Raw genomic sequence first — 288,358 nt, 5'->3', positions numbered from 1 at the left:
TTTGCATTTTATCTCATTTCAATCAATGAGCGATTACTACTGCGGTTTTAGTTAGAAGAGGCTTTAATATTTCATCGATATTAACGGTTTACTGATTAAATATAGAAAAGCTACCTAGTTGGTAGGGTGGTCGCAAGTGCGATGGGCAAGGGGTCTCCCGGGTTGGGTAAAGTATTGCTGGTTTTTTGTCGGTTTTTCGAATTTTTTCTGCGGGAAATTATAGGAACAAATTGTAAAACGAAATACATTAAGCAAACAAAGTTCGCCAATATAAGCGCCTTTTTTAAGGGGCATAATCATCCAATGTCTTCCACACACGACTCCCACCTTGAGCGAGGCGAGAGGGAGTGTCAAACTCTTATTGACTAAAAACCACCCCGTTCCTACTCCTGATTTTCCAGCCGGAGCCTCGGTAAACCCGCTAGGTAGTCCGCAGCAGTCAGGAATATAAGAGTCTAACACTGCCTTACATTTAAAATTAAATGTATCTATAATTTACACACATAAAACGAGCTTCACAAAAAACAAAAACACTTGTTTACCTACATCTAATAGATCTAACAATTTCCCAAAGTTAAATCAAATTTAATTACATGAAGCGAAGGAAATCACGGGCCGCTTAACGGCATTCTCAAATATCCCTTAAATTATAACATCTTAAGGTTGTAATTTAAACTGTAACGTTTCACTCTGCGATAATCACTGGCTTGGTCGAAATTAAATCGTAGGTCGCTATCAATTACGACCGTCCGCCGTGGAGCCAGGCTTTTTCATAGGCATTATCTCTCTTTTACTTCAAACTTAAGGCGAGAGCACAACTGCGGGTGGGTACCGAGGAAATATTCTAGCTTTTTTGGTGGTACGATGTCATTTTTTAATGCCACGCTGTCATAGAATGTAGTCTCTTTTTGGGGGAGAAAATCATACAATGACTTCTTCCACCTTGGGTGAGACGAGAGAATGTAGACTGATAAAGTGTTCAGTGTTCAGAAATAGTCGTTTTGTCATACTCCATACTCTCTACTACCAAATAAGTGAAATATGAAATATGGTTGTACGAAGAATACTTCAGCGTCAAATAGCACAATAAACGTGAATAATCGCAGAAAAGTTTGTCCCTTAATAGCGGTACTCCGGTTCGAAGCAGAAGTAAAAACGAGGTGGTTTTTAGTCTGTAAGAGTCCGATGCTTCCTCTTGCCTCACCCAAAGCGGGGACAATAGATGATTTTCCTTCTCAAAAAAAATAACATGCCAGCCGAATTGAGAACCTCCTCATAAAAATATGGACTTATTGCCCTATATCTTTTGCTTAAAACAAACACATTAGTGTATTTAACATTAGTGTAGTTAAATTATTCTGCTGCTCAAAGTCATGCAGTGTACTCCCGCCTTAAGCCCGACCTTCAGCCCGCGAACTTAGAATGTTTCGTTTAAAGCACCGATTTCAGTTTATGGCTATTTAAATGGCACAGAAATTGATAGGCTATCTAAATTGAGTTAAGATGGATTTGTTTAAAGTTTTTTTACGATTACGTCTAAGAACCGGGCTTAATAAAATTTCGCTCTTAAATCTTAGTCGTTACGGATGGTAATGCGATGTAGCTGCGTACTACGTGTGCGAATGTCGAAATTTATTCAGTTCTCTAACATGTTTACTGAAATGAAGACGCCATTTTTCTTTTTGTTCTTTATTTTCACTTAGGCTTTGTACAAGGACCAATATAAGCTGGTCTATGAATGTGCGAAAAGATGGTACAAAGCAAGGCCATGATAAATTGGATTTGTATAGTTTGATGCGTAACCATATGTATGTGCTTTTTTTTTTTTTTTGAGGGGGGAAAATCATCCAATGACTTTTCTCGCCTTGGGCGAGGCGAGAGGGGGTGTCAGACTCTTACTGACTAAAAACCACCCCGTTCCTTCTCCTGCCTTTCGAGCCGGAGCCCCGGTAAACCCGCTAGGTTGTCCGCAGCTCCGGATTAGGCATCAGCCCTATTGGGCCCCATCTGTGGTGGTCTGATGGCTCTTTGAGGCGCGCGCGGAACGCGACGCGCCGCACGCACGGGTCTGGTTCTGGTCGGGCGGCGAACTAACCTTGCTCGCCGTCCGCAGGCCCGCACTTACGGTGGCCGGAGATCGTCACGCGATCCCCGACGCCCGGAGTGTCTCTCGCGACGGCTGGGGCGTGAGGAGGTTCGTTCTCTCACGCGCCCCGCCTCCTCCTTAGCTAGCATGACTGCTTCGCAGAAGGAGGAGACGGCATCCCAGTCCCCCTCGCATATGTATGTGCTAGGTTTGGCGTTTCATTCCCGGAGGGTCTAGACAGAACTACGGTTTCAGAGGAATTCTGATAAAAGTCAATAAAATATATTAGATTGTATTAGCCACGCTTGGAGGCTTGCGATGTTTAAAGACTCACATGATCATGTGTGTGTGTGTGTGTGTGTGTATGTGTAAAGACTTGATTGAAGATTTTTTATTTATTTTCAGTTTAAGTTCACTACGTTGGTTTAGAAGTCACCAGCGCAAGTAAGGATCTTTGGTTCGATTCGTGTCGGAATGGACAAAGTTATTAGAACTTTTGTATAAAAATAGCTAGTCTGAAGTAAGGTCTAAAGAAACTGCGAGTAAATAAAAGTTGCTGACATTTTCATAACGCTTATTTTACTGAAAACATAATTAAGTATATCTTGTATCTAAAAATAATACAACACATAAAAATAAAACATTTTACCCTTGACAACGTAACTTAATTGCTACTCAACAACGAAGCACTTAAAAAATATTGTCATATAAAAGTGTTTAAAATAGAAAACCTAAGTTCCGTGAAAAATGTACCTACATAAATGAATTTCCGTTAAATACAAAAAAGGGGAAAACAAATTTACCGTTAAATAGGGGTGAGTGGGTACCTCTTCAGTATTTGTTCTCGGGTCTAAGTAGATTATCCCTATCGTTACTCAGGAGCGTTTAGTTCACAACTCTGTCATTTAATTGTGAACTTCTCAGAATAGGTTCCGAGAGAAGATTTAAGCTTATTGCTGTTTTAAATTTTAAGCTAAAGGGCTTACTAAATTTGTTTTTTAAATGTCATGGCGGCCCGGAGTTTGACTGCATGATTGACTGTTAACGGCAAGTACCAATGTGATTTTTTTCGAGTTATATGTACTTTCTAAGATTAGACACCACTGACAAATAATTTCTAATAATTGTGCGTTTGAAATCACCTTGAGCAAGCGTAGTGATTAATGCTCAAAACTTCTCCGTGGGAGAAGAGGCCTTTTTTTTTTTGAGGGGGTAAAATCATCTAATGACTTTTCTCGCCTTGGGTGAGGCGAGAGGGAGTGTCAGACTCTTACTGACTAAAAACCACCCCGTTCCTTCTCCTGCTTTTCGAGCCGGAGCCCCGGTAAACCCGCTAGGTTGTCCGCAGCTCCGGGGAGAAGAGGCCTTTGGTCGGCATTGGCCACTTTTAGGCTGTTGTGTGTGATGATTTAAAAATGTTTTCATGATAAATAATAATAATTGAGATATTTCTAAAAGAGTGCCGAACGGAGTTTCTTGTTCGTTTTTCTCCATTCGAAACTACAATTTGGAACGAGCACCAAGATTCACTGACAGACAGACTGATGAACTATTTATTTGTTGACGTTTCAGAAGTAGGTACCTTTTGCTTTTTGACAGCTTTATTGTTGGTCCTTATAAAACTATGTCCATTTATATACAAGACCTGTGTAGGTAGTACCTATGTATCTAGTATGTAGATTCCACATGAAATATGCGAAAAGAATTCCTAAATAAAAATAAATAAATTAAAAAAATTAAAAAACCCGACTGCATAAAAAACACTTTAAATAAAAACTGAAAAGTAAAAAACAAGCTTAGTCCAAAAGTGTAGATAGCAATGCTATTACCACAAAATTAAATAATTTCATAATCAATACACAAAAAATAATAATCTTATGCGAAACATAATTGAGTGTAACAGTCGGGACCCATTAAATAAACTAGACTAAAATCATTCAATATGGGTCCCGACTGTTGCACTCAATTATGTTTCGCATAAGATTATTATTTTTTGTGTATTGATTATGAAATTATTTAATTTTGTGGTAATAGCATTGCTATCTACACTTTTAGACTAAGCTTGTTTTTTACTTTTCAGTTTTTATTTAAAGTGTTTTTTATGCAGTCGGGTTTTTTAATTTTTTTAATTTATTTATTTTTATTTAACACTTTTTAGTTAGTTATAATACGGCTATGTGTTTCTCAAGATTTCACCCGCGACACGAAACGACAGTTCAGAAACCGCTAGTCAATCGCGTCGCGTAGTACCTATACGAGTATTTAGAACCTAATTGCACATAGTATTTTTTTTTCTATATGTCAGTGATATACCATTTTGGAATCCTCATGATGAGCTCTTTAATTTGATACCCATATTGTAGCAAATAATTTTTTTTTATTTTTTTTTACTTCTCTCTAGGGCGCCTCACGGCCGCCATGTTGGTTTTTGTTTTACGTCACATATCTAAGAACACTTGGGTAATTAAGACGAATCCAACGATACCCTGATTGTCGAAATCCATCAAGCCGTTTCGAAGAAATGAGGTAATAAAGAATATTAGGCTCATACATACAAGATACGCGCGAAAAACATAACCCTTCCTTGGCAGTCGGGTAATAATAAAGTACAAATCCAGTCAATAAATACCACTGAACTGGATTTATTTTCGTAATGAAAAAGACGGCAATAAGGAAATAGATGTGTTAGACAAGGACAGATAGAAGATTTGTATCATAATGCTAACGTTAAGTAATTGGGTTTTCTTTTTGTTTTGAATCCATTGTGCTGTTGTGCTTTACTGGATTGATAGGATTTTGTCTACCTCAATACAGTTATAAAGGACCACGTTTTCTTTGTGTTTTGTGCACGTAAAAATAGAAAAATAACAGGTTTACCTTCCTTGAAAGATTGAAACAAATACCTATTTTATTAATGAGGCTTGAAATATTGAAAGTTTGGAACAGCCATGCTTCGCCACGAATGGGCCGGCTCGACCGGAGTGATATCACGGCCTCACAGAAAACCGACGTGAAACAGGCTACCGGCGAGCCTATTACACCCCTTCCCAATCTTCCCCATCCCCGATTCCCCATCAACCCTCAAATTCCTAACCCCCACAAGAAGCAACGCACTTGTAACGACTCTGGTGTTTCGGATGTCCATGGCCGACGACGATTGCTTACAATCAGACGATACGTCAGCTCGTTTACCGACTTATACCGTAAAACACGATATATTTGAATATAACTTTTTTTATCTTAAGCTCGCTCTAGTGATGATTGGACATTACTTTATGTAAGCATTTTATAATCAGACCATACCTACATACACATAGACTCATTTTGGAAAAAAAATATTACCTAACATCACCTCAAAACAAGCAATTTTCACTTCAACCAAGAATATCCTGAAGAAAATCACGATATTAAAGAGATTTCTATCAAGGTACTTGTGTATGCATGTTAATGTAGGAGGGTGCACCGGTAGGCGCGGCTAGTGTTATTTTTAACGCTCGGTGCAGTCTAGTGCCACTAGACTCTCGATGGGTCTGACACACGCAACCTCAGTATGAAGTGACTGTGATTCTTACGGATCGAAGGACCAGGTATTTTTTATTAGATTTTCAGGGATATATTGGTGTTTATTCTGGAGATTTGTTTCTTGATCTACAGTTGAATAACATCTACACACCTATTAAGACTGCCTCATTCCACTTACGCTAAGGGGGCTTTTAGTTGGATTATGGTTTACTGCTTTAGCAATGCGCCAGTAATCGGAAGTTGCGGATAACCTAACCTAACGGGTTACCAGGGCTCCGGTTCTATGTAAGAGTAGGAACAATGTGGTTTTTAGTTAGTAAAAGACACTCTCTCGCCTCACCCAAGGCCGGAAAAGTCGTTGAATGATTTACTCCCTTTAAAGAAAGAAAGCAGTACTCCAAGTAGCGATAATATCTTGATTGGGTATGATGAAGTAAATTATGAGATTCTGAATCCCTTAAATAAACAGTTTCATTTATAACGAGGGTAAATAACCGTGCGCGTGTATTTGAAATACGTGTGTTCATCGAAATTTTCAAAAAGTGTTAAAATATAATAGGTATTTTGTAAGAAATAAGTTTTAAAATGGCACTGCACTTACTGAACATACATTTATCTATTCTTTATAAATGCATACTTTGATGTCAACTACACTCTCAATGTACTCAGCGGGAGTAACGACCTCCAACTGAAATGTATTTTCGTTATATAAAAAGTCACTTTATCTGTCTGTCACTTAGTGAAAACGATGCAGTCCTTCTTTAGAATCAATTTGAAGGAATTTCGAGTCTGACAATTCATCACATTTATTTAAGACCACTGTCCATTTAAAAATAAGAACTTGTAAATTGTTTGGTATTAAGTTTTATTTTAGGTATTTTAAATGTTATTAAAATAATAATAAAGTGTGTAATGCATTTTTATAATGTAACATCTGTCGTTGATTAAATTGCTCTTAGTAAGATTCTTTAAAAATTTAGAAAATTTGTATTTCAAAAATGTATTTCAAGGAACAAGCTTTCCAAAAAAACAAGAGCGTTATGGATTCTTTGTCATCTATCGTAAATAATTATTAAAAAACTGAATTTATTTTATAGATATAATTTACTAAATTAGTCTTAAAATCCCATCCTAAACTACAAAACAAACACCGAATTAGGACCATATAAGCCGAATTAATTGCCACCATCTAATTCTGTATCGTAATTCTAAACCTAGGTCTAATCTAGGTCTATTTATTGCCTGATTTAATTACCATGGATTCCTGAAGGCTCCATGGTGACCGTAACCGTCACAACACGTAGGTATGGCTATCTTGTTCTAGCATCTCTGCTACGTAGATAAGGCAGGTGATAGAGGAAATATATGGACTTGTATTATGTTAACTCTCGCTACTAAGTAATAGGGGTAAATTAATCTAGGTTTTGTAGTCATAATGCTACTGTGCTGTATTTTTAAATGAGATTTTTGGTGTTGTGTTTCGTTTGGTTGTAGGTTAAGGGGATAAAGGTAATGTTTTGATTTTGGTCCTTTTGAAATGTGTGAAGTGGTCCTTCGATCATTGTTGTTATTTTATTGCTAGCTAAGGACCATCTAGGCCAAGTTCAACCAACTTGGTTTATACAGAGAACGTATCTAGTAGGTAACCTACGCAGTTATTCAGGAAATATCAAACATGTAAATCGATTTTAGTCTAGTCATATTACAAAAAGCCTGACTCCTAAAAATGTACATTTTCTGCCGTCCACCACTGTCCACTTCACATGTAAGCTAGTTCAAGACATCCGCAATATGTTGCTTAATATATGTAAAGTAAGAGATATGTATGACAAGTATCGCGACTCCGACATAAAATGGTCGACGCTGGCCCGTCCAATATGTCAAAAACATTTCCTAGAGATAAGACTGGTCAACGAAACTATATACCTACTGAAATGTATCTATGTAACTTAATTTATTTTTCTTCTTTTTTTAAAGAAACATTACCCTACACTAGAAGTTTCTCCTGTGTCGTTAGTGTGTTTACAAACATACAAGTTCTCATACACATGACACCCAGACCCGAAACAATTTGTGGACACACAAAGAGTTGCTCTGTGCTAAAATCGAAACCGCTACACGTTACGCGGCAGCAGGTTACCCAGTCACCGCGCCAACGGTGCAGTAAATTTTCATTAGTAGTCATTCAATGACCTAATATCGTTATTAAATATTACTTACTAGCCGATTCCTGCAGTTTCACCCATGTGTTTAAAGGAATAAAGTAACATATGTCTCTTTTTAGTCTCCTACCCATCTCCCAACAAAAATCATAGCATAAAACCTGGACATTATGGCGTAAAATAGAGGACAAATAAACAAACAAACTTGCTTTTACAATATTAGTGAAGATTTTATACCCACAACTAAAGTATAGCGTTGAAACCCGCAATATTTCCCCGTATGTATGCTTCCAGCGTAACTCGTTTGACCTACTGCTAAGACAGTCCTGAACTAGGTATTAACTGAAGTTGTTCCTGTTAATGTTACTGCAATCAACCCTATTTTTATCAAAGCAGGAGAAGGAACGGGTTGGTTTTTAGTCAGTAAGAGTCTGACACTCCCTCTCACCTCGCTCAAGGCGAGAGAAGCCAGTGGATGATTTTCCTCACTCAAAAATAAACTCTTTTTATAAGATGGAGAAGCAAATTAGCAGACGAATCATTTGATGGTTATCACTTTTAAAAAAGGCAAAAGTAACCTTGGAAGATGTGTGTAGTTCACAAACTGTTGTTTCAGGTCTGGGTATAATGTGCATGTGGAATTGTAAGTTTGTAAACGTACCCACAACACAGGAGAAAATACTAGTGTGGAGCAACATTTTTTTTTAAATAAATATACAGCGACCAAGCAGCAATGCTCTCTGAACCTTTGAACTTATAAACTATGATCTGCAAACCCGTCTTAGACATTATGATAATCCCATATTATGTAAAGTCCGATTATGGACCTTCCATAATCGGACTACCAACAGCTGTTGATGTGATGTGAACAAACAAACACGCCTCAAGCCTAATTACTTGAACCTCCCCATAGAATTCCCATAAATCACAAGTCCATTATAAAATCGTTGAGTATTTAATAAGGCGACGTGTTCATTACTTCGCGATTCGTTTACTATACCGCCGGGACGCATAATCGTTAATAGGCTCTCACGACGTTGACAACGCCAAGGTGTTGCCCGTAATAAAATTATACGATCAGTTACACTTTGATAGGGCAAGTTCCTACTACTTTTGTAACCCCATAAACTTTATGGTTATGGTAAATATTTGCTAATTTTTTATGGTAGGTGCTGTAGTTGAAGTGCCTGCTCTTATGGGATGCGTTATGTTGATGTGTTTGGTCTTTTCGTAATTATGGTCTTCCTTGTCGTACTTACATCCCCATCCATCTCATACAATGGTACGATTACGATCCTAAAATACAATAGTACAATTAGTCATTTTAAGTGAACCGGTTAGTCTGTCATAAAATTCGATTTCGCTGCTTTTCCTAAATTATAATATTATTTTTAGTTTATACTAAAAAAGTTTTGTGAGACATACTATAAATTAATCATTATCTTATCGGCTTACTCATATAATTGTTTCACGAAGAAGTCAACTAGTTTCTAGCCATACTAAAGGCTCATATTCATGAGCAGTAGTTGCAACACGAGAGTCACCGCGTCGTGTGTCAACAACAAATGTAATAATAACATCATATTAAGCACACATAGAAATCAGTCTTAGTCCAACAATGAACTATTTTCGCCTAATGATAATAAAATTATGTAGTACCGTAATTACATGCACGCAAGGACCAGAACCAGTGTGCGTACCGCGAGCCCCTCCCACCGACAACAATATTACCGGAGCGGCATCAAGACCACATGATTTATGTATTTCCTAAGTAATTGAATCCGTAAGTTTTAGCGACACTAAATCACGGCCGGTTTACATCGCTCATATATTGTCTTCATTAACTTTGGGTAGCCGGTTCAAGTTCAGCGGTGGACGGTAATGAAATGCTTGCTCTGTTTTTTGATGGTATTTTTTGTTTAAATGTGGATACGTGTATGTCATTAAACTTATAATATGTAGTTGCTATTAAGGTATACCTATGTCTTTACTCATGATTGTATTCCCTTTTAAAGTATTAATATCGTAAAGTAAAGTAAATTTACATTAGAGTAAATAATAAAGTAGAGATAAAGCAAATCATCGTCTCATCAATCTTAAAGTACGTTTTCCTAGTCGTTCACTGCAAATAGTCATAATATTGAATTCAAGTACCATATCTGAACCAAACAAAAGTAACCTATCTACTAGCATAACAATGTTAATCTTTTACAACAAAAACTGTAATATAAAATATACCATAATACGTAAACGCTACACGCTGTGCACAGCCGGCAATTCTATTTAACATTTAAATTAATATAATACGCCTATTTGGCTGTGCAATCGGCACGCCGCCATTTTGTCGAGAACCTAAAGGAAAATTAACCGGACAAGCGCGAACATGTGGTTTGAAAAAAGTTCCGTATACAAGCAGCAAATCAAACTACACCATTGTAATTTATTTTAATTTTCAACTTTAGTGTTTTGATTTAAAGTTGAAAATCCAATGAACATTTGATAGATTGGTGTAGGTTAACATGCTGGCCACTATACAAAAATGGACTCATTATAACTTTGGTCGTTGTGTCTGCTTCGATGTTTAGGTACAAAACTTCTTTACAGATCACAACGATAACTCTGCGTCTGCTTTTTAAAAACTCAGCAGTACTGTTCGTTATTGTCGATCTGTCCTTCTGATGTATGGCTTTTTTCTACAGATTAGGGGACAAACAAGCAGACAGGTTATCTGATGATAACTGATAAGTGATCAGCGTCGCCTATGGACAGCCAACACCATAGGAGGCACAAATACGTTGCCGGCCTTTTAAAAAGTAGTACGCTTTTTTCTTAGAGGTTTGAAGGTCGTATCGGGGTTAACATTTTCCATAATTTACATATTAAGTAGGTAAATGCTATTTTCTTCTAAATCAAACAACGCATTTAACACTTCGTTTCATTTTTTACAATAAATTGTTCTTGAACTATAATTGGTTTAGTGATTACTTCGCTTCATTTTTTGGCGGGAGGAAAATCATCCAACGACTTCACCCGCCTTGGGTAGGCGAGAGAGACGAGAGGAAGTGTCCCATTCATACTAATTAAAAACAACCCCGTTTTTTCTCTTGCTTTCTGAGCCGAAGCTCCGGTAACATGCTAGGCAGTTCACAGCTAGTTCGCTCCATAACATAAGCTTTACTTACCCATCACAAATAAGTCACCATGTACCGTCAACATGCCCATGAAACTCCTACAGCTAAACATTCAAAACTTTCAGTATAAGCAGCCTTCACGAACGGGTTCCATTCTCATTATGCTGCCCATTGAAACTTCGTAAGGACCGCACGACTGGTCAACAAGGACTGAGTGCCTACGTGCAGTGGGAACCAAATGTTTGTACGCCATTTTTCGGTTCAGTATCCTTGCTTTTGTGGTTCATCGTCTTCTATCAGCTCGTATCTATCTTCTGCTGAATGTACTCTTCTCTACCTGACAGAAGATTTACTAATAGCGCGTCAGTCTCTAAGCTTGATCTTTAAACTCTTTGAATCCAACTATCCTGCTCATAGGTCAGATCATTTTGTGAAGCGGAGTTTGTACAGCAGATATTGCGTCATCATCATCATCAGCCGAGAGACGTCTATTGCTAAATAAAGGCTCCTCCCTTAGATTTTACGTAACAAATAATCATTGTGCAGCAGATTTTGGGTAACAAATATCGCTTAACAGATTTTACGTAGCTTAGTTTGCGCAGCATTCTCTGCTTAGTCACTTTTTGGAACGTACTTTGCCAAGCAAATCGTTACACCCATGGAAGACAACTTACGCTACGTTTGTCTAGGTGCAATCTTTACTTTAGAACACGTCTACTCCAATTTTCAAAGTCAAAATGAAAATCATTTATTTCAAGTAGACCAGGAAGGCAATTTTGGATGTCAAAACAAATATAATAATCATCATATACCTACTCATTCTTCTTCTAATTCGTTTCACTCTTGATAAAGTTATCATGGTTATCAAACAGTACAAGTTTGCGTGACATATTCTCTAATACAACGCCATTCTTCTCCCAACCCTTTCTCGAGCATTTTAAGTCAGTTTCACATCCGTGCTTACGGAACCCTAAAAAGTGCATTGTCAACGATTGCAATGCAAATTGGCAGCAGTCGTGGCTGCTCATACCGTCAGTGTAGTTTAGTTTTTAATTAACTATGTACCTATAACAGTTACACTGTTTTTATGTTTACTATGATTCCCCTTGTAAGAGGAATTAAATTGTTTGTATAAAATGCACGGCGACATGTTTAAGTGCCAGTTGTTTTATACCAAGAAATATGTTTTTAATGTAAGTCAGTGTTATTGTTGTGTTTGCTGTACTTTAATAACTTCTTTGTTTAGATGTCAGCATAATGACTCTTGGTTTCCATTTCCACAGGATAGGATTTTAAGTGTGGGAGAGCTATGCTTCGGCACGAATGGGACAGCTTGCCCGGAGTCATACCACGGCCTCAGAGAAAACCGACGTAAAACAACACCTACGCTGCGCTTCGTTGTGTGAGTGAGGTTGCCGGAGACACAATCACCCCTTCCCAATTCCCGATCCCCCTATAATCGTCTAATTCTTGACCCCCAAAAGTCTGGCAATGCACTTGTAACGCCTCTACTGTTTCGGATGTAGATGGGCGGCGCCAATGGTCTACCATCAGGTGATCCATGTGCTCCACTAACGGCTGAAAAAAAAATCAGAAAGCAACATTTACTTGATATTTACCAGTAATATTATGAGCACTAATGGTGTGACTCTGTGCTATAACTACAATTCAAAAATCCAAATTAGCAATCAGCTTTAAATATAATCACATTTTTCCAAAAAACATTAAAACAACCTAATATTGGACCTTATTCCCGGTACTAGACAAAGGCGTAACTTCATAATGTATTCTTAAATAACAATAAATTGTAATTTCTCTTTGGAAGCGTTGCTAAATAGAATTAAATAAACTTTCCTTTCTTTCTTTCTTTCAAAGTTAATCTCGTTTATAGCGTACTGCACGAATATTGGAAAACTTTTGACATTTCCGCAAAAATAATTAACACGGAAAAAATACAGGGTGATTGCGAAAATTGAGCAATTTTTATGTAACTGCCTGTAATTGTGATGGGGACAAATTAGAAAAAGAAAAACGGTTTTCGTTCTATGGAATCGACATTTTCTAAATTAACTATTGATAGCTTGATAACGGTGCTTTTCCACCAGAAATGTGCTATGCTACGTTGCTGTGGATGCGTTTGACTTCCACCAATCATATTCATTGGTACACATAGCATAGCACTAGTTACAACCACATAGCTTAGTATCAGTGGAAATGGTCACATAGTTTTATAGCCTATCTATAATATCGTCATAGCATAGTTTTTTTTTCAGGGGGAGAAACCATCCAATGTTTTTTCTCACTTTTTGGGCGAGGTGAGAGGCTGTCAGACTATTACTGACTAAAAACCACCCCGTTTCTACTCCTGCTCCTCGAGCCGGAACCCCGGTAAACCCGCTAGGTAGTTCACAGCTTCGGGTTCGTAGCATAGCTACATAGCACATCTCTGGTGGAAAAGCACCGTAATGATTGGGTGTGTAGTAATTGCAGTTTGAATATAGCACTGTGTTGATGACTGTTAGCAGTCATATACTACATGTATATGTTCATTTGTATGTCCGTTTGTGTAACAACCGGTTGACAGCTTCGGTGATCAAGTTAATAATGGCTCCTTGATCAAGTGTAGTCCAGTCAATACGTATAACGTGTCGTGAATTCCAAAGTCTTTGATGTTCGATTACCAGATTAGACAAAATATACATTATTCGTCTGGGTAGGCAGAGGTGCACATTATGGCACGTACTGCCGCTGTATAATACACTAAATTTTTATCGTTTGTGTTATAAGTCCCATGTAGTAGGGAATGAGCTTATTACCATATAAGTACTGGGTACAATTCCAGACTCCGTGCTACTAATGAAGATTTTTTGAAACCCCGAAAAAAGCCCAATAATACTTTGCCCAACTAGAGACTCCTTTTCTGTCGGTCACACATGGCCAACGAGGCAGTCAGACATATACATTATTTTAATATGAAAGACAATCAAATGAACATACATAATTTTGTACAGGCTTTTGGGGCTGTACCCCTTATTGTATGCGGGCCTAATAATAAATACTCTTTAACAATACATTGTACCCCAAACACGTAGCCACACTAGAATCTAATTTTTCAAAAAAAAACGAGCTAAACGGACCATAAAGTGATATAATTTTAAAGTGATTACCGTCCCTTTGACCGGCCGGGTATCCCCTAAAACCGATACCCGGTTACAGTGGCCTATTACGACGGTTACAATCGGTTATGCCCAGTTACACCCGGCTCAACTAGGATGATTTAGCGGTACCCAAAACTTGCCCGATTAATAGGAATTCAATTTAATGTTAAGATGAGTTTAAGGTGTGAACTGAAAGCGATATTGGATGGTCGGGTAATAAGGCAAGTATTTTGTATTCCACGAGAAATGTGATTGTGGTTAGAGTCGCTGGGTGCTAGTGGATGCAAGTGGCGGCGTGACGTTCTACGTGGAGGACTAAGGGGAGATCTTTGTGCAACAGTGAACGTCTTGTGGCTGATGATGATGAAGTTAACTTTTGTGAACATTATTATACAACGTCACGTCAACTTTTAATTATCAGCTGTGTTATGAGTCCTATAGAATAAAAGTCAGCGAGCAAGTAATAAGAGAAAGATTTTTCACTGAAAATTTGTCGATACTGAAAAATCTCCATTACTGCTTTACCTAATACGGGAATAGGTTGGGTTCCTGGTACTTTCGACCTCAACTACGCGATTTTAAGTAAACACTCATCACTTGGACCATTCCGATCAATTGTAGCAAGAAGAGGACGATGACGCCGTAAAGGACTGAGCGACTCTTGGTTAGTAATAACAAGACTATGTCTCTACTGCAGTAAATGTGGCTATGGATATGAATACATGGCAAGGTCACGCCCTTTATCCCCGAAGGGGTTGGCAGAGGTACACATTACGGCACGTAATGCCGCTATACAATTTACACCCACTTTTCACCATTTGTGTTATAATTCCAGACTCCGTGTTACTACTGAGAAATTTTCGAAAATCCAAAAAAACCCCAGTAGTACTTTGCCTGACCCGGGAATCGAACCCGAGACCCTTTGTCCGGCAGTCGCACTTGCGACCACTCGACCAACGATGCGGTCTCTCTCAGAGGAAATGAATACACATAAAATATTTATTTCAATTTTACACACAAAATAATTTCTGATGTATTACGTAGTACATGCAACAACAAAAAGCTTTATGTTACTTCTCTAGCTTCACTGATGGACAATCCTATATTGGCGTTTTGAAAAGGCCTGTAGATGAACTAATTCAAATCAATTCTGTGACCTTAGACTGTCCCAATCATTGAGTAAACTAAACCGGTCAATGGTCCCAATGGATAGGTTATTAGACATTATTGGTTTTCATTATAGGCTATAGAAGTTATAGGATATTGGAATAGAGAGAGTAAACTTTTCTAACATAACCCTGAGAATACTGAAAATACAAAAGTTAAAAAAATATACACGCCATATTTTCTTTTTAAAACATTGCCACACAAATTGCCACACTCAGAGATATTTAATGATTACTTAAACTATTCCTTAGTAATTATTTTGTATAGAAAACAATTAATGGACGAACTAAGGACTGGTTTAAGTAATCATTAAATGACTCTGATTGCGGCAGAAGGGCGGCCGTACACGGACTGCTCGAGCAGTTAGCGGCTGAGCGACATACACGGACCGCTCGAGCGGTCGGCGTCGACTGCTCTCATCGTGCAGTTGACGGCTTGAAGCGGTCGCGACTGCTCGAGCAGTCGTGTGTACGGCAGCGAATGAATGGCTATAGTTCATCGCGCAGTCGCGGCTTCAAGCCGTCAGTTATAACTGCTTGAAGCCGTCCGTGTACGGCTGGCCTAAGACTTTCTACTGTGTCGTGGGTGCATTTACAAACATGTAAGTTCACGTACACACCCAAACCCGAAACAACAATTTGTGGATTACACAAAGAGTTGCTTCGAGCGGGAACCGAACCGAACATTGAGCTGGTTGGTCAGCAACAATTGAATCCAAAACCACACTCTCAACTAATGGCACAATGCATTAAAAAATCCACACACACACACACACATACACACTACACGACGTGGCAAAAGTTACAGAACAAAGTTTGTAAAATAACTGCGTAACGATATAACAACATATTCGCGTGCATTCAGCTAAAAATACGCTTCATAATTTAACCAGGACAGGTCACGGAGGTCACTTCGTTTCCTAGAATCTAAGGGTTTGGAAGTGAATCGTATTTTCCTGTTCGTAACATGTGTAAGTAATTGGACTGCACGGTTGCCGCAGTGGTTGGGTGATGGTTGTTGTGCAACGTGTCGCGGATTCGATTTCCGATAAAAAAATTATATTGGACATTTTCGGAGTAAAATTACCATTATAAGTGCGGAGTCATGAAGTTCGGCGGTTTTTCACGCCCTTGCCTCAGGAAGCGAGTAAAGCCGTTGATCCTACGCCTGACCTCTCTCCGGTCATCTCTATCTGTCGTCCCAGGGTTTAGAGAGTGAAAGAACAGAGAGTATCCCTGTGTTTGCGCACACACTTGTGCACTATTATATCTCTGCATAGTAGGCCAGACTAGTTAGACAGACTGGCTATCGTGATCAAAATCGATGGCGAGGTTTATTAATTTATTTTTTGGGCTGCTCAGCTCTGGACGTTACGTGGTTAACAAATGGTGGACGGTGATGATGATGAAGAATTGGCGAGTTTTAATTTGTAGGTTGAATTGGACGTTGTCTAGTATTTGATTGCCATCAGATTTCATCAGTACATTTTTCAGTCGTACTTGGAATTAGTCCTAAACGAGACAGTCAAACAAAAAGTAAAAAAAAAACACACATTTCTAATCCAGCTTACTATAATCTATTCCCAGTTCAGACACCATTCATGTGCTATGAAAAGCTGAGCTATCAAAGGCCCTTTCAGCCCGCGATAGGTGAGCTATCTCATGCTAAGAATAATCAACGTTTGACAACCCTGTTTGTTGACGCTATGTTGCCAGCTTAATGAGTCACTCTAGAAGTCTGGCAACGTCGCTTGTAACATAGGGTGGTTGTACTTACCTAGGTACAGGGTGATAGGTTTTGGGATTAGTAGTGGATTAATGTGTTAGGGTTTAAAGAGATGTAGTAGTTAAGTGTTTGTCGTTGTTTTTTTTTGTAGTAATAGATTACTTTTAATTATAGAGGTTTCTTTGATATGACAAAAACACTAGAAGCTCCGTTTCTTTGCTCCCAAATATTATATTCTTACAGAATATATCAAGATGTAACCGAAATTCACCTGAATTTAGTGTAAAATGTCCACTCCGTGCACATTTATCTGAAAACATTCAGCTTGGCCTGAAGGTGTAATATTTCAGTTGTCACCAACGACGGTTTACAGGCTAACTTTAGTACCGTTTATACATATGTACGTATGTGTGTAACTCTTGAATAATTATATGTATATTTATATTTAGATCTGTTAGTGTACATATACGGTAAACGTAGTTTTGTGCTGATTTTTATTAGGAAAGTGTATACATATCTCAATACTGTATTGGTAGATTATACCTACCGTATCGCGCGAATCTCGAAAATCTTCAAAATCGAATGGCCTTATATCGAGTAGGTACAAGGCAATTCGTTTTTTTAAATTATGCAGATAACGAAGTAATGCCGTCAATGCAGCTGGCTCATACCCACACATAGAACTGTAACCTTACCTGACGAAAAATTTACGTAAATAGTTAATCTATGCACACATTTTGGGCCTCATAGAGCCATCAGACCACCACAGATGGGGTCCAGTAGGGCTGATGCTTGATTTCGAGCTGCGGACTACCTAGCGGGTTTACCAGGGCTCCGGCTCGAAAAGCAGGAGTAAAAACGGGGTGATTTTTAGTCAGTAAGAGTCTGACACTCCCTCTCGCCTCGCCCAAGGAGAAAGAAGTCATTGGATGATTTTCCCCCCTTAAAAAAATACACATATTTTATTTACCCACTTTAGGAGCATAAAATACTATTAAGTTAAGATACTTAAAAAGATATGGAGAATTTATTTGCAACTACGGGTTATTACAATAATGTGGTTGTGGAGGCATGCAAATGTAAATGAACAAATTATTACAGTTAAAATTGAAGTTCAAATTATATAAAACTAAATTAATATATGACAAAAATAAATATAAACAAAAACTAATTAGAAAAATATATAACTTAACACATACAATTTCTATACATAACATAAACAGCCCCATAATAGAGAATGGACACATAACATTATTATCTCCATGTGTCCATAACATAACGTGGCAGGCATCATCGTGGCCAGGCACAACACAATCGTCGAACTGCAAACAGTTACTTCATTATTCACTTTACGCTTCAATTAATCGAATTACGATATTAACTATAGGTTATGTTAGGGATACCATGCGATTTGGGAATACTGAGACTTAAGGCCATATCATAATTTAACAGGCTCTGGCCATTCTTCAATAAAAATCATAAAAAAGTTGATGGTATCATTATCATCAACCAAAATTTAACAATTCTGTCGATGTCGATTGAAACACAAAATTTGGTTTCTCTAAATTTAGCTGTATCACTGCTCAGAACCAATCCAATAAAAATAAGGATGATAGTAAGCTACCATGATGCTTAATAAAGCAGGAGAATAATGATTTGTTAAATAAAAGTTTTTTTTTAAGTAACACGCTCAACCCAAATCGTATGACATATAATATATTTCAGAAAGTCAATACAAAAATGCATAGTGTAGATAAAGTACACAGGTAGATACGATTTTATTGTACGTCAATTTTGTCTAGACGTTATAAGCATCTACCATTACGACTCAGATGGTTTCAATGACATTCTTAATGGCTTTATTTGCATATTTTTATTCGTATATCACAGTCTAGAATGTTGTAAAATCTGCATCTAAAACATTTTACATTGGAGTACCATGCTTCGGTACGAATGGACCAGCTCGAGTGAAATGACGGTATCAGAGGAAATCGCCGTGAAACAACCCTTGTAGAACGAGGCGTGCTATGGATGTCTTCCCTACTATCGATACATCGCATACTCGAGCTGCGCATCTTCCTCGCACAGCTACATAACTTAGTATTAATGGAAACGGTCATAGTTTCACAGCCTAGCTATAACATCTTCGTAGCATAGCTATATAGTACATCTCTGCTGCAAAAGCACCCTTAATCCCTCCAAAATGCAACGGCAACGTATGTTGCTTATTATTATAAGTATTTATAGCTCCCGTTCCGCGTGCGCCTCATAGAGTCATCAGACCACCACAGATGGGGCCCAGTAGGGCTGATACCTGATCCGGAGCTGCAGACTACCTAGCGGGTTTACTGGGGCTCCGACTCGGAAAGCACAATAAGGAACGGGGTGGTTTTTAGTCAGTAAGAGTCTGCCATTCCCTCTCGCCTTGCTCAAGGCGAGAGTAGTCATTGGATGATTTTCTCCCCTGGAAAAAAAAACGTACTTATAGTTCCTCTGGCGTGACAACTGTCCATGAACGGAGATCACTAACTGTGATCCATCTGTTCGTTCGTCATACAAAATAAATATTAAAATATTTATTGGAAATCCCGATCCCAACAATCGTATGGTCGTTACATTTATAATTAACCGAGTAGTGTAAGTAAATTGGGCGCGGATTATATTGATTGTTTGCCGAATTATTTATAACCGAGTTATGATAAGCTCTGTTTGTTTGTTAATAACGTGGTTAAATTAGTTTTACCGGTTTAAATATTGCCCCCGGAACCGCCATGTTGACTGTGCTAAAAGGTATCGCATGTTAAACATATTATGATAACTTTCGCATAAATTTTCGAAAAGGTCTAGCTATGGCCTTTGTACAGGTGTAAATAAAGGTATGCGATTAGAATACATTTATGTTTCATTTTGCTGTATGCGTGTAGTATATTTATATTTTGCTAGGAAAAACAAATTCAATTGTACCGCACTTTCAACACAGCAGTCCTGAAAAATAATGAAATAAATGATATTGACTTAGCTTCAATTTTTCGGTTAATTCAGACGCGCTCAAGCGCATGACTTACGTTTCATAAAAAAGTAATCCAATGAGGTCACACCTTTTAATCCCCGAATGGGTAGACAGAAGCGAACAATAGCACATATACAATTTACAGAGTAGAATTGTCCGCTGCATGGCTCACCGCCTGTTATATGGATATAACACTAGATTCATGCACCAGGTACCATTTCCGTTAGGAAAAAGGCGTAACATTGCTGTAGCCTTAGTACGAATTTGCTTTACGTCGATCAAAATCGAAACGAAAGCTAAGGCGTTCTGATTGGTTGATTCATTCGTACTGGCCAATCACGGCGCCGAACACATTTCGTTTCGTTTTCTCAAAATTCGTACTGAGGGTACCGTGCTTAGACACAAAATTCTTTTAAAACCAACTGAAATACTAAAAACAGTAGAATAGCTAACATTATTCACGGAAGCATTTTACAGCGATTACTTAGGTATTCAAAAGAGTTAATTTCCACAAGTAGGGGTATGAGGTAGGAGGGGAGAGGAAAGCAAACTTAAATGACGAAAGTTTAATTGTCATTGTGATGGAAATTAAACGGAATGGCAAAAATGGCGGCCGCTTACCAAATAATATATTCTAGCTTAATGTATTCTGTGAAATACGGTCGGTAATGTTTTTTGCTAGTGTGGGTGTGATTGTTAAGTGCTGAATACTGGGTTCGAGACTCATATGATATTGTTTGTCAAGGCTTAACCGAAACATAAAAATATGTGTAAAAATCTCCGAAAATAAATTGCCGTATCGCCTGAGCAGCCTATAAGAGACCACTGTTGAACCTGTTTTCAAATGAAGGAGATTTGAGCATTAATCCCCACGCTGACTTAATGCAAGTTGGTGATTGGATAGGTACTTCCGAAACGATATGACCATTAAACTTTCAAAAGAGCACATTATATTTCTTCTTAAAAGACCGACAACACACTTATGACTCCTCTGTAGCTGTGGGTGTCCAGAGACGGCGCTGATCGTTTACCATCAGGTGATCCATCAGCTCGTTTGCCACCTACTGCATAAAAAAGCATAACTTCTACAATACTAATCTACATACTTCTATTAAACCTCATGTAGAGCAAGCACCACCCACAATACTCTACTATCATGGCAATATTCCTAATGTAATTTTACATAAAGCTCTACCAGCTCTACCTTCCTAGAACTTCTCAAGTACCTCTCATCATGCAATATTACAGCAATGCATTATCTACTACTCTACCTACATCGTGAAATAGAGCGTAAAAGATAAGTACTGACTCTAGGTAGAGTCCTTAGATATAATAGATATAGTTTCGCTTTATATCTTTCATCGATATTTGTAGCTTTATGTATATTTCGAGTGGAATTTGATGGGTAGAGTCGGTTGTCAATAAATGTGTTTAGGTAAAGAGATATAAAATTTGTTTTAAAGTGTTTTCTCAGAAATGTTTCGTTTTGGAAAACTGATTGGTAATCGAATAGCATCATATCGATCACTATTCGACCAGTTTTATTTTTAACTTGCCCCACATTAGGATTTTCTCCTGTGGAATGGGTGCGTTTACAAACATACAATTTCACATACACAGGACATGCAGATCTGAAACAACAATTTGTGGATCACACAAAGAGTTGCCCGGTAAGGGAATTGTACCTGCTCTACATTGCACGGCAACTAGTTGCCCAGCCACAGCACCAACCGTGCAGCTACTTGTCTAACTATCTTTTAAAAAAGTAAACCTTTAAACCTTCTAACTATTGCACACAATTCCATACCTTATGTCATAAGTAATAATTTCCAAAATAGAATCACCCGATATTTCTGTATCCAATCTGTGGATCGAAGTTTTAACTTATTAGCCAATCAAACTTATAAACAATGACATTTATAAAATGTTTTTAAAAAACTATGAACAAACTCTAATAACTTCTATTAACTCAACATACACTCACTTAAACGCGGTCCTTTGGTACTTAAACGTACCAAAGGACCACTAAAGACCAATTTTAAACCAATCCATAATTGATGAGTTCTCTCTTCTGGAAAACACTTTAAATACCCGAGATCTTCAAACGAGTACGAACCAGTCAGAACATGTCTCTGTAACGAGATACAGGCTGTATCAATACTGAATTAGTGCCGCAAAGGACCGCTGCCCCTATTTTCAAGGCGGGCCGTTGACAAAATGATTTTGAGAGGAATTGAGGAAAGAAAATAAAGCTAGTAGTTTTGGTTTTGTCTGCAATTTTTGTTAAGGTTTGTGATGCTTAAATGATAACCTCACAGAAAACCGAAACAACGCTTGCGTTGTGTGAATGAGGTTACCGAAGGCCCCCTTTCCCAATCTTCCCAATCCCCGATTCCCCAACAACCCTTAAATGCTTAACCCCCACAAGGCCGGTAACGTATTTGTAACGCCTCTGGTGTTTCAAGTGTCCATGGGCGGCGGCTATTGCTTACCATCAGACGATCCGTCTGCTCGTTTACCGGATTATACCATAAAAAATAACATTACACATAATATCTATTGAATTTTGACTGGTTATTTGTCAAAATGAAACCATAATAAAGTTGAATGTCTTTTAAACCAATCTAGTAAATTCAAGGCACTAGAAGTAAGATTAAAACCTAACATTAACCTACAAAACGATTTTCATAATTTTTCTTTTAAGTACCAAAATGGTATTGAATTTCATAAAGGTACAAAAACAGCGAGTACCTACAGCCAAACGACCCACTTTGTTCCATTCTCTTTTTAATTTAGTACTTTTTTAATTTAAACATAGAACACACACCAGCCAGCTAAAAATGTTTTAAACAAAAAGGTCTCGATAAAAGAAGTTTTCATCCGAACATTTTGACCCAAGGCGTCCATGTACCTATAATTGAGACAATCATAAATTAAATAAAAGACCCTCGGACCGTTAGACCTCTGAAACGAATCGAAAATCCATTTTAATTCAACTAATGTACCATTGATATCCTCTGCGACGACATTTTTAATAATAATGTCTCACTTAGCGAGCAGTAATCGTTTTAAAAACTCGATAAAATGAAAGTTATCTGTGTTCCCAAGAACTCGTTATTTTTATGGGATTTGATGGGATTCGAGCATTCTAAATGGTTGGGGAATTAAAAATTTAAGGTTTTAAGTCACTAACCATCCCACTAATCGAAGGTAATGTCACGCCTTTTTATCCCCGAAGGGGTAGGCAGAGGTGCACATTGCGGCACGTAATGCCGCTATACTATGTACACCCACTTTTCACCATTTGTGTTATAAGTCCCATGTAATAGGCGGTGAGCCGATTATTATCAGTGGTAAATAGATAGAAATACTAAATTACAATGCCCAGAAAAACATGTGTACAAACGTGTAAACACATACAAATAAATAATTAGTTATTATCCAAGCGGGGATAAAATTACGACATTAGTCATCCGATTTAAAAGCTCATTTTCATTTACAGCTAGATTCTATATCTTAAAAGTAACGTTACATAATTCCTCAAAACGGAGAAATTTACCAGTCTCATTTTTTTAGAACATAACTAGGTCATTTCAAACATGTACGAAATTCGCATAACTGTAGACGCTGTAGCCAGAATCAGCTATGAAACATTCAATCATTGTAATCCTCCACAAAACAATAGCCCAATTTTAGGAATTACTAATTATATCAAAATAGACTGAATACTTAGTAATAAACAGGGGTATATTTGTAATACATTCTCCAGATATATGAATAGCCTGAAAGTACTTTACTAAGAATTTCACAATACATAGAGAACACCAAAATACATTTTATCTGTCCAATAAAGAATTTAGGTTTGTAATAGTTAATTGTTTTACCAGTGTACGAGGCAGGCTGAAGTGGCAATGGGCAGGTCACGTCGCTCGGAGGACTGATGGCCGCTGGGCCAGGAAGGTGACTGAGTGGCGACCGCGGACCGGAAGACGCAGCGTGGGCAGACCTCCCACTAGGTGGACCGAAGACATTGTCAGCGTGGCGGGGAGCCAGTGGATGCAGGTGGCGGCTTGTCGTTCTATGTGCAGGACTAAGGAGGAGGCCTTTGTTAAGCAGTGGACGTCTCTCTGATGATGATGATGACCACTGTACGAGTACGGGATACGTTCAGGAAAGGAAAATAACAGTTCACAAATCCTTATTACAACAAAATACAAAACAAGCAATACAGCACTGGCCAAAATAGTCTCTAAAAAACAAACCTAACCTAAAACCCAGAGCCATCTAATTTGGAGTCCAAAAGTGGGTTTCCGATTGATCTTGCGACTAAACGCAGCTACGAATTTCAGTCGTGTGGCGTTGATAATCAGCATCTAAATCAACGCGGTGCGGCGAGCTCGGTTTTACCAATTAGTCTCGTCACTGATTGCAGACACTAGTGATGCTAATAGACACCGGGACCCCGGGACCCGGGACCAGGGAGCCCGGGAATTAAAGTTTGCCAAAGTTCTACGTCCGTGTTCACTGTTTGAAAATGAATAAAGTCAGCTCTGTGCACGTTGTAAAAAGAAGATGGATGGGTAGTAGTGTGGGTATATATATGTATATGTGTGAGTAAGATGGAAATATAGATTTGAACACAAAATCATCACCTTTTTATTTTTACTTTCGAGGATTATAACGTTCTTTAAAAAAAAGGTTATTCTGAAAAGTCCGGGATTTGTATTTTTTCCTAGAAGAATGATAGAGCTCAGTTAATCCTTTATTGTTTCATAAAAGAATTTTATGTTACATTATGTAACAATACAATACCTAATTTTATTTTCAATTTAAAAACTTTATATTAGGGCTTCATATACAGCCATATGGACCTAAATGAAGATTCTCCAAATAACATAATCGTATATTTGTAATAAATGAAATCAGTTATTTAATTAAATATTTTAATATGAATAAATAAGGTACATTATTGGCTGAAATCCTGCTAATACATAAACAGTATGTAGGCCTAAAAGCCTGTCTAAATTGAATACATTTCTGATACTAACAATGTTGATGAATAAATTAGAATGTAGAACATTCCATGTATGGACTAATTTCATATAGGCTAATTTTGGACTAATTTTAGGTAGTAAATAATCAATCAGTCCGTAATGATGGGAAACTTGGTGAAGGACATTAAATAAGAGTTTTAAGCTTTCTTCTTCTTAAAAAATTTCGTAATTTTAATTTTCTTATATTATGATAGTGGATTTCATTGTCATGTACCCATTGCAATGGTTTTAAAAGCAGACAAATCCAGTAAATTGAATGTAACTTGTATCTTGTGCATGGCGTGGTGGTCTAGAGATTTTAAGACGCCCGCTTCTCATGCATGAGTGTGGGTTCAAAACCTGCCAACAGCAAGTACCAATGTAAGTACCTTATTCCGAGTATGTATTTTCAAAGATTATTTAGACACCACTGACAAACGGTGAAGGAAAACATCATGAGGAAACCTGGACTTATTTTCTAATAGGTACATTGAGCAAGCGTGTTGATTAATGCTAAAACCTTCTCTGTGCAAGAAGAGGCCTTTGGTCAGTAGTGGCCACTTATAGGCTGTTGATGTATCTATGTGTGCATCCAGCAATCGTCTTTCCTAAATTATTCCACTAGAGAAATAATATTTGTACTTCTGCCTATCCTGTATTAAGGCTCACTTAAATCAACCGCAATATCGACTCAAAGCCTTCGTTTCTATTTAAACAAATTGTACACAATTTACAAGGTAGGCATAAAGCCCTCTACAAATTGAAAAATGAGCCCAATTTCAACGGTCGTTAGGTAATTTATTCTTTAAACAGAATACGAAAATATAAATAATATCTCCCTTTTTTTCACGTCTGCGCAAATTCGTTTTCGACATTACAAAATGGTGATATTGTAATAAAATAGTTGTTTGAATAAATTAAATATAAAGTAGTTCATTATATTGATAGACAGATACAAATTACTGTTGAATAAAACATTTTTATTTTATAAAACATGGCCCTGTGCTTCATAAAAAAGACAAAATGTATCGAAATCGTTTATGATTTAGTAAATTTTATTTATGTCACACCCAGATCGATAAGTTTCATTCAGTAATTGTTTTGTCGTAAATATTGGACCAAAGTTAAGGAATACAGTTGAAGACAGTCGTTGGTCCACAGCAACAACCTCACAAGTGTTGTTCCCGAGTAACTCTAACCGGACAATTTCAGTAATATAATAATTCAAGTAGCACTACAATAAATAAGTCAACACTTCATATTAAAAGAACCAAATCATACTCATTAACCAACAATACACGAAAAACCCTCAGTATTTACACCAATTCCCAATAACAACATACTAGATAACCAATACTTAACCACACCTTTCTCAGTCCACAAAGACCAAATTCGGACGAAAGGACCAGAATCCTTTCGTTCATTTGGTCCTTAAAAGTAATTGGAGTCACACCTAGTAACAATAATTGACGTGAAGCGTATTTATCTTCACAGGTATAAGTAACAGATATTGGGCCAACAACGGGAATAAATAACAGGTATTACACGGATTCTATATAAAAGTTATTCTCATGGTAAATCAAAGCTCAATTTGCAATCTTAGTTCAAATCATAATCAAAACACAAATCACAATCACAGTTCAAATAACGGCCTGTTGCAATGCCAAAAATTTACTGTTTTTATAGGAAAGGGCGACAAACATCCAGGCAAGACTCTTGATGGTAGGCAATCGGCACCATCTTAGGACGCACCTTAGGACTTACAAGTTGTTGGTCTGTTGGGAGAGGTTAGAAGATTAGGCCTTCATCAAAAGTAATCTATCAAATTACCTTAGGATTAGGTTCAGATATTCATACCTGTTATTTTTACAGACCAGTAACAGTAACAACAGGTATAACACATAATACTATTTGATGTATCACAACTCAAGTCAAATAACAATGTAAGTAACAAGTTGTAGCTGTCATTACTCCCACGTGTCTGTATTGCTTCTAGACAATCGTTACAGTTAATTGTCAGCGGCAGACGGCACTTAGCACTTCATACTGATCTAATTATGAACGAACTTGGTATAGACGTAGGTAGGTACGAGTTGGGAAAGGAATGAGATATGTTTTATTGAATTTGATCTGTTATGTTGTAGTGTGAGCAAAGGTATACCTGCACATTACGGTACGTAGCAAATAATGCCACTGCACAATGTACACCCATTTTTTGCTATTTGTGTTTTAAATTCCATGTAAGTAATAGGGGATGAGCTTATCGCCATATACTAGGCACAATTTCCAGTCTCCGGTCTGACACTCCCTCTCGCCTCACCCAAGGCTAGAAATCATTGGATGATTTTCACCCAATAAAAAAAAGTCTCCACGTTACTACTGAGAAATATTTTGAAAAGCTGAAACGCAGTAATACTTTAGTTCGACGCAGGAATCGACACCTCTACCCCTTGCCTAGCAGTCGCCCAACAAGGCAGGCAATGCGATCTTCTGTCTACCTGTACATCTAAACGTATTGAAATACAAATGAGCGAGTGTAGGAACCACCATTAGTGGTCCTGACCTATTCAGTAGTCCATATTCATTAGTGAATAATTAACTATATTTAAGTACCGGAATAGTGCTTAGTAGAGCGTCTTGAGAAATGGTTTTTCCAAAGTACTAAGTAGTTGGATATTTATTGGCATTGGATGTGCGATTACTTGAACACTGTCATGCCCCATTAGAGGGAGCCGCGTTATGTTTTTATCGGATACAATGTAGCTAGGTTCAACGTTATTTTAGGTTTTTCTTTCATCTAAGAGTTTTATAGAAGAGTCTGAGTGTGTACTAAATGAAAGGAACTATTATTTTTTTCGTCTGTATATTTGAGAAAACAAAATATGTTGTATAGTATACTGACCCGTACTTTTCTAGCAATGCACAATCCAAAATAATTTTTGATAGCAATAGATGAATACTAAATAAAAGCGTGTAATAATTCACTAGATAGGTTTTTTTGTGGAAATGTAGAAATAGGACACGTCATTAAAACGCTACTGACGGTAGTACCTGTTCGGTTTTACATAAGGTACTATCGACTTACTCATTGGTGAACTGGTAACTCAATTTTGAAAGGATATATCTCTACAGAGCGAGATGTTTTGGCGTGTTTCAGAGTTTTAATAGAGATCCAGGCACCAAATCCTGTTTTATTTCTGATGGACTGTGGTAATTATTTTTCCAAACTAACATTCTTTATTAATGTCTAAAGTAGGAGAGTATACCCGGGCGTGCGGCGCGTCGTAAATAGCAATCAGACTACCACAGATGGGGCCCAGTAGCGCTGACGCCTGATCCGGAGCTGCAGACTACCTAGCTGCCTTACCGGGGCTTCGGCTCGAAAATCAGGAGTAGAAACGAGGTGGTTTTTAGTCAGTGAGAGTCTGACACACCCTGTCGCCTCGCCCAAGACAGGAGAAATCATTGGATGATTTTCCTCCTTAAAAAAGCCAATCATAGAATAACACAAGAGTTTTATATTCGGATAATACGAATGAAAGCAGCAATGCCAGTAAAATAATAAATAAACCTTAACTGAGTACCGAAACAATAGGTCGACAGTACTTCATAGTTTTACATTTGTTTGATGTGCACCGTGGAGCGGCGAGCGGCGAGTGTGTCGCATTGATTACTCGGTCATATCTCGGTTTGTGCTGCCGATAAACCAGGGCTCAATGTAAAATGGGAACACCTCATAGTCACACCAAATACCTATATAATACTTCAGTGGACTTTCAACTTTACAGCTTTTGGAATAAAGTTCGAAATTGGTTGGAGGAAGGCAGACTTCAATTCAATTGGTTGATGTGTTGTCTGTATTTTTATGTGTACACATTTAATAGGTTGCTATCAAGATTTTATTGTTGTATCGACAGTCATTTTGATAGATTTGTTTATTGTCTTCACTGTACTAGATCTCGATACATGTCGCATTTGAAGCCGCTCGACAACGATGCAGTTTTTTTAATAAACATAACATAAAAATCCTTAACACAAGACTGCCTCGTTGATCGCGTGGTTGCAAGTGCGAAAACAAGGGATCTCTGGGCTGGGCTTTTTTCGGTTTTTCGAAAATTTCTCAGTATTAGCACGCAGACTGGCCTTGTGCCCAGTATATGGCAATATGCTCATCCCCAATTACATGGGACTTGTAACACAAATGGTGAAAAGTGTGCATTGTATAGCGTATAGCATATTACATACTTGTATAGCGGCATTACGTGCCATGTCGTAAGATAAGGCGTGACATTTAAAAAAAACGTTGCATATAATATATGAACACAAGAAGAGGGTAAAAACGAGCTCAACCATCAAAGAAACAGCGTGCCGCACTCATTAAAGGCTGCAAAGCTGGTACATAACTCATTGTGTCGACAATGGTCTGCTCAGCACGTAATTGTGGAGCGGCCACCGACTAATTATTGTACCGCGACTTTACACCCAACGTAAATATTTATGGCAACTGGTTTGCTGGAAGTTGTTGATTGTCAAAGTCAAAGTCAACGCATTTATTTCAATTAATCCTTAATTAGGCACTTTTGAAACGTCAAATAGTATTGTCCCTCAGTCAGTCTGACCGTCAGTGAAGCTAGGTGCTTGTTCCGAAGTGTAGCTTCATGGAGTCAGATCGGATTGAGTCTGTTTTTAGGCTATAAATTCAAATTAAAAAACTTAAATCCATTACGGATTTAATTTTAAAATAATACAAGCAAAAAGCCTTCTTGATTGAGAGCACAAGTTATTAGTTGAGTTGTTTCAAAAGATACATAGAAATTTTGTGCATAATAAATATTATATTTGGCAGTTTTGATATTTTAACAGTTAAACAGCTCATAATTGCAGGGGAGAAATATGTTTTTGCACACTTAAAAATTAAAGTTATAACTATATTTTCATCAAGCAAAGGAACATTTTTGTTATAGGTATGCACAAATTTTTCTTAGCTTGACACACAAATCTATCTTTAAAAACATTCAAGCAATCATAACACAACCATCGCTCCCACATTTTACCCAATAAACCTACTGTAACAAAGTGACCCACGCACGTACAAGTGACGTCACGAATTAAAACTCAGCAAGAGGTGATAAAGTACATTTTAATACGGGCTCAAATGAGACGGGACGGAATTTTGTTTGTTTTTGTTTTTAACTTTCGTATGAAGCTGTTGAGTTGCAAATTTTGAAAATTTCCCCTGAACTGAACGTGTTGAACGGAGTTTAGAGAAACATATTGTGTTAAATTAAATGTTAGAATGTGGAAAATAAAGGATTGTACGAGTAACGTGACGGATAACTTGACAATGCCAATTAGTTTGAGATTAGGGATGCTTTTCAGCTAGAGATGTGCTATGTAGCTATGCTACGAAGATGTAATAGATGTGAAAATGTAGCTGCGCGAGGAAAATGTACAGCTCGAATATGTGATGTATCGATAGTTGGGAAGCCATCTTTGGGTACTCATCCATAGCAAGCATCCGCCAGTGAAATAGCAACATAGCATAGCGCATCTGTGGTAGAAAACCACTGTAATTGCATTTTTAAGTCTTTGTCTCCAAACGCTTTTCCAGCTAGATTTGAGTAAGAAAAGTATTAAAATCGATTTCAAATCTTTACCCTTAAAGATCGACACTTGGAGTAAAAGACGAATCTATGCGAAGAACTTAAGTACCGTACTTAACAAAATATAATAACAATATTTTATTCTGCTTAATGTTTGTTGCTGCGAGTGACAGCTCCTGCCACATTCACCGGGCAAGTTGATTTACTAGATTACTGGCAAACGAGTAAGTTTTCAAATATTGTTATTCCAATATAATTTACGAGGAAACACAAAATATTAGTATTTCGTCACGTTTCTTGTTTGCTCATTTAAAACACCAAAAATACACCAAAAGATTATGAACTTCAAAAGGCGCACTAGTCCAGACTCCCAGTAGACTTGGAAGCACTAGACAAAAACAAAAATAAACGCTTCATTATTAAGTCTAGACTCTTCCTTACTTACTTGCCCCAAACATCTTGTTTCAACTTAAAAAAGTCTTAAATTCCACTCATTCCAAGTTAAAAAACTGCAAGTGTAGAGAGCGCCACCGTCGCTTTACGTCGCCTCGTACGTTTTGCGGTCAAGTGCTCCGCTATTCTTTAGTGTGGAAGTATGTTCTTAAAAGCGGTTTATTTTTAGTTGGGACAATTTATTGTTTAATGTATTAATATTTTAAGCAATGACTGCCTCGTGATTGGTCGCTGATGCGACTGCTGAGCAAACGTTTCCATTTATTGTTTTTATGGTGTTTGTTAAGTAATAGCACGGATATGATGCATATACTTACAGTACTATGCAACATCACGCTTTTTATCCCCGAAGGGGTAGGCATTACGGCACTTAACGCCGCTATACAATGTACACCCACTTTTCACCATGCGTGTTATAAGACCGTATAGTACTAAGTTTTATTCCACATCTACTAAGCTAATGCCTTTATAAGTCCTAGTTCTTGAGACTCTAAACTATAAGAAATGCAAGTATATTGCCACAAAATAATCTAAAAAAATCATTCATACAAAAAGACAAATTCTCACCCAAAGCACTTTGAAATCAATTAATCAAAATCAAATGAACATTTCAACAATGAACACGACGATTTTAATTAGTGTGATGTTTTACTTGACAGATTCGAGTTGGTCTAATTGATCGGTATACAGGTAGAGGGGTATAAACTGACCCGGGTTCCAATAATTGACCTATCGCACAAAAATCAATGAGGATCTATTTTCTTTCGCAATTAAAATTAATTACGGGCACTCGATACCCCTCGCCTGGCGAGGGTTAAAAATCTACAACATTTGCCAACGAAGAATATTTTTTAGCGTGATATTAAATTACGGGTTATTTTTTTAAGGTTGCCTGTTTTGTTTATATTGTTAGTTGAAAATTATAGGACCATAATACGGCTTTTGATAGTAGTAAACTAATCACATGTGTAGTTTATCCCGTAATATTTTGATTGCACGGTTGGTGTAGTTGCTGGGCAACCGGGTGCCGCACAACGTGTAGTGGGTTCATTTGCCGCACGGAGCAACTCTTTGTGTGATCCGCAAATTGTTGTTTCGCGTCTGGGTGTTACATGTGTATGTGAAATTTTATGTTTGTAAACGCACCTACTACACAGGAGAAATAACTAGTGAGCAAACTTTAAAAAAAATGTATAATTATGTTTCACAAGTTGCGTCCTTCTTTCCATTGAGACCAGACCTAGTCCTGAGGACCACAATGTCCTAAATACTATATTTTTGCTCGCAAGTTGTCACAAGTCCTACTTTCAGAACTAATTTAAAGCCTAAAACAAAGGGTTTCGTGTCCTGATTAGGCCAAATGTATGACGTTATCCATTCCTAATACATTAATCGAATATCGGATCATTTATGTACTCACATTTAAAAAAAAAACCTTCTCAAAATATACTACAACTAGTACACTCGCTTTATCACCAAAAAATTCTACTTTCGCAGTGACGAGGCCGCCTTATAGCCCTATATGACCCAATACCCAAATCAAGAGCAGATCCTAATGTATTTATAATGACAACTCTGCTTACTCCCACGCCTTAATAACCATGTAAATAATGGAGAATAAATATACGTCTATAAATATAGTATTAGTTTCTGCCTGAGGGCTTGTCTAAGCTAGGTAGACTATTTTTCTATTTTTCTGGAAGTTTCATTCACATCAACAGCGTATAATATGGCCACTGTTGCGCGGCCAAGGTTTGAGCATTAATAAACACGCTCGCTGAATGCAGGTTGGTGATTTCAAACCTATAATTAGAAATTATAAGCCCATGTTTCCTCACGACATCGTGGGTTCTTCACCTTTGATTGAATGGATAAAGTTTTAATAGATAATGTGCAGTAATATGTACAGTGAGGTCTAAATGTGATCACAGTCAATAGCCCATGACAGTACACCGATGGACTACAAGCCTCCTCTACACAAGTCACAGCTCCCACGCTTGGCAGATAGATTGTAGATCGCAGTTTTAAATATTGAGGTTTATCATTGGGTGCTGCTACCTGGTTTCTGACAAATGTATAGACTCTTACGATACCCGCAGGAAATATGTTATAGAGCTCAAACAACTTTGTCGGGAATACGGGGCACGTGTCACTGAAACCAATCAATCGAATCCCGAATGAAAATATGTTTCTGAAACATCTATAACTCCCAACTAGCCGAACTAAAGCAACCATTCTCCAAAGTATTCAATACAAATTCCAATGTCGTAGATTCATAATTTGTAGTACTACAACACTGGCCACAAATCACCCGGTGTTGCCAGCTTTGAGCTTCGCGAAATATGCCAATATATCCGTCCAAACGATGAATAACTGCGGTGTTACCACACTAAAAAAATAATATTTAGCCTTTTGTAAGTGGCTTTCCATATTTTTTAGTATTAGACTGAATAATATATTTTGTTTGTTTTGGAATGTGATAGAAAAATGGTGTTTCAAGTGTTATCGGTGAACACAGACTGTTTGTTAACATTTTTTGACTAGTAATACGTAGGTATATTGAACGTTCAAAAATATTTATTTGTTATTCTGCTACGAGTACATTAATCATTTTCTTTCTAAAGACTACTACAATTTATCTATTTTCTCTGCATGAAGCAGATATATTTGCTGTCAATTATATTATTAATTTCATGATAAGTCTATCTATTCACATTTCTACCTAAGAACACTACCTATACCCAACGACAATTAAATAACCATTCGTTTAAAAACTGTATAGAAAAACACCGCTGAGTATTATATCCACATACAAAATTCAAGATGCATAAAGACTCCCAACTTCCACCTAGTTGGTAAAGCGCCAAGAGAAAGAATTTAACAACGGAAATTCTTCAATTAAACAGTCAGAAAACTAATTAAAACGCAAGTGATCACCATACAAAACATTCTTCCTTAAATTTAATAGGATTATCTACTGAAACTTTTCCTATAAAGTATAAACCGTTTTATAATCCCTAATGGTTAAAAGGACCAGTCCTTTGATACCGAAAGGACCAAAAGCCACAGAAGACCATAATTGAATCATTAAAACAAATAACTATCAATTTAAACGTTTGAATGTCCTTAATTTCTGTAGAAAACTAGGTCAATTGAATAACTTTGAAAAGTTTTATTCATGATATTAAATTCAGTTCTAAATTCTGGGTGCGTTTTTCAAAGTCATCCAGGATTACACACACTGCAAAAATAGATACTTAACACCTTATTTTTTTGTAAAAGAAAGCTTTTAAAAACCAGTTAGCTCAATATCATAGCTTAATTTAGAAAAATATATCCTTAACCTATATCATCCGATGCCAAAATAGTTCGCTCAAATCGGTCTAGCACTTCCAGTCAAAGTCAAAGCATTTATTTCAATTAATCCTAAATTAGGCACTTTTGAAACATCAAATTGAATTGTCCGTCAGTCTGTATGTCAGTGAAGAGAAGAACGAGCAAGAAACTCCATCGTTACTCTTTTAAAAATTTTTTTTTTTACAATATCTCTAATACATTATTTGATCATTTACCAGCAATCAGAAAAGTAACCACTTCTACTTCATTATTCCAAAAGATTTTTCCAACTACACATTAATAGAAAATGATTTCATTGCATCTACCTTCAACCCTCAATGGCTAGCAGTAGTATCAAAGAGTAATATTTTTAATGGGCACTGCGTAACCATTAATTAGGAAGATGGGAACGGAGCCAATTTATCAATCGGTGGGTTGCGTGGCGCCAAACTGTAGGAAATAGACCGCAGCTGTACTTGTATATGTACTGTGTATATACGTATTATGTACGTACTAGTTTTTGTATATAAAGGGAGTATTATGTACTGAGAGTTATGTGAAATTGATTAGGTTATGTCGGAGTTTATCTAGTGTTTGGGCTAGAAAAGTTGTATGCACATTTTCGAGACAAAATAAAAAAAAATCCTCTTTAAAATATTAGTATACTACCTCTAATAGTCTTAGGATATTGAAACGCTAAGTCTACAAGTCCTTCAAAGTAGTGCCACGTGTAAGGTTTGAACTAGTAAGCCACGTAAATTAGTTCTCCTATACAAAACCTATTTTAGCCTAAATACCGAGCCAATCTTCAATTTAGGTCCTTTAGTACGAAATAAGACTATGTCTACATAGATTACTTAATAGGTAAATTTAAGTGGGTGTGTATTCTACAAGTCCTCTATACTGTTAGAATCAGGTTTAGAATATTGTCAAATAATGATGGAAAGTTTGTTGGTCAAATCATTGGTAATGGCCGCAACGTGCAACTGCCGGACAAGGGTCTCGAAAGTTCGACCACGGGGTTCAAAGTTTACCGAATCTTTTTTCCTTTTCGAGATTTTCTGCATTTATAATGTATGCACGGAGTCTATAATTGTACCCAGACAAAAGGCTTTCCGCCTACGACTTCACCTGGGTAGACATAAAAAAATGTACCGAATAATTCTCAATCCTGTTAAAAAATCGGTTTAAAAAGCTGTACTATAGCTGGGCCAAGACCTCTAGAAAAGATATGAGAATCAATCATCATGCTCACTAAATTTCAAACTCTCTATTTGAGATCGGAAGTCCCTATAAAGTAGGCACACAAAACTCAACTTAGCACTTTTAGGTCTTTTCCAGACAAAATAAAAAAAAATCCTCTTTCAAATATTAGTATACTACCTCTAATAGTCTTAGGTTATTGAAACGCTAACTCTCCAAGTCCTTCGTAGTAGTGCCACGTGTAAGGTTTAAACTACAAGGCACGTAAATTACTTATCCTAGAGAAAATATTTAGCCAAATACCGAGACAACTTCAATTTGGTCCTTTAGTATGAAATAAGACTATGTCTACACAGATTTTGATAGGTAAATTTAAGTGGGTGTGTATTTAACTAGAAGTACTCTATACTGTTAAGTTTGTTGGTCTTCCTCGTTGGTCGAGTGGTCGCAAGTGCGACTGGCGGACAAGAGGTCTCGGGTTCGATTCCCGGGTCGGACAAAATATTACTGGGATTTTTTTGGTTTTTATTATTCTCAGTTGTAGCACGGTGTACACTGTACAGTGTCATTACGTGCCCTAACCTCTGCCTACCCCTTCGGGGATAAAAAAGTGACGTTGTATATTACTACCCTATACTGCTTTTTTCAAAGAGAAGGCGGTAAAGGAGCAGATTGATCACCTGACAGTTAGCAATAGACGTCACCATGGACACCCATGGACAGTTGAGAAGTTACAATTACGTTGCCACTTGCCAGTGCAAGTTATTGCAAACACGACTTTCAAATCATAAATTACAAAAAAAAACCTTTAAAACTCATAACTATAAAACTACAAACGCTTTACAAAACTACGAAGCCTAACTCGATGATATTAAAATATGCAAACCGGCAAGCTCGACATAATGTTGTGAAAACAGTCGCGGTAGAATGGCACAACCCTATCGACGCCATGCAGGTTGCGGCGACCGGCCGCGCGGAAAATTCCTGTAATACGCAAAGCGCGAGCCTGACTTACAGAGCACGCTACTGTGGTACCAAATATACCAATAACCTAGCAGTATTGGTACTCGAAGCACCCAAGCGTGTTTACAGGTTAGATACACATGAATTCGCTTGCGTATTAGTTGGTTTTATCATCTTTAGGAGGTAAACAAAATGTAACTAACACACGTACTTTAGTTAATATAACTTAGAGTTGTCAAAACCTCGTTAATCACAAGTATGAACTAGGTACCCAGTGGATCGAAATAACAGGAACTTGTGCTGCGACCAAATTAATCAACAATGCTAAATCTTAAGTAAGATCATCGCACACATAAACGGTAAAGACAATGCATAACGTTTTTTGTTTTGGAAACAAAACGAAAGTATTGTAAGCACACTATCGGCACGAGGGCTGCTGGCTTACAGCCTTTTTGTATTAGCGTTATAAAATATATCATAAGGCATATGATTTAATGTTAAAAAAATGACAAACTAATTGCTGGGTTGTAGCAGTGCTGTTAGTGTGATATGTCCTTAAGTGATCGGAAAACACATTCATCTCTTCATAGAGTAGAATACAGACAGAACGTGAGATTATGTCATGTTCACATATTCATTAAGCCTTTCACTGCCAACAAAAAACTGTTAAAGGCTATTCCTCCACTAGTGTCGGACAACGTTGTCCGACATGGCGACTATTGTGTTAAAAATACTAACGTTATTTTTTGTCTTCCATCCGAATCTTTACTAACGATCAGGTAACATGTAGGTGACCAGAGAATTGTCGAAGATTCAATTTTAACCGAGCAGAAAAGTAATCACACAACTAAAAGGCAGTCATAAGGAACAGAAACAAAGATCACATTTACATAATTTCACTTAACATAGATGTTTACAAAACATTCGAAAATAGCTCGTGAAGGGAACCAAATGATTACTTAGTACACCATTTCCCTTTGAAGATGTGGTTACCATTACAAAGAGGCATAAACACAGGGATCTAAACGATCCCAGTGGGTTTGCGTCGTCGATCATTCGAGTAACGCCGCGGGGCAACACGCGGCTTGCACGATTTGCTAAAGGTAGTGCCGTTGCTAGTCATGACTCCCGCTCTATGAGGGACGGATTTGAAAAGGGCCTTTTTTGGATTTAGAAACCTTTAGTTATATTTGAGAATTAATTCTTGTATTTATGAACTTGTGTGAAAGAAAAAAAAACAGTTTATTTTAGTTATTGCAGGCAAAACAAGAATATAATTAAAAAAATACTTAACACACCGCAGAAAGGTCACTGCTCAGCTAAATCTATCAACATAATATTTAAATACAGTATCAAACACTACCTATCACATTAACTTGATGAAAATAACAAAAAAAATTGTTCTTGGAAGAAATAGTTCTAATTCAAATTCTAACCGCTAAATCGATTTTGAATAATGAATAGTGACGTGATAGAGAGACTGACTAGAACTCATTGAGAAGATTACCTTTAGGTTTTCACAAAACTAAAAGTTTAAGAAATAAGCTCAAATCTGATAAATAAAAACTACATACCATATGCCAAGTCATTCATAAAAACCAATCTCTATATTACTACAACAGATCCATCTCTCAAAACTTTCCAACCAAACAAACAAACGAACACACAAGTCCGTCCCACGAATTTATGTAAAATCCGCCATTTGCCGCTCAAATGGTTCGGTCTCGGAAATTGTTTCACATTTCGTTTCCGTGCGCAAGGTGCATATTGCAAACGATTGTAAACGCCGACTGCATTACCTGGCGACCTGTGGAAAATCGAATAGTTGACCTCACACCGAGCTATTGATACTTGAAGTGAGATTACTGTTACTATCGCCCGTTTATGTAAGTGTAAGAGCTTGGGGAGATGTTATTTGAGCTGTGTACTAAGTGTTATTAGGTATTTTGTTCGCCTTTAAAGGTCTTAATAACCTATCGGTCGATGGATTTGGCTAAGTAAGTATGGCTAGTTTGATGGGTCGACGTTAGCTATCACTCCTGATGGTAAGTTATGATGCAGCCTATGGAGCACGTCTGCCCATGAGCAACCTATTCACTCGGGCTTTGAAGACACCCAGGTTACACACATCAGGAAACACAGACTCCAGCAAAGAATTCCACTCCTTAGCAGTTCGCATAAGGAAGCTTGAAGTGAAGCGCTTCGGTAGGATATCTACCATGAAGCGATACCTTATGTTATACGAAATGTGTTCATACTAAATTCCATCTCTAGTATAGCCAAGTCAACCGAGTGGCAACATTTTGTAACTTTGGGTGATTTTACTACTATCCCAAACTGTCTGTCAAGTGCAGAGATTATCTAAAAAAGCACGCTTTACTCACGTACATTACACACTGGTGCAGTCATGCCACAATTTATTATTCTAAGTAAGCAGATTACGTACATCGTTAACAGTTAAATCGTTTCTATAAACACACCTAATTACTAAAAACACTAAAAAAACGAGAACCAAAAAGTCCTGTGCTAATTAAAAGCGAATTTGTTCTGAACAAATACTGTAATACATGTAAACGAGGTGCAGTACGGAACCAATTAATTAAATTAAACACGTGCATATCAAACTATCCGAAAGTTCTGAACATCTTCAGACAACTTTCAACTTTATTACGAGACGATGGAGATGAAAATCCTTTGAAAACTTTACAGAACACAGGGTAAATTGAGGTGCTGTCGTGTGACTGAAAATGGACAGCAAAATTAACGAGTATGCAATTAAAGATGTGACAGTGTGTTAAGTACTATAATTATTATATGGTGGACAAGGTTTATAGGGGTCGATCAATTTATTCGTAAAACTTCATCACACGTCACATCAACAGCCTATAAGTGACCACTGCTGACTAAAGGCCTATTCTCTCACGGAGAATGTTTGAGTATTATCGCTTGCTCAATGTGGGTTGGTGATTACAAACTTACAATTAATAGATACCTCATGATAGATACCTAGGTATCTATTAAATTTTATCCCCAAAGGGTTAGGCAGAGGTGCCGCTATACAATGTACACCCACTTTTCACAATTTGTGTTATAAATCCCATGTGATCGGGGGTGAGCCTATTGCCATATCACGCCATCCCGGGAATCGAACCCGAGGCCCCTTGGCCGGCAGTGGCACTTGCGACCACTTGACCATCGAGGCAGTCCATACCATATAACGATAGTCAAAATAGTCTAGCTCCCATAAAACAGTACTGCTGACTAAACTCACTACCTCCATAAACACACCCACACAACGCCTACAACTGGACATCTACGCCTACCCCTTCGTTTAAAATGGGTCGTAATATTGTTATAACTTAACCGTTTACAATCTACATACATATAGGTTTATTTACTACCGTATAAGTCTAATGTAAAAAGAAGCCCGTCAAAGTATTTACATGTGATTTCCATCTTGAAAATCCTTAGTATAACTAGTAGGTACCTTTCTTTTTTGTGAAGGAGTAAATCATCCAATTGCTTCTCCCGCTTTGGGCGAGGCGAGAGGGAGTATTAGACTCCTACTGACCAAAAACCATCCCGTTCTTACTGCTGCTCTTCTAGCCGGAGCCCCAGTAAACCCGCTAGGTTCGCAGCTCCGGATCAGCCCTACTGGTCCCCATTCCCCATATGTGGTGATCTGATGGCTTAAGTACCTGTCTACGATAAAGAACTTGTACTCTTTGCATAGGACAATTAATAATAAATAACAAAAATTATAAAATGTGAACGTACAAAATTCACCTCTGCCTATCCCATAATCATTTTATATAGCAGTACCGCTTATAAAATCCCATTTCTATCGACCAGTAGACGTTTCAACTTAATAATTACGTACCCCTGTTAAATTGACTCGACTTCACTAAACGAATTACAAAATGCTGCCAATAGCCGACCTCCAAGCAAAACAAAGCTTTTAATTAACTTCAAAATGAAAACAGACGCGTAATTAACTCAACTGTTCTGCCTGCCCACTTAAAAATCCATGATTCGATAATAAAAGCCATTAAGAAACATCAAACGATCATCGATTGCAATTAAAAAAAATAACAACAAAAGGAAAAAACGCACAGAACCCAACGAAAAATAAATTAAGCATCGCAAACACGCGCGAACTCAATCGCTAAAATGTTGCCACAATTAAAAATTCAGTCGGAATTCCCCACCTGGCAACACTCCAAGCGTTGAACGCTGGGTAGCCAGTCGTCGCCGAAATAAAAATTAATTATTATTGTCCACTTTTCACTTGGCTTTATTTTACAACACTAGCCATTATACCGGCTCCGCTTGTACTTTTATTTAATTAAAATGCATTTCATTTGTTTATCAACATGACCCCTCGTTCGAGAATGGCGGAATTGCGAGTAACATTCGTTTGCGCTTTAATAATGAACATGAAGCTGCAATTTAAATTAAAATGGTAGCTGCCATAACCATGCTACGGGTACTAGACTTTATTGTAACTAATAGATATTTGTTATTTACTTCTTCACTGCATTATTAGTCGAGTGTTCAAAAAAGACCGGCCAAGTCACATTTTAGGGATCTTAGGAATCCAAAAATCACTATACGCGGCTCGATTGATTCCCCGTTGATAGCATGCTAGTAAAAACTAAACAATAACATAAGTTTCTAACTTCCAAAGCCTAAAATTGCACCTGATGTATGGCAATCGTATCGCTTCTCCTCTTATAAATTGCTTTGGCAAGAATTGTCCGACTCGACCGGAGTGATACCACGGCCTCACAGAAAACCGACGTGAAGCAACGCTTGTGTGGTGTTTCTTTGTGTGAGTGAGGTCATTGATTCCCCAACAACCCTTTAATTCCTAACCCCAAAAAGGCCGACAACACACTTGTAACACCTTTGGTGTTTCGAGTATCCACGAGCGGCGGCTATTGCTTACCATCAGGTGATCCGTCTGCTCGTTTACCGACTTATACCACAAAAAGAAACATTTTCTCTGCAGTATTTATATCAGAAGATTCCTTGGTTCCCTTTCTTTCTTTAAACAGTACAATCTAAGTACTATCTCCAAGAAAACTGATGGCCCTCGATTTGCAAACTGCTCCAAGCAATGGACTCGCCCATTTTTCGCTGTACACGCTAAACTTGCTAATTATTTACCAAGTCAAAGCGTACACCCGTTTGTTTCAATTCAATTGTTTATGTGGACTTTGTAAAATTGAGAAACTTAAATTAATTCGGATATGTGACGTTAAAAGACAAGTTGCTTGTCACTGGCGCGCGATCGCCGAAATTGCTGTACGAATTTTGATACACTTTGAAAACAGTTTTAATATAAGTACCTATAACTTAAAATAAACTGATTTTATAATTTTAAATAATAAAAATTAGGCTAATATAATACACTTAATATTATACATTATTTATATATTATACCTTACATAAAATACTTTTTTCCAGACTGTAGGAAAGGGTAATGTTTTAAGAGTTTATTTACATCCAAATCATTACTAATAAAACCCCAATATCGAACAAATTCAACAAACAAACACAGAGAGTAATTAAACCTATTATTAGAAGAGACATAAAAACCGTTTTATTGCCCGATTTAATTCCTTTTTACTGCAAATCCTGGGCGGCCATATTGGATAGCTAATAATGATCAAAGTTCCACATTCAAAATATAACGGTTCGCCGGCCGATCGCGGGCAACTTTTTAATCGAGTTTCCAATGCGATTCTCGATCATTATGATGCTAATTGGGGATTACGAGTTAGTTTAAATTACCTGCGCTGTTATCTCACTGTATTGGGATTAGGAGGTGAAGAAACTTAGGATTCTAGGGTTCTACTATTTATTTATATTAACTAAATAAATAGTAAGTCCATTACGCCTTTTATTCCTAATAGGTTTGGCAGAAGAGTACGACTTGCTTTTCCCGACTCTGGAATCAAACCTAGGACCCCATATTTAGCTGTCACTGTTTGCAAACGTTCGATGAAAACGTATATTCAATTGTTTTCTTTTAAAATTTACACTTATAAATCTTATGACCTGTGTAAATAAAGCTATAGTTCTTGTCCATGTAATTGTAAATATCTGGGTAAGAAATAGAAACTAACAGAAGTTAAAATCAGCGCCATCTATACAAAACTAGGGAAACTAGATCGCACCGCGCAGACAAAAGATTAAGTACTGGTAGAGAGTACGGGCTCGGTTTCAAGTTACCATAACATGAAGATAGATGGCTCAGATTGCAGACACTACATAATACAATTTAAAAAACAATTTTACAATGTTAATGGAGATTCTTAATTAAAATTAAAATAGTTTAAAAGAATCTAATAATTGACTTATTTATTACCTACCTAGTCTGAAAGTGTCGAAATAGTCTCATTACTCACATGACGTTAGTAAAAAATGTATTGGTAAGTATTATATTAAACGTTTGTGTGCGGCTATCAAATAAGGAGACTACAACCATTTTAACCAAACTCACTTAAATTTTATGAAACCCCTTAGCTTAGATAGCGATACTTTTATACATAACATTTAATAACATGCAAATAGAAGTGGTTAGTGAAAACGGCCATCAGTTTTTTTTTTTTTTTTTGGGCGGTGACTTCTTCCACTTTGGATCAAGCGAGAGGGAGAATCACTCTTACTAACTAAAAACCACCGTAGGAACGGAGTATTTTTTTGTCAGTAAGAACTCTGCTCTTCGAGCCAACGCCCGGGTAACCCGCTAGGTAGTCCATAACTCCGGGAAATACCTATCATCAATCATCAATTTATAAATAAAATCACAATTGGGTCATTTCAAGAAGTAAAATGTTCTTGTTGATTAAGATTACATAAGAATGACACACTTATCTACAAAAATCGTGGTTAACCTTAACAAAATACGAACTTTTTGCTAACGCCATACAATACAATACACGTCATATTATGAAAACTCAGCAAAACTCAAAAAACAACATAATAATAAATCTTTCTACTTAGTGCATCTAATTATAACCTAGGTACTGACAGAGAACCTATGACATAGCTTACACAACAGGGCTTGAAAGTGTAAGTAAAGTACTACATATGAAAAGTGAAATCTAATTAGAATTCAGATCACGAACCGACTCTATATTTGCATGATATTACAAATAATATATTATAATCTATCGTAGTGTAGCTAGTTATAGGACTGTAGACCTATTGTAGTCCAGATCCAGAGCTGCGGACAGCTTAGCGTATTACCGGGTCTCCGGCTCCAAAAGCAGAAGTAGGAACGGGTGGTTTTTAGTTAGTAAGAGTCTGACACTCGCCTCGCCCAAGTCGGGAGAAGACATTGGATGATTTTCGCCCCTAAAAAAGAAGCTATAAAAGAACCAGGTACTTTTATGTGCACCTCTGCCTACCACTTCTGAGAATAAAAGGTGTGATGTACGGGAATATAAGAAGCTTATTCCTTTCTTTAGAACGAATACAATCAAACTATACTAATAATAACAAACAAAAAATACTAGATAATTTATTGAACCAATAATAATCAAATAGTTCGCATTATTTTGTAGCTATGTTTGTAAATTCATATATTACTTTGCACCTGTGTTTTAGCACACACTTGTGTATTATAATATTTCTGAATTTCTAATGAAATTGATCGGGACATTTATATTAGGAATTACAGAAATCTGACTATGACAGGTTTAACCAAGAATACGGAACCACTTATAAGGGCTATTGAGGGGAAATGGTAGTGGCTCCAAGTAAATTGCACTAAAACGATAAAAAGTTATTGCCATCCCCAAAACGAATGAAAAAAGCCCAGAAGAAAGAATAGAAGACCTTTAGAAACAGTTATTTTGAACTACCCGACCAATAGTCATCTAAAAAGACACAAGAGTATTTGTGCAAGACAAAACAGTTTGTATTGATAGTCGAATGATGTTAAATATAAACTACTGGACATTCCAGCCGCCTTCAATGTGCGGTGACAAACAATTGTAGCAGAACAATTAATTGTATGGACTCCGGTCGACGATCGACCTATTAACCTAGCCAGGGGCGCGCAACTTTGTCTATTAATGTACATAATTGTATCACAGAGATAATTTTATTGTAAGAATGTAAATAAATCAAATTAATTTTACAATAAGTTTCTGTGTGTGAAATAAAATAGATATAAAATAAATAAATAAATGATCATTAACTAAAATAATTAAATGATAAAATAAATGATCAAACTGTAAATGTTCCAAAAAGGTCTCTTCATAATGTCATATGGGAAAGAAAAATATTAGTTATCATGTCACCATAACTATCAATTTACAATTTGAGTGATACCTAGACAAGTCCAGGTACACCTACCAATTTACAATTTATTATTATACCTTGTCAAGTTCACGTTTTCTCCCGACCCCAATGTTTTCTTTTTATGTCAGTGATGCCTAAATAAAATGACACAATCAGAATAAAACGTAATAATTTATGATAATGAGTATTTGAATCGAAAACTATAAAATCTTTATTCCCTGGTGTGTACTTATAATAAAGAAATTGTAGATAATATAAGTCATTGGATATCGAAACACCACAAAACTGCTTCGATATCAGAGAAAGAATCGCGCATTCTTTTCGTTTTTTACCATTGAATTGAAAGCGAAAAAATGTTGAGCGCTTCTCTCTTTTTCGCGATGCGCGCCGACCTTTCGCGCATGCGTACAACATCTAGTCTGCTGCGCGCGCGCACTCTTACGGACGTACTGCGACCAAACACAAAATGGCGTCACTCGCGATAAACGAATAACCGTTGTTTATCAATAAAAATAGTTTTTATTACTCAGCTCTAGATTAAGAATTATAAATAAAACATTGCTCCTAAAAATACAATTGTTGCTATGTGATTCGTAAATATTAATCAAGTTTATTTTTACTAAAAAATAATAAATTAAAATCAGTTTAATTTCCAAATTTAAAAATAAACAACCAATCTTTATCTATCAGAAATGTTTGTTTAAATACTAAAACATAAAAAAATATTTATTTAACTTTACCTACAAACATTTTAACATATAAAAAGCCTATTAGAAGTTAAAACTCTTATGAAAAATTTAATTAACTAGTGAAGAATGTGATAGAAAAAAATATTTACTAAGAATTAAAGTGTTTGTGACTGAAATTGGACGTGGACTATACAATGTGGTGGTTACTGCTATTCATACTGCCACTGGGGCTGGTCAGCTCCAGTTATAATGAGCCTGAGCACCCTCTAAACATAATAGGGTAAGTCTTAAGTGCTATTCCTTCAGAGATATGCTATGTAGCTGTTACGAAGATGTAATAGCTAAGCTGTGAAACTATGTCACCGTTTCCATTGATACTAAGCACTTTCCGCACGGAAAAGGTTTAAGCATTAAGCTATGTAGTTGTGCGAGGAAGATGCGCACCTCGAGTATGCGATGTATCGATAGTAGGGAACCATCCATAGCACATATCCATAGCATGCATCCATAGCACGCATCCATGGCACGCATCCATAGCACGCATCTTTCCATATAAAAAACATAGCTTAGCTGAATCCATTTCCACTAGTGCTAAGCTTTGTGTACTAATAAAAAATATGATTGATGAAAGCTAAACGCATCCACTGCATTTCTGGTGGAAAGTCACACTTACTATTCTATTTTATCTTACTCCTAAAATTAATGCGAAAGTATGTGAGAATAGCTGTTCATGAAAAAGCCACTGATGTATGACTATTTACCATGGAGAGAGATTATAATCAGGAATAATACAGCGTACTGCCTACTACCTACTTTTTATCCCAGAAACTACGAAACATTAGGAACTACGAAACCGTTGGCAAAGCTACTCTTGAAACTAACTTATAGTACTAGCTCAAAAGTCATGCTTCAGCACGAATGGGCCGGCTCGACCGGAGTGAGACCACGGTCTCACAGAAACGTGTTTCGTTGTGTGATTGAGGCTCAATTACCCCTCTCCTCGATCTTCCCAATCCCCGATTCCCCAACTACCCTTAAATTTCTAACCCTCAAAAGGTCAGCAACGCACTTGTAACGCCTCTGGTGTTTCGGGTGTCCATGGTCGGCGGCGATTGCTTACCATCAGGGGATACGTCTGTAAGTTTACTGGCTTATACCATAAAAAAAATGTTGAAAGGCGTGGAGATAGATTAATATTACTATAGTCAAAATCAACTGAAACGATATAATAGTTTCTTGTCTAACCATCTTGAATGATATTGAACCAATGATGTAGTTTCATTTTCAAATTTTGTGTGTCATGTCATTCGACAAAAATCTTCCTAGCGGAGACGAGGCTTAATGCCGACAATAGAAAATCCGGAACCTCTCGCTCGCGACCACTCGACTAACTATCTAAACTCAAAACAGTTTACACACATCAATACCAATACAATACATCTTAAATTGACTGTTTACTAATACTGCGACATGACTCATCGGCATCTTAGTACAAAGGCCTTAGTACGAGTTTGTTTTACGTTCAACGAGATCGAAACGAGAGCGCGTTCGGCTCTCTGATTGGCTGACTCGAATAAACCAACCAATCAGTACCCTTAGTTTGAGTTTGCTTTACGTTTAAAGTAATCGAAACGAGAGCGCGTTCGGCGCTCTGGTTGGCCAGCTTGAATAAATCAACCAATCAGAGTGCAAAACACGCTCCCGTGTCAATAAAGCAAATAAAATTCGTTCTAAGGGTACAGACTCCATATTAAGACCGTATGCGTAATAGACGTATATGTAGCTACTGTAGAAGTGGTTATAGTATGTTAAGTTAATCAAAACAGTTATCCGCACGTTCCAATACTTAAAAGGAGGTTAGAATACTCCTTGTTTGTGTTTTCGAAGGGTCAAAGTTTTATGGAAGAACTAAGCTTTGTCACGAATAGAACGACTCGACCACAGTGATTTTATCTACATAGACAACAGACGTGAAACAGCGCTAGCGATCAATCAGGTGGTTGTCTTAAAAAATATCTTGTAAATAATTTCCGATGTGCAAGACATCCACTGCTGCACGTAGACCTCCCCCAGTGAATTTCAATTTGAAACGAGAGTTTCATAACTGCATCAGACCTCTCTGCTACTTTCTTTGAACTAAAGACGAATATCCACAAATTGTTGACCATTCAAAATTTATTTTAAGGCTTTTAAGAGTGAAATTAGTCTTACCGTGTATAGTGTATAAGGCAGAATTTGAAACGGGGGGTTTTAGTCAGCAAGAGTCTGAAGAGAACTTTACCCCTGTTATTTCATAATTTTTCATTCTCACAAAAAAAAACTAAAGTCAGAGTCAAAGCATTTATTTCAAATAATCCTAAATTAGGCACTTTAGAAACGTCAAATTGAATTGTCCGTCAGTCTGTCTGTCCGTGAAGCTAGGTGCTCGTGTCTCCAATTAAGGAAGATCAGTAACTTATTTCCGTAAATCCACTTAACAGAATACCCAACACTCCATACACAGACGGCTGCATTCATCTGAATCGCCGTGAGCATTAAACATTGGCGGCGCGTGCGCCGGTAGCTTGTTTTAATAACAAACAGATGTGGTTCTTAGAAGAAGTTAACGAGCGATTCATGCTGCGGTCATTATATGAAACTTGATGCTTTAGATGTTGCCATGTTGCAGGATATAGGAGGGGCGGGAAAGGAAATGCAAGTACTATCTTAGTACCGTACCTAAGTAGTCTGTTTACTGTTTGAAATTGCAATAGTTAGGTTAGTTATTTAAGTGTGGGAGAGCCATGCTTCGGCACGAATGGGCCGGCTCGACCGGAGTGATACCACGGCCTCACAGAAAACAGACGTGAAACAACGCTTGCGTTGTGTAAGTGAGGTTACCGGAGGCCCAATTCCCCCCTTCCCAATCTTCCCAATCCCCGGTTCCCGAACAACAACCCTTAAATTCCTAACCCCTAAAAGGTCAGGCCATCGCACTTGTAACGCCTCAGGTATTTCGGGTGTCCATGGGCGGCGATCAGGTGATCCGTTAGCTCGTTTACTGGCTTATTCCATAAAAAAATAACATCATCACCAACTTCATCGTAAGATCTTCTGCTTTAAGTCTCTAGTAACTTCACCTATACGTGTTCTTACTAAGATATGGTTCTCCCACGTAAAAATGTTAACTCTATTTTGATGGACATCATGAGACAGTAAGACAGAGAGAAAAAAAAGAACTGATATTCTTTAAACGGACATTATAAGAACACCATCTATTGATATAAGTTTTTAAACTGACATGGTCACTAACACTATTATTAGAAATATCGGAAACTCATCGAAGTGAATAAACATGGTAAATATCCTGTCATAAGTTCTAATAATACCATCTATTGAACTCATCTTACAAAAGCCATCTGGGAAACAATGGAAATAGAAAATCGTAATCGTAAAAAAACAATTAAAGGTAATCATTAAATCATCATCGTAGTACATATTTGTAACGACGGCGAAGGTCAGTGGGACCTTGATTTTTATGCTCATCATTACAAGGAAACACGTATTCAATTGATTTCATCATTTTTTTGTTCCATGGTATTCATAATTCAACAATTAGTTAGCAACAAAGCTAACAGTTCGGCTCTGGCAACCCAGAGCCGAACTGTTAACTTGTGGGGCCCATTGCTTGTCTCTCAGTCCATTGATATAATATAATAGTACGAAAATATAACATATCTACTATGAGTTCTTGTACTTATATGTATCTAAGGAGAATAACTTTTTAAAATGAGCCCTCGCCTTTTATTATACAATTAATTATTTTACTGGCAATATCAAAAATGCAGTAAAAGTAGGTACGTAATAGGAATAGTTCTTTCCAAGCATTCGACAACCGACAAAAACTGTCCAAATCAAATCTGCCCACGTCAAAAGACTAGCAAGAACCTCTTCTTCATAATTTTTTTTTTTTTTAAGAAGTTGCCCCCCAAACATGCAATTTCACATGCACATGACACACAGACTCGAAACGACAATTAGTGGATCACACAAAGAGTTGCTTCGCTCAGAAATCAAACCCTTACACGTAGATCGGCAGCCGGTTGCCCAACCACAGCACCAACTGTGCAGTTATTATTGTGACTTAGAACCAGTGTCCTTAACTTAATGCTGTTAAACCTAGGGCCCCTGGTACCCAAGCAGTACCCAGTACCTACCTACCTAAATCCGACTCTGTATGTACTCGGTTTATTGATATGAGACACAGAATAAAAACATAAGTGTTATGTAGGTGTAGGTACTCGCCATCAAAGATGGATTTAAATAGAATTCATGTGGAGTATGGGGTTTTTTGCCCATTCGGCTATTGAAAAAAGGTTTTTGTTTTATGATTTGTCTTTGGCATTATTGTGAGACATGTATTTTAAGTATTGTTAAATGGATTGTGATTTGAATATGTATTACTCAGGATGGCTGGAACACGTGTTCAAAAATAAATAGAGATACTAGAAAAATAAATGTTTCATGGAGTTTTTTGCTCGTTCATCTCTATACGAATCTACAATTTAGGACGGGCACCTAGGTTCACTGATGGACAGACTGCTAGACTTATTTGCTTCAAAAGTACCTACCTGATCATGCGTTGTTTCGTTTTGTGTGTGAATGAGGTTATCGGAGACCCAATTACCCCTAATATTCCCAATCTCCGATTCCCCAACAACCCCTAAATACCTAACCTACAAAAGGCGAGCGCGTGATCCGTGTGCTCATTTACCAACTTATACCATAAAAAAATGGTTTAGATCCCGTTGAAATTCCGAACTCTCCATAGAGTATAAAGCACTCTTTCATAAAAATAACCAGATAACATTAAGATCTTTCTTCCAGCAACCCGTGCACAGACAGGAACCACATGTTCCTGGCCCCGGGAGTGCTGACTGCCGGCAGCTTGAACAGGGCCTGTATCTCCAGGTTCTACACTGAGGGACCAGCTCGCATGACACTCACCTTGATGACAGAAGACAGGCAAACACAGACTGCTTCTAGGGAGCTTGCTGCAGGTAAGGTTTTGTTTATTACTTAGTCTTTTTGATTTTTAGTGATTAATACCATCATCATTTTTTATGATGATATACATATGTCACGTGATGGTAAGCAATCACCGCCGCCCATGGACACCCGAAATACCAATAGCGTTACAAGTGCGTTGCCGGCCTTTTGGGGGTTAGGAATTTAAGTCTTGTTGGGGAATCGGGGATTTGGAAGGAGGGTAATTGGGCCTCCGGTAACCTCACTCATACAACGCAAGCGTTGTATCACGTCGGTATTCTGTAAGGCCGTGGTATCACTCCAGTCGACCCTGCCCATTCGTGCTGAAGCATGGTTCTCCCACATTTACATTTATTTACTTAATCACCATTTTGTTCGCAGGTGATGGTGGATGTTTGGACATTAATGTGCCCTTGCTACCAAATTCTAAAGCAGACTTAGTCGTGAACATCAGGTAAGCTGGGAATAACTAGAACTATATTATGTCATCACGTGATAACTTATCGCCTGCCTGCTTTACCAATTGACCAATCTACCAAAAAATCAAAGATAATAAAAAAGTTATGCTATGTCACTTTAACAGAAACATTTTTCTATAAGTGATACTTACCATAATTTTCATATTTCACAATACACATGGCTTTGTGTTAGCAACTCGACAATGCTTGTATGCATGATCCATTTTATTCCCAAAACAATAGTTTATAGATCTTTCTCTCGCTTAGGTACCCAGAAGCTCAATGCGTATGGGAGCGTCGTGTTCCTCTCCGTATCGCCAGCGGTCGAGTGGTGGTGCTCTCCACTGAACGCGCGCGCTACCGGCCCGGGGAGACAGTGCGCTTGCGAATATTAGCGCTTCGACATGACTTCGCACCTTCGCATGGAAATGTAAGTCTCTTTCTACTTAAGGTTTTATAAAAGACTAGCAAACTCTTGACTACTAGCGAAATCCGTTTCGTCACTAATGATTTTCCCTGTTTTCCTGCTTTTCTCTTGAATTTTTCCTGAAATTCATTGCTTTTATACTCTCGGAGGTTTATACTCACGGAGCCCGAGATCTTTCCAACAAATGCAAAACCGTGGAAATCGGTTTGTGCATTATAGAGTTATAGCGTCAGGAAGAAAAACGAGACTTATTTTTATATAATAGATTTTTGTGTAGTTACGGTCGTAAGACATATCAAATGACTTGGCTTGACATACCTATTTGAATAGGTAACTCGACTAGTCAAATCATGCTAGGACCTGTACTATATGTCATGAGTAGCAAGTATTAAGAGAGAAACGACACTGTGAACGTTTCATGCATCGTTTTAATCGAATTAACCCGGATATCCGAATCCGTCCACAAACGTGGTTTGGAAATTACTTTTCAGCGAGTTATCTCTATTGAAAAATTCTCAAAATTTCATACGAGTTCCGAACCCTGATCTAATTTGCATGATCGTGTTCACGGCCGACCTTAGGCGAGGTTCGACAGTGGCCTTACATCGTCATTAGTCCACAATATAACGTATTGTTAAATACATTTTACGGTTCGTTCATATATTATATTATGTTTACACTTTGTCACTACATCATTGTTATTTACTTCCTAGATATTGTTTAATTTATGTGGATTTTTTGGAAAATTGACGGAAATTTAAATACAATCATGATATGCCATTTCATCTCCAATCACCTAATTATCGGTTGGTGACGGCGATTTCTCGCGTCCGGCGTTGGTTCAGGCTATAGTGCGGAGCGAAGGGGACTGGGAAGCCGAATCGTTATATTGCTAACTAAGTGCATTCCCGTAGGATAAAAGCCGTGGCATATGTGTTATTCCAGAATATAAACTGTGCCCATTCCAAATTTAATTCCAATCCCTTCAGCCGTTTGGACGTGATTGCTTAAACATACACACAAACTCACAAATTTTCGCATTTTTATTTTAGTAAGATGATGCGTCTAGGCAAGCGTAGTGTAGGGCGCCCTCCAGCTAGGTGGAGTGACGATATCCGCAAGGTGGCTGGTAGTGGTTGGATGCGTAGAGCTGAAGATCGAACTCAGTGGCGTGCCATTGGAAAGGCCTATGTCCAGCAGTGGACGAAAACAGGCTGATGATGAAGTTGTTGACTGGTAGAGAATGCAGCATTAAGTCCGGCTTATGTACGATAATTTTTCAATATGTGTAAGTCTAACTAAACACACACACACAACGTCACGCCTTTTATCCCCGAAGGGGTGGGCAGAGGTGCACATTACGGCACATAATGCCGCTATACAATGACACCCACTGTTCACCATTTGTGTCATAAGTCCCATGTAATAGGGGGTGAGCCTATTGCCATATACTGGACTAATCTAACTAAACAAATTGCAATATAAATAGAATAGGGAAGGAAGATACATGGCGCCTCCTAGCTTCCATCTCATGCATGCATCTAGTCACGTAGGTACGCAAAGCAAACTATCCTGTTTTAAAGTCACCCTACAACTGGTAGGGCTACTATAGACTTGTTGGACCTGTTCATTACCTGTAGATAACTGTTAAAAGAAACAAGAAAACTTTGCCATAATCTTCCACGCTTGGCACGTTGGTTGGAAAGTACAGTTCAATAGGTGGACCTTTGAAGAACTCTGGAGGTTTTAAATGTCAATAAATAAAGACATAAATTATAATAGGTAGTTTGTCAGTCTGTCCGTCAGTGAAGCGAGGTGCTCGTTCCAAAGTGTACCATCGAAAGGATTGGTATGAATATGAATATTTTATACATATACATTAAAAACAATGGCATACCTATACATTTATTTTCGTTTGTACATTAACTGTGTGTATGTATGCTTGTAAAACACACCTTTAAGGTCAGGGTTACCAGATTATACGATATTCAGAATGGGGTTGCCAAAACGATAATATTTTAGGGAAAAAAATATCATTTTCAAAGGTTACTTTACGTGACTGGCATGTTTATATAAAGGTTAATATCGTGAAAGCTGTTGGTTGGTCGTATATGTGATATCTTTATGATGTAGGCAGATTAGAGTACATACAAATGTACTATTCTTCCCGCGGGTAATTTAAGAACCAAATAGACGAAATTTAAGTGTGGGAGAGCCATGCTTAGGCACAAATGGGCCGGCTCGGCCGGAGTGATACTACGGCCTCACAGAAAACCGACGTGAAACAACGCTTGCGTTGTGTTTCGTTGTATGAGTGAGGTTACCAGAGACCCAATTACCCTCCTTCCCAATCCCTGATTCCCCAAGAACCCTTAAATTCCTAACCCCCAAAAGGCCGGCAACGCACTTGTAACGCTTCTGGTGTTTCGGGTGTCCATGGGTGGTCGCGATTGCTTCATTAGATGATCCTTCTGCTCGTTTACCTTATATGCTTATACTTATTACAAGTCTTTTGCCATGGACAGATTTGTTTTAAATAGTTTTGCTGTATGTATAAGGCAATGTAATTTTATTTCCTACGGCAAAAATAGAGAAATCAATCAACTATAAACGCTCAAGCTTGTATCAGCCCTTATTTTCAATTCAGTCTTTTTTCTTTTTATCCTTGACATCCCTATAGCATCTGTTCAGTATTTTATACAGTAACAGTGTATGGAATACTTAAACAATATTACTTTGTACCCTAGGTTCCAAACGTGATATAATAATAAGATATTTTCAAGACCATACATATTAAATTTTACTGAGTGCAACATTGACATTCTTGATTTTTAATGAATATTCGTATGCAATTAACATTAACCTTTACATATGAATTAAGTATTATTTATTTTTCTATTAAATAAGAACTATTATACGAAAGATTTGAAAAATCAACAATATATGTATATCGCATAAAGTTCCCGTTCGCGTTGCGAAAATCAAACTTGATACAGTCTCAAAGCAGTTACTTTATAAACCAAAATAAGATGAATTATTTATTTTAACTAAAACAATGTCACCTAAACAATTTCCGAACAAATATTAGAATACAAACATAAGCACACAACTTTCAACTTAAACAAGTATAAACATAAGTATCATATTTAAATAAACTAATATTGACATTGCAAAAAGTGCCGCGCTCATCAAATACGCGGGAAAATCATAACATGGCGGCTGTTCCACTGACACAATTCGCCATTTTGTTTTTACATACGCAGACTCGCGTCGTTACCTTATTTTTTTAATTAATTTTTCCTCACGGGAAAAAATGTTTGGTATTTAATTGTAGAGCTTCATGTAAGCTTATTTAGGTAGGTAAACGTTAATATTGATATAGTTTTGAGGTGAATTCATTTTTGCTGTCAGATTTATTTTAGGCTAATGATCGATTTTTGCTGGCCGATCTTATTTATCTGACATATCCTAAAGTCAAGACGGCATACACACATTCGGCTGTATGTCAATATTTTAACACTTCATATCTGTCTATTGTATCCCCACCCCCATAATTATCACAATCTCAAAGAACGAGTAACCGATACCCCAATTAAGCAAAATTGCCTTAAATGTGGGAGTCATGCTTCGGCACTAATAGGCCGGCTCGACCTGAGTAACACCACAGTCTCATAGAACACCGACGTGAAACAACGATTGCGTTGTGTTTCGTTGTGAGGTTAACCCTTAAATTCCTAACCCCCAAAAGGTCAACAACGCACTTCTAATTGTAGAGTGGTGGTGCTTCGGGTGTCCACGTGCGGCGGCGATTGCTTGCCATCTACTCAATTACCGGCTTATACCATAAAAAAGTAGATTACAAAATCAAAACATTAAGGAAAAAAGAAAGAAAGCAGTCGGTTAAAAAGAAAAAGACGTTATCTACCCATCTACCTCACCCAGCTATCTACACAAACATATCAATGCTTCAAAGTATTCAACAAAAAACTCCCCATGAAACCTGCTGCCGCCGTGCCACCATACATCGGTACAACTGACACAGTTTACAAAACCTGCTCAAACAACCGGAGGATTTCACTCGAGACCATAAAAATTAAAAATATGTTCTTACCTACTCGGACAATTTCACTTTTTCGTCGATAATTGTTTTCAATGGAAGTGCTTATTAAATAAGGATTGATATCTACTTTCTTCGATATGGTAATTAAAATCAATAAAGTATTTGGTGTTGTGTTTTATATTGAGCTACTCATATTATAACTCACAATTAAGTTAAGTGATGCTATATTTTGACAGACTTGAAAGGAGGTTCTCAGTTTAATCTATATGCATGTATGTATGTATGTTTGTGCGCGATTTTATCGTGTTTGACTCAACCGATTTTGATGCGGTTTTCAGCATAGTATTTTTAAGACTTAGCAGAAGGTTTTAGGGATATTATCTGTTTAAAAAAACGGAGGTGGTAAAGAAAATACAATAAAAGTTCTATTTTTACAAAAAAAAATTGTTACCTGCGATCTTAAGAGTGAACAGAATGTCCGAAAATATAACACATAACAAAACATCTTTTTGTTTTAATTTTCGGAGAAGTATATCAAAAATCAACCCACTTTTTATCAATTACGTATATTGTTATTATTATCGTATATTGTGATTGTGAGCCTAACAAGAGTGGGAGCTTGAGACCCTAGGCTGGGTAACAGACCCACTTAGCGTGTGAAGACCACTTGATACAAATTAGGTACTAAGACTTAGAAGCTATTTATTAGTCCATGATTCCAGTTAATCGATTTCTCGTATCGGTAAAGCAAAGGTATCGATTGTGAAATAACAAATTCGAGTCTAGTCGATTTGAAACAATTTCTATGCTAATTCTCCTGTGATAGTTGTACCTATTAATTTAGTATTTCCTCACTGAAATATCTGGAAGTCCTTAGTCCTTATTGGTGTTGTAATAAGCCAATCATTCGACACCTTATTCGATATTTCTTCATAATAATCATACCTTAAAATCTACACTAAACTATTTTAAAATTAAGTCTAGTGTAGCTGTCGCGAGTCTTGTGTGTGTGGTTCAAAAATTCGTTGCGTGAGCAAAACTATCCGAATAGGGTAGATGACTCATTTTTATTTTAATGTCCGTCTTGTAGATTATTTTAAAATATAAGACACGTATTTTTTATTTTCTTATGGAAACAAATACTTTCGGAGTGAAATATGGCGTGATGTCACTTTCAGGTAAATTAAATACCTAGAAATGACGTTTTTGCTCCCGCTCCTAAACTTTGATTAGTTATATCTAAGTATTAATCTATTATATGATAGTATTAAAAATACGTGTCTAATATTTTTTCATTACCTAACTGACAGACTAAATAGTTTTTTAATTTATGAAGGAATGATTATGAACAAAACTGAGAAGCCATTAGTTAAACATTGGCTAAAATAATAATGATTAACTATAGGAAATGTAAAGTATCGACTGCCATATTGTATCTCTGTCTATTAAAATATGAATCACGACGATGTGTTATAGTTCACAGCTATTATTCTTCTAATAAGACATTGTTCTTATAATGAAAGGTTTACACTGTAGTATTGTTTGAGAATTTATACACTCACTATTTTAACCGGCTTAGACCATGAACTCGATGCCTATGAAAAAGATTGACCACAGAAAGCTCTGCATAGAGAGGAGTGGAAGGAGGGTAGGGAAGCCTTTGCCCGCTCAGTGGGACGACCATAGCTGAAAATAAATAATTAATTTAACTAGTGAAACCAGAGGGTAAGAATGCTTTTCCACCAGAGATGTGCTAAGCTGCGTTGCTATGGATGCTGTTGGGTTCCACCAATCATATTCATTAGTACACATAACTCGACACTGGTGGAAACGGACACAGCTAAGCTGTTTTTTATGGGAAGATGCGTGCTATGGCTTCCCTACTATCGATACATCGTATCCTCTAGCTGCACATCTTCTTCGCATAGCTACATAGCTTAGTGGACTATTAGTATACGTAGCGTAGTAACAGTCAAATAGTTTGATAACTTAGCTATAACATCTTCGTAAAATGGTTCCTTAGTACATCTCGGGTGAAAAAGCACCCATAAAAGTAGCCTATGTTATTGTTATTCTAAACTTGTATATCAAAATAATGATACAAAAAAGTTATAAGCTTATGATAGAACAACGTCAGACAGGAAGAATGGGTATGGGATAGGGACAGGAAAATAATAGTCGGTTTCACCAACGACCCCTAAACTACCTCTTAACTAAAAGTTACAAAGCGTGACGTAGCACCTAAAGTAACCCCTTAATTCTACTGAACCTGACCCAAATATCTAGCTCAGGGGTTCCATAAAATTTAGGCGACGTTGATAAAAGAACCCAGAATCACATTTATTCCAATATACCAAACCAATAAACACCTATTTTAAACTAAATAGAACAAACAGTAAAAACAGTATAATCGATAAAAAATGAATCAAATGTATGAGTATACATTGTTGTGTACAACAATAGATGAGTTTACAGTTACTCCGAGATGAGACCGGTTGACACAATAACACCGATCGGTGCAGCCGACACTCATATAGCTAATAATGCATTTCATATAGAAACCCGTTCGATCATTCATAAATGAGTTTAGATTTAATAGAGATAGCATTGTCTGTTATTCTGATAAAAAGTAAAAGAAAGATTCTCAGGTATCTGTTTTATATTATTGCTACAAAGCTTATGGCCTGTCTAACAGTGTGTCACCGTAAAAACACCTGCTATACCAAAGGCATCACATAGATTGCATACAAAACTGTTTAATTATGTCTAGACCATACTTCTCAGTTTTTTTGTTTTGTTTTCTGTGAGGCCGTATTACTCCGGTTGAGCATTTGTGCCGAAGCATAGCTCTCCCACACTTGTGTAGGATGTATGTCAAAAAGAAATCAGAGTTTGTAGATACTGAAGTAAGATTTTCTTATTGTTAAAGCAAATGGCCAGAAACATAATTACCAAACCTTAAAATCAACTTACAAGTACTACAATTACCTATGTAACCAATCAATCAGTACACCACATTTTGCAAGCCAAAATCATCCCCAACGCTATCTGCGTAGCAAGCCAAATACGCCATTATTACCCACAAATTCTGAACACACGCCCAACTTTTTGTGCATACAATTTGGCTTAACAAGTGCTATTTTCCTTTGGCGAAGAATCGCCATACAATTGATAAAAGGGACATAAGGTGCAGCTGCACATGTACATTGTAGGAGTGAAGTAGAATTGAACTTTATTGTAGTTCTAACAAGTATTGATACTGGACAATGGGAGGAAGTTCTTTATTTGGTCGTGGGATTGAGTTTTGTTAAATATAGGTACAAATATAAGGCTGGGTCTTGTTTATCGCTGGTGTACTTGGAGTGTTGTGACTTCTCACCTTTATTATATTAGCCAACAATTAACAGTTACCACTCCGCTTATATAGAACATATTTCTGTTCATTAAATGATCACAAAAAGAGTTGACCTATGCAGGAATCGAACTCATAATATATTGTTTTACAACTGGTAGCCTTATGTCATTAACAGTCACAGTGGCCACTGCTGACCGAAGCTTCATGTCGCACTGAGAAGGATTGAGCATTTTTTTTATGGAACACGCCGATAAACTTGCAGACGCATCACCTGACGGTAAGCAATCGCCGCCGCTGGACACTTGAAACACCTGAGGACTTACAAGTGCGTTGCCAGCCTTTTGGGAGTGAGGAATCTCAGAGTTGTTGGGGTATCGGGGATTGGGAAGATTAGGAAGGGACGTAATTAGGCCTCCGGTAGCCTCACTCATACAACGCAAGCGTTGTTTCACGTCGGTTTTAGAAATTATTCACCACGCTTGCTCAATGTGGGCTGACCTAGTCATTTCGTAAGTCATCTAGTTTTCATCTCAGTAGTTTTATCGTGTTAGTCAAGGATATAAGTTTAGCAAACACACTTAGGTAAGTGTGTTTACTAGACTGGCAAAAAAATCTCTCAATAATGAATAGAAAAGTTCCATCACTTCAGACATATTGATCTGCTTTTAACATTACAATAATGTAACAGCAATAAATCTATTACAGTAAAACTAAAAATATCATTCTCAATCTTGACCTATGGTCGTCTAAAAAAACTTCCTCAAAAACCACTTTAAATAATCCTTGACCCCTACTATGGAGTCTCAAAACATCACGAACTTACAAACCACGTATAGTACCTGGCGATAAATATTGCACATCGATATTTGGAGAGAGACATATTATGTATAGCCAAGTCACCGCGTATACTACCTAATTAATCTACTTATTTTTATGATTAGATTAGATTTAGATTTCAGTCATGATTGTCCCACTGTAGGGCAAAGGCTTCACTACCCTCCTTCCACTATTAATATTTGAAAAACCGAAAAAAGCCCAGTCAGTCTTTGCCCGACCCGGGAATCGAACCCGAGACCCCTTGTCGGACAGTCGCACTTGCGACACTTCGACCAACGAGGCAATCATAGTTTGTGAGTTTATGTGTATGTATATTTGTTAATCAATCACGCCAAAACGAGATGTAATTGTGATGAACGTATCGAGATGAAATTTCGAACAGGAAGAGATTATGGTTTGGTAACAAATACAGGATACTTTTTTATCAGACAGGAACGCGGGCGAAGCCGCTGGCAAAAGCTAGTGATGATATAATTTTAATATCAACAAAACTGCTTCTTTCGGATGATGATATGATAATAATGTCACATAATTTTATCGATGTGCAATATTTATGGCCAGGTAATGTAGCAGATCAATAATATGGAGATTAAGATGAATCAACGAACCGTTAGAGCCTTCACCCAGTGACCTTCTTCCGAGAGCTTAAGCATAAACTTAAGTAAATATTGAACTTACAATGTCAACACACAGACAAGACATTTCCAATCTTCAATCAAAGGAAGAAAGTTGATTTTCGAGTGTTTGCTCGCTCATTTTGCGACGTTTTCTCCTTGAGATGAGATGAGTGGTCTGAGAGAAAATTGAGAGATTCTGGCGACTTGACTTTGTTTTTTTTGTTTTGTTTAATTATATGAAATTAAATGTTAAGTGTGTTTATCTTCGTCTAATTGAAATAGAAGCGTTTTAATGTCGCTTACGCCAAGTAACTCGTAGTTAATTATGTTTTAAAGGTTGTTGATGACAACAGGCATTACAGCTCTGATCCTTGGTAGCAATATTACCCGAAGGTGTGGACTGCCTAACGCATTACCGGGGCTCCGGCTCGAAAAACAGGTGTAGGCACGTGGTGGTGTTTAGTCAGTAAGAGTCTGAACCTCCCTCTTGCCTCGCCCAAGGCGGAAAAAGTCATTGATAATTTTCCCCACTCAAAAAAAATGTAGCAATATTATTAAATCTTTGACTGCCAATAGAAAACTGTTGAAGGCAAATCCTCCGCTAACGTCGGTCACCGAAGACCACCACGGCGGTTAATGTGTTAATAAAACATCTATACAACTATTTTTTTTTTTATGTTAAATGGGCCGACGTTTGGCCGCTATCTCGCCTGATGGTAAGTGATGATGATCTTTATTTTCCAGATTGAGGAAGTCTGGCTGGAAGGTCCCCGGGGAGCCTGGGAGGGCTCTCGTGTCACGCAATGGCAGCACGTGCGCACCCGCCTCGGGCTGGTGCAGCTTCAGTACCAGCTGGATGAGCTGGCACCCACGGGGAAATGGACCCTCAGGGCTAGACTGGCTGATGGATCACAGGTATAGTATAAAATGTAGTGAAAAGATGCTACCTAAATTTAAATTTTATCCTAAAAAGCATATTATTTGAAATTTGACTACAATATAGGGTACTTCAAGAAGGTAAATAGGTTCCTTAAGTCTTTAACTGCCAATAGAAAACTGTTGAAGGCAAATCCTCCGCCAACGTCGGTCACCAGTGACCTACGGCGTTCAATGTGTTAAGGGTCGACAAAGCGCAGGTAATGCCCCAAATGTTGCAAGCGTTCATAGGTCATGGTAAGCACTTACCTTCAGGGGGTTTCTTGCGACCGTCGTGATATAAAAATAAAACGTAATAAAAGAAAAAAATAGTTTTTTTTACAGCAGGTTCATTTCTGCACATTCTCATTCACAACACGACACCCAGATTCAGAAACAAACACAACAGATTGGGTGGGATGTGTACATGTGAAATTTAAATTTATAAACGTTTAAAAAATAACTTTTTTTTCTTTTTAAAAAACTTAGCACCAGTTTTAATGAAAAAAAAAATGTTCTATTTGACTGGACTTTGTCCAAAATAAAGCAGCGCTAACTTATTCATAGATCGTAAAATTTTCCCTACCAGGGGTCATCATCGTTCTGGGTGGGCAACTACGAGCTGCCCCCCTTCCAGCTGAGCGTCCGCCACGCTCCCAAAGTGCTGCGAACCAGCGAGAGACTAGTATGGACGGTCTGCGTCAGGTAAGTAATAATACAATACTTCCCAATGTGAGGGAACAAAATCACATGTTGATGGAGCAAAATGACCTTGTGGAGCTGGTCTTAAGAGTATTTATACACTAAAGATGTGCTATGCAACTATGCTACGAAGATGTAATTGCTAAGCTGTGAAACTATGTGACCGTTTCGACTGATACTAGCTATATGGCTGTGCTATAAAGATGCGCCACCGCAAGATGGAGTATGCAATGTATCTATAGTAAGAAAGCCATCCATAGCTCGGATCTTTCCAAATAAAAAAACAGCTTAGCTTATAGCTAAGTCCGTTTCCACAAATGCTAAGCTAAGTGTACCAACACCAACAAATATGATTCATGAAAACCAAACACATCCACAGCAACATGGCATAGCACACGTCTGGTATAAAGTCATCCTTATATTCCTTTTTAGCAATCTGTTTCCATGAATAGTCGTTGCGTTACTGCGTCGCTAACATAAATATATTCTTGCATCTTCAGGTACCCATGGTCCGAAGCTGTAGAAGGTATGCTGGTGATCCGTCTCCGTGGTGCTGGAGGTGGTAGCGGTGGGATACGGACTGCGGTCCAACTCAGAGCTCCCAAGGCCTGCCACCGACATGCTGCAGCTGCTAAGAGAGTGGGCCTGGATGGCACTGATCCTCCCGATGTAGTGGTTGCTGACTTTTCTTTCCAGGTACGAATAAACAGAACAGTTATTAGAAAAACTTTGAATGTGTTTCTTATCTCTTACGTTATATTCATATTTTATAATAATTATTTTTTACTAGCTTCTGCCCGCGACTCCGTCCGCGCGGATGTCGGTCTTCGCGTGGAAGTTTTATTTCTCCATTTTGAGTAACTCTGACAATGACATCTTATAAATATCTATTGGACCCAAATACGGCGAGGCCCATAATAATTAAAGAGATCCCTCTATTGAGCTACTGCTGTTGAGCAGAATAAAACTGAAAAATAAAGATGTTTTTCTACGTATTTTTCCAGGTTAAAAAGTAACCTATTTTATATCCAGGATAATAAGACATAATTATACCAAGTTTCATCGAAATCAAACCGTTAGTTTTCACGTGATGCCTGAACATATATAGACAGACAGACAAAAAAATTATAATCACATATTTGGGTTTGGTATCGATCCAGTAACACCCTGCTATTTATTTTTTCTATATTTTTAATGAGCAGAATTGACCCTTCTACAGATTTATTATAGCCCGCGACTTCGTTCGCGTGGAATAGTGACTTCCGGCAAATTTTTGGTTTTAACCACATAGTTCCCGATTTCGCGGGATCTCTTCAAAAATGAGATGTGGAAGATATTCTAGGGAACTCCTCAAAAATCAACATAATGAGCTCTGCGTTTGAATTTAATAGATGTATACTCACTTAGGGCATTGAAAAAATAGTTTAAAAACGGACTTAAACTAAAGAAATATTATAATCTTTCCGAACTTAAGATGAAAACTAACTTAAAACTAAAGAATTAAAGAAAGCTACGAATTACGAATTTATAACAATTAAAAAAGAAATTATATTACAACCTATCCTCAATGCTATAATAACCAAGCTTAAACTAAATAATTTAAAAGAGACGACTTAAATCTAATTAATTTATAAATTATAGACTTACAATTTTATTAAACAAACTAACTACAGTAACTACTAATAATCGAAATCAAACTAAACCTACGTTAAATAATTTAACCAGAAAACCAGGAAAACTCAACAAATAAACTTTTAATAGACAAATACAACGAAACCAATTTAGAATACACGAAACAGCAGGACCACTACAGACAAATAATCATACGACTTATAGTACACTATTTCCACAACAGTACCGAAGCGCTCAGCCGATACCCAACCAAATGAATGTAACGAAATTTAACGTTTATTTTTATTTTTTGAAATAAAAACTATCCTATGTCCTTTCTAAGGTTTTAAACTATATCTGTACCAAATTTCAACCAAATCCGTCAAATAGTTGCGGAGATTAATGGTATAAGCATAGAATAGTGTTTGACGTGATTCTTTAATTTGACATAACTTTTTTATTTATGAACCGATTGACATGAAACAAACACTAAATGTAAATTGAAGCATACCACAATATATTCGTGAAAACCGCATCCAACTCGGATCAGCCGTTTCTGAGATTAGCGCGCATAGACACACAGACAAACAGACAAACAGACAAAAAAAAAGTTAATTACATTTTTGGGTTCGACATCGACATAACAATAACCCCTGCTATTTTTTTTATTTTTATTTTCAATGTACAGACAGCACTTTTCTACGATTTTATTATATGTATAGATTTTTATTTTTTGATTTTCCACGACAGTACCGAATCGCTCGGCCCATACCCAACCAAATGAGTGTAACGAAACCATAGCGCGATCTATTTCGATCCCAACGCCAAAGACAACTCGGATTATTTATCTATACTCCGTTCGGGCATTTTCTTTGTACTAAAAGTTTAATTATATTGATATCATTTTTTTCATACCTTTTTACTATTTATTTACTTTTTTTCGATGAATTAAAACAATAACATGAACCGAAGTCGTGTAACGATCGACATAGAATTATTTATAAATAATTTATTTCTTATTTTTATTTTTTGATTTTTGAAATAAAAATATATCTATGTCCTTTCTAAGGTTCTAAACTATATCTGTACCAAATTTCAACCAAATCCGTCAAATAGTTGCGGAGATTAATGGTATAAGCATAGAATGTTCGACGTGATTCTTTAATTTGACATAACTTTTTTATTTATGAACCGATTGACATGAAACAAACACTAAATGTAAATTTAAGCATCCCACAATATATTCGTGAAAACCGCATCCAACTCGGATCAGCCGTTTCTGAGATTAGCGCGCACAGACGAACAGACAAACAGACAAACAGACAAACAGACAAACAGACAAACAGACAAACAGACAAAAAAAAAGTTAATTACATTTTTGGGTTCGACATCGACATAACAATAACCCCTGCTATTTTTTTTATTTTTATTTTCAATGTACAGACAGCACTTTTCTACGATTTTATTATATGTAAGATTAAAAAAAAATCTAATATTTATATAACAAACAAGTACAAGTTATAAACGACACAAGTCTTTCTACGATTCGGTTTTGTATGTGATTGTGTCATTTTGTAAAGATCTCTTTTAATATCACCATTGAGTTTAATTTTTATTTGTTCCTCATTTAACTCTAATTCTTCACTAATCCCAATTTCTGTCTCGTTCCTCAGGAGGAAGGCACGAGAATCTGGCAGAACACGACAGTAGTCTCTCAAGTGGTAGACAAACCGATATCTTTGGAGTTCCTGACCAAACACCGAGTAGTTATTGCTCCTGGACTACCGTACAAACTGAAGGTAAGTCTATTGACTGATTGGACTAGTCTTTCAAACCTTCAGTGTAAGAACACGCCTTTTTAAAAGCCTATGTTCTTGGTCCTTCTTTGGTGTTGCGGGTGTCCTGTGAGCTTAGATCATAATTTTTTTATGGTATAAGCCGGTAAACGAGCATATGGATCACCTGATGGTAGGCAATCACCGCCGCCCATGGACACCCGAAAGACCAAGTCCGGTTATAAGTGCGTTACCGGCCTTAAGGGAGTTATGAATTTAAGGGGTTGGGGATTTGGAATTGGCGTGATTGGGAAGAGGGATAATTGGGCCTTCGGTAACCTCGCGCTGTTCCAAGGTTTTCACAGAAAACCGACATCTTTAAAAACTTAAACAGCGAGCCAACCAAACAGGATTTCAGCTTCATAAAATTAAGAATTTGCAGTTAATGTGTTGATTTAGCAGCACGATAAGAGATACCGTGGGAACTTGTACATACTTAGCTCGTCATCTTCATCATTGTCATTTGTTTTTTTTGTTAACATAGACGTCGTTTTTGTAAAAATAAATCAGAGTTTGAATCCGTTTGTTGTCTGAGTTTCGTTGCACAGCTATTAATTATCATATCTCAAAATAGTGTAAATTTCGTTTAATAATAACTATGACTAAATTATTTACAACTCAAAAATACCTAAAAAGAAATAAAAACTAACTTAAAACTAAAATAAAGAAATCAAATCTCAAAATTATAAAGACGGCAAGATAGAGAATCCCTGATCAAAACTTACATAGCCGCAAGGGCCAAATTATATTAAAATAGGACATACAAAACACAATATGGTATAGTAGACAGGAAAATTCAAAATATAATTAGTCCGTAAGTTCGATAATTAAAATATAAAAGAAACGTATTTTGTCATATAAGATGACAATACTTAGATAAAACGAAGTTAAGTTCTGGAATGGGAGGACGTTACCGTATAAAATATAGTAAATCATGACGTCACACTAGTATTTTTAAACAACGTATATAAAGATTTAAACTAATGTACCAGACGAACATAAAATACATAAGGATACTACTACTACTACTGTACTTTTAAATTATGTATTTTGTAAAATTGTCAGTATTTTAGTTTTTTATTACATACATACAAAAAGGCAGAAATCGATAGTAATGGTAATAATAATCATGTCTTCATGCAAATCCAGGTGAAAGCAACTCGTTGGGATGACAAGCCGGCACCCAAGGAGCTCATCAAAGTCTGTCGCCATCAGGCCAGCTTCCCTGACAAACTACAGCAGCAGATCAAGACACGAGAGACCATGTGTGTGGAGGGGACTACGGACGATAGCGGTGTGGCCAGGCTGCTGTTCTCTGCAGGAGAGGATGCTGCTCCTTTCTATAGATTTGAGGTTAGTATTGTATAACTAATGTTATAATAATAACAAATCTCCTACTACTCCTACAACTTGACTAGCCCACTACGCAGAAGATATTATAGTGCGCAAAACAGGTGCACTCTGTTCCCTCACTCTCTGAAACCGATGTGATGGCATGGCAGACGTCACGATCGGAGAGGGGTGAAACACCGTCGAACTTCTTGACTGCGGGCTAATAATGGTAACTCAGAAAATGCCATTATCACTTTTTGACCGGCGCGGGAATAAAACCCGTGACACGTTGCACATCAGCCTTTCACCCAACAAACTGTATATTATTTGATTCTCGTTAAATGATCAAGCGTAACTCCAAAACTAAAATCTTAACATTTTCTGTACAGGCCCATTTATCAAACGACACGAGCATAGTAGCAGCTCCACTCACTCTGCCAGTGCGTCGCTCATCCTCCGTGCACGCAGCCCTCGGCCCTCTGAAGGCGGAGTCACGTCAAGGTCGGACCTTCGTACCCCTGTACCTCAACACCAACAACACCTCTTCACCGTTCACTGTACATTTTGTGGTAAGTCTTAAAATATACACATTGTTTAACAAGTTCTTCTTGTCAGGGACAAAAATTCTTAAGTTCTAGAACACATTAAAACCATTTAAATCAATCATTAAACTCTTACCAAAAAACCATATAATCTATACTAATATATAAAGCTGAAGAGTTTGTTTGTTTGTTTGAACGCGGTAATCTCCGGAACTACTGGTTCGATTTGAATAATTATTTTTGTGTTGAATAGTGCACTTATCAAGGAAGGCTATAAGGCTATATAATATCATGCTATGACCAATACTGAAACTGCGCGGAAACAGCTAGTTACTAAAGAAAATCCCCCCTCTCAGGTAATAACACGAGGCGGCATCATCTACCGGTGGGGAGCAACAACCCAATGTCCAATATCAAACTCTGGAGACCAGATTCGCAACGCAGCTCGCAATGCCAAGTGCCCCGACCTCGTCCAACGTGACGTCGTCATGACCCAACGAGACCATCCAGCTCCACAAACGTCCCACCGGATCACTCAGGCCAAAAACCGTAATAGACAATACCGCAGTGCTGCTAGAGTGAGTGCTAGACTCCCTAGGTTCCAAGTACCTAAGCACAACGGATCCTCAGAAAACCAAGATGTGCTGATGCAGGACACTCCAACTTTCAACGTCAGTACTGATGTGTCTGATGCCTTATTGGACAGACATCAGTTGCGGGTGATGCTGCCCATAAAGTTGACCAACCAGATGTGCCCTGACACCCACTTGATTGCGTACTTCTATCATGAAGGGGAACTTGTCAGTGCTAGCAAACATTTCGAGATGGAGGAGTGTTTTATCAACAAGGTACGTAGACCTAAATACGTTGTACTTTTAAATACGTTTTACTTTTTGTAAGTGTAGAGTGATACCACAGTCACCGTCACCGAAAACTGACGTGAAACAACGCTTGCGTTGTGTTTCGTTGCGTGGGCTTCCCAATCCCCGATTACCCAACAACCCTTAAATTTCTAACCCCCAAAATGCTAGCAACGCACTTGGTGTTTCAAGTGTCCATGGGCGGCGGCGATTGCTTACGTGTGCTCGTTTACCCGGAGTGTTCCATAAAAAAAACTATATGTTACAATTTCATCATAATGAGTTACCGTTATCGACTTTCCTTTACCAATACCTTTGCAAATGTAATCTTCTATTAAAGTATTTTGGATGGTAGTACCAATTGATCAAAAATTTAATACAACACTTAATTCAATTTAATGAAATTCTCCATCTAGGTGGAAGCTACATGGTTAAGCCGTCAAGCTCAGCCAGGATCTGCAGTAACCCTCCAAATTTCTACTCCTGGACCAGCGTTATGTGCACTCACAGTCCTGGACACTGCAGCTAAGTGGATACAACCTCCTCAGCCACCAAAGGAACAGCTCATGAACTCACTGAGAAGACTGATTGAGAGTCACAGGAACCTGACTGAGTTTGATGCAGCCGGAGTCTGCTTCCTTAGTAAGTGGTTGGAGTTTTTTTCTTTAATTACCTGACTCATTCATTATAGGAACGACATGTGCAGTAAAAATACACTGCATTATTTTAGGTTTTGTTGTATTTTAAGAGTTAAAAAAATAGACCTCGTTATAAGATTTTACAACTTAATTGCCCCTTGTGACTGGTCTACCAATTGAGACAGAAGGTAGCAAATAATTTAATAATTTCCACAGAATAATACCCATTTGTATATGTATCTACTGAATCTTCTACTTTTCCTTCAGATTCCGAAACCCTCGATATCCCATCGAAGACCGTAGACCTCACAGCATCATGGCTGGCTGCGGCTGGAGTTCGCCTGATAGGAGGAGACGCGTCCAACAGTAAACATTGCATACCACGCCCACCAGCTCTGCTGCTGGCTGAGGAGAGTAACACTCCTAGGTCTGACTTCTCAGAGGTAAGGGCAATGGACTTATTAAACTCATGAAAAGAAATACGTAGTTTTATGTATGACGTACCAAAAACTAGCGGCAAAGCTTTTTGATTCCGACACGATGATATTTTATTTAGACATTTTTCAATGTAAGAGATGACCAGACTAGGATGGGAATATATTTCAATTATTTGATTTTAATTGATACTTTTTTATTAAAACCCAGCACTTGTTTCTTATAAAAGAACCTTATCCAATAGCTTTTCTTGATTTTTTTGCAAGCAATCGCCGCCCCCCATAGACATTTGAAACACCAGAGGAGTTACAAGTGCATCGGTATTTTGGAGGTTAGGAGAATTAAGGGTTGTTGGGGAATCAGGGATTGGGAAGATTGGGAAGGGAGGAATTGGGCCTCCGGTAACCACACTCACACAACGCAAGCGTTGTTTCACGTCGGTTTTCGGTGAGGCCGTGGTATCACTCCGGTTGAGCCGGCCCATTCGTGTCGAAACATGGCTCTCCCACACTTAAAATTGCTTTGAATGCCGAAGAACCAAACTAAAAACTGCTATAAATATTACATGTGTTTCTCTAATCTGTTCCATTCTCAGGCATGGCTCTGGCGATTCTTAAGTATTGGCGCCAATGGCACTGGTGCTGTGACAGCAAACGCCCCGGATTCCATCACCAGGTTCGAGGCAGGAGCCATTTGCGTGTCAAGGAATTCAGTGGCTATATCACCTCCAGCTGTTTTACAAGTATGTTCAATTCATTGCTTGTCTTTTTTTTATTTATTATATACTTATTTTAATAAAGCAGTTTATTAAAATTTCACAATTATTTGACTCCACATGTTGGTGACGGTGGCTGGGCAATTTCCAGCTCCGTGCTACCACTGAAAATTTTTCAAAAAACCGAAAAAAGCGGGTTTGGGAATCTCTTCCGCTACATATTTGAACATTACAATAAATTCCATATTTGAGCTGATCTTCCTCGCACAGCTGCATAACGTATTGGAAACGGTCACATAGGCTTACCTATTGTGTGGCATAGCTACATAGAATCTCTGTGGAAAAGAGACCAACGTACTCTTTCGTAGGTATTATTGCTGAATGCTTGAAAAACTTATCCAGTTTTTGTACCAAAACATTTTCTACCAAAATATATTTATTATTTGTGAGGACACCAACGGCAAAAGTTAATCAAAGTCGAAAGAACAAGAATTTAATTAACAAACAACGGGATTTGGAACGAGTCCTTTGTTTTATTTTAATTAAGGCGTCAAATTCTTAAATTCGGAGGAAGAATGAAAGATTTTTTAACTGTGTAGTAGGTACATACAAACCCTTGTATTTGTTTATTTATTAATATGTACCTAACCTAATTTCAATTGTAATATTTTTGTTCTGACTGTCTCGTTGGTAGAGAGGTCGTAAGAGCGACTATAGGGCGATATGGCAATAGGCTCAACACCTATTATAAAACAAATGGTGAAAAGTTAGGGTGTATAATGTATAACGACAGCCAAATTTAATACAACTAAACTAGATATTAAATAAGAAATAACGATAACGCTATTTTTAACACAATAGTAGCATCAGCATATATTTGCAGATTTTTCTTTAACATTTACAAAGATAAAACTTTTTGAAGCTATGCCTTTCCACGTCCAGGTGTTCCGAGAGTTCTTCATCCACGCTGACAGCCCCAAGCGGCTACGTCGCGGAGACTCCACCATCATCAGATACAGGATCTTCAACTACCTGTATGAGCCTCTCAGTGTAAGTTCCGACCATACTTCACTGCTGCTCTCTCGGACACTTAATTATTACTTAAACTATTCCTTAGTAACGATTTTGTATCGAAATGTATGTAACCAAGAATTGTATTGTGAATCTGATTGAAAAAGAGTAAACTATGGAGTTTCTTGCTCGTTCTTCTCCATAAGAATCTACACTTTGGAACGACCAAATAGCTTCACTAGAGGACTGACCGACAGACAGACGTTATTAATATTATTATATTTGCTTTGACGTTCAAAAATGCCTTCCTGGTCTATTTGAAATAAATAATTTTGGCTGTTACTTTGACTTTGAAAACAATTGCTAAGGACTTGTTTAAGTAACCATTAAATGACTCTGAGCACGGCAGTAAGACTCAGTTTAGTTACATCAGTTCTCTTAGTAGGAGTTTGCTTTACGTTTAAAATGAGAGCGCGTTCGCCGCTCTGATTGGCCGGCTCAAATAAACCAACCAATCCAATTATTTTCCAACATAGTTAAATACATTTCAACTCAACTCAAGTCCCCAAGATACAAGATTATCCTAGTTCGAAAAAAGTTAGGTATACCTATCTTTTTTCAGAGTCATTTAATGGTAAATATACGAACATAAATGATTTCCTACCCTTTGTACAGCAGGCTTAATGCATTACCTACAGTAAATGTCATCAAACAGTTACACTCCATTTAAAGCTTTTAGTCCCAACTCTACATCATACAACCGTTTATTTATTATTTATTTACCAGGCCATATCTTTAACGGACTGCATTTTCATTTACATTTGTATTTTACTATGCATCATATGAAAATGATTGCTGAAAATGATGACACAGGCCGGATTGCCCAAAGGCACTGGGTGGAATTAGCTATAGGATTATGTAAAAGTACTAATAACACTAACATAGCATTTTCTGTTACTAACTCACTAACAACTTGACTACTATTGGGTCTGAAATAAAAACATAATAATACATTTATTTATGCAGTTTTCCTTCAATAATTCTGTTTTTCTAAATATCAAACACTCTTACAATTGATTACTTTTATCCCCACCAGGTCCAAATTCAAATACTGACAGATCCTCACGTAGAGGGTCCCAAAGAGCTGGTGGAGTCAGCGTGTGTGAAGGCTCGCTCGTCCATTGCCCGTCGTGTGGAGATCCGCGCACGAGTGGCCGCGCCTGCTCGCATCAGTATACGAGCTAAGGCGGTCAGTGATGGAAACTGCGGCAATGTGACCAGTGGAAGGACTGGAGTCAGGTAACTATTCTGTTGGATGGAGCTTAAGTCTTTGACTGCCAATAGAAAACTGTTGAAGGCAAATCCTCCGCTAACGTCGGTCACCGGTGGTGGTCACGGCGTTCAATGTGTTAATAAGTGGAATAAATTTTATAAGTAAAATTTTAACTAGTTTCCTAATACTGCATCGTTGGTCGAGTGGTCGCATGTGCGACTGCCGTCAAGGGGTCTCGGGTTCGATTCCCGGGTCGGGCAAAGTACTACTGGACTTTTTTCGGTTTTTCCAAAATTTTTCAATGATATCACGGATTCTGGAATTGTATCTAATAAATGGCAATAGGCTCACCCCCTATTACATGGGATTTATAACACAAATGGTAAAAAGTGGGTGTACAATGTACAGGCACCTCTGCCAACCCTTTCGGAATAAAAGGCGTGACGTTACAACTTGAAATAAGATTCTTCCCCGAATAAAATTATAATGCATATTTTTCAGTGACGAAGTGATCATTCGCATTGCTGTCGAGCCTGAAGGAATTCCTGTACGCGAACAGAAGTCCATCCTTTTATGTGGAAAGAGTAAGTCAAATAATCACATTATTTTGCGCCAGATAACGATCCCCAGATCCTAAAGTATCTATACTAATAATTAATTTCGTTTCTGCAACAGATACTTCCGAAGCAGGCCCTTCAGAAGCCTCATGGTCATGGACACCAGTTAAGGCTGTGCCCGGTACTGAGACACTGACTATGTGGGCAGTTGGTGACGTCACTGGACCTCTATTGGCTGTAAGTAGTGTATCATTTATAGAACACTTAGCTTTTGCCAGCGGCTTCGTCTGCGGTCCTGTGGGATAAAAAGTATCCTATCTGTTATTCTATACCATTGTCTGTTCCAAATTTCATCCCGATCCCTTCAGCCGTTTTGATGTGACTGAGAAACAAACATACACACAAACTGACAAACTGACAAATATTCGGATTTATAATATTTAAAGGACAAGAGATTGGGAACAGGAAGGTATTTAGATACCACTAAGGTAATAAAAGATAAAGATCAAAACTCTAATCTACGCCAAGCCTCTCGCCAAGCTTCATCCTTCGAGCAGCTTATACATCACTAGTTACTACAAACTAGAATTTAAGAGGTCCCGAATTGTTGAGGATTAGATGGAAACAATACCAGGATTCGTGATATTAATTTCTATACAACCACCGAAATATCTTAGTCTTCCATAACCCAAAATGGAGTCCAAAACTTAAAGCCGAGCTTGAAACTGAATCAATGAGTTGACCACACATAATAATTATCTACCTTCTTCAACCAGGAAGCAGACTCCCTCCTGCAGATCCCCCGAGGTTGTGGAGAGCAGAATATGGCACAGCTGGCTACAAACCTGTTGGCTTTGAACCAACTGGACCCCAACTCCATTGCTGCTACCACCGCCAAGGAGTACGTTGCAAGAGGTATGTCTATATTGTCTCTATCCTTCTCCTAGTCTTTTGGCAACTATACTGAAGTCAGGCTTTTGACCGTCCAGCTACAGATGACTGAATGAAAAATATGCAACGTCACGCCTTTTATCCTCGAAGGGTAGGCAGAGGTGCACATTACCTCACTTAATGCCACTGTACAATGTACATTCACTTTTCACCAATTGTTTTATAAGTCCTATGTAATAGGGGGTGAGCCTATGAATCAAAATCTCCCCTTTAACTTATGGTGCCATTAAAACCATGTTTTCCTCAGGATATACTAGGCAGCTGCAGTACGTGCACCCGTCAGGAGGGTTCAGTGCATTCGGCCAGTCTGACGCCACCTCCTCCACTTGGCTCACGGCATTCGTTGTCAAGCACATGAGGAGAGCCCATAAAGTAAGTACAAGAAGTAATAATACCTCTATACAATGTACACATACTTTTCACCATTTGTGTTATAAGTCCCATGTAATAGGGGGTGAGCCTATTGCCATATACTGGGCACAATTCCAGGCTCCGTGCTACCACTGAGAAATCTTCGAAAAACCGAAAACAGCCCAGTAATACTTTGCCCGACCCGGGAATCGAACCCGAGACCCATTGTCCGGAAGTCGCACTTGCGACCTGCCTCGCTCCAACGCGTTGGAGCATATATTATTATGTAGAAAATGGTTCTTGATTGCCTCGTTGCAACGAGTTCTTTCTTCTATCAAAATATTTTTATGTTATTGACCACACATCTTTTGAGAATATATTTGATTTTTATTTAGATTTAGAGACATTGAGGCCCAATTACCCCTTTTCCAATCTTCCCAATCCCCGATTCCCCAACAACCCTTAAATTCCTTACCCCCAAAAGGCACTTGTAACGCCTCTGGTGTTTCAAGGGTCCATGGGCGGCGGCGATTGCTTACCATCAGGTGATCCGTCTGCTCGTTTGCGGCTAATTCCATAAAATAAAATAGTTACAGTATCGATGACAATTTTTTTTTTAATCCTTTTAAAAAACTTTGCCCCGCATTAGGATTTTGTCCTGTGTCGTGGGTGCGTTTACAAACATACAAGTTCACATGCCATTACTGAACATTTTTAAATTTCCAGCTCTTATGGCCTAACCTACAAGTGCCAACGGCAATAATTCGCGCAGAGCGATGGCTTCTCAACCAGCAGATGGAGAATGGATGCTTCAGAAACGAAGGACAAGTCTTCCATAGAGAGCTAAAAGTAAGAACAAAATCATCAAACCTGAACCTGCTTTAGAAACATAACTTAAGACTATTTATCACCTCTTTTCATGACATTTGTGAAGCTTCGACAATAGTAAATAGATTTTGTATGATACAGAATTATCTTTAAGGAACCTGAAGAAGCCTTAATTAATATTTTTTACCGTTGATAAGCTTGTCTACGTTTGGCTTCCAACCCGCTTACTACCAAGACAGCGAAGCGTAGATGTGGCCGAGGATGAAGCACACAGACTTAGAAAATACCTATTTGCTCTGACCCTGAAAAGACCCGGGTTCTTCTATGTGTAATATGTTTTCATATCAATAGTTAGCTAGTTAGTTATTTCAATTTATGTAGTTTAATTTAACTGGCCATTTTCTTTTCAAGGGAGGTCTGAACGACGAAGGAGAGATAGCGAACGTGGCCCTCACAGCTTACGTCATAACTGCCCTCATTGAGAGTGCCTCTCCGTTCCCTCACCGTGTCATTCGCAATACCCTCTCCTGTCTTCGAGCTTTACCTCCAATGAAGTCCAAAACTCCTACCAGAGTGTATGCTAATGCCCTCTTGGCTTACGCTTATATGAAACTGGATCGTTATGAAGAGGAACTGAGGTATACCAATGAGGCTAGTTTGAGGCGAATGGCAGGAGGGCTTGGAGCAGGATGAAGGAATAAAGCAAGTGCTGAACCTCATGAAGATGGCCAAGAAGAATGGGGAATACGTGTGGTGGGAGACCAGTGAGTTGACAATTTTCTCTTGTCTTTATTCACATAGGGAACACTCGATCACTTATTGGAAAACATTGATAAAATGTTGCTAATCAATAACTTTTTGGTAGTTTTCATAAAGTTTTTTTTTATTATTGAACAAACCGGGAAACGAGCTGACGTATCACCTGATGGTAAGCAATCGCCGCCGCCTATGGGCACTTGAAACACCAGAGGCGTTACAAGTGCTCTGCCGGCCTTTTGGGTGTTAGGAATTTAAGGGTTATTGGGGAATCGGGGATCGGGAAGATTGGGAAGGCTATCCCACACTAGAACGTCATTTATGATGAATATTTTCATCACATAGAAGCTTTCTTTACCTTCGAGAGATCCTCCACACTATAAAAGCTATATTCAGTAGACAATATGTCGTATTACCTGCTGTATAATCTTTCCTAGGTAGCCTATCCACCTCAATCGAGGCGACATCGTACGCGCTGCTGGCGCTGCAGACGGCGCGCGCGCTGCCCACCGCGGCGCGGGCGCTCGCGCCGCCTGCCGCGCGGTGGCTCAACTCACACCGCACTGCTAGTGGCGGGTTTATATCCACACAGGTATTGGTTAACTTCCACTATTAAGTCAACTTCTTCTATTTTTTTTTTTTTATTGTGTTGAAGAATATTTAATTTGACAAAGACAACGCACAAAATCACGAAGAGGAGATCTCTTAAAATACACCCATACTTTGTGTTTGAGCCCCATTTACTGACCACTAAATCCTAAGACCTGATTGATATCCACGATGCATCATTTAACGAAAGCATGTATTCTACAAATGGCGATAGGGGAACTACAATTACCGCTTGATGAACAATTATATCAATGTTTCTTAGCAAGATGCAAGCATTCGGCAAGTGACAAATGGCATCATGGAGAGTATTATGGTCATAGAGGGACGCATTACGAACATAACATGTATCAACGCCTCTAAACTATAAATTATAAGCTAAAATACAAATAAATATTTCTTTCCCCTTAGGACACTTTAGTAGCCTTAGAAGCACTATCGGCCTGGTCATCGCAAACTGTGGAAACTAACCTCAACGTGACAGCGCGCTGCAGCAGACTGGACCACCGAGTTACTCTGCAGCCAGGAGTCAAGATACCTGACGTCATAAAGATGAGGCCAGGGGAACGACTCTCTGTGTCTGTTGAAGGTACACCTACACTGTCAATATCTTGAATTAGGATAAATTATTTGGTCTAAAATGTAGTCATTACAGCATTTTCACCCCTCTATTTCGGAAAGTCAGTTACGAAAGCTGTTGTGCCTATATCTGAATTCTTTTGATTACGTTGAAGTTACTATCCCATTTCATAATGATAATAAGACGTACTTTCTTGTATCTTGGGTTTAATAACTAATCTGCTTCGACTTTCTTTCGTAAGGACTTAAACTGAGAATTTTGAAAATACAATCATTATTTACACAAGCTAATATTCAATACCCTTGCTCAACAGCCATTCTTGTGACACCTTTACCAACACAACATTAATAAAGAATTGGTACCTATAACTCCAGGAACGGGCTGTGCTCTCATCCAAGCAACACGTGCCTACCACGTGATGTCCACTGACACGACGCCGCGGGACAAACAGCTGTCAGTACAGGTGTCAGTGCACACTGACGGACCCTTCGACTGCGACAATAACGGCACCAGTTGCTACTGTGCTGCCGTGATTGAGGTACGTTTACGTTGAGTGTGGCTATAACTTAACACATACGTTAGTTTTCAAGGCAGGAGTACAAAATGAAACGACATTAAAAATAAAAAATAACACCATATAAAAAAACATACCGGCCGAATTGAGAACCTCCTCCTTTTTGAGAAGTTGGTTAAAAAAATTAATGCCGTGGACTGCCTGGGGAGTTACCGGGGCTTCGGCTCGAAAAGCAGGAGTAAGAACGGAGTGGTTTTTAGTCAATACGAGTCTGACACTCCGTCTCGCCTCGTCCATGGTAGGAGAAACCATTAAATGATTTTCCCTCCCCAAAAAATGATAATAGAAGGAGGACTCTATCCACTAGTGGACTGCATTGTCTTCGGGCTTATGATTGTTATGATGACTTAGTGGTAAATGGTAATAATTTTAGTGGAATAATGAATGGTGAATGTCTTTTCAGTTAACAACTAACTTTGTCTTTTCCTTTGCAAAGGACATTATTATGATAAAACTATATTTTACTCAACTGCCTATTATTGTTAATCTTTTTCTACATCTCCAGGCGTGTGTGCTATGGACTGGCAGTTTCCCAGAGATGGCTCTCATGGAAGTCACCCTTCCCGGCGGGTTCGGAGCAGATGCACAGCTTCTCTACTCACAACTTGGCAAACCTTCTTCCCGTAAGTCAATTTTGTCAATTAATTGTCCCATACCAGTCGATATGGTCATAGCCATACTGACTAAGGGCGAATTGGTGTCTCGTATCGACATACCTGGTTTGATTGACAGTAGTGGGTACAAGATAGAGACGGTAAAAGGAACTACATACAACGAGCTACTTGATTTTGATAAAAATGGAAGTGGTACTTATTTTGTGCTAAGCTTCGGGAAACCGGATTTGAGGTTTCTACACTAAACCCTCATATATGTAATCATCAATTAATTTCTTTCACATATTCCTCCACAGTGCTTCGTCGCATAGAGCTGACACCATCGAACTCTCGAGCGACCTTCTACTTGGGAACTCGCGACGGTAGCGACACGAGCGACCACGTGGGACACCAGTGCTACAACATACACGCCACAGGACCCAGGGTCAAGACGCGGCCAGCGTATGCTCGGGTCCAGGACTACTACGTGCCTGCCATCAACGATACACAGGTATTTATTTAAAGTTCAAAGTTAAAGTCAAAATTATTTATTTCAAATAGACCAGGAAGGCACTTTTGAACGTCAAAGCAAATATAACAATATTTTGATAACGTCTGTCTGTCGTTCAGTCTTCGAGTGAAGCTATTTGCTCGTTCCAAAGTGTACATTCCTATGGACAAGAACGGGCAAGAAACTCCATAGGCTATTCTTTTTCAATTAGATTCACAATACAATTCTTGGTTACATTGTTTCGATTGCTTCAACTATTACTATTAAATATTTTTACGTGCTTTCTGGGTTAAATAGGATCTCGTGGCGGTATTTATAAGAAAAAAAACATAAAAAGTCTAACAAATGCCATTTCTTTTTAAGGTATACACTATACCCGAAGAATGTCCAGCACGCATCGTACACGAGACCGACAACTACCGATCATCAGACAACTTGTACTCAAAAGCAAGAGCCACCAACAGTGACGATATTGTCATCACACATGAGTTCTCCTTTGAGGACATCCCAGAAGGCATACCCCTTGAGGATCCACTCATCTATGACCACTTAACTGAGAACGAAAACTATAGAACACCGGAAAATCAAGAAGTTAGTAAATTAGATTTCAATGGCATGAATACTCAAAACGACGGTCAAAGTCAAAACGTCACAGTTCCTAAACCACCAGAAAATATTAAAAGTCAAGAGCCTATAGAACAAGTTCGCAGTAACTTTGACAACGTTGTAAACGGATATTTCTGTGAAAACGATGCGACGACAATTTCCAACCTTGACGCTATTATTAACACGGCTGCAAGAAAAGATAATAATTTGGCCAATACTGCGAGTGGTGCTTCTAAAGCTGAACACCATACACCTGTCAGTCCTCCTGGCAGTGCGCAGTCTAAATCAAATGACCGTAGCTTTGAAACTATAGTTAAAGAAAATATTCACACGATTGCTGAAGAACAATCAGATAATGCTGACTCATTCCTAGAGAAAATTGATGATATTACAAGACTGAGTGAAGAAATTGATACAATTCATAGACAGTGGCATTCTGGGGAAAGTTATAGTCACTTCCCTAATGCAATTAAAGGCAACCCTGACGATAGCAATACTACATTTACAGTATTGCAAGAGACCTTTAACCCTCGTCCTGATGATAAGATCACACAAAGTGTTCTTAATGAAGCAATCAATCGCAACTTAGAATTAGTAAAAGGATTAAATGAAACATTACATTACCAGAGCGCTTTAGATAAAAAATTAATTGAGAGTTTGGTATCTAGTAAGGACAAAGATGCTAATAACGAAAATTTAATGACAATTGAGGATTCTGTAGCAGATCAGCAGGATGGAGACTCAATCGATGGTGATCATAAAACAACAGAACTTAAAAATAAAGCTACGAAAATTAATAACGATGAATCACATTTGGATACAAAGAACAACTTGGTGCATGAAATAGACACTTTGAACAGAATCGCACATAGACAACTTAACGAAACACGAGCGAAATTTGACGTGCATCATATAGATTACACACAAATGTACGCACAAACTGGAGATATGGACTTTGTTAGCAACAAGAACTATAACAATGTGGTAGACAATTATTACGCACAAGCCATTAGAGATAATGAAATAAAAAGATCTTTCATAGACCACACACCGCCCGTACAAGTGTCAGAGCAAATTACATCTAATTCCTATGAATATAAAGATGAAATTGAAAATGAGAAACTAATGAATAACCCGAGTTTTACAGATTTCCATGTTATAGATACGGATAAAGATTTAGAAGTTCCACAAGGGATTGAAGGACCTGTAGCAGTCTCTGTGCTTCCACCACCAGGCTACGTGGCGCCGACAGTGGTGGCAGAAAAAGCGAGGAGACTGAATTTCAAACGCCGACCATTCGAAGGTCCCATTCGTGATAAAGTTCCACCACCTCACAATTCCGTAGTACCGAGGCAAAGTCGGCCAAAAGTTCCCGAGTTGTCTTTAGACATGGATCTATCGTTTGGGGATGATGTGTCAGGAATATTTCAGTCGCTTCCATTTTATCAGCATTCACCACCATCTCATGGGTATAGAAGAATGCCTGCTACGGGTTTCCCTCAGTACCCAGTGGATCGGATAATAAGGACAGTGGTGCCCCCAAAAGTTGATGTTCAGGACAAGAATTTGAAAAGTGTACAAAGTATATCTACGACAAATGGACCATATTCCTATTTCAAATCAGATGATGATACTGTTGACAAGTTCTTCATACCTGTGCGTTAATTCGTTTGTAAGTGTGTGTGTTTAGTTGAGTTTATGCATTTATTTAGTGTAGCATAGTCTTAGTGTGTGTTTGCGTAATTTGACTGAGTTTAGAGTCTATTTTTATGAAATACAAAGGACATAGGATTTTGGTCTTTATATTTAACAATGTTAGATCGTTTTTATGATAATTTTCTATCACATATTTTTGTGACTTTTAACAGTACACTAATATAAATATTGAATATGACTGAGTTGGCACGAGAGATAGATAGAATGTCTGTGTAGAAACAATTCCTAATGCAGCTCTATTGAATTTATTTTGTTTAAGTTTAATAATAACGTAAATAGATAAGTAAGTAGGTAGAAACTATAGAAATACATAATTAATAAGATAACATTTCATCCCTTCTACAAAAATCTTTAAAATAGCTATAAACTAAGTGACTATACTATTATAAAAAACATGCCTAAACAATAAATAGCTTATGCAGATTATAGGCTCACTATTTAAAATTAAATATCCTTCCAATATTTATGATAATATAAAATATTTAACCGAAAAAGTGAAGACTGCATCTAATGACAATAAAATTACATTTAAAAGTGTTAATTAATCTGTTTTAATAGAATTCTGAATGTATTATTAAAAAACAATATGACACATTATTTAAAAAACAATGTGACATATCAAGAACAGTTTTTATAACATCTAATTAGTGATTGTAATGAGGCCTCTTTGTCAAAAAATTGCATTGTATGCAAAATTATGCGAATGATTGCTTCAGACCAGACTTGCCAACTAATGCAGATTCTTGTTTACTTTTAACAAAAGTATATACATTATAGAGTCATACAATATATAGACTTATGGTTTTATAAGCTTAGTCACAAAAAATCTTAAATAACTGTTATTTTTATACATAGAATTTTTGTAATAATTTTGAAGTAATTCTGGACCTATACAATTTAGGTTACTTGATTGCCCCTTACAACTGAAATCAGGAATTTCATGAATGTATTTTCCTCATACATTTACATACGTAACCTCACGCTTCACCTCACCTCACGCATGGTAGGCAGGACGCCAATTGCTACGAATCTTACATACCTCTTTCGCTTCATCAACAGTCATGTCTTTTCATGCATGCTCGTCAGTTAAGGGTACTTTTAATTTGGCTCTTCTTTAATATATCGCCAATCTGGTCGCTATATGTCCGTCTAGGGCGTCCTCTACTGACAAATGTATTTTCAACTTTATTACAAAAGAATAAGTGTGAAAATCTAAAATTAAAATGTCTTTAAAAATTCACGATTTAAGGAATGAATGAAAATGTGAACACTACCTGTATTTTAAACAAATATGGCGGCTATTCTTTCTATTTTTGAAAGATTTAATTAAGTTTATACTTTATAATAATAGCAATAAAAACACTTTTCTCTTGTAAGTCTTAATTTCTAGTTAATAAAACAGATTGTACAGTTGTAATCCTAAAGGTTTTGGTGCTTATAATAGAGATGATAACTTTTTTATGTCAAAAGATCGATTAAAGAAAAATAAAACATTTTAATTTCACGTGACGTCACCGTTTAATACATTTAATCTGTGACGAAGATAGTGACACCACATTTAATTTTTTAATATATTTTTTTAATAAAACTAACTAATATACTCATAATACAGAATATTTTTCATACCTTGTCATCATCCCTATTATTGCCATTAAAATAAATTTAAGATTAAAAATAAATAATAATATAATAATTATCATTTAAAAGATAAGTATAACTTATAATAAGTAATTATTTATTTTTATTATAATAATTATAACACGTAGTTGTTCTGTAACGTTATTTAGGCTGTGAATAAAGTAAATGGATGTGTGTATTGGAGTATTATTTTCCTTGAGGAAATGTTTTATGTGTTATTAATAGTTTCTACTGTTTATTCCTACTTCGCGTACCTACCTATATATTACAGTTTGTACATAGTAAGTTCATCCTTGTCTCTAGTTACTTGTTGTTCGCGGACTGCCTAGCGGGTTTACCGGGGCTCCGGCTCGAAAAGCAGGAGTAGGAACGGCGTGGTTTTTAGTCAGTAAGAGTCTGACATTCCCTCTCGCCTCGCTCCTTTTTCCCCATACAAAAAGCTACTTGATGTTTCAAGTCCTGCCGTGTGAAGCAATTAGATATTTATGGTATAATCCGGTAAATGAGCAGACGGAACACCTGATTTAAGCAATCGCCGTTACTTGAAACACCAGAGGCATTACAAGTGCGTTGCTGGCCTTTTGGGGGTTAGGTATTTAAGGGTTGTTTCCCGTCCCGGTTTTCTGTGGTATCACTCCGGTCGAGCCGGCCCATTCATGCCAAAGCATGGATCTCCCACACTTTAGTATATTACACAAAATATAGAGATTTAGTATATTAGATGTAGAGGCAGTTCCAACAAATCTGGTAGGAAAATCGAAGTAGTACAAATGTACACTTAACTACCTATATTCCAATTATTGCACTTTCCTGCTCCCACATAGGTACATTCTTATGCATTTTTAAACCGTATTGTATTCCCTACCTACTTTAACCGAAGTATAACTAACTAACACAGACTACAGGCATTTTATCGCAAGGAAATCCTTTAATTACCACAGCGAGCATTACTCACCACATAATTATGCATGTTGGCAATATTTTCCATACTCCGCGTCATGATGACGTCAGACGGTGACGTCACCTCTGACCTTTCTATCCCTTGCAGCGCACGTACAACGGACATTGAACCATAGAGAGTTAAAGAGAAGGTTGAAAGTCTATTGAAGGGGAAATGTGGTAGGTTGTTGTGCCAGCTGTTCATCTAGTGACCACTTCAGAGCTCACTTCATCTGATGGATCAAAATAGTTTGCCCTTTTCAATTAAAAAGTGTTGTAGTGATGCCGTTATAAGGGGTTTTTAACTATAGGTGGGCCATTACAAACGTGCGAACTGTCACGTTAATAGAATGTGTCTATCTCACACAACTGGCATAAGTGTGAGCGAGAGATCTGATAAAATTGACTTATGATAATTCGCACGTTTGTAATGGCCCAACTATAGCAGTGTTTCTGATTTCCTCGTTAAACAAAAGTTACCACACGATTCTTAGTCTGTGAATACCTGTACAAATACATGGCAGCCAGCCCTATACCCTTAATATGGATTCGGTTTACGTTTAAAGTAATCGAAACGACAGCGCATTTGGTGCTCTGAATGGTAACTGTAAACCACACTCGTACTAAGGGTACTGCAACTAAAGGCTCCCTCGCAACCTTCATCAGGCCGCCTCTCTATACCTTGGACGGACGTCCACACACGTCCGCCCTGTTCCTTAGTACAATAAAGAATGTTTGTACTTCACCTTTATCCTCATCATCGCCTATAAGTGCCCAGTGCTGAGCAAAGGCCTTTTCTCACACGGAGAAGGATTAACTGCTCAAGGCGAATAGGCAATTTCAAGCTTACCTAAAATTTGAAATTTTCTACTACATTTTACATCTTAGTTACATTGTACCTACTGTAAACAGATTACCCGTTCCGTTACCCGCACTATACAAAACAACGTTATCAATACTAAGTACTGGCTTCCTCAAAACTGCAAATATTTTATCAGTGAGTACTGAGTAGGTACCTACATTATCTCCGTACTTCGAGTGGACGTCCGATAATAAACATACGATTTACCGTTTCTGTTATGTTGTCATACTTAAATACGTTTGGAAGCAGCAGTAATTTTCGATCTAAAGTATTGCAAATTGATAAAATCTATATTTATTGATGTCGTAATACAATAAAATATAATTTTAAATCATTTTACTGTAATAAAAATAATCATGGTGTCCAAACCTGAAACATTTACGTAAAATCACAAAAACGCAATTTTTACTGTTACTCTGTTCAATTTGCAGAGTACCCTCAAACTGACTTTTTAATGTTACAGTTTATAATGTTCGACAGTATGTATTGAGAACTGTGTTACTGATTAATTAAATTTTGTGCAATTAAATAAGAGTTTTGCTTCTTTGACTTCGTATTTTTAAAAATACTAATAATTTTAATATTTTGAGTCTAAGATGGGAAAAGGAAAACAGTTAACAGTTGAAACACGATCGGCTAATATTGTTCTAAATAATTAAGGTTATTCTGAAAGAGATTTTGCGAAAATCATCGAAATATCGCCTAAGGCTGTTCGTTACACACTTGTGAGACTTCGGGAAACCGGCAGTTTGCTGGCTAGAAAACGGAGTGGAAGACCAAAAGTTACTTCTGCAGCCGAAGACAGGTTTATAGTAACAACTTCAAAGCGTAATCGTCGACCTACAGCCCCGGATATTACTCGGGAGTTGAATAAAACGCGAAACAAAAAAGTGTCAATATCTACAGTGAAGAATCACCTTGCATCTGCTGGTCTGCATGGTTGTGCGGCAGTGAAAACACCAATACATAATAAGAAACGTCTGCAATAGCCAAAATAACATGAAAATTGGACAATGCAACATTGGAAAACTGTACTATGGACAGATGAAACGAAATATCATTTTTTGGGTCTAATAGAAGAGTCTTTGTCCGCCGCAGATCCCATTAAAGAGTACCTGAAGACTGTTTAGTATCATCGGTAAATCACGGCGGTAGTAATGTTTTAGTCTGGGGTTGTTTTGCTGGAACTGCTTTCGGAGATCTTGTTAAAATAGATGGAATCATGAGGATGGAGTAATATTTGTAAATATTAAAGAATCATGCTTTGCCTTCATGATAACGTATTGGTGGTGAATTATTTGTGTTTCAACAAAATAATGATCCTAAACACTCAGCAAGAATATGCAAAACCATTTTAGAAGAACAGGAATCGAGCTGTGTCCTTGAATTGATGGTATGGCCCCCACAATCACTAGACGCATATTGAAAAATTATGGAATGAATCAGATCGAAAAGCCAAAGAACGTTTACCACACAGCACTAGGGAACTCTGACAACATCTAAACTAAGCTTGGAAAGAAATTAGCGCTGATTACTAGAATAAATTACTGGAGAGAATGCCTAGGATCTGCAAAGCTGTTATAAAGGCATATAGATGAAAATCAATTATAAATTAATTGTGTGCTTAATACATAAAAAAATGTTTCTATTTTATAGTTTAATTCTTGCCTAAATTAAATACCTAACAATTTTTAATTAAATAATACTGTAACTCATGTTATTTCTAAAATAATTAACATTAAAGAAGTGCTTCCAAACTTTTTGTCGGTAGTGCGGGAGTAATACTATATATAAATGTTAAAGTTTCTTTGTTTCAATGTTTGTCCATCAATGACGCTGAAACTATTGAACGAATTTTGATGAAATTTGGTATGCAGACAGGTAAAAGCCGCTGGCAGAAGCTAGTAGGACATAATTAGTTGATGTCATGTCATCATTGTGTGGGTTAATGAACTACGAAGACCAGCTCGAAGGTTGGATGCCCTTGCCCATCTAAAAAAGTAATCAATACAAAAATACACAAAGGAACGATAATGCAGATTTTCTATCAGATAGCTGAGCATTTTATCGATAAATCTGATATCTGACTTTCACTATCTTTCAGGGTATAATAAGTAAGTACGTAGGGACATTAGTTACCTATCGATAGCAATAACACATCAATACTTCAGTACATTAAAATATAAATTTACCTTTTTCCTTCTTGTTAATAGACTGACTTGGTGATCGAATGATTTGAAATTAAAACTTTTCCACCAGAGATGTGCTATGCTACGTTGCTGTGGATACGTTTGGCTTCCACCAATCATATTTATTCACGTACATGGAGAAAAGCTCTACTAGTCTGCGCACGCTGCTCATGATGAAAAGTCCCTCTGGGACTCGAAACGTCGAGTGGTCGCAAGAGTCTGCGGCTCGATTCCCGGGTCGGGCAAAGTATTACTGGGCATTTTTTAATTTTTCGTCTTAGTTTTAGCACGGAGCCTGGAATTGTGCCCCGTGTATGGCAATAGGCTCACCCCCTATTTAGGTAATGTTTAATGGGTCTTATAACACAAATAGTGAAAAGTGGCTAAAAATACCGAAATTTTCAAAGCATGAATTTTATCTACTTTTATACTAAGGTACCTAAAGCTGAACTATTGTAAACTTCAATTGATTCGCAAAGGAACTTGGAATCGAAGTAACTAATAGAGAACCTACTCTTGTAGAAAGTTCGTAACAAGCACTTGACGAGTTTGCAACTGGATTACGGCGAGACGTTGAGATTTGAAACGGCTTCTAACTAGATTAAATCTAGATCGCCTAGTACACACATCATACTACACAAATCCAGTTTACCATGGTCTCGCCTTATATGATCTTTCTGCACATTCAACGGTTCAGCTTATACTGGTTATCTTAGCATGATGTGTACCAATGAATACATCGAGAGAGCGATAGATTTTCGAAAATGAACCGGTAAATATTCTAGATATTAGAATGCAAATCGAACGGTTTTATTACTTAGCAATTAAATCTTTATTAATATGTGTATTTTATTTCAATAAGTGGTGTAAGTGGGCTTTATTTTTGTATTTTATAATAACAAGGACATGGCTGGAGATAGTACCTCTGGCAGCTGGGTTGATTAAAAAATGCTATCTACAAGTGGAATGTGGAAATAATTACCGTCGCATTAACACTGGCAGTATAGTCGACAACTTAGTATTGGAGACTCGGTTGCCGGTTGTTTTACTACTGAGAGCTTTGAAATATTTTTATTAAGTGATGGTAAATTTTATAACTAAGTATTTTTTTAACTCTAAATTTATATTAAATGTAGCAGCTTGACTAGCCGACTTGCTTCTAGCTATAGAAACTATATGATCACAAACTCACATAGTTGATCAATCACTCCCGTTAAGTGGATTACGAGACGAGCCGAAGGGGAACTCAATGGAGGAGTGACCCTCCCTGCCTCCCGTCTGCTATTTATATTCCAATAACGTTCTCCTGGGAACCGAACCTTGAAACTCCTGCTACGCAGTCGCACTTAGGTAAATATTGTATGAGAAAAGCAAAACCTTTCAACTTTAAATAATGCTGGGAGATTCTTGCCTTCATAGATGTTTTTAAATGCTTTATAACTCAATGGTAATGCAGTCTTATTAAATATGGAATACCTATTACGTATGTATTAATATTATGAGTGCGATTTCTAGAACATCATGGGGGTCAACGGTAACCGATGTTAGCAGACGATTTGACTTCAATAATTTTCTATTGGCAGTCAAAGACTTAATAAGAATGTCGATAGTCCAAAAATCATGTGTTATTTTTACTAAGACTTTGAACCCGAGATCACTTGCTCGGTAGTCCTTTTTGCGGCTACTTGACTAACACAGTACCTACCTAGTCCATTATTTTCACGTTCAAAAATAACCTTGAGTTCAGTCTTCTAGTCAGTAAAAGTTTATGAGCGACGAGTCTTACGCCTCGTGGAGTTTTATAGGTTTTTCGTCCATGAATCAGGAAACTGAAAGTTGTTAATTCTATTATTGAAGCAATTGTTTTCGTTTACGTGTGCTGTCCCGTGTCCATTAATTTCACATTGTTGTCCCGGAGTGAAAAAATAGTCGATTTTGTTCACAAAAATACAATACTATGGCTGCAAAAGTCAAACCAAACGTTGTAACATGCTCACAAGTCGCGCTGCGTGAGTTGAGGGGCGGGAAGGGTGAGTTCTAGATACCTACTTAATTCCTACTTTTACAGTTTAGTCTCAGATGGGGCACCAAAACTTAGATTCTGTTCGTGGCCCTAGAAATGTACAGGTACCTACAGCAGATATTTTCGCTTCGGAGTTCTCAGTAACAGTAGGTACAAAGTCTGAAATTAAACCACGACCAAAGATGATCGATGTGGTTATTTCACACATAAGGTACTACATAGTACATACATACCTCTATTTTTTATTTACCTATACGTTGACATTATAAGCAGCCATATAGCGATATAGGCCAGTTAATATCATTATGTTAGCACAACAAAAAGGCAGACTAGCAAGGTCAATGTCCCACGAAATTTGATACCACTTTCCCAGCGAGCATTTTAGCTAGACATAATATTATGTTACCTACCTACCTCGATATCGTAGCGTTTTGTTGGAAATTGTATCCGACCACTAATTAGGGACGCATTGCAGTAAATATGTAACCAATACCTAAGTAGGTATTATTATTGTTTTACTCAAAATTTAAATAAGTAATGTCGCCTGACATCAGATCAGAAAGAATATAATATGATTGATCACCACCACTACTATTCATACGGGTTGTATGAGAGCTAAGGCACTACTTACTACATACCCATTTAATGGTAGTTACCTACTAAGTATTCTGTAGTTGAATAGGGAAAATGTGTACAAAATCTATGCTAATATTAAAAAAAAAATCTGTATTAGTCAATGTAATAGAACTTCCGAAGTACCAAACAAAAATCGAATTCCTAAGTTCGTGTTCATCATTCCTATATGTGACCACTAAGTACCTAGATAGACTCGACATTTTTTTGTACAATACTTATACGTGCATTTTGACATTGGCCGCCATAAATATGACCTACAAATAAGCAAAACATTAAAATCGTTTACCATTTCTAGATTCTGTGTCACACGACACAACTTCTTCAACTTCCTTGAGTTTTGACACACTGACACGATTCCATGCAAAGCAAAGCATTAGTCAATGTAATAGAACTTCGGAAGTACCTACCAAACGAAAATCATCGAATCGAATTCCTAAGTTCGTGTTCATCATTCCTATATTATGCGACCACTAAGTACCTACCTAGATAGACTCGACAATTTTTTGTACAACATACGTGCATTTTGACCCGACATTGGCCGCCATAAGTATGACCCACATATAAGCAACACATTATAATCGTTTACCATTTCTAGATTCTGTGTCACACGACACAACTTCTTCAACTTCCTTGAGTTTTGACACACTGACACGATTCCGTGCAAAGCAAAGCAAAGCGACCGGTCTTTTGCACAGCTTGCATTGTATAGATGTCGCTTTTGATGCAAATAGTCTTCCAGGTAAACATCACGCCTTTTCTCGAATTGGAAGACGAAGGTGCATAATAAAATTGTGGTATACAGACAGACCCTTCAAAAGTTCAGACTATATGGTACTCAAGTAGGTTCAGACAGGCTATTATTAAACCTTATGTCCCCTGTAATAGGGGCGAGTCTGTAGCCGGTGAGGAATTTCAAAAATTTAAACTTAAGTAGTTCTTTAGACGATTCGATTCGAACCAGATTTTTCTCGGCAATCGCTCTTGACCATTCGACTAACCAGGAAGTTGGAAGAATCCATTGTAATGCTTATACAAATAATAAGATTCTAAATAGTGATAGTTACGATAACAATGTTCGACCCCCATCGACCAATTGTTATTTACAATAGAACATGTTTATAAGTTTGGGAGAGCGCTTCGGCACAAGTGATACCACGGTCTCACAGAAAACAGACGTGAAACAACGCATACGTTGTGTTTCGTTCCCAATCCCCGATTCCCTAACAACCCTTTCCTAACCTCCAAAAGGCCGGCAACGCACTTGTAACACCTTTGGTGTTTCGGGTGTCCATAGGCGGCGGCGTTTGCTTACCATCAGGTGATACGTCTGCTTGATTACCGGCTTACCTATACCATAAAAAAATATAAGTGTTATCTTAAATTCTTAAGACTGCCGTTTGACACTATAGATCATAAAGCCATTCTTTCTATCAATACTAATGTCTACTTGAATATTGTTACTACTCAGGATTCAGTCAAGATGTGTCATCCATAGAGAATGTTAGGAGGCCATCTAAGTTTTACCCTGAATCTATTTAACATTCAGTGCCTAGAAGCAAGGCGAGGCGAGGCGAAAATTAACGAGCATACTTCCCCCATCATCTGTGCATTCCGGATTCGATTCCCATCATAATAAAAGCGCGGTGCGTGTGCGACTCGAGCTATTTGTTTCGATTATACGGTCGCTGTACCGTTGAACATGGCAATTTGTTGTTTACGCATTAAAACATAAATTCCTTTACGTGCGTGTGAGTAAAAGTAAGTTTTTTATAAAATAAAGTAATAAGTACTTAAGAAGGTAGTGTTATACATATTTTAAGTGTGGGAGAGCCATGCTTCGGCACTAATGGGCCGGCTCGACCGGAGTGATACCACGGCCTCACAGAAAACCGACATGACACAACACTTGCGTTGCGTTTCGTTGTGTAAGTGAGGTTACCGGAAGCCCAATTACCCTCTTTTCGAATCCCCGATTCCCCAACAACCCTTAAATTCCTAATCTCCAAAAGGCCAACAACGCAATTACAAACGCTTCTGGTGTTTCGGGTGTCCATGGGCGACGGCGATTGCTTACCATCTGGTGATCCATCTGCTCGTTTACCGGCTTATATCATAAAAAATAGAGTGAAACTTCAAAAATTCCTAACGCCATAAAGCTAATTTGCATAAAATTGTCTAGTCTAATTAAAGTTCAGGAACAGCTGGAGCGATAATTTTAGTCGTTACGCCAGAAAATGCGTGAGCGAATCCGCTGGCAATGCGGGCATAGCTTCTTTCAGATAAAACATTCAACGAAATTATCAATAGTTACAGTACCTACTTACTACCTAGGTACTAGAGTGATGAACCTAAAATAATTTGCAGCTGATTTAGACATAGTTATTTACAAGTTAGTTAAAAACAAAACTGCGTGACAAAAACAAAACAGTTCAGAGATAAACTGCGTCCTATATTCAGAATTATCTCGTGGCTTCCTGCTCTTCACAACCCGACAGAACCAAATAACGATACGAGTGTCGAGCACAAGCAAATTGAAGTCTGAAGGGGCATTATGACAGAGTTATTTCGACTGGCTTTCAGTTGGACTGGACTTTAGCCAAAAATATGAAAGCAGTTGAATATTAACGTACATAAATAATACATACAATACATATTAATCATATATTTACTGAGTATTTTAGTATAATGTTACTACCACTTTGTGGTAACTGTTATTTACTACCAAATACAACTTCTAAGTCATCACCACTAGTTAGATGACTAATTGTTATGTTACGGTAATAATAGTCAATAATAGTCATTCATTATGTGTCAACGTTACTCGCGATACTTGCGACTTCATCGTACAATTACGACATCGTTCAAATCAAAACAGGGTCAACAGAGAACGCTTGCGAGCGTGTGTAAAATGAGTGAATGCATGCAATATTGGCGGGCCGCCACACCGTCACCGGCGATCCCAATAAAACAGTGAGTCACGAGTTTATCACTCGCGGATATCTTGTGATATCACCAAATATACATCTTTACCTGTTTACCTAACTGTACTTTAAACATTTCAAGATGGCGACGTAAATAAAAAGGAAACAGATGTTAGCAACATTTTAATATATATTTTTATTGAAATGAATCCAATCATACATTATCTTGGATTTTTAATGTACGTTCTTTATTAAAATAATAATTATAATAATTACAAAATAATCCTTATTGGCGTTACAATTATTACACATTATATAAAAAAAAAGTTACGCATCATTCGCACTCTCAAAGCCATAATATGGACAATAATTCTCTAATCTTCTTTTTATCTTCACTGCATTAGTTACCATTTGAGCAACACTCCAATTTTATTTATTGTAAATTGAAAAATATTGAATATCTTGTGCTCTATGCTCATAGACGCTGCTTTAAAGCTACGTGGACAATTTGTTAAATTAACTACAATTAAATGCACCATTGGAGACCTTCTATGTACCTTTCCTGAACAATTTAGTCATATAATACTCTGTTATGCAAGCAATATCAAAGAAATAATACTGTTTATACAACAAATACAGAAGTGGATGGATTACAAGTTTCAAAATACATGCATGAGTTTAGTATTAACATCCATAACTAGGTATTATGGTAATTTAATATTTAAATCTTATTGTAATTGACATGCGTCTTTTAAATCATCACAAAAAGCTAAAACAATGATTGAACAGTCATCATATTGCTTACACAACAACTAATCATCCCCGAGGAGCAAATAAATCAGTGGATCAAGTTTGACGTCCAGTCCAGTTCTACAGATCTAGTTGGGTGTAAACTTTGCCCACACCTAAGTACAATGTTACTCCATATAATCTCTTGCTACCAACAAAATGGACACAAACTCGTTGAATCAACCTCTCATGACAAATGAGAGAACTGTCCCAAAGTAAGCCGCATTCAGACACTTCGCTATTCAATAATCATTCCGTACTGAGTGTAACAAAATGCAATAAAATTTAACAGTTAAGATAGCGATTTCTCTATATATTCATAGATAAATACGCGCCGGGGCCCGCCGCGACGTCACCCCGGCGCCCGTAAACATTTGAACAAGATTTACTCTTACGCGAATATGTACAGGCGTGGAGCGGCCGCTGCGGCTCAGAGCGCAGCGGCGGGACATCATTGGCTCTTGAGCTCCTTACCGATCGTGTAAGAGACGAGCCGCGCCCAGTCCACCTTGGTGCGCATCACCGGCAGCTGTCGCCGCAACGCCTTGAACGTGGTATCACTCATGGTCTTGTAGTTGTCCGAGATGGCGGTCTGGTACGCGTTCTCCGCGTCACAGACCAGCCGCACGAACTCTTTGGCCGTGGCGGCCTCGCCGGTCACCGTCACTGGCGCACGCACCTCCTTGGAGCTCACCAACTGAACGTTCCCGTCCTCGTAATAATGCACTTGAACACGAAGCATACCACGTAACTCTGCCGCACCTGCACCCACCGTCAATGACCACACAGAACGCCATCGTCCGTTCCAGTAGTTCTTCGGCTGGAACTGGTGATCTTCGATGCAGGCCACCAGTTGTATAGCACCTGCGTCCAATGTACGTCCTACTACTAAGCTCGCGCCGTGTTTGAAATGCGCGGCCACGTACGCCGTCAGCTCCTCGTCAAGTGCCGCCCGCCAGGGTTCCGCCACTCGGTCTGGTTCGTAGGGTTCATACTCCGAGGCTTCTTTACGTAAGTGGTCAAACTTGAAGGAACGTTTCGAACGGGGGTCGAAGAATCTTCCACCGCCGAGCTCATTGTGGTCAGTGATGAGCGTGTGGAGTTCCGAACCTTCAAGGCGCACGGGCGTTAGTTGATCCTTATTGTATTGCGCGAACGCTCCGCTTGCGCCTTCTTTCAGCAGGGTATCATTATTTAATAGGACCCTTACATCGTTGAACACTTCATTAAATTCTCCTGGGGGCGAATGTAATATGAAATCTGAAACGATTCTAACTTTTTCTTGATCACTAATCACTTCGTCACCGTCCGCCGCCATTTTTGATACTTTTGACACTAATGACGGATTGTCGGATATGCAAGAGTTATCGCATTGGATGCGTTCAATTAAGCAATATTTTTTCTTGATTAGATTTTACAAACAAAAAATACGATTGTTTTTTAGGTGAGCTAGGCTTACATCGGTAACCAATTAAATCAAAATGTATCTATTTATTTGAAAAGGTTACTATGATTTTTCATTAATTACCAATAAAGCTCAATTCAGATTAACGGCAGTGATTTCAAGTATCGAAATAGGTTGATAATTTGATAATATTAAAGAAACATAATTTTAAATTTTGTTCATTATAAATATTTTAAGACAAGACTAGGTATTTGTTTTTAAATTCATAAACTGACTAAAATAACACTAGCAAATTAAGTCTGTCGCATCTCTACTCTAATTCTTTATTTGACTTTGACACTTCACACACTGTGTGTTGTGTAACTACTTTGCGAAAAGCATTAAAAGTTGTAAAGATGAGCCAGTTATTTAAATACGAATACTACGACACGCCCGAGGGGCAGGACATTTTTATGAAGACATTTGCTCTATCTAAATATGCTGCCCTGGCTGGCACGGCTTTGGCATCAATGGATGTCCTGATGTTTTCTCATCCCAAGGGTTTTGTGGGTACAGCAGGCAGGTTTGCTTGGTTTCTAGGCCCAATGGTGGGAATGGCGGCTGGATTCACTGTGACCGCAAACACAGCACAGAACATAAGAGGAAAGAACGATAAGTTGAACTATTTCTTGGGAGGAGCAGTCTCAGGCAGTATTCTCAGTGCCTGGTTGAGATCCGGTATCATCGCCGTCCCTGCCGCCGTGATCCTGGGTGCCGCGGCTGTAGTAAAGAAGACTGCGATTGATGAAGGCTGGTCGTTCTTCCCACCTGTACCACATGCCACTCAGTCGGCAAGATCAGTCAAATATGACTGGACCATGGTAAAAGATATAGAGGAACTTAAGAACTTCACTACAGGTACCTACTTTGTATTCATTTTATAGAATTACTATTTTGTTTGTTTGCATGTTACTTATTGCTGTTGTAAATATAATAACAACCATCATACTCATGGAGAGTTAATAAATTAATAAGACATTATGCCACAACTCACTATGTTCAACCTTAGAATCAAACAGTCACCCTCTTGTTAGGTAGTTGCATTTGCACGCAAGCAATGTTATAAGATTGTTTGTATTGATATTGCCTAGTTTTATAAATACTTAGTATAAAAATTCATTACTAAATGTGTTGCTAACCACAAATCTTGAGAACAATCTCTCGCTAATTCCTTTTTTATTGGGTTTGTTATTGTTAAGAGAAAGGTTTTATGTATGTAAGGAAAATAAAAGATGTGCTGATAAATTTCAATAAAAAAATAGACCGGTAAGGCACTTTAGAATGTCAAAGTAAATATTATAATATTAAAAAAGGTTTGTCTGTCAGTCAGTCCTCTAGTTACTCTAATTATCACCTAACTTTACAATGTTATAAACAAGAATTCTTTTTTTCTGTTTCAGGTTCTAACTAGACATCCAACCATCTCAAGTCAGCTTCAAGATAGTAGAATGTAAATACAATCAATATTTGTTATTTAATTATTTAAGAACAACAATAAAACTGGTGAATATACTCATCTTTTTTACTTCTCGTTTTTTAGTTTTAGTTTTCAGCCATGATCATCTCACTGCAGGTCAAAGGCCTCCCTACCTTCCTTCCACTAGTCTCTGTGTAAAGCTTTTTGCGGCCAATCCTTGTCATTGATGTCGAGTTCGCAACGCCATCTAAATAAATACTTAATGTACTTATAAATTAAAATTACTTGCTAGTGCTAAACAATTACTTAAGCAAGTATTTTAATGTTTTGAATTGAACTTGGACTTGTGGCGACTTGTCGTTCTACATGGAGGACTAAGGGGGTTGGCCTTTGTTCAGCAGTGGACGTCTCTCGGCTGATGATGATGATGATGAACTTGGAAATAGTACTTTACTGTACTGAACTAGTAATACAGCCGGTAAAAGGGTTTAAGTAATTTCGGATGGAAAAAAGATTAGGATCCAAGAGTAATGAAGAATGATACAATAAAACCAAAATATTTTTTGAGTTATTTTTATTATCTTACAACCAGGGGTGTAACCAAAAGGGGAAGTTTTACAATTTTCGATGACTTTATTTTAGTACATACTCCTTTCCTACCATCATGTATGTTGATTAAAAGTCAGCAAATAGATGATTCAATAACTACTTATTACAAGATTTACCCTCCCGGCTACATCCTTGCTTACAAACTAAAAAACAGTTTAAGCAATAACATAACAAAATGCTACATTTAAATGTTAAAATATTATAGTACTGATTTTAATACTGAAATGAGTAACACCGATTTTATACCTTACACATAAGTCCTTTTTTTAACTGGCAACCTATGTGGAAAATATTAAACCTCCCTAGTTCAAAATTCAAGTATTCAAATTGTTATAGTTCACAAACCTATATCCAGTTCTATTCTCATTTCAAATAAACAAAATAAAAGTTTAATAAAAAAATAAAAAGAAAACTGTCACGATATATCTTAAATGCATAATTATAACTAGTATAATGTTCACACTGGTGCAAAATTTTTATTATTTAATACATATTTTATTTATTTATTCTATTATACTAATCACCCAATATTTAGGAGACATAGATTAATTGGGGCTTCACTAGTAAACATACTGGCCAAAAAAACTGCACAGTAAATTGAGCTTCGATATTCAAATTTCATTATCACACTAAACAATCATTGAGCCAATAGGACATCAATTAATTTTGAAAAATAAAACTTAAAAATTAATGTCATCATTCATTAAATTTTTATACAATAATTTACGAAAAAATATATAATTTTATAAAGAAATTTGGCTAAAAATTTTGTAACAACTTGATGCAGTTTTTTTGCACGGCTGTGTAATTTATAAAGAGTAAGATATATTTAATACGTAAATTGATTAATTTATCTAAGAATTTGAATTAAAATTTGGCTAATACACAGACTTGGAAGGACATAACGAACGTATGAAGACGTCGAGTAAATAAATTGGAAGAAGCCCGAAGGAATATTTGGCACAAATCATTGAACACTCAGAATCAATATATCTATACATATAATAAAATCGTAGAAAAGTGCTGTCTGTACATTGAAAATAAAAATAAAAAAAATAGCAGGGGTTATTGTTATGTCGATGTCGAACCCAAAAATGTAATTAACTTTTTTTTTGTCTGTTTGTCTGTTTGTCTGTTTGTCTGTTTGTCTGTTCGTCTGTGCGCGCTAATCTCAGAAACGGCTGATCCGAGTTGGATGCGGTTTTCACGAATATATTGTGGGATGCTTAAATTTACATTTAGTGTTTGTTTCATGTCAATCGGTTCATAAATAAAAAAGTTATGTCAAATTAAAGAATCACGTCGAACATTCTATGCTTATACCATTAATCTCCGCAACTATTTGACGGATTTGGTTGAAATTTGGTACAGATATAGTTTAGAACCTTAGAAAGGACATAGATATATTTTTATTTCAAAAATCAAAAAATAAAAATAAGAAATAAATTATTTATAAATAATTCTATGTCGATCGTTACACGACTTCGGTTCATGTTATTGTTTTAATTTATCGAAAAAAAGTAAATAAATAGTAAAAAGGTATGAAAAAAATAATATCAATATAATAAAACATTTAGTACAAAGATAATGCTCTAACGGAGTATAGATAATTCTATGTCGATCGTTACACGACTTCGGTTCATGTTATTGTTTTAATTCATCGAAAAAAAGTAAATAAATAGTAAAAAGGTATGAAAAAAATAATATCAATATAATTAAACTTTTAGTACAAAGAAAATTCCCGAACGGAGTATAGATCAATAATCCGAGTTGTCTTTGGCGTTGGGATCGAAATAGATCGCGCTATGGTTTCGTTACACTCATTTGGTTGGGTATGGGCCGAGCGCTTCGGTACTGTCGTGGAAAATCAAAAATATTATAATAAAATCTGTAGAAGGTTCAATTCTGTACATTGAAAATATTGAAAGAATAAATAGCAAGGGGTGTTACTGGATCGATACCAAACCTAAATATGTGATTAAATTTTTTTTGTCTGTCTGTCTGTCTGTATGTTCAGGCATCACATGAAAACTAACGGTTCGATTTCGATGAAACTTGGTATAATTATATCTTACTATCCTGAGCATAAAATGGGATACTCTTTATCCTGGAAAAATACGTAGAAAAAAAATCCTTATTTTTCAGTTTTATTCTACAGAACGCGAGCTCAACAGCAGTAGCTCAATAGAGGGATCTCCTTAATTATTATGGGCCTCGCCGTATTTGGGTCCAACAGATAATTATAAGATGTCATTGTCAGAGTTACTCAAAATGGAGAAATAAAACTTCCACGCGAAGACCGACATCCGCGCGGACGGAGTCGCGGGCGGAAGCTAGTTAATTTATAAATTCGTATTATTTATTAATAAATAACCAATGATAACATTAGTGTGATTAGATACTCCTTTAGAACAGTTGCTTGATATTAGAGGTGATTTTTGCGCTGGTAATACTAATTTTCGTTCATCTTTTAAGCCCTAGTAAGACTTTCTGTTGACATCAATTTTAGAGGAAAAAATATGTAAATTACTGCCGATGATCTATGCAATGACAAACTACAATTAAAATAAGTAATACTATTACAACTTAATGAAAAAATCTGCACGATGGGCTCTAGGATAAACTCCTGCGCATAATACAATTCTCAGTAGATACATCTAATCACACTGTAAAAAACTATTACACAGAATAACAGTAATAATACGTAGAAAGCATAAAACAATGCGACAATAGATCAACAGAACAAAATGTACATCCTCAACAACATAGACTAGGAAGAGAAGCATAGACAATAAGTACACAGATAATTAATTGCATACCATAAACAAAATAGTTACACTTTTTATAATGAGTTTATATTTTGTGACCTTTATCAAACCATTAGAATTTTATGCAATTCCATTTTCCATTGCTCCAGTTTTAGTTTAAAACAAGCATTTTACAAAGTTATATTCCTAATTTCAAAGATGCAATCAATAATAAACTTAAATTTCAACAGCGTAAGGTTAAAAATGGTTTACACAAGATCACAAAACATAACTCTAAGTACGAGTATATTAATCAATGTATATCTATCAGTACTTCACTCTGTCTTCTTGTCCTTTTGGTCTACTTCTACTGCTTCTTCCTCCTCCTCCTCTTCTTCAACTTCTTCCTCTATCTCTTCTATCTCAATCTCTTCCTCGATCTCTTCTTCTGATTCGCCTTCTTTCTGTAAATTGATTAAAAAAAAATATGGATTTTTTATAATTACCATCGTGAGATATACTAACGGCGCATTCCAATAAACTACCGATCGGTAAATTTGCTTACGAACCGTAGAATTTTGACATAAGCTCCATACAAAATGTGTCAAAATTCTACGGCTCGTAAGCAAATTTACCGATCGGTAGTTTATTGGAATGCGCCGTAAATTAACTAAAAATTCCGGTTTATTCACGTATTATTAATGAAGAAGCTCTACTAGTTTCGAATTACAGAGGGACTAAATCGTGAGCAGCGAGCGCAGACGCGGCGACGTCCAGTATGAGTATCGCGTGATAATTGATGCCTTTTATATTTTCGATTTTTAGCTAATCATTAAAAATATATTCTGCTACATTACCTCAGCGTTCTGCGTGACAGCACTAGCCGTTGTGAAGTCGTCAACTGTCGACTCTAAAATTATATTAGGTATATTTTTTAAATATTCTATTCAAGAACTATCACTACATAGTATAAAACAAAGTCGCTTCCTCAGTCCCTATATCCCTTTTGTATGCTTAAATATTTAAAACTACGCAACGGGTTTTGATGCGTTTTTTTAATAGATAGAGTGTTTCCATTGCACCCATGCGAAGCTGGGGCGAGTAGCTAGTTACGAATATTATGAAAGAGATGTTAGAAATGTCTAAAGATTCAAGTTGTATTGTAATCGTACCTTGGTCCCTCTCAGGCGTGTCCCGCGGCGCGTCTTGTATCAGAGATAGTGTCATCTTGCCGCTCACCACCATCTGAGGATTATAACATTTCCATATATAGGGTGACTGGTAATTAGTGAACGATATTTGAACACGTGATTGTACTCATGATTACAAACAACTTTCCCAAAGAAACTTTTTTTGTATACTCATAAGTTTTATTTTTATCAAGTACTAGTGCAAAAAGAAGATGCCATAATGTGGTTGTGCACTGTGACACAAAAAATCGGCCCTGCCCAATGATAATAAGTAATAGAAAATAGCACTTCCATTATGTAGTGTAGTGTACTTTTCGGCACGAATGGGCCGGCTCGACAGGAGTGATACCACGGCCTCACAGAAAACCGACGTGAAACAACGCTTGCGTTGTGTTTCGTTGTGTGAGTGAGGTTATCGGAGGCCCGATTACCCTTTCCCAATCTTCCCAATCCCCGATTCCAGAACAACAACCATTAAATTCCTAACCCCCAAAAAAACCGGCAACGCACTTGTAACGCCTCTGGTGTTTGAAGTGTCCATGGGCGGCGGCGATTGCTTACCATCAGGTGATACGTCTGCTCGTTAACCGGTTCTTTCATAAAACATTTTTTTTAAGGGAAATCCAGTTGTGACATCTCTTTGTATTTGATCCATGGTGTGACTCTCGTGGGCTATTAATGTTAATATAAGTATACAATATTCACCGGTGAATGTTTAGTAGGAGCAGGTCTGTCAGTCCTCTTCTCCGCGAAGTCGGCGACGAGCACTCGCGACTGCTGCGGGATCTCCGTGTCCAGGTATATCGACTGCACCTGCTCGGCCTCGTGCTGCAAACAGACGTCATGCCGTGTTGCTATGCGGGTTTTGTAAGGCGGTGTGTGTGTGAAAATGCAGGTAGTCGATTTTCGACTTTATTTCAAAAGTTTAAAGTTTAAGATGTGAAAATTTCTAGTTTAAAGCTGGTTCTTCAGTTGAGGTACTATGTGATTTGAAGATGATGGTCGGTATATTATAGAAATATCATAAAAATAAACATTTAATAAGGAAATATTGATAATGTCAATGTCTTGTATGTATTTGATTAATAATCTATCAGAGCCTCTAGCCAAATGCCACTTTAATGCTTGTCTACAGAAAGAGTAGAAAACTCAATATATTATAAGAGATAACACGAGCTGCGGCTAGTAGGTTTACCGGGGCTCTGGCTCGAAAAGCAGGAGTAGGAAGGGGTAGAATCTGACACTCTCTTTCGCCTCGTCCTGGCGAGAGAAGACATTGGATGATTTTCCCCCCTTATAAAGTATGGGACATAATACTGCCGAGTGTCAAAATTTAAGTCAATTCCATACAATTACGTTTTCTATTCTACAAGTAGACAAGCGCTAAATGGTCTTTGGCTACAGATTCTGAATAGATAGAAAATTAAAAATACTTACCAGTTCGAGCAAAATATTAGTAAAATGAACGTTAAAATAAAACTGCTTTTCGTGTGTAAAATAAAAGATTTATTTAAATAGAAAAGTAACAAAATATAAAAAGCAAATGCAAGCAGTTTTATTCTATGTAAATATTTTATGGGTATCAAATTCTTTTCGCTTTAAACAATCATAAAATCATACTGTTAAGAAAAGAAATACTTGGGCTGTATAATAGGTACTGGTATATTTATACAACGGATTATAAAAATATATGAGAAAAATATGAGGAAAAGAAAACAAAAGAATAATTTTTATGCGCGCGACGCGCGCATGTGATGCTTGTACAGCTGCTCGGGCGAAAGTGGCGAGTCGCGATCCTCCCTTTGATGCCGTCACTTTTCCCGTCGCCAGCCAGCAAACAAAAAGTATTTATACGTAAGGTTTTATGTTCGTTCGGACGTTTCCGAACACATACTTTTAAGCGATTGGAAGTATTGTCAAAACAATGGTTATCAAAATATTAACAAACTTTTGAGAATAATTCAGTAGAAACTGAACTGATACCCATAGTATAATTAAGGGTCCTCACCCACGGCGACTTTTTGTAGTGACGCTGTCGCACTTCTGCATGGATACAGTCGTAAAGTGCAAACAAAAGTAACATGCGTTAGTAGATATACTGTCGTGGACACGCTACAAAAAGTCGCCGTGAGCGAGGGCCCTAAGTATTTTGAGCAAACAATAATTGAGCTACACAATAATGCTAAGCTTGGAATGTGATGCAACAGACTATCTACCATACACTATCGTAAGTGACCCGGTTGTGGCCACTTTAAGAATTTTGTCGACTTTGAAGCTTTCTTAAGTTATAGTTTTTGTTATCACGAACATATTTCTTGTAAAAAGTCATTTAACATGTATTAATCTTGCCTAAGAAAACCCTTTTTTTAAAGAACGTCCAATAGAAAAATAACTGTATAAGAAAGAAAAAAAAAGGGAGTTTGTGCCATTTTTGGCCAGATTCGTGCCATTTGTGGCCACGGTCGTGTGCCAGTTTTGGCCATCAAAAAATACAATAAAAGTAATCAAAATTTATTAATTAAATTTACAAACAATGGTTTTTATTTAGTTTGGAAAATATGAAATATTATTATTTCACTTGAATTTAACTTACAAATAAAGAGAACAACATTTATATGACGTTGGTAAAAGCTGCAAAATAAACTGACCTCCCCTTTGTGTGAAGGCAATTTATTGCATCTATGAAAATGAAAAATATGTATTTGTTGATATGTAAAGCCAAGGAAAAAAGCCATGATAAAATAAAGGGGAAGAAATTGGGTGTCTATGTACACTAGTTTTGGCCAGCCATGTGGCCAAAGATGGAGAAATTTCCTAATTTTGTCTCCATTAGTGGCCACCTTCTATTAACCTCACTTCAGAAACATATGGCAACAAAATAACTTTAGTTTCAGTTAGACAATATATTCTTCATGTAGTATTAACATAAACATCCAAACAATAAGCAAAGATTTAAAAAATAAAAACCAAATCCTCATCCGCTCGCCTTAGCCTTTTTGTTAAGATCTTAACAATTTCACCCTCAACTAAAAAGAATGACTTGTTGCATCGAAGTGAAGTTTGACACATCAAAGCTGCCAACGGTATCAGTGTCTCCAATATTCAATATTTTAAATACTGTACATCACAGAGTAATTTATTTGTCCATGCCTTAGTTATAAATATTTGAAGGTCCAAATGGCCACAAAGGGGTCGGTGGCCACAACCGGGTCACTTGCCCTAACTACGGACGAACAAGATACATTTAATAATGTTAAACATACATATTATAATAGATACATAAAGGAAAAAATAAATTATATAATAACTATCGTGAGTAAATTAACTAAAAAATCAGGGTTTATTCACGTAAATTAATGGAGAAAGCAGCGTGCGCATACGCAGCGACGTCGTGCATAATGAAGAGTCCCTCTGTGACTCGAAACTTGTAGAGCTTTCCTCCATTAATATAATTTACGTGAATAAACCGTGATTTTTTAGTTAATAAAGGAAAAATAATAATTAAATATGTAAATAATGTAATTTAAATATTATAAATAGAAGGGGGTAATGGTGGAGTTCCTTTAATGGTCCATTTAGTCCACAGTTTGTAGTATAACACCAGAAACTGTACTGAACTCTAGAATGAATAGAACTTAAATGTTAGAATAAAGACTGAACTAAACAGAAAATATTGTATAACAAAGTAAGGCTAGGGGCACAAATCTTGGCTGGCAAATGTAAAAAGATGTCGGAATAATATTGTGAAGAATTAATAGTTTCTTTTATACTGTAATATTCTAAAACATACCAAAAGACGTCTATGTCTCCCACGTATCTCTTTTTACTTATTTGTCACATGACGTTTAAAGCAGAAAGCTACAATCAAGTGTTACACTTCCAAAGAAACTCCACCATTAATCAGAATCATAAATGGTTTGAACAATATGAACGGTAACATGCGGCCTCACCGCTCGCTGCGGGGCGGGGGCGGCGGCTGGGATCGGGGGCGGAGTCTCCGTGGGGCGCTTCGCCCTCCACGCGCCACCGTCCGCCGGGTGCGCCCTCACCTCCATGCCTACCACCTAGAGGACGAGGGGACATGATATGCGTGCTCTAATGTGTGTGTTAAGTGTGGGAGATCTGTGGACTTTGTTTGTTGTAAAAGCAAGATTCTGGGTTTAATAATTGACATATTATTGGCTTCTAGAAAGCAACGTCATGCCTTTTATCCCTGAAGGGTAGGCAGAGGTGCACATTACGGCACGTAATGCCGCTTTACAATGTACACCCACTTTTCACCTTTTGTGTTATAAGTCCCATTTGATAGGGGGTGAGCCTATTGCCATATACTGGGCACAATGGGCATTGTTCAAAAAAAATTACCTTGTGTTTTTATTGAATTTTTTGATAATATAGACCATTAGTGGAGCGCCTGGGGGTTTTCACCTCGGATTAGAGTTACAGTGAATGAATTAATATGATCGATGTGGGATATTGTTTTTTAAACTATAAATTGCAATGTTTACCCAAAAATTTTTTGTGCACTCCATTTTTTTTATTGTTTAAACAAATTATTATAAAAAACTAGCAAACCTGGCGAACTCCGTATCGCCACCAATGGTCTTCCCGTTTTCCTGCTTTTCTCTTGAAGTTTTCCCGTTTTTTTTTGCTATAAACCTCACGGAGCCCGAGACCTTTCCAACGAATGCAAAACCATGGAAATCGGTTCGTGCGTTCTGGAGTTATAGCGTCAGGAAGGAAAACCCGACTTATTTTTATATAATAGATTAATGTTTGACCATATATTTTCACTTTAAACAGTATTTTTTTTTATTTATATGTTAAATCTTACCTGAGTAGACATATAGGAACATTTTTCCAAGATACCTGTGTATAAAAATAGCAGTATCTCGAACAGGTAGAAAAACGTGGAGGGAGAGCGGAGCGACAGCTGCTATGTACAATGGAACTTCTTGGCCAGTTTAATTATAAATGAAACGCACTCTATTGTGTACATTGAAAAAAATACGGTAATTAATTATGAGTAATGAAAAGAAAAAAAATATTTGTACAAAATCTGTTTATTTAAATATATTACATTGTTGTCTACATCAAATATTTTCTTCTACTTCATCTATCTGTACAATAGGTGAAGTATTGGAACAACTATTTCCGCTGCACTGTAAACATGATACACTGCAGTATAAACTACACTCGCGAGCAACCAAATCGACTCAACCTACATGCTCCAATCGAGGTGTTCTCGGGCAAATTGAATGCGCGCTTGCCGATGGCGGGTCGTCAATTTCGGGCCTGTGGTAGGCCGTTTAGGGGTGAGATTGGCTTCCTTCAACCATCTCCGTACTGTCCACTCGCTGACAGCCACTCTTCGAACTCTTCTGAGTTCCTGTTGAACATCGACACCGGTTAAGTGACGATTTCGTAGTGAAGTTGAAATAATAAAACGGTCGTCTCTCTCCGAGGTGGACCGGTGGCGGCTTATTCTTGGTCTTCGATTGAAGGCACTAGTATCTTGATACTACCTGTACCCTCTTGATACTGCAGATTGGCTCAAACTCAGATGAGCAGCAACTCTTCGCTGACTTAGTCCTTGTTCCAGTAGAGCAACGACTTGAGCGGCTTCTTCTGGTGTCGTATTCAAAATCTTTGGAAATAATATGAAGCGTTTTTGCGGAGATGTGTACGATTAACTTTCGATAAGCCACAGATAAAGTTAACCTTAATGTGGAGGTTTTATAGGGGTAGTTTGTGTTATAACTTGTTGGAGTCGTAGTGAGCAAATACTCTAGTCCGCTGAATTAAGTTAAATATTTTAAAAAGTACTGATACAATTTTTATAATAATGGTACCAATATAAAGCTGAAGATGTAAGCTTTCTAATGGTATATCGGTTTTTAAAAACAATTCAGTATATTTTTAAGAAAACATCTTCGAATGCGCACAATGCACATGTAGGTTGAGTCGATTTGGTTGCTCGCGAGTGTAGTTTATACTGCAGTGTATCATGTTTACAGTGCAGCGGAAATAGTTGTTCCAATACTTCACCTATTATACAGATAGATGAAGTAGAAGAAAATATTTGATGTAGACAACAATGTAATATATTTAAATAAACAGATTTTGTACAAATATTTTTTTTTCTTTTCATTAGTCATAATTAATTACCGTATTTTTTTCAATGTACACAATAGAGTGCGTTTCATTTATAATTAAACTGGCCAAGAAGTTCCATTGTACATAGCAGCTGTCGCTCCGCTCTCCCCTCCACGTTTTTCTACCTGTTCGAGATACTGCTATTTTTATACACAGGTATCTTGGAAAAATGTTCCTATATGTCTACTCAGGTAAGATTTAACATATAACACACACACACACACACACACACACAACGTCACGCCTTTTATCCCCGAAGGGGTAGGCAGAGGTGCACATTACGGCACGTAATGCCGCTATACAATGTACACCCACTTTTCACCATTTTGTGTTAAAGTCCCATGTAATAGGGTGAGCCTATTGCCATATCCTGGACACAATTCCAGACTCCGTGCTACCACTGAGAAAATTTTCGAAAATCCGAAAAAAGCCCAGTAATACTTTGCCCGACCCGGGAATCGAACCCGAGACCCCTTGTTCGGCAGTCGCACTTGCGACCACTCGACCAACGAGGCAGTTAACATATAAATAAAAAAAAATACTGTTTAAAGTGAAAATATATGGTCAAACATTAATTTTTTATAATAATTTGTTTAAACAATAAAAAAAATGGAGTGCACAAAAAATTTTTGGGTAAACATTGCAATTTATAGTTTAAAAAACAATATCCCACATCGATCATATTAATTCATTCACTGTAACTCTAATCCGAGGTTTTACGGTTTTGAATGCTCCAGGCACTCCACTACATTTAAAGAAACTAATTTGAATATTTTGATAAAAGGATCAGAAACCACTTCAAAAATATTTTTTAAGATTTTCCACTTTTTGATATGGGTGACGTCATCTTATGGACAGAACGATAGTATCTGTGCCATAGTGTGGTTGCATTAAAAAAGTACAACTGTCAATAATAGCTGTCTGAATAGAACTGTCAATGAAAATAACCGTAATATAGGCTGTACACAATAAAACCTGTGATAAAACGTAATTTAACATATGATATGGACAATAATGGGACTGACAATATCAGAGGAGTATATTACTTCTGTGATACTTACATTAAAATGATCTTCGCGACAATACATAGTATAAACTTTGTAATATTTCGCACCAGCTTCTCGACACCACTTCTATCGTAAGTCTTCCCTATTGCGAACGAAGATTTTGTTTGGACTATTTTTACAATTACTGCTGCAACTTGGAACAAAGCACTTTCTGTATTCCATTTTCACTTTATGCAGAAAAAACTTGGAATTTGAAACTTTGTATTTTTTGTAAACAAAACCGAAACAAACTGACATGACATTTATACTTGACAGTTGTCGGTTTGATTCAAAACTTTTTAATTTTTGAAACATGAGGCAACGATCCTAATGTATACCTCCTTTTATGACGCAATTTTAAGGACAAGTAAGGTCAACCGTATTTTAACGAAATATCAATAAATAATAAATATTTTAAATTTTTAATTAGTCCATAATGATTAGTAAGTCTATTCCTCGAAATGGTTTTTCAATTACGAAATTTTATAAATTATGAACAATGCCCGTGCTACTACTGAGAAATATTCGAAAACCGTAAAAAGCCCAGTGATACTTTGCTTCTAGAATGCTGTTCCAATTACTACTTATATTTGCACTACTCACTAGTGTGGTCATCCACATACGAACACAAGTTCGCCTTTAAGCCAAAAGATGGCGCCATAAGTACTATCTCATACAAAGTTAGCGTGCGAATTAACACGGATAGAAATTCCAAATTACAGCTGTTGGGCAGTCAACCAGATATTAACACTTAGTCTGGTCAGAGGATCCTCCCTTTTTTTATCTTGAGATTTAAAGTCAAAGCCAGATATCCCTAAACCAGACATAAATTTTTGTTATCAGTCTGCTACTAGTATAAAACAAATGTATTTCCTGAGGAGTATAACAAAGTCCACGTATCTCTGAATTATTGAAAGTGTGAGCTACGAATGTGGTGTTTAGTGTTAACGTAAGTGCTTAATATGGAGCGCAGAATGCATTAAACACAAAAGCATTTGTCCATGCTTCCCTTGTGCGCGATATTGCCAACATCCACAATATCATTCAAATCAATATTGTACTAAGTGGCAAAACTCTTCTACAAGTAACTAAAGTATAAAGTGATACTTTAGGAAAAACCATCCGATAGTGCTTCAATTTAATTTTTTTTCTATATATTAAATTAAACCACTAGAACCAAGTACTAGTGACTTTTACTTGGTATTCTTACTTGTCCCACACCAAAAGTGTTAAACAACCTTCTTCAAAATAATTAATGAGATAAAAATATTTTTTGTCCAATCCCTTAAAGACCAGCCACAGAAAATGTAGGACCATTTAAAAAATAAGAAGTTTCGAAACTCACCTTAACGCTAGCATTCTCCTGTTCATCATCATCTTTGATAGCTTCTTCTAGAAGTTCAGGTGTGGACTGCTTCTCCTTCTGCGCCTCAGAAGCCTTCGCTTCCTCTTTGATGAACTCTTCTGTGTGTCTTACATCTCCATTCCTCTCCACTTTTACATCATCAGCCAATTTGATCAATTTGTCAGTGTCATTTGTTTCTTCTGCTACTTTTTCTGGACTTACTTCTTTTATCTCTTTTTCTTCTTCTTTTTGGTCCTCGACTTCAGGTGTAGGTTCTTTCGGTTCAGGAGTTGGTTCTTTTACTTGAGTGTCTTTCTCTGGTGTTGATTCTTTTTGAGGTAAAGATTCTTCTTTAGCAGGTTCTTCGGGTTTTTCAGCCTGTTGTTGTTCTTCTACAGGTTTTTGGGTTTCAGGTTCGGGAGAAGGTTCTTTTTCCACAGGTTTCTGGGTTTCAGGTTCGGGAGAAGGTTCTTTTTCCACAGGTTTTTGGGTATCAGGTTCGGGAGAAGGTTCTTTTTCCACAGGTTTTTGGGTTTCAGGTTCGGGAGAAGGTTCTTTCTCTTCTTGGGTTTGTTCAGGTACTGATTTAGGTTCCTCTGGTGCAGGAGATGGTTCCTTCTTCTCCAAGCTCTCTTTAGTGGGCTCCTTGTACTCACTAGCGACTATGTGTACCGGCCCACTGTTGTGCAATATTGTCCCATTCGTGTATGGGCGAGCGTTGTTATCCTGTGCATCCTGTAACATTTAAATACTCTATTAGATTCTTCTGCCTTCCTTCTATCACCAGAACACTAGTTACATCTCTACGGCACACTCATGCGCGTCTATATCTATAATCTAAGCTTTGCTTATAGACAGAAGCTGCGAAAAAAAAAACAAAAAGAAAAACAAACTTTGCTATATCTAGCGCAACTAGAAAAACACAGAACACAAAGATAAATTAAAAAAATCTATATTATTTATTCATGTACAAGATTGATTTATATGTGTATTTTAATCAGGCGCAGTAACTAAGAATACCAATGTGTGTGACCGTAGACTACAGGATTTCATCTTCTAGAATAAGTTCTTCAGGTATTAAGTTAAGCAGAATTAGAAACATTGGAATAAGTAGATTCTGGCTCATTTTTTCTGATAAATTGTAAGTACCTATAAATCTAATACTAATATTATAAATGTGAAATTTTGTGACTTTGTGTGTAAGTTTGCTACACAATAACGTCAAAACGGCTTAAGGGATCGAGATGAAATTTAGAACAAGAGTACATTATGTTCTGGAATAACACATTGACTACTTTTTTCTCACGTGGGTGAAGTCGTGGGCAGAATCTAGTTGAATAATAAATAGTATGTAGTCTACGGTCCTTATACCAATGAAATTCGATGTATCGGTAGACATTTCGAACACATTACTATGTACATTATTTTCCAATAACAAGTTTAACCTTCCTTACACAAACGCATCATCGATTTCAACGGCATATTCTAAATAACTAAAAAGCAAAAACACAAAATGAAAAATCCTTTTAACGTGTGCATATTATTACTTCCTATTAATATTCCTACAAAGTGTACTTTATAAAACCTAGACACAGAAACTACAATTATTTATTAATTAATAATAATAATTATTATTGGAAATTATTATGTGATGTTTTATTAATTATTCTGTTAGTCATCGGACAACTGGTGCAGGCAGACAAAGGCGATAGCAGACATAGACAACACATACAACTCTTTAAACATGCGAATAGGCCATGGAAGTGAAACAATGGAAAAGGGATAGAAAGTAACAAATTACTAAAAACATAATATAATATGTTTTTCCGTCGAAAAGGGATAAAATGATGTGATTATATAAAATATGTGGCTTGTGATAAAGAAAGTGATGAAGAAAAAATATGAAGAACTTAAAGATTAAGAACAAGCGCCTGTTGTAATTAAATAATAATGAGAAATGTATAATGTACTTTTAAAACATGTATAGTCTTAATTATAACTTTTGTGAGATATATTAAATTAGTTATTAAGTTATCCGCTTCCTAACGTAACTCTTTGACTAGGAACTCGACTAGTCTAGTCTGTCGCGGAATGCTGTTCATGTGATGAATGTGAGCCTCTGGCTTGGCTTGAAACTAGTCAAATCTATACGTAGAGCAGTTTTTTTTTTCAACAAGGTGGTATAGTAAACGGTAAGAGGGATAGATTGTTTTCTTACTTACACTATTCTGATTTATTGTTAATAGAGTAAACAGTACCTTAATAATATACCATAATAACAGTACTATCAAAACAATAAATAGAAGAAAGTCTCAAAAACCATTTTCAAGTGAATCGCTGTGAATGATAACAGTTTAAATATCGTTTAGTCGTGTGAATGTGCCAAGTTTGTATAAATGGCAATACTTTGGCACGGGCTGGCAATACTGGCCAGAGCCATAACTATCTAGTACTCGTTATAACGAAGACAGATATGAATAACGTATGAATAAATAAGAGTATGAAAATGTGCTGATAGGAATATAGTTTAGTTTCTAGAGCATTTTAGTATTTATAATTAGTACTAGCTAAAGTAATTGAAATAAATTGTCCTTTTAGTATTTCGTACCTAAGGACCACATTGAACATAAACCTGTGTATACTTCTGTGACTAGATAATCTTTCAAAACTGTAGATTTTTTAAAATATAATTTCACTAATATTTAAAAAATGGGCATAAATTAAAAAAATAATTCTTAAAGAAACATCAGATAATGTTTTTTTAAGCTAAAAATCCGCTTAAGCCTCTGACGCTTTCCACAAGTAGAAGTATAAACGGCAAAAAGATATTGCAAGGTTTGCAAGCCGATTATAAATTGCAGAAAAGCCATAGTAAGTCAAAATGTTATTGCCATGAAATATTATTTTAATGAAGACAGGGCGCCCTACATTAGAAGCTTTATAACTGCAATTTATACTGCGAAGTGTACCTACAGAGATATATTTGTTGTGTAATTGGGTATTTGTCCGTTAAGCAAAAATGAACTGATTTGTAGTGTTAATTGGGTTCAAAGTTTTGTTTTATTTTTGGTTACTGGCCTATCTACCGCAAAAATATGTCTATTTATTAGTTAAATGAGTATTTGTGTTATGTTAAACTCTGAAGCAGATTAACTGATTTGGATTAAATTTTTGAAAGCAAATGTTGGACCGACTGCTCAATTTTAAAGTTTATTTTTATGGCATGATGTTTAAAATGATGAAAAAAAAACAAGATAAAAACCAACATAAAAAATCAACAGATAGCAAGACAGGATATTTGGAAGGGGTTGCGAGGTTAAAAATAAAAAATAGCTAGACCAGACAAGAGTACCTTGTCTAACCTAAATGGAATCTAGGACTATAGGACCAGAAAGCCAAAACAAGGACATTTATTACAATAGCAACATTTTCTTAAAGCCTATAAAGTGTGAATGTGGACTGACGTTGATAGTTATTTATTACCAAAGGCGACTGAATTTTCGATGAGAATAAAGAGAATGAGAGTAAGAGAATGACGATACGCTCTCCAATAAACAAGTATTACTATCCCATATAAACATATTTGGCGCGTTTTTGTTTAAAATTACAAAGTGCTTTAAATTCAAGGAGTGGGCGTCTTTGCTACGTCACAGCTCATGTAATTGTGTCACGTCATTTGACATTTTTATTTTCAGAAAATACGTGATATTTTAATACATCTCTCATCTCTCATCAACTCCATTATTTTAGGGAGATAATTTAGACTGTCAATCACTTCAGTTCCACATACACCATAGGCTTTATAACCTGGGGGTGTCAGAATTATCTGAGAGGGACGGAGCTATACAACCTACATAGCTCCGTCCCTCACGCACTGCTCAGTGATCGACCATTCTGACACAATTGTAATAGCAGACTAAGGCCCCTGTTCTATTGTATAAATGACATTGTTGGGCAGCAGGGCTGCATGCATTGACCTGTCGTTGCTGATTCTGCGCGTAGCTCGCCTCCATCTGCTCTTGAACCTCGGCTACCAGCCCTGATATGGCGGTAACAACTGTGCCCGACAACATTTATATTAGTTTAATAACTAGAATTTATTGGTTAGACTGATATTTGTGTAGTACAGTCTAGCCTGTTAGGGTTTCTTTTAATATTCATATTATGTATTTCATATCTTTAGTTGTTTTTTAATATAACTTGGTTTAACTTCCCCATGAAGACACATAGACAAATGTATAAAAATATTTACGTGAAGCAAAATTCTCATCCAAATTTCACAAAAAGCAAGCCGTATCAAATACGGTTTATAACTTGATTCGACTGAATTAAATTATCATTTTAAAATTCATGAATGGATATATCAAATAATTTTAGCATAAAACTGATATTATGAACGTAAATATAAAAATAGACATAAAAACAAACAACGAAGGACGCTGACGAAAATAAACGGGATGCATCAGACGATTGGGCATGCTCCCCACTGCTGGACGTGGGCCAACTCACACTTAACTATCTCGGGAGGTAAAACTTCGCTCCGCTCCAACGGATTTATAAAGTGAATTTTTGACAACCGCACTATCTTCGACAGTAAAGAGCACAAAATATGTATTTCTTTCTTTATCCTGGCCATTATCCCCCTTATTTGTTTATTTTGGGTCGGCACAGAGACAAAAGTATGTGATTTTAATTAAAATTACTCCAATGATTTTTATTTCATGTCAATTCGTAAAAATAATCATCAAAAGGTATCAAACAAAAGCTTATTTTGGGTACAGCCATCTTTAAATCAATAATGTCATTCAATTCACATTATATCTTCAACAATAAACACAGGTAGACGGACAGACACAAATGATTACAAAATGGAACCACCATAATAGACATTTAATAAAAAACACACATTACTGTTATAGGGACCCATAGACGTTTACCATGTTAAAACGGGATACAAATCAGAAAATATTTACTACCAAAAATCCACTCTATAAACTAAATTCTAACTCTATACCTAAGATATTAGATTCCACAATCGTTTGGATGCATCGCAGTCGTATTTGCAAGTTAAAATTACAACCCGAACAACTATAAAAGGGCTCAACCGTCACCATGCCGCAAGCTTCTAGGTACACATCTAAATAATACGGTTTATAACGAAGAAACACGACAGATGTGATAAACTGGCTTATTGCTTGTAATCAGGTTATTTGGACGATATTTTGGTTAAGGAAAATCGGTCATTTCATTGTTTCATACTCATTTGTCAGTCATTATGTTACTAGACGTAAATTTGACACACTTTGTATGAAGCTTAGGTCAAATCTATCTCTAATAACTAAATCTACTGACAGATAAATATGTATTATTTGGTCCTTATAGTCAATTTAAAAATTTAAATAACGCTCAAAATAGTCCTGAAGCCAGTCCACCAGTCTGCCTTTAATACCGCGTCGCGCTGAGCCAGCTGGCTGACGATCCTTTGCATCGCGCGCTCTGTCTCAGCCAGGCGAGCCCTCAGCGCTTCCAACTCCACGTCCCCTAAGCATCAGGTCATTTGTATTTAACAAAACTTGGTCCTTTGAGACACAATCTGGTCCTTTTGCCCAACTCTTTATATTTATGCAGGAATTTAATTTTGAACATGTTATGAAGTTGGGATGATTTGCGACTTATAGTCATTATAGAATTCTTGACATAATATATGACTATATTAATATCTTACACATAAAACATGGTATTAACAAATAACCACTATACTAAGTGTTAAACACGACGTTATTGATGGATCATTTGAATAACGCAATTCATTTATATTTACTGTGTTTGTACTTCTATCTACGTAACGCCCCGTGGTGATGCCAACCCATTAGCATCTTAGTAACGTGTACACTACATAACGTAAGTGATTTCTTTCAAAACATGTAATTTCTTGACGGATGAGCGAAATTTTGGTATGAATATATTCTCTAAGTGCTACGTGCCAATCCGTTGCATCTAATTGATAAACATTTGCAAGTGTTCCGTGTTTAATGATTATAAACAGTACATATTTAAGCCAATTGGTAATATTCAGTTTGTGTTCAACTAATTCATGTTCTACAAAGCTTGTTCGGTTATCGTGGCGACCTGTTTTATCATTACCGTAATATTATTATTTCACTAATGAACTGCCACCGATAGTATCGATATTTTCCTGTTTACACAGAAATGTACGTAAAACAACATATTACTTACTTGTGTCCCGCTCTTTAGGTCCTGCATGCGCAAGAGTTTTTGATTAGAAATGTTCTAAAAACTTAAGTATGTAGTTGTAGACGAACATTGCACGTTCGTGGAATACATATCATTACACATTAATAAAACTTAGGCTTAACTTAACATGAGAAGACAACCTAACATACCATACAAATTCAAATTAATTTAAATCCCAATTTAGCTAACTAAATCGTATGATATTTGACAAAAATAAGACATTCTATACCTTGAGTGGACTTTTATCCACTCTTCTCGCAACCTGCCAATTAAAAAACATATTTTCTATGGCATCAATAAATGATCGGCTCCTAACATCATTATAAAAATAGCTAGTGTTAATTACATTGAGAACTTACCTAATTTGTCAGGTGTACTCCTGGAATCATCCCTGAACACTCGTCTCCTGAACTGAGGATCTGGTGGTAGGGTCTCGTAGGGCGATGAACTTGCGGTCCGTCTGAACAGAATCTGGAGAATTACACATAGAACGCTGTAATTATTTATCTTCTAAAGTGCTGTACTGCACTTTGGCCTTACCTTATGGTTCTAAGATGCTATATTTGGAGGCTGTTAAGCAGAAAAGGTCCAGTCAACAAGTTACCTTACAGTTAGTTTACAGCACCTATTTTTTATTATCTGCCTAACTTTAAACTTCACTGACTGCCTCGTTGGCCGTGTGGTTGCAAGTGCGACTGCCGGGCAAGGGGTCTCGGGTTCGATTCCCGGGTCGGGCGAAGTATTACTGGGCTTTTTTCGGTTTTTCGAAAATTTCTCAGTGGTAGCACGGAGTCTGGAAATGTGTCCGGTATATGGCAATAGGCTCACCACCTATTACATGGGACTTACAATATATAATTGTGAAAAGTGGGTGTACACAGTGGCATTACGTGCCATAATGTGCACCTCTGCCTACCCCTTCGGGGATTAAAGGCGTGACGATATGTATGTATGTATGTATGTACTTTAAACTTCATTTACTCAAAAGTAATAAAATGTTGGCTGGATCTTTTCTGCTTAACAGGGTCCATTTGAGAAGTTCTAGCGGTAATAGATTCGTTTAATGAGCTTGGTTGGTGATTAAATACATATTAACTGCACCCACATTAACACCTACTTTTCGCCAGTAATGTTATAATGAGTCACATGTAAATAAGAGGTATTGCCACAGATCGGACATCATTTCACACTATGCTGCTGCTAAAAATAATCTAATACTAAAGGAGGCCATTAGATGTTCAGCAGTAGACGTCTTCTGGCTTCTGATGATGAAATCCCACCCAACCCAAGATTGAACCTGAATCCATTTACCATTTGACCATTTACTTAACAGTCTGACTGCGGCTGTATCGTGATAAATAAAAAAAGGACTCAACGAATTTTCAATTGGTTTTTGCAGTAGTTAACTAGTTTTAACTACCATATCAAGAATAAAGCACCTGATAATTAATCTACTGAACATTAACCATACCTTGCTTATAGTGTAGACAAAGAAGACGATGATGCAGATTGTGTAGATCGGCATCACGAAGCCCATGGAAGACTTGGGTGTGGGCACTGGACCACCGGGAGAGCCCAGCGGTGGACGCATGCCGGGGATTGGTGGAGGCTAGAATTTGTAAAGACAGATTATTAGATTTTGGTAAAGGTTTAATACTTGCAATAAACTGCTCTAAATAATAATTATCGGCATGTTGCTACCGGCTAATCTCAAGGGTTTTGACGGAAATGTATGCTCTGGAACGGACATCTTGTGAATGGCATGAGGATGAAGTAAATGCTCTTACAGCTGATGCTACCATTTCCTGCTTTTGTTACCTTACGACAACAATTTGATGATATTGATCTAGACACCACCGTCGTACTTACAGCTTTTACACAAATAAGTTTTCGTTGCTGGTTTAATATTATTATAGGGAGAAAAGGAGTATCCAGACAGTCACTTTTCCAGATTTTTATAAAGATAGGTTCAAAACCAGGTGTTGGTATCTTACACCTTTTTGAATGGTAAATAAGATTAAAATCTTGAACAGGTACTAATACTGCGCTCTTACTAATGATGTAAACATAAAATTTATTAAAAATATCTTCTTTTTGTAAAATTAAAAGAAAGAAAATACAGACAGACGGACAGAAATAAAATAAGATCAAAGAAAAGAAAGTTAGTTTGCTTGCACAGGTTGTTTACATTAATATTTTTTTATTAAAAGTTAGTTCAAAGCGTTCAGTTAAACAGCAAACAAGATTTGACCGGCCGCCAAATTGGCAACAATAGCAACTTCAAACACACACAATCAATAAATAGTAAAAACTAATTGATATACAGTTTTACTTTCTTCACACATACACATCAATATCTGGCGTACTGCAAAAATATTCTTGCTATTGAACGTATGATAGCATTCACAGAAATAGATGTCCTAAAATATGACAACGATAACGCTGATTTTTCGTTTTCTATTACAATTTCTACGTTCTAAACTTATTTATTAGATATGTAGTTATGTACTTCGAAATAGAGTAAAATAACATCAAATACAGGATTGAACATTTAAGAAATTAAGTGAATACTAATTATTTCTTATGAAGCTCATTTACTACAGAAACAAAAGCTCTTTGGAACATTTCGATGCCATCCTTTTGGCTGACCAGTCTCTACAACATAACTCTTATATATTATCTAATCTCAATTAAGAGACACCTCTATCTAATACGATTGTATAAAAATATATTCAGATAATCACTGTAAAAAACAATACCTTTCATACAGTCGACTAAAAATTATTCAATAGTCAAAAAAGAGATCCACGAGACCAATTTAATACATATTACAAATTACTTATTTCAGACTGACGCCAGTTCCATCTCATAGGAAATTGATGTTATTCTAATGAATATAAGCATTGGGGCGTAACTGCTGAATAATGACCTAAATGTGAATTGACACTTCAGAGAATTTGAAAATCCTGTCTGAACGAAACGCTGTGACAGAACAAAATCTATTCGGAGAACACTGAATAATTAAAAACCAGGAGTAGGCAACACAGAATATCACTTAAATGTACCTGCTTGGGTTGGGGCAAATCCTTCATAGTTTTCAATATTAATCACTTCCACTAAAGATATTTAGTTTTAAAATTAAATTGAATATAACGATCGAAAGCAGCTTAAATTATAAATGACACGATTATCGTTTCGGACGCCTGGAGACGATACTGGCGTGCTGATTCGTTCGTCGAATCAAATGTGTACTGTCCGCTCTGGTTTACGACATGCCGTAATGGTTTCCTGTATTTACCAGCTTTTAGACAATCTGTGTTTGCGATTTTTCCATGACGGACGTGTCGGTAATGTGTTGTGTCTAAGAAATTTCTTCGTAACTACCAAGGACGCGAGGTTGTTTAATGTTTATTTTGCGGAACTTAGGACCAATGTCTTTAAAAATGTAGCTGATTATTTTTTGACTAGACTACGTTTATAACTGCATCCATAATCATCGACTTATCGATTTAAGCACATTGCACTATAGGTATTATGTACAGCTCATTAAACTGAAAATTCGATTCCATTGCATTTCAAAAATAGTTGCTGTACCTACTTAGGAATTGCTCTATATTATGATTATAAACATTGTTAAAAAAACAAGTTAGTATATTCCAATTGAAACTCCACTGATAGCAAAACCAACAAAATCAATATTATTATAAAATCTGTTTTCACAGATTTTCCCAGCGTAGCTGTAGCTACGTAATTTCTACAGAATACGCGACCCCGCCCAGAAACGTTAACTATGTCTAAAATATTCCGTGTTATTACTGCTCAGCGTAAAGCTGATAAATAATATTTTCATAACAGGGTTTACGATTACATTCCGGTGGTAAAATGCTCATAATTATTTATGATCATGTCGCTTATGGACGATGAGTAAATATTTAAATAACTTCTGTGATTTTAATAATTTTTCGTTACTTGACGTTATAATCTAAAAACGTCTGTAATGTCGATTTTCCTTATGTATTAAGAGTGTCTAATGTAAACACACGTATACGTTTTGACTATTCTATTATGCAATATTTAAGTAAATGGAAATAGAAACTTGCACTTTGTTGAAAATCATCTCATCCTGCTTAAGATCATGACACCCTAGCTCTAACATCAATTAGAAATGAACAAATTATGTATTTCCTATGTGTTTTATATAACATACAAAAATACGCCTCTTCGTTACATAAGCTATTGTTCCAAGTAACCATATTGACATCTGATAGATTTGTTCCCTAAACGTGTAGGTGGACACAACCAATACTGACAAATCGCTATTATTTTATTCGGATTCTCACAAAGATATTGAATTGACTAATATTTAATGTGACGTGGGTTCAATGCCAATCTCCGTTTAATAATATACATGATTTGAAATATCTTTACTCGTATTTAGATGCACTTAGAAAGGGAAATCATCCTACATTCGATCTTGAATCATAGATCAAGCAGACTGATTTAAATGTATGATAATTTTATGCCTAACGTTTGGTCGAACTTACTCATTATTTTAAAACAATTTGTTACTCATTGTCAAACTTAAATAGGGTGTTGGACTGTCGTAATGCACACTCAAAATGGAAGTCATTGCATCATTGTCAAAATATGGGCTTCTTATCTTTGCTACTGGAATGCCACACAACTAGTCTGAGCAAAACAGTTTCATATTTAGCCCGAATTAAATCCTACGAAAAAATCTTGTATTTGCTCTTTTACGAAGATTTTCAAGTCCTTAACATGCAAGATTAAAGTCAAATCATTAATAAAATTGGACTAAAATTGTACCTTTGTAAGTCAATAAAAAAAATCTGCCTATCGGTTGCTCTCTAAGTGAATGCATCAAACTGTTAGGCATAAAGTTGCCATGAACGCCTACCCATCTGCCCAATAACACCTAATCTTTGATCAAATGTTTAGGCTGCATGTAGGCGACCTCGTAACCGCAACACTGTCTACCACACCTAAGATCGTCAGCTGTTCAACGAATGTTTTACATGATTGACAAACAAACGAGCAATTGCAGTGCAAAAGGACCAAAAAAAGTTTTAATATAAAAGTACAATTAGAATTATTCATAGAATATAATTATTTAAATTAAACTAAAAGTGGTTGTTAGATTTCCAAGACAAATAAAAAACAACACCAAACAACGGAAAAATCTTGAATCTCAACCAAACTATAAGACTACCACATTAGGTATTCTACCACAATCACACACACACACACAATGACTCTGTCACAGTAACATAAGCTACAAACCTATTCCATTTGTCAACTTGATTGCTTTTAGCAATCACCACTTGAAATAACAACTTCTTTACATATTTCAGTCACTCGAGTGAAAGCTATCTCAATAGTGCATGGCGCTTTGCTTCCCAAGTAATAAAATGCGTTTAGAACAATTCATTTATATGCCACAACACGAACTATTCATTGTTTGAAAGTTGTCATAAATTGAATCCAATTCATAAAGGTACGGATTAGTTATGTACTACGAATAAAATACAAGTGTTGTAATGACCGTATGGTGCTTCCAAAATCCTGTTTTAAGGTAAAAATAATGTTTTAATGTGTCGGTGTCGTATCTGTAGTTTTAATCTATGAGCAATGTTAGTACTTGGCTAGTGTAGGCGGCCTCTAAACGAGATTATTGTCTTACGGGCCGAGCCTAATATTGACAAATTGTTTGATGTTCCACTGCCGTATCACTAGGGGCAAGCTACCTTTATATGTTAAGGCCTTCTACTTACATACGCAACTATGACAGCTTTAGTCTTCCAAGATGAATGTATTCGTATCGAAGGACCAAATTTTGAGACATGCAGAGATTCTTTGATACTTTTTTTTTACAAATTGTGACATGTACCTATAATTTTAATATAATTTGTTAAGTTAGACTACATCTTAGCAAAACTCTAAATTTTATTTTAGAACAATACAGTTAAAATCATTTGTACGACGTTTTGGTCCTTTTGTGAATCCAGTTACTCGAGACGAAAAGTGAAAAGGTTCCTATTTTTCTCTTTTCTAGAATACCATTTACATATACACCTATTCTTGTAAAAGAAAACCTACACAATAAAGTGGACAGTAGCTAAAAAGAAAGTCCATAAATCATTAGATTACTGTAGCGACGGTCGCGGGCGTCGCGAACGATGCGCGATGCGCGGGAGTGTCACTGCGGGTTATTTCTGCGCACTGTGTCTAGGCCACGCATGTGGGTCGCTCCGACCAATGCCAGCCACACATTTGTTTATTTATCTGCCTAGTTCTAAGAAAGCGAAAGAGCCACTTGAACACTGCCTCTATGTATGTATAAGTTTGATAATGAGAGCCTCTTCATTTACTTAAGTATTATGTAAATCAGTTGTAAGTAATAGGTTTCGATAAATATAGAAGGTACTCGCAATATAGTAGTTTTCATTTGAAATATTAATATTAATTTTTTTATGTTCTTAATTTTTTGGGCTGAAGGACCAAATAACTGCGAATTGTAAAAAACTTTTCTAATTCGGGGAAATTCTAGAAAATAAATCATCTGATATATTTAGCATTCATTACGGCCCATTACAACACATTCTCTAACTTATAAACTCCAATAAACTTATCACAATCATTATTGTTTAGCTACTCAGACAAAAGAAAATTATAAGACTAAAATGGTCAATTACACGCAGAAACCGAACGGATCCAAATGAACTCAGATTTGTTCCACACAGGCCAGCCATTGACGTAGACTGTTCATCATAATTAACTCATCAACAAACGTCCACTCGTACATAAAGCTTCTTATTTAAACACACAAAACAAAAAACTGAAATTCTCGCCTCACTATCATGCAAATGTTGATTTTTCAAAGGCATTATGTTGAATTCTGACTTAAAGATAACTGTCTATTGGCCTCTTTGACAGAGTCGTTGTAACTGGTAAATAAACTAGCCCAGTTTCAAGGGTAATTGTATTCCTTGGCGGTTTAGTGTTAATTGTTTTACCGTCTTGTACCAAATTTACTGTGAGTTGAAGATTCGTGAAGAATTTGTGTTGAATATTTACGTAGGTCGGCTTTTTAAATAATTTTAACTAGTCCTCTATACGACATTTTGATGCATTTCATCATTAACCAAATGGTGAGATTGTAAAATGTAATCACAAAACTGGTTAAAAGAAGTTATCTATGACACATCCTATGACTTTCAATTACATAACAAGAACTTCTATAAGTCGGCTGTTTTCCTGTTTCCATAAGTAAATAATTTACAAATCAAATTCCATTATAAACGCCAAGCTTTTATTTACTTTCCTTGACCGAAGCACCTACTACAGGTGCAGCAGTTACATCATAATAACCTAGACAGAAAAAACAGATCCAATACTCTGCATACACTATTAAATTAGGCCGGTCGAAATTGCCTCAGCGAATTTTCCAGAGCCATGTGCTCATCCATTAAAATTATTGCACGAATATTGGAAGCTTCGATGCGATCCAATTTCAATTACTTTAATATTCAAAGGCACATTACCTTCCATATTCATTGAAGCTTTATTTTGTAACTAATATTGGCATACGGCTTTAATATCGTCTTCTGGTGAATCATAATTATTTTTCAATTTACCTACGTCAGTTTTAGAATAAATGAGATACATTGCAGCAACAACTCCAGATAAACTCCAGTTTTCGGCCTCATCTAGTTACATGATACAATAAGGCATTCTATGTGTAAATCCAACTTAGCAAACTCGGCGAACTCTATTTCGCCACCAATAAATATCATTCCCAGCTATTCTTTTGATTTTTTTTTCCTGAGTTTTCGGCTATAAACCTTATCGGAGGCAGAACTGATCCAACGAATGCAAAACCGTTAAAATCGGTTCGTGCGTTCTGGAGTTATAGCGTCAGGAAGGAAAACCCGACTTATTTTATATAATAGATAAATAGCAATAGACAACACCATAATAAGCCAAAATCAAAACGACTTAAGCGCCACTTCAGTTTTCAAAGTTAAAACTGCTTAGCGTCAAAGACCCTTCATAAACTTCAGAACCATTTTATACGCGACCAAATGGAACAGCTGACAAGCATCAAGCGTCCCTGTCCCTGCAGTTTCAAGAGCTGACGTTGACGCAACCGACCTTGACTGGCTCGCATTGACATTCCGGGACACATAGCACTCTTTGCCGACTTGGCAGCGAGCGGAGATATTTAACTAAGATTTAGTTCCGTTAACTAAGATTTATTAAGTCTTTGACTGCCGAAAGAAAATTGTTGAGGGCAAAACCTCCGCTATCGTGGCCTTTTGAATCATATTTATGTCGTCACTTAAACTTATTCAAAGCGCTTTACATCTTATCTCTATGTGTAATCATTATTATCACCACAATATCAGCCACAAAACGTCCATGGATGAACATAGGCCTCCCCCAAAAGTGTGTGTGTAAAATTAGTTGAAATCTGCTTCATTGATTACGTGATGCCTCTGCAGTATAAAAGCGCACCCAAAGCACTACAAGTTCTATTTTCAGACGAAGAGGGCGATGTTTCATCCACCAGTTAATACTAATGTCTGGCGATAAAAATCGTAGTTAATTTTTGAAGAAAAAGTTATTGAGACCACCATAAAATCTAATATACTTAAGATTTCATAAGCGAAAAATAAAGAGTTTCTTCCTACTTGTTACCAAAGACCTATTACCCAATAGGTCGATCTTAAATGTATCAATAGTAATTAATAATGAGATTATAACTAGCCCCGATATTAACGAGAGCTCGTATTTCATCAGTTTGATACGATGCCAAGTGCTAGTAAACTGTGTCATGCCATTGTTTCCTATTCGTCAGAAGCTGTTCGAAGTACAATAACTAATTGGGTTTTAATCCTTTCAAAGTTTCTTTCAGAGATGAGAGAGCCGTCTACATAAGTTTGTAAGATGGGGGTATTTTATTATTGTATCCTAAATACACTGAGAAACTATTGAATTTGGCAAAGTTGGCGAAAGCACTGTTGTCATCTTCATACTCTTTATGACTGAAGTAAGGCTGCCTCTTATTACATGTCTATAAAAGTAGTTATCTAGTAAAATACGGGTGTTCTATAACACCAATCAAGTATCACAGATAAACTCACAGATAAGACTATCTAAAGTTTTATAAGAATGCAATCTAAAGTTAAAGTTCACGCATTCTGCCATAAAATGATTTCCCACGCATCTCTATTTTAGTGCTCGTTGTTGCGATAGTTTTATCATCATTTTAATTAGACTAGGAATATTCTATAGACGATGGTGTGGCCGACATGTGCGGCAGAAGCCATAAGCACCGAAAATAATAATGATGACATCATACTCGTTTCGCGGTCTTTCTATCCGCACTCAGACTGATTAATAAACGATTAGCGTATAATGAAACTATAGCTATTGATATTCATTTATTATCCTGAAAGGTTATTTTTAAATGTTTGTAACGTATTTGGTGTTAGTTCGATTTAAGAACATTCGCAATCTATAAAGTTTGTAGACTATTATATTTAGGCCTGATTTTAGACACAGGACTACTTTTTAAATCCTTAATTCTACTTTTTTCCAACAAAGTGCCTGAAAGGATACCAAGTTCAAAACAAACACTACTATACCGTGATGTCTTAATACAAAGTTGTATTTACCGACCAGGAAATTTCTACTCAATTTCACTTTTATTCCTCGGGACTCCGCAGGTCAGAAAACCATCGAAAAATAGCCTAAACATCTCAAAACTTACACCAAACATAAAACAAAACTGCGAGTTACAACACAAACTAATGTTTACACAAAGACAATAAACGTTTAATCTCGTTTACTCTAATATTGCGTTTGTTTGCACCTATACTACGAAATATCTGAATTAAAGGGGATTAATTAGTCCGATGTATTGTAATTGGTCTTTCGGAATATGAGTAAAGATGTTGGTGCCAAACCAAAATCTATATTTTGGATTTAGAGCTGTATTTTTAACAGTTAGTGTGAGACCATAAACTAAACTAAGTTTTAAATATTTAGGACATGTAAAAACTGATAACAAAGGACCACTAACTACTAAGTCATAAATAATTACTAACACCAGTCTTAACAGCCGCACTCAAAGACATTGAATGGTTACTTAACCCAGTCCTTAGTAACGATTTTGTATCGAAAACAATTTGCTAAGGACTGGGTTAAGTAACTATTAAATGACTCTGAGTACGGCGGTTAGTCCTGCATTCCTGCTTTTTACCAACATAATATTATTTACATGTATCTGAATATAGCAGTACTATGAAGCTTTATAAAAGCTTACATATTGTTAAAGCGCTTCTATGCATACTTACCAGTATTAGAACTGCCGACCACAGGCGAAGCCGCTCTATAGTATTAGTACATATAAGAATAGTTCCCGATGATTTTGTGTGTTGCTGTACCAAAATTTCTAACTCGTTATCAGACTTCCCCATCCTCGATTCCCCAACAACCCCCAAAAGGCTGGCAACGAACTTGTAACGCCTCTGGTGTTTTGGGTGTTCATGTGTGGCGGCAATTGCTTACGATTAGGTGATACGTCTGCTCGTTTACCGGCTTATACCATAAAAAAGACTTCTAAAAATACAAGAATTTAAAAGTCTTTTAAACTTCACTCTTACTGTGACACATTCCATATCAATGGTTAAAGTATAGGGACATGGAAGTTATTATTGTACCAGTAATATGATCAATCTCTGATACTTTTGATATAGGTCACAACACAACAGAATTATGAAACTAACAGTCTGTACTATTACTTTTGTGTTGTCGTCACAGACATCAATACTATGACTATTATTTTCAAGGTGCATTTACGTCAAGACATTACTCCAAAAAGGATATTTTTATTTCGTTTTACTCAGTTTTTCTCCCGTTTAAAACATTTGGTCCAGCAACAAACCACCAGGAACTACCCACCTACCTTGCGAAGCCTTTCAAGCACTCTCCCACCTGAACTGACCTTGATATCCAGATCATAATACACGGATAGCGGTGAGGATCGTACCCTGACGTGCGGAGGCATGGCCACGGAACTCTTCGTAGGAGACGAGGGAACTCCGGGAGGTATCGCCCGTCCTCTTTCGCGTAAAGCCGGGTGAGGTCCTGCGCCGCGGATCAAAGGACGCTCTTGTTTGATAGCTGGGGGGGAAAAGGACCAGATTAGCAATTTAGATTATGACCTACATATTTTAAGTAGTAATAAGCATGAGTATATTAATTATACAATATATAATAATTATAATATCACGAAAGCTACAAAAACATGTGTGTTAAAATAAATAGGTAACAAAAACGTTTTTATAACAATTCCGTTAAAAAGACCAAATGAGAAAAAGCTTATGTATTTATCATTCCTCACATAGTTACATAGGGTTAGTCAAAAAGAAATCAGTCCACTCATATTAAAACACAATAAGAAGTACATCAATATGTAATGTATGACACAGTGGTTGCAGTAACCGTGATGCGCCGTAGTCACGTCTAATTGGCTAATACGGACCGGTAATGGCCGTCGCATTGGCTAACAACTGGTTACGCAAGAAGGGTGCTTAGTGTGCCATCTGCTTTATGACATGCATCGAACAGACTGTAGAACAACACACACACACACACACAACTTCACGCCTTTTATCCCCGAAGGGGTAGGCAGAGGTGTACATTACGGCACGTAATGCCGCTATACAATGCACACCCACTTTTCACCATTTTGTGTTAAAGTCCCATGTAATAGGGAGTGAGCCTATTGTCATACCGGAGACAATTCCAGACTCCGTGCTATTATTGAGAAATTTTCGAAAATCCGAAAAACAAGCCCAGTATTGCATCGACTTTTGCCCGATCATCTTTCTATGATTCGAGGAGATTACGATTACGGCACATAGACTTGACCAGTATAGCCTTGGCTTGTCTCTTTCCAAAGCATGCAGTATTTACGAGTAGGTACACTTGCCGTACTCACTCATTTAATGACCTTAACCCGGGCAATTGTTTTCTCTGTATTAAGGAATAATTTAAGTAATCATTATCATTTGGTTTGTCTGGACTTTAACCTCTGAGTTTGTTTCGGCATTTCTTTTCAGGTAGTCCGATAGGATGAGAACGATTTGAGACGAAATAGACAATCAAAAATTCGTATCATTTAAATATGTCTAAGTACATTATGCAGTAAGACACACAGATAAAAAATACTTGCATCTGACAGATGTACGATAAGCTATTAGAGACCATCTTAAAGTTTATTTTTTTTCCAGGGATTGTTCAATACAAAGTCTATTAGAATCCGGAACTGTATTTAGATAAGTGGCTCTACATTAACTTTGAATGCACGTGTACTATGTACATATGTATGTATGTTGGTACTTAATACCAAGGCGTGAAGTATGTTTAAAGTGTTAAACTCCGTCACGACTGTGACACTTGATTTGAATTTCTCTACTTGAAAGAGAAAACATACAAATATCAGCAGGTCCAAACCCAATATCTGACATTCGGGTTACGCATTCTTTCAATTTTGAACTTTTATTGAAAAAATCATTATTATTATTTGATTTGGGGACTTTAAGAGATTATGAGCTACTGAGATATCTAGGTATTTCTTATTGAACACCTAGTTATTTTTAATGAAATGCCGGCCTCAATTTCTACTTATTTTACAGAGATAATGATTTGTAAAAGAGTTACATTGTAACCTATTTGCAAAAATAAGTATAATTTTAAATATGTCTGAGTACCTACTGCATTAATGACACACAGAAAAATATACTTATAATATCTGACAGATAATAATAAATAAGCCATATAGAGACTGAAAGCTAGTAAAGTATTTTTTTATTAAGGGATACTTCAATAAACCGTGATTTTTTTAGTCTAGGTTGACAATGGTAGGAACTGTATTTAGATAAGTGGCTCTACATTAACTTTGAATGCACGTGTACTATGTACATATGTATGTATGTATGTATGTATGTATGTATGTATGTATGTTGGTACTTAATACCAAGGCGTGAAGTATGTTTAAAGTGTTAAACTCCGTCACGACTGTGACACTTGATTTGAATTTCTTTACTTGAAAGAGAAAACATACAAATAGCAGGTTCAAACCCAATATCTGACATGTCGGGTTACGCATTCATTCAATTTTGAACTTTTATTGAAAAAAAATAAGGGTCTGTAGCTACTGAATCTATCTAGGTATTTTATTATTAAACACCTAGTTATTTTTAATTAAGCAAACCTGTCGGCAATTTTAAATTTCATATTCTGTATTTTACAGCGATATAATGCATTTTCTATTACGTCTCATCCTCATATATTAAGTAATCAAAATTATCAAAAGGTTAATAATATATTTTTATAATAACTTTTGTGAGACATACTAAATGCGAGGAAAGTCTCTACTAGTTTCGAGTCACAGAGCTCATGATCAGGAGATCATGAGCAGCGTGCGAGACGCGGCGACGACACGCAGCCTACTAGAGTCCCTCTGTGACTCGAAACTAGTAGAGTGTTTCTCTATTAACTTACGTGAATAAACCGTGATTTTTTTATTTAGGTTAATGATGGTAAGTTAAAATGAAACATCCAATAAGTAAAGCTTTGTTAAGTAACATTTATTAAGTTGTTAGTAATACTGAAAACTCACATATTATTATTGACATGTTAATTGCTTATATTTAATGACTTAGTAGCTAATGCTAGGCGTTTATTACATTGCAAATAGTTGGAAAGACCATTTCTGTTCAACACTTTTGACCACACACCACACTTCTGCAAAATTAATAGTTCTTTTTAACCGTTGTCCTACATTAGGATTTTTTTCCTGCGTTGTGGGTTTCGTGGTGGGTTTAAAAACATATAAGTACACATACACATGATACCCAGACCCGAAACAACAATTTGTGGATCACGCAAAGAGTTGAGTTAGTTCGAACAGCAATTAAGCGTAAACACAAATTAGAGCTTAGAATTAAAATCATGTAGAATTGTAGAGTGAAGTCCTCATCATTATACAACTACGAAGTACCAATTAATTACGTTACAAATAAATCAATAAACAATTATTTAGTCCTTTAAATTAACCGCAAACTACAAGTAACATGAATCAGAGCTAATCATAAATACACAATCATTGAAGTCAACATTATTCATTCTTATTAAATATAGACAGAACTAGCATGAATTCAACTACAAACCTAAATGATAATTATTATTGTCAATTTTATCCAGACGATCTAATAACAATCAATATAACATAGGAGATTAATTTAATTACCACAAAATTCCACTAGCAAGATAAAGATCTTATTTATTGATTTACTGGAGGGAACAGACAAACGGAATGTGACATTAGTGATCCCAGATGATATGGATAAGGATAGATAAATACACTATAGACTCAAAATAATAGACCTACTCTATTCCGACTCTGGTCCAACCTAAATTAAAAGACAGACTCAAAACCAGTCCTTAAAGCTAGAACATTTACTATACTGGATAGAATAAAACAGTCCTTAAAAGGTATCAAATTAACTGTAACTGCATAGAATAAAACGCTGAAAAGGATTCAAAGGACCATGTTGCACTGGAATGGCAAGGAAACTTCAAACGCTGAGCTGCCGTACTTAAAGACTGAAAACTATTTCATAGTGACGATTTTATTCCGAAAACAATTGCTAAGGACTGGGTAAAGGGCTAAGTAACCATTATCTGCCAGTATGGCGGTCACACACAATCTGGAGACGCAACAGCGTGCCAAACCAAGTTCAAGCAAAGAAGCGACCGGACTCCTGTGTATAAATTTCACGAGTTATTTGGAGCCACGTCGTAGTCAGCCCGTTTCCGTCCACTGTTGGACATAGGCCTATTCAACCTCTCCACTTCTTACTCCTTCATAATCTACGAAAATACGTAATTACTAGTTAAATAGCTGTTACGATTCTAAAAATCTGTAGCAACCTCTGTAGCATTATCTCCTTTCTAAAGTAAACCTAACAGTTCTTTTTTAAGTATATTTAATAGCTTCACTCTTTAAACCCAGTCAGCTATTTGGTCCTGGGCGTCCATGCACATAAAACACGAGATTAATTATAACCTATTTGTAGTAACCAGCCACATCCTAATAATTCACCGCATAGGGTGCGCGTGAGTCACTGAATGTCGGCTCGTGATTGACAGGATTAGGTCAGAGCCCGTCGCATGATAAATGTGAATGTTCCTATTTTTTATGAACACTGAAAAGGAAATATTAGTAGTAGTTGCACTGTTTGGGAAATATTTAGTTTTGATATTATTAATAACACATATAATTTACCTCTTATTGTCATTTAACAGCTATAATTTTAGCAGATTTAAAAAAAAATCAAATGAGGTCCTTCGGTTCGAAAACTTAGTCGGTTCTATCCATTCTACGTACCTAGAGGGAAATGTTTAGTCTTCTTCTCAAGAAAATGTAGAGATATCAATATTAAATATAAAAGCCGAGCCATGCGTGATATATGACCAAACTTGAGCACCGCACATGGTATCAATTTGACCCGGATTTTCAATTGGCACGTTACCTAATTTGTTTAAAAAAAAAACATATGGGACTCCAAGGTTCCTCGGTGCTAACCAGATCGTCATGCAAACGACACATTATGTAACTTATACAAACATTTGATCGTGCACATGTCATGTTAGATAGTCATATGGTTGAAATCACAAGCTTAAAAAAATATATATTCAAAATACTCCGAATATTAAATGTTGAATATTGTAATGGACCTTTGTGCTTATGATGCTTGGCTGAATAGATTTGGCAGATGATGAAAACATGATGATACTGCAGCTCGAAAATATTGTAAATAGATGCAATTCATACACCATCTACAGCGAAATTTTGTAATAAGATTAATTATGCCAAAACATTATCTCCCAAGTTTATCTGCACAGATCTCGATAATGTCTTGCAAATTAATTGGTATCTTAATTTTATGCTGGAAAATACCTACACAAGTAGACAGTCCAGTCACCTAATCTCAGTCCTGTTACAAATTCTCTATCAAGCAACAAATATGTCAACAACGGAAAAAACTTACTTTAAAATGTGACTCATTTAAAAACACTCGTTTTGGAGATACGCACCATTTTTCTGTCTGTCTGTCCTTCAACTAATATTTCCATACCTATGATAATTTAAACTTTAAAAATGTACCTTACTGTTGTTAAACTAAACAGTAATTAACTAGAACAAACACAAAAATGCTTTCGACAAACTCTTCTTAATATGCTATTTCCGGTATTTTCGTTGTTAATTGCCATTGGTGTCAATTTTTGGCCCTGTACAGAACTAACCGGAATGGGAGCAATGTATTTACCTACAAAGGAGGAATAAACGTATTTTGTACACCCAACCACAAGTATCATTTGACTCTAAAACTTTTAATAAGAGAGCGAAAATAGAGACAAACACTACATTTTAAAACGGGAGCCAAAAGGACCAATTTTCCGTCGCTCTAAAGACCAAATTCGAGATCAAAAGACAAGTCTGACGTTTCAAACACGAATTCCAAATTTCAATAGAGTGAAGAGGCAAATCGGAATGGTTCTAATTTTCTATTCTAACAAGAAGTCATGCTAGCCTCACCGTTATACATATGACCTTAGTAATGTGACAATGACGTTAAAACTTTTGTTCTTGTCGCAGAGGCCACTAAACGAGTATTACTTGAAATGCTATGGAGCGACATAGCATTGTGAAAGCTAACGTCTTGTATTTACATTTGTGAGCGAAATGATTGTTGAAATCTTCATGCGGTGTCGATAAATACGTAACGACTTGTCAAGGTTTGAAGGAAATGTTGACTGTATTTTCTAGTCTAATGTAGAAAATGTTTGCTAGACCGCAAACAGAAGCTGTTAAACTGATAGCTACTATTCCTATGCTTAATAAAAAAGGACCATTAATCCAATAAATAATAACACTGGTACTTGATGGTTAGAATCGTCTTTGGCTTACTACGTTACTGTAATACAACACGGAATTAATCAAATTGGTCTCAAATCGGTGTTATCAGGCTTCCTATATTAAAACTCACGTACAGAAATGATCAGCTTCCTTAAGGAAAACAAAATAGAACAACGTAATACCAGTAGGCATGAATGGTTGCTATAAACGGCAGTTGTAATTACTTAGAAACATTTTGTTCAGAACATCGTGGGAAGAAGTGCGTTTCTCTAAACAATCATTAAATGGTACCATGTGTTCCTGGATTCTGCGTAGCGTCGTAAAACATTAGCACTAGTAACAAATATTCATAATTTCAATGTTAAAACATCATCGTTTAACGTTTAGTATCAAAATATTATTGTTATTACTAGGCAGTTTGAGGGATGGCTCTATTTTAGACGGACTTTGTAAACTGTTGTTCTTACGGACTTTTCAGATAGTTACAAGTTTCCATTTTGATTATATTTTAATCAATATTGACCTTTATTGGATTTAAAGCCATAAATTAAGATAAAAGAAGGGTCCTAAAGTGAGATTCGGAAGACTTAGATTGTATAGAATGTCCTATTCCCTACCCAAAAGTGAGCAAAAATCAATTCATACAGTAACGTCACGCCTTTTATCCCCGAAGGAGTAGACAAAGTTGCACATTACGGCACGTAATGCCATTGTACAATGTACACTTCACAATTTATAATAAAGTCCCATGTAATATGGGGTGAGCTTATTGCCATATACTGGGCACAATTCCAGACTCCATGCTACCACTGAGAAATTTTCGAAAAACCGAAAAAAAAGAATATCAGAAATCTATTCATACAGTCTTCACTAAACATTGTAAAGCTTCTGAACCTTTCCTAACTCACGCTTGCCATGAAGTATGTTTACACAGAGCTTGCATAATCCAATGTGTGAAAATGCAAAGCAACACCCGCTATCAACACAGACTAAATATAATTCTGCTACGTAAACCTCAACGTTACGCATACAGCCATGTGACTGGCAACCCCAACAGATACATCTTTGATGGCTACGATTTATGATTTAAGATGCATCGATATTTATAAAACGAACAAAGCCAACATTGAACTTAAAAAAAATTTGAAATATCAAAGAAAGTAATTTGAAACGAGATAGTAAGAAAGATAATATTTGTTACAATAATGGGGTAGGAGCTATAGGGAGTGGAGGACAAGGAATAGTATCCACTTTCCTCTTTTATTTTTTGCAGGAAAGAGAGCCTTATGGTATAAAAAATAAGAACTAGGTTTTTCCAGTTCTTCTTAATCTAATTGCGGCCCAGTGTAGTGCAACTAACGAACAAAATATTGTTAGTCTTTTTGATCGCAGAAAAAGAAATGTTATTCGCAATACTCCATCAAAAAGAATTGATTACCAAAACTTCGTATTATTTTATAAGGAAGGATTAAAAAGATGCCCAATTTTTTAAGTACTCGTAACTATATCGTAGGACGAAGAATATAATTACTAAAGACGATCTTATGCAACAAGACCCTGCGATATTAGCGTAGGATTATCATTTCTACCGACGGCGGGAAGCAAACCTACGCCTGGTTGAATTAATGAGGATAAGGTTACAGAATCTCATGTGTTAGGCGTATCATGTGCTACTGTGTTCGGGTTCATAACACATCGCACCATTTATTCCCCTTTTTTAACACTTTAAACTCACCGGGGGTCACCGGTGACCGACGGTAGCGGAGGATTTGCCTTCAACAGTTTTCTATTGGCAGTCAAAGACAAGGGGGAAAATCATCCAATGTCTTCTTTCGCCTTGAGCGAGGCGAGAGCTAGTACCTATCAGACTCTTACTGACTAAAAACCACCCCGTTCCTACTCCTCCGGTAAGCCCGCTAGGTAATCCGCAACCCTGGACCATTTATTCCCCTAAAGCTACACTTCTACCATTTATTAAACTCCCATGTGATATAGCCGAGACACCGGACACATCCAAAGTTCGAAATACTCTCTACTGAACATTTTCAAAAACGGCCTACGATCTATCTGTTTATGTTGAATCTACTAAAAATACTTTAATGTGGTAATCAGGAATCCTCCCTTATCGATTAAAATGTTTACGGATTACTGATTAATTGATTTGTTGCAGATTTAATATTGTTTAAAATCTAGTTACCTTCCTTGTGTATTAAAACAACGAACGACAAAACATAATTTCTAATAATAAGATGCCCAAAATAATGCAGAATGGCTGCCTTGCATAACTTACCTGCATTATTTAAAGTTTTATAATATTCTGAACAAAATTGAGACTATATTTTTATAATAACTAACTATCGCGAGACATACTAAAATACCTGAAAACAATGGTTTCGCACGTAAATATATTGAGAAAAGCTCTACTAGTTTCGAGTCACAAAGGGACTCTTCATCATGAGCAGCGTGCGCAGACGCGGCGATGTCACGCACCCTATTAGTTAGTGTTTACGTTGGTTTGTTTTCAGTTAATATGGTTAAAACTGTACACAAAATTTGTATAACGTGCATTTTTTTTTTAAGAAACCGTTTCCCCTCCCTATAATTAGTTCTTATTAAATTACATAACATTGTTACATTTTTAGTTAGTGTTCATTCATAAACTTTAAGCATTTTGGCACACCATGCTTATTAGTCTGTTTAAATATTGTAACACTATTTGTTTGGCATCAATTCAGAATATAAGGCATTCCTGTCACCACCATCAATTGATGGACAATATTAACACAAAAACTATGTGAGACAGCAATTGAACCAAAATTATTTGACACTGAACATATAAATGAAGTCATCAACCTTTCTCTTGATTTAACTGAGTATAATCTAAATGCGTCCAACTGCACTTTGGCTTGCAGAATTCATTAATCTTAAATCTTGGAACTTATACTCTGTAATGAGGGCCAAACAAATATGGAACACTCTGGAATATTCTAGAAAACTAACTGTCTTGCAGAGTCCACGAGTTCTGTGATACATGGACACCGAGACTCCAGACAGGGACTCCGAAGTGCTCCTTCAGACAAGAGCTGTTGCTGTTCTTCATAGTCTCTATTAAGGCTTTAGATGTTTTCCCAACATTCTCATTCCGTTTAAGGAATGCAGCTAAATCCACTCCGCAGGTCTCATTGACTGCTTTCCGACATTCAGCTGCAGCATGAGGGCTGAGCGTCCCGCGAACTTGAACAGCTGAACTGCAGACTTCGTTGATAAGCTCCAGAACAGCCATTTCGTTTTCGAATAGTACCTCGCAGCATCCTGTTGGTTTCATTAGTAGGAAACATGGTGTTCAAAAAGACACAATTTAAAAAATGCCTAATATAACAGATTTTAGACTGAAAACAAATGTTTTATATAATATTTGTGCTGGAAAAAGTAATAACTGTCAAAAACTAAAAAATATAAGTAGGTATAATTAGGTACCTATATTATAGATATACAATAGAAATGAATTACATAGCTGATTGAATTATGTAAGTGAAAACACTGAACTGGTTTATAATAGTCCTGCCTTATTTTCCTATTTACCTTGTACACTGCAGTCTAAACATATAACAATGTCTGTTTGTGTGTTTTACGAGGGTCAGGATGAAGCGTAAACTATCTATAACACCTGACTTTATCTATGCATTATTGTTTATGATGTAAGCATGTACATTCTTACTTATTTTATTTTACTACAATGCATGGTATTTCAAAACATTATACTATCATATAAAAATACTGTGAGATGACAAGAATTGAGAATTTCTCTAGGTACTTGTGAATTGTTTCTCATAGAGTACCTATTATTCATTTCATAGTTGTATAGTATTCATAATATGTTAGACATTTTATACATTTATGTGTAAAATATGGGTAAATAGCTACTTGCATTATTCTTTACTTATTCATTATTTTTGTACAATCTATTGTACCATATTCTGACAAATAAATATTTTTGAATTTGAATTTACCTACATTAACATTTCAAATACAACAATATGTTATTTTTAGAATATTTAAAAATAAAATTTATTTTTAAACTTTTCACATTTTGTTTGCCTAATGCCTGACGTTCAAGGTTGAATGAAATTATAAAAATAATTGTTTTGACAGCCATTTCCTTGTTTTTAATACTTTTTTGTATAAGTATGACACAAAATGGAATCTTTATTTGTATGAGTATTTGAGAGTCCTTCACCAGGAATGTTATAACTTCTGGATTTAAGTCATGACAAGAAGCAAATCACAAAATATTTATTGTGCTATACTTATATAGAATTTAAGTATTATTGTGGAGAGTTTATACTCATACATTAACTGTTATAGCTAAGTAAATAATGGAAAATTATATCTTCCATAATTGAGTAAGTATCCAGTATTTTATGTAATTATTCTTGTGTACATGCCACATTCCAATCAGATCTTTCGTAAATATTAAATGCGCAGAGTCAACAGCTGGACCGCGACGTATTTGCACACCAATACCTCGTTCTTGTGAACTGCAAATATACCCATTTCAACGCACGATTTCACCCGCTAAAATTTGTATTAAACATTTATGTAATCCGAAATATGACATCGACTGTAACCAAACGTGTTACAATGATAATTTTACAGCCGTAACCGGCGTATAATTAGATTATAATCATCACATAGTGAGCTAAAACGCTCGCTTTCGTCACAGCGTCCAGCGATATTGACATTGAGCTTGTGTTAAAAATACCGACATTACCTGCCTCCCGGTCGAACTTGTTCGGCTTGAGCTGCTCCCCACTGGGGCCTGTGATCAGCGGCGACAGGATCCTAGGCCACAACACAGCAAAACACCCAACAACAATCACAAGTACAAACATCGTCTTCCGCGGACCCAACACCTCCTCGTTCGGCATTTTGTCGTCGTGTTTTCGTATCGTTTCGTCACGCACGTACACAGCCAGTCGCACTCTACGGGAACATCGTCGTGTGTGATATAAATAAAGATTTTCGTCCCACACGTCCCGCCCGTGAAGAAAGCGCGCAATGACAGCTGTCAGACGCGCCCTCTCCCGGCGAAAACGTTACGGGAGCGATCCGAATTTTCTTCGTTACGGGAGCGTCCGCAATAATTCTTCTTCCGTCCGGAAATCTTCATTTGCAGAAAGCCGGTGGATTGAGCTGGCTCGAAGTGACACAGCCGTATACCAACATCAAACAGCTATGCCGACTTCTTGCCTTCCCAGCCACCGGCTCGGCTTCCTCTGGCGTCCAAGTCGACTGTACGGCATTGCAGTTCAAATATTGACAGAGTGAATTAACGCTTGCCAGGCGAGCGCGGCGCTCGGTGGGCAGAACTCGGAACAATATGCCTGGGCGCGGAGGCGGCGCCGGCTAATAACCCGTCCCCACCGCGATGAGGACTACACGCGCCCAGATGAATACTAATTAGACAATATGTGTAGGTACTTACCGTTTAGACGGGCAGGCCTGAGGAAAAAATTTGAATGTTGGAAGGGCTGTATTGTTCCCGATGTATGCCACGTGTGGTTCTTATTTTTTAAATATTTTCTGACCGAGTGCGTCACCACAGCGACAGCCGATGTGGTATCGGGTCAAAGTGTGGTCTCATAATGTAGGTAACGTAAGTACCTACATTTTAACTGTAATGCGGAAAACTTGAATTATTTACATGCAGTCTGTGGAATTTACATTCATAAATTAATATGAATGAATGCCGGATGGATTTACTTGGCTAATACTTGGCTAATACTTGGCTGTTGTTATGCACATTCTGTGGACACTTCATGTACACATCTAGTTACTCTACATTACATATTTTCTTATCTAGAACTATTTAAAGCGAACTGCTAGAAAACTGAATAAACGTAGTTAAAAAAGATTTCTTTGCAAGTTTAAAGAGTTGTATCACCGGCTTGACCGATTCCTAAGCACCCAGTACCAAAAATATTCCTGCACCTATACCAGAAGTATCTACCTACCTACATTAGATGACAACGAAACCATTTACCCCAAAAATACAATAACCTTTAGAACAACAATGCCATGAGTCATCCCGCACCGTGTAAGGAGCTAATCTTAGGAAATCTCTGTTCAAAGTAAACACAGCTTTATCTAAGAACATGCAGGTGAATACAGTTTGCAAACAGACGCTTTTTTATTTATTAACTTTGTAGGTTTGTTATCGTTTTGTGGACCCTGTAGCGTTTTTTGTAAATATTTAATGTATTCGAAGTTGTAGGGGATTAGTAAGACTAGCAACTATCTTAATTTTATTTGTTACTTAAATGAAAATTTATTGTGTGGATGAGAATAGTTAGTAGTTCTATAAACAGTCGCGTGTCAAAATATCTTTGTCGTATAGGTAAGCCTTTTTTCCGAGATGGTCTAGCTTACAAAGCTTACGGTTACGAGTGATCATTAGATATTTCTACCAAATACTATTTTATTCCAAACGCAACGCAGTCTAAATCACTGGCTAAGAATAACGAGATAATAAATGTCTAAATCTCCTTTGATGTTTTAACAATATTCAAAGAGGGTTTCTTCCTATTTTGTATTTTGCAATACAGTTTTAGCTGCTAATTTATAGTAATAGCAATGGTATACTTTATTATACTACTTACCCTCTAAAAATATTAAAATACTTAATTACTTCTTATACCTATTGGTTGCTTTACGTGTAGCAAATTAGACAGAAAAGGTAAGAGCCTAATCCAAGTTGTACCTAAGTATTTCAGTTTTCTAGAGAGTATTTACTGTATCAGTCTGTTCTTTCCCTGCTGTCTACGGGTACGGGCCTTTATTGTTAGCCAGATGTAAGGTATTACGTAACAAGAGATGTCAAATCATCCATTGCTCCTGATGATAAATTACTTTTACATCTTCCAAGAAATCTACCTGCTTGCGGTAACCAAAATGTGTGAAAAAGAGGCGACATCGTTTTATCACCTTTCACACGGAAGGAAGAACAACAAAACTTAAATGTGAATCACGCGCAGGATACGCGTTAAGAAATATAAACTATCAAACGGAAACCAGCCAGGATATCCTTTTTTATTTATGGTATGCTGTCTCCTTAGCATCCAGACGCACTTATAACGCCTTACCTGGGCGGTGTTCGGTGGGTACCAGCGGCCATTTTGAAAAACATGCGCGTACGTCGTTTCCTGCGACGAAATGGTACGCTACCTACCCATTGTTATATGGGAGGGGATGCGTGTGACATGAATACATATTGGAATAATGGTTTAACTGTCGAATTAAAAAAATGTGTAGGCCCTACATCAGTAGGAAGGTTTCTTGTTCAATAGATGTTTGGTAAACTAAACACAGAAACCGGAGTGGAAGATTTATCGAATGTTTTTGACTAGGAACTGTGGTTTGTTCAATTAATTAAGTTGGAGAACTGATCTTGAATAGTAATGCTGGTTCTATTTTTGTTGTTGATTTTGTTTAATCTACCAAGTCGTTTGAAGCTTGTTGGTATTCACAAGTCAACTACTAACTCATAAGTAGCGACAAAATGGACCTTGAACACTGAAGGGCTCCTCTCCGACTGAATTGTTAGTGTAGAAACAGCTCCTGTACAACATGTCGCAGATTCAATCTTAATAACGATTAAGTACCCAGGTATTTTGTAGAGTTAAGTACGAAACTTAGCATCAGTTTAAGTACTCTTCCGGAGCTGCGGACTGCCTAGTGGGTTCCCGGGGCTACGGCTCGAAAAGCAGGAGTAGGAACGGGGTGGTTTTTAGTCAGTAAGAGTCTGACACTCCCTATCGCCTCGTCCAAAGCGGTAGAAGCCATTGGATGATTTTCCTTCGTCAAAATAGAAGTATAAGTACTCTTGGATCTTACCAGCTGTATAAGCCTAGCGGCTTTTAGTACCTAGAAACAAATTGTTTTACAAGCAAACAGCGTAGGTATCTGTGTGCTAGTAACGCTCCGTCTAGCATGAATGGGTAACACACTGGTGCTCATTACAATCGTTTAGAGAGCCTAATTATATGATCGGTGAGTCATGATTGGTTACGTCACTTGCCCATTCATCATCCGCCTACGGAGTTTGTGGTTGCTTTCATTCAGGGCCGTACAGTATTCTGTGTGCCGTACTACCATGTTGTTCGGCCCTTGTCTAAATACAAGGGGGCTCAATAGTATAGTTAAACTAATGGATTTTAGGCCTCTTTTATAATGTTTTATTGTGATGCTGTTAGCTTAAAACGGTCAGGGCCCGCCTATGAGCACCAGAAGAGTCACAAGTGAAAAAAAAATTAAACAGTCCCTTAAATAACTTAGGTAGGTACTATAATCATTTGTACCTTTAGGTATCTCTCTATCTCTATCTATGAATAAAGCAAACTTAATGATTTTCTTGATTTTAATTGATTTTAAAATTCATTTTGAGTTCGTCTACCACGCCCGACTATATTTTTATGAAATAAGCAATTCTGCTATATGATAAGGTAATATTAGGATCAACAGAATTCAGATATTTACGCCTAGAGTCGTGTCGCTGCGTGGTATGCAAAGGACACAAACAACCCAATACCACGTTTCGGAAATATTCCGTGAATCGTGTACCTTCGATAAATATATTATTACAATTGCTTTTCATAACGATTTTGATTGCTACCCTATTAATCACTCCATTGACGATATAAGTAAGCCATTTTATGAAGCAAACCACGGCATTAAAATAATTCAGGTCGAATTTTTGGTATTTTGACTGCAATGTAATGGTTGTATCTCTTAGTAACGACTGTGGCTTGACGTTTTGGGACTTTCAGAATAAAAATGAGGTATCCAGTAATAGTTTCTGCGCCAATAGTGTCAGCTTTGGTGAATGTCGAATTTCTACTTAGCCGATACGGGACGAATCCTAACCTAGTACGTACATACCTTGGCACCACACTTGATTTAAGTCTCAAGAAGAACCAACAACTGTACCTACAGGAAAATATATGGCATAGGTAAATTCACCGGGAAAAACAGTTTTACACACATATTTTTACAAAGCCAAATGGCACATGTATACAAATACCTATTATTAGTGAATTCTGTAGATTCTAAGATAAAGCAAAACATCGACAGGTTTTCTTTTGTTAACATACAACCTACATTGCAACAATTTACATTCAATCCGTTAAAGTACGAATCTAAACGATTTCCAAGAATTTGTCAACAGGAAAACCAATGCTCCCGGCGAATTGAACCTAGAAAGCTGCGATCAGGCAACACTGTACAAAGGTAAGAATTATCAATAATAGTGGTGAAGAGCCATGCTCCGGCACGAATGGGCTGGCTCGACTGGAGTGATACCACGGCCTCACAGAAAACGACGTGGAAAAACGCTTGCGTTATATTTCGTTGTGTAAGGTAATTGGGCCTCCGGTAGGCCCAATTACCTACTTCTCAATGTTCCGAATCGCCGATTCCTCAACAACCCTTAAATTCCTAACTCCCAAAAGGCCGGCAACGCACTTGTAACGCCCCTGGTGTTTCGAGTGTCCATGGGCGGTGGCGATTTGCTTACCATCAGGTCTGCTCGTATAATAGCTTATACCATAATATAGTGTAGACAGAGATCTACAAAAGTCTAAATGCATTTTACGAAACAATATTTCGCCACTGTTAAATTATCATGCCCTAACTTCGTCGCGTGCGCATATTTTCGCGTGCCGTCGCCATTGTGGTGGCTGCGCTACGCGATTTGAATGCTCATGCGCATTGGTGTTGCTTTATGACATACGGGACTGTTTTTTGAACGAGCTTGTTTTTTAAGGCGGTAAGTTAGTGAAGCATTTTCTTTAATTTATATTTGTCAAGGATTAAGATAACAGATTAAAGACGAAACGCTGGGTTGTCTCAAATCAAAACATGTCTACTAGGTAAACTACTCGAACCTAAATGAATATTTGATTAAATGGTTCTCCAATTCCTCACACTCTGGACATAGACGCTCTAAGGATGAGTGTCCACATAATTCTACCAAGCGTCTAAGATCAAACAAGTCGATTTTATTTTCACTTCTCTTCTCCGACTCTAAATCCGTATGTTTCCACCAAAAACCCACCCCGCGTGAGGTACACGCCGCTACCGCTGTTGCGTTGTCATCGTTGCGAAAACAAAACTGCAGCATTTTCATTCAGAGCACTCTCCTACGCGAAATTAAAGAAAGTGTTAGGTATTTTATTTATTATTCCTTTCCTTTCCATAACAATTCCCTCTGTCACTGGTAGATTCTTAAACAACATTTTTAACCCCCGACGCAAAAAGAGGGGTGTTATAAGTTTGACGTGTCTGTCTGTCTGTCGGTCTGTCTGTCTGTCTGTCTGTCTGTCTGTCTGTCTGTCTGTCTGTCTGTGGCATCATAACTCCCGAACGGATGCAGTGATTTCAATTTAGTTTTTTTCGTATGAAAGGGGACTTATGTGCGAGTGTTCTTAGATATGTTTGATGAAAATCGGTTGAGCCGTTTTAAAGTTATGAGCGGTGAAAGTGGGGAGATTAGCCGAAGGTCTGCAAATATACTGGGATGGGGTCTCAAATTAAACCGCACTGAAAGAAGATATTGAAAGATATTATTTTTTCGTATTAACAAAAATAAAAAATTAAATAAAAAATAAAAAAAATTAAATTAAATTAAAAATTTAATAACAAAAATATAAAATTTTTAATTTAACGTTTTATTATAAACAAAAAATCTTGCACCAATGTAATCTTTAGCCTACTTATAGAAAAAAAAAACTAGTAATTAATAAGTCAAAAAAAAAATAAAAGCGAACGAGCTTGACCTTAGATGTAATCTTTACCTTAACAAGAATCGAAATTATAGTAAGTATATGTAATATACTAAGCCTAACTTAACCTAACCTACCTATAAAAAGTATAAAATAAAAAATTAAATTAAAAATTTAAAAAACCCCCGACGTAAAAACTTAATTTCCCTTTAAAAAGTAAAAAATAATAACAGAAACTTAATCTTAAAGTACCTAACAATGTACTAATAATTCTTAAAAAAATACGTCTCGTTGGGGGACCGCATTCATACGGACTGTACACCGCCACCTGCGCCGCTATATTTCTATTTTCTGCGTTATAGTTAAGTACTTAAACATCAATTTACTTTAATGTTAACACCAAGCATGTGATACTTATGAACAAATCGTAGATAAGAAAGAAATAATTAGGAGCGGTCCCCCAACGAGACGTATTTTTTTAAGAATTATTAGTACATTGTTAGGTACTTTAAGATTAAGTTTCTGTTATTATTTTTTACTTTTTAAAGGGAAATTAAGTTTTTAATCATTTATGAAAATAACTAGATACCTACTTACCTATTTGGATCTTTCACTACGTTAGTGAGCTCAAAAAGCCGTCAGTTAGTCTAATCTACTCTGAGCTGCGGATTACCTACGGCGGCTCCAACTCGAAGACCAGGAGTAGGAAATGGGCGGTATTTAGTCAGTAACTGACTGATACTCCCGCTTGCCTCACCCAAGGCGGGAGAAGTCGATGATTTTCTCAGTATCTACACTGTATAACTGTAGGTCGGTAATTACATTTCTATGTACCTAACAGTAGTTAGAGTAATACAGGGAGGTACCACAGAATACTACGTGTAGGTACTATAAATCTGAAAGGTACTACTCACGATACCTATTATGTAGGAGGAGCTCTACCTATAGTTTCTGCCTACCATAGGTATAATAATAATTATGTCCGCAAGGCAGCTTGTGGCGAGCTGTTGGGCAGTGGATTATTATTAAATACGAACACTTTAAGTTTTAATTTAACTGGTGTTTGTAGTCTCCTTCTAAACTATGCCATCATCGTATTGCAGAATATAAGCACGTATTTCACATAAAACCATAACTCTACTCTGAACTTCCGACGACCACCCAAAGCGACACAAGCGACACATTTTTGCAAAATTAAATTACAGTTTCTTATTAGGTAGTCGTAGTCATTGGTGGCCTATGTTCATTTTTATGTATGTTAATCATTAGTTACTGTTAGGCTCATTCCTTTGGGGCCCGTGTATGTACCTAACTATACCTACACACTGATTGAAGTTCCACTGTCCCGTATACTTTAATGTAGGATCCCTTGAGTTCTTATATTAAACGTGATTTTTAATTAGGTTGACCCAAACCATGATAATGATAAATAATATTACCGTGCCTGAAAGACTATCATCATCATCATCATCATGGACAACCTATAAGTGTCAATGGCTTCTTCTCACACGGACAAGGATTACTGATGCGGATTGATGGTTTCAAACTTATAAGCCCAGGTTTCCCCACGATGTTTTCCTTTACCGTTTGTCAGTGGTACTTGCGGTTGATAGGTTTCGAACCCGCACTCTCATGCACGAGAAGCTGATGTCTTAAACCTTCGGGCGTTAAAGCTCAAGTTTGTAGGTAAATGTAAGAATTTGAAGTCTCACAGTTATGCCAATGTGTCTATAATCTAGGATCATAATGTTCGCTATGAGATCAAAGATAATCAATTGCAATATGATCCACACAACTGTATTATCTGCTTCGTAGCGTTTACCTTATATTCAAGGTCTGAGATTTTAGCAGCCTCTCGTCAACGGGACGGAACTCCTGCTAAGTGTAAGGTCACGACTGCAGATCGAGCGTGCTCAGAAATTTTAGGCTTTAAATAGGAATCTAGAATTAGCTATCTACCATTGTAGGTTGTAGGTGTCTATACGTAAGTACTTACTCGCATGATAGTATATGCCACACAAGACAGTGTATCTATATATTTATAATAACTATCGTGAGACATAGGGGGATATAATAGGTACTAAATTGACAAAAAATCATGGTTTACTCTCGTATTATTAATGGAGAAAAGCTCTACTAGTGTCGCAGACGCGGCGACATCGCGCAGCCTGTTGTTATGATGAAGAGTCCCTTTGTGACTCGAAACTAGTAGAGCTCTCGATTTCCTCCATTAATAATATAGTAACCTAACCAAATAAGGCCTATGCCCCAATAAAGCCTATTTTGAAAATTTCCTCTTCCCGATTTCAAATGGTCGCCAAAGTTTGTAGAAGTGTGCATGCACATTACTTAACTAATTTGAGCACAGCAAGCAACCCGTGCCGCGATTATGTTGGAACCTAAGTCGAAAACAATCACGACGTGGAGCGCACTTTAGTTTTTATAAAATTCGATTAGCGTAAACTGTAGTATTGCATAAGTACGTATAGGTAACTCGTATGATTCAAGATTACAAAACATTCTTACTATTAGTGTTCCAGGTACCTAAGCATTTATTGCCGGATTTATTGCTTCTACCGACTCCAATACTCATTCAGAATAATATTAACGAAGGGCCCACCTTATTCAGGTTAATTTTAGCTATCAAGCAGACAATCACGATATTACCATTACACATTAACGATGGAAGGAAGACAATATTTCTATGAGCGTACCTATTTAAGTAATGCAACCATGTGTGTTGAATCGAAATTGCATAGCAAGGAATATAACGACACCAAATTTGTAAAGAAACCCATTGTAGCCACAGAGGGCAGTCGATTGACAATCGACATTCGTTCTCCATAATTGAACAACGTCTATTGGTCATCGCACGTCGCCGCCATTTTTGTATTAGTATGCGAGCCGCGTCTCCCGCCAAAGACATTCGTGCCGCGCCCAACTCCTCAATAGAAAGAATCATGATGAAGGAATTTATGTTCGGTTTGTGTACGCGACAACGTATGATAAACGATGAATAAATAATAAGCGTTTCTAGGTATCATGGCAGATACCTGATCGGGTTTACAGCAAGACCTGTTGGCTTTATACATGTATTTTATAGTATGCAATGTATTCTTCTTGTAATGTTCAAGTCACGGCGACCAGAAACTAACTAGCTAAATACCTATTTTACATACATCAATTGACTAGCAATTTGTAGTTTATACAGCTAAGATCGTAAATCGGATCTAAAAAAACAATAAAATAGTCGTAGTTTGTAGCGATTCACACGATTGTTCATGAATTTATTCTCATACCTAGTCGTCAAGTACCCACATTTTTTACGTCGTTGCAAATGGAATATTCGTTCTGGAACGGAATTATTGGTAATTTAGGAATAAAAATCTGCAAATTAAGTACTGAACGTTCGAATAAATGTCACTAAAAGTCAAATACCAATATCTGTAATTGTAACGTTCCATTACTCCACAACTTGTGAAGTGTCATTCTGATAGCATGATAATACTTTTGTCTCTTTCTTTTACATGACTGATGTTATAATGTGGTTTCATCTCGTGTGAACTCATGTTCAAAATGCGCACAACTTTATGTTTTCCTTGGAAAAACACAAAATTAAAAACAGGGTTTCGATTTCTCTGTTTCTCATAATCTTATTGAATGATTATAATATTTCTTTGCAAGAATTAAGTTTTTAAAGAACAAAATGCAAGATTTCACGAATATATTAAACATTATATTCATTATAAGTGGTGGTGTGTTAACTTTCGTGATTCTGTTCATATTTGCAAAGAGGCAGATTACAAGGTTCGCCCTAAGGTCTAGGAGAGGCCCTCACGTTCCTATAGGAACTGATGCGAAGAAAGTAAGTAGATTATAACTAGAATCTTTTACACTTCTGATCTTCAATAAACTAACTAGCTATTATGGTGGTACCAGTATTTCTTTTTCATAATTCGCGTCCTAACAACAAAATAAAAGGTAACTTAGATAATTTATGAATAAGTTCAATGTAGTAGTAATAGAGAGGTAAAGTAGTTCCCTGAGGAATAAGCTTTAAAAGTTTAAATAGACCTGAGATGGAAGATAGGGTAACAAAATTAAGATTATTATTGCCACTGACACCATTGATCACAAGAACTTTGCATATTATTGTTATAATCTTCAGAAAAACTGTCAGTCAGTTGTGTATTTTATGTAATCTGTTGACAGTTTCCTAACTTAAACTATCATTATATAATATTTTGTTTACTTTTGTTTATTGATTACTTATGTTAAACTTTTTTGTATAAATTACTTGTCCTATAATTAGTAATACTTTTAGTGCTTCTCTCGCCTGTGATGCTTTTGTTCCTGTCATCATCATCAGCAGAGACGTCCACTGCTGAACAAAGGCCTCCCCTTGGTCCTCCACGTAGTAACGACAAGCCGCCACCTGCATCCACTGGCTCCCCGCCACTCTGACGATGTCGTCGGTCCAGTGGGATCTGTCCACGCTGCGTCTTCCGGTCCGCGGTACTCAGTAATTCCTGGCCCAGCGGCCATCAGTCCTAGAGCGACGTGGCCTGCCCATTGCCACTTCAGCCTGCATATTTACATGTCTGTAACTCTTGATCTTTGGCGAACCATATTAAGGATTTTGTCGCGCAAAGATACTCCGAGCATAGCTTCTCCATCGCGCGCTTATTGACTATAATTTCTAAAAGGCCAGCAGTTAGGGACCATGTAATCGGTACCGTACGTCATCACTGTTCCTAGTACATGTATTTTAACTTTGCAGATTATGAGTTTAATGTTAAGATAGTTTATGTGTACTATGACTTTTTACTACAATGAATAAAGATTTATGCCTCGTTGATTGAGTGGTCACAAGCGAGCGGCATTATTGTCGTAATGAGCACCTCTGTTTCAGGATAAAGGGTGTGATGTTGCTTTATTTATTTATTATTATAATGGTTTTAGTTTAAATGAAACCCATTATAATATAATTGATTTTCATGGCATGTGTTGTACATATCTTATGTTGGAGATCTCATGTAATTAAATAAATAAACTCATGATATGCTGTATAAAAAAATGTATTCTTATCTTCTTTTGTTTTCTTCCAGTGCTTGAAGAAAGAGCTGGAGCGCCGCATTGAGGCAGTACCTCGCATCATGCATGAGCCTCGGTTGCTGAGCACGGAGCCTTCACACTACATCCTGGAGCCACAGCAGCCATATCACTATAGGTTCCGAGCTGTTGATGATGTGAAGACTCTAGGTATGACATTTCTGCATTTTTTTTATTTACATGTCAAACTATGGGTATCTCGAATTTAATCCTTACTTATGTGTCATAGGCTGTTGATAATGATGACGATAATGACCCTATATACTTGAATTCTATCCTTAAATAAAACGAAACCATAATTAATTCTAATATCTTTATTGCAAGTTAACAATTCCATACATACATAACCTCTGGCTGTCTCCCATGGAGGTAGGCTGATACAATCGAACGCCATTTGCTACAAATCTTACATACTTCTTTCGCTTCATCAACAGTCATCAGTGTTTTCATGCATGCTCGTCAGTTAAGGGTACTATTAATTTGTCTCTTCTTTAATATATCAAAATATGTCCGTTAACAATTACTTTATTTAATCTTAATAACAATAATATTACAGAGGAAGAGATAGCTCGCCAAGACCCAGGTTTGCGTCGACATCCACGGGAGTCGCTTAGAGCTTTCCTGCTGTCCTCCCTGGCCGCTCCGCTGGACGGGCGTGGCCAGAAACTGGTGCACCAGTTCTGTGATACCTACGAGTTTGCAAGACATCATCCCGGAGAGTTCGGAGAAGATGAATACACAGCTTACAGCCGACTGCTCTTGAAGTTATTAGATGCGTGAGTGCTTTTATACCTTTTCTATTTTATTAAGATGACTACCTATTTATTCTTAATAGTTGTTAAATATCAGTAAAATTAATATTTGCACAGCTTTAAAAATAAGTGTTATTAGAAGTCTTAGCACAAAAAATTATCAGTGTTTCCAATTGCACCTTTTTATAATTTCAGCTGCAAGTACCGGCGTCGTACAGCACCGCAGTTGCGCGATTGCAGCGTGACAGTCGCACAACAATAGCGCTACAGTCGCGCAACAATTGCACAACTATTGCTCCACTTGACAGATCTTGTTATATGACTTCAGAGCCCGTCTGTTGAAGAGTGTCGGTACATGCGTGGTGGTATCAGGGCGCGGGTCGCCGGTGCGGCGCGCGCGGCTACTGGACGCGGCCAGGCTGCGGCCCTCGGCCCTGGCAGCGTTGCCCAGACACAATAAGTTGCCCGCCGCGTTACATAAACATTACACAGCGCTTGAGGTTTGTTTAGCTTTGTGTTCATTGGGAGGTGGAGTTGAAAACTTTAAACATTGCTTTTGTGTCCTGCTTTGTAAACGAACATCATTACCATTCTTCTATCATTCATTCATTATTCACAGAACATGCCAATAGACTCCAAGTTGGAAGAGGAAGTGATTCGAGTCCCTGTAAAGAGCCCTACGGAGCCCCTGGTGAAGGCTCCGGCGGACGAGACGGCTGTGTGAGCAAGGCTGCAGCGACACCCCGCTCAAACACTTTAGAGTGGGGTGACCGTTGCTCATTCAAAGATCATGAAACTGTGTGTTACTGTGAAATTACTTGTAAAGTGAGTGATAATGAAATGAATATTTACAACACAATATAATACTTATAATAATCACGTGTTTTGGTCAAAGGGTGTATAGTGTATAATTATGTCAAGTTTGTGCAGAAGGCTCAACTCAACAGTACCTTTCCTAAATGAAATCGAGTATAGTATTACAAAAGTTGTACTCGTTTCAAGTATGCCGTAGTATATACCAAGAGGCAAATACAAAGAGATGTCATAACTGAATTTCTCTTTAACATAATGCGTGATACTTTACAGGGCGCGGGATGTTATAATCCACACCCTTTTCTATTTTCCATCATGCAGGCAGGGCTCTCATACAACAAAAACGTTACCAATTGTCCACAATTTAATGTGCCAGTTTCTGAGATCTTATAACCTATCTACATTTTTTTACTTATACTATCATTGGACAGGGCCCATTTGTTTTGTCACAGTATACAATAATACATATTATGGCATCTCCTCTTTGTACTTGTTTCGTGGTCTATACACAATGTAAATATTCAAATGTGAGACAGTAGAACAATGATAATACTTGATTTAGGAAGTGTAAATATATGTACAGATAGATTCTGTACATAGCAATCATAGTAACCAATGTAGACTAGGGGTAAACTTAATACATTCTATAATTCCTAATAGATTTTCGTCTTTATTACAAATTAGGTTGAAAATTTTGAAAGACAGTTTGGGTTATCTAGACAGAATGTTCCATATTAAAACTTAAACTTATAATTACTTGAACAAGATTTGATATGGTGTCGTGTATTTGGGTATTATAGATTCTTTATTTATTACCTAATTTATTCAGCCTAATATTATAAATGCGAAAGCTTGTGGGTATATGTGTATATTTGTTACTCAATCACGGAAAAACGGCTGAAGGGATCGGGATGAAATTAGGAACAGGGGTAGATTACGGTCTGGATTAACACATAGACATAGGCTTTTTTATCCCACGAGATCTATGGTGATAGTTATTTTGATAATAATATGTTTTTTTTATGTAAATATTGTACTACTGATTTCCTAGTTTTTGAATGTTATCGTAACTGTAACAGCAAAATGTAGATGTTACATTTTGTACTACTTACTCTTTGCAGAAGAAAAGACGTGGTGTTATTCAATCATTATACATATAAAAATGTATATAGTATTTATTAGAGATTCCTAATATATAAATAGTCTGATCTGTATGAAAATCTTAGCCATAAATAAAGTAAGATTATTTTTATTATGTACATAAAATATAATAAAAAATATGTAAACGATAGTGATTGCTTGATTTCTTCCTATATTTTTACAATACTGCAACTATTATACATTTTGTATAATACTAAATATGTAATACTACTCTTATTTGTCCAAAATCAGCCAGGATCCATACAATAATTATTATTCAAGACTAAGCTTCCAGGTCTATAAGAGAGTGCTGTTGCCCAGTCTTTGTTAAATATGTAGTTTTGGCGTTCAAAAGTGCCTTCCCGGTCTATTTGAAATAAATAATTTTGGCTTTAAATTTGAGTTCCTTAGTCTGCTCTTACGATGCACCACGGAAAGGGTGACACATATATTTTCGGCAAGATCGAATTTCTTTGACCCTAGGGAGTAACTTTACCATCACAGGTGGGGCTAGTACTACCAATAGGAATCCGGCTCGAAAAGCAGGAGTAGGAACGGGGTGATTTTTAGTAAGTCCTTGACACTCCCTCCGCCTCGGAGAAGCACTCGGGAGAAGTCATTAGATGATTTTCCCCACTCAAAAAAGAAAGGAAGTTACTTTGACCCAAATTCTATAACCATTATCCGGAATAAAACGTATAAATAAAATAAAGTCCAAAAGTTTGGGTCAAAGTCACCCCCTAGGGTCAAAGTAACCCGATCTTACAGTAGGTATTGTCTACCGTCACCACGTGACTTCTAGAGATTACGAATCAGTACAGCTCTTTACAGCAAGCTTGTAACAGCTCAGCATAGAACCTCGTCTGTCCTTTGGTGGGTAAAGCACGCATCCTCGTCATTAGATCTTCATAGACAAATGTTACATGCTTTTTGTATACATTCTCAATGTCTAACTCTGCAAATAAGGCTTTGATTCGGTCGACGTTTTCAGGGTTGTCGATGCCGTAGTTTTCTGCGAAGAGTTTTCTTTGAGCTGGAGTGCATCGCTCTAGGGCTGCCACCGCGAGCCATGTCATCTTGCCTTCTTGTATGTCCGTACCTGCCTTCCCTGTTTGCATCTCGTCGAAGTATATGTCTTTGTAGTCGTTCTATAAGGCAGAAAGATATATACAGATTAGTTAATTGCCAAATTAATTTTTTTTATTGGATTTTTTTACATGGTACCCCTATTAATATGCATCTTTGCCTACCCCTTTGGGTAAAAAGGAGTGACGTTGTCATGTATTTTTATTTTACAAATTAGTTTTACATGTTGTCTACTTACTAGAAGTACTTACTTCCTAAGCAGCTTACGCAAAGGTCAGTCAAGGGCCAAAATAGGAATCTTAGCAATTATAAATAAGTAACTTTCACTTGAAACAATCAGATTCATTATCGCTGTTACTCATAGGTAGGTCAATGGGACAGTTTTTTTTTTTTAACGTTGCCCCACACTAATATTTTCTCCTGTGTCGTGGGTGCGTCTACAAACATACAAGTTCACGTACACATGACACCTAGACCCGAAACAACAATTTGTGGATCACACAAAGAGTTGCTCCGTGCGGGAATCGAACCCGCTACCCGTTGCGCGGCAGCCAGTTGCCCAGCCACCGCACCAACCGTGCAGTCAAAGTCGTGCAGTTTGTAGGTTCTGTGTCTGTTTTATGATGCCAGTACGGCTGAAGGTAGGTACTTAGATGGAATTTGACATACTTAGAAGATGATTTTTTCTTTTCCACCAGTGATGTGCTATGCTACGTTGCTGTGAATACGTTTGGCTTCTACCAATGATGTTCATTGGCATACAACACTTAGCACTGGTGGAAACGGACTCAGGTAAGCTATGTTTTTTATATGGAAAGATGCGTTTATACTATCGATACATCGCATATCCGAGCTACGCATCTACCTCGCATAGCTAAATAGCTTAGTATCAGTGGAATCGGTCACATAGTTTCACAGCTTAGCTATTACATCTTCGTAGCTAGCTAGGTACCTATGAACCTCCGCCCACCGGAACCACGAGTTATAATAATAAAGAAATAATTTGTACTTACGATTAGTTGCAATAGCTTGCCCATATCCCAGCATATATGGTGGACTTCTTCAGAAAGGTGTAGGCCTTGGTTCTTTCCTTTGACTAAAGTCATAGCCAAGTTCATAGGGAATTTGAAGGAGTAGGTGGAAGTCTTCTGCAAGGCTATGACATTGAACCGTTCCATTGTGAAGAGGTCCAGGTTGTCCTTCTCCCTCGAATAGTTTGATGCGTAGTCTAAGTGCTGGCCTATGCATGTGTTCAGCATTGCCTGAAGAGAGGGGTGGAATGTAAAAAATGGTCTTTTTTTAGTTTAGCGCGCTAGGATTTTAACGTCACGTTATTACACATTCAAAAAATGGATTTATAGTTCGTGGAACACCATACAGAATCTTTCCGTGTCAAAATGGAATAAACGATTTATAGGTACTTTTTATCATTCTGTTATTTAGACTAGGCACTCTTTTAAGGATACCTACTCAAGGTTCCAAATATTATAAAGAAAATTCAGCATCTATTAACCCATATTCTCCGTGAACTTGTAAAATCGATAATAGACTTTATAGCTCTGTAGTAAGGTTCACCATGTTTCTAATCAAATTCGTCATCTATTAACTTATTTTTTACGTGAATTGCTACAATTGATAATATACTTTATTACACTGCTATAAAGATGAAAATCGAACATTCAAAACCTACAATTCATATTATAAGACAATCAAGACAAATAAGTAAAAAGCAACATACCCCATTGCAAACCCTAACAAGTTCTCCATAAATATCATCGTCTCCGAAGTTTTGTTCCAATATTTCGTACGCGCTGGTGAACACGAGTCCGCTGTCGTTCAGCGCGCCCATGCCTACATTGTCACGGAGGTGCCAACACTGCTGGCCGCGCCGGGTCTTCGAGCCGTCCATTATATCGTCTATCAGGAATAGGTAGGAGTGAAACTGTGGATTATGAAGCAATATTAGTAAAATAAAATTATAGGCTCACCCCTATTACATGGCACTTATAACACAAATGGTAAAAGTAGGTGTACATTGTATAGTGGCATTGCGTGCCGTAATGTGCACCTCTGCCTACCCCTTCGGGGATAAAAGGCGTGACATTGTGCATTGTGTATTAGTAAATTAAAATTTATTTATTTGTTCAAATGTGGTACATAACATAGAATAAAGTAAAATAGACTTATGTGTGTAGAGTACACACACACAAACATACACTCAGAAAATGGGATATTAATGTCATGCGATCACCGTAAAGTGTCATTCGTTACGTTAAAGGCAAATTCATTACGTCACGTAACGTAACGCCTTCTGTCCCCGAAGGGGTAGGCAGAGGTGCACATAATTTACACCCGCTTTTCACCATTTGTGTTATAAGTCCCATGTACTTAATAGGAGGTATTATATACTAGGCACAATTCCAGACTCCGTGCTACTACTGGCTAATTTTAGAAAAGCCGAAAAAAAAACTGGTAATACTTTGCCCGACCCGGGAATCAAACCCGAGACCTCTTGCAACAACAAGGCAGTCATTTCATTACGTCTCCTCTTTACATTTGCTTCATGAATGAAACAGGTGAAATTTAACTAAAGATACAAGTACCTACAGCTGAAATAACTAAAGCATCTACTTACTGTTTCTATAACCCAGCCCAAGATCCGCGCCTTATGGTGATTGTCCTCTGTAAAGTGTTCCGGATCCTCCATCATTCGGTACGCGAACGACACCGCCAGACCTCTGCCGTTCTTTCCTCCGCCCAAAGCATACTCTAACAACTGAAACAAAATAGTTTTCTTAGTAATATTTGTAGCTACGACACTTTATGTACTAACTCAATTTAATTAGTACTATACAGACTTAAATTGAGAACCTTTCGACATAAATTCAAAACATATGACGAAAAATTGAGCTCGTTCCGAGTATTTTTGGACGCAACACAATTAAAAACAAAATTATCCGTACCTAACATTTTACACGAATTACCTATTACATTAATGGAGACTCTTCTCCATTCTCTTCCTCTTCTTCGCGACGTCGCCGCGTCTGCACACGCTGCTCATGATGAAGAGTCCCTCTGTGACTCGATACTAGTAGAGCTTTTCTCCATTAATGTACGTGAGTAAACCGTTATTTGTAGTTAATTTAGTATGTATATGTCTCACGATATTTAAGATAAAAATTGTACACGAAATTGAACCCTTTCCTTATTTACTTGCAATTGTGACTTCTAGGTAATTCTTATATCTTGACCAATAAGCAAGTCAAGCACTGTAGTGTTTACAATGACAACATACCTACTTTACGTCAGAAGATAAAATATTCACCAATAGATTACATTCAGACAGTTTAAAGAATGACTAATCAACACGCGATACATAAATCTAGCACTCACTTTATTCATCCAGATTTCAACATCGCCCAGCTGGTTCTTGAACCTGGGGCTGGCCATCAAGGTTCCAATGACCTCAGACTGGGTTTCCCGGAACCTATGCTGATGCTCATACTGGTTGAAAGTCATGGGCACTGTGTGATCCACTGCTATCTTATGCAACGCCCGACATTGGTTGAAACTGTTGTAAGACAATTTACGAAGCAGAGTGGCCATTTTTGTAGCAGCTAAAACAGAAAAGTAATTTCTTTTACTGACAGTACGACTAAAGGAAAACGGAATAATGCAAGAATATTTGCAAGCATTGCTACTTGCAGGCAAAAGTCAAGTGTGGGAGAGCCATGCTTCGGCGCGAATGGGCCGGCTCGACCGGAGTGATACCACGGCCTCAACAACCCTTAAATTCCTAAACCTAAAAGGCCGGCAACGAACTTGTAACGCCTCTGGTGTTTCAAATGTCCATAAGCGGCTGCGATTGCTCACCATCAGGTGATACCTCTCGTTACTTTTCTTTACTATAAGATTCCTTGTATACGGAGAATATTTGAATACATTAACATTTTATGGATATTTTTATAACATAATACTATAACAGACTATTAGGGGTGTGAAGTATATAAATAAACTAACAAGGTTGATATAAATTAATGGTTGTGGAAAATCAAACACAATAGCTTTGCTTCAAGCGTTATTATTACAAAACAATCTTATATCTACCAATACAAGTTATATGTTTTAGTTTCACAATTTAACAGTTACAAAAATAAAAATACAACAATTTAAACCAAATTCTCAAATGTATGACGTTGGCAATTTTACATAAAACCTTAATTTAGTACTGAAGTCTTCTTGCTATGTTTTATTTATGCTTAACTAGGCTGTGCCGTATGAGGGATACGAAGATGGGGAATATTGGCACCGCGGTAACCTCACTAACACGGCGAAACATAACGCAAGCGTTGTTTCACGCCAGTTTTCTGTGAGGCCGTGGTATCGAAACATAGTATTTATAACGATTGTAAATAAACATTTTAAAAGAAAATATATTACATCTACAACCATACATTTAAGAATTCAGGTCCATTTGACTAGATTATAATCATATTATACTTCGTCAATGTATATGTATATATGTATGTTATTCAGTCGATTATGTAAAGAGATGTTTTATGTACATACTGCATAATGGCTGATATTTATTCGTCTACGATAATGTCTCGGCCGAAGTGACTTTCCCTGAAACAAAACGATTTATTAGAGAATTATTGGAAGACAATTTATAAAAGAATTATTTATATAGCGGCATTACGTGCCGTAATGTGCACTTTTGCCTACCCCTTCGGGGATAAAAGGCGTGACGTTACAAAGTTATATTATTGGAAGAATTTGACTGTCTCATTGGTGGGATCGCAAGCGCGACTGCCAGGCAAAGTATAACTGGGTATTTTTATTGAGTTTTCAAAAATTTCTCAGGGGTAATACGGCGTCTGGAATTGTGTCCGGTATATGGTAATAGGCTCACCCCCTATTACATGGGACTTATAACATAAATGGTGAAAATTTGTATAATGTGCAGAAATATGCACCTCTGCCTACCTCTTCGGAGATAACAGGCGTGACGATATTGGAAGATTTTTTTATACAACCTTAATTTATTGAGTCTGTTCAGAATAAGCAACTAAATGGATGGTAATGAGTTTACACGATGTTATATCTTTGACGAACATAGAACCGCAACACACGACGCACCGATTGTTGCGCTGTTAGTTGGCTCACGAATATGAGCCCTTAGAGTGGGTCGAAATTTGTCGAGTTATCTCGTGAAACAGTAAAGAGAGTAAACACATTAAACTTAGTTAATTTATTGTGTCCCCACAAGAGTTATAATGCAAAAAAAAGGATAAATGCGTTTTTTTCTTTTTGTAAAGTGATGGTGGTTAGACTTACAGTCGAGTCCATATGGAGTGCGTGGCGAAGGGCGCGGCGTGTCGCGCCGCCAGCAGGGCGCGCTGGCAGGCCGCCGCCGCGCCACTGTCGCCCACCGCACCGCGGGAGTGGGACACCCACTCCAGCAACTGTACAATGTAATGTTACATTAACTACTGGACTACTTTTGTTACATTTTTCACGCAAAATATGAAGGACATAGTTCGCTAAACGCATCCTTATATACTTTTATATACATTGATGCGTTTAGTAAATTGTGTTAAAACAATATTTGTCCAATTGAATCTTAAAACTATAAGCAATTTTTCTCGGATTTTGTGAAAGATCTGCAATCCGAACTTCCGAACAATAGTTTATTTCTATATATCGTAGTGTACTCACAATACATATCATAAAGCACACATCCATGTTTTACTATATAAAATAAGCTTTATATTTTATATGATCCGTTTTCATCAGTGCTTAGTTATGTATAGCAATGAATATGATTGGTGGAAGCCAATCGCATCTACTGCAACGTAGCATAACATATCTCAGATGGAAAAGCACTCTTATGCTTTAAAACTCTTCAAACAACATCCATCCAATATGTCACACAAACATCTACAACCACCATAACCTAGTTAGAAAAGCAAGCAAAAATGAAAGAAAAGCTAAGCATTATTATACTGACCTGCAGAGTACAGGAGTGCCAGGCGGGCCTGGCCAGTAAGACTGCGACTGCAGGCGGCAGTAAGGCGCGGCGGGCCGCCCGACTGGAGACCAGGGCGGTACTGTCGCACTCCACGCACCACACGCCGCTGAACACCACCACGCACACAGTGAACACGTCGCACAGGTACTGCTTCGCTGACTTATCTTCCGTCCTGGGAAACGAGGATGAAAATGGTTATCATCACATCATCATTCTGTTCCCGTCCACTGCTGGACATAGGCTTCTCCAATAGAACGCCATAGAGCTCGATCTTCGGCTCTTCGTATCCAACCACTACCAGCCACCTTGCGGATATCGTAACTCCACCTAGCTGCAGGGCGGCCTACATTACGCTTGCCTAGACGCAGTCTCTCACCCACTCTAGAACACGTTTACCCCAACGGTCATCGGTTCTTCGACAAATATGACCACTTGACCAGCCCACTGCCATTTCAGCTTGCTAATCCTTTACCTATCTGCTTGCTAGCTTGCTATCCTTTTTCCCGCCTCTCATAAGGCGGGAGAAGTAATTGGACGATTTTACCCACTCAAAAAAAAAACATGTCACTTTAAAAACTTTTATAGCCAAATATTAGGATGCTGCGGCTGCGCAGGGTATTCGTTGCGCACACGTATGCATAGGACCGGTAGATGCAGTTTAAGTTACAAGAGAAGGACTCACTCGTTGAAGGCGACCTGCGTGCGTCCCATGAGCTGCAGCATCCAGTCCCTGGTGGGCTCGCAGTCAGGGTCCGCCGCCTGCAGCGCCGGGACCATGCAGCGTAATGAGAACTCCTGCTCACTGCAATACAACGTTTCATTAGCTATCAAAATCGTTGTCAATGGTTGTAATTGCATACTATACTGCTCATGTCTATGAGCCCCTTGCGAGGCTTGAAACTAGTTGAATTACCTTGTCAAACAGTTGCGTGAGTAACATAATTAATTAATAAACAGTAAAAGTTCATTGTAAGAATAATTATTTTTGATTAATGTAAAATAAACATATTTGTAAGACGTAAAAGTACATTTAAAAGTATTTTTATAAATTTTGTGGGTAGCCTTGTCTTGTTAAGTTCGAAAATCAATAATTTCGACCACAATCTTTACTTCCAGGAACGACATACATAAAGTTTTGGCCTCGGTAGATGTCGCTACAATCGCTTTTTGGAGATGGTGTAACAACATTATTTTGTTAAAGTTGGTTTTACAAAAGTCTTTGTTGTTATTTTCTAACGCTCAGTTATTTTACAACAATCTTGACCCAACCAAAAACATTTAACCCAATCAATTTACTTGTCTAACTGTTATTACTACTCCTTGGTAACGCTTTTGTGTCGAAAACAATAGCTAAGGAATGAGTTAAGTAACCAGTAAATAACTTTCAGACTTAGTTTACGGCAGTATTGCCCGAATACTCAAACGCTACTCAATTTTAAGACGCTCTCAAATGTAGTTCTGTCACTATCAATTCTTTATAAAATGACAGAGATAGCACGATATTTAAGTACAACTCTTTTTTTTTGGAATAGGAGGCAAACGAGCAAACGAGTCACCTGATGGTAAGCGATCAGCGCCGCCCATGGACACCCGCAACACCAGAGGAGTCACAGGTGCGTTGCCGGCCTTTTTGCCTAACTTAAAATTGAGTAACGTTTGAGTATTTGGGCGTATGACACATAAAAATAGACTCACGTGATCTCCATAGCCTGTGCATCAATGATCTCGTTGAGCCAGTTGAGTGGAGCCTCACAGTCCCGCATGGTGGCCAGGGCTCCCCTCAGCGACGCCGCCTTCCGCAGCAGGCCGGGGGACAGCTCCCACCACGCACTGGGGGACGACATCCGCTCCAGGTACTTGCTGGACAAGCTGCGACATGTCGACACGTACGTCGGCCAAGCCTGGAGAACGTTAGTTAAAGGATTTTGAATCTTAAATCACCCGTTTATGGCTTCTTTTCTTAAATCACCCGTTTATGGCTTCTTTTGGAGTGTAAGAGTTGTTTGAATATAGCTTTATGTAACAAAATAGTAAATATTTTGCATGAGTCCATCCTAATGATGTTTTGTTGCAGATATAAAATGGGATATAGTTTGTGGTGGCCCGGAGATTTAAAACACCCGGTTCTCATACATGAGAGTGCTGGTGCTTCATTTCTAAGATTATTTAGAAACCACTGGCAAACGGTTAAAGAAAACATCGCGAGGAAACTTGGACTTATAATTACGAATTATAAGTTTGAAATTGCCAAACCGCATTGAGCAAGCGTGGCGATTAATGCTCAAGCCTTCTCCGTGTGAGAAGCAGTGCCACTTAAAAAAAGTTATTAGAAAATGTTATACTCACATAGGAACTTAGGCTCTCAATAAAAGTTATTAGAAAATGTCATACCCACTTATGAACACCATAGAAAAACACAATTTTACAATAAACGCATCACTATCATTGAACGCTTTGTTTAAATAGATATGCAACAATTTTCAACCTAGTTCTTTATCCTAACACAATTCAATAACATAAAGCAAAAACACTCACAACATTATCATCGCCGATCTCCGAGAAGTAATGCTCCACGATTTGCGACAGCAGCGTCCTGTTGGCATCGTGTATCTTGTCACACTCCAGACAAAGACGGATGCACTCCATCTGCCTTATAAACATGTACTCTTTCTCCTCCCCCTTTTTCGCCTTGACATGAGATATTTCTGCGAAAGAGTCTGCTAGACATCTTTCTAGAGGAGGTCGGAGCGCATTCGGTGGCATCCCGCGGCATAGAATTGGTAGTATCTCGAAGATTAGGAGCACGTCTGTTTCCTGAGGAGGTAAGGGGTTATTTTAAGTGTGATTTTGTAGTAGTAGAACAACGCATAGCTTAAGATATATTTTGTCATGCCCGAATAAAAAGACTAAATATAAATAATGAAGTTTGTTTTATTTGTCTTTTAGTTAAGTTTAGGAAATTAAGACTTGCAATTGTGATGTTTGAAAACGTTAATTACTATGTAAAAAATAAAAAAAAAAACTTCTCACGTCAAGATTGAGACCTGGTTAGTTACATAGTCATAGTCAGTAGTCTTTTTAAATGGCATCTTGTAAAAAAGAAAAAACAAAATATTGTCAAATTTGATTTAGATTTTGTGAGAAAATTAGTGCTAATAATAAAGATTCAAAAATAAACAAGACTGATTTTTTTTTACATTTAATGCGTCGACGTTTGGCCGCTATGTTACACCTGATGGTAAGTGATGATGCGGCCTACGATGGAGCACGTCTGCCCATAAGCAACCTATTCACTCGGGCCTTGAAGACACCCAGGTTATACCCATCAGGAAACACAGACTCCGGCAAGGAGTTCCATTCCCTAGCACTAGTAATTTTACCAATAATACAATACAGTAGAAGAACAATAATAACAATGCACATAAAGCACTTACCTCAGCAGTCCCCGCAGCGACGCCTTGCAGATAATTCTCGAGTATCCTCCTGGCGGACTGAGACACCTGCGCCTGTCTCGCGGCTAGTGTGACACACCCGCGTCGCCAGTCAGTGCCGCGGTGGAATACCTTCAATACACAAAATTAAATACATTTTTAAACACGCAGCTGAGCACTTCGACACGAATGTACCAGCTGAGATGATCGGAGTGATACTATCACTCATAGGAAACCGGCGTGATTCAGGATACCGATGGTTAAATATTCGACTGCACGTTTGCCGCGGTGGCTTAGCAACCGGCTGCTGCGTAACGTGTAGCGGGTTCGATTCCCGCACGGAGCAACTCTTCGTGTGATCCACAAATTGTTGTTTAGGGTCTGGGTGTCATGTGTATGTGAACTTGCATGTTTGTAAACGCATCCACGACACAGGAGAAAATCCTAGGGTGGGGTATGTACTTTTTTTAAAAAAAATCTCCTTCACTCATTGCCAAACTCCAAAAGGCCGGCAACGTACTTTCAACTCCTCAGCTTTTCCGGGTATTCATGGATGTCGATGATTACTTAGCATCAGGTGACCCATCTGCCCATTTGTTGCCCCTTAAAAAATTTAACAAGTCTGGAAATTAGCATAATAATTTACCTCTGGCAGGAAGCAGACGTCGAAGGGCGGCAGTGGCTTCGGGTACTCCACCGTTAAAGCACGCAGCATGGACAGTAGCACCACGTCCGGGAACTCGTATGAGGGGGATATAGCCTGCGGAACGACGAAATAAAGCTGTATCTATATTTTAAACCAGTCATGTGCCAAGGTAGTTACAGTGCTGAAGGTTTAAATTGGCATGATGTTTTTTCATATTAATATTAGCAACGTCATGCCTTTTACCCCGAAGGGGTAGGCAGAGGCAGTAATACCTGCTCCGACCCGGGAATCGAACCAGAGACCACTTGTCCGGCAGTTGCATTTGCGACCACTCGACCAACAAGGCAGTCTTAATATTTTGTGACATGTTACTGCCATTAATTATACACATCTTCACCTTTTAAGTTTCAACCTAAGTTAATACAACGAATCGCGATAAATTTTCACTTCGATAAAACAACGTGGAGAAGTATTAGAAAATATTAGAAAAAAGCCTGATATTTTCGAGAACTAGAGAAAAATGGCTCATAAAATGCCAAGACTTAAGATTCCACATTGTATAGCGGCATTAAGTGCCGTCATATGTACCTACTACGATAAAAGGCGTGACGCTGAAAGAAAGAAAGAAAGATTAGAGATTCCTACGAAACCAACCTGTTTCCTGAAGCAGTCGACGAGTCCCCTGGCGACGCTGGTGGGCTGCAGATGCTGCAGGCCGGTGGGTTCCTGTCGAGGGTCGTGCTGGTACTGCCCGCTGCGGTACGCGCGCAGCTCGCGCTCTATGTTACGGGACGCCAGTCTCTGCACGCCCTCCAACGCCGCCTGGTTCGTGTACTTAAATACTTCCGGCCAGATTTCACCTGCAATGGAAGTTAATAACATTATATTCAGTGTGTTGTCGATCAAAAAAATGTCATGGTGGCCCGGTGGTTTAAGACCCACGGTTTCTATGCAGAGTGCGGGTTTGAAACCTACCAAGTTATTTGTAGTTTCCGAATTATATGTAGGTACCTCCTAAGATTATTTAAATACCGCTGATAAATGGTGAAGGAAAACATCGTGAGGAAACCTAGGTTTATAATTTCAAATTATAAGTTTGAAATCGCCAACCCGCATTAAGCAAGCGTGGTGATCTCAAACATTCTCTTTGTGAGAAGAGATTGGTCAGCAGTGGCCACATGTAGGCTGTTGATGTGTTGCTGATCATTGCTGTAGTAAATAACCTATCAGTAACACAATGAAAATAGGACTTACATGGTATATAATCAAGCACTTCTTCAGGTTTCCTGGCCGCGTCTGCTGGAGTCTTGCAGTACGAGGGAGGTAGTTTCACTGTCTTCCTGTATATCTAAAGCCATAGAGAAACGACTGCTTTAAATTGACGATCTTTATAATATTGGTAACGAGGAAGAGTATTTCCTTTTTGAAGTTTATTGTGATGTTAGTAAAATATCAATACTTTAAATGAAATGTCCGTTAACTGTGGGTCGCCGCGCTTTAAACGCTACTTATAAATATGCGTCCCGATGTGACTTGAAAATAGTCGGGCTTTTTTTTTTTTCTATGTTAAATGGGCCGACGTTTGGCCGCTATCTCGCCTGATGGTAAGTGAATTATTTTTTTTTTCTCCCCATTTATTCAGGTGAATAAGCGTACGGCGCATATCACAATGAAATGAGTATGTCTCACGATAAAATATATCAATAACTCTCACCTCAGGCACGTCGCAAAGCTTGTAATCATCAATTTTGTAGTGTGAGAGAGCGTCGCAGGCCGCCTCGACGACCTCGGGCACGGTCCCCGCCGCCACCCACTGCCACAGGCGACGCGCGCCCTCGCTCGCCAGCCGGGAGAACTCCGGGGTAGGGACCCGTAGCGACGGGACCTCGCCTAGTAGCTGGCAGATACTGGGGGATACGGGGTAAATGTCTACTGTAGTTGTTGTAAAGCTATGTGCTAATGTTTTAATCAACTTTTTTGTTCTTAATGTTACATGGACAGAATGAGCTGATGAAAATAACGGAGCTCAAAAAAAGGTTAGTTTGTGTATGTAAGAGAATCAGTCAAAAGAAAATATTGCGATCAAAATTAACTAAAAAAAATAGAATCATTAAAATGAAAAAAATGTAAATATAGTTTACTTTGCGTTTTGTGGTATCATAAAAGAATAATCTCTCATTTGTTTTCTTTCTATATTATGTAGTAGCAGTTTCTAAATGATGAAGATTTATAAAGTGAACTAAAAGAAAGCCTTAGTCCAACAAAAATGAATGTAACAAACCGAATCCAATATATTGGAAATTGAAAAATGATGTTAAACATCATGTTTAAACATCAATATCATAGCAATTTACAGTACCTGACTTGCACGGCGGGGCGGTTGTCCCTGGCGAGGCGCGGCTGCAGCGCGGTCCAGGTGGAGTGCGGGGCCAGCGCGGCGCCGCGCCACAGGCGGCCCAGCGCGCGGACGCACACGCTCGTGGCGACACTACCGCCGCGCTCCACGCAGCGGTTCAGCAGGGACGATATCACCGACACGCACTCCAGCCCGTGGCTCGTCGGACTGATCCAGCATTTTGAATAAGTGATTACTAATTTTGTCAAATTTTATGAAATCTCTGGTAAAATATAAAATGGAGAAAGAGGGAGAGAGAAAGAGAGAGAGGGAGGGAGAGAGACAGAGAGAGAGAGACAAGGTTATCTATTTAAAATACTTTCAAATTGATATTTAAAATCTTTAACTATAGCTTTATTTTACAATTTACATGTGACTGATTCGGTTAGACTTTTAAATACCCATAATAATAACACTTGGTCACATACAAATTTCCGTTATTTTTTAACAACTTACCGTATCTCACATATCCTATCAACAGCAATCGCCTTTGCGATATCAAGCTCCCACTTCAAGTCATCTTGCTTGCCCACACCCGGGTCCACGAGCATTTCTTGTAAGTATGGGAAACATCGCACCTGTTAGAATAGTTTAGAAGAGCATTATATTCATGAAACTTAAATTCTGTACCACCAACGTAACTAATATAAATGTTGTATGTTTTTTTTAAGTTTTTTGTGAACTAAGTAAGGCTAGTGATAAGGTAAACTAATAAATTCTAACAGTTTTAAAAGGTAAACTTATTTATTAAGACCATAGGATACACTTACATGCTGTAAAATTGTAACATCACTTGCTTAACACAAATCTTTTATTACAATGAAGACTTATTAAGCACTAACTAATTAGGAATGCCCCAAGGTGCTACACTGGGACCAATATAAAATATTACAAGGACATCCATACCTGCGTTTCTGCTAAGCTGGTGTATAGCATGATGAGGAACGATGTCGGTACTCCTTTGTTAGCTTTCAACTTATTCAATACTGATACTATAGTTGGGACATTTTCCTAAAAAAAATGTTATAATTCGTCAAGAGAAATTAGTGAAGAAATTATCTTAAAGTAAAGTAAAGATCCATTCTCTTTCGCCAATGATAGCCATCATCACTGTGAGAATTACTAGATACTTCATAGAAACTGATGAAACTCACCTTAGTCTTCGCCATTAACGGCAAAGCCCTCAAACACTCCAACCTCACCGCGGGACACCTATCATTAGCTATCTTATACATCAACAGCGGCAACAACTGCACAGACACCTCCTTCTTATAACTAACCAGATCTATCACAATCCTGATAACCTTAACCACAACCTCTTCATACCACGCCTCTTTACGTTTCTCTAAAACCATGCCAAGTAAGAATGGTAGCAATTCCAATTTGACTTCATTATTCACTGTGGCTAAGGAATCGAGCCAGCTCTTCAATTTGTCCGGGTTATCTCTCATTCGTTCCCAATTTTGGTTCAGTTTGAAAACTATAGACAGATGGCTATCTGTGTAGAGTAAAGATTGGAACGTCTTATTGGCTTTGAGATTCGGTGTGTGCAATCTCGTGTCGTCTTTGTAGTTATCCTGGTATATATCCAGGATCTTGGAGGCTACTTTAAGAGCTGATGCTGTGAGGTAGGACGGGAGATTCAGCCATTGTAGTGAGAGAGCCACGAAGACGTTTAGGGATAACGATGAGTACTCGTATTTGCTGATTATGTTTATACCTGTGAAAGAGAATTGGTATTAAAACCTAAACTGAGAGCTATATAAGCACAAAACTCAAAGATTTGCATTTTAAATGTTGACCCTTAGTAATCCAAATTAATGTACCTACTGATTTTTCACAAGTATAAGGCACGACGAGCAGAGGGATCTCTTGATGGTAAGCAATCGCCGCCGCTCATAACTCTCACTATACCAGAAGCGTAGAAGCGTTACAGGTGCATTGCTGGCTTTTGGGAATTCCCCATTAATCTCACTGACACGGCGAAACATAACTAAAATTATTCTTAAAATACAACCGAATGACTCACATAAATTGAACAGTTCATGAAGATACAAAGCGGATGTGTCAGCGAGATTCTCAGCTAGAAGCATGAGCGTGATGCCGGCGACGGTCCTTAGCTCCGGCGCGTCGAGGGCGAAGCACCGCTCGATCAGGTTGTAGCACGAACGAGGGTCTCGTCTGATGAGAAATTTTGGTTATACAGACACTTTGGTCATACATATACTATAACAATCTTGTTTATTTCGGATACAATTCAAGATTTTATATATGTACTATAATACTACTGTATTATATACTACAACACTAAGCTCATGGTCGTAGTCGAACAGCACAACACTTGAGCTTAGTGTTAGTATTTATCGATACTCGATATCAAGAACGAAAATTTGTTAAAAGTCAAAACAAAAAAAGTCAAAATTATCCATTTTAAATAGACCAGGAAGGCACTTTTCAACGTCAAAGCAAATATAATAATATTACGTCTGTATGTCGGTCAGTTATACAGGGTGTCCCTGAAATCGACGTCCAACGGGCACTAGATGATCAGCAAGGTTCCAACTGTTATCAGAAAAATATTAAAAAAATTCTAAGTCCTACAGTTTTTAAATTACAGTGACTTATGTGTTATCCACGAAAAAGTACACCCTGTGCCAGTCTTTTGACTCTTGTTGCTACAAATCTTTATTTTTTCGTCTGCAGTCTTCCTTACATTATCCTGAATAGTGCTCCAGTAATACGGAATCATAAATTCTTAGCCAACTGCTTTAGATTGGAAAACATTGTTAGTTTTAGAGGAACCAAATACTCTGAATAAATTTTTCACCTTACTTTAAGTGACTGTACTGAATAAATTATGTATGGCACTAGTAGTGGCAAATTTCACCAAAGTTGGCGCATTTAATAAGGATTATAAAATGGTATAGCACTTTGCAAATTATTTCTTAAATTCGACACAAAAAAAGATTTTTCAACGAAACTCTGTTTCGATGAATTTATTTGAACTTACTAATATTTCTTCTAGTGCACTCAAATCATACGTTATAACCTCGTATGCACTAGACAACACTTTGCACGCGATTTGTTATCATCATGTTGATAATCAGCGAGGATCTCTTGTCAAACAATATTGTCTGTCTACTCATGATTTCGCTTGCAGCTTTCGTTGGCAATATTAATAGACTTACTAGAGGAACTGATGTTGTGTATCATGTTTCACTAAATAATATTGAATGATTGCAATATGATGTTCATAGTGCATCAAACACATTATCAAATGTGTAGTAAAATCAAAAGGAACGGACGCGGCAGATTCATTTACACAGCATAACGACGCGGTAGTGGTATGGTTTACATGAGCCCTTACGCACAATTACTCGTCATATCCCCATCAAAAAAAAAAAAAAAAAATGGGTGAATCCTCCGATTAAGTTCATGCCTTGTGATCAAATGCGGGATGAAGCATCAAATATTCTTTAGTTTGTCGAGAAAGAGTTATTTGCACCGTTGCAAGGAATTGCAGGTAAAGCAAAAAATAATTTAAAAAAGAAATAATCAACACGGCGCAAAAAAGCCAGTGCTCAGCTAAAATGCCGAAGCCCGGGTACGATGGCTCGAGATGCACAACACCAGTTCTTCTAGCGATGATATTGCCGACGAATGCTGCAAGCGAAATCACGGGTAAACAGACAATATTGTTTGACAAGAGATCCTCGCTGATTTTCAACATGATGATAACAAATAGCGTGCAAAGTACTGTCTAGTGCAAACGAGGTTATAACGTATGATTTGAGTACACTAGAAGCATTTTTAGTAAGTTCAAATAAATTTATCGAAACCGAGTTTCGTTGAAAAATGTTTTTTTGTGTCTAATTTAAGAAATAATGTGCAAAGTGCTATACCATTTTAGAATCCTTATTAAATGCGCCAACTTTGGTGAAATTTGCCACTACTAGCGCCATACATAATTTATTCAGTACAGTCACTTAAAGTAAGGTGAAAAATTTATTCAGAGTATTTGGTTCCTCTAAAACTAACAATGTTTTTCAATCTAAAGCAGTTGGCTAAGAATTTATGATTCCGTATTACTGGAGCACTATTCAGGATAATGTAAGGAAGACTGCAGACGAAAAAATAAAGATTTGTAGCAACAAGAGTCAAAAGACTGGCACAGGGTGTACTTTTTCGTGGATAACACATAAGTCACTGTAATTTAAAAACTGTAGGACTTAGAATTTTTTTTATATTTTTCTGATAACAGTTGGAACCTTGCCGATCATCTGGTGCCTGTTGGACGTCGACTTCAGGGACACCCTGTATGTTCGCTTATGTTTTGTTCCTTTGTGACTTTTAGAGTCACCATAAAGTTTAAATGCACACAAGTATAACTTAGTGGTCTCTTATTATACTTACTCGAGCTTGATAAGTTGACTGGAAACTCTAGCGAGCATGGGCAGTAGGGCCATGACATGTTCTCTGTGCTGCTGGTACACTGCCGCCTCTGTCACTGCGCTGTACGCCGCGAACGAGCGCTCTATTAGAGCCGGGTTGTAGATCTATTGACAGTGAAGATTTTGTTAAGCAGATGGCGCCACAGTGCTTTTAAGTCATGTAGGTGGCAATTATGATCTTGTATGAAATATTATTATTCGAAACTCTCAGTTACAATGAAGACAGTGTTTGTGGATACAGCAACTACACATATAACATGGGCCTCAATCTCTTCATAGATTAAAGGTCTGTCACACTACATAAGTGTGATTTTATAATATGTAGTTAATACATATGCAGAATTAACTATCTTAACCTTTATCTTAATCTTCAACTTTGGGTATGGAAAACCTTTACAGATATTGTTAGTCAACCTAGATGGAATATTATATCTTAAGCTAAGACTTTATACCTGTTGGCAACTAAGACAGGCAAGCAGAAGGGAGGATTGTGCAGTAGTGGGAGGTAGACTGAGCAATAGTTGCCAAGGCCTGATGCTGCATTCCCTCTGAGGATGGCAGGTCAGCCAGAAGAACACTGGTCTAAGCAGCTCTAAGCTGTTTGATGATACCCTGAAAATAAAATAATCCATTGTTAACGAAGTAGTCAGTGACTAATCGCCAATATCAATAACCTATCTATCTGCAGATTTGCTAACCAGAGATACAATTTTGATACATTTTGTATGGAGCTTAATATGTCTCAATTGTATCTAGCAAGTAAATCTGCAGAATAGTTATTGAAATGAGTTGTTATTAACGTGTAAGAATCAAACCCGCTACATATTCCGTGGCAGTTGCCCAGCCGCCATACTAACCATGCTGTAAATTATATTGAAATTATTCAGGTATTTTATTTATTTATTTAGTAAAATTTATCTTATTTGAACTTACGTATAATCAGGATGCGTGCACAAAGCATGCATCTGAGCCAACACATCACCCTCGGCATCCTTGTTCTTGTCCAGCACAGTGATGAATGGGTGCTGCGGAGACTTCAGAGTGAACTGGCACTTGTACTGGTGCCCCGGCACCAAGCGAGCCTTCAAATCCAATATCAATAGACCAGCCATTGTCGATATTATGGCTGAGTAGTTACTGCAAAAATTTGAAAATAATTTTGTTGTAAATCGTCAACCAATGCTGAGATACTTGGTAATTTTTTTCTTTAGTTTTTAAAGTTACTTACTGTGTGCTAGGTAGTAAAGTTACAACAGTGGACATCGTGTGAGCTATTTCCAAGACTCCAAGTTCCACCAAGGACAGCAGACCCTGACACGCCGTCAGGCTAACCTTAGCATCCTTTGAAGAACACTTTTCTCTCAAAAACTTCAGCTCTTCATTTTCATTCACAAACCTCTGACGTTCTATCGGCTTATATTTCGATTTAATAGTAGATATCAGCTTGTCGATAGCATTAACTATTAGAACACTATTGTTAGTGTTCAATTTATATTCAATTTCATCCATTTTTTAAGTATTTCTTCAATTTTAATTACAAAATCACCGGCACAGTCATTGAAACAGCTGGCGTTGACAATAATTATTTTTGCTGACACTAATGACATTTCAGACAGGAAATTACCATTGTTGCAAAATATATTTTCAATTTTTAAAACTTTTTCTGAAGTGTGGATAATTATCTAAATGATCTATCAAGACAACAAAATTATTGATTTACTTTATTCTGAAGAACCAATTACAAAAAGTGAAGTCTTCTTTTGTTTAAAATCAAGTTTTAAATTGTTGGCTGGCAACTTTGCCTGGAAATGAAATGTCAAATGGCGCGTTCCATATCCCACTTCCAATGACATTCCAGTTTGATTATTCTAGCATAGTTTTCTTTAAATACTGGGTGAATTTGTTTTCCTATGCACAAAATACCAACTTGCTTCAAGATTCAGTAATGAAACGCAACTCTTATTCACAAGTTGGGCTTGGCGAGTTCTAAATTCTATTGAAAATAACAAAAACATTGTGCTAATTGCACAAAACTAATAGTAAAAATGTCGACACCTCCGAGAGAAACTATTCAAAAGCAAATCCAACAGGACTGGGCCAACAGGGAGTACATCGAAGTAATTACGGGGAGCATAAAGAAAATCACAGACTTCTTGAACTCATTCGGTATGTTCATAATATTTTGTATTTGGAACACATTAACTCCATCACAAATATTCTAAGAACTAAGAGTACAAGTTGTACATACTTAATCACTTTTAAAACATTTTTTTTAAAAGTCAGAATTCATAATGTTGTTTGGTATTTATCATAAGTTGTTGTAAAAGGATTTCCTGTTAGCACTATATTGAAATCTTCCTGCACTCAACAATGATGTAATGTTTACTTAGAAATAAATTAATGTCTTCTATACTATGTGTGTTTTCGTTTGCAGACATGTCTTGCAGATCTCGCCTTGCCACTTTGAATGAAAAACTAACATCATTGGAACGGAAGATTGATTATCTGGAGGCTTGTGTAAGTAAATGAATTTTATATTTACTCTTCATATTATGTATTGAAAGTCATCAAGTATGTAGAAATTGCTATTTAGACCTTATTGGTGTCTTAATAAGGTCTATATTCTTGTTGCTGCAGCCTTTAGTTAGAATCACAACAGCAATATTATGCTTCATATTCATTCATCTAAATATTTCATTTTACTTAGTCTATTTGCATCAAGAAAATTTTATCAATGACTATATTAAGTGTGGGAGAGCCATGCTTCAGCACAAATGGGCTGGCTTGACCAGTGATATCAAAGCCTTTGTGTTTCATTGTGTGAGTGAGGTTACAGGAAGCCCAACAACCCTTAAATTCCTTACCCCAAAAGGCTGGTAACACACTTCTTACTCCTCTGGTGTTTAGGGTGTACATGGGCGGTGACAATTGCTTACCATCGGGTGGTCTGTCTGCTTGTTTACGACCTTATACCATAAAAAAACTCAATAAATAATATTGAATATTTTTTTCTTAATACAAAGGACTATATTCTAGAAGCTTTGAAAAACTTAGCACCATCATTGCATATCACCAAGCAACATACTGGTCAAACATTAACCCATCAAATACCTATAAACAAATAACTACATTTCACATCATCACCATCACCTAAGGTCTTGTCCATGCACCAACCTTTTTTTCCAAATTTTCTAACACAATATTACTTTTAAAAAAGTTTTTATTAACACAAAAAATTGAACAGAATAAAATTTTTAACAGAAATGCCAACCTGGAATTCAAAACCAGGAGCTGAAACTTGTGGATGGATCAAAACCAGTAGAATTATAAACTTAGTCTTAATTTTTAGAAATAATTACCTAAATTAGTGAAAATTTGTAAATTATATTATTGTTACTTACATATTACATAAACATTCCTTTTTATTTTTCGTTTAATAAAGTATGAATAAGACTAGCTTTTGTTCAAAAGAGGTTTTAGATCAGGAGATGGTATATTACATAATTAAAATATAAAAAAAAACGTATGTAGGCTACTCATCTTCGATTTTAATTGCACAGTTAAATCATAAGATGTGCATTACAGCACAATATAAATCAAATGATGCTACTTTTTACCTCATTTGGTGATATTTAACCTCCCAATATGATATTTAATGATGATTTCAAACGATAAATAAACAATAAATATTGATGTTATTATCAATATAATTAAATACATGGTTATTTATGAAGAAAAACTAAATCAATTCTATTTTCCTTTCTCTCTAAATACAATTACCTCTTATCTTACATCATACTTCATTCTCTAGCCTGTCTCATACATACTTTATCATTAAAAAAAAAAAACAATTTTAATTTATTTTTACTATTTTTATTTTCTTTTCAGGTAACTAAAGGTGAAACACTGACATAATCTGAATACCATAAGTAATTTTATTTATAGTATTTTAAGTTTAATTTCCATGAGATTTGTATGATTCCAATTTTTTATTATTATAAGTACCTATTTATAATTAAATGCTTGTTTATAGTGTAGTATTATAATAGATTAGGTAAATATAAATATCTTTAAGTATACATATAATATCAATTTATTGTAGATCTTCAAACCGTTGGTTACTTTTTTATAATGTGTCAATGTGTAGATTATCATTAAAATAATATTATGATGTTGCGCAAAGTACCACTGCCCCAGTTTAGTAAATACTCTCTGTTTATTGACTGCTTTGAGTAATATAAATAATTAAATATGTATTTAAAAATTTGATGATTCAATATACCTACCTTTTTAGTTATAAACCTTGTATTTATTTTACCACATTCTAAAATCACTTCAAACTGTATCTTGGTCTCTTTTCATCATTATGAACACGATAAAGACGGCAATAGTTATTTGGGTTACATTTTCTCCAACAAAATTGCTACGCCTTGACCTCCTCCACAGCTGGACGCGGCAACCCCTCGTTTTAAGTTGCGACGACTGAAATTAACCGAAGAGTTAAGTTTTAATGTACGACATAAATTATAGTAATTAATTTGGTAGATACAGATAGATAGATTAAAAGATTTCCGAATCTTCTACTCACTTGAAAATTGGCTAAATATAAAAAATGCCATACCAATTTTAAGCTAAAAAGAACTTTCTTTGGTGGACCAATATTGGCGTATATTATCGTCTGTTAGACTATAGTATACACTAATATTGGTCTATATAGACTGTCTATGACTTCTTAAATTACCTGAGCTCGTGCACAAGATGTGTGGCCATCCTAGCCCCCGTGGCAGAGATGGGGTCCCCTAAAGCGATCGCACCGCCACTCACATTCACCTTGCTAGGGTCCATCTTCAGCTCCTTAATGGCAATTAAGGCTTGAGACGCGAAATTTTCGTTTATCTGTAGTTAACACACTATTATTAATATTTTATATGGTCTTATTGAACAGGTTTTGCAAAATTATAATTATTGTACGTGAAGCTATTAGCTCGTTCCAAAGTGTAGATTCCTATGGAGAATAACGAGCAACAAACTCCATAGGTTACTAGCAAATATAATAATATTAACAACGTCTGTTTGTCGGTCAGTCCTCTAGTGCTATTAGCTCGTTCCAAAGTCCTCAAAAAGATCTACATCATCAACTCTCAGATTCTGTCGTTCTAGAAGTTTCTGGACAGCACGAGCTCCTCCTATGCCAGCTTCCATAGGATCTACTCCTACACAGGTCCACCCCACTATCCTTGCTAATGGCCGCAGGTCATGTCCTCGCACTGCTTCTTCATGAGCTATGAGGAGAGCTGCTGCTCCATCTGCTGGTGCCTGTTGAATTGAATTTAGAAAATATCCTCGTACTAATGAATAGTTACATTTAGATCTTCTAAACTCATCGTCTTTGTAGGTAAAGTTGGGCTTATAAATGATTCGGATAAAATACAAAATCCCAAATAACTAGTTATTTGGGATTTTGGACTCCTTCCAATCAAAGTACAATGAAACTGAACTCACAGAAGTATTACCAGAAGTCAAAACTTCTCCATCTTCTATCAAAGCTGGTAGTTGTCTCAGATCCTCAGTCTGTATCGACGGCTGCGGAAGCTGGTCTCTGTCTACTAGAATTTGCTTCTTCTTGATGGTTGCTACTATGCTGGTTAGCTCCCGGTCAAATACTTTTGATTCGTCAGCTGAAAAAGATCGTAGTGAGATAATAATAAAAAACTTATCTCCCAATTTATAAAGATACTTAGAATGAAGACTTTAAACAGGATAAACATAAAAAACAGCAATTGGCACTGCATGATTTTGCCCCCCTCAAAAAGAAAAAAAGGGCTCCGCTAAGGCACGCTACGCCACTGCCAAGGTATGTCCACTGCTGAAAATCGGAACACCGAAATCAGGACTGATTTATGTAATCAGAATCTCTATTGAATAAAGTCTTACCCTTTTTCCATTTCAAATGGCTCTGCAAAGCGAACTCATCAACGTCCTCTCTTGTAATTTTAAACTTCTTGGCCAGGTTGTCTACCATCTTCTGCATCGTCACTCCAATGTGTGTATCTGGTATTTGCTTCTGTATTTGGTCTTCAAACTTGTAGGAGGCACCCAGTGCAGTTCCAAAGCGAACATTTCTTACCAGCATCGGTAATGAGGACATTAGATCTGTGCCGCCTGTTAGAGTGATCTTTGAGTTTCCTGTTGTTATGTCCTGAAAAGTTTCAGTTGATTAAATAACTATGTTGATTATTATAGAGCATTCTTTGATGAAAGTCTATCGGTTTTACTAAAATCTTGGTAGATTGTATGGACTTAATTAAGGCTACTGTTGAGTTTAGTATAAAATATGAACATCATTAGTCTCTTACCAAAGCGCTCTGAATGATAGCCTGCAAACCAGTGCCGCAAGCCTTACTGACGCCCAACGCGGGACTGCTAATAGGTACGCCCGAGTATATACCACAATACCTGGGAGTTTTACCGCCATCGCATTGACTTAACTGCAAACAGTTTAGGTAGTTTTTAATTCTCATATTTTATATGTGTTTATTTACATAAACGAATATATTGGCACCGTAACCACTTATTAATTTATCTTTTCCAATTAAAATATTGAAATAATAATGATTCAGAAATTGAGAAACGTACAAAATTAACATTTCCTACGATGGTGTTGTCGATAAGAGAAGGGTCTACGTTGGCTGAACTGATGGCTTCCTTTGCCGCAGCTGCAAACACATGCGAAGCTGGCGACTCCCGTAGAGGGCCGCCATAACTGCAAAATGGCGTCCGTTTCGCGCCAATAATGAAAATAGCTGAAAGAGTTCAATAACTTTATTTTAAAACGAATAAATAAAATTATATTTAATTACCTAGCATGATTGTATAATTTTTAATTAAAGAATTCATTAAGCTTGTTTTTATGCATTCTTAAGCTAATGTGATTGTTTACAAAGATTACAAAATTTAAATAATAAGTGTCTACTTATGAGCTAAATCAAGATATTTACTGGCTTTATCTTTTTCAGCTTTCACAAGATTCTCGTCATGTGGGATTGTTATATCAATTATCATTGTGCGACGGCTTGGTCGATCTATCACCACAATGTCAGGTTTGTTAGCAACAATTGTCCTATCTGTGATGATAGTTCGATCCCAATACAGTGTGACATCTCCATTTTCAAGAACTGGGTCAGGCAGATACTTATAATACGGCACTTCAGATTCAACAAGTTTGTATTTTAAAGCAAGTTGTTGATGAATAATCCTGGCTACAAGATTGTTTAATTGATTTAGCTCATGAGGTTGTCGACATGTGGGATGTAGATTCAGCAATCATTGTGCCGATAGTCGTATCTGCCAATGGCGTTATAGCCAAAAGCCTCGACCAACACCTGAGTAGGCTAACGTTAGACGGTTGGATCAAGAGCCTGATGCAAAAGGCAGTACTTCTGGACACGGCGCGTATTGTCCGGAAATTCCTCTCTCTTGAGCCCTGACCACCGGTAGCTTGGATTTATCCCGTTACTGGTGGGCTACTGTTTTTTATATTTTTAAATGTTTTTTTTTTCTTTTTAATTTAATATTTAAAAATGTAATAATCAAGTATAAGAAATAAATAAATGATCGAAAATTGTCTACTTAAAGCAGGTAGTAATAATATGTAGGTAGATGTTTATCTATCGTCTGCTACTTAATTCAGCAGTTCAAAGTCTAAATCGAATTTAAAACCTCTTACGTAATTGGTCACTCAATATTTATTTACACCGAAAACAAATTGGCAAAATAAACATAGCAACAGCAACTGATAACCAAATTGTTTAACAAAATCTAATCTCTAAAACTCCGCAATAAAGTTCATATTCCTATGCAGTATAATGTTAAATACAACAGTATTGGATACTGTTGACAACTTATCGATAATCATAAAACTTTATATCGTAAATTCGAAAAACTAACCTTTGGTATTGGCGGCCATCTTGAAATATGATGTTGTTAATAAAAAACAAATGCGAACGAATGAAAAGAAACGTGTTTTGAAGGAAACATGTATTCGTACACTAAAACTGTTGATAGGTGCGTTATCAACATTAACGTACCTAGTGTTGATATAAAGATACTAAATAAGTAAGATACAGCGAGGATCAACATCCATTTTGTGCCAAGATAGACATGTTTTTAAATAATAAATATCTCCCGCAGTGGTGCGATAAGATATAGTTATCTAAGTATTTATATGATTTTTTATATTATGCCAAGCGTTACGTATATACCTACATAAGGAAAATGGCTAGAATAAAGTTAAGAGAATCAGAATTGTCTGTTCTCAAATATCTCTCTATAAATAATAACACTAAATTACTCTACACAAAATAGAAGGTACATTAATTTCATAAATAAAACCAAGAAAGATTAAAAAAATAATTACGTATAATATTTTTTCATTATAATAACAATCATCTTCAATCATGGTAATAACAATTGGACAGAAATTTTAAATAAAATAAATGTGTATTTTGTAATAAATTAAACAGTCTCAAGTAGTAGTGCAATTCCCTGGCCTCCGCCAATGCAGGCTGATCCGATTCCCCTCTTGAGGCCTCGGCGTCTGGAAGAAAAAGTAGACGTTAGTTTTTCGTTTTTAATCACTTTGCCTTTGCATTGTAAGATTTCTCTTATGAAGTGAATTACGCTCTATACGAAATAACCTGCCGTCCAACCACCGCGTCATTCATAGGACTTAAGCCATAGAATAGGAGCAGAATACAAATAGATACATTTTGTACTTTAGATATTCTAATATCATCATCATCCTATCAGCCACCACCAATGACTTCCAGAGATAGGCCGGTTGGAAGCGATCTGCTTCCAGAGGCTCCATGCGACATTAATCAGGTCGTCTGTCCACCTTGTGGGTTATATATTCTGTTATGCTATGCATAGGTATTACAGTGCCGTTTATACTGTTCTTTCAAGTCCTCTATGCTAAATCTGCTATTTTTAATTCTTCTTACCTGAGCTCATGAGCAAGATGTGCAGTGATCCTAGCGCCAGACGCTCCAACCGGGTGTCCCATAGCGATGGCACCTCCATTGACGTTCAACTTGCTCTGGTCCAGACCCAACTCCTTGGCGCATGCCAAAGTCTGAGCTGCAAAGGCTTCGTTGATCTGTTAAGGAAAATTTTGTTATTAAAATACAAAGTTTGCTGTCTAATGAAACCTACGCAAATGCATAATTATAGCGCGCTTAAGGAAATAAAATAAATAAACCAATAAATATGGTCCCAGATGTTATGAAGAATTCAAGTCCTGAGTCACTGAGCTAAATTAATCGAAAATTTGTAAACTGTATGTTATTACATACCTCAATCAAATCGATGTCATCCAGCTTCAATCCTGTGGCAGACAGTATGTTCTGTATGGCGGGCACGGGTCCAATACCCATAATGGATGGGTCGACACCTACTGCAGACCATGCCAGCAGTCGTACAAGTGGAGTAAACCCGTTCTGCTTTACAGACTCCTCGCTTGCCAGGACTATCGCACCGGCACCATCGTTTACACCCTATAAACAGTATTAGGGGTATTTTAATGAACATCTTTCTAACCGATACTGATGTCTAGAACTCAAGCTAGATATAGCGAATGATTTTAATAATATTATGATTCAGCATGTCTTGTTAAGACATCCCAAAGTCATGATCTACTGCTTGATGGGACTTACAGAAGAATTGCCAGCAGTAACAACGCCTCCTTTCCTGAACAACACTGGCAGTCTGCTCAGCATTTCAGTTGTGGTTTCTGGGCGAGGGTGTTCGTCTACTTCCACCACCTTGTCTTGCTTCTTGACCTTCACGGTAACTGGGGCCATCTCCGCTTTGAACACCCCTTGGTCATGTGCTAATGCGACAGAAATAGTCAAGGAATTAGCAATTTTGACTTAAAATTAAGATTAACGATTAATTTGGTATTGGTATTTCATTTACCTGCTTTCCATCTCTGCTGTGATTGCAGAGCGAACTGGTCGACCTCCATCCTTTGCAAGCCATATTTCTCGGCGAGGTTCTCAGCAGTTTGTGGCATGGTGAAGTTGCAGGAAGTGTCCAATGATGATGTGCTGAGAAGATCTTCGAAAGGCATCTTCACACCTAAGGGGACTCCAAAACGTGTGTCTCTGACTACGAATGGAACAGTTGACATGTTTTCTGTGCCTCCAGCCAAAGATGTTTGGGCAGCCCCTGTGATTATATCCTGGAAAAAGTGTAATGTTAGAAACTTATGCAGTTTGGTAATATAGAACTCTAAATCACTTCTTAGAATGGTGATGATTACAAATTTACTACTACAATGGTAGGTGAACATGTAAACATTTTACCTGAGCACTGTTCACTACAGCTTGGAAACCAGACCCACAAAGTCTGCTAATGCCAAGAGCTGGCTTTTCTTGGGGGATGCCAGCCTTGAGTGCTGCATGACGAGGGGACAAACCGCCGTCTGATGACCCGCTGAGCTGAAGAGTAAATAATCATATAAATACGAAGAACTCTAAATACAAATGGGTATTGATTGTGTGGTATGGTAAAAAAGCATAATTGACTTATTCACTATCATTAACACACGACATACCGTAAACTCACGTGGGGGGCCAGTCTGGCGCTAGTGGGCCCATTAATAAAATGTGTGGCTGCATAAAGTAAGACCACAAGGTGTGGAGAAGGCCAATGTGGTTTTTTTTTGCAATAGATTATACTAACTCCATAGACTTGTCCAATGTTGACGGTGTCGATGACCTCCGGTGCGACGCTGCCGGCTTTAAGAGCATCCTTAGCAGCTACAGCCAGAAGATCAGCGGGGTATACGTCTTTGAAGGCACCTCCGAATCTGCCGAATGGCGTGCGTTTAGCAGCCACTATGAAAATACCTGGGGATTGAAGATTTAATATAGGTAAGTAGGTCGTTTTGTTTTCACAATCTTTTGGAATGATGTTCAGCCTTTCAAAATGCTCCAAGTGAAAGTTAAAACTAGCATCTACCCACATAAAAAATAAAATATCCTTGATTTTGTTCATTAAAAATTACTGCTCAAGTCAATAGTTTAAGTAAGCAAAGATTATTAAGCTTTCGATAATCCTTTTCTGGGCTTCTTTACGAGAACGTTTAAACTACTTTTTCAAAGCAAGAAGAATTTTAAACTCTAAACAGATGTGTGAAATGACCTTGTTCAATTTGTTATGTGGACATTGACCCGTAACGAAAGTCCGTCCAATGTTATTTGAACCTTGTGTTGTAAAAGATAAGGATTTAATTCTATCGTTGCAGCGCCAAAACTTGTTTAACTAATTTGTAAACAATGATGGGATCTGAATAAATCTTGGAATTACTTATACTTACTTCTATTCTAAATACAAATCTTGAATCGATTTATTAATTTTAGAATTACTATCTTCGATATAAGTATCAAAACTATCTAAACACTGCGAGTTTGATTCAACTTTTGGCTTATCGGAACAATATTTCCTCATTATTCATCCTAAGAAGATATAAATAAAATAATACACTCATTATACGGTTCAATGAACCATAATAATCCCCACAAATGTATAAACAACTATGTCTATTCAATATAAAATAATATTACTAACCTTTATTGATAACGACAGCCATATTTGTTTAGCACTCACACACGTCAACACTGCACGAAACCTCGCCGGTTGTGGTAGGCACATATATTATGATATTTTTAACATACCGAAGAACGAATGATTAGCGTCTATTTCGTATCTTTTCACTTGTTATTGAAGGATTAAAGTTTAAGATTGCGGTTTTAGTTCGTAAGTAAGTCCTATAAAACTTGATAACGGAGTAATCTTAGAGTGTAAAGTCCGTTGTAGATACTCGGTATAAAAACAAGTTCGATAACATTTATGTAATAGCCTGGGTATTCGCAAATGGCTCGCTTCATTGAAGAGAAAGCGGTTGCTTTGCTACTTAAACACATATATTTACAAGTTGCTTTAACCGGACTAGAAATAATATGATTATTTTTTATGATTTTGCTATGATGTCTAGGAAGAATGCACGTGTAAAGGTCTTTTGGTTTTCGAAATTCGCCGTTCCGTAACCCCTAGTTCTATTCCATACTATTCTGGCAATCTTATAATTGTGTCTTTCAATAGAATATTAGGTGCACGAAACTCAAATCACACTTTCTTATTTATTTATACTTATATAATTCTCCGCAGATAATAATAATTCTTAAGCCCAACTTTGCATGAATCCAAAAATATAAGGCAACTTAAGTTATTATTAGCACAAGAATACTAATTGATATTAAATAATCACTAGGTATTATAATGCGTGTATTCTTTAGTGAATACATTGACAAAAAGTTAATCAGATTCTAGTGGATTTACATAGTAATACAATTTATTCAGTTTCCTGTCATTCACACTGTCTCGAGAAGTACAGCGATGCCCTGACCACCTCCAATACATGTAGCACCGATACCTCGCTTTAGACCTCGACGTCTGCAAACAAAAACGAACTATAATCAGTTAGGATTAAGACTTAAAGTACTCAAGTAGGAACGTGGTAGATCGCATTGCTTAAAACTTCAATAATTGGATTGAAAGTGACTTAATTAATACTACTTAAAAGCAAAAGGACTTTCATTGATAAGTCCTTTTCCTAGCCACAGACCGATTGAAAGCTTTGGCACCTATAATTGTGCAATCTGTCTAATTATCCAGAAGATAACGTTTAAATGTGACTCCTCTGGTGTTGCCGGTATCCATGCGTGCCTGCATACATCCGCGTGCTCATTTGACCTCTATTCCATAAAAAAGATGGTGATTTACTATGATAATAAAAAAAGAAATTCAAAAACCTAAGCTCATGCGCAATATGGGCAGCTATCCGGGCTCCAGAAGCGGCAGCAGGGTGTCCTAAAGCGATGGCACCTCCGTTCATGTTCAGCTTGGTCTGGTCGAGGTCCAACTCTATCACATTGGCTAAAGCCTGGGCCGCAAACTGCTCGTTTATCTGGACAGTAGTGGACATGAGTTATAGGTTTTAAGAACAATGATGGCAACGACAAAGTTAGTCATTAGCCTTCAGTCGGCTCATTGCAGAAGCCATGGTAAATGTTGATGTAATGAAATAAATTCGTTTTAGTTACTCCAATTGTCTAAATTCTCTTTTTTTTATGGTACACGCCGGTAAACCAGCAGACGTATCACAATCGCCGCCGCCCATGGACACTTGAGACACCAGAGGCGTGACAAGCGCGTTGCCGGCATTTTGGGAGTTAGGAATTTAAGGGTTGTTGTTCTCATATTGTCATTTTAAAATACTAACCTCGATCATATCTATATCGTCCATTGTGAAGCCGGTAGCTTTTAGCAACTGTCTTATTGCTGGAACAGGCCCCAACCCCATGATCCTCGGTTCTACTCCAGCATGAGACCATGCAACCAGTCTGACCAGTGGAGTCAAGTTCTGTTGTTTGATTGCTTCTTCACTTGCAACGATAAGAACTCCTGCGCCATCGTTGACACCCTTGAAGACAGAGAAATGTGTCATTATTTACGTATAGGTCTGTGGAATACTTGTAACATAATAATCTGTATAATATTATCATGCACGTATTATTGATATAGATTAATCTTAAGCCTATAATCCTACTTTCAACAAGACTTACAGTAGAATTGCCAACTGTGCCAACTCCCCCTTCTCGGAACAATGTTGGTAGTTTGCTGAGAGCTTCCATTGTGGTGTTTGGTCGCGGGTGTTGATCTTTGTCCACCACCACTTGCTTACCGTTTACTATCACTGATACTGGTACTATTTCTTCTTTAAAAGCACCCTCATCGAAACCTACAAAAACTTGCCATATAAATATTCTTCTAGATCCTAACCAAATCATCTTAAAATTATTTCTGGTAAGTTTTGTACCTGCTTTCCACTTCATTTGTGATTTCAAAGCATATTCGTCAACTTGGTCTCTTTTCAACTTATACATCTCTGCCAGATTTTCTGATGTCTGTGCCATACTGAAGTTGCAGTAGGAATCCACAGAACCTGCTTTTAAATAATCCTCAAAATCCATAGGTTTGCCGAGCTGTGTGCCAAAACGGAAACCTCTGACTAAGAACGGTATCGCTGACATGTTTTCTGTTCCTCCTGCTAAAGATATTTGTGCTGGTCCGAACAGTATATCCTGTAAAAAACGAAAGAAGTTAAATCTCAGAAGGGTTCATTGTATCCGCTAGGACTTACTTATGTATGAAGAGATAACATACTCGTGCACTATTAACTATAGCTTCAAACCCAGATCCACATAATCGGTTGACTCCAAGAGTTGGTCTGTCATATGGTACCCCGGACCTAAGGCCAGAATGTCTGGGAGTTAGGATGCCGTCTGATGAACCACTTATCTGAAATCACTTCGTAAGGATAAGTAGACAAGAAGAAGAACAATGAGATGAGAATAGAGAAGTAGTAGCTACCGTATAAACTTGTCCCACATTCACTGTGTCAATTAGATTAGGTGACAGACGACACGATTTAAAAGCCTCCCTGGCTGCAATCGCAAACAGTTCTGAAGGATGAATGTCTTTAAACTCTCTTCCCATTTTTGCAAATGGCGTGCGTTTTGCTGCTACTATGTATATACCTATAGAAAGTAAAGAATCATTAGTTGGACACTCACATGCTGCCATAACGCATCGAATCAAATAAATCTTAATGAGCTTAGTTTTATAAATGCATATTTTTGTGGTCATATTGCAAATGTTATGACTTAACATTAAATAATATCGCATTTCGATGATAAACGACTTCTTTTTCTTTAATTACATGAGTATTCTATTGGTCGTTGACATCATGTAGCTCCTCATTTATTTGTTTATTAAAGCGGCGCATTTAAACAAGTTTTAAGCGATTACTACTAAATCTTAATTAGATCAAGTGTGGGAGAACCATGCTTCGGCACGAATGGGTCGACTCAACCGGAGTGATACCATGGCCTCACAGAAAACCGACATGTAACAACGCTTGCGTTGTGTGAGTAAGGTTACCGGAGGCCCAATTACCCTCCTTTCCAATCTTCCCAATCCCCGATTCTCCAACAACCCTTAAATTCCTAACCCTTAAAAGGCCGGCAACGCACTTGCAACGCCTCTGGTGTTTCGGGTGTCCATGGGCGGCGTTGATTGCTTACCATCAGGTGATCCGTCTGCTCGTTTACCGACTTATACCATAAAAAAATCAAATAGTATCTTAATATTCTCACCACTTTTCAAAGTAACTGCCATGTTTTCACTAAATAATTTCAGACACCGACCACAGTCTTTGAGATACAAGGTTGCAATACGGGACTGCTTGTTCAATAGTAGTAGTATTTGTCCAATTTTATCTTATACTTACAACGATCTCGGCGGTTCAAAGCTAAGTACTATTTGTGAACAAATACTCGTAATCCCTGCGGTTAGGACAGCAGTTTACATTTCTTAGGTAAGTGAGTGCATTTGACCATTTTATCTGCTCTTATGTCTCGCATGTACCAGTGTACATATTGCGTTATTATATGTAACAAAAACAAACAGATCTGATTTGGTCTTATATTTGTTTCCTTTTTTTATTTTCTAAGTAAAATGCCTTCTTATTAGGTATTGAAAAATAGTGATTTTTTCGGTAAAAAAAAACAAATGATTTTTTTTCTCACCAAAACATTATCAAACATATGAAAAATTAATGAATTAGTTAGCCAAGGTTATTAGCTACCGTTTGTCGTTTTTTCTTTGTTTCTACGACGCATACAACCTTTGATATCAAAAAAAGTGAAAAATTAAAATAGCCATAATTTTTAGGGGGAGGGGATTCGACCCATTCGATTCCCGACTTTTGTCCATAAAATTAGATGTAGTACTCAGCCTTAACGGGTTCAAAGTCTCACCACCATATCTCCTTGTATATGTTAACAAAAACAAACAGATCCGATTTGTTCTTATATTTGTTTCCTTTTTTCTATTTTCTAAGTAAAATGCTTTCTTTCCGGAGCTGCGGACTACCTTGCGGTTTTACCGAGGCTCCGGCTCGACAAGCAGGAGTAGGAACGGGGTAGTTTTTATTCAGTAAGAGTCTGACACTTACTCTCGCCTAGCCGAAGGGGGAGAACTGGAGAAGCCCCCTTAAAAAAATACTACGTGAACAAATCTTTGTCTTGAAATCTCCCCGAAAGAAAGAAAAGCACTGGGGCTCTTACTGATTAAACACACGTAGGTAGTAGTGAGAAATGAAAATCTATCGACATTTTCAAATTAGCTATATTTATTTTGCATTGTTTAATAAGTGAACGCTTAGTCAATTTTTGTTTGGCACACAATGTTCAAGTTATTTATTGAATGTACTTCAAATCAAACACTATGCTCCATATTTCTTCAAGATTCCTTATCTTAGATTTACGTCTCAAACAGCCTCGATGATCATGGCTATGCCTTGCCCACCAGCTATGGACATTGCTGTTAACCCTCTCTTTAAACCTCGTCGTCTGGAACAAAGAGTAAAAGAAGTTACCAAACTGAAGTTTTCCTGATGTACTTAAATGCTTTTCTTGAATAGAATATGCCCTAAAATCCCTTTAATTTGGTCATGAGACATGATCCTTTCTGCCTGTTTTACCTGAGCTCATTCGTGAGGTGCGTTAACAATCTTGCTCCGGATGCCCCTGATGGGTGACCAATAGAGAGTGCTCCTCCGTTAAGGTTTAGTTTGTCGTGATCTACGCCTAGCTCCCTGGCAGTAATCAATGTTGTCGCTGCGTATGTTTCATGTATCTGCAATTATTTATTGAATTGTTTCACTATTCGGACCTTTCTTAGTAGGTTCTTTTAATATTGTTAATTATACATCTACCTCAATTAAATCCATGTCATCAATAGACAATCCTGTAGTCTTGAGAAGTGTCCGTGTAGCCGGAATAGCCGCAATCCCCATCTTCACTGGATCTATCCCTACAGTTGACCAGCCCACCAATCGTGCTAATGGCTTCAAGTTGTGGGTTGTTAAAGCTTCTTCATTAGCTAAGACCACCGCTGCAGCGCCATCATTGGCTCCCTGCAAAAAATGGTAAGCATCTTAAAAGTCACTGAAACTAAAATACCATTACACCGTATTTACCTAATTCTAACTTACGGTGCAGTTACCAGATGTAACGAGTCCATCTTTGAACACAGGTGGCAATTGACTGAGCTCGTCAAACGTGATGTCAGGCTGTGGAAACTCATCCTTCGTCATGATAACTTCACGGCCTTTCTCTTTTACTGTAACTGGAACTAGCTCCTCGTTGAAGATATTTTTAGTGTCCGCTAGAAGTAAAGTGACATCCCTAGAAATTAATCCATCATTATCAACTTCCTCGCTCTCTTCATCTTTAGTTCATCCACTATATAGTATTTACCTTCAATAAATATCACTGAAAGCACACAGAACTTACCGTCTTTCCATCTCTTTTGTGATCTCAGAGCATATTTATCCGCTTCTTCTCTGGTCACACCATACATTTTAGCAACGACATCAACAGTTTCAATTAAATACATATTGCAGTAAGAATCTAAGTAACTCAATCGGAGGAAATCTTCGAATTGAGGAGTCTTTCCCGATGGTATACCATGACGTATGTCGCGGACGACGAAAGGAACTGAAGATAATGTTTCCATGCCACCACAAAGGGACATTTTAGCAGCTCCTAGAAGTATTTCCTGTTAGAAAAATTAACCATGAGTACTTACACTATTTTAGATGATACGTAATTGAAACTTGTTCAATCGATCCATACCTGTGCACTGCAGATTATTCCACTGAAGGCCGATCCAGACATCTGGTTTAGACTGAGAACAGGTCGGTCTGCAGGGATGCCTGCTTTCAGAGCTGCATGCCGACCAGACATCCCATATTGTGATAATGAACTAATCTAGAACAATATATTACCTAGTTAAAAGACGATTTACTTGGTACTTGGGGCAAATTGTTTCCTAGTTATTAGTGGATATCTAACCTGCCCGATGTTTACAGTGTCTATGAGATCAGGGGCTATACCACTGGCCTTCAGGGCTGCTGCAGCCGCAGTGGCGAACAGATCCTCAGCCAAAACTTCACGGAGTAAACCTCCATTCTTTCCAAAAGGCGTCCTCTTACCAGCCACTACGTAGATACCTAGAAAGAAACATATCACTTTAAACTATATCGTTCAAAGTTTCTTTATTTAGGTAATAATAAATATAATTAGAACATTGGTTATTCTCAAACCCCTTGCCCTAGTTGAATAAGTAATTGTAGGGAACTTACCTTTCTTTAAAAGCACTGCCATTTTAATTCCATTCCATTCAACAGATGAACCGTAACTCTAGAAACATTTAATCAGTTCATCATTAGAATATCAACCCGTCTTATGCTGAACGCAGATCCACGCGAGACACAGTAACGTATTTTCTATTGTTGTCTATTATATACCGGCCATATGAAAGTTTAATTTCCATGTTCTTTTTAAGGAAATAATTAGGTATGCCACAGGGCAGTATTTTAGGACCATTTCACTTTTATACACACACGTTTTTTTTTCTGTTACTATTAATTTTCACGTAAACTCACCCTTTTTCTTTTTCCCCAATTGCACGGTATTGTTTTTATTCTTTCCTATTAGTCTAGTCGGGCGTGACTGTGATGCTGTGAGTTGTGAGGTAGCATTTATAGACAAATTCTAAAAAAGTAATGATTGTTTAATGGCTGGCTATATTCAATAAGTAAAATCGGTACCTATAATTTTTTGTGTAGCGACACATGACAAGTGACAGAACAGAAGTCCCACATATGCTATCGACGAGCAAATTAACGGATAACGTGATAAAAATCCTACATCGCACATATAAAGTTTACATGCGAATAAATATGGTTAGAAAATCCCAACGAACAGAAAGCCCGCCAGGCATGATCACCTGGTCGGAGGATCCTCCTTTTTTAGGGAACTTTACTCTCTGTTCCATTAAGTGACCCCGATGTAATGGGAAGCAACCTTCGCTTCACGGAGCAGATCAGCTACGCACCTACCCTCGCATCGACTATTCCCCGACTCACCGTGGGACACTGCGAGCTTCACTACTCCGACTCACTGGAGCATCGCCCTGCACCGCGCACCGGACTCACTGGGCATTCAGCGGCACAGTGCCGCCTCACATAAACATTATAAGTTTCATCATAAGTAATATGAGTATTATTGGCTGTTTTTGTTTTGTGATTTAAAGTCCAAATAATTTATTTCAAATAGACCATGAAGGCACTTAATAACATTAATAACGTCTGTCTGTCGGTCAGTCCTCTAGTGTAGCTATTTGCTCTTTTTCAATCAGATTCACAATACAATTCTTGGTTACATCTTCTTCTACTTATAATAAATCTGTAGAGAGGTCAATTCTGTACATGAAATATATTTCCAAAATAACTATCAGCGGGTGATTAGTGATCGATACTGACGCCAAAAATGCAATCAGAAAATTTTTTGTCTGTCTGTCTGTATGTTCTTTATAGAAACAAAAACCACTTGACAGATTTCAACGAAACTTGGTACAATTGTTCTTCATACTCCTGGGCAGGTTATAGTATACTTTCCATCACGCTACGATCAATAGGAGCAGAGCAGTGAAGGGAAATGTTGGGAAAATAGGAGAACTTACTCCACTTTTTAAGCTTCCCGCGTGTGCAGCCTTTAGGTTAAAGCTACACAGAAATCATATATGACGGAAATGTTCTCCTTAAAATTGTTTAAAAAATCTCCACGATAGTAAATGTCTATCTTTTATGGTAGACTCACAATAACACGTATAACTCCCGATAGCTTAGCAGTTTAGAGCTTTCTGATTATATTTGTCTACTCTTACGTTTATAACACTCTCATTCATTAATTCATTCATCCATTTATTTATTCATTCATGCATTCATTCATTCATTTATATTATAATAATGTAAATCTGTAGAAGGGTCAATTCTGTACATTAAAAATATTGAAAGAATAAATAGCAGGGGCTGTTACTAGATCGATACCAAACCCAAATATGTGATTTTTTTGTGTCTGTCTGTCTATATCAGGCATCAGTGAAAACTAACGGTTCGATTTCGATGAAACTTGGTATAATTATACCTTAATCCTGGGCATAAAATAGGTACTTTTTATCAAAAATCGTAGAAAAAAATTTTATTTTTCTATCAACGCGAGCTCAACAGCAGTAGTTCAATAGAGGGATCTCCTTAATTATTATGGGCCTCGCCGTATTTGGGTCCAATCAATAGATATTTATAAGATGTCATTGTCAGAGTTACTCAAAATGGAGAAATAAAACTTCCACGCGAGACCGACATCCGCGCGGACGGAGTCGCGGGCGGAAGCTAGTTATTTTATAAAATAAAATAATTTTATAAAATAGCTATTCATGTTTGCAGCTTTTTTATTGATGATTGATTAATAATAGAATATTAATAATAACCGGACAGGCGTCTCCTGCGTTAATTGAGTGGAGATTCGCAAAAGTGGAGTTGCCTTCAACTCCACTCGGGGGAAGAATGTATCCCAGTAAGATGCTGGTAGGGGTCCTGACCGTACTTTCGGGACTGCTCTGATAGCCGTGGGATGCCTCTCCTTCCTCAAGCTTAGCGTATGTTGCCCCTGTTCTCGCTAAATGCTAGCGGACGTTTCCGGGGCCCATTAATTGAGTTTGGTAGTCACCCCCTGCCTGTGTATCAATATAAGTCAAAGGCTGGAGCCATAAATAAAATAAGTATGATCTTTTACTTCGTTCCATCTAACGATATTTTAATAATCTGTTTATTTCCTTTACTGATTGTTATTTTTCGGCTAATATTCTCTTCATGTCATCATTGGGGTAAGGCTTAAGCTGTATTTCATATTGAGGACTTGTTGTTTGTGGTCAACCCCTGATAATATCTTCATAATGTACCTTGATACTTGAACTAAATATAAGGCTTAGGGAAATTTTGAAAAAAGAACGCAGATTTTTTTTATAACATATAATTAAATAACCTCCAAAAGTTAATACTTCTTATAATAAACGCTATCAAAATATGATTGACTTAGCATTAAGTAACAGCGTCTTTATGGACGAGATAAATATCATTTATTTACATTCTTGGCAGTAGCCGTACAATAACAAATGACAAGAATATTTTATTATACACAGAAATGATTACAATATAAATTCATGATAGATAATAATCATTTTAGTAAAAAACTTGGTTCACATTTCTCAAACGATTAATATTGTATTTGCTTCTTATGTTCAATCATTCATTCGTTCCATTCATTCACTCGTTCACTTAAGTTCTGTTGTTTAGACGGTTTCCACCATGAGCGCGATGCCTTGGCCTCCTCCGATGCACGCGGAGCCAATACCACGCTTTAGGCCGCGACGTCTAGAGAAAAAACAAATAATGAATAATAGACTCAAATTCACCATCATAATCAATGATCATAGTGCCATTCTCATTTCATATAATAACAAAATAAATTTTTCAAATGGTACTTGTATCATATTTATTTGGTCACACTTATCTTTTTATCAGTATTGGATTAGATAACACATTGTTTTCCATATTTATATGGCGATACAGACAAAAAACTCAGGTGGGCCAAACAGGGAAAGAGTATGGGACACTTGAATGGTAGAAACTATACTCAAGAGCTCTTCAATAAATCTAAAACTAGGACATTAATCAAAGAACCAGACTTAGCACTATGACTATCATAAGCCAGAAGTCCACTGCTGAACAAAGTACAAGTCTGCAAGTTTACTTCCATTACCTGAGCTCATGCACCAAGTGTGCGGTGATACGGGATCCAGAGGCTCCGAGAGGATGTCCCAGGGCAGTGGCACCTCCGTTCACATTCAGCTTCTCCATGTCAAGCTTCAGAGCCTTGGCGCAGGCCAGGGTCTGGGCGCAGAACGCCTCGTTGATCTATTCAAAGAAAACATCAATAAATACTTTAAAAAGTATCACTAACAAATACGAAACATGATTTGGTAAAAACAACTTAAACTTGTAGACAGTAAAACTGATATTTGCATGAGAAAAGGAAATGTACCCACCTCAATCAGGTCGATGTCATTGAGGGACATCTTGGTGACCTTGAGGAGGTTCTCGATAGCAGGCACTGGGCCGACGCCCATGATGCTGGGGTCTACTCCAACGTAGGACCAGCCGACTAGCCGAGCGAGGGGCTTCAGACCCTTGGCAGCTTCTTCACCAGCCAGGACGATGGCTCCGGCACCGTCACTGATACCCTAGAGAGGGGTGATGGAGATTAGAACCTTGAAAATTCCTAAGTAAGTGTATTTTGTATTAAGTGATCTAAGATACAAAAAGAAAAAAGTAAATGAATGCAATGATCGGATCTATAATAGCAGTCTTCTTTGTTTTTAATACCATTCATTGCTGATTGTGTCTTATATCCTGTTAAATTGATATCCTGATGATGAGATACTTACAGACGCAGTACCAGCGGTGACCAGACCTTCCTTCTTGAACACAGGAGGCAGTTTCTTAAGACCCTCAATGGTGGTCTGAGGACGAGGGTGTTCGTCCACTTCAACTTTGACCTCCTTCCTCTTCACTGTCAAGGTCACTGGGGTAATCTCAGCCTTGAAGACACCCGCGTCTTGGGCTGGGTAAAGAGTTACGTCATTTTCATTAAATTTAATAATAAAGAAGAAACTTCCATAATATAAATGAATAAATTGTGTCACAAGTTCAAGTAGACAATGTTAAATTATTCAACTTACCGGCCTTCCACCTCTGTTGGGACCTCAGCGCGAAGTTATCAACCTCATCCCTCTTGATACCGAACTGTGCTCCGAGCTTCTCAGCAGTCATACCCATGGGGAGACCGCAGTACGAGTCGGTGAGACCAGCCCACAATGTGTCTTCGAAAGCATAAGATGAACCTAAAGCTGTTCCGAATCTCACGTTCCTGACTGCAAAGGGGGCTTGAGACATGTTCTCTACTCCACCGGCGACGGAGATCTTGGCAGCACCGGTTAAGATGTCCTATAGGATGTCAGATAAGTAACATTTAGGCGCAATTTTTTGCTTTATGCAGCATGTTTAATTACAAATGAGAGAAGCATGACCTGAACCTATCAGTTATATTCTATCAGCAGATATTTGGAAACTTCTTTTTACAATAGACGTGATGCCATTACATTTAATTAAGTCAGGAGCATAGAGCTGTACTATACTAACTTTAAATATGTATGTGCTTACCTGTGCGCTGTTGACGACTGATTGGAAACCAGAACCACAGAGCCTGTTGACGCCAAGCGCTGGCTTGTCTTGTGGGATGCCTGCCTTCAGCATGACATGGCGGGGAATGAAGATACCGTCTGTTTGAGATGCCTGTGTAGGATAAATAATGATTTTTGTGTGTAGAATTGAATACGAGACGAGTTATTAAGCTAAGCGCTTCCCTTAATCTTTTTTCCTTGTCCAAAATTAGTTGGGGCCACTACTTAATTCTTATTTTTTCCATTCTCTTGTAACAGATATCATGACAGGACCGAATGTGCCTTTATTTCATTCCTCACACAATCCATCCCTCATTTCTCCGTAGTCTTCCTGTTCTTTCATATCAGTATAATGAAAGATACACCAATTTCTGGGTTGTCTGGTACTTACCGTCATGACCTGGCCCACGACTATGGAGTCGACCTTCTCGGGGGCAACTCCAGCCTCCTTCAGGGCCGCTACAGTAGCTGCTGTCTGCAGCTCAGTGGCGGTTGTGTTGCGGAACACGCCACCGAAGGTGCCGAAAGCTGTGCGCTTGGCACCCACGATGAATATACCTAGACAAATTAAACATAGTTCTATCAGAATTCTGAGTAGGATGTCTAGACTTAACGATAGTTTTAATCGTTCTGTCGATCTATTAATTATCTAGTGGTTAAGCTGTTTAGTTCGATCCCCGAGTTGGTAAAGATATAGGTGTTATGTAATTTCTAAACGCAAATGTATTAGAACAAGGATTACTTCAGGTATTGTTATTTTTTGTTGATAATCCTCAGGCTTAACTTTATCTAAACTAGTACGCAGTTGCAGTCACTAGCTACGCCATAATTGTTATTTTTAAAATATGTATTTGGTTGAGGGTTACTTAAAATAAGTATTCTATTGTTTTCTCCCTCTCTCTTGGCCGCTGTGGGACTTTGTACCGTGTGGGTGTTAATTCAATTTGATTAGTAATTGACGTCAAAGCTTGGTCCTTTGCAAGTTTAGTGTAGTTACTACGATTACGACCCATGTTTTGATCACCAAATAAAAAATGTAGCTGATGCCCGATCCTGAGCTGCGGACTACATAGCGGGTTTACCGGGGCTCCAGCTCTCGCCTCGCCTAAGGCGGGAAAAGAAATTGATTGATTTACACCCCTCAAAAAAAAAACTTCCAGCCTTTTACCACTCCGACATCAAACCGCCGAGTAAAGAAAATACGAGTACGCGATTATAATTATTAGGTATCTACAGTGAGTTGTTTGCAATTACAAAAAAATTCCTATCTACAATTTTTGCAGTGGGGGCAAACTAACAGCTGATAAACGAATCGACGAACATTGATAGAGAAATCCTTTTAAAGATAAGTAAAGTCAGTGTAATTTCGTAGTCTAAAATTAACGCGTCGACTTTGACCTCCATTTTAAACTTGGCATAGAGAACACTGTTGGACCGCCGACCCTGGTGATATAACCACATTTAACACTACAATGTATTGGAAGTATATGTCAATGACTCTTGTTTTATATAAGAACTTTATTTTATTATATCTTTCGTGAGACAAACTAAATTAATTAATATGCAACTCTATTAGTTTTCAAGCTATGCTAGAGCCTCATCTTCATGAGCAGCATTCGGCGACAATCGCAGTGTTGTGTTACGAGAGTAAGCCGATAGCATAAATAATTAATTAAGAACTTTATCCGTAAAAATAGTTATATAATTTAATCTCCTGCATGGGGGTAGATGATAGTAACAGTCAATGGCCGAGACACTGAAAGTTAAGATTTATCTAAAAAGTTAATTAGATATTTATTACAAAATGTCAAAGAGATTGCGTGTTAGTAGACTTTTGCGGTGCTTTTTGCTTTTTTTACTTATAACTACAGACATTTCGCTTACAATAATGATAGTAAAATATAGAAATGAAAAATTGCTTAATAACAGACAGCTGAATATTTATTAACTACTATCAATAGATGGGGAAGGGTCGATTCATCATACCTTTTTATATGTTGAAATATGACTATAAAAACTGCTGACGTCAATAAGAAATACTTGTTTACCATCCCTAAGCTTCTTTAGTTAATAACGTTTATAAAAACATATTCACGGTTAAATTATTGTCATACCTATTGGTTGTGTAATGAACGTGATTGGCACCTTTAATGTAGCAATCTCTTTAAAGTCAATTGTACTCTCTTAATTAATGACTAGGTTTAGACTAAGCAGGTAAAGTACAAACGTATATGACACAGTATTTACGTATTCTCATTTTTTATCGAGCAAAATCGGTTCATTTTGACATTAACTAGTTTCGGTTAAGAAGATCAGTGATGACCCCACACAATCAACATAGTTGAGAAAAAGCCAGGACAAAGAATTAGCATTGCCTGACATGATAAAAGTTCGAGGTATTTCGAAAGTGGACCGACCAAACAGGGTAAGGGAAACTGAAAAACTGAAAGGTAATTTGTCAATCTTGTTAGCTAACTACTATTAGGTACGTATGATAATGATAAATATCATACGACATGCGGCATGATTAACAAATCACAAGTCATCATTGGATTGGATCCACAGACAGAAACTCGATTAAAAACGATTGCTCAATCAACAGGACCTAGTCCTATACTGGACCTGGGTAATCAATATCTTCTTCATCATCATCATCCGCCGAGAGACGTCCACTGTTGAACAAACGCCTGAGTTATCAGCTTACTCTAAATAAGAGGGGCTTTGCCATAATCGCTTAGCAGGCGAGTAGAAGATCGCAGTTTAAAGAATTCAGGTTTGTTACCACAGAACAGAGACCGGGTCGGACCGGCCACCCAGCCTCTGTTGTGGTTATGTCTAGTCCCTTATTCAGCTCTTATAACACCCGCGGGAAGTAAGGGCACTTTGCCGTCACCACATAGCAAATAACTCTATATTAGTAACCAGATGTGAAGAAGGCTATAGTTAGAAACCTCTCCTAGTCCCTTCCGCAGGGGTACGGGAAGAAGAAGGTTAAGGCGGTAAGCAGGAATAGTAACTAATTGTAATAGAGCAACTTTCAAAGCAATAACTAATAGACGATCGAACCGAACCGTCACCGTATTGTCCAGACCATCCAACCGTGCCGTTACTCTGATTCAACAGATTCAGCGGTCCGGTGGTATCCGTAAAAAATGTGCGTCGGAATATAGTCCGGTACCGATCTATTTGTGCTTTTAAAGACTACTTATACAATCAAATAATGTTGATTGCCATTGCATTGTTTTTGTGGCAATTAGATTCACGAACTCTGATTTACTGTGATGTAGTCGCTAGGTGTCAAGTCGGAATCGAATACAGATCCGTATATTTAAATAGTGTAGTAAAAAATGTCTTAGGTACGACCAAATTAGTTACGCTAGATTAGATACATTACCTATGTAATTACCTACCTAGATATTATATGGAATATTCCCTTAGATTAGGTAGGTAGGTACCTACTACCTAGGTAAGTGTACAAGTATCTAGTTCCCAAAAACCTACGGACATTCAACCCGCAACGCGCATGCATTGTTTTTGCTGCTTTTTCTAAATTCCCGCTACGTATACAGTTCTGCTACTGGTGAATTTAGTTGGTAAAATAAACAAAATCTGAGGTCAAATTCTGAATACACTCTTATTCTGTTAATCTAATTGAATAATTCACAAGATAATATCTAGTACAATAGTTCATATTCATATCCAATTGGATTGGAAAAGTTGTTTGTTAAAACTTTGGAGTTTGACCCCTCGGTAACAGTTTATTAATTTTAATGAATCATCACATCAATTATGCATTATAACATTATTATGATTTGTACGATATCTTACCTTTAGCTGCTACGGACATTTTGGAGGTATGTAAGGTACTTTTCGTAAAAATTAATTAACTCTCCGCAACACACACCACCACACACTTCACAACTATTGAATGAACATTGAACTAATTAAACGCTGTCTTTTGTAGACCGATTGAATGGACTGATAACACATTGTAAATTGAATGATTTGCTGATAACTGAACGAATGAATCCGGGGTGGCAAGATCATAAATTCAGTTCAGTAGGTATGTATAATGTGATTTTAAATTACGTATTTTGTGTGAAATGTTTCTTTTTCCTACATAATTCGAAAGCGGAAAGGGACGATTTGCGATTTCTTAAAGTTTAGAGTTAATCAATACTTTGATAATAATTTTTATTTTGTTTCAAGTATTATGTTCCATCTTATTTTTTAACTGGCAATAGAAAATTTGACGGCTGACATTACGAGTACTTGGCTTCTAAAAATTAATTTCTTTATTTATCTTTATCGCAAGGAATGCTTATGCAATGAGCGATGGTAGGTCTGTAAGTGGGCAGCTGAAAAAGTTCGTGTTTCGTGGCAAGTCATCAAGTAACGGCGACACTCGAGGTGAATATTTGGAGATAGTTATACCGGAGCTTCTGACGGCTGGCTATTCGTTCTACACGTGGCCGTCGGCACCCTTACTAGCTTGGTATTTGTGGACGCAAAGACGACATTTACGCGGTCTCCGCGTATTAGAGCTTGGCTGTGGAACTGGCCTGCCAGGTATCTTAGCCGCAAAGTGCGGCGCCCGTGTTACGCTCACTGACAGCGTCGCTCTGCCGCGGTCCTTGCGGCACCTGTCTGCGTGTTGTGAGGCCAACGGTCTCGTCGTCAATCGCGACGTAAAGATCCTAGGCCTCGCCTGGGGTCTGTTCCTATCAGAAGTTCACGCACTTAGACCAGTAGACTTAATATTAGCTTCAGATTGTTTTTATGAGCCCTCTCAGTTCGAAGAAGTGTTATCGACAGTCGCTTACCTGCTAGACGGCACTGACGCCCGGTTTTTATGTTCTTACCAGGAACGCAGCGCGGACTGGTCCATTGAGGCTCTTCTGAAGAAGTGGGGACTGAAGGGAGCTTTGCTGGACTTGGACTCGCTCAGTGAGAGTTCAGGTGTTGACTACCGAGCATTGGTAGGAGATAGATCTTTACATTTACTTGAAATTGTGGCAGTCTAAGGTTATGGCCAGCACAGCAAGAGCAGCCCGCCTTTATGTAGGCAACCTGTCCTGGACTGTTGGACATCGCCAACTTAAAGAATACTTTTCCCAGTTTGGACCAGTACAAAATGCTAGAGTAGTGTTTGACCGATCTACAGGCCTTAGTAAAGGATACGGCTTCATAGAGTTTGCAAACTCATCTGCTGCTGCAGATGCTACTAACAAGCAAGTGCATACATTAGAAGGACTGAATTTAATTGTTCAAGTTCAAAATAGTTAAACATAAACAGTCAAAGTTAAACCATAGTTAGCTTTTACAATGGCAGAAGCTCTTCCAGAATACCCAGATTCAGATTTCTCTGATGATGAACAGTCTCCATTAGACAAATCTTTTAGCACAGCATCTGATCATGTAAGAAAACTAACAAATGTACTAAATAACAACCAACTGCTAGAGCTGTATGGTCTGTACAAACAAGGCACTGAAGGTAAATGTAACATTCCTAAGCCTGGCTGGTTGGATGGTAGGGGGCGCAAGAAGTGGGAGGCATGGAACTCTCTGCGTGACATGCCACAAGATGAGGCTAAACAGAAATATATTGCATTGGTACAGAAGTATGCGCCAGAACTCACAGATCTATCAAATGACAATGAGTCGGGAGTAAAAGAAGCCTGGGTGGCTGTATCTTCCATGCTCAAATCACCAGAACCTGAACTGGTACACAATGAATTGTCCATACTAGATGCAGCCAGAGAGAACTGTGCTGACCGGGTCACAGAACTTCTCTCCAAACATCCAGAACTTCGTCATGAAACGGACGAGGATGGTCTCTCTGCATTGCACTGGGCTGCTGACAGAAATGCCACTGAAGCATTAAAAGCAGCTTTGGAAGGAGGGTGCCCAGTGGATGCAGCGGATGAATGTGGTCAGACAGCTCTACATTATGCTGCCACCTGTGGCCACATTGAGTCAACCACAATTTTGTTGAAAGCTGGTGCTTCACTGCTAAAGGATGAGGATGACTGCACTCCACTAGACTTAGCTTCTGATGACGACATTCGAAAAGTTCTGGAAGGTGCTAAGTAGATTAAGGTACAGTCCACTGGTGGCATGAATGCTGTAATGTGTAGCCTTTTCTATTTAACCGAAAATATAACTTCATTCATTCATGCCGCCATTAGACTGTGCGCAAGTTTTAGTTAGAATTATCACTTTGGGTTATTGTAGTTATTCATAATAATAAAACCTGAGAATATTATATATTTGTTTTATTGCTAACTTATACATCACACAATAACAGTTATATTAATACAATTGAAGTATTATTATAAGGCTTTTCACACAATATTTCTTTCTTTCATTTCTCTTATTAAAAGTATTTGTAACTGTAATGATCCTTTACTATTGCAAATATCTATTATTTCAAATCCTGGCAACACAAATTCCTAATTTATTGCTCAAGCCACACATTACTTCAATATGTACAAAATATTAAAACTTGAAGAATCAACCTACTCATTAGTAATCTAGTAAATCAGTCATAACTTGAAAGTAGGTACTGAGCTAGTTTTTCTACCTTAGAAATTAAAAATAAATGTTTATTGCAATTAAAAGGCATATACTCCACACTCAATAGTACTTTTGCACTTTTACCTAATTACATATTATATTCACGTACATTGAGGAAGTATTCGTTTCAAGAGCTAGACACGTAATTTTGTATTCATTAATAACCAGCTTTTACATGTACATTATTAGTGCTATTTATATTGCTCGAAAACTTATGTTTTGGATATAAAATATGTCGAAATATAGCGCTAGCAATGCACACAAAAACCATGGGGATAGCAATTTCATCTAAAATATGTGCAAAGTGGAAGATAAATAAAAACTACTCCAGTACCATAATCAAAAAAGAGTACACTCACTCCTCTCCACAGATATCAAAACTTCAATGAATATACAGACAAACATTACCTACTCCTCAATATTTAATTCACTATTATCACTATATTCTCATAGGATTCTCAGACACATCACAAAATTTCCACTTCCCACTTACATAAAAATCATAACAAACAGGCACCTTCTATTCTCCCAACTTCGATTAATATAATCCTTAATAATACATTACTATGGGCCTGATATAAGGATACATGTTTATACAGGCGCATATACTTTTCAATGTGACCCATATATTTGCTGGCACTAATTTAGACATACATTTTAGAATAATATTTTGTAGACAATGAGTATAAAAACGTAAACTCAATTCACCTTGCTAACATAGACACATGTTTACTTATATTTATGAAATTGTTCTCAATCGCTAATAGGTTTTGCAACTAAACAATGAATTAAATAGGCGCTTGGGACACAAATTAGTTTATATTGGTGACAATGGTTGTCCATTGTCACCTAATTTGATCTAGAAACAGCAATGCTATAAAATACAATTATTAGAGTGCCTTGCCCTTAAACTAACACAAATAGGTATATGACTTACGGCCGTACTCAGTCATTTAATGATTACTTAACCCAGTCGAACAAAATCGTTACTAAGGAAAGGAATAGTTTAAGTAATCATTAAGTCTCTGAGTACGACAGTTTCTTACAAAAATAGGTAAGTATATTTACTCTGTGGTGTCATATATTTAGCTTAGGTTCAATAGAATATTATACAATTACATTAAATACGCGGCAAGGATATTTACTTTTTCAAAATACGAAGACAATAGCGATATGCGAGTACAAATAAAAGTTAAAGTATCAAATAGAGGTAACAGTAACTTCACTAAACAACTATTCGTGGCAAGTTAGTACTTATTCAACTTATCGCTTACGATAGATTTCATTAAAGCGAGGCGCTTATTGATCCGTAGCGTCGTCGCAGCATTTTCCATAAATTTTCTTATGGCGTGGTCCATTACATGGACAGATGGGACCGGGGCCATATTATATAACTGAACTACTTTTAACCGATCTGGTAACTAATAGGTTACTTATCTTTTTTATTATTTTACAAATACAACTTCAGTAGTGGAATATCTATCATAGCAAAGTTTACCTAAAATTATACTTTGTATTGCAGTTTTTTTATATAAAAATTGGTTATTATTACACTATTAGTTTAATTCAATAATATTATTATTACTTAACAGCACGTTACGCCTTTATTCCTCACAGAGATAGGCAGGCACATGTGAAAATATTAAATGTAACACCTACTTTTCACAAATTATAAGTTCCATATAATAGAAAGCAACCACATTGCTATACTGCTCACTATTTTGATATTACTTTTATTTATTAAATAACTAGCTTCTGCCAGCGGCAGCGGCAGAAAAAACGGATCTTTTCACCCAAGTTAGCTCATACCCTATCTGTATAACAAATTTCATCAAAATCCGTTCAGTAGTTACAGCATGATTGACGAACAAACATCCAAACAAACAAACTTTCACATTTATAATATTATAGTGTGATAAATATTTCAATAAATTTGTGAGAAAACATGGATAGTGATATAATAATAGGCTTACTTGATATAAAAATCAAGTGATATTTAGAAAAATAGTTTTAGAATTTGACCACTTGTCAATATCCTTATAGTAAAGTATTTTAATTAGCTAATTATCTTATACAGTGTAATATACAACTGTTTAAATCTACTACATAACATTTATTTATTATAGAAACTTTTAGAGACAGTGCCGGTACACTAAGATACCCAATATTATGAACTTTGCAATTCTGTAAGGTTAGTTTATGCAATTTAGGCTAGAATTCTCGAAAAACAAAACTTATGTAGTTAGATCATCGCGCGACTATCGACTATTGAGAAGTGGTGCGCTTGCGACCATTTCACCAAAGAGGCAAAAATCTAAAGAAAGACTGCAGTTAACGCGGTGGCTGGGCAACCGACTGCCGCGCAATGTGTAGCGGGTTCGACTCCCGTACGAAGCAACTTTTTGTGTCATCCACAAATTGTTTTTCCAGGTCTGAATGTCCGATGATACAAGAGAGAAGACCAGTGTGGGGCAATGTTGTAAAAAAATAATATTAGGATACCTTAACATACAAACATCTGCACATATAAAAACTACAGAGAATTATTATAATAAGAATAATTTTGTTTACTTATATAAGGTCCAGCAGTGGACGAGAACAGGCTGATGATAATGATGATGATGATATATAATGTTCATGGTATATGTTTAAATCTATGCGTATTTATTATACGCTTGTATAGTGAGATGCTAGTTATCCTTGGCCTCCTTGTGTGCCAGTCCGTCTCCCGAGTCGAGTTGCTTTAGCAGCCGGAACAAGGCCGCAGCCTCTCTGATGCGAGAGAATTCCACGCAGAACGCTTCCACTTCTATAAATAGTTCCTGTAAATACGACAAACGATATTAACCAATAATAATAAATAATGACAATGATTGTCCGCAAAAAGCTTTAAACAGAGAGTAGAAGGAAGGAAGGCCTTTGCTCTGTACTGGGACGATCATGGCTGAAATCTAATCTAATAATAATAATAAATTCAAAATATATTTTTTACATATTGTATACATGCATTGTTTTATTTTGAAAGAAATAGATTATGATTGCTCGTTATGCAGTTGGCTGTAAAACGCGCACACTTTATTTGCTGCGCAACGCTTCTGATGACTATAAGCTCCTGACGTAACTTGAAATTAGTTTTTTTTTAATGAATAGGTGGCAGACGAGTCACGTGATGGTAAGCGATCAGCGCCGTCCATGGACACCCGCAACACCAAAGGAGTCACAGGTGCGTTGCCAGCCTTTTAAAAAGAAGTTGCTCTTTTCTTGTTCTTTTTTTTTTTGAGTTAAGTTAACTTTAGTTTAGTTAACTCCACCAACAGTTGCCGTAAACCATTAAAAAAAATTCCTGTCAATCTACATACTAAGTTTTACAAATGATATATGAATAGAATCAAGGCATACCTTAACATTAATAATCTTGTTCCTAATCAGAGACTGTAGGAAGACGCAGACGAGTCTCACGAGCCGGTTCTGCATGTACCGGTCCCTGATAGTCTCGCACGTAGAGATACAGTTGCTGATGTACAGGTGCACGAACTCCACCGGCAGGTCTACTGATGTCGTCAGTCTGGAATGGAATTTAAGATAAAAATTTAGTGTTTTGTGATGTTTAGTGGCTTGTTAAGCTTGTTGCATAGCTACGTAGCACATTTCTGGTGAAAAAACCCTCAAGAATCATTAAGTATTCGGATACCATGATGACAAGAGTATATAATCGGAGTATATCGTGGGTTAAGAACTAGAGTAGCGTAAGGGCAAAATGACAACTTCTCAGGAGAGCCGAAAAACAACTCAAATTTACCTACCGTCAACTTGTAGGTCTTTTATGGCAAAATCTATAGTATCTGTATATCTGGTTTTTACTTAAAATAAAGCTTTATTTATTGGCTACAGAATACTGTAAATTTATGGTAAAAAATTAAATTAAAAATATATATACATATATTTTTCTAAAACTGGTTGACATACGTCATAATAACGGACTGCATTACTTTAATTATTTAGTGCCATAGTAGCGTAACCCACCCTTACGTTTTTTTGGCACGGAGAAAAATTACAGAAGCGTACAAAACAAGGACCCATAAGCAGTAACGGCTCCTTACGTTTATTTGGCACGAAAAAATTAAGGCTACAAAATCATAATTCGGTGCCCTATTCGCTCGTAAGTCGAGTTACAATCGTTGTGCTCATAACTTTATTGACAAAATAATGTCAAGATTATTGTAAGTAGAAATACTTCCTTTTAGCAATAAACAAACTTGTTTAATTTTTATGCGTTATTATTGTACTAAGCAATCTACACACTACATCGTTCCAGTTTTTCGGCACATACAAATATGGGGATTGAAAAAGCGAATGGTGAAAAAAAATTTTTTGAGTTTTTGCCCTTACGCTACTCTAGTTCTTAACCCACGATATAGTCGGTATATAATACATAATAGAAAATACATTGTGTTTCCGACATACAACGAATTAATGATAGTAGTTATCAAGAGTTATGAGTGTCATTATTTAACTGGGTTCATAGTTTATTGTTAAAGACCTGACGCTATATTACTGGTTTCAAGTATTACTGTTTTATAAAAAAAATCTTTCATAGACTAAATAAAGTAAAAAAGAATTCTTTGCGTAATTCAATCTGTCAAATTCTGCATTGTATAGTAAGCTCACCTGTTCACCACCTCCATGGAGTGTAGTGACATCTCCATGTTGACGAGTACACTGAAGTACTCGGTGATGTGTTGCGAGTGGATCAGCTTCAGCAGCACCGATATGGCCACCATCGGGTTGTTCTCCACCAGCTCTGGTAACTGACACATATAAGCAAACATTAGTTTTTTATTGCATTATGAGATATTTAAAGGCAAGCGTCCACAGACCCGCCTCGTACGCATCGTACGTATGACGTCGTCAGTACGCATTGCATGTAGGCATTGCTGAGGATGCGGTGCGTACGGATTAGTAGACGCAGTTGTATGAGTTTCTATACAAGACAAACTAAAATCTGTTGCGTGCGATGCGTACGATGCGGGTGTGTGGACGCGTACCTTAAATAACCAAGATTTAAAATCTTGGTTTTATTTCTGGTTCAGGGTAAGAAGCCATTTCCGAAATAGTTAGCAGTTCAAATGGAGTTTTACTTCCTGACCCAAACATTGGGTTACCAGTTATGCTTCGATTCTTAGAATCTAAAGCTTTCTTCCAATCGATTTTAGACTTTGAACAATGTGTTTTTACTCATGTATCATTACAAATCCACACAGTATAAAAAACAAATCCAACAGTGATATAATATAGTGTCAAGAAAAGTGCTTCCAAATATTACCTGGTTCGGCGTGATCCCAATTTCATACACGATGTTGGGCTCGTGGTCCAGCAGCGCCAGCAGCCTCTGCTGGTGGGGCACGCTGAGCGCGCCGCGCAGCGCCAGCGCCGTCAGCTCCTTGGCCTCGGTGGCCGCCTTCACACCCTCCTTCTCTTCCACTTTCTTCTCTTCTGGTTTCTCTTTTTTCTCTTCCTGCTAAAGTAATCTCAGAATGTTTATTTTAATGCTAAGGTTGAAGTAAACTACTGGTAAGTACTGCTAAAGGAGTACTACACAAATAAGATTACCAACTTTTCTACCTGGGAACTACTAAACATGGTAGTATACTACTACTACATTTTGTTTGAAGCTGAAATAAGTTAGATTAAAACTCAGATTTTTATATATCTACAACAAAACTGAGCAAGAATCGGAATACACCTATATATTCATTAGCGGGTCCCACGAACTTTGTTTCGCCTTGGAGATTTTTCTGCGCATATTTGTTATTTTTTTCTAACATAGGAAAAAACAACGCAACACAAAAGTATCGGCGAAATCGGTTCAGCTGTTCTCGAGAATCATTTTTATATTATAACAGAGAAATGACACATTAAAAATTATGTCAAAAATCTTGTCATGTACTTAAGTGTAAAATGTTCAATTAATTCATCATACCCTTAAGTCAATGTCCTGTCTGTATGTCTAGCAGCTTACTTTAGGCTTATGTGGCTGTGTCGTGTGTTGCCTCCTGTCGAGTTTCTCAGGCCGGAGCCCCACGAGCCCCTCGTAGTCCGTGTCGTACAGCGGGATGTACGCTCCACGGTTTACCAGGCACTTCCATACCGCCTGGAAGTTACTATTATTTTATTCAACGCTACTGTCGGTCGTGGTGGCCGGGAGGTTTAAGACACCCAGTTCTCATGTATGAGAATGTGGGTTTGAAACCTACCAACGGCAACTACCAATGTGACTTCTTATGAATCATCTTAATGAATGAAACATCTTATGAATGGAAATGAGAATGGAAATGGATGTATAATATTTCTAATTACCTATAAGTTTAAAATTGCCAAACTGCATTAAAGCAAGCATGTTGATTAAAGCTCAAACCTTCTCCGTGCGAGAAGAGGCCTTTGGTCAGCACTTCAGCAATGGCCACTTATAGGATGATGATGTTGATGATTATGATGATGATGATGATGCGTTAGGGTTTTTGAATGGTTTTAATTACGTGAAAGAATCATGATCTCACAGAAAAATGACATAACACAACACAAATTATGTTGTTTTCAGCTGTGTGAGTGAGATTTCTGGATTCTGGTTGCCCTATTTCAATAGGCCAATAAGACTCTTCTAACTTTTCATGAGTTGTAGGGGTCTTTATTACCAACAAATAATCCGTAAGCTAAACAATCTTATGGATTATTTGATATCCCTAAAATCCCTCTCCCAAAAAAAGTATGGTATCTAGGAAACTGATTATGATTATGCAATGATTTATGAGCAAGACAGAAACAAAGAATACCTTATCAGCAGTAATCTCGGCTGTATCCATCAAAAAGGTGGGCAGTGGGATAGGTCCTGATGCCTTCAATGTGCGGTGGAGGGGCATGTAGTCGTTGGAAATCAGGTTCTCCAGCAGTTCCTTCATCGCCATACGGTTTGGTGGACTCCTGCGGAGAAAATATTGCAAAATATTTTATTAGTCACTGTAATCTTAACTTTATATGTATGTGCATAAAGCATTTTGGGAAATATATTTTACTATTTTACATTACTGAACTAATATATCTACATGCTGAAGGCATTCTATGTCTGGTAAACAACTGTATGTAGTGTGTCAGTTATACAAAATATTTGTGTTAACTATTGCAATATTTAATTTATTGATTTTATAAAAACAAACCCATCACTAAGCGGTATCAGCGCCGGCGCCGCCGCTCTCGCCATGGAGCTCATGTCTGCAACCCTCTCCGCAACTAAGGTCTGTAGTGATGAGTAATCAAACTCCAGGTCCTTCGGAGCCACCTCTGTCAGCATCACCTGCTTTGCTGACTTCTTCATAACCTGCAAAGATAGAATTATTGAGTTAAGTATAAAATATAAAACCAGAATCATCATAAATGCTATGAGAAAACTAGAAAAAGTGTGAACAGAACAGACAGCCTTTTTGTAATTTTTTTGAGATATTATTTTATTTCTGAAGAAAGTAACAAAAAATTGTATTATTAGCTACACTCTTCATTCTACATCTACCTTCCTCTATAATGAAACCCTCTTTTGTTAATTCAATACAGATAAATACTCATTAAACATCTTCATTGCTGCTACATAAAACACAATAGAAAATACTCCCTTGGTATAAAGGATCCTTTACTTATTAAATACTTACATCTTTAATATTGACTGGTAGAAATCCATGCAGCTGTCCAATCAGCAGTCTCTCCTGCGGAGACAGTGGAAGGAGGCCAGCCTTCCCTTCTAACAGGTGTAGGAACAAGGAAGCAAATGGATTGTCTAACTTGTAGATATCAAAGATGATGGCTAGAGCCACCACTCGCTGTCCAGGCAGGGAGAGATCCCCACCGGTTATCAATGATGACAGGAGGAGACATACTGAAATAGAAATATTAAGATAAATAAATAATATGACACTCATTAATCAGCTAATGAATACACAGCTTTGTCATTGCCCAAAATAGAATGTTCAAATTCAAATGATTACAAATTTCAGAGGAACTATTTAAACAAATCACACGTAGACCTTCATATAGAGAAAGTAAAGTTGTGGTAATTGCATGTTATTATAATTAAGTGAAGAAAAGTAAACCATAAGGTGGTCTACATTAAAGTTTTAAATACCACGATACAATTATTTAATACCACGATACTTACAATTAAAATGGTCCGATTTAGGGAACTTCTTCTGAACCTGGGTACATATAGAATCTAATGTTTGTTGGTCAACAGTTTGTTCCGAAAATAGGCTGTAAACAAAAAGAAATTATTAGACAATTGTGTATTTAAAAAATTAAGAGGTTATGTTATGATACGACTGATAACTTACTCCAGAATGTATTTACTGTTTTCATTCACTAAATGCTGCGACATTTTAGCAAAATATTCACTATTTTATGGCGATTTTATTATTGTTTATCCAGATTATGTGCAAAATATTTTGAAAACATTCAAACGTCAAGCTTTCAAGCGTCAGCTTTGACAAAATCACAGATGGACAAAATGAATGACAACAAAGCATAGAGTAATACAACAAAGAGAGAGTGAGAGTGAGAATGAGAGTACAGCTTTTGAATGATTTGATTTTGTTACTTGTCTATTGGTTGTCTAAAGGAATTTTGGGAAATTGTAAATGATTTTTTTAAAATCCTGAACCCTTCATTTTTTATTTTGTGTATTTTAATTCAAAGCGTACCTAATTATTATATTTAGCAGAATAAGTTAAAATTATTACTCATGCTCAGGTTAGCAACAAAGTGAACAATAAGTTAAACAATAAAAAATACTTATGATCATGCTAGATAGGATTGCTAGGCTAGGTTGATCACAAAACGCATTGAAATTTTTGGTAAATTAAAACAATCACCACAAATAATAGGTACCTATTAGCATGTTGTGACTTGTAATCAACTATGCACTTCTTTACTTTGATTGCTATCTTATCTTGAATAAAATAAATATTCATATTCATCAACAAAGAATAATTTGTTGTCTACAAATAACTACGTCGTAAATATTGAATAGGGACACACAAATAAAAAGTTTCTAGTCTAGGCAAAAATCTAAATTAACTAACTTTAATACTAATATTGCATTTAGATATTCTACATGCCAAATCTAAACAAATATTTATGTCCGGATCCGGAAGTTATTAATATTTTTCAAAGAACAGTACATATCAGTTTAAAATTATTAAAATTGAGATTTCAAGATAATAGAAGTTTTAGCCTGGGTAGGTACTTCGCATAAAGCCTAGTAAATGTAAGAAGGGTTGTTTTAATAGATTTTCTACAATTCATTTTTAGTATTTACCATAAAATACTATCTATTGTTGTTCGATGTGGTCTAGATTAAACAATGAAATATGTATGTACAAATATAAAAAGAAGGCGTACATATGTCTCGTTTTTGACAGTGTTTACATACCAAATGATCTTAATATTTTCGTTGCGATAACTGATACCGTTAGCAATAAAAGGCTGTTCATCTGTCGTACAATCTATTCAACAAAAAATACAATGACTACCGCCGCAATCACTAGAAGTCTAATGTCTTTTGGCCTACGTACAATATTTTGAAGGCTGCTTATCTTGGACATAGGTACCCCATAAACTTAATTTCATATACCTGTTTTTAGGCGGTAGAGTCAAACATATTCTACCTACAATGTACAATCGGTAAGTAGGTACCTATGCACTAGTTGCAACATGATTAAGTAGACCTGTTCTCACCTTTGGGACGGCTCGGCTAAATACCAGCTGGATGCGCTCGAACACATTGAAAGGCGTGCCAAGAAGCTCATCAATGATGATACGCTTGTGGAGGCCCGGCTTCAAAGTCTTGAACACAGGCGCAAGGTCGCAAGCCTTTCCGTTTTTTACCGGATACATTTCGGAGAGTGTGCGGGGGAATTGCACAACTTGATTCCTCCTAGTCCTTTCCATCATCGAACCACAAGACAATCGGCGAGGCGTCACCGTTTCATGGTGGATATCCCACCCACTCGCACGAAGCGCTTCGCTTCAAGCTTCCTTGTGCGAACTGCTAGGGAGTGGAACGCCTTGCCGGAGTCTGTGTTTCCTGATGGGTATAACCTGGGTGCTTATGGGCAGACGTGCTTCATCGTAGGCCCCATCATTACTTACCATCAGGTGAGATAGCGGCCAAACGTCGGCCCATTTAACAATAAAAAAAAGACCTGTTCAGCCTTGAACTACCAGCTATTCAGCCAACTTACCAGCGTGAAGTGATGAGGTAGTAATGCTGCGTTTCGCCAAGTAAGAGAGCAGAGAGAGAGAGATCTGGATACATGTCGTGCTCATGCGCCATTGCTTTCAAAGAAGAGGGTCCCCCGGAAATGATGACACATTTTATACAATTAACAACGCACTTGTAATTTCCTTTTTTATGTTAAATGGGCCGACGTTTGGCCGCTATCTCACCTGATGGTAAGTGATGATGCGGCCTACGGTGGAGCACGAATCCCTGGTCGATATTGCAGGTGTAGCTATTCAGTCTAGCTTTATTGGTGCCGATCGCAATAGGTATGTAGGTATAATAAGGCCCATTAAAAAGATATCAATTTCATTTGATCTGATTTAATTTCAAAATATAAATCATCAGGAATGTGGAAGAAAAATAGGTAATGCAATTGATATAAAAATCAATTATCTACGTAGGTTTATACCTAGTTTTACTTAGCTGATTAGTTTGTTTGTTTGGTTGAAAGCGGTAATCTCTGGAATTACCTATGTGATTATATTCTTTAGCTTAATTCATGAATAGGCTTAAGGCTTACCTACCTATATAATGTAGATACAAACTACTAGTTACTGTCATAACAAACGACGGAGAAAGAACGAGTAAAAGTTATTATTGAAAGGTTACTTATGTGCAAAAACATGGGAAAGATTTTTAAATAAATTGGGTACCCAGCTCTTACACCAAACTCTTAAACTAACATCAATCTTAACTACTACAAACGTCGCGCGTCGCATGTCTCTTTTGACCTACTCTCAACTATTTAGCACATAGAGGTAGCACACATTCAAAGTAAACAAGTAGCAAACACCTCGTCATTGCCGTAACAATAGGGTCGGAGACGCTGAGAACAAAACCATTCATTTAGAACATAATGACTGATAGGTACCGTTATCAAACAAATACTTGAGTGAAAAATCCTTCATTAATCGGCTGCGTTTCACATGACTCGGCCGAATAAAGTTATCACAGAAACGCTAATTGTAAACGCACACTTTTTTATCTTACCAGTTTCTTGTCCTGATAAGATTACAGTGTCATATGGCTCACAACAGCGCCACCTCTACACCTTACAGAGAGCGAGCATTGTAAATCAACGTAACATTTTATTGTGATAATGTAAAAAATAAACCTAGAGCAGTGATGGTGCAGTGTATTGTCGTTTTTTGTGCGAAATGATACATCCTCCTTCCGTAACCATAATGTCGATGCAAAACGTAAGACCCTTGGATTTGCCCAGCGGGGCAGAAAGGCCACAGAGGAGTAGATCTTCATCTTGGTCCCTGCGGTACATGCAAAACGGATTTTCAAGATATGAACCAAGATATTCATTACAGACACAGGTACCCATGATTTCGTTGTTTGAGTAGGATAAAAGACATAAATATTTAGAAAGCCTAATCTTTGACACCATTTAAATAAAAATGATAAGCAAGAGTGATGATTATGTTGTGAAATTCTTACTGTTTTTCAAATGAGTCTCTTAAGATTTTCTTTTATTAATTTGGTTTTATTAGTAAATTTTGTCCATTTGGGTACTTTTTGTGCAATGAATGAAAAATATATTACCTACCTATGCGGGTTTTTCAATTATTGCATTATTTTTGAAATAAATATGTACCTAGAAACAAATAATTTGTTTTGATGCTTGAATTTACCGTCTTATCTCAACTTCTGTTTTGCTGCGCGAAATGAAACGTACTGCGCAAATGATTCATTTGTAAATACAGGTTACTTCTGTCTAAGGGTGTAGATTTTTAAGCATTGTTTAGTCCGTTCTCTCTAACTGTAGAATCGTTAAGAGAGAAGGAAACGACAAATATCAAATGCTCTGAAAGAAAGTTGGAACTGGAACGCACGACTAACTGTCATGCACAGCCTGTCACAGAAAATAATTATTATCCCCCGTGATATTTTAGTTTTTTTATTTGTGTATCACGTATTTCTAGATAATTGTTGCAGTTTTGGTGTTTAGATTTTTATATTGTCGCCTTAACAAGTGTAACTAATGGTGATAGCCCGTAGAAGACACTATATTATATTGGCGAATAACAATTAAAGGAACGTGTCACTAATATTTTACAAACAGTTGTTTTCAACCGATACGTCGCTATAGGAATGTGAATCGTGTCTAATTTTATTTAATTATTAGTATATTTTCACATGGGTGATGGCTTGGCAGTCGGACACTCTTGTAAGTTGCGAAAACATAATTTCTTTATTAGTAGAAACTTGTATTCCTTATGACTTCTTGTTATTTATCGCTAATACATACACGTCCTTGTGAACGATTAACATTTTAATGCGTTTTATTTTGCGGAAAGAGGTGGTTTAATTTATTCATTTGCGTTTTTGTATGACAATATTGTTGTATGAAGTTTGGTCAGAGAGTTGGTGGTGTATGGCTTATCCTAATGAGATTTGCCCTTCAACTTGATGTTACGTGCATAGCGCAGCTAACACGACTACTATTCATGCTATTCTTTTTGTGGGACTATGTTTTAGACTTGTACATGTTACAGTGTTGACAGTTAGTCATGATCTATCTACAAAACATGTGTCAACAATTTGCATCTTTACTTGAAATGAATAGAAAAAGTTCCATTCTCTACAGCTTTATCTATTAGTAATGAGGAAACAGATACTCTCCGCACTCCAACTTTGTTATCACTCCACTCTTATACCCATTGTCATAATTAGTGAATTGCTAATGCATGTGCAAAGAGGTTTATACAGATAATTGATATAATTTATTTCAGTTCAATGTCCCCTTGGCATCTTGTACAAATTACAAGACAAACATTTTACACACAATCTTCAAAACTTTCAAAAAAGGAATCTATTTTTTTTCATTTACTCTTTTATACCAGTATCTGTTATAGTAAATGTGCCAGTAGCAATTCCTATTATAATTATTTTAATATTTTAATTGCCTAACATTTCTTTCCTTTTTGTTCAAAATGTTTTTCTTCCTATTGGCTACTGAGTCTCCAATACTGTATTATCTATACTGCCAGTATTCTATAGATAACCTTAACAATATTTCAAAGGTAACATCAATTCTCATAATAATTAAGAACAAGTTACATTTAGCAAAGTACCTGTTTCCTAAATCAATAAAATAAGTGAACAGCTGTTTGCCTAAATAACCATTAAAATAATATTGTTTGACTAAAATTATAGAAATAGGATGATTAGTTAATTATTTGTTTGTTTGCATACAAATATTTAAAGATTTAATTATCTTAATACTATTTAAAATATTAATGAACATCTACCTTCATTAATAAATCTTATATTTGTTTCTTTGAACTAAAATTATATAGGAATTTAAAGTCATCTATTGTATTGATAGTATTTATTTCTTTCTATGATACCTAGTTCTAATTTCTTACAAAACATGGAGGTTTAAGAAAGAAAAGACCATAAGTAGTTATTGCTTTGTAAATAATGTTTTTTTTTTTGTTTTCCTTGTTAATACTAATAGTAAAAACCTTACCTAATTAATAATAAATAAACCGGTATTTTCTTCTTACAATTTCCTTATAATGCTGAATAAAGGAAATTAAAACACATTCCTGGTTTCCTAGTGCATATTAATTAATTATTAGCTCATTATGCATATTCCTCTGTACTTATAAATAGATGGATATTCTTTTTGTTGTATAATATTATTTTAAGAAATATCTATGGATTAAAATTGTTTACCAATCCGACATATTATCAGCATTTGAAACAGATTTAGGTATTCATTATTATGGTTATCTTGCTGGTTTACCTTGCTTTATTTATTTACCTTACTTGTTAATTACATTTTTAAATATTTAATTAGAAAAAAAAGAAAACATTTAAAAATATAAAAAGCAGTACCAGTAACGGGATAAATCCAAGCTAATTAATTAATGATGCATGGTTATCAGTTATCAGTTTACCCAAATTACTACTTGATGAGGAAGTCGACTAAATTCAAGCCATACAGACTTACTTCCCTATATATGATTTAAAACAACAATTAATATCCTAGCTAGTTTTGCTCGCATAATCAAAGAAAAATAGATCTCTACTCGTCTTTTTGATGGCTTTTTAATGTTTAAAAAACCAGACAAACAGTAGTTTTGCCAGTAACTAGTATAGACATAAATATCCTACTTACAAGCTAGCTTCCTAGTTCCTGTACATTTATAGTGCATCAGGATAAAGATTAATTAAAATAATATAAGAATAGTGCATCCCAATACTAATTAGTGTGATGAGTCATTGTATTCTGGTTTGTGTTTGCATTGTATTATGAATGTTTAATGAGATACATATAATATTGTTATAGGTATATTAGAACTTGCTATATACAACTTAGATTTTACTAGAATTATTATTTTTTATTATTATGTTATCGGCAAGAATATGAGCCTCTAGCATGGTTTGAAACTAGTTGAGTTTCTCGTCAAACAGTTACGTGAGTAAGCCGATAACATAATAATTAATTTAGTAGTTTCACACGCTCGCTTAGCATCGCAGTTCCAGGCAGCTTTAGAAGCTGGATCGTTGCCCCAATTTCTAACAACAGGCGTTACCCATCTGCTCCATAAATCAGGTAGTTCCACTGAACCCAAAAATTATAGACCAATTACATGTTTACCAACGGTCTATAAACTTCTTACATCTATTTTGAGAACAAAAATAACAAATCATATTGAAAAATATTCCATTATGTCTGTATCTCAAAATGGATGTAGGAGGGGGTCTCGTGGAACTAAGGAGCTACTCCTCATTGATATGGTTGTAAGCCAACAGGTTCGTCGGTCCCGAAAGAATTTGTCTACATGCTGGATAGATTATAAAAAGGCATATGACTCTGTGCCACATACATGGCTTATGAGGGTGCTGGAGTTGTATAAAATAGATGCAACTCTACGCGCCTTCTTGCAGTCATGTATGAGGCAATGGAGTACTGTGCTTTGCTATCCGGGATGTAGACAAATCCAAGGGAGTGAAGAACCTGTAAGGATAGTGCGAGGAATATTCCAGGGTGACAGTCTGAGCCCACTATGGTTCTGCTTGGCCTTGAATCCTCTCAGTACTTTATTGGAGGCTTCAGGGCTAGGCTATCCTTTGCGGAGAAGGGGTCTAGTCATATCCCACTTGCTTTACATGGATGACCTCAAGTTGTTTGCTCCAAATAACAAACAACTGATGGAATTACTGAAAATAACTGAAAAATTTAGTAGTTCCATCAGAATGGAATTTGGAGTAGATAAATGTGCTGTCATGCATGTGAAGCGAGGAGGGATTGTGGAATCTGAGGGTCTAGAACTCTCAGATTTCACAAAACTAAGAGCGCTCTCCGCAAATGATACTTACAAGTACCTGGGTATGTCAGAGGGATTAGGCATTAATGGACCGGACATGAAGCAATCGTTACGGGAACGCTTCTTTGGCCGCCTGAATAAAGTGCTGAAAAGTTCATTATCAGGCGGAAACAAGGTGCGAGCCTATAACGGTTGGGTCATGCCGGTTCTGATGTATTCTTTTGGTATACTCAAGTGGACTCAGACTGAACTTGACACCCTGGATAGGCGAGTCCGAACACTGCTGACTGCAAATCGTATGCATCACCCTCGTTCATCGATCATGAGGTTGTACATCCCGCGGAAATGTGGAGGTCGAGGCTTATTAAATGCTAAGACCCTTCATAACCGTGAGGTGTGCAACCTCAGGGAATATTTCCTGAAAGTAAACGAGGGTATGCATCGAGAAGTAGCGGCAGTGGACAATGGATTCACTCCACTATCTTTAGCAAAAGAGAACTGGCGCAAACCTGTGGTACTAAGCGTCAATGACCGCAAGGAGGTATGGCATAACAAGGAGCTCCACGGACGCTTCTTCCGGGCCCTTCATGGACCCAGTGTAGATTTTCTAGCGTCCGTATCTTGGCTACGATTCAGTAATCTCTTTGGAGAAACTGAAGGATTTGTCTGTGCAATTATGGACGAAGTTATCCTTACGAATAACTACCGGAAATATATTATTAAGGATGGGACCGTTGACATATGTCGGGCATGTCATAGTCCTGGTGAATCCATAAGACATATTATTTCTGGTTGTGGTCGTTTGGCTAATGGTGAATATTTGCATAGACATAATCAGGTGGCCAAGATTATTCACCAGCAACTTGCTTTGCAGTACCAACTTGTTGAGTTTGAGGTTCCATACTACAAGTATGTGCCCGATCCAGTTCTCGAAAACGGCCATATCACGTTGTACTGGGATCGATCTATCATCACTGACAGGACTATTGTAGCCAATAAACCTGATATAGTGGTGATAGACCGACAAGCGCGCCGCACGATGATAATCGATATCACCATCCCTCATGACGAGAACCTCGTGAAAGCTGAAAAAGATAAACAAATAAAATATCTTGACTTGGCTCACGAGGTTGTCGACATGTGGAATGTGGATTCGGCTATCGTTGTGCCGATAGTCGTGTCGGCCAATGGATTAATTCCCAACAGCCTCGACAACCACCTTAGGAGGCTGGGCATGGGCGGATGGATCAAGGGCCTGATGCAGAAGGCAGTACTCCTCGAAACGGCACGTATTGTGAGGAGGTTTCTGTCTCTGGAGCCCTAACCACCGGTGGCTTGGACCATGCTCCCGCTACTGGTCGGCTCCTATTTTTATATTTTTAAATATTATTTTATTTTATATGTGTAGTATTTAAAAATGTAAATCTAGAGAATGTTAAGCAAATAAAAAAGTGTCAATTTAGTATGTCTCATGAAAGATATAATATTTGTGTTATAGGTTGACTTGCTGGTCACTCTACTTGTCTAGTGTTTAATAGAATTCCCAAGGTGTTATGTTTTTATTTACATAATGTAATAATGTAATTAGGTAATGCAGGGTTGTGTAGTGTCTGGTTAGGTCTAAAATATTGTTATAGCATTTAACTTGTCTCTAGAGTTTAATTAACATGACAATTTGTTTATTTCTTTGTTGGGAATTTGCTTAGAAACAATGAAAACCGTCCATAATGCGGCATCGACAAATCCACCAATCATCTTATTACCCCATATTGAAGAATTTAAAAGAAAATAATTAATTCTTTACCCAATCTGGAATTTAACAGGACACCTCTTGCTGGGCAGTCGCACATGCGACCACTCGACCCTTCGTTGTGTATAAAAATTAATTATTATGTTATCGGCTTACTCACGTAACTGATTGACGAGGAACTCGACTAGTTTCAAGCCATGCTAGAGGCTCATGAGCAGCATTCCGCGAAACACAACTGTCACTCTGCTACTGCCAGTAGCATTAATTTAGTATGTCTCACGAAAGTTATAATATATTTTTTGTTTTTTATTTTCAGACTGATGAGAATAGCTTCCTACTTCGTTTAAGGATTGTAGGAGCTTACTCATTGGCGAAAAAGGACATATTTGGTGCTAGGTAAGTTTTTAACAGATTTTTTCCTTATTGGTACAGTCAGCCAAGTTATTTTAGTATGTGGGTAACAAAAAATAAAATTAATTAAGTTAGTAGAGATACAGTAACCATACTGAGTCGCTAGGGAACTGATGGACATACAGACGTTTGTAATATTATAAAATTTGCTTTGACGTTTAAAAATGCCTTTGACTTTAACGAGAAAAAAAAGTAACTTCTTTAATTTACCGTCGCTCTAATAAATATGCCAGTCAACTATCGTTCTTGGGAGCAGTAAACCAGAGGTCATTGGTGTGGTTTCAATTAGATTTCCTATAAATAATTGAATTGCCTTTTTGTTTTTTTTAAACTTTACCCTATACTAGAACTTTCTCCTGTGTCGTGGATGCGTTGACAAACATACAAGTTCACATACACATTACACCCAGACGCGTAACAACAATTTGTGGATCACACAAAGATTTGCTTCGTGCGGAAATCGAACCCGCGACACGTTTTTTGGCAGCCGGTTGCCCAGTCACCGCGCCAACCGTGCAGTTAAAACTACGATTAGAAAAATGTGACGCTTAACTACGTCAGAATAAATCAGTTAAATAATTCCAAGATTACTATATTTGTGACGTCAGTAACTTCGTCATAGTTAACAGAAATCTTAAAAAAAGGATTCATTTTCTGAGGAAATCGTGATCACACTAGTATCAAATATCCGAATATTATATAAATGTTAATGTTCGGATGTTTGTTCGTCAATCACGCTGAAACTTCTGAACGGATTTTGATGAAACTTTTTATGCAGACTGGGGCGAAGCCGCTGGCTGAGGCTAGTAGGCAATATTTATAAGAAGATGATAAGATCTGGTATTACAGGCAGGCTAACATTAGATACTCCAAAAGGAAACCCATTTTTGTGTCGAGTGTCATTTAATAGAGGGAAAACCAATTGATTAACTACTAATTCAATTCCAGACTCGACCCCGCTATGAAAAAATGAAACTATTGGGTAGAACCCAGATCACCTTGCTAAAATTTGTGTTCTTATTTGATAGATCTATGAATTCTACTACAATATTTATTATAAATGCCAAAGTTTGTATGTTTGTTACTCTTTCACGCTAAAACTACTGAAGGGATTGGAATGAGATTTGGAATAGGGATAGGTTATGGTCTGCAATAACACATAGGCTACTTTTTATCCCACGGGGACGGGCGAAGCCGTTGGCAGAAACTAGTGATCGATAAATTAAATGGAAATATTACAAAGACCGACGTGGTAGTCATTGGAGGAGCATTATATTCAGTAGTGGAAGGGGATGTCTTATTACTGATATGATAAATCAAACACTTTCCAAAACGGACGTAAAACTTGAGACGTACCTATTAGTCATTGTAAAAGTAATTAGCATTACTTCATTAACCATTATGAGTAATCATTTGGCCCACTATCACATAATTTTCCGAAGTAGAGGTATCTATGTTTGAATGAGCCGCGCTTGTTTGTGTATTCAAATTGTTATATTTTATCATGAGGGGGTGTAAGGGGTGAACTACCACCATATTGCCCAAATGCCAACCTCACCTGCCCGTGGTGCATCCTGCCGATTAGCGAACGAGGCTCTGGCGACCGACTGATGGCGGGATAACCATCACTACTAAGGCGTAAACTAAATTACAGGCCAATGATGGGCAGCAGCATCACTGGTGCGAGAAGTTTACACCCTGCGATCGCCAACCCGCCTGCCCAGCGTGGCGATTACGGGCAACTCCTCCAATGTTTAAAAGAACAAGGCCGCGGCCCCTAGTTCCCGGCGGCCCCGCTAGGCCTGGCCACGGTGGCGGTCATGGTAGCGGCGGGGCAGGGGGTGCGAAGAATCCCCGGGTTATGGGAGGCCACCAAAACAAATTGACCCTGGCGACGTACAACGGACGCACACTACGGCTTGACTCGCATCTGGCGCAACTGGAGGTGGAGCTTGGGAAGATTAGGTGGCACGTTCTGGGGTTAAGCGAAGTCCGAAGAGAGGGGGAGGACACCGTCACCCTAGAGTCCGGCCACCTAATGTACTTCCGAGAGGGAGACCAACAATCCCAAGGTGGCGTCGGGTTTCTGGTCAATAAGTCTCTCTCTGATAACGTTGTGGAAATATCTAGTGTGTCGAGCAGGGTAGCGTACCTCATTATCAAGCTCACCGAGAGGTACAGCCTTAAGGTGGTGCAAGTGTACGCACCGACCTCGGCACATTCAGATGATGAGGTGGAGGAAATGTTCGATGACATATCGAGGGCCCTCCACTTCACTACTAAGACCCACTACAATGTTGTCATGGGAGACTTTAACGCTAAAGTGGGAGTACAGAATTGCAGTGAATCGGTAGTAGGATCCCATGGTTTTGGAGCCAGAAACCATAGGGGGCGGATGCTGGTCAACTTCCTCGAACGGGAGGGGCTGTTCTTGATGAACTCGTTTTTCAAAAAGCAGCCCCAAAGGAAGTGGACCTGGCGGAGCCCCGACACTATGACAAAAAATGAGATCGACTTCATCATAGCGGACAGGCGATACATATTCAGAGATGTCTCCGTGATCAACAGTTTTAACACCGGCAGTGATCACAGACTTGTCCGAGGCACTCTGAATATCGACTTTAAAGCCGAACGTGTCCGTTTGATGAAGTCCAGGCTCCGACCTACTATGCTCCAAACCATCACCGGATCTGAAACGTTCCAGCTTAATCTGGAAAACCGATTTGCTGCCTTGGAAACCACAACGGACGTTAACCAGAACCTAGAAAATGTAGTTCGAGTCCTCAGGGACGAAGGTACGAGATTCTGTAACATGCGACGTAAGGGCAGGAAGTCTAAACTTTCCGAGGAGACCCTGGGGCTGATGAGGCAACGACGTGAAAACCCACCCGTCACTTCGTCAGGAAAACGAGCACTGAACCGGGAGATCAACAAACGCGTGCGACACGACCTCCGGTGCTCTAATACCGCTTCTATTGAAAAAGCCATCGAGCAGAATCGGGGGTCTAAGGTGTTCGTACAATCTCTCGGCAGAAGCCACCTGACGAAACTGACCACAGCAACTGGAGAAGTTGTTGCCTCTAAGCCGGCGGTTCTTTCGGAAATAGAGGACTTCTATAGCCGGTTATACGCTTCGCATGCATCTCGTCCTGATCCCGAAAATGAGGACTCTAGAGCTACATTAACGCGCCATTTCACCGAAGACCTGCCAGAAGTCAGCATTGGCGAAGTCGAGATTGCTCTTGGGCAGCTTAAAAATGGAAAAGCCCCTGGAGAGGACGGCGTTACCACAGAGTTGCTAAAGGCTGGAGGCAAACCCGTACTGAGGGAGCTCCAAAAGCTTTTTAACGCTGTCCTATTTGAAGGGAGAACTCCAGAGGCGTGGAGCAGAAGTGTGGTCGTCTTGTTCTTCAAGAAAGGGGACAAAAGCCTTCTGAAGAACTATCGACCCATTTCGCTTCTAAGCCACGTCTATAAGCTGTTCTCAAGAGTGATCACGAACCGTCTTGCGCGAAGACTCGACGAATTCCAACCACCGGAGCAGGCTGGATTTCGGAGCGGATACGGCACCATAGACCACATCCACACAGTGCGGCAGATTATACAGAAAACCGAAGAGTATAATCAGCCCCTGTGCCTAGCATTTGTGGACTATGAGAAGGCCTTTGACTCGATAGAGATCTGGTCTGTCCTGGAGTCCTTGCAGCGATGCCAGGTTGATTGGCGATACATCCAAGTGATGAGATGTCTTTACGAAGCCGCCACTATGTCCGTCCAAGTACAGAATCAGCAAACACGTCTCATACCATCGCATCGAGGAGTGAGACAAGGGGACGTCATATCCCCGAAACTGTTCACTAATGCAATGGAGGATATGTTCAAGACGCTGCACTGGAAAGGACGTGGCATCAATATCAATGGCGAACACATCTCTCACTTGCGATTCGCAGATGATATCGTCATAATGGCAGAAACGCTGCAGGACCTACAAGGGATGCTGAACGACCTGGCTGACTCCTCTGCACGCATCGGCCTACGGATGAACTTGGACAAAACCAAGGTCATGTTCAATGAACATGTTCTACCGGAACCGATTGCGATTCACGGAGCCGTCCTCGAAGTTGTTCAGAAATATGTCTACCTCGGGCAAACGTTGCAGTTAGGTAGAAACAACTTTGAGGATGAGGTGAATAGGAGAATTCAGTTGGGTTGGGCAGCTTTCGGAAAACTCCGTCGGGTCTTCTCATCGTCAATCCCACAGTGCCTAAAGACGAAAGTCTTTAACCAGTGCGTCCTACCCGTAATGACATACGGTGCCGAAACGTGGACACTTACGGCTAGACTGGTCCACAAACTCAAAGTCGCTCAGCGAGCTATGGAAAGGGCTATGCTCGGTGTCTCTCTCCGGAATCGCATTCGAAACGAAGTGATTCGGCAGAGAACCAAGGTGATCGACATAGCCCACCGGATCAGCAAGCTGAAGTGGCAGTGGGCCGGCCATATTAGCCGCAGGACCGACAACCGTTGGGGTAAGCGAGTCCTGGAGTGGAGACCGCGTCTCGGTAAACGTAGTGTAGGACGCCCCCAGGCGAGGTGGAGTGACGATCTGCGCAGGATGGCTGGCAGGAGCTGGATGCGAGTCGCTAGTGATAGAACAAAGTGGCGAACAATTGGGGAGGCCTATGTCCAGCAGTGGACTGCTATAGGCTGATGATGATGATCATGATTTTTATGTAAACGTTGTACGTGCTTAGTGCGATTTAGCAAGGTCTTGGAGGTATGCGATATGGCTTTGGATTAGTCTTATTTGCGTTTACTTTTGACGTATATTGGTGTTAACCATGAAAGTATAGACATGAAGGGCATATATTATATGTAGGTAATTGCCATTTATCGCTAATTATTGGTCCCCATGTGATAGTTTGCGAGTCTGATAGTTCCAGACTCCAACATGCTAATATTGAGGTTTCAATCAGGTCAATGATCACTCCAGACTTTGGTCGACGCTCTCGACGAGGCAGTCTACATTTTAGATAGAGTATGAACCAATATTTTGACTGACTTCCATAAACTGCTATATTTTAAAGAATAAAAATATGCGCATTTACCTAAGAGAGTGCACACCTATATCCAAACACACTAAAACAATTTGAGATACCGAGTTGCGATTGAAAAGAAATAAGCAGTGAACTTACAACTGATACAAAGTCATCACCTTGCCATTACCTTCGGAGAATATGGGAAAGGAACAATATACATATATGTTAACTAGCTGGCCCGGCAAACTTCGTACTGCCTCAAACAATTTTTCTCTACTTTTAAACCTTCCCTGGACTTCCACAAACAATTTAGGGCCAAAATTTGCCAAATCGGTCCAGCAGTTCTAGAGTTTTAACGAGACTAACGAAAAGCAATTGATTTTTATATATAGAGATATATTACATATTGGAAATTAAAAAAGCAGATGCATATTCTCAACAATTTACTAAAATATTCCCGATGTTAATATCTTAAAATCACGTACAACATGGCCTGTAGTGCCGAGATTCGGTGCAGACGTACACGCTCGCCTTGATTGTCAATTGCCACAGAATTGATGGACGCCGGCGAGATCACGGTGACTCATTACTTTATTAATATTGATTCCGTCATACAATGCCCGCTGCATATAGGCTATAGGTATTCTGATTTTAGAGTTTAGACTAATAATTTCTATAGTTACTAGTTATAAGGAAATGTTTTAAATATCTGTTATAATAGATTAAATGCAATATTATAGTCATTTGTCGTTGGGTTGGGTTGGTCGGGTTTATTAGGGTTGCTCGTTTTTTGAAAAAGTTGTTTTATATTTTGCGAAATAGTAATCTTGACTCTGTTTATTATTTCATGACTTATGAGGGACTTATATCTTAGTTTCAACCCCCAGATTGCCCAAAATTTTACATAAGCGGTTCAGGCTACAATGAAATCTTCAGCAATAGGTCGAATCTGTTATTAAGAAAAGAATGCTTCGTAAAGTATACAAGAAGTGAATAGAAGTAAACTAAAGACGAAAACAAACTACGATAGGCCTGTAATTAGTATGAAAGGAATATATAACGGCCATCGCGACACTAATTACGAGTCGGCCGGCCACCGAATTATGTTGGCCGCGGGCGTGGGTGCCGCGGGTATTAAACCTCACATCATCCACTTACTTAGGGTTTGACGACTTTCTATGCGTATATTACTCTACTTACTAGGCTGCTTAGTTCGCTTCTATTAATATAGCTCTCGTTAGTTAATAAAACCCCTATTTCCACCTTTATAAAGTTATATTTTAGTCAAACATATGACGGTTTTTATTTTTTTATTTAGTTTGAACGTACTTGGTATCTCTGTTTAAAAAAAACATCAAAATCGACCTAGCAGTTTAAGCCTGAAAACGTAACACTTTCATGTTACAATAGTCGTTTTGTGCGTCATTGACAAATGGTCGGCAACGAGTTAGTGACCCTTCTACTATTGCAAATGTCCGCTGGCAACGGTAATTGTTTTTAGTAGGTACTTCAGTATAGCTCTGATTGGTTGGTTCATTCGCGCCGGCCAATCGGAGTTCCGAACGCGCTCCCGTTTCGTTTTCGTTTAACGTAAAGCAAACTCGTACTAAGGGTACTGTTTTAGTGAAGGGAACAAACAAAGTATTTGTTATTTTGCCACTTTTATTGACATTTAGCATACGATAATGATTATTTTGCCACTTTTATAGACTTATATTTTGTAGTTTATCCAAGGTATTCTAATCCTACCCTAAATAGTTGGTTGCTTATTCACCGCATAGCTCGCTTATCTATCAGAATAGATGTCAGATTAAACCTTAGTGTATCGCGATGCACTAGCGGCCTAACCGGATCCAAGTCGGTGCAAAGTCTAACATCTACGTTTTCGAACAGGTACCTTATCTTTGCGGCGTTGGGGTGCATATTTTGTTAATGATACCTATACATAATTAGGCCTTTACGGAATTCGGAAGTATCCGGTTTAGAATGGCATCATAGAAATCAATATTAAGTCATAATCAGAGTGAAGTAGTTTTTGAAATTCCTATATTATGCACTGTTCTTCTGGACGTCTTTTCTAGTAATAATTTATGAAAAACTAGCTTCTGCCGTGGCTTCGTCCGTGTTCCCGTGGGATAAAAAGTGGCCTATGTGTTATTGCAGACCATAATCTACGCCTATTCCAATTTTATTCCGATTTTATCTCGATCCCTTCAGCCGTTTCGACGTGAAGGACTTGAAGCAGTAACAAGCATACACACTTTCGCATTTATAATATTAGTAGGATTATACAAATTTAAATACAGTCCAAAAAATTCTACTTTTTACACTGTTTACTTATTAATACTGGGCTTCTATAAAAATGCTTTGTATTGTACTTTAGCAGGTACTATCTAGTCCAATTCATCGAGTCCGAAATTCATAAAAACTGCTGCATCATATTAGATACTTGTAGTCTGTAGATAAGGCCACTTGTAAATACCAATCGACTGATATACGGGGGAATTATTATTGTAATTGCTTCTTTATGATAATTTAAATCTTTACTTTCTTTTATTTTATCTATGTACTATATTATATTGTTCTTACGGTGCTTTTCCACCAGCGATGTGATATGCTACGTTGCTGTGGATGCGTTTGGTTTCCACCAAACATATTCACTGGTACACATAGGTTAGCACTAGTGGAAACAGACTTAGTTAAACTATGTTTTTTATATGGAGAGATGCGTGCTATGGATGCGTGCTTTAGATGCGTGCTATGGATGCGTGCTATAGAAGCGTGCTATTGATGTTTGCTATGGATGGCTTACCTACTATCGATATATTGTATACTCAAGCTGCTGCACATCCTCCTCACACAGCTACATAGCTTAGTATTTCCATTCGTGGCATATAGCTAAATAGCACATCTCTGATGGAAAAGCACCCTAATACATAAACAATTTTAAACATACGTACTAAAAGCCTATTCAATCTATTGTCTTTAAAGAACAAATTGAATTGAAGACTAGACATAGTATAGTTTATAACACGTTTGTTATCTTTTTTATGAATAATACTGTGTCTATATATGTATATGTACTATGTAGTTGTATTATTATAGGTACTTAGTACTTACCTATAGTGTTTAGTTCTAGTACTGTGACAGTTATCGTACATCTTTTGTTTAAATATAGCTGGGGAATCACTTTTGTTTAGTGCTATGTATTGTAATATAACCAAATGAGTCTATTCTGCAGTTAATTGTAATTTGCAACATATGAAACTGCTGCACTGATTTTGATGTAAGATTCGCAGATGGATTTGGATTTATCACTAGGTTACATTTATTTTGCTATTTAGGTATATGAACTATCAAAATAAGTACACATCAACAGCTTATAGGTGGACACTGCTTACCAAAGGCCTTTTCTCACACGGAGAAGGTTTGAACATTAATTAATCATCACTTTTGCTCAATGATTACAAACTTATAATTAGAAATTATAAGCCCAGGTTCCCTCACGATGTTTTCTGTGAATGTGTCTAAATAATCTTAGAAAGTACATGTAACTTGGAAAAAGTCGTATTGGTACTTGACGTTGCTTGCTAGGATTCGAACCCACAGTACCCACACTCTCATGTAGCGGGCGTCTTTAACCTCCGGGCCACCACGATATATACATATCGTAGTACAAAATAAGTACTAATAAAATAATAATTCTATACGTGCATTATCCCGATATTAAAGATTGATTGATTGATATAAAAAATTCAACTTCTTGCCGTAGAATAAAATGCACATCACGTACCTCATTCACTTTGACTTGATTTCCGCGACTAAACGGTATAGTTTGCGTAGATGTGACGTCACAGTTTGGTGAATGTGCTGCAATCCATGAATAGTTCCGGAGCTGCGGACTACCTAGCGGGTTTACCGGGCCTCCGGTTCGACAAGCAGGACTAGGAACGGGGTAGTTTTTAGTCAGTAAGAGTCTGACACTCCCTCTCGCCTCGCCCAGGACGGAAGAAACCAGTTTTTTATTGAATTTTCGACTTTATAATCAAAACAGTAAAGCTGAATGATTTGACCTACTGGTTTCTGTACTTCAGACATAGGTATTCTCTTAAGTGCATTAAAATATGACCAAGAAAAAAATTAAATGAATGTCAAAGCAATAAGTAATGTCCTATATTTCTGCGTGTTGAATGATTGTTGAATGTCATATTTATTGAAGAGGCAAAGTTTACGGTGTTTCCAATTCAGGTTATTCTTAGTTTATATTAGTGTTTGTTAATGCACACACACAACACGGTATATAGAATTAGTGTCGAAGATGACAGTACACACGGAAATCATAGAAAGGTTGAATTATAGAAAATTGGAAGTTATTGTTCAGGATATTACGGTTTCATTTAGCGTCACATGTCTTTTTCCAGTTATTGTCTGAGTCCAAGAGGTAATAGAGGTTTAAGTTAATAGGGAATGAATCTAGTGCCGTATACCGAGCTGTAATCAAGACTGTGTACTATTATTGACAAATGTTCTATGAGTAATGAATAAATACAATAGGGCAGATGACTAAATTTTATTTTAATGTCCGACTTGTAGATTATTTTAAAACGTTAGACACGTATTTTTTATTTTCTCACGGAAACAAATACTTTCGAAATTATAACGTTTCTAAATATCATGTGACATCGCTTCTAGGTACATTTTATACATAGAAATGACGAATGATATTTGCTATTTACACCTAAACTTTGATTCGTTATCTTATATGACAAAATAAAAATACGTGTCTAATATGTTTTCATTATCTAACTGACGGACTAATTAGATTTTTAATTATTTTCATACCCCGTCATCATCCCTAACGTTTTTTATTTATAGACAACTAGTGACCCGCCCCAGCTTCGCATGGGTGCAATATCATGCATCTATTATACATATAAAACTTCCTTTTGAATCATTCTATGTATTAAAAAAACCGCATCAAAATCCGTTGCGTAGTTTTAAAGATTTAAGCATACAAAGGAAAATAGGGACAGAGAAAGCGACTTTGTTTTATACTATGTAGTGATGGTTAATATGTTGGTATTGCTATGTTTCAGTGACCCATATGTGCGGGTGGAGTTGCAGAAGGTCGATGGTGATGTCACCCTTGATACGTTTCTCACTAAAACCAAGAAAAAGGTGCGTTCTGTTTGCTGTCTCTTACTTATCTGCTATGGGATTCCCCATCAGTTTTCGTAGTAGATTTTTTTATAAACCGAAGGTCGATGTGATATACTCTCCCTTCCCCCATAAGCATGCTAGGAGGGAATGGCTTATCATATCAACTTCTTTAGCTATTACAAATGTTTTTTCAGTCAAACGATAAATGTTGAATGTTATTGAAAAGTATTATATTTCATGTCTATCGTTTCTATTCCAGACATTAAATCCCACATGGAATCAGGAGTTTGTCTTCAGGGTGAGCTTTTATTTGTTTTTTTTTTCTACTTTAAATAAAAACTGAATGAAAAATATTATTATGCAATATAATATGTTAAACCATATACAGCGTTAATTCTCATTTTGAAGAAAATTTAAAAGTTTATTATAATCTATTATATAAAAATAAGTCGGGTTTTCCTTCCTGACGCTATAACTCCAGAACGCACGAACCGATTTCCACGGTTTTGCATTCGTTGTAAAGGTCTTGCGCGTCGTGAGGTTTATAGCAAAAAAAATCTGAATAAAATCAATAAAATAGCTGGTGGCGAAACGGAGTTCGTCGGGTTTTGCTAGTAATTAATAAATTAATTTGACTATTATTTTTGTAATTTTCTGTGGCAATGAATTATATGAAACATTATTTCCGTCTGAATACAACTGATGTTATAACTCCTGGGGCCTTAGTCTGCTATTACAATTGTGTCACAATGGTCGATTATTGAGCAGTACAAGAGGGATGGAGCTATACAACCTACATAGCTCCGTCCCTCTCCTCCATATATTACAGGCAGGAAATGCCTAACAAGAAGACTAATCCCTACCTTTCCACTTCCAGGTAAAACCGGCGGAGCACAAACTGTTGATCCAAGTGTTCGATGAGAACCGGCTCACTAGGGATGACTTCCTGGGCATGGTGGAGGTGCCACTGTCCACCGTGCCCACGGAGACGGCTGCCTCCGCCCGCCCCAACGTCGTTAAGTACCCGTTGCGCCCGCGCAGGTCCGTGTAAGTAATGCTCTAAGCATGCCGTGAGCTTCGTATTTTTTATTTTTCTCTCCCTACTTTTTAGATGAAGGATGATTTGTACTTGTAAAGTAAAATTATTGTATAAAAACAAATACTCCAAATAGCTTCATTTCGGTTCGATCTCTGTTCAGTATGGTTAAGGCTCTGACTTTCTTACCCACATAAATAGTGATTTCAGTAGTATAGCACTACTATTATTTAGTATTGTGTAGTTTCTTACTAATTTTGACAGTTTATTTTCCTATAATTAATAAAAAATATATTATTTTTAAATATATAAAAAATAATAAAAAAATGTGCCTGAAGTCTTTATAGATTAATAGGTACCTATTATCTTTCATTCAGCATTCTTAGAAGTGAAACGATAAAAGCGTACGATTGGTATTAGTAGATAATCATCGTTACGTGAAAATTGATAAAATTAACAGAAAGCAAGTCAGTATGCTACTGCGAATATTTCTTTAATATATAAATTGAACTGAAGATTGCAGTTTAAAGAATTTTGTACTTTACCGATAAGATGTAAGATTAAATTGTTACCTGGTAAACGAAAATTTAAAAGTATTGTTGTCTCTTACTAACGTATGACAAAAAACAAGGACAACTATACTTTAGTTGCACTGTAATTATGTAATAAGTTTCAGGTTAAATAATACTAATGGAAAAAATATCTTTTACTTTAAACATAATTCCCTAGCAGTACGAATCATCCTTAGATTAATTTAGCTACCCGTTCTAACTCGGAAGGTATATTTTCCAATTTTTATTTATTTTTGTGTGTTGTATCTTAATTAACTTTACGGTTTGGGTGTTTGTGTGTGTATTGAGTGTGTATTGCTAATCCTATTACATTATTATATTTTGAAAGTTGAATTAAATGTAATATCAATAATTTTCACTAAGCGCAACATTTGCGCATGTTTTGCGCAACTTTAGACATTTTGTTTATTAAGTACTTAAACAGGATTTTTGAAGTTAATCTCAAAAAACATATTATGAAATCACAGAAGCTAAAGTAATAAATGAAAAAATAAATTATTGATTCTACTTCTACAGTCATAATTTTGTTTTACAATGCAATGGACGACCGCCTAAAGTGAATTAAATGTACTATATGGTGCCAGGTGGGTATCCCATTTGAATAGAGCTTGTAATACTTCTGATAAACCCTTGGTGTTATTGTGGTGTGCTTGAAGAGTTGATCAGTGTTTTATATTCTACTATATCCCTTTTTAAAACTTGTGTATATGTCGTAGCCAACCAGCTTAACCCTTAGTATGCCGGGAGCGCAGATCTACGCGAACACAATATGTTTTCTATTGTGTCTCATATACCAGCAGACTAGAGGTTAATCGGCCCTTCAATTAATAACCTGTTCTATAAATCGCATGGTCTAACAATCCTGGTGGTAGCATTTTATTTCTGATGGTGATTTGATGTATTTTAGGGGTTTTTTAATTTTATTAACAACTTGGTTATAATTATAGTAATAATCCCTTCCTTCAAGTAATGAGATATCAGTAATTTAAGGCATCAATTAGACTTTCAGGCCGATATTTTAACGGCTAATTAAGCCAGTTGGCTGCGACGTTACCAGGTGTTGCATTCATGCAATCCGTTTGCAGTTAAGAAATTAAATTCTTAATTGTAGTAGAAAGAAAATACGTGTGTTTTGGTGTTGGTATTTTATTCTTGTGTTGGTGTTTCCCTACAAAGCATTCAATTTGTTTGTTCACCTTCAGCAATTTAATTTTAATGTTTATTTGTGAAAAATTGTAGTTAGGGGTCGCTTTTCTGTTATGCGGTTTTTATGTATTTTCAAGCACTCATTTTTATAATATGCAAATCATCGCAATGTAATAAAATTTAATTGCTGGTCGTTAGTCTCGCTAAAACTCGAGATCCGCTGGACCGATTTGGCTAATATTGGTTTTAAATTATTTGTTGAAGTCCAGGAAAGGTTTTCCTTTTTAAGAGGTTACCGGGTCAGCTAGTTATAAATACAGAAATCCGCATGACATGAAAATGACAGTGTCAACCTGCTTTGATGGCAAGTAGAAGAAAATTAATGTTTATGTATATTGTTATTGTGTGTAGATTGTTTATATTGAAGTTTCCCCTTCGTAGACACTCCAATCCCTATTACACCTTCAGTTTAATGTTTACCCTTACCATAAATTCACACAACATACCATCGAAAGCATTATCGTAATCGAATACCATCGTAAGCGGCATTACGTGCCGTAATGTGCACCCCTGCCTACCGACGTTGTGACGTTGTGTGTTGTGAGTGTGTACCATCGAAAGACTTAGTTTTAGCTACAATCTGAACTTACTACTGACCATTAAGTCTTTGACTGTCAATAGAAAACTGTTGAAGGCAAATCCTCCGCTTACGTCGGTCACCGGTGACCACCATGGCGTTCAATGTGTTAATCTCAGCTTAGTATATTAACTGATGTGTCCTTTGATATGTCCTGTGCAGTGCCAGGTCCAGAGTTCGTGGCTACATCGAGGTGTACCACGCTCTAGTGGGCCGTGTGGGCGAGGCCGGGGCCGAGGAGCCAGCGCCGTCTGATGACTGGGAGCTGGTGGAACCCTCGCCGCAGCAGGGCGTCGTACAACCGGTAAGGACTTGGTACTCTATTTACAGGTCATGTTAGACTGGTCGTGGTTACGGGGTAATTTAGATTTTGTCGTAGGAAGTTGGGGTTAATGCTTGATTAGTAGAGGTTCGTGTCAGTTTGGGTTCGATTCCCGCATGTGATACATAGGGTGGCTTGTAATTCGACGTATTCCTCTTGGGAGGTGATAATACAACTGATTTCCTATAAAATTATTAATTGTCGAAAAGTGGCTAGTTTTGTTTAAACATTTCCGAACTAACAACAAAAACATCAATAAATAAAAAAGTACCGATTTGATTTAAGTTGTTTTAAAATAGCCAGTAAATTCCTATATTTTTTTGTGTAACTAATTTGGTCAATTTCCTCCCGAGAGGAATACGTTGAATTACAAATCAACCCTGTCTTATTCTTGTTTGTACTTTAGGATAACAACAACTAAATCAGAACTTAGTGAGATCTTAGTCATTATTTATTTCAATGACCTTTCTCATTAACTTGCCTGTCGATATATTTAGTTACCATGGAGATAGAGTAATAAGACAGACTTAAATGGTACATAAGAAGAGGTTTGCTCAATAAATATACCTTATTGCCTTGGGATAGAGTTTATGTTAAAATTCAAGTGTATATTGTTAAGTATTATGTGAAGCAAACATTGAATTCATCAATCGAGTATTCATATCATTGTAAAAAATACTCATACTTATATATTTTTTTAATTTCCACAAAATTATTTTAAGTTAAAATTGTAATGTTGCATGCTATATTAAACTTAAATTGTAGTTAGATAAAGTATGTTATTGCATGGTACGTTCAGGCTTAGTTTGCCTCATGGTAGGTCGTGTCGAGCTCGGTCCCTTCGTTCACCGGCGACGACTGGGAGCTTGTCGAGCGCACGCCGCTAGCCATTGTACGTCTCTTTTTATTTCATTATAAACCCTAAAGCGACTACCATAGCGACTAAATTTGCACATTTATGTTGCTTACAGTATTCGCTGATATTATTTTCCTATCCTATTTTGCTTTTGTATAATTATAGGATGGATGATTTTTAAGTTTTTTGTTGCGTTTTTATGTAGTTAAAGACAAGTTTATGAGCTTATTGTGCATGCTTTAAAGTCTATTTTTGCTTGCTCGGTCATATTGGTAAATGAACTGTATGTGAATGAATATGAAAAAAAATCTTATATTCTGGTAATATCGGTTATTAATAGCATCGTGCAATACGAGGTGCATCGTTGGGGTTAATAAATATTACTATGTAATCTGGTTAAGTTACAATCAATGCTTATATCAAAAATAGTTTAGAAAAAGATTAAGAGGCACAATATATAATTTACAATTAAGAGACTGACCGATAGACACACATTAATATTGTTAATTGTCGAAGTAAAAATGAATAGCAGGAGTACAAGTGTGAATATGTTTGTTGCAGGCGATCGGCGGGGACCCGCTGCCGCCGGGCTGGGAGGAGCGGCAGGACGCCAACGGGCGCACCTACTACGTCAACCACATCGAGCGCTCCACGCAATGGGAGCGGCCCACCTTCACGTCAGTATACACATTTACCCAATTCCAACCAGTAGTTCTGGAGATTAGCGTATTTAAACATACAAACAAATACGCACATTCGTTCAGTGGCGCAAAATATAAGGAATTTACATGTTTCCTATTTTAGGAGATTTCCGGGATTAAAAATATTCTACATCTACCATATTTCTACTAAAGTAGAAGTTGAAATTTTCATAAAAAATACCCCATATCCGACAGCTGAGAAACATATCTCAGAAAATAGACAAAAATGAGTATTAATAAATTGCATAGCTCCGATTGTCATCCTTAATACCTATCATACTTAGACAATGCTTCAAATATTATTTCAGCCACATCTTAAAAATATTATCTACTACTCTAAAGTTCATAAAAAGTTGAATGAAAATGATATAAAGATAAAACAAAACATGTGACAATGAAGGTGTAAAAAAAAAGCAAACTTATTTATTCTTGTTTTACATATAACAAAATATAAAATATAAAGTAAAGAATGTATTAGCACCTAGCTTCACTGACGGACAGACTGACAGGCTATTATTTATTTCTTTCTTGGTTGACGTTTCAAAAGTACTTAAATATATGGTTTAATTGGAATAAATGATTTTGACTTTGACATTAAAATAATCACACGTAATATACACGCGCACACGCAGGACTGCGAGCGATTTATTAGCACGCGCGCAGGTACGACACTTTTGTTCTCTTGTGAGTGAGCGAGACAGCAATAGTAACCTCCTTTTTTAACTACTTTCACTACCTGAGTAGCTCTCCGTGTGTAAAACTCGATATTATTTTATAAAGTTAATAGATCATAATAATAAGGAGTTACTTTTAGTCAGAAGTGTGGTATTTTTGCTACTTCTTCTTTCATTCAAATCGGTTGACTGGTTTAGGCGTGAAGAAGAGACAGACAGACAGACAGACGGATAAACAAATAAACTAATGACTTTATATTACCAAAATAAATTAATAAATTATTAAAATTTGTAAATTATATTAGCATATAAATTGTTTGTAATTACCTAATAATATTACTAATTAGTATTTAGTATATTAGTACAATTTGTGTTTTGGTATTGGTGTGGGTAACAAACAAATTGTTCCTGACTGCTCATCCAGGCTCGCTAAGCTCAGTCGCTCGCTTTCTCCCCTTGTACGCGCACGCTAAGCTAGCTAGCTAATAATTAATATATTTTTTATTGGATATTATTCAATAACGGATTTGGCGTATTAAATAAATAATCTCTATATAAAATGTTGGCTACAATACTCAACCTTTTTAACAAGTAAGTAAAATTCCCGAGAAATCACCATAGACCATAGTCGTAGTCAAACACTAGATTTGAGCACGACTTCGTCTGCGTGGATTTCGTATAACTTTCGTATAACTTTAGTATAACTTGGCTATTTTATTTCGTCATGTTTTATAGCCCATGTTGTTCTCTTACTACCAGTTCGCTTTACGTTTAAAGTAATCCAAACGATAGCGCATTCGGCGCTCTGATTGGTTAGTTCATTCGCGCCGGCCAATCAGAACAGACACGCACGAACGCGCACTCGTTTCCATTACTTTAAACGTAAAGATGTAAGTTTATAATAGTGAAACAATTTTTGAAAGCGACCCAGTAGCTTTTATGTTATAATATTACAAACTTTCTACTTTTTAATATTGGTACAGGCAAAATAATATTCACCACAATGCTTTTGTTGTCTCCAGGCGCAACATGAGTACGGAGTCGCAGGCGGAGCGCATGGAGACGGCGGCGACGGAGTTCCAGCGCCGGTTCCACATCTCCGCGGACGACGAGCTCGCCGCCAGCCCCGCCGCCACCCACACCATCAACCATCAGGTATCACCACACCGCAGTCTTACCACACACCTACTACACCTTATTGTAATGTTGTAGGGACTTCTAGGGTTTTGTTAATGGGTTATCTCTACACGTGTGTTGCCTGTAATTGATTGATTTTGACTAAGCAATTAGTTTGATTAGTTAGGCACTTTTGAAACGTTAAAATTGAATAATAATGACAGATTAATGAGTCTGTCCACCACTGAAGCTAGGTCCAAAATGTAGATCTCTATGTAGAAGAATGAGCGTAAGACTTAATATCAGCAAATGAAAGAAAAGGAAATTCAAAACAAATATTGACACTCAAAATATTATCTAATTTTATTCTCTTTTGTCTTATTTTAATGTTTTGGATACATGTAATGCAAGGGGATTAAGTGGGATTATATTTATTTAGATCAACTTATCTACGAAATGAATCTTACAAAACAATGAAACAATATCTGAATATTATTGTCTGATAATAATAATTACTGTTTATTTTCCTGTTATCAGTCAATTACGGCAATATGCGGCGGCGTTTCTTGTTCCAAATATTATAATCACCAATATCGCTCCTATATAATATACTCAATTATATACTCTATTATAAAATATTAAGGTCGTTTTTGCATGGAGTAGTAGCGGTATCGGCAATACACTGGACGCATGTGTTGAGGAGTTGAGGATATTGTTTATTTAAAAAATAATTTATTTCTTTGTTATCAGGATTTATTAGTCAGATTCTGTTAGTGAATATTTTGTTTCGCAGCATGGGCTTCAGCGATATAGATATGTACTAACAATACATCGATACATTATACTCCTTTATTTTATACTGGAAGTGGCAATATCTTGTCAATTAATGTCCTAAGATATCAAATCTAAAAAATATTTAGTATCTTGTGATATTAACACTTCCAGTAATTTCTCTTTAGCCGTGTACTCATTTTTTGTTTATTCTATTTTATTTTTCCTTTGCACTCAGCAGCTAATTTATATTTCTACTGGGTAACCCGCATGTTTACTTCATTGAATACACTTTCAGTTAAATATGTTATTGCAAATTAATCTTTATGAAATCGTAAGTACATACTACAATTGTTAAAAATTGCATGAATAGTTAAGATTTGCATGTTCGCTTCACGCAGTAATTTAAGTGAACCATTGACTTCGAAACACATCTGGAAATGTGCCATCTTGTGCCGAATATTTATTGTAAGTGCGGCGTCAGACATTGATGCGCAAGTGCCTGCGCTAACGTGCTGCTTGCGCATACAGTTGCGCAAAATTATGGTCTTAATATAGCTCGTAACGAAAAAGGCTTAAAGCTTCGCGCAAAGTGAAAAATATTTCTACTTTCTAGCTTTGCTTGTCAACACCAATTGTCTGGCGCCGACCTAATCGATATTTATGTTACTACGATCTATACTATAAATTATATTTTACATTGTAACTTTAAAATTTTAAAATGAGTACATGGTTTCTCATAGGACACGTTTCTGAAAGGTTTCCTTATTGGTGTTGTCATCCATTAGAATAAATATTGTTAACCTAACATTACAATTGTTGTATGCTCAAAATTATAAAAACTATTTGTGTTTTATGTGAGATCTTTCAGGAAATTTCAGACAAGCATTCATACATACAAACACTAATAAGACGATAGTCTATGCTCATCGGTTCGGGTGTTCCATAGGCATCCACTGTGTTGTCCTCACTTTCATAGACAATCCTGCAGCACATTGATGCTTCACGCTTACACCCGGCGTCGCCCGGGACGTAATCATGTCGGCGCAAACTTAAACGTGCAGTCGGTGAAACTAAACAAATATTCGTGTTCGAAACATTCATCGAACTGCACGCGTAAGTTTATGCGCCAAGTATTATCCAATGTAAATGTCTAACAGGAGGATATAAGCAATAGAAGTGGGGAGACTAACTCGACGGACCCCACGCCGTTTTCCACACCAATCAGATCGCCGGAACCCGTCACACACGTCGCGGACAGCGCGGTGACGAACCAAACTAATAGTATAAGTGATGAAACCGACTGTGATAATAATTTAGGAAACAAAACGATACAGGAGGACGACGATGTTGTATGCGCCAATGAAGTCGTTGGCGACGCTCAAACTGATACGAGTACTAGTCACGACACAGCTAGCCGAGCTGCCGACACTGCGGAACTAACTGAGGACGCTAACACTGAAACTGCTAACACTACCACTGACGAGCCAGGCGGGGACACACTAACTACTGACACGCCGCAGGGAGAGAGTCGAGACACGACTGACAATACAGAGGTGACACAAGTCAGTACTGACGCACCTGAAGAGAGAGATACAGCTAACGAGGGAGATGTGTCCAATGAGAGAGACGCAACCAATGAGACAGAGACACAGAACGAAACACAGACAGAAGTCGTTGAAAATGAGACTGAAACAGTAGCTACCGAGGCTGCAGAGACAGAGACAGCAGCACCTCAGACAGAGACAGCAGTAGCTCAGGCAGACGTAATAGTAGAGGAAGACGCTCTGACGTTCGATGAGAACCACTTCAGTACCCCGACGGGCGGCGCGTCGCCAGTCGCCACGCCCACCGCTCGCCGGCGGAGAACCACCACCAGCTCCATGGAGGATTCCGAGGTAAGACACCTGGGGGCCGCGTGCGGGCCGCGATGCGATCTAGCCGACATACGGCGCGCGAACACGTCTAGGCAAGAGTTATACGTAAATATGTACATTCCAACACGTAGCGCACATTGTAAATAACATCTTAAAGCGCGGAGTTATAAGTTACAAATTCATTTGTCAATCTCCCACAACGATTTCAAGTTTATGTAAAACTTTTGCATTCGAATATAGACTTTATAACAACAGTGCACGGTTAATAGTTGCGTCGCAACCCGCACTTGGCCTGCGGCGGAGTGCTTTGGGAAATTGTCTATGAGTAAGAAGTGTGAGGCACAACACGCTACTGTGATGTCTGCTTACGTCACTAACACCCGAGGCCTCGCCGCGCTCACCGACTCCGGTACTACATACTGTAGGCTGTTTGTGGCACAAGGGCTTGCAACTGCCGCGCTTCAAATTAAAATAAATCTATGAAAAAGCTTTCAATTATTCCAATCTGTATTATATTGTCAATCTTCTCGTCATTTGGGCCTCTATAAACTGCGAAATGCTTACAAACAAGCTTGTGCTGCAAACTATGTATAATCTGTGAATGGTGCATTGTTACCATAGAGGTTCCATAGTGTATCGTTCACAGATAAAGAAATAAAAAAGCGCGCCAACATAACACAATGTTTAACAAGAGCTAGTCTGACAACGCTTTGACATCCCGTTCTAATACAACATTATGTATGCGACATCATATTAAATCTGTATGACATCCTATGTTTGCTTGTGCTGTACCGCTTCATTAACTTAGATATATATAGTATTTTATATTAGTATTTGTTATTATGTAGTATGAGTTTGTATTTTTGCTTCCAAGTAGATATTTGGCCGTTTGAAATGATATGTCCGTAGTGGTATGGTAAGGTTTGGTGTGTTTTCATGTATTTCATGTGACAGGGGATTTTATTTGTGCCGGTTTCCAACTTCGTCAGGTACTTGAAAGAATTTTGTATATTCTTCTTCGCTGGGAAAAGTTAGAATATCAAGTTATCAAGGTACACTAAGAAAGCTTTGACAACCTAATTGTTGTGATAGGACAAAAATTATTTATCTTTTGCTTAGTTTGTATATTCTTAACTTAACGCATTTTTTTAAGAGATATATAGAATAGAATCAGGCGTTACTTTGCGGAAATCAATACTACACCAACAATACATTAGATTTTTAGTTTTAATTCCGCTTATAGATGTATTTTTAACATCCTCCTACGCGCAATTAAATGCTCATGCAATATACCACTCTATAACATTTTATAGAGTGGTATATTGCGTGGTATATTGCAGAGACATGACATGCAATATACCACTGTATTATAATGGTATAGACTGGTATATTGCATGAACATTTAATTGCGAGCAGGAGGCCGGTGCTGCACACCGCATGTCAAAAGATACATCTATAAGCGGAATTAAAACTAAAAATCGAATGTATTGTTCGTGTAGCCTTAAGAAATAAAAATCTCGATACTCTATGACGTTCCGAAAATTCTTATAACTATGCCTCCCTTTGCTAAGCATTATATGGTTGTCAGAGTTTGATCCACAGATTGTACACAAATATATGAAGCTTCCTGCAGAGCGTAGACTATGTAAGCTAGGCAGCTATGATATATGTACATATGCATATATTTGCACACACAGGTATACAGGGGGAGGTTTTCAAGTGTGCGTGGATGGCTCAGTAGCATTGAAAGAAAAAAGTGCAAGAATTCATTGTTTATTGTTCTCCCAATTGTTGATTATTTTCAAGTTAATTTATTTTTAGCTGGATATACCATTTATTGGCGTTACGCGATTAAAAACCGTTAAAGTCACTTACCATCAGGCGAGATAGCGGCCAAACGTCGGCCCATTTAATATAAAAAAGTTTTGAGATTTTCCCTTTTATACTTTATAAAAGTTGTTACCATCCACACTCACTTTGTAATTGTGCTGATAAAAGCAAGAGTTAGTATTAGCGATAGGATATCTCCGTACCCTTTTGCTAGTACACAACATGAGGTTCGAAGTAATCCCGACTTTATTGCAACCTACATAGCGTGTAGAATTGGATGCAGTTGTTACAAGTGCGTGTGTTTATAGGACGAGACGGACGGCTCGACAGAGACCACGAGGAGTAGCAGCGCCAGCAGTACGCAGAGCCAGAACCTGCCCAACAGTGACGGTGAATATACACTACTTGTAGGGGAAGGGTGGGGGATATTAGCTGTGTTACTGTGTTTTTTAAGCTGTAATTTGACTTCCGAAACTGCGGATAACCTAACAGGTTACCAGGGCTTCGACTCGAAGCAGGAGTAGGAACGGGGTGGTGTTTAGTCAGTAAGAGTCTGATACATCTCGCGTACCTCTAGGCCAGCCTAGACGCAGGAGATGTCATTGGATGATTTTGCTCCTCAAAAAAGCTGTATGACTGTCTTTAAACTAACAAATTGCAATTGTAATTGTCGAGTAAGGAGTTTTGGGTTCGATTACCAAGTCTGGAATTTGACACCGACGCCATTGACTCGTTTCCTATTGTGTTATGGGCTTGTAATTTAACTGGAGAAAAATGGATGTTAAACATGTAGAATTTTGCCTACGAGTAAGAAAACATTTATTTTATTTTAGCTACAATTTCTCTTTGTGTGAATAGGTCTTCCCCCCGGATGGAGTATGCAGAGGGCGCCAAACGGTAGAATATTTTTCATTGACCACAATCAGAAGACGACGACGTGGATAGATCCCAGAACTGGTAAGATATGTCATACAAATTGAAAAGTTTTACAAAATGTGTATTGTTAAAGAGATAATAGTTGTTTGTTATTTTGCTAAATTTGAGAAAAGTATTGTATAAGTCAGTATTTTTTTGTGAATAACATAATTTTTATTAAGTAAAGACCTAGTTTGCGCAAAAACTTGCGCAAGTGCCTACCTTATTGACAATTTACCGCAACATAAAGTATTAATGAATTAGTAATGTATAAAGTCAAAGTCAAAGATTTTTGCCAGTGTACCTAAAATTATGGTACTTTTGTTTCGTTTCCAGGTTGCGCGTCCAGCCTGCCGGCGGCGGCGGGCGCGGGGCCGGGCGCGGCCAGCGCGGTCACCGAGGCAGACGACCTCGGCGCGCTGCCCGAGGGCTGGGAGGAGCGGGTGCACACCGACGGGAGAATCTTCTTTATAGACCACAGTCAGTATACACACCACCATTCATTGCTCTACATTATTTTCATTAGAGAGCTGATGGCCAAACGTATAAAAAACTTACCAAAATACATTTTTAATCCTTTATTAAGTATGATCCCGACTTCAGATTAACATTTTGAAAAAACAAGTTCAATATAATAATAGCTTATGAAAACTAAAAACAAAGAAGAGATACTTTTTTTTTAAATGAACCATAACTATACAATGTACGTTTTCTTATATTATAATTAATATAACACTTGCCCCCCCAGACACGCGCACGACCCAGTGGGAGGACCCGCGGCTGTCCAACCCGCAGATCGCGGGCCCGGCCGTGCCCTACTCGCGGGACTACAAGCGCAAGTACGAGTACCTCAAGAGCCAACTGCGCAAACCGGTATGTAATTAGAATAAGTATGACTCTTTATTGTACAAACTAGATGAATATATATTTTTAAATATCTATTAAAAAATAACGTGAAGGACAGTTTCCCATCGTTAACGGGAGCAACACTATTGATGGACAGAGCTAGCAGCGTTTAGCCTGGCCTTGGCAGACAGTTTGTATTTTCTTCCCAATATGGCCCAGCACCCTAACTTTATCGACTTGAAATAAAGTCAAATTGCCGCACTCAGAGACATTAAATGAATACTTTAACTATTCTTTAGTAACGATTTGGTTCCGAAAACAATTGCTAAGGACTGTGTTAAGTTATGACTCTGAATGTGGCTGTAAGTAGATTTACAGGCAACTAAAATAATCTGCTCGTCAACCGTTTAAAAATATTGAGAACTACGTAACTTCTCTCCCATCCTTCTCTATAATGATCATCTTCAAACTTTGTATTCCAGAGCAACGTGCCAAACAAGTTTGAGATAAAAGTGCGTCGGAACTCTATTCTAGAAGATTCGTACCGCATCATCAGCTCCGTCAGTCGACTCGACCTGCTCAAGACCAAGTTGTGGGTCGAATTCGAATCCGAAGTCGGTCTTGGTGAGTTTCACTATTATTTATCAACTTTGCTATGTTAGTTTGGGCATTTTGAGCTTTATGTTAATACGTGTTAGTTTGGAAATGGTTTGAAGTATAGTGTTAGGTGTTTTCTAATATCTGTCGTGAGACATACTAATTTAACTACAAAAATACGGTTTACCTACGTAAATCGACGTCGCCGCGTCTGCGCGCGCTGCTTATGATGAAGACTCTCTGTGACTCGAAACTAGTCAAGCTTTCTTCCATATATTTACGTGAATAAACCGTGATTTCGGTTAATACATTGTTAGTGTGCTTTAAATTTAAAGATTGTTGCTCGAGGATTATAGATATAAAAGTAATAATTTGAAGCTGTAATTATTTTAAGTTATTAGTATTAATTATTGTTCTATTCAATCTCAATTTTAAACGTCACGAATAAAGTTTGATTTGTTTTAATTCATGAAAGTGAATGTTCTTATTATTTTTTGTCTTCTTTCAGACTACGGTGGTCTAGCCCGCGAATGGTTCTTCCTATTATCGAAAGAAATGTTCAACCCGTACTACGGGCTGTTCGAGTACTCGGCCATGGACAACTACACCCTGCAGATCAACCCCAACAGCGGAGTCTGCAACGAGGAGCATCTCAGCTACTTCAAGTTCATTGGCAGGGTCGCAGGCATGGCTGTGTACCATGGAAAGCTGTTGGATGGTAACTATTACTTACTACATTATTAGATTGAAAAAAAACTATGTCAGAGTGCATTACGTGACGTAATGTACACCTCTGCCTACCCCTTCAGGGATAAAAGGCGTGATGTTTTGTTGCGTTATATTTTACAATACATTGTCTTTAGGAAATTCATGTGTTAAAGCTAGAAAAAAAATGGTCCTAATATTGGCCCTTGTGGCATCCCTACTTTCCTTTGAAAGTAGTGAATATTTTTGTGCAGTTAACAATTTTTTTTGTCAGTATAAGTTGTGTGGATAACATTTTAAATTCGTTATTACTATTTCTGTGGAATTAAGACTTTAGCTAGTAAATATTTTATTGTAAACTTAAAACTTAATCGAAAGCTTTACTGAAGACGGAAAACATAATAATAACGTATTCTTAATATTTTTAAGGTAATTTTTAACATTCTTATTGTTGTGCATTAAAGTTTATATTTGTTTGTATTTGCAGCGTTCTTCATCCGTCCATTCTACAAGATGATGCTAGGCAAGACGATAGAGCTGCTAGACATGGAGTCCGTAGACCTAGAGTACTATAACTCTCTTATGTGGATTAAGGTCAGTTTCGTGTACCGTTGTTTTAAATTTTCCTAAATAAAATGGGTTATAGTGATAAATATCATAGTTTTATGAGCTTGTGTTAACAAATGGTTTCTCATGTTGAATTTATTAAATAATTATGTATACTAGTGGTCGCCTAGTGGTCGAAATTCGACCATATACGATTTAATTTACAATACCACTTAACATACGTTCAAGGATAATTTTTATTTAACTCAAACTCAAACAAACTCTTTATAAAACTCTATTCATATAAGACGTGAGAATATCATCGCAATGTCTGTCAATTTTGACGTTTTGTCAAATACGATCAGATACTATGCATGTGTGTGTAATGTTTTATTTATTGATTTAATGTATTTTATAAGCATTATTTTTGAAAAATATTGGCGTTCTGGACTTCTCCTACACATAAACTATAAGTGTACCAAATTTTATGCTCCTACGTTCGCGCAATTTTCGTAAAAATGGCTACAAAGTTTTTGCATCACGTATTAATATATAGATTACTTTTTATGCAGTATACAACAATTAAATATTGTTGCTGACTGCAATCATTACTTGAATTATCAAAGAGCTTTTGGGTTATACACGGTATTAAAATATAATAATCACTAAAACTTAACATAAGTGACGAAAAGCGTGACCTTTCATTCAAAAGATTATTTCTAAAATGTACCAATTTATATTAACTCAATTTTTCTTATGGCGTTACAGGAAAACGACCCGTCGGAGCTGTACCTGACGTTCTCTGTGGACGAGGAGCAGTTCGGCAAGACGATACAGCGGGAGCTGAAGCCGGGCGGCGCCAACATACCCGTCGACAACGATAACAAGGACGAGTACATCAAGTACGTGTGCTTGTATGCAGTTATATTGCTTGTCGTCTGGAAGTAATAATAAATCTCAGTCCAAAATTCTTGAATTATGACATTTTTTTTGACATGAGTGGTTTGTTATGCGACTTTCTGTGTGAGCGATCTAGATGCGAAGGCGATGCGGGCGGTACGGCGCGGCGCGACAACTACAAACTGTCTACGTGTATTGACGTGACCCACGGCACCTACCGCATGTGGCTTCATATTGTCATGCAAACTAGACGCGGTGCCGGCACGTTTTTGTTTGTAATGTCGGAAATAGAAACAAAACGAAACGATTCACATGCACGCGGGACATGCCGCGTCACACCGCACCGCTTCGCCTTTGCTTATAAATTGTTCAAATAGGACGTCGCGTTAAGACCTTAGTTAAAAACTACACGAAAGTTAGCATGTAATATAGTCCGTCTCGGAACTTAGAAAAAAATCTCAGTGTAATGTTTGCTAACAATGCATGCATTGCATCACGCTAGTTTCCGATGAGGCTGTAGTATTACTGCAGTCGAGACAGTACATTCGTGTAGAAGCATGACTCTCACGTGACAATATATCCACCTAAAATGGACTCTTAAAAATTTTGTTTCTTCAGTTAAAGTGCTATTTTTTTTTATTCTGTTTATGTTACTTCTCCACAGACTCTTGGTCCGTGCTGTTGTCACACATTTTTACAATTAACACAACTATAATTATTGCCACAAAATGCTGTCTATTAACAAAATCGTTTTATCTTTGTCCCAGACTGGTGATCCAGTGGCGGTTCGTGTCGCGTGTGCAGGAGCAGATGTTCGCGTTCCTGGAGGGTCTGAGCGCGCTGGTCCCGCTGCCGCTGCTGAAGATCTTCGACGAGAACGAGCTGGAGCTACTGCTGTGTGGCATCCAGCATATCGACGTCCGGGACTGGCGCGCCAATACTCTCTACAAGGGGGACTACCATTCTAACCATATCGTCGTGCAGTGGTTCTGGAGGGTTAGTGTTGCTTCATCAAGATATTGTTTTTGAATAATGCAGTTTTTTGGGTATTTGGTAGTTTGATAGGGGGGGAGGGGGGTCTTACTAAATGTTTTAATTCGAAAAAACTGTTACTGTTGCTGTCACGATGTCGCTGATGTTAGTAGCAACAATGCTTGTTATAATATACTTTACCAATAAGTAAATCGGGGTCTGCTCAACTACTTTCGAGCAATACTGAGGCTCATAATAGTATAAAATAAGCCGATGAACTTTGACGAATCTTTCCAATCGTGAATAATGATGATTTTAGGTCGATTAGTCGTTTTTTTACAACCGACTAATCACTTAATCACAAGATGGGAGGATGATATTAGGAAGGTAGCTGGAACAACGTGGCAAAGAGAAGCCACTAATAGAGATAGATGGAAAAGCCTAGGGGAGGCCTATGCCAAGCGGCAAACCGATAATAATGTTACCGATGTCAAAGATAAGAATGATTCAGTTCAACAATGATGCAATTTAAATTCATATTCTATAATTTATATTATTCAATTATTAATAATGCATGAAATATTAGAATTAAATTAAAATATTAAAGAAATACAACTAGTATAAGTGCATGGAATTTGTAATATTAAGAATTTATATGGAAATTATTGTAATATTGTAATACATAATTGAAAGATTATATAATGCAAGACGAAATAGAATCATAGAAATAAATGTAATGAAATTTAATGTAATAATATTATCAGTAATAAAGGCTATTTTGATTTTGATTTTATTTAATCACTTTATCGGGCACAGGTCTAGTCGGCACATATTAAAAAAAACTGAATAATTCTTTAAACTTAACACAAACGCTTATATTCCGTTGCAGGTGGTACTATCATTCTCGAACGAGATGCGGTCCCGGCTGCTGCAGTTCGTGACGGGGACGTCGCGCGTGCCCATGAACGGGTTCAAGGAGCTGTACGGCAGCAACGGCCCGCAGCTCTTCACCATCGAGAAGTGGGGCGCGCCTGACAACTACCCGAGGGCGCATACCTGGTGCGTATAAATTAATTATCCTTAGTAGATGATACTAATGCCCATTTAACTCTTAATTTTAAGGAATCCCTATAATGTAGTTGATAATTATTAGCATTTTGGATCTTTAACTACATTCCGTAAAGATGACAAGTTTCTTGTGGTGTTTTTAATTTACTTGATTTTATTATATTGATATCGAAGAAAAAGATTATTAATGCAATTGTGAAACCTAAATCAAGAGTACACTGAACTCGTCAATTTCAATTTTATCTTATTATAGGTTCTCTTTAATTTTCTTTCGACTTCATCACATAGCTTCTTTACTATCTTTAGAATGAAGTATTTTTTTATTAATGTTACCATTTTCCTTGCAGCTTCAACCGCATAGATCTCCCGCCTTATGAAAGCTACCAGCAGCTACGAGAGAAGTTAATCAAGGCCATCGAAGGCTCGCAGGGCTTCGCGGGCGTCGACTGAGCACACATCGGAGCCCCCTCCACACCGGCCTTACCTTACACTACCAATCTAGTACACAGTATCACATCAAGGTATACCTACATACGTAATACATTTTCAACCTTATCCCCAAGGCGTACAGTTGAAAATGTATTACAAACAATGGAGTACGTTGATGTACTTGTATCGACTTGTTCGTTGGTGATGAACAGGTCGATACATGTCGATCGACTTGTTTTATTACAGAAGTCGACCTGTTAAACATGTTTAGTGTACTTTCACGGATTATTTTCGTTTTCTTACTATTCAGATGTAAAGAGATTAATTCTCCTCTTTATCTTTCCTATTTGAGTTTACTAGAAAAGCATTCAAACTTATACTAATCTGTCATTTTCCCCATTGGATTGTCGACTTTATATCCACACAATAAAGTTGAAAATCTAATAGAGACAGAAATGTGTAGTTTGATCTGCTAGCCACTCTACCATTTAGTTTTTAAATTACACTTTGTTTTTAATATCAAAATAGCGAGTTTAAGCTAGCGACTGGATTGAATAGAAAACTGCTCAAACATGGAACTGGTACATACCATCACGCTTTATTTACGATAACAGTACAGGCAGAAATGTCCGAAACCTCGTTGTTCATAATTCATCCTTCGAGAAAGACAGTAGATAGTAATTCTTTCTCTTTCCCTCAAATATGGTTCATTAAGCAATAATAAGTAGTAGTAAACTTCTTGTCTATTATCTTTAAACAAATTTAGTTTTCAAATTCATTTCTAAATACCTCAAAATCTTCGCTATAATTTTATAAACCTATTGTTTTTGTTGTAGTAAAAATTGCTAGTACTTGGCAAAGAAATTAAAACTATTTCTACAAGTTTGAATCTAAATTGTAATCTTGAATATCTTCCAACTTAAAAATAATAAGTTATCAATGTATTGTAAATATTTAAATCTAAGACTTGTAGGAATAGTTAAAATTTCTTTACAAGTATTTTATCAAATTATTACTCTCCAAAAACGCCTTAATAACCTTAACTTTATTAATGAAATATTTTTTATTAGATAACTAATTAATTTGGTTTAAAAAAGTATCAGGAATTGAAAGCAAAATCAATCCAGTAATATCGATTATTTACGATAAAATGCCACAATACAAACGTGCTTAAAAGCAGGATTGTGCAAATAGAATTAATATTAAAATAATAATACATTAACTAAATAATACGTGTGATTAGTATTCTAAATGAGTGCCTATCTACATATAAATTGGTGTCTAAACATTATCCATTTTCTTTCTATCTTCTATTCTTTACAACGACAATAATTTTGTATGTGTGTATGTCCTTCACAACGCTTTTATAAACGGGTGACACTTAGTGATGTCAACGAATATTGCTTTTTATCTATCTCTTAGTCTATGCTAGATGCAAATAGTTTTAGCTTATCTATGGCAATAGATTTGCACCCTGTGTGAATTATGCGTGCTGGTAGCGGTGTTAGAGCGAGTTTTCTCAACAATGTAGCTGAATTTATAATAAAGTTACATGACTAAGTGTCACCCCTTCCCCCCATCTGACGTTATATCTTAATAACCTCCCCCCTCTTCTACTTATAAGACAATACAAGACGGCGTAAGTAAGCAATGTTGCTGATGTAAATTAGACGTTATTCTTATATCCACAGGGTCCAGCACCTGTAGGTACAATTCGAAATTAAGTCCTATGTCTTTCAAAAGTATTATTTTGCTGTAACTTTATTTTATTCCGCGTCGGGTTTTGGATCGTTTGTCCTTCGTCGCAGTTACGTTGTGTAACTAGAAGAGTTCGTTCTTCGCAATATTATTGTACCGGAGTCCTATCCACCTTCGATATATTAGCTTTACGAGTAAGCCATAATAAAGTAATGTTGAAATAAAGCTCTAACTATAATGTACCGAGTGACTACAGGGCTAATTGAAACACTAAATAGGTTAACTAAAGATTCGCAATAAATTGTTAGTTTTAATTAGCCATGTGATACCCCATTTTACTTTATATGGAAATTATTATTATTAATCTAAAAGGTGTTTTAAAATGTATACTATACAATTGTAACGTACATGGTGTTTCGTTTTGTGCCTGTCATAGATGACAGCTGTCAATGTCAAACTACGACCAAGCGAGGTAGCCTTTTTGATAAGTGAGTGACAAAGCCAATGTGCAATGTTTATAATTTATTCCACGCATTATTTACGATTTAAAATTCTAAATAACGTGATATATCCGGGCAAGGTGAAGTTATGAAATGTTTCAATTATTAGTGATCGGGTAATGTAGGCCATCTTGCCCGGACTTGTTTAGTGATTAAATAATTATTCATTTTGCGTCCTATACGTTAGATAAATTGCTTTTCGCTTTGATATAATATAAAAAGATATTTTCATATATAGCACACTTGTACATAATTTAGTATAAGGTGTAAAAAATTGCTATTGGAAATATGTATAAATATAAAATAATTAGATGACCGAGTGGTATCCATGAAATGGACCGTTGAAATTGTATAACTATTAATGGAGTAAAGATGTTATAATATTTATTGATGGAGCAATTGTTTACACCCTGTATTTATTTAGTTTTACTCAAGTTGCGTTTTCGTCTATGATCGTTTACTTAATTTAGATAGTTTTTATTATCAATATATTATTTTGTACGTCTTTGTAATTTTAGGCTGTAACTCTAGTATTTTGTGTTCAGCGCCTCCTGCCGAGACCTTTTGTAACTAAATCAAATGGAATTTTTATTTGAACGCCAATAAAGTACATATAGAGAACTGCAGCATTTTTTATTATAAGCCTAAAATTATAAAGATAATTATTGGAAAATAATTTGTATAATTCCATATTATAAACGTTTTTTGATTATAACATGTTGACGAGACATCGTGGTGTTTACCGAGTGGTACCGACAGAGAATGTTAGCACGCGTCATTTTAAAACTCAATATTTTCCTACAAATTAACTCGGGGGAAATATCCTGCTTATAGATCCGGCCTCGTAGCGTTTTCTAACTAATTATGTAAAAAAATCTAGCATTTAAATAGAATAAGGCAATAAATATTAAGGTGATATACTTGCTCTACTAATCTAACTCTTAGTATCATCGAAATACGTGATAGAATGGCGCGTACTAGCTTCTTTAGTACTACGAAGATCTTTACAGCAAACGTTTGCGAGGTGATGCGCAAGCGCTTATGATTATTGACACATTAAAACTGGAAACAGAATTACCATAGTTTTGACAGAGTAGTGTCGAAATGGCTTCCATAGATTATAACAGTTTCGAGAATTGCATTGTGACATTTGCATTTAATTTCATGTTAGAAATTATACAAAATCTTCTCTTTGACTTCTAATAGATAGACTTTACAATAATTTAGATAGCTTTTTAAGGGACGGTACCTAGCACTTTCAGTTTTGATGTGTCGGTACCAAAATAGGGTTGTCATGCAATGAACAAGACGCGGTGTTGTCTAACGTAATCAACGATATTTTTATTTTACGTTTACGATAAGATTATTCATGTAAATATTAATACATATTTGAAATTTGAGAAAAAACAATTCATTAAAAAGTCATTATTTTGATGTTGGCCTTTTATTTTGTGAAATGTGAGAGTTGTTATTTTCCTACTTATGTTTATTTGCGTTTTTTTTGGAATAATCCGGTAAACAAGCAAACGTATCACCTGTTGGTAAGCAATCACTTCGCCCATGGACATCCGAAACGCAAGTGCATTGCCGGCCATTTGGAGTTTAGGAATTTAAGGGTTGTTGGGGAATCGGGCATAGGGAAGATTGGGAAGGGGGGTAATTGGGCCTCCGCAGCAGATTCAGATATTTACAAAAATGAACTGACGAGATATATGTCAGGAAGAAAGGAATAATATAAAACATGAACAGACAATTACTTACTTGAGAAGGTCTCCCTCCAACCTCCTAATACAACCTCCTTCATAAATATATTTAATGCAAAAGGATCTATTCAAATCCCACCATTTAGTACATCCAAACAAACCTCATCTATATAATCAAACATTATAAGTATAGATTACAGAAAGTAATAAAAGCCGTTGCACATTAGTATATTCCGATGTTGCAACACTGGACCTTGAACTGGCGGCGTGGACGTTCACCTCGAGTGTGGCAACACTATCGACTCGTTGCTGGGGACAGGTGGGCAGCGAGCGATGTACGCACGGCGACGTATCGAACTATACACAACTAGTATAAACAGACCGTTGAATGTATGGGAAGATCATACAAAGCGAGACTATGATAAACTAGTTTTGTATAGCTCGATGTGCAGCAGTTTCGATGTGTCTATACTAAACGTTTTCTATGGAAAATAGGAATATTGGTCAAGGTTTAGTAAATCCGTTAATCCGAGTCTAAGTCCGACTGCACGGTTTGTGCTAGACTGCACGGTTGTCGCGGTGGCTGGGTAACGTGTAGCGGGTTTGATTCCTCGCACGGAGCACCTCTGAGTGATCCACTAATTGTTGTTTCGGGTCTGGGTGTCATGTGTATGCGAATTTATATGTTTATAAACGCACCTACGACACTGAAGAAAATCCTAGTGTTGGGCAACCAATTTTTTTTATTAAAGAAAAAGGAATATGAGAATGTGTAGCCTTGACGGGGTTCAAGCTGTGTTTAGTCCTGAGAATCCCGAAGATTAATTCAACCCAATATCTCCTTTGGTGTTTGGGTGTCCTTGGATGGCGCCGATTGTCTATTCACAATAATGATTTATTGGGATATAGATTAATTAAGTCTAATCACGATCCCGTGTTTAAAAAAATCTCTGTCACCTTTATTTCCGTTGGTTATTCTTATTAAATCTTCGATCAACAATAACTAACTTGATCGAACTATTGAATAAATAAAAGAGTTCACATAAATATTCTCGGGTCTAGGTTAACCGATGTTGGACCGTGATCGTGAGAGGATTCTTAATTTCTTCTGACTTTGTCCCTCAGTGAGCTTGCAAATTCTTTTATTCATTTTCCATTGGCATTGGTCGTACGAGTAGCTACAGGTGCATTTATTGTATCCCAAAGCTGTGGACTACCTAGCGGGTTTACCGCGACTCCGGTTCGAAAAGCAGGAGAAGGAACAGGATGGATTTTAGTCAGTAAGAGTTTGACACACCACCCCGTTCCTACTCTTGAAGTAGGAACGGGTTGGTTTTTAATTAGCAAGACTCTGTCTTTCCTTCTCGCCTCGCCCAAGGTGGGAGAGGCCATTGGATGGTTTTTCCCCTCAAAAGAAAGTAGTTACACGGGTAGACGTTTTCCCACGGTACACATACGCCCGCAATTAATAAACAATCTCAATCAACATTTTTGGATTGAGATCAAGTTTTGACATTGGTTATAAAAAATCAAGATTAACATTGGTAATTATTTTCGACGGCTAGGCTGTTTGTAATACTTATTATGGGAAGAAAATTTTACCTGTCGAAAAGATAGTGAGATAATAATGATAGTTGCAAAAAAGCTAATACCACCCAGTTTCACTGACGGACAGACCGACAGACTCACAGACTATTATTTATTTCTTTCTTTGTTTGTTTACGTTTCAAAAGTACCTATCGTAATAAGTATTTATGGTTAAATAAGAATAAATTAATTAACTTTGTCTTTGAATGAAGCGGAGGTATCTAAAACACAACGCTATGTGGGTTTAAACCGACGTTGTCACACAAGCGATGTAGTAACAAACTACGTCCCATTCCTTCGCAACGTTGAGCTAAAACTAGGCGACGATAAAATATGTTTATATACAATGCAATATCCCAAAATATTCCAAAATCAATGACGTGTTGTTGCGCATTCTACAACCAGTCACGTTAACACATCTCTCGCAGTTTAGCAACTCACACTTGACCAGATTGAAAATCCTCGATAATGTCACTTTAAGGCGAGGACAGAAGGTCTACTTTGTAACAACATTCGTTGGTAAATACGGTTTATGGTATAACCATTATTGCAGCAAATATTTTAGATTAGAGCTATGACCTTGAAGAGTGGTGCAGAGTCAGACAATCTTCCCTTAAATATGTTTGTGCTAGAAAAATAACCTACAGTTCATGTGCATGTCATTTTGTTTAACTCATACAAAGCAATGTTTCAGTTTTTACAGAATAGGATAAGAGATGCTGAGTAAGGCACTGCTTAATTCATACGACAAATAAGAAATTAATAATGTCAATTAAGTTTTTCAAATTGATTGTCACCTTGTCTAAGTCCTAAGTCAAACAGTCATTTTTATAACAATTAATAGGCATCTAAGTTAAAATAAAAATGGCTTGATTTTCTGCGTATACGCAAATGTGGACACGGTGTAACCGAGATGATCTGTCGTAACGCAGAGAAGGGCGGCGCGGGCGCGTTACTCAAGTGCTGGCGAGTCGGTTAGAGGCTGCGCGCGCGCAAGGCGGTGTGTCGATATGTGGTGCGTGTGGTTTGTTGCGTGTTTTTCTACGGTGCTCGCCAGTGTTGTTGAGATCAATGGTAAGTAACGTGATGGATGGAAAATCTAAAAAATAATTTTACTATAAATAAATATTGATAAGCTCTATAATTAATTAATTAAAATGAATATAAAATCAATTACGTGTAGGGGTATTATTATTTATATGATAAAAAGTTAGGTCAAAAAATTACATGATCACAATTTTAAAATCTTTAGCTGTTTTTATCATGAATATAACATAACAGTTCCTATCATGAAAAAACATAATATTAAAATGCCACGCAAATGAATGGTTTCAAAAACCATCTTCATTCCTAAAATCACTCTAGACCTCTCTACAACGGATCTTTGGGAAATATGTTACTAATCAAGTAAATGTAAAATATTTACAAATATTAATGAAATATAACTTATAATATTCAAAGTCAAAGTAAAATCATTTATTCCAATTAAACCATATACTTAGGTACTTTTGAAACGTCAACAAAGTAAAAAATAAATAATAGTCTGTCAGTCTGTCCGTCAGTGAAGCTAGGTGCTCGTACTTACTTGTCATTCGTTACTATAAGTCCTATGGTAACAGCCAGTGACCCCGATACCAGTCACTGGGCACAATTCCAACATAGAAATCAAAACAATTCCAGCATAGAAATCTAAAACAATACAAAATCAAAAGCTATTCGTAAAAGATAAAAATCTTAAGCAAAACAAAACTGTCTCGTTGGTACTGTGATCACAAATACGACCGAGTTAGGGGTCTCGGGTTCGATCGATCACACCGAGTCTTGGGTTCGATTCCCGGTTTAGGCGAAGCGATAAAAAAATTTTCGATAAAGCTCAAGCTAAGGGGTTCGGGTGTTCAATTCCAATTGTTCGCTTAACTGGCAATAAAAATGGCAATAAAGTTCTCCTATTACATATAGGTATAACAAAATACTATATTTTTCTATCTTTGTCCATTTGGGTAATAAAATAATCCGAACCGAAAATTTAATGAAGCATCCAGCGATTTGTACTACTTTGTATCTGGGATAGTATTGAAAATTAAAAACAATATTTTGATTGCCCGTTTAGCGTGGTTACTGGGCAACCGGCTGCCGCGGAACGGGTAGCACAAGGTATAAGGGTACTTGACTCCTGCACGGAACAACTGTTCGTATGATCCAAAAATTGTTGATTCGGGTCGGGATGTATGTTTATGTGAACTTGTAACACACAGGAGAAAAACCTAGTATGGGGCAACGTTTAAAAATTAGTAAAACTATTAACAACGAAACCTTTCAATATCTGTCTTCACAAACACCGCTCATCAACGTGCTCAAGTAGCATCGAAGGCTTCATATTGTGCCAGCGGTCAAGGCCACGGAACAAACACACACATCGGCCTACAAGTAATTACATTGTTCCCTATATGAGGTGCCGAGACTCGTGACTCGTGTGTTAATGGTACCCAGTGCATACAGCCCTGTAGGTATCACAATCGATGACGTGTTTTAAAACAATCGTAATGATAATATTATCGTTGTACTGACTATGAATGTTGTCAAGTGATCGCAAGTATGATTGCCGATCAAAGGGTTTTGGGTGTAACTTTCGAAATGGGCAACGTATTATTTGTCTGGAAGTCAGTGGAATCTAGAATTGTGGCAAGTGTATGGCAATTATGATCAATCTTATTAGATGCTTTGTTTTCTAAACTAAAGTTATCAACCTATAAGAGATTGTAATACTTTCCTAGGTAAAGTTAAATAAAGTCAAAATTATTTATTTCAAATAGACCGGCAAGGCACTTTTGAACTTCAAAGCAAATATAACAATATTAAAAAATATGTCTGTCTGTCGGTCAGTCCGCTAGTTAAGCTATTTATTCATTCCAAAGTGTAGATTCCTATGGAGAAGCACGAGCAAGAAACTCAATAGGTTACTCTTTTCCAATCTGGTTCACAATACAATTCTTGGTTACTAGATATTTAGATTCATTTTCTCAAGTACTAATACTACTCAAGTATTAGTACATATATACAGTCGTTGGTTGTTTAGCCTTTTGACCGCCAGAGCATAAACGCTTCGCCGTGCCCTCCACGCCAAGCCACAAATTCAACGAAATAACCTTGAAAATATTAGGGATTCCAAAATGTTATCGATAAACCAAAGTGAGTAATAATTTTCGTCTGAATTTTTTTTTGAATAAACTGCTTATAACATAAAAAGAATATTTATTTAACCTAATCTCCCACTGTAATAAACTTAAAACCACATTAATAGCAACTATCAATAAAATATCAACCTTTTGAGACACAAAAATACATATAAAATTGCAGCAAGTTACAGCACTATTATCTATCAGTTACGCGCCATTGGCATGTATACATGCCAATGGCGCGGGCAACTATCCATTTTTTTAATCTCTCGTTTATGATTAGGGATGTAGTTAGCTGAATAATGTAACTTATCGAGTTCATTTATGTATTAGGTAATCAAATTTGAAAACTGCTAAATAGGTATCTATAATATCTATATAGGTATATAAAAAATCTGTAGATTTTAGTGATATTATTTATACACTTTCATATTCTTAAAATAGTTGCCTTGTATTTGTAAAGTGTCACATGAAACTTAAAAATATAAAAAATCAACAATCGTATTTATTTATTATGCTTATTAACAGCCTTGTAATTGAAAAAGGTTACGTGAAACTTAAAAATATATAAAAATCAACAATTGTACCTATAAAACACTATGCTCACTAACAGTCTTGGAATTGTAAAATTTAAAACTAAATTGTATATTATCTATAATTATTATCAATAACAAAAATTTCTGATGTTGATAGTAACCTACAAAAATATTTTATAATTATCTAGAATGCGCAATAGTTCTTCTGTACTATAAACCTCTTCACTCGCCATTTTTGCAATTATAATGTAGGTACTAGATAAAATATTTTTTGCAACTTCCCCGCATTTAAAAACACGGCACGCGCTTACGACGTCACGAGTTTACCTTTTTTCTCAGAGACTAAGGTTATATATATACTTTTTAATAGTTATTACAAAAAATAAGCGAGTCATTTAGCTGAAGTTTTAATATTACTTGAATTACACTACATCACTAGTAGGCATGTATACATGCCATTGGCGCGAGAGAACATGCTTTTTTAGCCGATATTTAAGTTGTTTTTATCAATCAAATATTAGAATAACTATATTGCAATTTTGTTCACTGTGTACAATTATGTAATAACTGGGAATTCAGTTCTTAAGATACATCAATAAAACACGTGAAAGTAATGATTTAATGTGTTTATTTTGTTTTTCTCTGTGATCTGTTTCTTGGCATCTATAGATGTCGGTGGCGCACAGGGCACGCTTGCGCATGACATCTATACATGCCATTGGCGTTCAAAAGGTTAGAAATATTAATAATAAATAAATAAATAAATAAAGTAACTACACCACAACTTCAGAGTTATCTCAAATACACGTATACTTATCCCGATTCCCGATAAACTTGAGAAATAAGTACTTACTTACATTATAATTTCTGAAAAGTAACAATCTTCCTTGTGCCTTCCAGACACGGTGCTGGCGACATGGCCCCCCCTGTACGGGCTGGAGGAGTGGGAGCAGTGCCGGCGGCCCGGCGACGTGTACTGCATCGTCGACGCCGCGCTGCGCTCGCCCGAACCATCGCCTACCATGATGCTGTTGACGGTATGTCTTTGATATCATTATCATGATCTCAGCGAGTTACAGTGAACTATGAGCCTACCTAAGAGAGTTGCTATAATCTCCATGCTTGGCAGGAGGTCAAGGATTCACAAACATTCTATGTTTGTGATTTTCAATTTACCGAGTTGATAGTGAATCGATTTTTAGGGTTTTTACTATGTGGCCGAGGCTTATTAGGCCACAATGTTTCTTAGGAATCATTAGTCGCTCTGCGAAGAAATTGGAAACGTTACCTATACGAGTTTCCGATATTTGAGCACTCGATCATGTTGATGTTAATTTAAATGATGGTATTACTAGCTGTTTTGTTCTGAAAGCCTTTTATATAGTTAGATTCTCACTGACTTATCACTCATATTCATACTCATACCAATTTTGGTCTTAATGTCACGAACAAAAGACATCAACGCGCAGCGTAGCACTTACTGTACTACGAAATATTTTCATTCAGTTTTCATGTATATCGTAACAAAATGTCACTTCCGTTTCTATTTTTTTATTTCACAATATCGGATATTGATTTTTTGCATACATTGTTTTTTTGAGTATGTAATAAGGAAATATTTTTTTAATATAACTTAATTCATGACATGTAATTACTCAATTAAATGAATTTGACCGTCGAAACCTTCGACCGTTAAAGTAAATAAATACAATTACTTTATCTGGCCATACTTGCATGCAACTATTACAATAATGTAACATAATGATCAAATAATTGTAAAGCTTTGAAAAGTGGAGGTCAAGGTTCGATTCTAAGGCTATCAAATAAATAATTAGTATAAATAATAGTTACCAGCAACTATGTACTATATAAAGGATGTTTGAAAGGTTGATGTAAATTCTTGTCATCGGAATTAGAATATGTGAAAGGAAATAATGGGTTTAATATAAGTGTGGGAGAGAGCCGAATAAAAATGGGCCGGCTTGACCGGAGTGATACCACGGCCTCACAGAATATCGACGTGAAACAAGTAACAACGTTTGCGTTGTGTGAGTGAGATTGCGAATGTCCCAATTACCCACCTCACCAGTCTTAGCTTCGCTATTATCGATACATCGTGCTGCGCATCAGTGGAAACGGTCGCATAGTTACAAATTAGCCATTACATCTGTTTCATAGCTACATAGCACATCTCTGACGGAAACTCACCCTAATGATTGACACGATGAGAAGGTTAAAAACTGTGGCATCACTGTTAGGGCCCCACTGAGACTCCAGATAAATAAGTACTTATGACTCTCATGTAACAGAAGATACGTGTGTAGTCTACTGTACAAACATATCATCTACAGAAGGTTCAAGACCTCCACTAGTTATTATTTAATTATTTAACTAATTATCTTTTACATTATTGAAGTTAGTTAACAAGTCTGTTAGAATTCGTTCTGTGTTGCAATAATAATCATCATTGTGTGTTTGTGTGCATAACTCACTGCACTTAGAATGTACTCGTAAAGCCTTTGTCTCGTTGCCTTGAGGTAACATTAACTCAGGTATTTCTGCACTATTTACAAGTGAAAATAAGATCCTAATGCAACGTGTGAAAGATATTGAGAGATTATTGCAAAATTAATGGATAAAATGACGTTTTATTTCTTGAAAGATTAAAATGAGGTGTAAATTATATACCAACAAATTTTCGCAATGACCTCATTCTCTTAAAATACTATACAATACTAGCAAAGCCGGCGAACTTCGTTTCGCCACCAATGATTTTCCCTGTTTTTCTCTTGAATTTTTCCAAAATTTTCTTTGCTATAAACCGTCACGGGCAGCTCGAGACCTTTCCAACGAATTTTCCAAAAAACAAAACGAGTGGATATCGGTTCGTGCGTTCTGGAGTTATAGCGTCAGATTAATTAAAAGTTAGTAAATATTATTATTCCATTTATAGTATTTAACGGCTCGAGATAAAATCTTCCACACATCATGTTTACGGAAATACAGACGACACATAAATAGAATAAACAAATCAATAATGCGCGATGCATCTGTTTCTAATTTAGTTGAGACGTGTGTTTAATACGCATGCGCTAGCTGCAGGCTTGTGGCCAAGTAACCGAGTGAGATGCTTCCTTAACCATATACATATATAATCATGTTATATAACATGCTACATATATATTCCCTACACGTCTGTGGCACGAGGTTCGCAAGAATTATACAGTTTGTGTAACTGTTGGGACCCAGCGTGAATAGGTAGTGTTTGGTGTTTACTACTCGTATGACATAATGTTTCTGAGTTTAAGTACTGATGTGTGGGTCCGGGTCTCGTTGAAGCGTTAAAGAACTCATTTTGTATCATATTTCCAAAAATAAAAATAACAAACAATAAATAATTTCATTATTATTTGGCCTTTCTTAAAATCCGACTTTAGTTACAATGACTTATTTTTGCGGAATACCAAGGGTTTCGGCTCTGAAGGAGTAGGAACGGGGAGTTTTTGAGTAAGTAAGAGTCTAACACTCTCACTTCACGGCGGGAGAAGTCAATGCATGATTACGAGTTTCCCCACTAATAACATATCTTCGAATTTGATTTACATTATTATGTAAACAACAGACGAAATATTACGCCTTAGGGGAAACTGAAGTAAGTATCTATGAAATAGAGACCGACTACTACTATATACCGGTTAGAAAATGTATGTCTTTAAATAATCCCATGTCACAGAGGGTGTGTCTATTACCACACCCTATTATTTTACGTAAACTTTAAAAAATAGTAAGAAAATATTATTCTGTGTTTACCTACTTTATAATTTACGATTGTAGCTTAAACATTTAGCTATTGAAGCACAAAATAAATGTTGAATAGACTCCATATTGCTGCAAGCCGGGTCGAGGTTATGCGCAAAGTGCAATAATGTTCAAATAGGATTTACATGTGTTGATGTCGTTTGTACATGTACTTTAATATTTTTAGACTAGATTTATATAGAAAGGTAGGTTCTAGAAAATTGTACAGGAAAATAATACGGCGAAATATTTCGCAGAGTTTAGCTACGATCAACATAGCATTAAAAATGACACTTGAACTCTAATATTACAAATGTGAAAGCTTGTTTGTTTGAATGTTTGCGTTAAAACTACTAAACGGATCTTGATCAAATTTGGTATACAGATAGGGTACGAGCGGACTTGGGTGATGGGGATAGGATGATTAAAAATACACTTCAACACACTAATATTATAAATGTGAATTTTTTTTGTTTATTTCGATGTTTGTCCGGCAATCGCGCTGAAATTATTGACCGGAATTTGATGAAATTTGGTACACAGATAGGGTATAAGCGGATGCTTACAGATAGATTCTGCCGGTCCTCTTATATAAAGGCGGCACAGCACTATAAAAGGCTGAGCACGTGCCCAATAATGGTATTTGTATAATAACTGCTTAGTTTAAATAAAAAAATTAAAACAACAGAATTTTAATTGATCAAATATTTCGCAGCTTGTTTCAACAAATGTAAATGTATTGTAAAGGTCACGATTGTGTACTGTGTGTACACAGCAAGCGCCGGCGCCGCCCGTCGACCGAGCCGCGAGACTATTTCATTCAATAACCAGAATATTTGGCAACGCTGCTTGGGCTATCTCTATTGCCTTTTACCATCTAAATAAGTTCACACAACGTTTGAAGGTTAACGTTTATAAATGATGAATTATGAATGTTTGGTAAATGTTTTGTGGATTATTGTACCCGTTTTGGTAATTCTTTTGGTAATTAATGTCCACATGTTATTACAAATATGTTCTGTTGTTGTAGGATAGTAAACAATTTCCTAGACAGCAATTAATCTTTTAAATGATTAGCCTACTGAAATAAACAAATTAATAAGTTTTTATTTTTATAATTTAAAAAAACATTGCTCCACTCTAGGATTTTCTCCAGTATCGTGGGTGAATTTACAAACATACAAGTTCAAATACACATCAGATTCAGATCAGCAACAACAATTGGATCACTCAAAGAGTTGCCCCGTGCGGGAATCGATCTACGTTACGCGGCCGCCGGTTGCCCAGACACCGCACCAACCGTGCAGGCTATATTACCGAATCCTTAACTCTGATGATTAACATTTTCTTGGATTGATAGCAATGTAACATTTATAAATCGATTGAACTAACATAGAGATTACTGTAAACTAAGATTGCCAAAAAAACAAACATACACGAAATTCTGACATATAATAAATAGCAATAGGATACGTGTTCGGAATTTCAAATATATATTCATCAAAATATCACATAATACTTACAAACAGTTCAATCAGATAACCCGTTTCTCAACACAGTTAATAACCAAGTTCTAAACGTCAGTTATATTATTTCGTAAATACATATAAAAATGTCCTTCTGTCCGAATCATTGGGTAAGTCATAGCAAGGAGTTGCGGGGGTCCACGAGTCCAGTGTGTTGTAACAAGGCCGGCAATGCGAAGTTGTTGTTGATATGACGGATTTCAGCTTAATGTCGACATTAGTTGCTATATAAATATACATAAATCTGCATAGAGTATAAATCTTGGTTAGGAAATAGTTATGGGCATGGTAACGCGGTTTAGGTTTAGAAAAATATAAATAGGGTAGTATCTAAAACTTCATTTGAAAATCCGTCTGGAGTTTAATTAAAAAAAAGAAACACGTATTTTTTATTTTCTTAAAAAAATATACTTTCGACGATACATTAATTAGAAAACCTCTTACTCCTAGAGTTAACTCCGTTTTATTTGAGTATATCTTATACAACAAAATAAAAATATACGTGTTTAATTTTTTTTTATTTTAGTTTTTGATTTTTAATTTTCGTAGCGCCTCTTTGGGATAGTGTTTTCGAAAATTGGTTTTTGAAAGACTATATATGTACTTAGGCTTAACACTGTACTATACTAGGGTAAAATAGAGTATGTGGAGACACCAAAATAGTACTTTTGTGTGTTTGTATACATTGGTATTATTCAGAACTATTACTAAAAACAAAAAGGGCAAGGAAGCATGTCTGGATACAAATTGCCAAGACGTCTATTCACATCAATCGTCTCAGAAAGGAATCTAGTAATACTGAGCTTTCATATTACTTCAATAGGAATAAATTATGACGACGATAATAATACATATTTTAAAAGCTGATAAATACAATTACGTGATCACATTCAAAACTTGGTTCTCAAACATTTGCATTTACGATTTCTACTAAAGGTGAGTATAGACTACAACACTAACAATACAATAGATTTTTAGTTTTAATTCCGCTTATAGCGCTTCCCGCAGCTCAAATCCCGCAATTGACACCGCATGTTAAAAAAATACACGTATAAGCGGAATTAAAACTAAAAATCGGATAAAATCAAATGCTTTGTAAACTGAGCTTATGCTTGTATTGTACTATTCGTAAGAACGTTTCATTATACAGACATGATTTTATTATAACTTTCGTGAGACATACTAAATTAATTATTATGTTATTGACTTACACACGTAACTGTTTGACGAGGAACTCGACTAGTTTCAAGCTATTCTAGAAGCTCATATTCATGAGCAGCATTCCGCGACAATCGCCGCGTCGTGTAACGCGGAATACTGTTACGCGAGTAAGCCGATAACATCTTCAGAAAATGTAGTAGTCTATACTCACCTTAAAACAAATATTTTAAAATTTAATTAAATATACTTAGACGAAGTCATTTCTATATTTGAACCGGAAATTATATTAGACATGTAATACATATTCAGTACGTACGTATAACTACCTAATATTGACTATATGTATAACTCGTTGTAAATGGTCTGCATCTAATTAACTCGCGTTGAGATTATCATCAAGATTACTTCTATAAATAAATAATAAGTAAAAGTTGATGCTCTGATTTGCAATTTCATTGACTTTCTTCGTTCCAAATTATCGCATCGAACTTGATTTTGATGATCTTGATGATCTTACTATCACTTTAAAACCGAATTGTAATTTGTTTTCTATAAAAGATTAATTCTCATATTGTATTTATATCAAATATACGTAATGACAGACTATCGATTTACCTAATGAACTAATGTTAAATTACTTGTCTTTAATTCGTTGCTTATGTTGTGTTTCGTTGTATAAGTGAGGTTACCGGAGACCTAATTACACTCCTTCCCAATACCCGATTTACCAACAACCCTTAAATTCCTAACTCTCATAAGGCCGGCAACGCACTTATAACGTCTTTGGTGTTTCGCTGGCGGCGATTGCTTACCATCAGATGATCCGTCATCTCGTTTACTGTCTTATACAATAAAAAACATCAATATTGGTTCAGAAGTCAACGTATTTTTCTGTGATCTTTCCAGGACTACTCGAGGCAGTCTCTGAAGCATTACAACCGCACTCAGATCCACCGCGGCGTGTGCGTGTCGCGCTGCGGCCGGCAGAACGGGAGCGCGGGCTGGCAGGAGGCGGCGCAGGGGTGTGTCAACAGCAGCGTGGCGCAGTACGGGCTCGAGGTGATTGTGTTATGGATACTTTGTTAACCGACTTAGAAAATAGGAGGTTTTCTGTTTGACCTGTTTGTATGAACCTACTATGTATGTTTATGCGTGATTATCACGTTTTGATGTGGTTTTAAGTATTTTTCAGACTTAGGAGAAGGTTTTAGGGATATTAACTGATTTAAAAAAATGGAGACGGTAAAGAAAATTTAAGGCGGTTCCTTTTATTTTTTAAAAGCTTTTTAGTTACTTAAAATTTTAACTGTATCCTAGATTACTCACTGGATCGTTGTTGTGTTTGTAAATTAAAAAGCAACGCGACATCGACAGTTTCATTGAAACTACTTTGTGACGTAGTATGTGACTCCAAAAACTTTAATAGTCTAGCTACAGAAAATGTAAAAGACTGAGATTTACCTATAACAAACTTATACTTTCACTGTACAAAAGTCAGTTTTATGGAGTGGACAGTCGTTTAGCGAATAACACCGCTCGAGGACACTCTGAACACTAAGAGGTGTTATAGTTGCGTTGATGACCTTCAAGTTGAAGATATTCACAGATGGGGCCCAGTAGGGCTGATGCCTAATCCGGAGTTGCGGACTACCTAGCGGGTTTACCGGAGCTCGACAAGCAGGAGTAGGAACGGGGTGGTTTTTAGTCAGGTAGAGTCTGATACTCCCTCTCGCCTTGCCCTGGCGAGAGAAGTCATTGGATGATGTTCCCCCCTGAAAAAAAAAGTTGAAGATATTCTCTTTAAACCCATTTTCTCCATCTCTCCAGGCGGAGGTATTGTCAGTGGACTGGTGCATGTCAGCGGACTCCCCTCCAGAGAGCTCCGGTCCAGGCAGGTCGCTCGCCGTCATCTGCACCATGCTGGTGGCGCTGGCGTGTCTGGCCACCGGAGTGCATGTGCTCGGCGACCGCTGCGCCAAGGCTGAGTGTAAACTATCTGTTGTATCTTTATACCGTATGGGAAAACCGCTTATGACTTAATTTAAACCATATATTTCTTATCATCTTGGCGAAATGCGCGAAATAGGCCCAGTAGTTAAGCTGAAAAATGCATTTCTCTCACTCTTTGAGCTAATTTCAATACTCTTTACAAATATGGTACGGTATTATAACAGCCGCGCTGCATGTCCGTAATATTCCTAGACAACCTACAACATTACAGCTCTACTGTGATCAAGGAACATGGAGTTGTTCACCCAGAATTTAAAACTTGATTAATTTAATTATTTTGTTCTTGATTAATTTAATGGTTTTCGTTGAAATATTTAGTTGTATTTTATGCACGAGTACTAACTGTAGTTTTATTTAAATCATATGAGTGATCTCCATACTGTATTAAACCACATTTAATATTGATTAGAAAGTTGGTATTAGGATACTGGAATGTTATAAATAAGACATCTGCTATAATATCGTACACTAAACATCTGCATTCTATCTGCATATACATTTTAATAAATACATAATATAATGTATAATACACAGGAGAAAATTCTAGTGTGGGGTAACGTCCTTTTGACTAATTAACTTTTATGTAAGTTACTGCTTTTTGTTAATTCTTTCTGTCCACTCATTTCTTTACTTTAATTCTCTTCTTCCGAATCACTTACATTCTTTACCCCGAGATGAACTGATTTCCATTCAAGAAATGTTAAAATGTTCCTAATCACGGTCTTCCCTTGATTGATTGTAGGTAACAGGTACTTGCTAGCATTCTCGTTGAAGCGTAACTTTGATATTCTGACGTACGACCGCTGCAAGCCGAGGACAGACGATCGGATGAAGGATGTGGCGTGTATCGAGGGGATCAGGTAACACTTTATAATATTCTACTTGGTTATACGTGTGCACCAAAAAAACCACTGATGTAAAACGACATGAAAAGCTCACTAAATGATACCCGACGATTGATTTAAATGACATTCATGGATGCAGAAATAGAATAATAATATTTTTATAATAACTATCGTGAGACATACTAAATTAACTAAAAAAAACACAGTTTACTCACGTACATTAATGGAGAAAAGACGTGACGTCGCCGCGTTTGCGCACGCTGCTCACGATGAAGAGTTCCTCTGTGACTCGAAACTAGTAGAGCTTTTTTCTATTGATACATTTACGTACGTGAGTAAACCGTGGCTTTTTAGTTTAAATTAAAATAATTAAATTATATTTTGTTCCTCTATTTACATTCTACACAATTGTTTTTGTTATCAATTCCAGGTTCATCGGAATGCAATGCGTGATCTTCTCTCACGTGATGTTGATCTACATCTATTCGTACATTGACAATCCACAGTTCATCGAAAGGGTGAGTTTTTGAATTGCTCTGAAACACTGTTCTAAGATGTATTTTTGCTACATACAAACTTCTGAGAACTTCTTTGCAAAACAATCCTCTTTATTTTCTAGATGTACGACCACTTCACCTGGCAAGCAGTGCTGAACTCTCCACTGTGGCTGCAAGCTTTCTTCGCGATGTCTGGTTTCCTGACAGCGTACGCCACACTCGTCTCGTCACCCACCAAGCCAATCACCTTCTTCAAATGTGTGATGTCCATTGTGAATAGATGGATCAGGTAACATTTTGAAGTTTAAAGAAGTAGGGGTACTATTATTGCAAAGAAATATTGCAGGTAAATTGATTTCAATATTTATAAATATAATTTTTTATCACATCAACAGCCTATAAGTGGCCACTGTTGACCAAAGGCTCTTCTCACACAGAGAAGGTTTGAGCATTAATCACCACGCTTGCTATGAATATAATTAGAAATAAGGCCAGGTTTCCTCACAATGTTTTCCTGTACCGTTTGTCAGTGGTGCCCAAATAATCTTAGAAAGTACGTATAACTCGAAATCAGTAACATTGGTACTTGCCGTTGTAAGGTATTGAACCCGCGACCTCATTCCTTCTTCAGAAAAATGAGGTCGCCTTTGCTTTTGACCAATCTTAGACCGTATTTCTTTAACCTGTGATCTTGATATCCAGGTTGACTCCTCTAGCGGTGTTCGCGCTCTGGTTCACTGTGGCGTGGTTCCCACTGCTGGGCGCTGGACCTCAGTGGTCGTGGCTGGTGGAGAGAGAGGCACACGACTGCTCGGAGCGATGGTGGTACCACGTGTTGTATGTGCACAACCATCTGCCCACTGGCAAGTTCTGCATGGGACATACTTGGTAAGTGTTTTTTGTGTAGAATGAAATTCATAGTTGTGATTTTCGATATCCGTGTTAATTGAATTACAATTGTTTGTGAAGTTTGTAATAATGATGAAAGCTTTTAATCATAAAATGACTCAACGAAAATAAGGATCTAGTTAGACACATAATTTACAAACATAGTGCTATAATTAAAATTTCTTCTGTCATATCTTTAGGTACTTGGCAGCCGACATGCAGCTCCACATCATCGGAGTGTTCCTTCTCCTGGTGCTGATGAGGTTCAAGAAAGCAGTCATACCGCTGTTGATGCTATTCATGGTGGGATCCTCCGTCGCAGCCGGTCTGGTGGTCTACTTCTACGAGCTGACACCTATCGTTACTGCACAGACACCAGAGTGAGTATTTAGCACTAGAAAAAGAGAAAGAGAGAGAGAGAAAGAGAAAGAGAAAGAGAAAGAGAGAGAGAAAGAGAAAGAGAGAGAGAAAGAAAAAGAGAAAGAGAGAGAAAGAGAGAGAGAAAGAGAAAGAAAGAGAGAGAAAAAGAGAAAGAGAAAGAGAGAGAAAGAGAGAGAGAAAGAGAAAGAGAAAGAGAAAGAGAGAAAGAGAAAGAGAAAGAGAAAGAGAAAGAGAAAATGTCCTATAATGACTTGTATCCTTAGTCTAGAGAGTAGTATTCTGGAATTTGTTCTTTGCCTAGTCTTTTGTTATATAAATTAAAATTCAATCTGAATATATTCCAGGGTACTCCGCAACATGTTCGCTGGCTCCAAGATCCTGACCCTGCTGTACCTGCCATTCTGGATGAACCTGCCAGGCTACATCGGAGGCATCGCCACCGCCTTCATCCTCTACCACAACAACATCAAGGGAGAGATCAAGCTCAAGGACAGCAAGGTCAGATGGAATATTCTTTAGAAATCAGAGATTTCGTTTCTTTCTTTGATTGTGTCGAATCCAGAATTTAGTATTTTATTTAGATTTTTCTTAAAGTATCTTATCTCTTTATTCCCGAAGGCCGTACATTACGTGCCATAATACCACTGTACGATCCACCCTTCACAATTTATGTTGTGAGTCCCATTTAATAGGTAGTGAACCTATTGCCATATACCGGGCATATTTCCACACTCCGTGCTACTACTGAGAAATTTACTAAAAACCGAAAAAAGCCCAACACTACCTTACCCGGCAGTCGTACTCGCAAACACTAGTATTTTATAGAAATAGCTCAAATCAAATCACTTTAATGCATCCATAGTGTACAGTGTGGTCTACAATTTTACAGTAATATGTTCCAACTATGAGCTCAATTGACTGTTAAATTTTTATAGGTATAGGTACAAATATCTCTGAACTTTATTTTCTTCTTATCCTAGTGGTTCAACATGCTGTTCCACTCAGCCCTGTTCCTGGGCAGTGCGGTGCTGCTGGCCGGTACTGTATTCCTGGCAGACTCCCCGCTGCCTCAGTGGGCGTCAGCTCTGTATGCTGCCATCGACCGGCCCCTGGTCGCCACGTTCTTCTGCATCTTCATGCTGGGCTGCTTCTCCAGGTGTTGGTGTGAGTATCTAGCACTATTGTCAGGGGTGATAAGGTTCAGATGGAATGGTTAAATTATATCTTTCCCAATCCTCCCAATCTCCAACAATCCTTAAATTCCTAACAATCAAAGGTCCGGCAGTGCACTTGTAACGCCTTCGGTGTTTCGGGTGTCTATGGACGGCGGCGATTGTTTACCATCTAGTAATCCGTCTGCTCGTTTACCGGCTTATACAATAACTAAATAGCATGTGATAAACAAACGTACTGTCTACCAGACGAAAAGGGTTTACTATGGTCAGAGGCGAAGTTTCGCTACTTCTATAGTATTCAGATTTATTTGGTGTACGATACTTTTCTTTCGTGTGCCGTTTAGTTAAAGTAACACCAATGGATACTGTCTGTAAGATCTGTTCTGTTTTGAATATATAAATATTGTCATTTACATTTACAGCTATGATTCGTGACGGGTTGGAGTGGCGCGGCTTCCACGTCCTCGGCAGGCTGTCCTACTGCGTCTTCCTCATCCACTTCATAGTACTGAGGATCACCTTGGCCAGCAACACACAGCTCGGACACGCCACTGTGCTCTCTATGGTAAGAGTCATATGGAGTAATATTGATTGCATTTGCATTGCATAACTTACTAAAAGTCCTAAAAATTTTCCTTTTCATATGTTCTATTCGTTTCTTCTCCCAGCTATCCCTGCTAATCACATCATCAGTGCTGAGCTACATTGCATCAGTTCCTTTATGCCTTCTTGTGGAACTGCCTCTCATCCAGCTGTGGAAAGCCATGACAGAGGGAGATGGACCTGAGAGACGACGTTCCATACCAGAGGAAGCTGCTGGAAAATCATTTGACTTGGTCTCACAAATCAGGAAGAGGAATGAGGCCTAGTGTGAGGAAGAAAGATCTTTGGTGGTGGGAACAGATTCTTCGTCAGGGATTATAAAGTTGAAAAGGTTTTGGAGAACATTCAAGCCTTATGACTGCAACGGTCTGATTGTACCATCAGAATATTATAATCACAAGCCATATACTTACTTTTCTAACCGAAAAGCTATCGGCAGACCAAATTAAATTGTTCCTATACATCCAGTTGTAGTTTTCCCACCACAGTCTTAGAAGAAGATTTGACTGTACTGCCTTTTGTAAATATAGATAAGGATAGTATTTTTATGATTCTAGTTAGGCTTTTGTTTAGGAATGCCTCAAGGCAAACAATGAGATTTATGAAGTGGAAATGGAATCTCTTGAGATTTACCGAGATTGTTGACTTGTTTCAAGAATTGGAGTATAATTCAAGACTTGCTAATTGATATGTATATATGAGACAAGGGCAACTTTGTTTCAAGGATGAAGTATGCCAAGCTCCTTTTAGCGACATTTTGAAAATTTGCCGTTTAAAATAACAAGTTTTTCTTCAAAGGGACCTATAGACTGGCCCTTTCTGTGCAGACGACATCTAGTCTATGTTTTATGTTAGGTATTGTAACTGCACTTATAGGTATAAGTTTATAAAATGTACTAATTAGCTATAGTTACTAAACACAAATGTTTTTATATTAAAAATGTTTATAATTAATAAAAAAATAATCGAAATATTCATTTTCTTTTTTTTATTTAGCCTTCATTGTATTGATAAGTTGCCGACCCGGAGCCGCGGACTGCCTAACGGGTAACCGTGGCTCTGGCTCGAAAAGCAGGAGTAGGAACGGGGTAGTTTTTAGTCAGTAAGAGTCTGACACTCCTTAATAGGCGTGTAAATTGGCTAATTATTAAACTGAGGTTTCAAGTTTTACTTAATGTTTATTAAAATTCTATTTACATTAACGAATATAAAAGTGTAATTTTATCGTGTTCTTAATGTTCATCATGTATAACATTAATTTCATAATTCTTGTTATTTTTCGTGAAATTATTATTTTTCATCCAGTTTGTAAATTAATCTGTTGTTATGACAATTTGTAAATTATTTAGCTTTCTTATTTTCTTTAACTAGATCATTTTTGAAGAAGTATTGTCTGAGGTTTGAGGCCGGAGCTTCCACCAATAGCCAGAAGATTGTGGCGGCTACCATAGTGCATGCTGCGACGAAGTTCACATCGTAAATCTGGAAGTAGAAAAATATATAAAATAATCAAACAAAATTTATGATTATCGTGAGACATACGGTACTAAATTTATTAAAAATGCCTTGTAAGATGAGGAAGGAGAGTCTTAACTCGGAGACTTGTAAGTCTTGTCACTAATATAGCTTTTCTCAATATTTACGTGAGCAAACTGGCTTTTTTATTTAATCAAGATTTATGGCAAAGCAACAAGGTGGAGATTATTTGAAAATTTGATTGATTGGAGTGTGTGTAATAATTATGTTGTTCACACCAGTTACACCGAGCTACAAAAACCAGTTTATATTGATCTCGCTTTGTATGATATTTCCGCACACACAGCCATGTGTACAATAAGTTAGAGAAAAATAGCTTTAATTCTCAGTTTTTGTAAACTTACAAGAGTCCAAGCCGAGACCACGCGGGTGGCTGTGAGGGTCACCGCGTACTTCCTCACGAAGAGTAGATGCAGCAGGTACACGCCGTACGACAACCGACTCGGGATCCGCCAGAAACTCCACTCGATCACGCATCTATACACATCTGCAGGCAGAAGTAAATATATACAGTCTAAACCTCTAGACTGGCGGTATATGAGACAGTAAAAATATATTATATATTTGTGTAGATCTATATTTCACTGGTTAAATTCGAAAGTTGAAAGTAGCAAGTCACAAGTCGCAAGTCGAAAGTCGCAAGTCGCAAGTCGCATGTCACAAGTCACAAGTCGCAAGTCACAAGTCGCAAGTGATAAGTCGCAAATCACAAGTCGCAAGTCGCATGTCACAAGTCACAAGTCGCAAGTCACAAGTCGCAAGTCGCAAGTTGCAAGTCGCAAGTCGAAAGTCGCGAGTCGCAAGTCGAAAGTTCAAGACGAAAAGCGAAAATCTCAAGGTTCAAAAATTTTAAGACGAAATGACAAACATACTTTCTAGTCGAAGGACTGATGACACCAAGATGCAACCGACGAAGAATCCGAACAGTGGCTTCATGAAGCCAGCGTACAGCAGGTGGACGTACACTGGAGGTGAAGGACTGTCGTAGAAGATAGTGCCGGAGTAGCAACAGGCGAGACCCAGTGGGAACACGGCCCAGATTAGGTAGCGGTACTTCTGGAAATGGAAGTTTTATGTCCAGTAAAATTTGTCAGTTAGCTATAATAAGTCTAATGATTATTTTTAGAACTCTATTTACATCAAAATCTATTTTCATTTACATTCAAATAATCTTCTTCTTCTCTATTTATATAAATCAATTGCCGTTCATTAGTCTCGCTAAAACTCGCAAGTCCAGGGAAGGTTTAAAAGGTAAGATAAATATGGCTCTGTCCTATGTCTGTTCCGGGAATCAAGTGAAACATCGTTTGTTGGATGATGTTGTTAACCTTTAAGCTCTTAGGATCCACTTTATTCTTCGTTAGGTCGTAAGTCAGGTACCCCATCGCCATGCCGATGATGTAGCTCGCGAGGTTGGTGTGTCCTCGCTTGTACACGTGGTGGAACGTCGCGTCAGTCTTGAACCAGGATACCACAAACCTGGGAATTTGATAATAAATGTCTTATAAACTCAGTTATTTTAATTTATTCAAAATAAAACTTAGCTATAGTAAACGTTTTTACTTCAAGTTTATCCGCCGTACTCAGAGTGATTTCTCAATGGTTACTTAACCTAGTCCTTAGCAATTGTTTTCGATACAAAATCGTTACTAAGGAATAGTTTAAGTAATCATTAAATGTCTCTGAGTGCGGCAGTATGTAACACAAAATGTTTAATAGAGAATTCGAATATTCCAAATCAAAATTTTAAATTAGTTACTTATTCGAGAAATCAACTTACTCAGGAGAATTGACTAAGACACCGTCCAGGCCTTGGAAGTAGGTGTGCAGCATGGGAGTGATCACTCCGACAGTAAAGAGAAGGCCTAGGACTAGTCTCCTCACGCGGATGTTCCTGCAGATCAGGAAGGCGATGGTGCCAATGATATAGAGCTGAGTGTCGGCTGCCAAGTACCTGGGGAGTAAAGTATTTCTAATAAGGTAGATGTGTGGTGATAACCGAATAAAATACTTCTAACACCACCCAGCCTGCGGCCAGCGACCTTTGGACATATTTGACTGGGCAGCAGAGATTCAGATTATTTTCTTACTAGTATTTACTAACTGACCCGGAAAACTTCGTACTGCCTTTTAAATCTTGCCTTGACTTTCAAAATACTATAAATAGTTCAAAACCAAAAACAGCCAAATCGGTCCAACCGATTTCGAGTTTTGGCGAGGCTACCGAACAGTAATTTATTTTTACATATAGGTATATAGATTATTATTCATAAGCACAAGCATAATACATACAAAAAGGTTAATAAATACGAAAGTTATACAGCTCAATTGGTAGAAAATAAGGATGACGACTAAAGATAGTTATAGAAACAAAATGAAAGCACGGAACAGATATCTAATATTCATGTTATACAGAAAGGAATTAATTAAATGCACGAAACATATCGCATACATGTACCAACATGCGTTTGACGTAAGATAGGAATGCTGTTAATTAATATATTAAACTCGCAAAAGTACATCCTAGAATAAAATAATATATTAGGTATATATAATGATATTTATAGACATGCGACAATATTATTATATAGTATTATCTTATGATATTTTTGGAATTGCAGTTTGGACGTTTGAATTTACGTCATTAGACGATGACGATCTTAAAATTATTGAGGACAACATTTCGTTTAGCTGATATCTGTTGGCTCTTTTTGTCTCTAAGGTGATCTAAAATTATCTGCCACGGCTTTAATCGGAGGTAGTGTTGTGTTTGAAGATTATACATATATAAGATTATTCTCTAATTATAGGTTTGAAGAATAAACTTGCGTTGCTCTGTAAATGAAGAATTTTATTTTTACACATTTTATAACAAAAATAACATCTTAAAACTTACATTGATTCATTTACAAGTGCATAACAAAATCAAAATCAACCTGTAAATGAAGAAACGACAATTAAAGTTTATTCTTAGATATCTCTTTCTTCACAATTGTGAGTTACATTTTAAATAAAGAAATATTTAACTAAAATAACATCCATCTTTTCTTTAATAGAAAAATAATTTTGACACCCAATGTCACATTTACCACAAACAAAATAGTTTCATAAAATAAAATAAAATAGGTTTCATTCAAACTAAAAATTAAAGAAAATAGTATAGTATTTTACTTTACATCTCCCCCCCTTGGAAAAGAAAATCTATAAAAGTGGAAAAGAAAATCTATAAATATACGGATACTGGAACAAGCTTCGTGACATGAAATAAATTTGACTCAGTTTTCTTGTGCCCAGTATCAATTCTATATATTGATTTGGATATTTTCTCTATAATCTGAAAAGGACCAATTCTCAAATGATCTAATTTTTTTCTGTTCAGCTTATTGCCATTTTCCACATACACCATATCACCAACATTAAATTCATGGTATTCTCTATTCTTATCAAATAATATTTTGTTGTAATTGTGAGATTTTATTGTATTTTCTAGAGCTGTTGTTCTATCTCTTATCCAGTCTTGTTGTGTTTTTTCTTCCTTCAACTCTTTAGGTAAAATCGTAGCATCTGTACCATATAAAAGATAACTTGGTGAAAAACCAGTAACTGAGTGAATAGTTTTATTATATTTTTCTACACATTCATGAGCTATTTTTGTCCAAGCTCGTGTATTTTCCTCTTCATTAATTTTACATCGAATTTTGTTTACCAATGTTTGGTTTAACCTCTCATTAAGACCATTGGAGAATGGCGCATTTACTGCTGTGAATATCATTGGAATCTGTTTTTCCGCTAAGAATCTCTTAAATTCTTTTGAATTTATTCCAGGGTACTGATCGGTGAGAATCATTCCGATATTATCTGTTTCTGATATGTTTGTAACCAGTTTTATAAAATCATTTGCTCCTTGGGTTTTTGAAGTCAGGACAAATGCGTATCTTGTAAAATGATCTACCAGTAGATGTAAATATTTCTTTGTAGACCTTGATCCTCCAAAACCTCCAATTGTGTCTATAGAGACTATTTCAAATGGCTTCGTGGCCGGACCTAAGTGTGACATAAATCCAATTTTCCCTTGTCCTCTTGATTTATTTTTTATACAAATCTCACAATTCTTACTTATTTTTTTGATATTTTCCGTCAAATTTCTAGCTATGTATAGTGGACTAAGTGTTTTCTGCATCTGTTTGATTCCAATATGACAAAGGTTCTTATGTACTTTATTTATAAGTTCTATGCTGAATTTCTCTGATAGCATTATTTTTTCCTTGTTCCTGACTTTTTTATAGTATATATTTTGTTTTTTTATCATTCTGTCTTTATTCTTTTGTATTTCTTCATTTTTATTTTGATCTATTAAAATATCCTGCAGGTTAATTACATTTACAATCCTCAGTTGTTCATCTTTGTTCTCATCTGATCCCAATACAGGGTTTCTACTAAGACAGTCTGCTTCTAAATTGTCTTTTCCCGGAGCATATTTAATATTAAAATCATATTGTGACAGGTAATACATCAAATCACCTAATTCTTCGTCGGTCCTTGATTTCAAATTCATGTTTTCCAGTGGCTTGTGGTCTGAATAAACTGTAAATGACTTACCTATCAGCCAGTATTGCCAGTATCGTACTGCTTCTTTAATTGCCAAACACTCTAAGTAAATGGCTTTTTTCTTTTTTGGGTTCCATTTAACTTCTTTGAAAAGTATGCCACTGGTTTTTCTCTTCCATCAGGTTGTATCTGTTTCAATATAGCTCCAACTCCTTCTATTGATGCATCAGTGTAAATATTTATTGGCAAGTTTGGATCGTATATTTCTAAAACTGGTTGTGAACAAAGTAAAGCCTTTATCGTATTAAATGCTTTTTCACATTCATGGGACCAAATGAATTGTTGATTTTTCCTTAACAAATTATGTAGTGGATCTAGTATAGTTGCACTATTTGGTATATATTTGTGGTAGAAGTTTATTTTTCCCAAAAATTGTCTAACATTTTTCTGAGTCTTCGGAGTTGGAAAATCCTTTATTGATATTAGATTATCCTTAATCGGTTTTACAGTATTATTTTGTATTATATGACCCAAGTATTTTACGGTGTCTGATGCGAAATTGCATTTGGTAAATTTCAATCTAAATCCTTCTAATTGTATTGCTTCTAACAGTTGTTCTAAATGGTTTACATGTTCTTCAAAATTCCGAGAAAAAACTAATATGTCATCAATATAGTTTACTGTAAAGCTTGTAAGATTGTATTTTCTTAGTATACTACTGAGTATTCTTTGAAAAATTGCTGGTGAGGTCTTCAATCCAAATGGCAAACAAGTCCATTGGAAATGTCCTTCTTGTGTTATAAATCCTGTCTTTCTTCTATCTTCAATTCGTAAAGGAATAGCCCAAAATGCAGAATTTATGTCTAAAGCTGTAAAATACATACAATTTCTAGTTTTTTCCATTAGATCTTCAATTAAAGGGAATGGTTGGGCTTGAGGTACCACTATTTTATTTAGTTCTCTGAAGTCAATACACAATCTTGACTTCTTATTTTCTTCTCTTTTAAAGGCTAATGTCACCGGTGCCGCAAATGGACTGTATGATTCTTCTATAAGTTTATTGTCTAGTAGGTTAGCTATTTGTTTTTCTATTTCTTTTTTGTCTTCTATAGTGCATTTGTAAGGCCTCTTACAGCAGTATTTATCTACTAATAAGTCTATTCTGGCTTCATACCCATTCACAGTTCCTATATCGTATTTATCCTTGGCAAAAACCGATTTATATTTTTGTATTAATTTATAAATTTTTTCCCTTTTATCTTCTTCTAAATGATTTACTTTTATTTCAAATTCCTTTTCTTTAATATGTTCATTAAAATTAATCTTATATTCCTTTACATATTCTTTACTTTCATTTTTTTTCTTGTATATCTCTTCCTCTTGTTTTATGTTTTCTTGATGTAAGTATTGTTTTTGAGTTATTTTTAACTCCTCATTTTGTATCAACTCGTATGCCTTTATCATGTCTAATCCTATTAAAAAATCATATTTGAAATTTGGTTCATCAATGACGTAAACATTTACATTTTCTTCTTTTTCGAAAATTTTTATTTTTAGATTTGTCAAACCACTGGTCTTCTTCACACCATTAATTGTAACTAAATTTTCTTCATTTGCATTATTTTTCTTGGTTTTTAATTTTAATAATTTGGAATTAATGAGAGAAACATTCGAACCTGAATCATATACTCCATATATTTCCAATTTATCATTTATTAGTAGTTTGACTCTTATTAATGGTGTTACTATTAGTTTTTTTGTTCGTTTTCATTTAACTCTGCTTCAATCACTGAATTATTCACATGCCTTATAGATTTTCTATCAAATGTATTGTCATCTTTAACCTTAAACCAGCATGCAGCTTCGGGGTGGTAACGAGTACCTTTATTAAGCTTTTCGCATGTTTTGCATGGAGTACGTTCCTCAATTTTGTTATTTATCTTTTGATTTTCGAATTTTCTATAGACCCCATTCCTATTTTTATTTACCAAATGTTCATACTTTCTCACTTCATTGAATAGGTCTACTGTATCCTTCATTGCTTCTCTATTTATCTTCTCCCGCACAAATCCAGGTAAACCTGCAGCAATTAAATCCACCAGCGTACCTGTATCTATTGATCTTCTCATGTCCAGAATAAGTTTTTCCTTTTTAATAGCATAGTCCACCAATGAACCATCCTTGTATTTAAAAAAAAGGGCATAAGTCACTTGGTTCCAGCCTTGATTCGCAAATGATTCACAGAACTTATTTTTCCATATCTGCCAGTCAGAGTTTAGTGTTAACTTTATAATCATAGAACTGTACCAATCAACACAACTTTTGTCCATGAATAGTCTTAGTATTTCAATTTTTTTCTCATCTTCCAAAATGTCAAAACGTAAACATTCTTTTTCAAAAATATCAATCCATTGGTTTGGGTTTGTATTTTTACTTGTAAATTTTTCAATCACAAACTTCTCTGCAATATATTTTAGATTCTGTTTTTTTGATCTTGCGTGTTCTCAATCAATTTTGCAAATAATTTTTCCAATGAATCTGTATTTTTTTCTAATCCTCCAGATGTTTGCTTTTGTTCAATTTCTTCTAGATACTGCTCTCCAAATTGTAAATTACCATCTTCATCTATGTATACTTTTCTTAGTTCATCTGACATTGTCATCCAAACTTTTCTCGTTTGATGTCTTTTCTTTAAACTATTTTTCACTTTATTATACGCAGCTGTCTTTATTAACTCTTTATGAAGACTAACAGACTGTAGTTCTTCCGGTATAACAAACACTTTTTCATCTTTTGTTGTTATTGAGGTTACACAACAGACATTTGATTTCCCATCACTCGCTGGCATTAAAGCAAATTCGAAACGTAGCTGATCCATATTTTGCTTTATTTATTTAGGTATTTCAATAAACAAGATTGTCGTTTTATAAGATTATTCTCTAATTATAGGTTTGAAGAATAAACTTGCGTTGCTCTGTAAATGAAGAATTTTATTTTTACACATTTTATAACAAAAATAACATCTTAAAACTTACATTGATTCATTTACAAGTGCATAACAAAATCAAAATCAACCTGTAAATGAAGAAACGACAATTAAAGTTTATTCTTAGATATCTCTTTCTTCACAATTGTGAGTTACATTTTAAATAAAGAAATATTTAACTAAAACTAGCTGACCCAGCGAACTTCGTACCGCTTTCGCGTAGCAATGATGCTCTACTTTATTTTGTATAGCTGAGCTATGTATGAGTCCCTATTCAATTTGAACTGGAAACTATAATATCCTCCATATAAAAATTAATCCATAATTTCCTGATCTCACTATACCTGAAAAGGACTTTACTAATTAAAAAAAAAAAACAAAATATATTTTCATAATAGTGATTATTCCATAGGATTCAATAATTTCACTAATATTTTTACAAATCGCTATTGAAGAATTTGGCATTTTTAAGTAAACATTGAGCTAAATACCACGCGCGCTCTTTATCAATTGTTGGTAAATTAAAATGTCCAGCATTTTGTCCTGTTGTGTTGTCCTGTTGTCCTTATGTCGTCCTGTTGTTGTCCTGTTGTCCTTATCAGCTCTGATGACAATTTTGTGATTATCTGATGGCATGCGGTCTAATGCATTTGTGAATAATGCAACTAATTAATTTTGTTGATGGAAACATGTTTGAAGTTGTTCATCACAATGGATCTTTCTACTGAGTTGTTGTGTGCGCAACGCTGATCGACTTCTCTTGCTGAATTTTCCATAAAATATATTTGCAAAAATGTACAATTCTTCAATAGGCACTGGCAATAAGGAACCTGTTTGATGATATATTTGAATCCCTGAATCTGCAAGAATATAAATATGTATACAGGTAATGCATAGCAAATTGTACCACCATGTGGCTCGCAAAATACTGCCACAATACTTTACATCATTTGAAATTAAAACTACTTTTAACCTTGACATTAAACAGCCTTCCACGGCAGCTTTAGGTAGGCTTTACCAAGAACATCTTGCTCATGCCACTACAAAATACAACATGTTATAAAATGTTGTTGATTAAGTCTCCGGATTATAGACTATTGTTATGTATTTAACTTATTGTTTACAAAATAAACACATCACTGACTCGACATATTTTGCACCAGCTACATGGTTTTAAAACTAAAAAAAAACGTTTGCCATTATCTTTTCTTTAATCTTATATATAAAAATGAATCGCTAAAATCGTTGGTAAGCGCATAACTCGAGAACGCGTGGACCAATTTGGCCAATTATTTTTTTGTAATAATCGTCGAAGTTCAAGGATGGTTTTTACGGCGAGAAAATATCAAATAATTGACGGAAAAGCCCTAAAAACAGCCCTTTTCTTTATCCCATACAAACGTTTTCTAACTAATACGTAGAGTCAATTTGAGCTTTATTGCTATTGGATAAAGTTCATATTGCTATTGGATATTAAAAAACAAATGCTATTGGATAAGTGTGCGTTAGAGACTTGGAACACAGAATCCCTACTAATATTATAAATGCGAAAGTAACTCTGTCTGTCTGTAATTACGCTTTCACGCTTAGGCTTTCACGCTTCACGCTAACCAGTGAACCGATTTTGATGAAATTTGGTACTGAGATAGAATAGACCTTACTTGATACTTTTTATTGCAAAAAAAATAGCGGAGAATGGGTAAAAATAGGGGATAAATGGTCATATGGAAATTCGTCATTTTAAAAGCTGTAACAGTAAAACTTTGTATTTAGATACTTAATGAGGAGCGAAAGAACATGGGCTACTTTTTATTGCAAAAAAATAGGAGAGAATGGGTAAAAAGAGGGGATGACTGTTCATATGTAAATTCGTCATTTTAAAAGCTGTAACAGTGAAACTTTGTATTTAGACACTTAAAGATAAACGAAAGAACATAGGCTACTTTTTATTGCAAAAAAAATAGGGGAGAGTGGGTAAAAATAGGGGATGAATGGTCATATGGAAATTCGTCATTTTTAAAGCTGTAACAGTGAAATTTTGTACTTAGACACTTAATAAGGAGAGAAAGAACATGGGCTACTTTTTAATAAAAAGGGTAGAAGGTTGATAGAGGAGATTAATGTTTGCTTGAAAATTCGTCATTTTCGTTAATACGTTGCCTGTGGCTTCACTTGCGTTCGATTCTTATTTAAATACACATATACTTATTTAAATTGCCAATATCCCTACTACCATACTAATGTTATGAATGCGAAAGTAACCCTGTTTGTGTTGAGGTTACGCTTGCACGAATGTTTTTATGGAATATAACAACGAAACAATGTATTTTTTTATTGATAGGCAATATATAGTAAATTAAAGGATAATAATATAGACAACCTTGGCTACTTTTCATCATGATTATAAAATGATGAATCGGCGGTCGTGGTTTCTATGGAATACATATCTTTAAAAATGCTAACAGTAACATATTTTCAAGTAATTCAGATTTTAGATGACATACGGCAGCATTTTGACCACTAACACCACTACGCGGACGAAGTCGCGGGCAAAAGCTAGATGTTTTCAATAAACATTCATGTCAAATATTTGTTGTCCATCCTGTCAAATACTGTAAATAATGATTGACATTTATGTATAAACTATTTGAAAAGGGTGAATAAACAATTGTCTGTTTTTTTTAAATCTATTGAAAATGTTGATATTTATGCGTGCGTTCAGAAATAATGACAAATTATCAACAGTTACGCGTGTGTTCAGAAATTTATTTTGTGTAAATTAAAGTTTCTATTCACGTTTTCGAACAAACGATGCTCTTTCAATATAGTCTATTGGTGTGAATGACATTGACATTCGTATTGCGCGTTTTTTAAAATATGCAAAATTAAATGTATATTTTTCAATATTTCTGAAAGATTATTTTAATATTTTTTCGAGTTTTAAAGACTAAGAAGATTTTTACTTGCTAATAAGTGTTTGTTAATCAAGGTAAGTTTACATCTTCATATTGATTTTTAGTAACTTTTGGTGACACACAATACTACAATTTGGTATATATGGTTATGCAGAAAATGTATGAGAGCTTTTTATTTTCAGTTGGCATTTCGTTTTTAACAATGCTACCAACCAGACGTACAAGCTTAGGCCGCAGAACTCGAAATACGGCAAGTCAAAGAAATATAAGAGCAAATCAAACTGATGAGCATCGCGAAGCGCGAAATGAACTTGAACTGAATCGATATCAAGATAGAAATGTTGTGTTTCTGCATCTGCATTCAGTTATAATGTGGCAATTGATTACAGTTCAGAGCAAATTGTTGCTATTGGACTAATGAACATTGTGTGTCCACATTGGGATTGAAATTAAAAAATGAAGCCTCTGGATTGTGTTGCGCCAGCGGCCAAGTCAAATTGACGCCATTGGTACCGCCACCAGAGCCACTACATTCATTGGTTAATTTTTTGACTCATATCTAGCAGTACAATAATTGCTTTCAAATGACATCATTTGGGGCAACAAAAGTTATACGAGACAATTTTATGCCTACTTTTAGTAAGTATAATGGCAAACGTTTTTTTTTAGTTTTAAAACCATGTAGTTGGTGCAAAATATGTCGAGTCAGTGATGTGTTTATTTTGTAAACAATAAGTCAAATACATAATAATAGTCTTTAATCCGAAGACTTAATCAGCACCATTTTATAACATGTTGTATTTTATAGTGGCATGAGCAAGGTGTTCTTGGTAAAGCCTACTGCCTAAAGCTGCCGTGGATGGCTGTTTAATGTCGAGGTTTAAAGTAGTTTTAATTTGAAATGATGTAAAGTATTGTGGCAGTATTTTGCGAGCCACATGGTGGTACAATTTGCTATACAATTACCTGTATACATATTTATATTCTTGCAGATTCAGGGATTCAAATATATCATCAAACAGGTTCCTTATTGCCAGTGCCTGTTGAAGACTATACATTTTTGCAAATATATTTTATGGACAATTCAGCAAGAGAAGTCGATCAGCATTGCGCACACAACAACTCAGTAAAAAGATCCATTGTGATGAACAACTTCAAACATTTTTCCATCACATCAACACAATGAATTAGTTGCATTATTCACAAATGCATTAGACCGCATACCATCAGATAATCACAAAATTGTCATCAGAGCCGATAAGGCGCCTGCAGGACAAAATGCTGGACATTTTAATGTGCCAACAATTGATAAAGAGCGCGCGTGGTATTTAACTCAGTGTTTACTTAAAAATGCCAAGTTCTTCAATAGCGATTTGTAAAAATAGTATTGAAATTATTGAATCCTATGGAATAAACACTATTATGAAAATATATTTTGTTTTCTATTACATTAGTAAAGTCCTTTTCAGGTATAGTGAGATCAGGAAATTATGAATTCATTTTTATATGGAGGATATTATAGATTCCTGTTCAAATTGAATAGGGACTCATACCTAAGATAGCTCAGCTATACAAAATAAGGTAGAGCATCATTGCTACGCGAAGGCGGTACGAAGTTCGCTGGGTCAGCTAGTAGAAAAATAATTTTGACACCCAATGTCACATTTACCACAAACAAAATAGTTTCATAAAATAAAATAAAATAGGTTTCATTCAAACTAAAAATTAAAGAAAATAGTATAGTATTTTACTTTACACATATATAGATTACAAATATTACTATAGGAAAATTAATTCAATTTGAGAACATAAAGAAGTTAAGTAAACATTGACTCTACCATAAAGTGGTTCACAAATACGCAATTGACAGTGAAAGAGATAGCTCTTTCATAGCAAACTCATACGTAGATTATTGTCTTTAAACATAACACATTAAAACCGTGGTAGATAATTTTAGAATACCTTATATGAGCAAAAGTTTTAACTATAAACCGAAGGCCTCAACATCAGTCATTTTATATGTACTGAGCTTTGATTAACACGTTAACTGCCACGTAGTTCACCGGTGACGTACGTTAGGGAGGATTAGCCTTCAACAACCTTTCTGCTGGCAGTTTAAGGCTTAAATAAACAAAGATACACATTATCTAAACATTTGTAAATACATACCAAGTGTGGAACATACACTCGGAGTCGTCGAAGTAGTTGTTGATGTACAGGAGGTGCTTCCACCAGTCGCGCCGACAATCTGCTATCTCGGTGCCTACGATCTGTCAGCAGACACATATTAACTTAATCAGGACTTTTGAGTCATGCTTCGGCATGGATGGATGGATGGACCGACTCGACTGGAATGATACCACAGCCTCTTAGAAAACTGGCGTGAACCGCTGATTGAGTGAGGTTTCCGAAGCCTCAATGCTCCGCAACTAACACAGGCCAACAATGCACTTGTAATTCTTTTGGTCTTGTAGGTGTGCATGGGCATTAAACCAAAAATACTGTTTTCAAATTTTCGTTAATTTTTAGAGTAAATCGACGCGCAGTGCAATTAATTTTGACGGCGTAAACAGCTCTATTATTCAAGTTCATAACTGGTTCACTATTAATAACTTAGCGCGAAAAAACCAAATGTAGGTTCTCAATTTAGCTTGCCAAACGTGTAATGTAATGATTATGACGTTGTCTTGAACGGCCAAAGTTTTTTTTTTTTTTTTACATTTAATGGGTCGACGTTTGGCCGCTATCTCACCTGATGGTAAGTGATGATGCGGCCTACGGTAGAGCACGTCTGCCCATGAGCAACCTATTCACTCGGGCCTTGAAGACACCCAAGTTATACCCATCAGGAAACACAGACTCCGGCAAGGAGTTCCACTCCCTAGCAGTTCGCACAAGGAAGTTTGAAGCGAAGCGCTTCGTGCGAGTGGGTGGGATATCTACCATGAAGCGGTGACGCCTCGCCGATTGTCTTGTGGTTCGATGATGAAAAGGACTAGGGGGAATCAAGTTGTGCAATTCCCCCGCACACTCTCCGAAATGTATCCGGTAAAAAACGGAAAGGCTTGCGACCTTGTGCCTGTGTTCAAGGCTTTGAAGCCGGGCCTCCACAAGCGCATCATCATTGATGAGCTTCTTGGCACGCCTTTCAATGTATTCGAGCGCATCCAGTTGGTATTTGGCCGAGCCGTCCCAAAGGTGAGAACAGTACTCCATACATGACCGAACCTGCGCTTGGTACAGGCTCAGCAGTTGTTTCGGTGTGAAGTACCGTTTCACCTTCGAGAGGATACCCAACTTCCTACCAGCCAGATGCGCCTTCGACTCTATATAAGACCCGAAGTTAAGCGTTGGCGATAGAGTTACGCCCAGAAGCTCAAGATGATCCGCTACCGGAACGGACACATTTCGGAAAGTCGGAGCCAGCGGAAATTGACTCCGTTTGGCAGAGAATAGACACGCCTGGGTTTTGGTAGCGTTGAACTTGACCAAGTTGGCGTCACCCCAATCGGAGACCGCCTTCAAGGACGAGTTCAACCGTTCGACCATGGATTCTCTTAGAGACCGGATCTGTGTTCCGCTAGTCCGCGCATCGGACACATACCTTTCAACAACTGTGCTGTCATCTGCATACCCAAAGATACCGGGCTTAAGCAGGTCGTTGATGTGCAGCAAAAAGAGCGTTGCTGAAAGTACTGACCCCTGAGGGACTCCGGCGTTGATGCCAAATTGGTGAGACGAGCAGCCATCGATGACTACTCGAATTGACCGATCCCTCAGGAAGTCTGCAATCCATTTGCACAGATCAGCGGGAAGTCCATATGCAGGAAGATTGCCGATAAGGCTGTCGTGCCAAACCCTGTCAAAGGCCTTCGATATATCGAGAGAGACCGCTATTGCCTCCCCGTGCTTCTCGATGGCCTCGCTCCAAATGTGGGAATTTATTAACGAGACTGTATTTATTGACTGTATTAGATACACATTTCAGGGAGATTGAGTTCAGCTGCTTTTGCGGTTAGACAGGTCACGGACTTGAATACAGCAGGGCTTGTCTATTTTAGTAAAAACTTCTCCTCTTAGGACAATAGTCAAGATTTTATGTTATTCATCTGAGTAAAAGGTAAATGTGTATATAGCTTACATTCCAGTTAGGCTGCGATGCCATCCTTCCAAACTTAGTCGCTGTCAAGGCCAACACGATGGCGTACGACGGAGTCAATCTGCATAGATAACATATAGACATTAGGATATAACAGATATATTAGACACTAGTTATTGCCCGCGACTTCGCCCGCGTGGTATAATGACTTCTGACAGCATTTGGGTCCAGGTACACGGGTACTGGGAGTTTTAGTAATAATTCTCAAGTTTATGGAAAAAATATATTTTTTTAAAGAAAATTGTCTTTACAGCTTAACTGCGGTGGCTGTTTCTATACATTGTATATTGAACATCAAAATTATTACTTTCAGCCCGTATATGTCTATTGCTGGATATTTATTTACTTAATAAGGGTCTCCAACAAGGAATACACATTGAAAACACGAATAACAATACAATCAATATTAAAACCATGTGCGTCCTTAATTATAGGAGGCCGCATCATGCAAAAAATTACAAAAACTAAAAAATACAATGATATACCTCTGAACTCTTAAAAATATTAAATCATAATCAACTACACTGGAGAATATACCTTCAGACCTCCATTGGAAGAACCGGGTAACCGGAGCTTTAGTCAGTAAGAGTCTGACACTCCCTCCCGCCGCACACATGGCAATAGAAGTCATTAAATTATTTTCTTCCCTCAAAAAGACCTTCGTTTACCTGAAGCTTTGATTACGTACCTTACCCATCTCACAATGAACTGTATGGGGACCATCTTCCACGAAGGTTCGTGTTTCTCGGAGTATATCAACCAGATAAATACCAGGAGAAATGAAGAAATTACTAGGAACGTCTGGATTACGACTGTCGCGTTCAGAAGAATTTGGTTCAGTCCGTAGAAGTACATCTGCAACCATAATGCCATTTTTAACATTTTTTGTAGACAAATCTTCTGCTAACGTGTCCGATATGCGATTAAATAAACCAATTGATTTTAAAACGTTCTATGTTTTGGAATCAACCTTTTATTTATTGAACTTAAAGATGTGTTGGATACGCAATTTTATTTTATTTTTTATTTAAAAAAATATCTCCTTTGTAGTGTAAACATACAACTTCACAAACACATGACACCCAGACGCGAAACAACAATTTGTGGGTCACACAAAGAGTTGCTCCGGAATCGTATCTGTTACTTGTTGCGCGGTAGCCGGTTGCCCAGCCAACGCACCAAACTTGCAGGCAGATTTTTGGAACAGTAGTTGTATGTGGAAATAGTTAGAGTAGAGTAGAGTTTTAAAGCTTTTTAAAATAGGCCACTAATGATGAGAATACCATAGTTAGAAAAAAATACACAACACATAAAGTTCTATATTTTATGTGTTTTCACACACAATGGGTCAACACATAAAATAGGGAGTATGAAGTAGATATTACAATGTTGTACTTACTTCTTCCACGTAAGCGGTATTGGATGGTGAACTCAAGGTGGTCACGCCTACATGGGCTGCGATAACGAGATACATAGTCATGGATCTGGAAATAAATATTTAAATAACTTATATGCAGTGCAGTCTATATGATTTAATACCTGAAGTTGTAATATGTGATATAGCATAGCCTTTTACTTTTTTTAATAAATAAAACTAATTATACATATATTGTACTTTACCTGAATCCATGAATTCCTTGTAGAACTTGGAAACGAGGATCTCCAGTGACATTTGATGGTTTTATTAACTTCTTCCAATTCCGGGATATTGAGAAACAGCTAAGGAACGAAGAATCTAAAAATTTTGTAGTACTTATATTACTTCAAACTGGAAAAAGGGAATGACTGAATGCAATCAATTCAGAACTTTAATTAACAAATGAAAAGTATTTTTAATATGAAGAAAATTAACTAATAGACACGGTTTAATCACATGAATTAATGGAGAAAAGCTCTACTAGTTTCGAGTCACAGAGGGACTCTTCATCATGAGCAGCGTGCGCAGACGTGCGACAACGCGCAGCCTACTGCGCCTGTTACTGAGTAAACCGTGATTTTTAATTAATTTAGTATAAAAATATGAAGAAGATTAATTAAAACATGACTTACCATCATCCGCTATTCCGCCAAAGTTAGCGACTAAGTTTAAAACCAATACTGCCAAACAAAACAAGCCTACATACAAATCTACATTATCATATTCCATTCTCATATCATTTTTCGAACATTCATATCCATCTAATATAATAGTTTTTAATTGATACTTGTTATAAAGGGATTCATTGAGGCATGCCTCAAGGGCCGATCTTAGGTCCCTTTTTTCTTCGTAGAATTTTTTACATGTTTGAGTGACACAAATCCCATGTCGTAATAATGTGTGGTTGTAGTGTGTTGGTCTGTGTGCGGAATATTTCTGTAGAAGAGAAGAATAATTAAATGTATAATTTGCATTGGTTTAAAAAAGTTAAAAATGATCTGAATCTGTTTTTTTTTATGCAGGATATGATTATGTATCGTTGTGTAATAACAGGTTGAAAATAAACCAGTTTTTATATGCAAAGTTAAATTTATAACTTGAATATCCAATTAAGAAACAGACAAGTAGCTCGAGATACTATTAAAATATTCCACGGTAAGCATAACTAGGGTAATGTCATATCAAATTATTACGTTTATTTAAAAAAAAACGCAGCAACGTTAACAAACATAAAAGCTCACTTTCACATGACACCCAAACCCGAAACAACAATTTGTGGGTCATACAAAGAATTGCTCGATGCGTGAATCGAACACGCTACACGTTGCACGGCAGCCAGTTGACCAGACACCGCGCCCACCGTGCAGTCGAAACCAAATGTATAGCTATTGTACCTGTATCATGGCCAACCGTGGACTTGGCTCATCCGAGACGAGTGCGAACTCAGCCTTGCAGTACAGCCAGTCAGCATCTTGTATGCAATCCTCGTAGCTGTCCAGGTGTAACACAGGGGGCATCAAAGCATACTCTGATTCTGCAAAAACGTAAGCAAATACTATAGCGGTGACGATTATGCTAAGGAAATATCTATTCAATTCGTTAATAACATAAATTCGTGAAATCTTGAACAAATTAATATTTATCCATTATTTATTGTATTATACTTCATCACACTGGTGATAGAGTGATATAGTGTATGTCACATTTACAATATTATCACTAATTAGTGATATTTCACACATTAGTGTTAAAAGTTTGTTACATCGTTAATGTCGAAAGTTTGTTTGTTTGGCCTTTTGTTCGCCAATCACATGGAAACTACTAAACGGATTTTGATAAAATTTGGTATACAGACAGGGCAGAAGCTAGTTTATAACATTTTCCATAAGAAATTTCATTTACTTGACTTATTTATTCATTTTATTTATTTAGAGAAATTTTCAAGATTTACTTGTTATTTAAGTTTCTCCTCCTTTCACTATATTATCGAAGTTATGTATTTTTCTTCTCTTCTCCATTTAAAGCTATACACTGACAGACTATCATTTATTTAATTATTTGTTAATATTTAAAAACTACCTATTTATGGTTTAACTGGAATAAATGATTTGACCTTGACTTTGATTTTACGAGTGATGCAGAGTGCACGTAATCTTTGTTCAGTTGTGGACATCTACAGGACTGATGGTGAACCCACATCAAAAATGGAACGATATACACAAAAAACTTAATAATATATATTTTTTTAATTTAAAAATCAACACATACGTACCATTGAGAGAATATACTTCGGCAGAAGAACTATGACACCAAAGAAACAACAAAGATAATATTTTTAAATGCGTATCCATTACTTATGTCTAATTAATTAATATCACAACACGAACGTTACAACTTGACGGCAAATTGACAACTAAATATAAAATATACTTCTCCAATACTTGTTTATAAAGTATATAGGTATAATTATACATCATGCCACTGGACTGGATGTGAACAGTAATCTTAATACGAGTAAGCTTTAAGTTTAAAGTAATCGAAATGAGCGCGCATTCGGCGCTCTGATTGGTTGGTTTATTCAAGCCGGTCAATCAGGGCGCCGAATGTGCTCTCGTTTCAATTACTTTAAACGTTAACCAAAGTCATACTAAGGGTACTGGACGTTTTTTGCTGCAGTCGTCGGACACAAAATAATAATTTTGATTGCATTTGTTTTTAAAACTTTTGTGTATTCATTCATACATTTATTTTTATTGTTCTTTTTCTTATTTTATTTCGCGTATACTGATGTTGTACCAAATACATGACTTTGCTTTCTTTCTTTCCTAGTTTAGACTAATAAATAAGAGTAGAGTGTATATTTGTAATATTCAAATAACCGCTTTTTACGTCATACATATGAATATACTTTAAGATACGTACACCCAAATCACATTGTATACTATGTTTGTCTGTCTGTACCGTCCGGCTTTTGAATGATTGAACTGATTTTGACGTGGCTTTCATTAGCAGGTAGCTGTATTGTACTAAGAAGTAAGTTACTACATACACGTAACATACTACTACGTACATAGGCTACACTTTTATTTTAGAAAAGTCAGAACTTGGGTCTACGCAGATGAACAATGCGGGCAACAGCTAGTACATCTATATAAAAAGCATTATAAAAGAAAGTGCCCGTCTGTAATATTAGACGGTTATACCATATATATAAAAGGGAGTGTCAGACTCTTAATGATTAAAAACGGCAGGGCAGTCCGCAGCTGGAATCCTAATATTTTATTTACTTCCAAAGAATTGGAAACTGCATGATTAACTTTTTATAACGAGTTTTAACTAACCTGTTTTGAAACATTTAAATTTAGAAGAAATTAAATTCAAATAAATAAAGAATTTAAATTCAAGTTAATGATTTTATTAGCACAACTAACGCCATCTATGTAAATAAATTCGAAGTGGATCAAACTATAAACATATAAAAAACTAGTTACTGTATATAATATACATAACCTCACATAACTTTAAGCTTTCCTCATTAGATGGCGCTCTGAACGAATTTAGTCCAAGATGCAAGTCCACCAACATTTTTTTAATGTAAATTGTTACCATAATTTTCATATTTACGT

The 288,358-nt window shown here is 37.0% G+C and overlaps 19 protein-coding genes across 35 annotated transcripts; 8 read left to right on the top strand and 11 right to left on the bottom strand.

The window, feature by feature from the left end:
- The first annotated feature begins 45,288 nt into the window (after positions 1-45,288).
- Positions 45,289-82,651, top strand: LOC118266212 (pregnancy zone protein). Its single transcript, XM_050695097.1, is given in 29 exon segments — positions 45,289-45,837; positions 50,424-50,596; positions 50,967-51,039; positions 51,311-51,473; positions 61,084-61,254; positions 61,844-61,959; positions 62,457-62,652; positions 65,241-65,366; positions 66,552-66,755; positions 67,124-67,303; positions 67,633-68,124; positions 68,553-68,778; positions 69,042-69,217; positions 69,805-69,951; positions 70,867-70,974; positions 72,032-72,234; positions 72,710-72,792; positions 72,884-73,002; positions 73,542-73,680; positions 73,964-74,088; positions 74,794-74,916; positions 75,307-75,563; positions 75,565-75,659; positions 76,089-76,243; positions 76,669-76,846; positions 77,212-77,375; positions 77,917-78,034; positions 78,322-78,515; positions 78,879-82,651. Coding segments are annotated over 29 exon segments (6,498 nt in total). The 5' UTR covers positions 45,289-45,751; the 3' UTR covers positions 80,787-82,651.
- A 9,564-nt stretch (positions 82,652-92,215) lies between these two features.
- On the bottom strand, positions 92,216-94,185 carry LOC118265936 (F-actin-capping protein subunit alpha). Its single transcript, XM_035579229.2, has one exon. It carries the CDS (start codon positions 94,150-94,152, stop codon positions 93,286-93,288), a length of 867 nt encoding a protein of 288 aa, XP_035435122.1. The 5' UTR covers positions 94,153-94,185; the 3' UTR covers positions 92,216-93,285.
- Positions 94,186-94,557: 372 nt separating this feature from the next.
- LOC118265937 (NADH dehydrogenase [ubiquinone] 1 alpha subcomplex subunit 11) lies at positions 94,558-95,790 on the top strand. Its single transcript, XM_035579230.2, has 2 exons — positions 94,558-95,136; positions 95,679-95,790. Exons 1-2 carry the CDS (start codon positions 94,635-94,637, stop codon positions 95,687-95,689), a joined length of 513 nt encoding a protein of 170 aa, XP_035435123.1. The 5' UTR covers positions 94,558-94,634; the 3' UTR covers positions 95,690-95,790.
- Positions 95,791-99,285: 3,495 nt separating this feature from the next.
- Positions 99,286-137,150, bottom strand: LOC118265760 (muscle M-line assembly protein unc-89). 11 transcript variants are annotated; one of them, XM_050695111.1, is made up of 13 exons: positions 136,829-137,137; positions 135,058-135,369; positions 126,118-126,251; positions 116,515-116,652; positions 115,403-115,514; positions 115,026-115,046; positions 114,238-114,329; positions 108,789-109,523; positions 104,192-104,305; positions 100,947-101,069; positions 100,224-100,296; positions 99,909-99,961; positions 99,286-99,515 (listed from the first exon to the last, which is right to left on the bottom strand). In XM_050695111.1, exons 1-13 carry the CDS (start codon positions 136,983-136,985, stop codon positions 99,387-99,389), a joined length of 2,193 nt encoding a protein of 730 aa, XP_050551068.1. In that variant the 5' UTR covers positions 136,986-137,137; the 3' UTR covers positions 99,286-99,386. The 11 variants fall into 11 exon arrangements, with proteins under 11 accessions (XP_050551068.1, XP_050551064.1, XP_050551065.1 ...); XM_050695107.1 differs by having other exon boundaries at positions 126,073-126,251; positions 136,829-137,136; XM_050695108.1 differs by lacking the exon at positions 114,238-114,329 and adding an exon at positions 112,766-112,845 and having other exon boundaries at positions 126,073-126,251; positions 136,829-137,134.
- A 9,304-nt stretch (positions 137,151-146,454) lies between these two features.
- On the top strand, positions 146,455-150,803 carry LOC118266123 (protein C1orf43 homolog). Its single transcript, XM_035579497.2, has 5 exons — positions 146,455-146,700; positions 147,944-148,097; positions 148,504-148,723; positions 149,028-149,199; positions 149,319-150,803. Exons 1-5 carry the CDS (start codon positions 146,542-146,544, stop codon positions 149,421-149,423), a joined length of 810 nt encoding a protein of 269 aa, XP_035435390.2. The 5' UTR covers positions 146,455-146,541; the 3' UTR covers positions 149,424-150,803.
- A 575-nt stretch (positions 150,804-151,378) lies between these two features.
- LOC118266122 (uncharacterized) lies at positions 151,379-155,388 on the bottom strand. The gene is made up of 5 exons (XM_050695123.1): positions 155,132-155,388; positions 154,374-154,514; positions 153,477-153,680; positions 152,752-153,000; positions 151,379-151,800 (listed from the first exon to the last, which is right to left on the bottom strand). The coding sequence occupies exons 1-5, from the start codon at positions 155,342-155,344 to the stop codon at positions 151,465-151,467; spliced, it is 1,143 nt and encodes a 380-aa protein (XP_050551080.1). The 5' UTR covers positions 155,345-155,388; the 3' UTR covers positions 151,379-151,464.
- A 425-nt stretch (positions 155,389-155,813) lies between these two features.
- LOC118266121 (focadhesin) lies at positions 155,814-170,292 on the bottom strand. Its single transcript, XM_050695098.1, has 20 exons — positions 169,921-170,292; positions 169,626-169,829; positions 169,145-169,304; positions 168,655-168,797; positions 166,271-166,422; positions 165,396-165,961; positions 165,148-165,252; positions 164,698-164,819; positions 164,206-164,409; positions 163,561-163,753; positions 163,101-163,194; positions 162,501-162,706; positions 161,847-161,960; positions 161,204-161,332; positions 160,305-160,583; positions 159,465-159,670; positions 158,452-158,571; positions 157,749-157,941; positions 157,076-157,203; positions 155,814-156,364 (listed from the first exon to the last, which is right to left on the bottom strand). Exons 1-20 carry the CDS (start codon positions 170,199-170,201, stop codon positions 156,325-156,327), a joined length of 3,639 nt encoding a protein of 1,212 aa, XP_050551055.1. The 5' UTR covers positions 170,202-170,292; the 3' UTR covers positions 155,814-156,324.
- Positions 170,293-170,619: 327 nt separating this feature from the next.
- On the top strand, positions 170,620-172,993 carry LOC118266445 (probable protein BRICK1-B). 2 transcript variants are annotated; one of them, XM_035579908.2, is made up of 3 exons: positions 170,620-170,858; positions 171,127-171,209; positions 171,954-172,519. In XM_035579908.2, exons 1-3 carry the CDS (start codon positions 170,738-170,740, stop codon positions 172,020-172,022), a joined length of 273 nt encoding a protein of 90 aa, XP_035435801.1. In that variant the 5' UTR covers positions 170,620-170,737; the 3' UTR covers positions 172,023-172,519. The 2 variants fall into 2 exon arrangements, with proteins under 2 accessions (XP_035435801.1, XP_035435802.1); XM_035579909.2 differs by lacking the exon at positions 171,954-172,519 and adding an exon at positions 172,581-172,993 and having other exon boundaries at positions 170,627-170,858.
- On the bottom strand, positions 172,768-176,822 carry LOC118266444 (3-ketoacyl-CoA thiolase, mitochondrial). Its single transcript, XM_050695122.1, has 8 exons — positions 176,640-176,822; positions 175,329-175,495; positions 175,049-175,180; positions 174,627-174,891; positions 174,195-174,370; positions 173,810-174,008; positions 173,434-173,590; positions 172,768-173,174 (listed from the first exon to the last, which is right to left on the bottom strand). The coding sequence occupies exons 1-8, from the start codon at positions 176,656-176,658 to the stop codon at positions 173,093-173,095; spliced, it is 1,197 nt and encodes a 398-aa protein (XP_050551079.1). The 5' UTR covers positions 176,659-176,822; the 3' UTR covers positions 172,768-173,092.
- Positions 176,823-177,092: 270 nt separating this feature from the next.
- Positions 177,093-180,492, bottom strand: LOC118266244 (3-ketoacyl-CoA thiolase, mitochondrial). The gene is made up of 8 exons (XM_035579645.2): positions 180,324-180,492; positions 179,436-179,602; positions 179,057-179,191; positions 178,668-178,932; positions 178,406-178,581; positions 178,046-178,246; positions 177,695-177,849; positions 177,093-177,288 (listed from the first exon to the last, which is right to left on the bottom strand). Exons 1-8 carry the CDS (start codon positions 180,343-180,345, stop codon positions 177,207-177,209), a joined length of 1,203 nt encoding a protein of 400 aa, XP_035435538.1. The 5' UTR covers positions 180,346-180,492; the 3' UTR covers positions 177,093-177,206.
- Positions 180,493-180,881: 389 nt separating this feature from the next.
- LOC118266245 (3-ketoacyl-CoA thiolase, mitochondrial-like) lies at positions 180,882-184,234 on the bottom strand. The gene is made up of 8 exons (XM_035579646.2): positions 183,974-184,234; positions 183,189-183,355; positions 182,982-183,116; positions 182,635-182,899; positions 182,381-182,556; positions 182,038-182,238; positions 181,568-181,722; positions 180,882-181,208 (listed from the first exon to the last, which is right to left on the bottom strand). The coding sequence occupies exons 1-8, from the start codon at positions 183,993-183,995 to the stop codon at positions 181,127-181,129; spliced, it is 1,203 nt and encodes a 400-aa protein (XP_035435539.2). The 5' UTR covers positions 183,996-184,234; the 3' UTR covers positions 180,882-181,126.
- Positions 184,235-184,988: 754 nt separating this feature from the next.
- On the bottom strand, positions 184,989-187,414 carry LOC118266304 (3-ketoacyl-CoA thiolase, mitochondrial-like). The gene is made up of 9 exons (XM_035579707.2): positions 187,330-187,414; positions 187,027-187,084; positions 186,737-186,894; positions 186,518-186,652; positions 186,176-186,440; positions 185,875-186,047; positions 185,596-185,796; positions 185,362-185,516; positions 184,989-185,230 (listed from the first exon to the last, which is right to left on the bottom strand). Exons 2-9 carry the CDS (start codon positions 187,046-187,048, stop codon positions 185,149-185,151), a joined length of 1,191 nt encoding a protein of 396 aa, XP_035435600.2. The 5' UTR covers positions 187,049-187,084; positions 187,330-187,414; the 3' UTR covers positions 184,989-185,148.
- A 2,424-nt stretch (positions 187,415-189,838) lies between these two features.
- On the bottom strand, positions 189,839-196,022 carry LOC118265763 (3-ketoacyl-CoA thiolase, mitochondrial-like). The gene is made up of 8 exons (XM_035578916.2): positions 195,855-196,022; positions 192,418-192,584; positions 192,007-192,138; positions 191,526-191,790; positions 191,232-191,407; positions 190,833-191,027; positions 190,547-190,701; positions 189,839-190,158 (listed from the first exon to the last, which is right to left on the bottom strand). Exons 1-8 carry the CDS (start codon positions 195,871-195,873, stop codon positions 190,077-190,079), a joined length of 1,191 nt encoding a protein of 396 aa, XP_035434809.1. The 5' UTR covers positions 195,874-196,022; the 3' UTR covers positions 189,839-190,076.
- A 237-nt stretch (positions 196,023-196,259) lies between these two features.
- On the top strand, positions 196,260-198,291 carry LOC118265764 (acyl-CoA-binding domain-containing protein 6-like). Its single transcript, XM_035578917.2, has 2 exons — positions 196,260-196,987; positions 197,340-198,291. Exons 1-2 carry the CDS (start codon positions 196,355-196,357, stop codon positions 198,117-198,119), a joined length of 1,413 nt encoding a protein of 470 aa, XP_035434810.1. The 5' UTR covers positions 196,260-196,354; the 3' UTR covers positions 198,120-198,291.
- LOC118266030 (SRA stem-loop-interacting RNA-binding protein, mitochondrial-like) lies at positions 196,912-197,341 on the top strand. Its single transcript, XM_035579372.2, has one exon. The coding sequence runs from the start codon at positions 197,055-197,057 to the stop codon at positions 197,310-197,312; it is 258 nt and encodes an 85-aa protein (XP_035435265.1). The 5' UTR covers positions 196,912-197,054; the 3' UTR covers positions 197,313-197,341.
- Positions 198,287-207,170, bottom strand: LOC118266032 (CCR4-NOT transcription complex subunit 11). Of its 2 annotated transcripts, none has more exons than XM_050695121.1 (10): positions 206,975-207,170; positions 206,803-206,894; positions 206,300-206,523; positions 205,814-205,974; positions 205,433-205,580; positions 204,622-204,753; positions 203,926-204,117; positions 203,271-203,410; positions 202,002-202,167; positions 198,287-201,424 (listed from the first exon to the last, which is right to left on the bottom strand). In XM_050695121.1, the coding sequence occupies exons 1-10, from the start codon at positions 207,016-207,018 to the stop codon at positions 201,293-201,295; spliced, it is 1,431 nt and encodes a 476-aa protein (XP_050551078.1). In that variant the 5' UTR covers positions 207,019-207,170; the 3' UTR covers positions 198,287-201,292. The 2 variants fall into 2 exon arrangements, with proteins under 2 accessions (XP_050551078.1, XP_050551077.1); XM_050695120.1 differs by having other exon boundaries at positions 203,926-204,120; positions 206,975-207,166.
- Positions 207,171-209,822: 2,652 nt separating this feature from the next.
- LOC118265741 (E3 ubiquitin-protein ligase NEDD4) lies at positions 209,823-248,719 on the top strand. Of its 5 annotated transcripts, none has more exons than XM_050695100.1 (21): positions 209,823-210,248; positions 216,278-216,357; positions 226,508-226,589; positions 226,831-226,869; positions 227,449-227,612; positions 230,125-230,266; positions 231,105-231,176; positions 231,702-231,817; positions 233,538-233,670; positions 235,563-236,300; positions 238,418-238,499; positions 238,968-239,066; positions 239,361-239,504; positions 239,773-239,897; positions 240,353-240,494; positions 240,976-241,185; positions 241,660-241,766; positions 242,487-242,620; positions 243,386-243,614; positions 244,480-244,649; positions 245,006-248,719. In XM_050695100.1, the coding sequence occupies exons 1-21, from the start codon at positions 210,081-210,083 to the stop codon at positions 245,106-245,108; spliced, it is 3,279 nt and encodes a 1,092-aa protein (XP_050551057.1). In that variant the 5' UTR covers positions 209,823-210,080; the 3' UTR covers positions 245,109-248,719. The 5 variants fall into 5 exon arrangements, with proteins under 5 accessions (XP_050551057.1, XP_050551056.1, XP_050551058.1 ...); XM_050695099.1 differs by having other exon boundaries at positions 227,449-227,618; XM_050695102.1 differs by lacking the exon at positions 209,823-210,248 and adding an exon at positions 210,761-211,099 and having other exon boundaries at positions 227,449-227,618.
- A 2,764-nt stretch (positions 248,720-251,483) lies between these two features.
- LOC118266468 (nose resistant to fluoxetine protein 6) lies at positions 251,484-268,145 on the top strand. Its single transcript, XM_050695198.1, has 13 exons — positions 251,484-251,649; positions 255,188-255,324; positions 261,679-261,831; positions 262,600-262,759; positions 263,525-263,642; positions 264,058-264,145; positions 264,247-264,413; positions 264,827-265,012; positions 265,213-265,392; positions 265,738-265,891; positions 266,374-266,557; positions 266,991-267,133; positions 267,237-268,145. Exons 1-13 carry the CDS (start codon positions 251,586-251,588, stop codon positions 267,435-267,437), a joined length of 1,935 nt encoding a protein of 644 aa, XP_050551155.1. The 5' UTR covers positions 251,484-251,585; the 3' UTR covers positions 267,438-268,145.
- A 184-nt stretch (positions 268,146-268,329) lies between these two features.
- Positions 268,330-287,173, bottom strand: LOC118266467 (nose resistant to fluoxetine protein 6). The gene is made up of 13 exons (XM_050695199.1): positions 287,005-287,173; positions 286,127-286,266; positions 285,365-285,668; positions 284,936-285,050; positions 284,715-284,799; positions 284,004-284,170; positions 283,298-283,376; positions 281,326-281,426; positions 270,488-270,661; positions 270,036-270,186; positions 269,580-269,763; positions 269,052-269,194; positions 268,330-268,653 (listed from the first exon to the last, which is right to left on the bottom strand). Exons 1-13 carry the CDS (start codon positions 287,081-287,083, stop codon positions 268,513-268,515), a joined length of 1,863 nt encoding a protein of 620 aa, XP_050551156.1. The 5' UTR covers positions 287,084-287,173; the 3' UTR covers positions 268,330-268,512.
- Positions 287,174-288,358: the final 1,185 nt, after the last annotated feature.

This window comes from Spodoptera frugiperda, chromosome 7 (assembly GCF_023101765.2).
Source record: "Spodoptera frugiperda isolate SF20-4 chromosome 7, AGI-APGP_CSIRO_Sfru_2.0, whole genome shotgun sequence".
NCBI lineage: Eukaryota > Metazoa > Arthropoda > Insecta > Lepidoptera > Noctuidae > Spodoptera > Spodoptera frugiperda.
This window is presented reverse-complemented; position numbering and strand designations above follow the sequence as displayed.

Coding starts and splice junctions, on each gene's coding strand:
- LOC118265936 (XM_035579229.2), bottom strand. CDS start 94,152: ATGGCGGCGGACGGTGACGAAGTGATTAGTGATCAAGAAAAAGTTAGA.
- LOC118266467 (XM_050695199.1), bottom strand. CDS start 287,083: ATGGATACGCATTTAAAAATATTATCTTTGTTGTTTCTTTGGTGTCAT. Junction 285,669..286,126: donor CACGGTTGGCCATGATACAG/GTACAATAGCTA, acceptor TCTCTTCTACAG/AAATATTCCGCACACAGACC. Junction 281,427..283,297: donor CATCGCAGCCTAACTGGAAT/GTAAGCTATATA, acceptor GTCTGCTGACAG/ATCGTAGGCACCGAGATAGC.
- LOC118266444 (XM_050695122.1), bottom strand. Junction 175,181..175,328: donor TCGTAGGAAATGTTAATTTT/GTACGTTTCTCA, acceptor AACTGTTTGCAG/TTAAGTCAATGCGATGGCGG. Junction 174,371..174,626: donor CCATTTGAAATGGAAAAAGG/GTAAGACTTTAT, acceptor GATCTTTTTCAG/CTGACGAATCAAAAGTATTT.
- LOC118266445 (XM_035579908.2), top strand. CDS start 170,738: ATGTCGACACCTCCGAGAGAAACTATTCAAAAGCAAATCCAACAGGAC. Junction 170,859..171,126: donor AGACTTCTTGAACTCATTCG/GTATGTTCATAA, acceptor TTTCGTTTGCAG/ACATGTCTTGCAGATCTCGC. Junction 171,210..171,953: donor TTGATTATCTGGAGGCTTGT/GTAAGTAAATGA, acceptor AATTTTTAACAG/AAATGCCAACCTGGAATTCA.
- LOC118266245 (XM_035579646.2), bottom strand. CDS start 183,995: ATGGCAGTTACTTTGAAAAGTG. Junction 182,557..182,634: donor ACAAATGAAGTGGAAAGCAG/GTACAAAACTTA, acceptor AAGTTTTTGTAG/GTTTCGATGAGGGTGCTTTT. Junction 181,723..182,037: donor ACGATATAGATATGATCGAG/GTTAGTATTTTA, acceptor ACTACTGTCCAG/ATAAACGAGCAGTTTGCGGC.
- LOC118265763 (XM_035578916.2), bottom strand. Junction 191,408..191,525: donor CCAACAGAGGTGGAAGGCCG/GTAAGTTGAATA, acceptor CTCTTTACCCAG/CCCAAGACGCGGGTGTCTTC. Junction 190,702..190,832: donor ATGACATCGACCTGATTGAG/GTGGGTACATTT, acceptor TTCTTTGAATAG/ATCAACGAGGCGTTCTGCGC.
- LOC118266468 (XM_050695198.1), top strand. CDS start 251,586: ATGTGGTGCGTGTGGTTTGTTGCGTGTTTTTCTACGGTGCTCGCCAGT. Junction 265,393..265,737: donor GTTACTGCACAGACACCAGA/GTGAGTATTTAG, acceptor AATATATTCCAG/GGTACTCCGCAACATGTTCG. Junction 267,134..267,236: donor ACGCCACTGTGCTCTCTATG/GTAAGAGTCATA, acceptor TTCTTCTCCCAG/CTATCCCTGCTAATCACATC.
- LOC118266244 (XM_035579645.2), bottom strand. CDS start 180,345: ATGGCTGTCGTTATCAATAAAG. Junction 178,582..178,667: donor ACAGCAGAGATGGAAAGCAG/GTAAATGAAATA, acceptor CTGTCGCATTAG/CACATGACCAAGGGGTGTTC. Junction 178,247..178,405: donor TTACTGCTGGCAATTCTTCT/GTAAGTCCCATC, acceptor TACTGTTTATAG/GGTGTAAACGATGGTGCCGG.
- LOC118266123 (XM_035579497.2), top strand. CDS start 146,542: ATGCAAGATTTCACGAATATATTAAACATTATATTCATTATAAGTGGT. Junction 146,701..147,943: donor TAGGAACTGATGCGAAGAAA/GTAAGTAGATTA, acceptor GTTTTCTTCCAG/TGCTTGAAGAAAGAGCTGGA. Junction 148,098..148,503: donor TGATGATGTGAAGACTCTAG/GTATGACATTTC, acceptor ATAATATTACAG/AGGAAGAGATAGCTCGCCAA.
- LOC118265760 (XM_050695107.1), bottom strand. CDS start 136,985: ATGCCGAACGAGGAGGTGTTGGGTCCGCGGAAGACGATGTTTGTACTT. Junction 135,370..136,828: donor CAAGTTCGACCGGGAGGCAG/GTAATGTCGGTA, acceptor TGAAACCAACAG/GATGCTGCGAGGTACTATTC. Junction 101,070..104,191: donor CCCCCGCCCCGCAGCGAGCG/GTGAGGCCGCAT, acceptor GTCTGTTTGCAG/CACGAGGCCGAGCAGGTGCA.
- LOC118265937 (XM_035579230.2), top strand. CDS start 94,635: ATGAGCCAGTTATTTAAATACGAATACTACGACACGCCCGAGGGGCAG.
- LOC118266032 (XM_050695120.1), bottom strand. CDS start 207,018: ATGTCGCAGCATTTAGTGAATGAAAACAGTAAATACATTCTGGA. Junction 205,581..205,813: donor CTGATACCGCTTAGTGATGG/GTTTGTTTTTAT, acceptor TTTTCTCCGCAG/GAGTCCACCAAACCGTATGG. Junction 201,425..202,001: donor ACAAGATTATTAATGTTAAG/GTATGCCTTGAT, acceptor TCGTATTTACAG/GAACTATTTATAGAAGTGGA.
- LOC118266304 (XM_035579707.2), bottom strand. CDS start 187,048: ATGGCAGTGCTTTTAAAGAAAG. Junction 186,441..186,517: donor GAATAATCTGCAGTGCACAG/GTATGGATCGAT, acceptor TTTTTCTAACAG/GAAATACTTCTAGGAGCTGC. Junction 185,517..185,595: donor ATGACATGGATTTAATTGAG/GTAGATGTATAA, acceptor AAATAATTGCAG/ATACATGAAACATACGCAGC.
- LOC118266122 (XM_050695123.1), bottom strand. CDS start 155,344: ATGGCCACTCTGCTTCGTAAATTGTCTTACAACAGTTTCAACCAATGT. Junction 153,681..154,373: donor TGGGCTGGGTTATAGAAACA/GTAAGTAGATGC, acceptor CATAATCCACAG/TTTCACTCCTACCTATTCCT. Junction 151,801..152,751: donor GCAAGCTATTGCAACTAATC/GTAAGTACAAAT, acceptor TCTGCCTTATAG/AACGACTACAAAGACATATA.
- LOC118266121 (XM_050695098.1), bottom strand. CDS start 170,201: ATGGATGAAATTGAATATAAATTGAACACTAACAATAGTGTTCTAATA. Junction 161,333..161,846: donor ACGTCTGCTTCCTGCCAGAG/GTAAATTATTAT, acceptor TGTGTATTGAAG/GTATTCCACCGCGGCACTGA. Junction 157,204..157,748: donor GGCACTCCTGTACTCTGCAG/GTCAGTATAATA, acceptor TACATTGTACAG/TTGCTGGAGTGGGTGTCCCA.
- LOC118266030 (XM_035579372.2), top strand. CDS start 197,055: ATGGCCAGCACAGCAAGAGCAGCCCGCCTTTATGTAGGCAACCTGTCC.
- LOC118265741 (XM_050695099.1), top strand. CDS start 210,081: ATGATACATCCTCCTTCCGTAACCATAATGTCGATGCAAAACGTAAGA. Junction 233,671..235,562: donor CCCACACCATCAACCATCAG/GTATCACCACAC, acceptor AATGTCTAACAG/GAGGATATAAGCAATAGAAG. Junction 239,898..240,352: donor AGAGCCAACTGCGCAAACCG/GTATGTAATTAG, acceptor TTTGTATTCCAG/AGCAACGTGCCAAACAAGTT.
- LOC118265764 (XM_035578917.2), top strand. CDS start 196,355: ATGAGCGATGGTAGGTCTGTAAGTGGGCAGCTGAAAAAGTTCGTGTTT. Junction 196,988..197,339: donor CGCTCAGTGAGAGTTCAGGT/GTTGACTACCGA, acceptor GTTAAACCATAG/TTAGCTTTTACAATGGCAGA.